At 39.0% G+C, this 271,666-nt stretch overlaps 10 protein-coding genes and 2 long non-coding RNA genes across 21 annotated transcripts; 2 read left to right on the top strand and 10 right to left on the bottom strand.

Moving 5' to 3' along the window:
- Nucleotides 1–14,815: 14,815 nt before the first annotated feature.
- Nucleotides 14,816–52,533, bottom strand: LOC309708468 (complement C3-like; the record flags this gene model as incomplete). The annotated part of the gene is given in 44 exon segments (XM_082536545.1): nt 14,816–14,960; nt 17,167–17,311; nt 20,866–20,949; nt 21,025–21,117; nt 22,505–22,597; nt 22,920–23,022; nt 23,351–23,440; nt 23,535–23,622; nt 23,720–23,768; nt 23,861–23,942; nt 26,342–26,404; nt 29,166–29,321; nt 29,438–29,515; nt 30,457–30,542; nt 31,386–31,536; nt 31,786–31,881; nt 31,971–32,124; nt 32,224–32,299; nt 32,416–32,622; nt 33,051–33,140; nt 33,284–33,347; nt 33,803–34,012; nt 34,371–34,510; nt 34,921–35,009; nt 35,107–35,224; nt 35,369–35,566; nt 37,170–37,238; nt 38,020–38,149; nt 39,234–39,392; nt 39,505–39,693; nt 39,812–39,900; nt 40,023–40,116; nt 40,423–40,569; nt 43,602–43,717; nt 44,099–44,219; nt 44,566–44,668; nt 44,770–44,857; nt 44,934–45,016; nt 45,137–45,225; nt 45,530–45,624; nt 46,299–46,461; nt 47,466–47,664; nt 52,309–52,463; nt 52,465–52,533. Coding segments are annotated over 44 exon segments (5,106 nt in total).
- Nucleotides 52,534–69,173: 16,640 nt separating this feature from the next.
- Nucleotides 69,174–91,945, bottom strand: LOC309708467 (complement C3-like). Its single transcript, XM_082536544.1, has 43 exons — nt 91,832–91,945; nt 90,270–90,465; nt 89,897–90,059; nt 89,231–89,325; nt 88,992–89,080; nt 88,654–88,736; nt 88,455–88,542; nt 88,237–88,342; nt 87,964–88,084; nt 87,597–87,712; nt 87,308–87,454; nt 86,244–86,343; nt 86,010–86,104; nt 85,695–85,886; nt 85,417–85,572; nt 84,127–84,256; nt 83,816–83,884; nt 81,710–81,907; nt 81,496–81,616; nt 81,323–81,411; nt 81,093–81,232; nt 79,911–80,123; nt 78,592–78,655; nt 78,415–78,504; nt 78,062–78,268; nt 77,837–77,912; nt 77,528–77,687; nt 77,266–77,361; nt 76,883–77,033; nt 74,554–74,639; nt 74,052–74,129; nt 73,785–73,940; nt 73,434–73,496; nt 73,229–73,310; nt 73,062–73,110; nt 72,858–72,948; nt 72,676–72,765; nt 72,477–72,579; nt 71,317–71,406; nt 70,345–70,437; nt 70,168–70,255; nt 69,600–69,740; nt 69,174–69,404 (listed from the first exon to the last, which is right to left on the bottom strand). The coding sequence occupies exons 1-43, from the start codon at nt 91,903–91,905 to the stop codon at nt 69,263–69,265; spliced, it is 4,977 nt and encodes a 1,658-aa protein (XP_082392670.1). The 5' UTR covers nt 91,906–91,945; the 3' UTR covers nt 69,174–69,262.
- Nucleotides 91,946–97,999: 6,054 nt separating this feature from the next.
- On the bottom strand, nt 98,000–103,042 carry LOC309708479 (complement C3-like). The gene is made up of 5 exons (XM_082536571.1): nt 102,965–103,042; nt 99,594–99,789; nt 99,312–99,474; nt 98,617–98,711; nt 98,000–98,385 (listed from the first exon to the last, which is right to left on the bottom strand). Exons 1-5 carry the CDS (start codon nt 103,036–103,038, stop codon nt 98,293–98,295), a joined length of 621 nt encoding a protein of 206 aa, XP_082392697.1. The 5' UTR covers nt 103,039–103,042; the 3' UTR covers nt 98,000–98,292.
- Nucleotides 103,043–103,429: 387 nt separating this feature from the next.
- On the bottom strand, nt 103,430–105,794 carry LOC309709310. Its single transcript, XR_014277469.1, has 3 exons — nt 105,454–105,794; nt 104,665–104,725; nt 103,430–104,178 (listed from the first exon to the last, which is right to left on the bottom strand). It is a non-coding gene; the product is annotated as an uncharacterized lncRNA (long non-coding RNA).
- A 7,876-nt stretch (nt 105,795–113,670) lies between these two features.
- Nucleotides 113,671–141,711, bottom strand: LOC309708977 (complement C3-like). Of its 3 annotated transcripts, none has more exons than XM_082537382.1 (43): nt 141,613–141,711; nt 139,419–139,614; nt 139,137–139,299; nt 138,442–138,536; nt 138,122–138,210; nt 137,359–137,441; nt 137,160–137,247; nt 136,942–137,047; nt 136,669–136,789; nt 136,459–136,574; nt 135,527–135,673; nt 135,039–135,138; nt 134,805–134,899; nt 134,492–134,683; nt 134,214–134,369; nt 131,704–131,833; nt 131,414–131,482; nt 130,968–131,165; nt 130,754–130,874; nt 130,581–130,669; nt 130,354–130,493; nt 129,077–129,289; nt 127,845–127,908; nt 127,668–127,757; nt 127,315–127,521; nt 127,090–127,165; nt 126,790–126,949; nt 126,529–126,624; nt 125,932–126,082; nt 125,212–125,297; nt 124,592–124,669; nt 124,325–124,480; nt 124,038–124,100; nt 123,833–123,914; nt 123,666–123,714; nt 123,462–123,552; nt 123,275–123,364; nt 123,068–123,170; nt 115,797–115,886; nt 114,856–114,948; nt 114,679–114,766; nt 114,120–114,260; nt 113,671–113,924 (listed from the first exon to the last, which is right to left on the bottom strand). In XM_082537382.1, exons 1-43 carry the CDS (start codon nt 141,684–141,686, stop codon nt 113,783–113,785), a joined length of 4,977 nt encoding a protein of 1,658 aa, XP_082393508.1. In that variant the 5' UTR covers nt 141,687–141,711; the 3' UTR covers nt 113,671–113,782. The 3 variants fall into 3 exon arrangements, with proteins under 3 accessions (XP_082393508.1, XP_082393509.1, XP_082393510.1); XM_082537383.1 differs by having other exon boundaries at nt 130,968–131,150; XM_082537384.1 differs by lacking the exons at nt 113,671–113,924; nt 114,120–114,260; nt 114,679–114,766; nt 114,856–114,948; nt 115,797–115,886 and adding an exon at nt 122,657–122,931.
- Nucleotides 117,409–121,083, bottom strand: LOC309708978 (uncharacterized protein). The gene is made up of 2 exons (XM_082537385.1): nt 119,241–121,083; nt 117,409–118,944 (listed from the first exon to the last, which is right to left on the bottom strand). Exons 1-2 carry the CDS (start codon nt 120,639–120,641, stop codon nt 118,426–118,428), a joined length of 1,920 nt encoding a protein of 639 aa, XP_082393511.1. The 5' UTR covers nt 120,642–121,083; the 3' UTR covers nt 117,409–118,425.
- A 2,357-nt stretch (nt 141,712–144,068) lies between the features above and the next one.
- LOC309708730 lies at nt 144,069–146,547 on the top strand. The gene is made up of 3 exons (XR_014277324.1): nt 144,069–144,274; nt 146,214–146,278; nt 146,448–146,547. It is a non-coding gene; the product is annotated as an uncharacterized lncRNA (long non-coding RNA).
- An 806-nt stretch (nt 146,548–147,353) lies between these two features.
- On the bottom strand, nt 147,354–162,863 carry dennd1c (DENN domain containing 1C). Of its 2 annotated transcripts, XM_082536997.1 has the most exons (23): nt 162,755–162,863; nt 162,267–162,331; nt 161,624–161,667; nt 161,059–161,108; nt 160,846–160,965; nt 160,656–160,725; nt 160,156–160,236; nt 159,996–160,061; nt 158,287–158,340; nt 158,049–158,159; nt 156,290–156,390; nt 156,140–156,185; nt 155,924–156,025; nt 154,398–154,523; nt 154,090–154,191; nt 153,699–153,789; nt 153,564–153,604; nt 153,431–153,481; nt 153,267–153,314; nt 153,072–153,179; nt 151,906–151,988; nt 149,167–149,392; nt 147,354–149,092 (listed from the first exon to the last, which is right to left on the bottom strand). In XM_082536997.1, the coding sequence occupies exons 1-23, from the start codon at nt 162,769–162,771 to the stop codon at nt 148,088–148,090; spliced, it is 2,808 nt and encodes a 935-aa protein (XP_082393123.1). In that variant the 5' UTR covers nt 162,772–162,863; the 3' UTR covers nt 147,354–148,087. The 2 variants fall into 2 exon arrangements, with proteins under 2 accessions (XP_082393123.1, XP_082393124.1); XM_082536998.1 differs by lacking the exon at nt 159,996–160,061.
- On the bottom strand, nt 162,755–167,112 carry LOC309708729 (tubulin beta-4B chain-like). The gene is made up of 5 exons (XM_082537002.1): nt 166,862–167,112; nt 165,765–165,873; nt 165,555–165,665; nt 165,108–165,352; nt 162,755–165,024 (listed from the first exon to the last, which is right to left on the bottom strand). Exons 1-5 carry the CDS (start codon nt 166,916–166,918, stop codon nt 164,212–164,214), a joined length of 1,335 nt encoding a protein of 444 aa, XP_082393128.1. The 5' UTR covers nt 166,919–167,112; the 3' UTR covers nt 162,755–164,211.
- Nucleotides 167,113–189,026: 21,914 nt separating this feature from the next.
- On the top strand, nt 189,027–191,381 carry LOC309708797 (E3 SUMO-protein ligase ZBED1-like; the record flags this gene model as incomplete). The annotated part of the gene is made up of 3 exons (XM_082537086.1): nt 189,027–189,876; nt 190,271–190,899; nt 190,989–191,381. 3 exons carry the CDS (start codon nt 189,027–189,029, stop codon nt 191,379–191,381), a joined length of 1,872 nt encoding a protein of 623 aa, XP_082393212.1.
- A 1,000-nt stretch (nt 191,382–192,381) lies between these two features.
- LOC309709105 (E3 SUMO-protein ligase ZBED1-like) lies at nt 192,382–195,589 on the bottom strand. The gene is made up of 3 exons (XM_082537569.1): nt 194,572–195,589; nt 193,546–194,174; nt 192,382–193,456 (listed from the first exon to the last, which is right to left on the bottom strand). The coding sequence occupies exons 1-3, from the start codon at nt 195,536–195,538 to the stop codon at nt 193,064–193,066; spliced, it is 1,989 nt and encodes a 662-aa protein (XP_082393695.1). The 5' UTR covers nt 195,539–195,589; the 3' UTR covers nt 192,382–193,063.
- Nucleotides 195,590–209,196: 13,607 nt separating this feature from the next.
- On the bottom strand, nt 209,197–271,220 carry gcgrb (glucagon receptor b). 7 transcript variants are annotated; one of them, XM_082536558.1, is made up of 15 exons: nt 230,586–230,866; nt 230,447–230,503; nt 223,126–223,269; nt 222,912–223,008; nt 222,723–222,830; nt 220,223–220,311; nt 219,835–219,941; nt 219,568–219,724; nt 217,459–217,618; nt 215,597–215,657; nt 215,336–215,405; nt 214,183–214,271; nt 213,834–213,978; nt 212,733–212,774; nt 209,197–212,427 (listed from the first exon to the last, which is right to left on the bottom strand). In XM_082536558.1, the coding sequence occupies exons 3-15, from the start codon at nt 223,177–223,179 to the stop codon at nt 212,029–212,031; spliced, it is 1,578 nt and encodes a 525-aa protein (XP_082392684.1). In that variant the 5' UTR covers nt 223,180–223,269; nt 230,447–230,503; nt 230,586–230,866; the 3' UTR covers nt 209,197–212,028. The 7 variants fall into 7 exon arrangements, with proteins under 7 accessions (XP_082392684.1, XP_082392682.1, XP_082392687.1 ...); XM_082536556.1 differs by lacking the exons at nt 230,447–230,503; nt 230,586–230,866 and adding an exon at nt 270,914–271,220; XM_082536561.1 differs by lacking the exons at nt 230,447–230,503; nt 230,586–230,866 and adding an exon at nt 270,914–271,220 and having other exon boundaries at nt 219,835–219,938.
- Nucleotides 271,221–271,666: the final 446 nt, after the last annotated feature.

Genomic DNA, 271,666 nt, shown 5'->3' with positions numbered 1-271,666 from the left:
GAGACTGGAGAGAGAGAGAGACAGAGATCATGCTTTCTGTGAAAGACTCTATGAAGGTGAGAAACTGTGGAATTTCCTGTCTGTTCAGAGTCTGGACTTCACTGATGGGAAACCTTTGTCTTAGCCCTTGTGAACTTTGTTCTGTAAATTAACTTGCCAGAGTCCTGTGTTTGAGTCCTACCCGTTATGATGGCCGTAACAGTTCACCTGTTTCTTCAGGGAAGAGATCATTATCAGGGCCAAACTGTTTCTCAACTGCCCCTGGGAAATCCTGTTTGCGTGTATGTTTGAGAAGATGATGGATAAAAGTGTGTAAGAGTGCAGGAGGACGGATGTTAGTGGATTAGAGGAGACTGCTGCAGGGCCACAGTTTACTTTAGTAGCAGAAAAGGATCAGGATAATGAGGAGGACTCTGCTGCTACTGGCCTCTCTGGCCTTTGCTTCTCTGACTTCTGTGGCTGATGGAGCTCCGTTGTAAGTAGACTTGCTGTACTTTTACACATTTCCAGTGATGTTGAATTAATTCACGAAAAATAAAGCTGTTTTAGTCAGTGTGATTATTGTGGATCCATGCAAAATGTTGGATTATATTTTCTTTTTGCATTTATATATTATTGCATGTATAGATTCACATTATTTAAGGGCTCATAGTTGGTATTTGAAGGTTTGTGAATGAAGAAAAAATTGGACATATTAATGAAACCTTGGTCAATCTACCTTTATTGCTAACTATATTTTATTTTTATCTTGTGTAATGAGAAGCTGCAGCCAATGTAACATAAGTCAATGTAATCTGGCATTTAAAATGGTGCCAAGAAGTTTACTAAACTTTGTTCAGTTTGCACAACTGCACATTACCTCAGAGAAGACAAACAAACTCCAGAGGCATAGTGAAAAGATTAACAGACCCAGTTCTGGGTCTTAATCAAGACAATCAATTCATCACTCATTGTGTTTGAAGTACAGCACAAAGCTCGCAACCAGTCTGAATTCACCAGTAAAATGACAGGACAGATTTTTAATTTAAATACACAGCAAAATCTCCAGTGTTAAATTAACACTGGAGAGTGTCTATATGGGTCCACACCTCTGAGTGTTAAATACAACACTGTTGAGTGTTAAATTAACACTTTTGACAGTGTTATATGTTTAAAAGTAACCTAGTCAGTTTTGAAGATTAACAATGGCTAACACTGAGCAGTGCTGATTTTCTAACACTGGAAAATAACTCAAAATGTTAGAAATATTCCAGTGTTAGAAAATCAGCACTGCTCAGTGTTAGCCATTGTTAATCTTCAAGTTGAGGAGTAAAGTAACTGAACCCATGAAATGAAGTTAGGGCCAAATCCAAATTTATTTAGAGAATAAAACAGGTAATCCCACTCCACCCGGTCAAATGCCTTCTCAGCATCGAGTAATAAGGCAATTACAGGACCTGTAGTTGACTCTATGTGTAATGTGTTTTAAAACCTGCGCAGGTTGAAAAAACCATGCCTGCCCTTCATGAAACCTGTCTGATCTGGAGAGATTAACAACGGTAGATATTGCTCTAACCTGACAGCAAGTGTTTTTGACAGTATTTTTTAAATCTACATTTAAAAGTGATATAGGACAATATGATGAACACTCTAGTGGATCCTTATGTGACTTCAGTAAGAGTGAAATGGTCGCTTGTCAAAGCATTAGGGGAAGACATTTTGAAATGACTCAATGAACATGTCTCGTAATAATGGTGATAAACTGTCCTTAAAGGTCTTGAAGTATTCAACCGGATAACCATCCAGACCCGGGGATTTGCCACTCTGCATTGAACTAATTGCCAATTTAATTTCTTTCACTGTAATTTTCTCCTCCAATTGGTCTCTGTATGCCGAGTTCAAAGTTGGGACTGCCATCCATCAAAAAAAGCCTCAAACAGTTCAGGTGTGTTTAAAGATTCTGTCATGAAATGGCTGTGGCAGGCAGGATGTAGGACCCAAAATGCAGGACACTCAGATGGAGGAGTAAAAACAAAGAGGTTGCTTTATTGCTGTTATAGGACAAAACTCCAAAAACAATAACTTGCAAAAAAAAAAAAACAGAACCAGAAACTAAAACTAAACTCTAGGAAACCTGGAGACAAGAGACTAGGGACGAGGAGCACAGAAGGAAACACACAGAGCATGAGGGGACGACACAACACTGACAGTGAGAAACACAGCGCTAAAATACACCGAGGGACAATGAGGGAATGGGACATAGGAAGAAAGCACAGCTGGGACTGATAACACTTGACAAGACTAAGATAAGGAGATAAGGCTACACTGTAAAAAAATATTCCGTAGAAAAACGGAAAATGTCCTGGTAATTTTCTGCCAGTACATTTTATGTTTTTTTACGGAAGTTTGACGGACTTTTCTGTAAATGATAAAATGGAAAATTCTGTAGATTTACAGTATACTCTCTGTACTATTTACGGACATTTGCTCCAGCTATAAAACCGAAAATCCAGTTTATTCACAGTATATTTTCTGTATCGTTAACTGATATTTTCCGTTAATAGAAAAATTTAAATTTCTGTTTATATTACTATTTCCAAGCACTTCTTTTCACTGTAACTCATTAAATATAGTTCTTTATATCCTTACACGTACATTTGTATGCAATCACAACCTAGTACACCATGTATTCAAAAATTCATAAATTAAAACTTAAATTAATTTGTGCTTCCTACACAACAACATTGGTACAATTAATGTTAAATATTCTTTTATTCTCCTTAACTCAAACACTATACTAAAATATAATGACAGCATCCATCTTGTCATAAAACGACTAAACAGCTGATACATGAACAAAATAACTCACAAGCTTTCAAATTTGAGCATTTTTATTTCCTTGAAATCAGGTTGCCCTCATGTAAATGTGTTTATTTACATTCATTCAAGTGGCTACCAAGTGTTTTCTTCAAACAGGACACTTGACAAACAAAAAATGTCATATTTAATGATATGTTAGCAATTAATGGCAGTTTTGAGATTGGCCTGTAACTGCTAGTAAGAGAAGGGTCCAACTTGGTTTTTTTTTTTTTTTAAAGGGGGTGTTAACTATTAATTATTAATTTATTTGTTAATTATGGTGAGCACACAGGGCCCAATAGACTGGAAGACATTTTTGAGTAATGATGCAGATAAAATGTCAGTTTTCCCATGTTGCTTGTCTGTGTTTTATTGTGTAATGGTGTGTTGATATCTGTGCATTCCTGGATTATCCTTTTGTGTTACACATTTAGATGTTTTTCCCCCCCCTTGCTACCTAGCCTGTCTCCCCAATGTGATGTTTTTGTATTGTATGTACGGTCAGCAAGGTCTGTCATCTCGGTTGTGGGCAACTGCAACTGACAAATAAAGGCTATCTCATCTCATCATGCTGTGGCACAATTTTTAACTGGCAGAAGGAAATTTGACCACATCACTCCGATTTTGGCCTCTCTACATTGGCTTCCAATTGAATTTAGGATCCGTTTTAAAGTCCTTTTATTGGTTTTTAAATCTCTAAATGGTCTGGCACCTGTTTATTTGTCTGACTTGTTGAAGCCCCATGTCCCCATTCGTTCCCTTCGGTCAGCTGAGCAGTTGTTGATTTTGGTCCCAAAGTCACGGCTGAAACTTAGAGGAGACCAAGTGTTCTCTGTTTCAGCGCCGATGCTTTGGAATAAACTTCCTCTCCATATTAGACAGGCTACATCAGTGCCAGTTTTTAAGTCCTTATTAAAAACCTATTTTTATTCCCTGGCTTTTAACTCTATGGGTAACTGACATTTTTATTAATTTTATTGCTATGTCTGGTTTCTGCTATCTTATTACTATATTTATATTTGTATTGTACAGCACTTTGGTTTACCAGGTGTGTTTTCAAAGTGCTTTATAAATAAATGATGATGAGGATGATGATCTCATCTCATCATCAATTGAACAGAAGGATGCTTTCATTGAATTAACAAATTTTACCAGCTCGGGTAGTGAAACGGGTAAAAAAAAAAACTATTTAAAATAATAGGCTGAGCTGGAGTAGGAACTGACAATGCAGATGCTGATGGGGAGATTTTTTTTCTTACATTATTAATTTTTTCACGAAACAAAGAACATTTTCACAGTCTTCATTGAAGAAATAGAGGCAGCAGGTGGAGCAGGAGTAAATTAAAAGCATCGGAGAAATTCTCAGCTGTGGAGGAATTTAAAATATGACAACTAACCCTGAGGGGAACGGGAGACAGAGGCTCGTGAAAAGACAAGTTAAAAGAATACAGTGATGATAAGTACGGTGGCCCCTAGAGACAAAGCACGTACAAACTCCAAAGCACGTACAAACTCCAAAACACGTACAAACTCCAAAACACGTGCAAACTCCAAAACACTTACAAACTCCAAAACACTTACAAACTCCAAAAAACATGCAAATTCCAAAACACAACGGAAGTGCTCCAGGACGCTAGGGGCAGTGTTGAGCTTTTGTTACCTAGTAACTACACAAGCCAGGAATTACCAATGACCGGATTTGGGCTGTATCCACTGACTCAGGTGACTCAGCTGTGCTTCTGCTTTTAGATCTGACCGCTGCCTTCGATACTGTTGACCACAGCATTTTAATTTCACGGTTGGAGCATTGTGGCGTAAAGGGCACCCTATTAGAGTGGTTCAGGTCATACCTGTCTGACAGGACCTTCTCTGTGAGCTTTGGCGATTTTATCTCTTCCTCAGCTCCCCTTACTTGTGGTGTTCCCCAGGGATCTATACTGGGGCCAATATTGTTCTCCATTTATATGCTGCCTTAGGTCAAATTTTTAGAAAATACAACATTTGTTTTCATTCATATGCCGATGATACTCAGATCTATCTTCAATTGAAGGGAAACAGTCCTGCCTCACTAGAACCCTTACTTCAGTGTCTCGGTGAAGTTAAATCCTGGATGGCCTCTAATTTCCTTAACTTTAATGAGAACAAAACCGAAGTGATAATTTTTGGACCAAGCGGTAATCCCAACACTTCTAATTTTAACCTGCACAGTTTTGAGCCTTTTGTCAAATCACATGCCAAAAATTTGGGGGTTATACTTGACAGCAATTTCACCTTTGAAAAACAAATTAGCTCAGTTGTACAGCGGTCTTTCTTCAAACTGAGGCTTTTATCTAAGGTGAGATCATTTTTATCTTTTAAAAACTTTGAACGAGCGATTCATGCTTTTATTATATCCCAGCTGGACTATTGTAACTCCTTATATGCTGGAGTCAGCCAGACCTGCCTGGCAAGGCTGCAGTTGGTCCAGAATGCTGCAGCTCGTCTTCTGACACGTACTAAAAGATGTGAACACATTTCCCCGGTACTTGCCTCCCTTCATTGGCTCCCTGTCCGCTTCAGAATTAATTTTAAAATTTTATTGTTGACTTACAAAGCCCTGAATGGACAGGCTCCCGGGTATTTGTCTGACCTCTTGCAGACTTATACCCCCCTTAGATCTCTTAGATCAAGTGATCTTTTGCTTTTAGCTGTACCAAGGTCGAGGCTGGTTCATAGAGGTGATCGAGCATTTGCAGTCGTAGCGCCTAAGCTGTGGAATAATTTACCCCTACACATCAGACAGGCTCCTACTGTCAATCTTTTTAAATCTTATCTTAAAATGCATTTTTATTTACTGGCTTTTAATACAGCATGAGAGTTATTTGTTATTTGTTAATTCATATTTGGTGTTTGCTTTTAATACTCTAAGTTGTTTTATTATGTATGTTGTATTCTTGTACAGCACTTTGGTCAACGCTCCTGTTGTAATTAAATGTGCTATATAAATAATTAAACTAAACTATTAACTATCCCAATTCAGGGTCTGCAGCCTTAAAGGCCACATTTTAAGGCCGATTACGTCACAGCGACACGACGAATGCTGTCCCAATTTAAAGGCTGCTCGAAATGCGGCCCTCAAATGCATCCTTAATTTCCCTGAATTTTAAGGATGGGTCGGTGTAGCCTTCATGGCCCAACATATCCCAGACTTCATAGCGCGGCGGTGGTGTGGATAATTTTGCGGAAAAAAATGGCGGAAGCGGAGCGGCCGAAGAGTAAACTTTCAGAAGTAAGTTTACTCTAATATGTCATAAATAAGTGACATATTATATCACTTATTTATGCGCGAATGTTTTTATAATGAAGAACATTAAAACATTACTGTTGGCCACGTGTTGGTAAAGTTACGTGACATTAGCGATGTTTGTACTTACTTGGTTTTAAAGCCTTTACTTCAAAATATACGCCGTTCAATAGTTGACTTTAATCTTACAGAGAATGTGATGATTTTATGGATAATTAAAGTCAGTCATATATCCACAAACACAACAAGCTGAAAGTCAGTGATGCTGCTCGGTTTGCAGTCTTGAATATCACAGCACAAGCAGGATCCACTGCACTGTTAATGTTAGCTATGTTATATTACTGCCTCTGTTCGGTGGTGTTGAGCCAAACAGACTTTAACGTGTGTTTGAACGAGCTGACGGTTCACTCGTTAAGCTGAAAGAAAGATGCTTTAATCACAGGAGTCACACATGTGTCCACTGTACCATCTGGAAACTCTTCTTGTTTAGCACTCGTAATAACACAAACACTAAATCCTCCTTCTCTTGTGCTGTTTTGTAGCAGTGTATACACCTGAGACTGTCACCTGTCTGTCTGTCCTGCACTCTCTCTCTTTTTCTTTCTCTCTGATTGTGTAATAAAAGTATGAACATGTATTTATAAGTTACACTTGTGTTTGAATCCTGCAGCTTATCACACATTTGATTTCCATGTGTGACAACTGCAAGTATCCAGAGTGAGGACAGACTGAGGGACCCACTGCTGCACATCATCTGTGAGGCTTTGCACCCCTGATGATCCACCAGGACAAACTCAGCAGTGTGTGAGGAAGAGGAGGAGGTAGAGCCAGCAGCAGCTGACAGATGGAGAGAATAGACAGACTGTTCCCTGTTTGTGAAGGACTGCTAGAGAAGCTTAACATAACTAATTGTCTGTCCTGAATCAGTCTTATTGGGTAATGTTCAAATAATTGTATCATTCCAGTGTTTTCAGTGTGGGAGAAAGTACTCAGGGCCTTCAAGTTACACACTATGAAAGGCAGCAACAAGTTTAATATTCAGAAACCTAAAGTATGTATCAGCAGCAGAATGGACCTAAAAATAAATGTTTGTTCCAGTTCTATGAAGCTTTGAGTATTTTGGATTAGTAGCACTGCTGTGTTTGTTGCATCATATTGCTGTAATTGTTTATATGCTTTATATATTCTGAGGTAAGTTGATCTATAGTGTTACATCATATTCTATAAGGATGTTATGTGTTTGTATACTTTCTACCCAGTTTGACCCATTTAGCAGAAGTCAGCCTGTTTAAGGCTCTGATATCTATTCTGTATGACAGCAGTTATGACATGGTAGGATTTTCTCACCCAATAAAGGAATATTCAATATATCAGTCTACTCTTCATTTTATCAGAAGCAGTAATCACAGCTTGTACATTTTCTTTTTATAAATATATGTAAGCAATGAGCCAAATTTAGTAATGCCAACATACTGAAGGAACAACATTTGTTTCTTATATATGATACACCTATATATACACTGTCAAACCACCCCATTTGATTTCTTCGCCACCCTCATGCCACCCTAAGAAAGTTTCTCTAGATCCGCCCCTGCTTGAAAGACTATTTTTATGGTTATTTTAAAAACCTAGTTACTCATCATCAGGTAATAAATCCAACAGTTTCTCATTTATCTGCTATAACTGACGTCATAAATTTCTTATTGGTTGAGGCTAAGTTAGGCTAGGCTGCATTACCCAGAACCCTTACTTCCCTACTTGCCTGGAATAGTATGGAGCCAGAATGATTTTGGCATTGGAAAAAATGACACTGAAAGATAAAAACTGAAACTGAAAAATGAAACTTGGATACAGGAAGTAACAAACGTTTTTGGATACTATCCCCCACCCCCCACAAGATAACATACAGAAATTAAAAATTATAGCTTCAAGCAAAGATGTTTGTTTTATCTAACACAATCTTCTTTTTTTTTTACACACCGTTTTTGTGTGTGTGTGTTTTTTGGTGGGTGTAATAGAAGGACAGCAAATCCTATGTAATTTTCCATATAATTTGAATTCAGCATGATTTGTCAGCTCCATCTCAAGCTTCTGTTAGCTAAATCTATGCAATACTGTCTCGAATTCAGGTGGAACTGTTAAATTGCACGTACGTCTTTTCCAGTGACTCTGCATGACTCTTGCATGCCAGTTTTAAAAAGGACTGTAAGTTATTGTAGGCCAGTTTGTATGAGCCAGCCCTCTCTCTTGTGATGCTTCCCCCTCCCTAACACCACCACCTCTCAAAACTTTGTGTGATCAGTGTGAAGGCTACTGCTCAAGATCTGATAAATGTCCTAAAACAAAGTATTCAACAGTCAAACAAGTCTAACAAACTTCAGTTCCCATTAATGAACACAGAAATGTACAAGCACAGATATTAAATCATCAGTTCAAGATGAGGCGTTACAGCTTGGTATTTATTGTTACATATTAATTACCTGTTTTATGGAATAGTATGCTATAATGTCCATACATGATGTTTACCTATCACATGCAGGTCATTTTCAGGTTTCTTTGCCAAACAAAAAGGAAAAACAAAGCTTTTACCCCCTTACAACTGTAACCAGGAAAGGCTAGAACCTGTAAGCCCATTTATTGTGTATGTATATTTAGTGAACAACCAGCACTCTCTGTACTACTGAAGAGCTTGAGCTGAGTCATGCAGGTTTGAGAAAGAGGTCCCTCACCTTGACAGATATGAATCATATAATGGTAAGAAAGTAATAATTTATCAGATAATTATAGTATAAATGCATTAAATTATGGTCATTAATATTAAAATAATGTAGTACTTTAATGTGATTTAAATACTCTGTTTAAACACTGTTTTCCCTTACATTTGATTATTTTAGGTAAATAAAATTATCATTGTAGAATATCCAAAAGTGGAAGGGGTGGACGTGGCTTTTCTCCAAGCTACAGGTCCATATCATACCATTTTAAATACATAACTTCTGTTTTGATGGTGCTGAAACATGAAAAATAACTCTTGTCTATTGCTCTCTCTATATAGTAGGTAGTCAATATAAAAGAAAAGTGGTTGTGATTTTACCTGTTGATGGTTATACAGGCAGATTCATTTGTAGTGTCTGATGTGCTGGGAAGACCCTCTTTTACATTGTTCCACTGCATCATGGCACTCCACTGCCATTTGATACAACTGATTAAAAAATGACAAAGGCAGCATGACAGCTGTGCAAAAATGCACACTTCGGTCAGACAGCGGCTAAATCTACACCTAACAATGATAAGGTAACTTTCTCCATGAGTGAATATATTGTTAAACAAAACAGTACAAATCATTACACAGTTGGAAAGTCAGAGCGTTCTCACTCCCGAGGCGTAACATGTCGACGTTTTGTCACGTCCAGCGGCGTTCCTGAGGAACGCGAAAGGAGACCTTCGGCGTTCTTATGGTACGCGGCGGGTTATTGCTGGAATCCAGTGCAATGACGCTCCCGCGGTAGTAGACGTTCCAGCCCTGTATTCCAGCCCTAAACCTAACCTTATCCCTAGCCCTGACCATAACCTTATTCCTGACCTTAACCAGGACTTTAATGATGTTAAATAGCGTGTTTCTAAGCGATTTGAAGAAAAAGAGCGAACATGTGTAGGTTCAGTCCAGACGGTTCTCATATTTCCTCTTTTTCCGAGGTCGTCATTTAGGAACGTGGTGGGTAGCCGAAAACGTAATATGTTGACGATTTGTCACCTAGCGTAAAATATTACGCTTTGGGAGTGAGAACGGGTTGGGAAAGTTAGTGTAAAAGTCTGCTAAACTGCTTTGTAGGTGTTAACACATAGTCTATTAAATTATGTTAAGACTAACATATACTTTAGAGACAAAAATCTACCTTTAAAGCTACTATTTAATTGAAATTTGTTCAATTTATTAGTGTATTATTGAACTGCAGCACAGCGGCATAGCACTTAGCACTGTTGCCTTGCAACAAGAAAGTTCAGAGTTTGACTCCACCATCTGGCCTGGCCCTTTCCCTGGGGAATTTTCATGTTGGCCCCTTGTTTGCGTGCCCTAGCACGGAACCCTGTGGAACCCCATATTTAACCTTAGTGTGTGAAGAGGACTCTCCATTTGTCTAAACAAATTAGAGTCGATTAGATAGGGATGATTCAAACCACTGCAGTGCTTTACCTTTAATACAGCATGTTCTAATCACTGTAATAAAATGGAATGGTCAGCAGTACCAAACAGTTACAGTATCAAACAGTTACAGTTGCTCGAACACAATAAGAACATTAAGCTAAATTAAATACTACAATATATTACAAAGTTGTTGTTTTTTTTAAAGAAATAGCCCTAACCTATAATAGCTCAATTATAAATATCTAGAATATTACAGAGATTAAATATAGATGACTGACATTTTACTCTAAACTGTAAAATGTTTGCCAGCAACCAACCTGCTCTCAGCATCAAAAGACTCCGACCTAAACAAACATCTGGAAGTAAGTTCTTTTTTAAAAACTAATGTTAGCCTACTGCAACTACCTCGTTTCAGTTGTGGTAGCTACCTGGGCTATGTGCCACTTCAGTATCTGCATGGACCACACTTCTGGGTACTGTAATGTAGAAGTACATGATGAAGACAAGTACACAGCTTTCACATCCCCATTCAGATTATATAAACATAATCGGATGCCTCGACGATTGTGCAATAGCCCTGCCACATTCATGAGAATGATGCTCAGGTATGCTATCTGGATTATGTCCTGGTGTTTGCCCCGACAGAAGATCTGGCATTACAAAGGTTGGAGATGGTCTTTCAGTGACTTAACCCTCCTGCCATCCTTTAAAAAACTCACACCCATTACCCTAGGGACCATTCTCAGCCACGCCCAAAAACACCACAAAAAGACCATATATCCATATTTTATTCCACTTTAAATTAGCCAACCTTGTAAAACTACTTCTCCCTGAAATATTCATGTAAAGTTTTAATTATATTGTCGTTGTTTTAACCCTTCAAATCCCAGTGTTATTACATGAGCGCCCTGTGTTATAAGCCCCAAAAAACAAAAAACAAAACTAAATATTTCCACAAAAAACCAGTTGAAGTAATATGTGATTGTCATTATAAGTAGGCCTTTAGATGGACCAAAGATTGGCACCAACATACATTTTGACCTGCCATTATTTTTTTGCATTTTTTTTGCAATTTAAAAATTAAAACTTCAAGGCCCTGAGTCTTCATTGACATCCAAGAAAAGAAGAAAAAATAAAATCATATAATGATAATTTGGGGATGAAAAATAGCGTTTATAATGGAAGTCAATGGGCAGAAAATGGTCCCCAGGGTGATGGGTGTGGGGATTTCTGCTGCTCAGCCATTTTAGGCTGATTTAAGGAATTCACACTGGAATATTAACATTGACAGGTAAAAACTATCCTGTGGCAAGTTTGGTTATATTCCACTGAACACAGTGGAAATGGCAGCCATTTAACACATAGCAGTGGCACAAAAAGGTCCCAAGAAGGCAGGAAGGTTAAGCCCACAACCGCAAGCTTTCTCCAAAGAAACATGATTTCCTGCAAAGATCAGTGAGGTTTCTGGGATGTGTCATGAGTGCTGGGGATATAAGGTCAGGCCCTGACAAGGTTAAAGCCATTGCATCTGACCTTATGGAACAAGACACTAGTATTCCCTTTAATGAAAATTCCTTTTTCATTTATGCATTGATCACGTGTTCTGACAATACTATGTATGAGGTATTAGTTATATATAAAGGATAGCACAATATATGTGTTTTATACTTTATTCCACACAGTTAAGTATTGTAGAGTAGTTAGGGGTAGACTGGCACACCCAGACACCATTAGACGGTAGAGACGTTAGACGGATAGTGAGATCCCTCTCTAACCCTTAAGCAGGAGGGGGCCCCCTCGGAGAAGGATTCAGGAGATACATCTTCATGTGACTGTTAAGAGAGGTTTTAACTCTCTCTCTCTGGGGGAAAGGTGCTGAGCTGTAAGAGTGGGGAAATGTTCTTTGTTTCGTACTTTGTATATAAGGAGCGAATGCCACTTCTATTTTCAGCATCTGACCTGACTGTTTTCTCTCCTGCTGCAGTGTGATATAAATTTCACTTCAAAGACGCTCATAAAGTGTTTGCATTTTATTTAAAAAGTTCCACGACATCCCTCACAGAGAAAAATCTGCTCTTCGCTTGCTATGGACTGTGTTGTACCAACAGTTCAATGAGAACTGTTTAGACTGACAGTGGGTGACAAGAGCCCCCATGGGGAGGGGCACAAACACCATCAGGTTCACAGGAAGCTGAACACTGATGATTAGACAGATGAATGCAGGCAGACCTTCTTTTTGCTGAAGCAAGCCTTGCTGGAACAGGTCATTTTTGCCCATCCAAACTTCAGCGAGTCCTTTCTACTCTCAGTAGATGGATCAAGTAATGGTCTTGGTGCTGTGCTATCACAAGTCCACGTTGGTTGATCTAATGTAAGACCAATTGGATTTGTGAGCAAGTACCTCACCAATGTAGAGTTCAAGTACCCAGCACACCGGTTGGAATTTTCTACTTTGAAGTGGGCTGTTTGATAAGTTTCACTACTGGCTAAGAGGCCACCAGTTCACTTTTGTGGACACACAAAAATCCTTTGGATCCACATGTTCAGATTGATTCTAGGATGTGTCCCCATGGCTCATTTGCTGCCCCAGTTTTCTCACACTGTGCTGGTACCTGGGTGCAATGGTTTCGAGGTGCTTCCTCATGATTTGCTGGTGGAGAGTGAGAAAAACTGTAGTGCAGTGGTGTCAAACTCAAATACACAGTGGACCAAAATTCAAAACTGGAACAAAGTCGCGGGCTAACATTAATATTTATTGAAAAAAAATCTTCCTCTAGATATAAGAATTAATCTTTTGTTATGGACTCAAACAAGTTTTGCTGAAAAACTGAATATGGAACAAGCAAAGCTTAATACTAAACAATATTAGCTGTATAATACCAGTAGGCCAGCTCTAATAGTAATTTGGTATGGCTTCGCGGGCCAAATGTAATTAGGCTGCGGGCCAAATTTGGCCCACGGGCCAGAGTTTGACACCTATGCTGTAGTGTTTTTAGTCGGGTGATCTTCTTTTTGCATAGAAACTGTCAACCATCAAGGAGATAACATCTTAAGGACCCAGTTGAAATACTCAAGCTGCTTAGGTGTTCAATTAAGTTTCAAACAAGTTCCTGATTGCTGAGTTGTTGATCATGGCAGGTGTCCATAAATCCTTTACCATTTTATAGGCAATAGCTCTTGTGAAAGAATGAACTGGACATTAGGGAACATAATTCGTGCTCTGCCTCCTAGGGTGAAGCACTAATGACCTGAGGCAACCTGATCATGCCAGTGATTTTTTTCAACTTTGCTTTACACTGCCACCCAGAGGGAGTCTAGTGTATCCTTGCTGTTCAGCTCGATCGGACCTGACGGGAGAGACTTTGTTGCCAATGTCTCTGTTGCGTCTGTGGAGTACAGGAATAAAGTTTGGGTGTCTGCCCTGCTGTCCACAACCTCGACACCCTCAAGTCATACTAGCTTTCAGAATCCTCTAAGCTCTGGCTGAAAAGGAGGTGTTGCAGCAGTCTTCGACTCTGGCTTATTAATTAACCAAAGACCCAAACAGAGTTTGAATTAATTTGAAAGCCTGTACCTTAGCCTTGTACACCCTAACTGGAAAATTCAAAAACCAGCTTTATTTGTTGTTACATATTGTCCACCTGGTCCTTACTCAGATTTTCTATCTGATTTCTTAGAAAGTTTATTGCTGAACTCAGATAAAATAATTATTGTTGATGATTTTCACATCCATGTAGATACTGAGAATGACAGCCTTAGCACAGCATTTAATTTGCTCTTGGACTCAACTGACTTTTATCAAAATGTTTAAAATCAAGTTTGAAAAGCTCAAATATCTTGCTTTTCACCACTCATTGAACAAAATAGGAACAACCCTAATTTTCTCTTAGTCAAATTGCTGTTGAGCAAAGTATTCCTTTAACCTTAAGTATTAATGACTTCACAAATGTCTTCAAAAATAAAATTTCAATCATTACAGAAAAAAATATTAATAACCATTTCAAAGACATATCATTATAATGTGATGATCCTATTCCTGATGTAATAAAAACAGACAATGTTTTGAATGTGTTATTTTGTAAGGGTAGGTGCACAACTCATTGCAAGAATGCAAGATCTGCATGAATATGGACTGTGTAAAATCAATAGGTAGCACATTGTTAACTCAAACAACGAACATCATTTCATATCAAGCTTATGTTTATTAACTGCTTGAGAGAAAATAAAGAAGCAAAATTCAGTATTGTTAACAAAGGTAGCATGTGCTAGTAGAACTACTTATTACGCTAGCATCTAAAGAGCTGAAGATGATATTATTAGGTAAGGTTTGTCTTTTCAGTTTATCGTGTTTATTGCATTGCTTTATCCCATGAAAGACTTTAATCCATACTGACCTGTATTTAACTTGAATTCTACTTTCAATTAGCACACATATGGATATTTTAATTAACAGTTCTGTTGCAATATTACGACTTTTGCATCCCATATCAGAATTGTAAATTTTGTAAATTCAAAACAAAAAGTAGAATTCTATGTAGTTCTCAGGTTCACTTCCTTGGACATCCATGGAGTTTGTATACCTGGACCAGGTCCTGTATTCCCACACAGGCAGAATGATATTCCCTAGTCTGGCACTCGGCAGTTGTGGGCCAGTACTCAATCCAGGTTCTCTCACCAAGCACATACTGGTATCTGAGCAAAGAAAAGTGAGAGGAAAAAACCAAAAACATTGGGTCTTCACACAGGCAAGTTTAAAAAGTCAGAAATATCATATGTATTGTAACACTATGAGCAGCAACATGATAACATTTGATTGAACCTTAAATCTACCTTGCTTGTTTGTTTGGGATTTATTTCATAAAATTGGTGCAAATTGGCTTTAGTTTAATTCAGTTTGGTGGGCAAAGAACCAGGGAGCGGCGTGGCGAACAAGAAGCGGGACCCTGGTTACAAAGAAAAACTCAGAGCCTTCAGGAGGAGAGCGCCTTCATCCTCAGGAAATTGAGGTCTACCCACTCTGTTTTCAATACTTGAGACTATTATATTCGGTTTATGGTGCAAAATAAATAAATAAGTAGGTTTTCTCAGAGGTAGTTTCTATGGTGAGACCTTAGCCATCAAGGACCTCCTTCACAGACTGATGAAGATGCTGCCTTTGGAGGTGAAGCAGGGTCCATCTCAGAGACCTTTACCTTGGAAGTTAGGACCTCAGTTTGATTTTTGGTCCTCTTTGATGTTATCTTTTTTATGTGTTCTATGCTCAGTGTTTACAAGGGTGAGCGGGGAGCCCATCAAACTGTGTATAATAACTACAGGGGCTGCAACTTAAATGAGTAGCAGGTTAACGAAACTGGTGTCAATCAACATCAGTGGTGATGTGAAATAGGTCCCTGTACCATTTCAGATCATAATTCTATTTATGATGACATCTGCCTGAACAGGAAAAATAGATCTACCTTATGGAGGTTGAACACAAACATTCTAAATTACCCATATGCTAAAGAGAGTTTGAAAAAAGAAATAGAGATTTAATTAGATTATAACGAGAATGAGGAGGTGTCACAGGGAATATTATGTTGCACACTGAAGGCACTGATTAGAGGCGAAATAAACAGTATATCCTCCTACCTGAAAAAATCAAGTAGGGAAAATTTTCACTTGGAAGAGAAATTGTTAGATCTGCAACATCTACATTCTGTGATGCTGAATGCTGATATTAAACCTGATATAATAAGATTTAAAAATGAAACAGATGACATATATGCAATGGACATAAGAAAAAAAATCTTTCTATAATACCCTTTTGTATCATATTTGATACAAGAGTTTTGGAGACCTCGATCTCATAAACATGATTAATACTTGCCATAATTTCAAAATGTTACGGACCAAACTCTCTCTCTCTCTCTTTTTTTAAAATCTAAAATTAACATTGTTGTTAACAAAAAGTTGCCCCAAACACCCAAATGTATCAAATGCAATACATAAAAATATAATAATAAAAATAATATATACTTTATTGATCCACATGGGGAAATTCCCCTCTGCATTTAACCCATTCACTCAGTGAAGGAGTGGGCAGCCATTTGGCACCCCGGGACCAGTGTGTAGGGATGGTACCGGGCTCAGGGGTACCTCAAGGTAGCCGTTCAGTTTTCCTTTAACCTTTGAAACCATATTTCTGGGCAACATACCAGTGAATAAACTGAATTCTAATGATAGAAACCTTTGTATATGCATAAGTATAAAAGAGACCTATACAACTGTCTTTCTTTCTCATAGTGCAGAGGGATACCTTCTACAGAATATGGTCTAAGTCAGGGGTGTCTAACTCCAGCCCTCAATGGCTGGTGTCCTGCAGGTTTTAGATATAACCCTGGGTCAACACACCTGAATAAAGTGAAAAGTTCATTGCCAGGCATCCGAAGAATTTCAAGACATGTTGAGGAGATAATTTAGCCATTTAAGTCAGCTGTGTTGGATCAAGGACACATTTAAAACCTGCAGGACACCAGCCCTTGAGGCCTGGAGTTGGACACCCCTGGTCTAAGTGGACAGAATATGTTGAGCCTGTGAGGTGTGATTTTCTATGAACCGTGCCACTTTTAATGCTCCTGGGCTGATTCAAATACTCATGCTAATATTGTGATGGTAACTTGGCTACCTGCTACCCCTCACCCAAGCTCCAACAGGTTTTTGTTTGTTTTGTTTTTTATTTGTTTTTTTTCTCTGTTCTTAAAACTAAAAGTTAAAAAATGTGAAAGCAAAAGCAATATAGAAAGTCATACTACTGCTATTGTCTAATGTGCTTTCTCAATAAAAGAGTTTTCTTTTTTTTTTTAAAAAAAAAAGAAGAAATGCACAAGATCCACACACATGCACATATATAAAAACTCACATTCTTTTTTCATCATCTTTGTAAATGTCTTTGGATGTGCCCATGATAAGGTAGGTTTTACTTGCTGTTAGACCCTGAGCCTTTCTGCAGTGCTGAGAGCTAATGAATATGCGTGGTTGACCTTCTGGACCAACATCGGTATTTCCTGCAGTTAGAAGACAAAAAAAAAAAAAAAGAAAAAAAAAAAGAAGACAAATTAGAAGAAATTTCTTTTACTGAATATATATATACACATATACACACACACACACACACACATATATATATATATATATATATATATATATATATATACAGTGGGGCAAAAAAGTATTTAGTCAGCCACCGATTGTGCAAGTTCCCCCACCTAAAATGATGACAGAGGTCAGTAATTTGCACCAGAGGTACACTTCAACTGTGAGAGACAGAATGTGAAAAAAAAATCCATGAATCCACATGGTAGGATTTGTAAAGAATTTATTCGTAAATCAGGGTGGAAAATAAGTATTTGGTCAATAACAAAAATACAACTCAATACTTTGTAACATAACCTTTGTTGGCAATAACAGAGGTCAAACGTTTACTATAGGTCTTTACCAGGTTTGCACACACAGTAGCTGGTATTTTGGCCCATTCCTCCATGCAGATCTTCTCGAGAGCAGTGATGTTTTGGGGCTGTCGCCGAGCAACACGGACTTTCAACTCCCGCCACAGATTTTCTATGGGGTTGAGGTCTGGAGACTGGCTAGGCCACTCCAGGACTTTCAAATGCTTCTTACGGAGCCACTCCTTTGTTGCCCGGGCGGTGTGTTTTGGATCATTGTCATGTTGGAAGACCCAGCCTCGTTTCATCTTCAAAGTTCTCACTGATGGAAGGAGGTTTTGGCTCAAAATCTCACGATACATGGCCCCATTCATTCTGTCCTTAACATGCATCAGTCATCCTGTCCCCTTGGCAGAAAAACAGCCCCATAGCATGATGTTTCCACCCCCATGCTTCACAGTAGGTATGGTGTTCTTGGGATGCAACTCAGTATTCTTCTTCCTCCAAACACGACGAGTTGAGTTTATACCAAAAAGTTCTACTTTGGTTTCATCTGACCACATGACATTCTCCCAATCCTCTGCTGTATCATCCATGTGCTCTCTGGCAAACTTCAGACGGGCCTGGACATGCACTGGCTTCAGCAGCGGAACACGTCTGGCACTGCGGGATTTGATTCCCTGCCGTTGTAGTGTGTTACTGATGGTGACCTTTGTTACTTTGGTCCCAGCTCTCTGCAGGTCATTCACCAGGTCCCCCCGTGTGGTTCTGGGATCTTTGCTCACCGTTCTCATGATCATTTTGACCCCACGGGATGAGATCTTGCGTGGAGCCCCAGATCGAGGGAGATTATCAGTGGTCTTGTATGTCTTCCATTTTCTGATGATTGCTCCCACAGTTGATTTTTTCACACCAAGCTGCTTGCCTATTGTAGATTCACTCTTCCCAGTATGGTGCAGGTCTACAATACTTTTCCTGGTGTCCTTCGAAAGCTCTTTGGTCTTGGCCATGGCGGAGTTTGGAGTTTGACTGTTTGAGGCTGTGGACAGGTGTCTTTTATACAGATGATGAGTTTAAACAGGTGCCATTCATACAGGTAACGAGTGGGGGACAGAAAAGCTTCTTACAGAAGACGTTACAGGTCTGTGAGAGCCAGAGATTTTCCTTGTTTGAGGTGACCAAATACTTATTTTCTACCCTAATTTACGTATAAATTCTTTACAAATCCTACCATGTGAATTCATGGATTTTTTTTCACATTCTGTCTCTCACAGTTGAAGTGTACCTCTGGTGCAAATTACTGACCTCTGTCATCATTTTAAGTGGGGGAACTTGCACAATATATATATATATATATATATATATATATATATATATATATATATATATTAGGGGTGCAACGATATTCGTATCGATATTGAACCGTTCGATACAGTGCTTTCGGTTCGGTACGCATATGTATCGAACAATACAACATTTGTAATTTCTTTTATCAATTTTCCTTCTGACAATGCTGTCTGTGTTGAGCGCTCAGTGAATCTGTGTTCGACTACTCTGCCTAGGCTGCACTGTCGAGCGCAGATCCACTGAGCGCTCAACACAGACAGCATAGTCAGAAGGAAGAGCGCAGGGCAAGCTAGCGAGACAGAAGTTAAACTCTACTTGCAACAGGCAAATTGAACCTCATTCAGATCTGGCGTTTGGAATTATTTTGGTTTTCATGTGACGTATGACCCTGAAGGTAAGCGAGTCATGGACTAAAGTAAAACAGTATGTTGGATGTGCCATGCAATGCTCAATTACATTGGTGTGAACTAGTGTGTTAGCGCAGTTAGCTCGTTAACGTGTTGGCCGTCTAGCCCCATGCACGGAGTGATCGGCGGTAGCTCGTTAACGGAGATTTGCCGTGTTGTGGCGTTAAGGTCATTTCAACGAGATTAACCTGAAAGCACTAGTGGGAACACAACGAATATGACTGCACATTTACGCCGACATCATCCTAGTGCAAAGACAAGTGGAAGCAGACAAAAAAAAGCAAGCATGCTACTAACTTTAGCCGAGTCATTTAGACAGCTGTTAGCACATGATTCTCCTTATGCTGCTGAGAATATAGCCCAGAAGAAGCGGATAGTATAGCTTTTATTTTGGAAAGAGCCATTTCTCTGTAATAAACTCTCTTTTCCAAAGATGAGTGATTCCTCAATCAGATACAGGGCTCGCAATATCGCTAGCCCGACGTCCTGGAGCTAGCGATTTTTTTCAGTCGGGCTACCAAAATCTTTCTCTTCCCTGCCCGTCGGGCTATTGTAGGAAAAATATATGTCAATGCTTTTGCATTCTTTCAGAAATGTAGCTGGGTAATTATGTCATTGGCATCGGTGAGCCACTGTCAATATGTGACATATTGAAGTCGCGTTTGAATTTGCGCTTGTTTTTTTGCTTTCACTTTGCAATCGTGCGAACTGTGTATAGAGAGCGACAGCACTGATCTGTGAGTGATGATAATTTGTGCACCAATTCCTCTGACATCGTCTTATTAATCGTTAGCTTACTATGCAAACATGACAAGTGAAATCTCCCGCAGCAAGCTTAAACATGTGAGAGGTTGATCGCGCAGAGAATCGCTGAGCTTATGTGAGTGAGCGTGTAAAAGCATTTCAGTTCTGCTGAGCCAAATAAGACAGGTCAGGGTGAAGAAGTGACAGCCAAAGAAAAGCTTACCACAAAACGGAGAACTTATGACAAATCAGACTATAAGGCAAAAAGAAAGTGCAGCTTTATGGTTTCATGGACAAAAGAATTTCTGTGGCTGCGATATGATGAGCTAAATAACCAGGGCTGCACATAAGTGGTCCGCAGGTGCGCATTCGCTGTCAAAATAAAAAACACGCACAAGGGTTAGGGTTAAATTTAAAAACTGTACTTTTGAGTTAAAATATATATTTATAATTTTAATAAATGACAAATTAAAAATGCATGAACATTTTTTTGTATCGAAAAAATATCGAACCGTGACACCAAAGTATCGAACCGAACCGAACCGTGAATTTTGTGTATCGTTGCACCCCTAATATATATATATATACATATACATATGTATAAATAAACTTTATGTCTACCTATGAACCGCAGAGCTTAATAGAAAGTCATTAAAGAAAAAGGAAATTAACACCCACCTTCCTTGATGACTTCAAGAATTTGTACTCTGTAAAAGTCAGTGGACCAATAGGGTTCCAACTCTTCCACTCTCACTTTGTAAACTGAGAAGAAGCAAGTTGTAGATCGTTAAACCATTTGCTTGTTTTCTCACTTTTTCATTAACAAATATCTCTTACCAAAATCTATACTGCCAGCCTTTGCAACTTCACAGGCCTTTGCAATGCGATCTTCATTGCCGACTTCATTCTTTCTCTGAAAACTGCAATTCTCTGGAAATACAGCATTGGTCCAAAGTAAATTCACAAGCGATGACTCGAATGACTGAGCAGATGTGAATGCGTTCAGCTGTTCATATTATTCCTAGATGTTGATTTTCTTTCAACACTGTAATTGTGTAAGATGAGTGTTGTAAAAGGCACCAACAAATTGTATCATTAATATTATCATTATCATTAATATCATTATTGTTGTTATTAATATCATTATTATTGTTTTTGTTGTCGTTAAAAGTTATAAAATATAAAAGTTATATTTTCAAGACATGTTATCCGCTATAAAAAGCCAGGCCAGGCAAAACGCCTTTCATGTGTTTCTGTGTTTTATCCTCAGTTACTTTGACATAAAGGCATCTGCTGTGATGCTTACACCTCTGTTGAAGTCCCACAAGTGTCAACTTTGTTTTTATACATTGATATAAAAATATGGATATGTACTGATAAATGATTAGAAGTATAATATTTCTGACTGAAAGAGTCACAATGGAATGGAATCAAATCGAATCAGGGATCAAACCAAATTGGGACCTAGTGAATCTGAATCGAATCAGTTATAAAAATTAGTGAGGATACCCAGCCCCACTGAAAGAATTTTGCTGAATTAGAACAGATAGTGCAGCCTCGCACAATTCGGAATTCATCCTAATAGTTATATAATCACGTATCAATAAATATTAGTGACCATAATCCACTGCCAGCCATACATGCTAATGCCATAACATTGGGTTAATGATTGAGAGATGATCTGGAATGCTTCTAATTATGAGCTTGGTTTCATCTTTCCAATGTTTTTTTTTTTTTCAGAACTGTCCAGGCTGTTTTAGAGCTTTTCTGTCAAAGTCTAATTTGAGTGTAACCAGAGGTTTTCATACGTTTTTACTCAGAGGGATCTTTTGATAGTAGACTAGACAATGATATGAGTGCCATAATGTGAAGAAGATTTTCTTAACCGTGGAAAGAATCCACTTGTCTAATTACTTTTGAGCCTCTTAAAATGGGGATAAGATATACAAATGTCTTTAATTCTTAAACACTGCAAAAGTTGTTATGCAAGCATGCTACTTTCTAAATATATGAGTATTCAAAGCTCTGATTATGATAAAATATTGTATAGTTTATAAGCAAAGGAGGATGTGAGACTGTATGGTTGTCCACATGCCCTCCAATTTGTTGTGATTGACAAAAGATTAAAAGAAATTAGTAGCTACTATTCTGTTGTCTGCAGCATGTGATGCTCTGCTACACACAAACCATCAATAAAGGTCGCATCTTTCAAGGTAAGTGTTAATGTCTTTTGTCACTGACTGTTTCTTTAAGTTCCAAATAGAATAAATTCAAACGGAATAAATATATAAGTAGATAGTGTGGTAATGTTCTTTACCTTCTGCACATACACATTCCTTTCTTCCACTACACAGACTTAATAGTTCTGCATTTTTCCTTTCAGGGTGATAGAATTTCACACAAGGTTTCTCTGCAAGAAAAGAAGATGTTGAAAAATACTTTGTTTTCACTCATGGGATGTCACACCAGCCAATATATATATCTATATATCTATATCTATATATATGTGTGTGTGTGTGTGTACATATATATAACCATATAATATAACCATATATATGTACACATACACACACACACACACACACACATATATATATATATATATATATATATATATATATATATATATATATATATATTACAGTCTTTGTTGACCAAGAAAACCATAAAATTCTCATCATGTTTTTGGAAACTGACATTTGTTATATTGATATCTGATTTTAGAGACTCACTGTTGTTGTATTCATAGACGGACACTGCAGTTGGTTGCAAGAAGCTTGCTTCCATAGTTGAATGGATCCTGAAAGTGATTATCTCTGGCTGTACGCTACTAATCTGCGGAGAGGTGTCCCACAAAGGTAAAATATGTGTAGGTAGTGCAAAACACAACTGAAACACACATGCTGAACAGCAGACTTTGTAATTAGGCAGGGATGACCCTTTAACACTGGCATACTTGAGAAAATGGGATTAAAATTACCTAAATTTGAGGAGAAATCAACACAATAGCTCTTTGAAGTATATCAAGTAGCTATTATATTGAACATATTTAGTAGTGAAGTATGTCTATGATTATATAAATAAAAGGCAACTTATCAGTCACAAAAGAAACACAAACATAAGTCGTCTGAATTTCAGAAAGAAGCCATACAGACGATCTTACCTTATTCAGGTAAATGATGAGTGAGCCCCTTTCTGAAAGATCCGTATTGCTTTCATATCTTGAAATGATCCTGGAGTGGCTTTTAGACAACTGCACACACAGAATTTAAAAGTAACTGGTTAGTACAAATAATAAGTTATTGTGCATTCTTGCTTTGGATACTTGTGTCCTTTTAAGCTCTTACAGCATCCAAGTCATTTTTGTTAAATGTGAATCCAGTTGGCAAACCAACATCTATAATTGACATGGATGCATTGCGCTCCTCTTTAAACCTGCATAGGCAAAAAATAGATTGGTTAAAACAAAAACACAAGCACAGAAATTTATTTGAATGTGCTGTTCAGAACAGTCCAATTTGGAAGTACTTACAAAACCTCTATTGTCAGCTTGTATATCTTCTCATCTTCATCTAGTTTCTCTGCAAAAGCAATGCATTTGATGAGCAAAATACAAAAAAGACAGACACCCATATATACCAAAAACAACAGGGAGATGGACATTGAAATTTACCTGGGACAATCTGCACAGACAAGTTGAACAACTCACAGTCCTTCTCTAATACCTTAGGCAGAGCGTAATACAGCGACATGATCTGAAAATGGCAGAAAGATCTTACTTGTATTGGACTGAGGTGGTAATGTGCTTTGAGGAACAAGTTATTAAACTGAGCTCACTTGAGTGTAGAAATAGATTTCGAATGAAAGCTTCATCCTTTAACACTTTAAGGAGCAAGTGTTTCGCTGATCTTCATCTCTTTTGATGGCAAATGAACTGAATCATTTCTTCAACAGATTTGATTCATCCATGAGGCAGTCTTCAACATCGGCTGCAGACTCACCCACCCCCACTGCTGCTGTTCCACCTCTGACACCTCAGACACTTCACACCTCCTCTATTCACCCTGCTCACTCCTCCCCACCCCCAACAACAGCATCCAATACACACTCAACACAAGGATCCAGCCTGTCTTTCTCAACCACCCAGGTTAGGAGGGAACTGAGGAGGATTAAAGCCAAGAAGGCAGTGGGCCCAGATGGCATCAGCTCAAGGGTCGTCAGGTCCTGCGCAGACCAACTGTGTGGGGTGATGGAGCACCTCTTCAACCTGAGCCTGAGGCTGGGGAGAGTCCCACAGCTCTGGAAAACCTCCTGTGTTGTACCAGTGCCAAAGACTTCACGCCCCAAGGACCTCAACAGCTACAGGCCGGTGGCTCTGACATCCCACCTGATGAAGACCCTGGAGTGGCTGGTCCTGGCTCAGCTTCGGCACTTGGTGAGCTAATCATTGGACCCACTTCAGTTTGCCTACCAGCCTGGCACTGGAGCGGATGATGCCGTCATTCACCTCCTACATCGTTCCCTTGCTCACCTGGAGACCGCTGGGAGCACTGTGAGAATCGTGTTCTTTGATTTCTCCAGTGCCTTCAACACCATTCTTCCCACGGTCCTGAAGGACAAGCTGGAGAACTAAGGAGTGGACCATCACCTCACTACCTGGATTTTGGACTACCTCACCGACTGACCACAGTATGTGAGGACTCAGAGCTGTGTGTCGGACAGGGTCGTCTGCAGTACAGGGGGCCGCACAGGGAACGGTTCTGGCTCCGTTCCTCTTCACCATCTACAATGCAGACTTCTCCCACAACTCCACCCAGTGCTTCCGCAGAAGTTCTCTGATGACTCTGCAATAGTCGGCCTCATCACTGATGGGGACGGCAAGGAGTACAGAGGACTGACCCAGGACTTTGTGGACTGGTGCCAGCTGAACTACCTCCAGATCAACACTAGTAAAACCAAGGAACTGGTGGTAGACTTCCGCAGGCACAAGCATTCTCCACTGCAACCACTGAACATCCAAGGTATGGACATTGAGGCTGTGGACAGCTACAGGTACCTTGGTGTTCATCTGAACAACAAACTGGACTGGACTCATAACTCAGACGCCCTCTACAGGAAAGGGCAGAGCAGGCTGTACCTGCTGCGGAGACTCAGGTTGTTTGGAGTGAAGGGCCCACTCCTGAAGACCTATGACTCTGTGGTGACCTCAGCCATCTTTTACGGTGTGGTCTGCTGGGGTGGCAGCATGTCTACCGGGGACAGAAAGAGACTGAACAGGCTGATCAGAAGGGCCAGCTCTGTTCTAGGATGCCCTCTGGACCCAGTGGAGGTGGTGAGTGACAGGAGAATGTCGACCAAGCTGTCATTCCTGTTGGACAACATCTCCCACCCCATGCAGGAGACTTTGACAGCACTGAGCAGCTCCTTCAGTGGCTGCGGCACCCACAGTGTGGGATGGAGAGATTTCGCAGGTCTTTCCTCCCCACTGCTGTCAGACTTCACAACAAAGACTTTAACTGATCAAACACACACATCGACACATGTGCAATAACACTAAGTGCAATACTCTTTTCTGGCATCGTTGTATTTTTACTCAGTTGTATATAGCATTTGTATTCTATTTTTATCCTATTGTATGTTTTATTCTATTTTATTCTACTGTATATAGTATTTTATTTAATTTTATTCTATTCTGCACAGTTGTGTACTGTATTTATTCTTATTGTATTCTAATTTTTGCTTCATAACTTTTGCACTGTCCACTTCCTGCTGTGACAAAACAAATTTCCCACGTGTGGGACTAATAAAGGTTATCTTATCTTATCTTATAATATTTCAAGTGTTCAGCATTTTTCTCATTCAAAGATACATTTTTAGCAAACTGTAGTTGGTAATAAGTAGAGTCAATAAAGAGCAAGAGCTAATGTTTACTAATGAACCTTACCTACCCAACAACCCTGAATTCTTAATTTTAAACTAAAAATGAGTTTACCTTTCTTTAGATGTGCATTTATTAAAAAACAAACAAACTAAACATTTCTTTTAACAAGGACCCCTTTTTAAATTGTAAATCGTAATACTAAAGCTAAACGTCTACAAAGCTGTTACAAATGTATGCAGCACATGTAATTACATGAATGAGTGCCATATTTACCTTTAAAACTGCTTCTCCATTTCCTGTGGCATTCACTTGTATATCCTTGTTTATAGCAGGGAACTATTGAGATTCAAAATATAAAAAATGATTAGAAATATTGAGAAAAAAATTTATATATATATATATATATATATATATATATATATATATATATATATATATATATACATATATATATATATATATATGTATGCAGCACATATATATATATATATATATATATATATATATATATATATATTAGGGGTGCAACGATATTCGTATCGATATTGAACCGTTCGATACAGTGCTTTCGGTTCGGTACGCATATGTATCGAACAATACAACATTTGTAATTTCTTTTATCAATTTTCCTTCTGACAATGCTGTCTGTGTTGAGCGCTCAGTGAATCTGTGTTCGACTACTCCGCCTAGGCTGCACTGTCGAGCGCAGATCCACTGAGCGCTCAACACAGACAGCATAGTCAGAAGGAAGAGCGCAGGGCAAGCTAGCGAGACAGAAGTTAAGCTCTACTTGCAACAGGCAAATTGAACCTCATTCAGATCTGGCGTTTGGAATTATTTTGGTTTTCATGTGACGTATGACCCTGAAGGTAAGCGAGTCATGGACTAAAGTAAAACAGTATGTTGGATGTGCCATGCAATGCTCAATTACATTGGTGTGAACTAGTGTGTTAGCGCAGTTAGCTCGTTAACGTGTTGGCCGTCTAGCCCCATGCACGGAGTGATCGGCGGTAGCTCGTTAACGGAGATTTGCCGTGTTGTGGCGTTAAGGTCATTTCAACGAGATTAACCTGAAAGCACTAGTGGGAACACAACGAATATGACTGCACATTTACGCCGACATCATCGTAGTGCAAAGACAAGTGGAAGCAGACAAAAAAAAGCAAGCATGCTACTAACTTTAGCCGAGTCATTTAGACAGCTGTTAGCACATGATTCTCCTTATGCTGCTGAGAATATAGCCCAGAAGAAGCGGATAGTATAGCTTTTATTTTGGAAAGAGCCATTTCTCTGTAATAAACTCTCTTTTCCAAAGATGAGTGATTCCTCAATCAGATACAGGGCTCGCAATATCGCTAGCCCGACGTCCTGGAGCTAGCGATTTTTTTCAGTCGGGCTACCAAAATCTTTCTCTTCCCTGCCCGTCGGGCTATTGTAGGAAAAATATATGTCAATGCTTTTGCATTCTTTCAGAAATGTAGCTGGGTAATTATGTCATTGGCATCGGTGAGCCACTGTCAATATGTGACATATTGAAGTCGCGTTTGAATTTGCGCTTGTTTTTTTGCTTTCACTTTGCAATCGTGCGAACTGTGTATAGAGAGCGACAGCACTGATCTGTGAGTGATGATAATTTGTGCACCAATTCCTCTGACATCGTCTTATTAATCGTTAGCTTACTATGCAAACATGACAAGTGAAATCTCCCGCAGCTTACACATGTGAGAGGTTGATCGCGCAGAGAATCGCTGAGCTTATGTGAGTGAGCGTGTAAAAGCATTTCAGTTCTGCTGAGCCAAATAAGACAGGTCAGGGTGAAGAAGTGACAGCCAAAGAAAAGCTTACCACAAAACGGAGAAGTTATGACAAATCAGACTATAAGGCAAAAAGAAAGTGCAGCTTTATGGTTTCATGGACAAAAGAATTTCTGTGGCTGCGATATGATGAGCTAAATAACCAGGGCTGCACATAAGTGGTCCGCAGGCGCGCATTCGCTGTCAAAATAAAAAACACGCACAAGGGTTAGGGTTAAATTTAAAAACTGTACTTTTGAGTTAAAATATATATTTATAATTTTAATAAATGACAAATTAAAAATGCATGAACATTTTTTTGTATCGAAAAAATATCGAACCGTGACACCAAAGTATCGAACCGAACCGAACCGTGAATTTTGTGTATCGTTGCACCCCTAATATATATATAAACATAATCATGTTATGCCACGTTATCCTTTCTTCTTTTTAATCTTTTTTAAATTAATTTTTCAATGAAAATCACAATTTTATAAATGTTTGTATTTTATTTGTATTTTATTTTATTTATGAAAATTCTTGTTCCCAACGATCCTCCTAGCAGGTTGATTTGATAAACATTGCACACTAAAAGCTAACTGCCCACTAAAAACTTTGGCTTTCCACTGGCAGAGGGACTTCAGTGTGTGGGATACAGAGTGGGATGGGTTGTGGAAAAACACCAATAACATCTAAAACTTACAGCTAAACACTCAGGTTGATAGGTCTGTAAAAGTAAATAAATAAATGTATAAGTAAATGATTATGAATTAAAGATAAGCCTGAAGTTTAGCTATACATTTGGTTTCATTGATGCAAAAACGGCTCAACATGAGTGATAGGGACACTAAGCTCAGCTCCAACTAACAGATATTAAACTAACTGAAGTTACTGCAGCAAACTGGCTAAGATTAGTAACATTGTCTTTGTAGGCTGTACTGTCATGATCTGTGCAGTCTGGATTTTCCTTCTTTCTCTGTTTTCTAAGCTGGAAATATGAGTCAAGTGTTCTTACTGGACCCACCTTCCAGTGGCACTTTGGATTTTTCTGGGCTTCAGCTCTCAACCCTGGTTCCAGTATCAACATGCAGGGCTTGTACCTTCACTCGCTGCCAAATTGTTGTTACCTCTAACTGGCTCATGCAAGTTCAGGACTAGTTTTTGCTTCATGTCCCATTTAACCTCAATTTCATTTTTCTCCAATAATTCTTTTGGTGAAACGAGAGCTGAAGTTTTCTCTTCCCCATTCCCAAATCCCAAACTCACCACCACACTTACTTGTTTGAACAAGATGCTCGGCTCACCTTTGATGTTCTTGTGGTAAAACGATTTGCCTTGCTGAAGCTGCACTTGTCAGTCATTGTTCTGCCGGGTAGCAGGATGTCTACATCCACATTATACTCTGGTTCTTTAGCATTGATCCAGTACTCTGAACTTGCCTGGTACACCATTATGGTAGCCTGAAGAAGAATATACGCATTAGACTGAGTCTTTCTATACTGACAAAAAAAAAAAAAATCGGTAAGGTTTTGCTACACAGACACATAATAAACTGTCAGAGGGACTTTTGTTTTACCTGAGTTGACCCATAACCTCCTTCTCCCTGTTGGTACTTGCCAAGCCATCTCACAATAGGTGTGGCTTCCTCATAGGCCTTTAATAAAGGAACATAAGCAACTAAGTCAGAAGACATATCCCGCAGTCATGGAAAAAATGTTTGTCTGAATCATTAAATAAACAAACAGTAGAATTCATGGCCATGTTTAATAATAGAAGAGCAGTTGTACATGCAGAATGCAAGGAGAACTGAAGGCACTGGGACTAAAACCACATATACATGAGGCTGATGTCATCAACACACTATGATAGAAGAGGCTTCAATTTTCTGGGAACATAAATAAATCGATAGCACATAAATAGATAGACCTGGTGACCAGTGATGGACATTAAGAACAACTGTGAAATTGGTGCAGTTGTCCGCACTAACCCAAACAATCATCCCTCACTCATGCGGCTCCGGAACAACAAATTCTAGTCCCTGATAAAAGGACTATATTTAGTCTCTCTGCTGACTTTTCATCTTGTGCCATTGTTAGTCAGAAAATTTAAACCCCCCCCCAATAAAAACTCAATCAATGAAGAAATCCCAAATATTGAAGAAATTTCAGTTTGCATCAGATGGGCCCCACTTTTGTAGCCAACAGTAACAGCCAATTTTATCTTTATTTATTTATTTTTAATCATTTTATTATTTATTTATTTATTTTTAGCTAAAGCATGTAGCATTGTTACTATGAGTCTATTACATGCTGATTATTAACCTAGGTGAATAAAAAAGCTAAACTAAATTTAAAAAAACAATTTTGATAGACCTTCAGAAAAACTAAGCCAACTATTGTTTAAGACAACGTAAAAAAACAAATAAATCACAAAGTCATTTAAGCCTTTCAAGACTGAAAAGTGTTACATGTTAGCTAAAATTAGTATTGGCTTTTATCAACTTTACTTGTTTATGTAATTTTCCCAGTTTGTTTTGAGGGGTTTGAGTTGAATTACACCTCTGTTGTATTTTCAGTGTAAGTGGGATTTGCTCACCTCAGCCTTGATAAGTGCGAGCAGAGCATAAGCTGTGGCCTCCAGTGTGTAATAACGTTCACCACGTACGTTCCAGTGGGTTCTGTCTGTGGAGGATCCATACATACAATTACAAAAAAGTTTTACAAATACATATATTTCGTTTTATTATTACTATTATTATTGTTAGTTGTTGTTGTGTTAACAAAATCTTTAAGCACACAAAGGCACTAAGTAGAAGGATTCCACATTTCTCTCATTTTTGAGAGCTGTATCTGCTGTATCTATTTTTCTGTCTCCCAAGAGCGTCTGTTTTCAGTTGTTTGATTTTAACTAGTAGATGGAATTGACCACGAGGCATTTTCATTTAACAAATAGGCAAGTGAGAGCTGAGAATTCCCTTTGATATGAGTATGAATCAACTGTTCTGTCGCTACATAATGCCATATATATATATATATAATAAGAATAAATAAAATAAAAATTGATAATCTTTGTAAACCAAAGATTGCTTGCACTTGCAATTTTTACACAGACCTCAAACTTAAACAGAGAGTAAATATCAGCTCTATCTCAAACTTATTCAAGAGTCATACTCATCCCTCATCTGAGGGATGATCTCATAGTTGACACCTCAGATGAGCTCAGTCATAATTAGCATTTTTTGCCCACATTCACAGGTTTTTATACTGTGAATATGGTCACTATCTGTTAAAATAGAGCCATGTTCAGGGCAGTGCAGAAGTACCCGTGTACTTCTAAATATCTTTGGTAAGGATATTTTTTTTAATTAAAATCAAGGTTTTTGATTTTTATCTGCGGAATTTGGAACTTTTTGATCAAAGTGGTATACCTTGTTTGGGATGAAAGTCGTCCTCAAACATATCTGGATCACTAAAACATAAATACACTAATTTAATCTTATGTTTAGGACAACTGTGTGAAACCACCTGAACTGATGAACTTGAAGAGGATCTCCTTGTTCAGTTTGTTTTCATTAGCCAGGGCATATGATGTCATTGCAACAGAATAAGGGTTAATGAGGCTGGGTAGACGCTTCTCCAGGTAGGCCACTGCTTTATTAATACTGTTTTGTAAACTCTGCACATGAAGCACAGACACCAAATGAAATATATAAGATAAATGCAGAAGATAAGATAAATCAATGAGACATAGATGCAAATATAACATCCAGATATAGTATATGGTCTTTGATGTAACTTTCCTAATGCCAGTGGGCTGCTGTTCTCCAATTTATTTGTAAATTATATAGAACAGTCAAATTTTTTATCTACACTATGTATTTCTTTTTATCTAGTGGATGTACAGTGCATGTAGGTATATACTCACATTAACAGAGGACCTGCAAATTTCTCGAGACTCCTGCATAGCAATCAGGCAGAAGGCTGTCATGGAGGCATCTGAATCTGTTCCTAACAGATCGCTCTACACATACACATATACAAAGGTAAACATTTCATTTTTGTATACAACCAAATTTAATAAATTATTTTTATTAAAATTAGGAAACTCACACGCATCGATTGACTGTACACATATCCAACTTCTTTAAACATGCCATCAGGTTGCTGCGTGTTCAGGATGAGAAACTTGATGGCATCACAGAGCACATCCACTCTGATCAGGTAATAAGCCATTGCAAAAACCTTGGCAACGTAGGCAGTCAACCTTACAGAAGAGAGAACATGAGCACCTCTGGATTATTTATTTTTCCCTAAAACAATACATCCATTATCTAACAATCATTTTGGAGTTTTGCTGACTCACCAGGTGCTGCCATCTTTGTAGGGGAAGACTGCAAAAGAGCCATCTTGCTTTCGATAAGTAAGTTCAGTTGTATAACCTGGACAAAACCAAAGGCAAAACATTTCATTAATTACCAGTCAACACTTGACTGAAATTTGCTGATTTGATACCATTTTGGAGAGCTTGTCTGCATGCCTCTGTGTGTTAAGCTACCTGTTGTTATGTGTTGAAGAGCTTCGTTACGCTTTTCAAAGCCCACAAACTCCCACTGATTTGTTTTGTCCAAATACATGGTTGCAATAACAGGCAAGGTCATGCTAGCCATGTTCTGTTCTCCGCAGCCACCGGGCTGTTTGATTAGAGTCCCCATAGATTTACCACTAATGGCGTTCTCCAATAGTGTGCTCATTTGCTCTCTTCCTGTATAGACATAAGAAAACCCACAGTTACTGAGTTGGAAATGGGGCTAATCTATTGATTACAAAGGTCAACAAAAAAAAATCTTTTTGTAATCATCAGAAACCACAACACACTTTTCTAAACCAGTTTTTGAGGATGATTCCAAATCTGCTTTCAGGTTTTTTGGTTTTTTTTACAGTCACAACAACTTTTTGAATTATGAGTAATATTAGTTTGCAATGGACTTGCATGTGTTTTTTAATAAACCAATCTTTAACTGTTTCAATATTTTCAGTGCGAACTCAGATAGGCGCACGCTGTGGCATAGATGTAATGGTCATTGTCGGGTAGCTAGCACTGTTTATTCAAAATCTTTTGGCATATGATTTTCTTGTGTATACTTTATGGAAGAAGTGTTAGCTTTGGGAAAATAAGGTTCTTGGTCTTACCACTTAGAAAGATTTGTGTTCTTGCAGCTGTATCTGGAACCATATCTGTTTCAGGAATGGCACTCTTGATGATTTCCACTTGTTTGCCATCTAATCGAAGAGACAGATAAGAAGTTAGTGGATTCTGAAATGATTGTATATAAAATAAACAAATAAATAATGAATAAATATATTTTGTTAAATATAAGTTATATATATTTCGCACATTGCAACTATTTAAACAGTAAAGTTACCTCTTCCTTTCCTAGCAGGGTCTAATAGTAGAGTTTTTGTATTATACGTCAGTACACCTGGAGGCTGAAAAAACAGTAGTTTTAAGATAAGGAGTAAACACTGTCTGAGTAAATTGCTAATACAGATAATTGCCTGTTAAAATCACAAAGAATTGATTCTGTTCATCTTGATCTTGCGTTTTCAGTGGGAGAAATGTTTCGTCACTCTTCCAAGTAATTTCTTCAGTCTCAGCTGATTGCAGGTTTCCCCAACCTTATAAACAGTATATATTTACGTCCAGATAAAAAGAATCAATTTGGGTGGCTTTCCTTACCTGGATGTTTGAGCAGGCATCAATGCATGTTGAAATGTTTTTAAATATTTTCTTGGTTATGTTACTCATGCTAATTTAATTTGTTGTAACTGCCCTTGAGTGTCAACAGAAGGTGTATTGGAGACAATTAGTGGTCTGAGACAGAAATGAGAGGTTCAAACCATTCTCATATGATATATCGAGTGCTGCAACAAATCTTTCTTACCACTACCCGCAGCATCTTCCTGATACCATCACTGCCACCATCTCTAACAGCTGCTTTAATCTCAATAGGAAAAAGTCCTTCCTTCATGGGGATAATGGTAAATGCTACAGCCCGTGTTGTTCCACTCCCAACAGTGACCTCCTGACGATACTTCCCGCGCTTATGAGCTGCACTGCACAAGTTGGTTTCTTCTTTCAGATCCACACGCACCTTGAAATGGGTAAAGATGGACAGTAGATTTTTTTTAAAAGCCACGACAATGCAGATACTTTGCTTTGAATATGGGATCACTGAATAATTCCATGACTGCGAAAGTCCCATATGATAACATATAGTTGGCCCACCACCATCATTCAAATTTTAAGTGTAGAGATTAAAAGATGCTGGTTGACATGTTTTAATAATCTTCATTCCATTAGGAGAGATTTTGCAGAAACCTACCTGTTACCCTTGACACTAAATCATATTTTTTAAACATCAGTTTCATCAGTCCTCTTGGCATCTTGGCATGGTATTTCCAGCAGTTCTAACTAATTCTGCACATTGGGGTTTAATAGCACAGACTCACTCTGATAAGCTCTTCTTCATAGTTGTGGAGAATTGCTTTAATTTCCAGCTGCTCTCCACGGACTGCAGAGTATGGCAGTCTGAGATCAATGAAGAATCTCTTCTGTACTAAGATCTCTAAATCATCATTCACACAGATACCTTCAAATGAGAGACAAATAAACATAAAACAAAAGCAAAAGAAAGCGCGAGACATTTGTGAGTGGAAATATAAAATACAATTTATGCTAAATCTAAAAAAAATAACACGAGTTGTACTTCTTCACTTTAGGCAGCAACTGTAACAACTTCAGCCAACTGAATACTTTAACTCTTCAGTTTTATGTTGTGAGTTGTGAGCTGTGCGTGATACGCTTGACACCAAACCAAATTTTTTCATCTTTCTTTGGCCAAATGTACATATTGTATAAAAATGTTTACATATAGTTTCAGCTTTCTGTTGAACTGATAGATCAATATTTTTTTTTTAAAAGCTAAGGTTGGTGTAACAATTTCGAAACAGGAATTGTACATATAAAAAAGAAAAATTTGTGCACAGAAACAATTCTCACCATGAGTCCTTGACATACTAATGCCAGTAAAGTGCCAGGCTGTAATTGAGTCAGGTAAAGGTATATCATTTTTCTCATATGTTGTACGGCTGAAATAGAAAAGTCCCATCAGTTTCAGTGGCAAAAAAATTCCTTAGAGAAGTGGAACGAGTTTTTGTGCATTGCTTTTTTATTGGCTGTACTTACCAGTTTTTGATGTTTTGAGTGCAATATGGTAGTGTGAAGTTAATCCAAAGCCAGCTTTCGGGGAAGCTCGTCCGAACAGAGATGTCATAGCTGTCTATGTAATCATCATCAAGCTCATCTAAAAGATGTGATCAAAAAGTACTCTTATACTTTTTATATGATGAGAATGAGTTTTTAAAAACTAGCATACAACTAAATATATAAACTAATATACGTGATCTACCCAAAAAGAGTTTTCCCATCCCCAGTCCCCATCTCTTACTGCGAGCCAGTTTGAGGGCTTCCACTTTCCTGTCAACATGCACTTTTTCCATCTCCTTGCAGCAGTGAAGGAAAGCCTCTGCACAGCCTGGACCACCCACAATATAGTCGCGTCGCCTCTCACAAATGTATGGAACAGGAACATCCTTCATGCCATCTAAACAGCACTCAATTTGTTCTTTGTCCTGATATTTAGATACTGAAAAAAAGGAAACCACAGAGAAAAACCTTTAGATTACAGAGTTTAAAGTTCATTAAGAATGATCATGTACAAAGGGACGCTGACATTTATGTCTGTAAATATTTTAACATGACAATTTAACAAATAAAGTGACTGTAACAGTGGTCTGTGGTTTTATTTTCCAGTTCACAAAAGGAGACTTTGAGTAATGGTGAAAAGCTTGAATGTGCTTTGCTTGATGGAAAAGTGTGGTGGAGTGCACAGTGCTAAGTTTATGTAGAGTGTGTGCAAATGGGTGAATATAGTCTGATTATTTATTTTCTGTCTGATATTTCATTTTTGTTATAATCACTGGTCACAGTTATCATGAGACTCTTACTGGAAATGAGTTAAACCAGTATAAACTTGTTTAAAGAATTTTTTTCACAAGACAAATATTTGATGTAGATATGCAGGAGTGAACCAGAGCAAAGTCAAGAAACAATAGCTCTCATAGATAGATGATGCCACAAATGCATGAAGTCTAGTCAAGTCAAGTCAAGTCAAATTTATTTATAAAGCACATTTAAGAAAACAACTGTTGACCAAGATAAAAACATAGGAAGACATGACAAAAGTTAAGAAAATAAGAAGATTTGAGTAGGAAGTAAGATAAATAAAAGTCATACAAACTCATTCTGATATAAAAGCTTAGGAATAAAATTGAGTTTTCAGACAGGCTTTGAAAGTGTCCAATGTTGGGGGGGGGGGGGGGGGGGGGGGGGGGCAGTTTGTTCCACAATTTAGGAGCAGTTACAGCAAAGGCCCCATCTTCTGTGTGCTTTAATCTGGACCTCGTGACAGCTAGGAGCATTTGACCCACAGACCTCAGTGATCTTGCAGGAGTGTACCAATTTGAAAGATCAGAAAGCTATGAGGGTGCTAACCCATGCAACGCCTTAAATACAAATAATAAAATCTTAAAATCAATGTGAACTGGCAGGCAGGGCTGGCTTACATGTGCCAGTTAATAACCGTGCTGCAGCATTTTGGACCAGCTGCAGTAGGCTAACTGATGACACACTGACCAGAGTAATGACTATTACAAAAGTCAAGGCGAGATGAAATGAAGGCAATAGCCCTCTCAAAGTCTCTAAAACAGAGACATGGCTTCACTTTTGCAAGTAGCCGAAGATGAAATAAACTGGTCCTGATTGTAGCATTAATCTGTTTATCAAACATTAGATTACTGTCAAAAATCACTCCTAGGTTCCCCGCAAATAGTTTTTTTTATACATTTCTAAGGGGCCAAAGTAGTAATCGTCACAGGAACAAAACACAATGACCTCTGTTTTCTGAAACTGTGCAACTTTTTCCTTGTTTTTCTTCTAATAACTGTGCACTTTGTTTTTACCTGCCAACTGTCTGTGAACTTTGCATTCAAATATAAACCACCATGACACTTTCCTGCATGCGGTCAATCAGCACAAAGGTTCTCATCACAACAACATGCTTCTAGGAAGTGGTTTCAGCAAAGCAGCAAGCTTAAAGAAACCAGTAAAGTAAGTGGGATAGACAGTTCATTCTGTCAAAGACAGAATAGAAATAGCAATGTCTATCTTTGGCAGTTTAGGATACTCACTCAAGCTGGTTCTGAGGTCAATCAAAGTGGTAGATCGTTTCCTTCTGCTGGTGGCAGGACACTTCAAATCTGAGTTTTGAAAACAGAAAAAAGCACTCCCTTTTGCAATCCTAAGACATCAGTTACAGTTTAAAACACATTCAAAACATAGGCGCTCGAAATAGCTTATTTTCACTTTCATATAACACTACTTGCAGCTGATTATGGGATATCTATTAAGGAAGAAATTTAACAAACTGACTTGTTACAGCAGTGGCAAATTCAGTGAGCTCTTTAGATGCACCTGTTCTTTCATAAATGTTTGATAAGGCAGACTGCATGGCTAGAGACTGAAAACACCCAAATTCCAAAAATAAGAGATTATATCATATTCTTTATTTTCTCCTAATAGTTTATGTTAGAAGCCACTAAAACACAGAAATAGGAACTTAAAGGTTATAGTTAACGCTTTAAGACAATCAAATTATTCTTTCTAAGTCGATTTTGAAAGTAAGCCTTCACTTTTTGGGAGATGCTTCTTCTAATGCTTTGAGAAGAAGGTATATTTCTACAGTAGTAAATGAACAAATTTTGACAAGGCAGGGAGCACCAACAGAAGCTAACTATGTCCCTTCATTGTACTGTTTCTATATAGTCATTTTTTTTAGTATGAGCTACAAGCAAGAGAAAATAAAGAGGTAGTGGACTAGCATGGCCAGCAGCAACCTAAAAAGGACCATTATTGGTTTCCTTGTTTTATACAAGGACATTTACCATTTGTAGGAGAAAATGAAATCAGTTTGTGTGGCTCTCAGTTAGTCACTGTTACACTACTTTGACAAAGTCAGTGTGATGAGTAAAGTAGGGTAACCTGTTCTATGTGGTGTTCCAGAAGTAGTGCTGGCCACAAACAACAGTCCAGCATCATAGAAAACATTCATGCTGTCCTTTCCTCCACCTGGTGTGCAGCCTGTGTCATACGCCGCTATTATTTCCCAAATCTGCGCAGAGTGGAAGCAAATCAAATGAACCATGCGAGTCTTTTAGATAGTAAAAGTAGACGTTATAAGTTAGGGTTAGGAATTTATTTTATGAGACTACCATTTCCATAGACAACATCGGTAACATAAAAAAATGCATGTCTCTAAACTTTGAACCAATAAAACATTTCATAAAAAACTCAGAAAAGTTGATTCTGTTTATCTCGACCTCGCATTTTCAGTAGGAGAAATGTTTTGTCACTCATCCAAGTGACTTTTCCAGTATCAGCTGACTGCAGCTTTCCCCAACCTTATACAGAGTACATTTGTATAATGACTGAAACTAGCACCATGGGTTGTGAGGTCAGGTTTGTGTTATTATTTGATATGCAAATTGTTGCGACCATTATCAACAACCACTGATCAAAGACCATTGATCAATGACCATGAGTACCATTCACAGAGAGTTGGAGAATGTCTGGAATCACAACAAAGATTAACCCTTAGGCCCCCTCCTCGATTCAGAGATGGCCTTCTCTTTTTCACGTACTATGGCCTCCTTGATTTCCTGTTCAAGCCAGTGTTCCTCCCTGTCCAGGATGTGTACATCCTCATCACTGAAAGACTGGTCACGGGCCCGTAGGTGTGAACACAGAAGTACTTACTCGGCTACGCACTCTATTTACATCTGCTGTAAAGTGGCCACTCTTTCAGTGATTAAGATGTACACATCCTGGATTAAGCAGGGACTCAAGGTGGCTATTTACATGAAAAGGGAAAGACCATCTCTGAATTGAAGAAGGGTACATCTTTCACCATCTTACAATGCTGTGATTGCAGCTATTCCCCAACTCTCTGTGAATGGCACTTGAATGGCCATTGATCAGTGGTTTTTGACCAATGGCTGTGAGAATTTGCTTATTAATAATCAAGAAATTGACCTCAAAACCCATTGTTCGCCAGTGGTGCTAGTTTCAGTCATTATGCAAATATGCTCTTTATAAGGTTGGGGAAACCTGGAGTCAGCTAAGACTGGAAAAGTCACTTGGATAAACGCAATGTTCAGATGAACAGTCAGCTTTTTGGAGTTGTTAAAAGACATTGCCTTTTTCTGGGTGAGGCGGTGTTTGTTGTTTATGACGTAGACGCCTTTGTCAACTGCCACTAATCCCACTGTGGCTCCTGGATCTCCTGTGACCTTCAGTTCAAACTTCCCGCGAGGCTTATAGTTATTATGTTTCTTTTCTTTTTCTTCCAGCTTCAGCTAAAGGAAAAGAAAATAGGAAGAGTAGATGTTTTGCCTGGGTGTCTTTTTTAACTTAGTTATTGTTATAATACAATGAATAGCTTAACTGTGTGTCAGTGTTGTGTCTCACATCTCCTACGCAGGAGTGCTGTATATCCACCTGAACGGAGTCTGATACCACTTCAGTATTTACATGGTAGTACGCTATGATGCGGAATGATGGCAACATCTCTTTGGTAATTAGAACATTGTGAGAAATCAGAATTTGACGTTCTGCCCGGAATCTGTCATGTTTTACCAGCTGACCTCTGCTCAGGATCTGAAGACAAATTTATACAATTTACTTATCCATCCTGTTACATAAGCTGCTGTAAGTAATTACAACCCAGTCATTCATATTTTCAAACACATACAGACAGGTATAAAAGGTCTCTTACCAGATATGTGATATCATATTCTTCGTTTCTGTTAAGGTTTAGGCTGAATTTGAGGTTTTGTCCTAATTTCACCTCAGCTGTTTCCAGTCCTGCAACAACAACTTTTTACAATCAGTACTAGACACTTTGTTGGCTCTCAGAGCTATAGAGAGGATTATCAGCACGATTTCTGCTGTCTTATCTTCTGATGTCATTTTACGAAATTCCTCACCAATATGAATGTAATTTCTGCTTGTGTGAGGGGTAACTATCATGGTAGCAGATCTTTGCCTTGCTGGTAAAATGTTCTCAACAGCAGTCGTTGCCTGTAATTAAAGGCATACAATAGATTATACACAACTAATATAAAAATAATACAATGATAAACAAACAATACAATGACACTAATTTTGTACTAGATTAAAAGTATTTAGCCTATTTTTAGCTAACCTACAGTTGAGCTGACATACAAACTACTGGCTATTTCCAACCACGTAAGAAAAGTTATATAACATTTTTAAAGCTGTGTTCTTTCTGACATACAGTGAAATAAAAAGACTGATGAGTGCATAGTTGGCAATAACTTGGCAATAAACAACATTGCAAAACATCAAATTGACAATTAAACATACAGTAATAATGATGTTTTCGCTGTTTTCCACTGTATTGATGCTTAGCTTTGCCATGCCGTTGTCTGCAGTGTGCCCTTTCACTTCACCAGGATTCACCACAACAGGAATATCTTTTGCTGGAGTGTTATCAGGGTTCAAAACTTGAATCTGCCATTACAACAAAGAAAAACAAAGATCAGCATAGTTTATTTGATATTAAGCACATTAGTTTCTGAAAACAATATAACAAAAGCATAAAAAATAACAAAAAAACCCCCAACAATAACAGAAAAAAATTATTTTCATCTCAACTAAACATGTTCAGTAAAATATTATACATCACATACACATTATGTGTATATTAAATTTTATAAAGTTGTTTTGCTCATGAAACATTGAAATTAACACATTGAACTCATTGAAGCCCAATTGCCAACCCCCCCCCCCACCATATTTTGTAAATTGTAAATAAAAACTGTCAAGGACAGTTGTGGCTGAAGAAGGAACCAGTTTCTATGACTATCAAGACAGGGAGTAAATTCAAAAACAATGTCAATGTGGTGTAAAAAAATACAAAACAATCCAGATCAGAAACAAATAATCCAACTCTTCTAGGAAAACACACAACAAGGAGGGACACAGCCATAAGGGAAAATGTAACGCAGGACAACGGGAGACTGATACAATAAATACCCACCAGAAAACAAGGTGAGACAAAACAGGTGTGAGGTGTGAGAAACTAATCCTAGATGAGATAAGGTATCTAGAAATAGCAATTATTGTTTATTTTTCGAGTTTGATGTTTCCGATGTTTCAGATGTGTTATAATAATAATAATAATAATGGATACTTTATTGATCCCCATGGGGAAATTACTTGTTTTTCTCTGCATTTGACCCATTCACTCAGTGAAGCAGTGGGCAGCCCACTAAGCAGGCGCCCGGGGAGCAGTGTGTAGGGACGGTACCTTGCTCAGGGGTACCTCAGGGTAGCCGTTAAGTGGATTCGAACCGCCGACCTTCCGATCATGGGGTGACCACTTTACCTACTGAGCTATCCCTGCTTATAGCTATGTGCTTATAGCTATCCCTGAGCTATAAGCACATCTGCCTAGTCACAGCTAGTGGTGACAAACTCAAAGCCTTCATTACACATTTGATTGTTGTTGTGTCACAGAACAGTCTCGGTTTCTTTTTTGGTTTAGTAAAATCAGGACCAGCTCATTATCACTTGATGTCAGCTTTTTTTCACAGTGTGCACAGATTGCATATTTTCACTGTACGTATTTGTGGCATTTATTTTTTGGAACCAACCCTAATTTTTCGTATCCAATTAAATAGATCTGACTAATGAGATCACTGCATTTGGCAACAAGCATGCTCATAGCTTAAATCGCAGTACTTAATATACAGTGAAATTGGGGATTGTTTTGTTTTTTTGCAATTTATTATTAAAGTTATTAGAATTTCAAATTAATATGGCACCACGGACCTCGTTCTCTCTTGCTCAGAGACAGGCCACTCCTAGGTAGTATACACTTTTATTGCATGTGGTAAAAACAGAATGTTAATGTGATTGGTCAAGAAGTTGGAGGAAAGCCTTTAGACCCCATGGCCACCTCACATTTCATCTCCCGGACATCTCCCTATAAGGAGATTACCCTTTTGCAGGTAAGGAGATTACCCTTTTGCAGGCAACACTCCCATTACTGTGGCAACTATCTCTTGTCCTCTGGTCAGGCCTGCAGAGTTAGAGAAGGGGGAGGAGTGCATTCCATTTCCTAACACCCGATTTATGTTAGGATTTATGTTTTCAGTTGGTGCAAAGTCTAGACTGCAGATAGGCACCTGAGCACTTGGACTTTTCTACCTCAAAGCCATAATGTTGTAATATATAGTTTACTATTTGTTTGCTTAAATATCGAAGGCCTTCACTGAAAAAGACATCACCTGGAGGGGAACATATTGCTCTAAAACCTTTCTAGACCTTCCCACACTGATGATGCTTTTCCAGTTGTGCTAACTGCAAATTCCAAAAGCAGTAATGCACCCACATACCATCAGAAATGCAGATGCTTCTGAATGAATAATAAGGCAAAAGGTCACTCTTCTCTTTAGTCTGGAGATCTTAAAATTAGATTAGATTAATTTAGATTAATTAAAAACTTGAAACAAATGTTTTTCACTTTGCATCAATCCAGTTTAACTGAGCTTCGGCCTGGAGAAGACAAGGTTGTTTCTGGATCATTTTCAAATGTCTTCTTCTTTACATGATAGAGCTTTAACTTGCATTTGAGGAATTTTACATTGAAAAATTATTCTGACACAGTCCCACAATTTTGAACCTCTGCCCATCTTCTGAGGAAATGTTTCTTTTTAATACCACTTACTCTTCCAGCCTTTTTTGTCCCTGTCCTAACTTTTTTGAGACATTATCAAGAATCGCTGTGTGGCAGGCAGGAGATTGGACCCAAAATGCAGGACTCACAACACACGGAATGAACTCAAAATGCAGCTTTATTTGCTGACTCAAGGAAATGATACTAAACTAGATTGGGAAAATCTAAACTAATCTTCACAGAAAGGGACACAAGGGAACACACAGCATGAGGGAGGATGTGACACAAGACTGAGGTAGACGCTGACCTAAATACACAGAGGGATAACAAGGAAGTGAGAACACACGAGGAACACAGCTGACACGAATAACCATAATGACACAGCGGAGGCTGGACTGAACAGAATGAACATGTGAATGCGGGACCTTCACAATAAAACAGGAAACATGATGTGGGACTGAAGGAGAGGCAGACGAGGGCAGACATGATGCGCTGGGGAAACATGGAAAACATAACAGAATAAAACATGAAGGGAAACATGGCACAAGAACTCACACCACAATATAAACACAGACACATAGGGAAACACAGAGGGCAGAAACACAAAGGGGAATCCAATAAACTAAACTGAACAACCTAGGAACCTAGGAATATATATTGAACTAACAAAATACAAAAACACAAGAAAACTAAGAACGCTTGGTCAAGATGACTCAGGACCATGACAGACATATTGCTGTCATCAAATTCAAGTCATTGAGCTATGTTCAATTTTATTGAGCAGTAATATATTTAAAGATATTGACATTTGTTGTTTTTCAAAATCAATGACTTAAAGAGTAATTATAAATTAGCAGCTTACTGTGACGTCAAACGACATTCCTGGTTTGAAATATTTGGGTGTTTTCTTGAAGTTGATGGTGTAGGGTGATTTGACAATTTGGATGCCTCTCAGCTCTGCTTCCACCATCTCACTACCTGTTTGTGAATATACACATTCATAGATTTTAAATATGAGTTCAAATTTACCATCCTTCTAACCCTTCTGCCACAAAGGACTTTAACTCACTTTGGCCCATTTGGCCCTACGTAAGTCTGGTTAAAGAGCCAGTTGCAATACATGGTTCATGGATATTCAATACAAACAATATTGTTTTTATTCCCCCCCCCCCCCCCCAAAAAAAACAAACAAACCAAAAAACAAAACATAAATTAGGCTAATAATAGGCTAATTAGGCTAATTTATCTATACTAGTGAATGCGTCTTGGGGAACACAAAGTTCAAATGATGTGTAAACAAACAAACTAATTCATATTTTAGGCCCCCGACTTATAAGTTAAATAGTGTCTTTTTCTTACCACTCTCTGTCAACACACTGACCGCAGCAAATATAAAGTTTCCTTCCAAATCATTGATGTTTGGAAAAGTCTGTGCAATGTGTTCCCTTTTCAGTTTAACGGTTCCTTCTCCTTCATTGATCTGCCATGGCATAACACAAAAATGGGTCATTCAGTAGGAACCTTTTTTTTATTCTTATTTCACAAAGAGAAAAGCCTTTTATGGAATTATTTTTAAGGATTTCAAAGTTAGGGTCAAATAACAACTGGACAATAATACAATGTGTCAAAATTGTTGGTTTTTTTGGGGGGGGGGGGGCACTAAATATTTCTCATGCAATTTCTAGTGCAAGTCTTTGTCTTATTTTAGGAAACTGGGCATTGATTGAAATCACAAAAGATAAAAATAAAACACACAGAGACTTGTCAAATAGGCAGTTATTCATTATTGTTATTATTTATTATTAAAAGAATAAATGTTTACTCACCTCCACTCTTTGAAGAGAACTTGGAATGCCGTTTTTTGTATTACCAACTAGAACTCCAAACACCACAAAGGCTGTGCCATCCACCTTTTTACCAAATAGATATCTAAAATCACAAATAAACCATTAACTTGCAATCAAGAAACAACAACTCAAACATGATTTTATAAATTAAACTGTGTCCACAAATCAAAAGCCTTCATATACGTCGCTTTGATGTTGATGGTGAGCTCATCACTGTCCACATAGAAAAAGGGGACCTGGGATGTCAGTTTAACCTCAAAACTGGGAAGCACTGCAAAATAATACTCATTAAGTGTCCAGTGAGGCGAAAGGGGAAATTTTTGTTGGCTATTTTTAAACAAACTCACCATATTCTTTCACTTCAAATTCTGCCTCAAAGGTTTGCTTTAAGTTGGTGTTAAATTTTGACACCACCTTCCACGTTCCTGTACTACATATACAAACAGACACACATAGATGTACATAAAGAACACATAGTTCAGTGTTGATGTGTTTATAAGATACATAAATTTGAGATCCCTCTCAGTGTGGAGCATTAGGGAAAAAGTACCTTACAATTTCAGGGAGGAAATAACTTCCATAGTAGATTCCTGACACTACAAGGACAAGCTCTGATTCTAAAATAATTCCATCAGGGTTCTAGAAATAAGAAAATTAAACCTAAAATTAGGAGAGAGCATCAATAAAACATTCAATATATTGTATAATTTTTAACATTTCTACAGCTTCCTAAAAACAGGTAATTTGTAATTATTAACTATATGGTTTATCTAAAAGTTTCAGTTTCAGTTTTCATGGCAACTTGTATTACAGCATACGTGTTGGAGAAATATTTATGTTTTATATGTTTTAGTGACATTATTGGAGATCATTATTTTGTAAATGTTTTATACTCTCAGTGATAGATTTTGTAATGATGTAGTTAAATGAAAGATAACAATACCACAATATCAACAACAACAGAAGTATCAGTTCCCGGTTGATAGTTCTTGTCTACGGGCTCCATATTTGGCCTCATTGCAAAAATCCTGTAAGAGACTGTGACAGAGAGACAAATAGAGAAACACTTTGTTTAATTACTGTGTTTATTTCAGATTCCCCTGTCAACTAGTTAGCACATGACATCTAACAAGAAGAAACACTAATTCTACAACCATGGAACCATCAATAAATGGATGATAGACATTAAACCGAGAAACTGACAACTCTGCTGCTGCCTGCTGTGATTTTAAAAAATATATAATTATACAATAGCTATTAATGATCTACTTCCAACCCAAGAAATAGAAATGTAAACAACGAATGTCGGACCCGACCACATTTCAACACTCGTTAAGTTTATTTCGGTTGCTGTTCACAACAATACTCAGCTGCAGTTTTGCAGTTGCCAGCCACACACACCAACAACAACAACTCAGTCAGGACCCAGTACATTCTTTAATGCAGGGGAGGCGTGATGAGCCGATGCAGCGATGGTGTGTCAGCCTCCCTGCAGTGGCGCCACATATCACGCCCTGCCACAAGGAAAAGATGTATTCTTGATGTATCTAATGAAAATTAAATCAACTCTCTGACAAGCTTCATCTCCCATGATCTGAACTACATAAACTGCTAAAAGGTTAATGACCAAGTTCTGTCCAGTGATGATGACCATATCATTTTGTGTTGGTGTTGGTTTGTGTATCTCATCAGTAATGGAGTAAATGACTCACCGGCGGTACTGGGAGTATAGATAGTCTTGTCAGTCTGGATGAAGATGTACCCATATTGAAGGGAGATTAACACAATCTTCTCCAGTGTTTGGGTACCAAACTCTCCTTGTAGGTGAACATACTGTTTTATATTGGGATCATTGCTGAAGCGCTCAGCAGGGATCTGGGGAAAGAGAGACAGTGTGAAGGGAAAAGCTAGAGATATAATATTCATTTAAAAAAAGTTATGAATCAAGATATCTGTGTCATACAAAGAGAGAGCGAGAGAGAGAGAGAGAGAGAGAGCGATAGAGAAAGAAAGAAAGAACAAAAAACATCTGTCAGGAAAAATCCAGGTTGAAAAGCACAAAAATTGGAAAAGCTGGGATACAATTTCTGGAAGAGTGAAAACTGTTGCGAAAAAGGTGACAGATGTACACAAAAAAACTGGGGCTGGGCTGAAAATCAAGATATTTGGTGAGCAGAAGAGCTAATGCACAGCTGACAAACATTTCCCAGAGATCTTTCAATGTAATATTTTTGATGCCATAATTATTGCTAAATTGTCAATACTAATAATAATAGATCTAGTGCAGCAGGAATTCGATATCTTAATTTGGGAAACTTCTCTTTTCGTTAAATTTAAATAACACTGTAACAGATTTCACTGTAATATAAACGAGTTCACATTATGCGACTTTATGGGATCCTCTAATAAGTTACTGATTAGTTAGAAATCTCACGTTTTAACTTTCTTGATCATCTTTACATACGCTTATAACTTATAACAAATGAACCAAGGCTCATGGGTCTAAGATTGGCACCAGTGATTAAGACCACAAGCTCATAAGTAAAACATTTACAGAAGTCATGAACCAAGTAACATGTGGAACTAATTTTTTTCATATTGTTTTCTAATTCTATTTACAATAATTTTGTAACCCCAGGAGTTGATCATTGCTGTTCATTAGAAAGAATACAGGTTTTCTCTCTCTTATTTTTTATTTTAGTATTTTAGGCTCCCTGGTTAGTTAAGTACAATATAAAATTATTTTAGAAAACATATTGCATTACATTGTTGTTACACACTAACGCACTTGGGAATTTGGATGTCCCAACTGATAATGTTTATGAAAACCTGCATGGTAATAAGGATGTTTCTGAGATGCGAGACTTAGTAATACTTACCATAATTTTTCCAATACCCTGGAATTTGTTTTCCTTAGTAAGGGTCACAGTTGTTGATGCCAGCATAATGTCTTTTCTTGGAAAGTTCCTCACAATGATATTGACATTAACATTTTCTTCACCAGCATTATCTTGAATTTCAACAAAGATGTTTTCTTCAGTTCCTACTCGCAGGAGATTGGGGGCAGACATCACCTCCCTGAAGACAGAAGACAGCGTTGGATAATGTAGCCCAGCTGATTCTGTATGTAACAAACTTCATGATTTATTCAATTAGTCATTCATTTGGTAAAATAAATCATCAATTTTTATAGAGAAGATAAATTCTACCAAAACTAAGAGTTTTCAGTCATATTGTAGCCCTGTGCAAGAGTACATAAAAACAATGGCTGTTGATGCTAATGTCTAACACCAGCATGCCAACTCTTCTGCTTACTTTTGGAGCTTGACTAAAGGGGTGCGTTTAAAAAATCAATTTGCTTATTCATATCAATTTTACCTTGAATAACGTGATGTCAATTCATTAAATCCTGTTTTTTCCTTTTTAAAATATAAATGTATTTTGCCAGAAACACCAGAATCTCATTTTAAAGCTCACAAAACCCCGCACGGCTATCTCTCAATGTATTTTTAAAGGGGCTACATGCTAAAAAGCCAGGCCAGGAAAGTCTCCTTCGTGTTCTGTATTTTCTTCTCAGTTACTTTGACACAAAGGCATCTGTTGTGATGCGTACAACTCTGATGAAGTCTCACAAATGTCAGATATGTTTTTAATCATAGATATAAAAATACTGATATGTACTGATAAATAAGTACAATATTTCTGATTGTCTGAGTCAAAATTAAATTGAATTGAATCAAATCGAAACGAAACCCTGTGAATCAGAATTGAATCAGTTATAGAAATAACCAAAAAGTGTCAAAATTGTAGAGAAAACATACCACAAAGCAAATTATTATAAATTCAACATCTACTTGGTTGCTTTTCAATTCAATTCAATTCAATTTTATGTGTCCAGTACCGCATTTATAGGTCCTAAGGGCTTCACAGTCACATTTGTTTTTAAATGAAGTCACTATATTTACATATGTGACATCATATAAAAATATATATGTCAAAACTATATGTAAAAAATTACATATATTTACACACAAAAATAACTGCTATACTTTGTTTAGTTCTTTCCAGTTTGTTTGTAAAATGTCCTTGCACTGGATAAACAAAACATTTCATCCTTGTTCTGGGCAGAGATGGGCAGTAATCGGATTACTTTTTTCAAGTAACGAGTAATGTAAGGGATTACTATTGCAAAAACGGTAATTAGATTACCGTTACTTTCCCGTAGGAACGCTGCGTTACTGCGTTACTAAAACCGTGATTTTTTTGCGAGAATGTCTCATGACAATGACGTAAGCGAGTGCGACGGCTGTGGTAGCACGTGTGTCAACAATAGAAAACATGGAGCGAGGGATAGAGTACGATCGTGCAGCATTTAATACTTGGAAATACCGACGTTACTTTGAATTTGACTCTTTAAAAAGCGACAAAAACATAAGCGTACGTTGTACACTCTGCATCAGAAGAAAACTTCTTTCTACGTCGAAAAATTCCACTTCCAACCTGAGCAAGCACCTAGCACGCTGCCACAAGAATGTTAAATTGACAGAAAACCCCCAGGATCCCCTCACTGACGTGACCGCTGTGGCTACCACATCTACTTCCACCGGGCAAACCTCAGATGGACCCACTCCTGCTAAACAGGTTAAACTAGACGTAAGAGCGACAGGACTTAGTGCCGCTGAACTGAAGAAGCTCGTCGCTGCCTATATCGTCGAGGACATGTTGCCGATTTCCACTGTTGACTCTGAATCATTCCGACGCATCGTAGAAAAAAATACCAACTAAAAGTGGTGTCAAGCTGCCCCAGAGAAAGTCATTTGTAGGATACCTTGAGAGAAAATATGACAAAATGAACTCTAACTTGAAGGCTACACTCGAAGAGGCAGAGTTTGTTTTCACCACTGCTGACATCTGGACAGTAAATAATAAAAGTTTTATGGGTGTAACAGTTCACTGGATTAATTCCACATTACAACGCAACAAGGCCGCTCTAGCATGCAAGAGAATTAGAGGCAGCCATACCTATGATGTAATTGGAGCAGAGATTGAAGAAATCCATTCATCATATGGACTACAAGGCAAAGTTATTGCCACTGTAACGGATAATGCATCCAATTTTGCCAAAGCATTCAGAGTATGTCAGCCCTGTCATTTGGAGTCTGAATCTGAAAATGAAGAAGGTGATGAAGAGGAACCGACCTTTACTGATGTCATAGAAGCTCTTTCAACTGCATCTGGTGATGCACAGTTTAGCCTCCCTCCACACTACAGATGTGCATCGCACACAATTAACTTGATTTCAACAAGCGATGTTGACAAACATCTAAATTCCTGTGCAGACACCAAGGCTTTATATAGGAGTAGCATTGCAAAATGTTCTGCTCTTTGGACTAAAGCAAGTCGATCAACATTAGCCTCTGAACAGGTGGAGGAAGTCAATCGGAGGAAACTGATGGTACCGACATCCACAAGGTGGAATTCCCTGTATGAGGCCATTTCTAGAATTCATCACAATTCCCTTGAATGAACTTAATCCCCTGTGTGTAAAACTGGGAATCAAGTGCCTTAATGAAAGGGAGTACCAGTTCTTGAAAGAGTACTGTACTGTGATGAAGCCCCTGACAGTGGCTCTGGACATCTTACAAGGGGATGAGTGCACCTACGGGGCTTTACTGCCAACACTCACAAGCCTGATGTCAAAGACGCTTGCCCTGAAAGATGACCTCTCTAGAATGACAGCCAGCCTTCCAGATGTCATTGTAAAGGTAAGATAATTATTAATTGCTTTGGGTGGATTTGTTAAATTTATTATACCATTCACAGTGGGTGGATGTTATACTTTGTTTTAAGCAGCGGGTACAATTATTAAAATGATAGAATAAAAGACCAAGTATTCACCCCTTGTTAAATATCAGGGACATTGATCATCATTAATCATGAATATTAATCATAATATCAACAAAAGCCTCAGCCAAAATTAAATCTCATACAGTATTGATAATAGAAAATATAGATGGTTTAGAGCTGTAAAGCCCACAAAATAATGACAATAGGTAATTATATAGTAAAATAATTTTATTCTTAGATGCATCATATTGTATGTTACAGGCCATCAAGACTTGTTTTGATGCTGTTCTGGACAGCCAAGAAGGACTTCTCGCAGCGGCCACTTGTTCCAAGTTTAAACTTCGTTGGCTGAGAGATGAGCGTAGGAGAGAGTATGTGAAGGAGCTCCCGATAACAGAGTGTCGTAAAGCTGCTCCTGCAACTGAGAACACTAATGTGTCCCAAATCCCAGCCAGCCCAGCCGAAATGGACTTTTTTGAATTTCAGAATCAGCCAACAGAAAGCTTCTCAGCAGAAAAAGAAGTAACTGACTTTTTAAGGTCAGGCTATGAGATTGAGATTCTGAATCAGTTCGCAAATCTCAAAAAGATGTACATGAAATACAACAGTCCAACTCCATCCAGTGCACCAGTGGAACGGCTGTTCAGTTTCGGTGGATTGGTGCTTTCCCCAAAAAGGAACAGAATGTCTGATAGAAGGTTTGAGAAGCTTCTGCTGATGCGATATAACCACTGTTTCAGTCCAAAAGAAAACAATAAAACATAGGTCTTTTTCAGGGTTGCCACAAACTGAGACTGGATTAACAGCCTAAATGTAGCATGCAATAGCATTTTCTGTTTTTGTAATCTCAATATTATGCCTCTCTGCACTTTACAAACTGTTAAAAGATGTTATTGTTAATTTTATTTATTTTATTTATTTATTTTTTGCTTTATTTATATGAAAAGATGTGTGTGTGTGTGTGTGTGTGTGTGTGTGTGTGTGTGTGTGTGTGTGTGTGTATACACAAAAATAATTTATGCTATATGCTGGAGTATGCAGAAATACAGTTTAAGCCTTTATTTTCTTAAAATATGGTGTAATGTGCAGAAATATGTTCAAATGTTAAACAAATTTATTAAAGTCAAAGACTGTTGAATTTAATTTAATTTTTGTTTGATGCACTGTTTATAAAGTTAAGATTAAGAGTAATAAACAATTTTTAAAAAAGACACTTTTCCATTTGATTCACTTTTATATGATGGATTATGCAGAAAAAATAGAATTGGCCCAAAAGGTCTATTGCTTTATCACGCATTCAGGTAGTGTATCATGTTTTTTAAAAGTAACTAAGTAATTAATTACTTTTGAAAATAAGTAATCAGTAAAGTAATGGGATTACTTTTTTTGAGAAGTAATCATTAATCAGTAACTAATTACTTTTTTCAAGTAACTTGCCCAACACTGGTTCTGAGCAATGTTTGCTGTGTGTTTTGTAATTCACCTCTGTGCAAACTTAGTGTGTGGTAATTTACCAGCATTTGAAAGACTGTTGTACCTTGACTTGCTTTACACAAATAAACTGGACAAAGCTGGATAAATATTCATTAATCATTATGTATCCTATCCACCACAGAAAATTGCTAGTAGCGAACATTTTAATTTGGTTTCAGAATACAGTTAAAACTGGACATTTGAGACAGTCATCATATGATTTTATTCTATGCTTTAAAATCATTCAGTTTATAACAATAAGGATTTGTAGTTTACACGCAGAATATTAAACTTAAAGCACTGAGAATTATTAACCGAACGTAAAAAGGTGCTAGTGTCATTTTAACAGTGTAGTCAGACTCATAATAATTAATTTTAAACAGGCGTTAAGACACAACTTACATTGGAGATCCACTAGCCAGAGAAATGAAACAGAAAAACCCCACAAAGTCCAGGAGCAACAGCTGGCTCCGATACATCCTCCTGCCTGATCCCATATCTGCTGAGTGCAGCCTCTCCATCTGAGACAAGCTTTTATGGAGTAGCTTGATCCTCCTACACCTTCCGTCTCTTCCAGTGATAGGAGAGCTTAGCAGTGACTTGTGACTGTCTTAAAACTATGCCCATATACACAACTGAAACTGTATTTGAACGTAATTGTTTGACTTATTCATAAATACTAAAAAAAAACCCAAAAAAACAATTATGAAGAAATATATAATAGTGTATATATTCTCATGGTATCCTTTAACAATTTTAAATAGTTTTTTTATTGATAACATTTTTTAAATATATTAAGATGGGAATATACTAAAGTTCTCAAAAGAATGTAGTCAAGTAAGAATTATAACATTTTATGGTGATTTTCAGTTGAGTAGAGTACTTATTCTATTAAACGTACTCATTATCATCTTTAATATCATCAACAACAGTGGTGATTAACATTTCTTTCCAAAATATTTCAGTAGTATAGTATAGTAAGAATATTTCAGCCATCATGCACACATCAAATTAGTATCTTTCCAAATGTGTAATGAAAAATGACATTATAAATCGTAAATGGACTTGTTCTTATATAGCGCTTTTCTACTCTTCTGAGCACTCAAAACGCTTTACACAACTTGTTCATTCACCTATTCACACCCATTCGCACAAGCACATTTTTCTAGGTGCTTTCTAAGTAACATTCACACACACTCATACTCCGATGGATGCATCGGAGAGCAATTTGGGGTTAGTATCTTGCCCAAGGATATTTGACATGCAGACTAGGGGAAGCCAGGAAGCGAACCACCAACCTTCTGATCAGTAGATGACCTGCTCTACCGCCTGAGCTACAGCTAATGAAAAGATGGCTCTCGGAGATGTATTTGACTTACCCTGTTGCATCTTCATATTATATTTATGTTAGATTTTTCTTTTCTTTTTTTTTTAAAAAAATTGTTTTTCCACAGAATAAATGATGCAGATTTCAATTCTGTTATATTTTTTAATATTTTGGGGATTGTTAAATTCATTACCTGATGACAGTTTGACAGGTCTTTTGGATTGTCCAATAAATATTGCAATTCCTTTTTTAAAGATCTCCTATCTGTTATTGTAACAGACCATTTAAATTATGTCTAAATTATTTACTGCATTTAATAGAAATATTAAACAAAAAATATAATTGAAAAACAAATATCATTATAGCATCATGAAGAAATTTAAAAACAGCAGTAGCCTACCATTTAATTGTTGTAAAACTTGTTCAATTCCTTTAAAAAAAAGGCTTTACTGATAATAGTAGAACAGAATAGCAAACTATTACTGTTGTAAAGCCAGAGAAAAAACAACAACAACAGTTATTTAGAAATAGTATGTCTATTAAAATGAATGTTCAATCCATTCCTTTGTGGTTTTGAATGGGGGATTAAGTCCACTTCCAAAAAAATCAAATCTTTTTAACAGATTACATTGTAAAAAAACAAACAAAAAACCCATGACAATGTTCAAAAGATTATTTCAGGTTTTATATTATAGGTAAATGGCCTGTATTTGTATTGTGCATTACTAGTCCCTAAGGACCCCAAAGTGCTTTACACATTCAGTCATCCACCCATTCACACACGGCAAGCTACATTGTAGCCACAGCCACCCTGGGGCGCACTGACAGAGGCGAGGCTGCCGGACACTGGTACCACCAGACCCTCTGACCACCACCAGTAGGCAACGGGTGAAGTGTCTTGCCCAAGGACACAACGACCGAGACTGTCCAAGCCGGGGCTTGAACTGGCAACCTTCCGATTACAAGGCGAACTCCCAAATTTTGAGCCACGATCGCCCCCGATAGTGGTATAGTGTGCAATCCAGCAAGAGAAGGAGTGAGGCCCCAGGTGGGGCACAGATGTCCAAAGGGTGAGGGTCCTAGAGTACCAGAGGCAATGTGCAATTCACTTTTGATTACAGACTCTTGGACTTTGAAATGTTTCAGGACTTACTATAGACTCCATCCATCCATCCATCCATTCGCTTCCGCTTATCCTTTTCAGGGTCGCGGGGGGCGCTGGGGCCTTTCCTAGTTGTCATAGGGCAAAAGGCGGGGTACACCCTGGACAGGTCGCCAGTCTGTCACAGGGCTAACACATAGGGACAGACAACCATTCACACTCACATCTAGTGGCAATTTGGATTATCCAATTAACCTATCCCCACAAGCTGCATGTCTTTGGACGGTAGGAGGAAGTCGGAGTACCCAGAGAGAACCCACGCAAACACGGGGAGAACATGCAAACTCCACATAGAAAGATCCCGGCCTGATGGTGGAATTGAACTCAGGACCTTCTTGCTGTGCGGCAACAGCGCTAACCACCGTGCCGCCCCTACTATAGACTCAATGAGGAGAATTTTAGGTCCCAGTCCGCTCTTGGCTTTGTTTTACTGTGGAAGACAGTACTGGAAAAAACTTGCAATTTTTTAAAGTCTATATCCCTCTGGAGATTGTAATCACTGGCACTAAATCTTTAATTCCCTGTATACAAACAAAAACTTATTTTTTGTTTTACAATTATTAATTATTGTTTTAATTAATAAATTATAAATCACAAGGTTTTTTCTAAGAGTGCAAAGATTGAAAAGGAATAAAAAAGCATAAAAAAGGAGTGAACTACTGTGACTACTATTCAACAAAATCAACAATTTAGACTTCAATTCCATGAAATTTTATTAAAGCAATTTAGCAGCAGCAAAGCACAGAATCAAGTAATAATATTAATCACGAGGAAATTTCTCGTGTTTCTCTTGCATTAGGAATAAGGAAGAATTGGCTGGATTTGTACAAAATGAAACTGCTGGCAATAGACACAAGAATACTGATGGTTACACCCTTGTGCAATAAAGAAGCGATGTATGTTCTATCACAAGACACAATAACACAGCTGTTTGATTTCTTGCGCTCGCTCATCCACACACTCAGTAGCGGTTTTTGATACGGACGACACAGCAGGTGCCCAGGGGCAGCGTAGTGGTGGGGGGCGGCATCACGGGCATCGGCAAAAAAAAAAAAAAAAAAATGCTCGTACTCATGCTGCCCGACGTCATGCCAGCACCGTGTGTGGCTGGCATAGGCACGTGAGTTGTCTCTATCGCCCATTTGGTGGAGTAAGGGCCCCCTCCGTTTGCGAGGTGCGCCTGCTGCTTGCGGCACAGGGAGGAGAGGGGGGGCGGCGGGGGATTCTCTGGCTGGCTGCAGCAGTATCTAATAACCAACTCGCCAAATAAAACAAAATAAAAACAAACCAACAAACACTAAAACACAGACATAATACAACTGTGATTTGCACCCAAGTTTTTGGATGTTGTTAAAGGGGCTACATGCTAAAAAGCCAGGCCAGGAAAGTCTCCTATCGTGTTCTGTATTTTCTTCTCAGTTACTTGAGCCAAAGACATCTGTTGTGATGCGTACAGCTCTGATGAAGTCTCACAAGTGTCATATATGTTTTTAATAATCAGTGGGCTACGATTTTGCACAAATGAGAATCACGATTTTTTGCTTAGAATTGAGATCACGATTCACGATTTTCTTTCCAGTAAATATTATTGCACTAACTGCACATCAACTTAGTAACAGTTGAGACTGAACATAAAAACAATAAATAAACATAAAAACAACAAATGTCTCACGTATTATACTGAAATTCCGTCTCCACCTTTGCTCGACACTGCGTGTATAGAGCAGGTAGTGCAACAATAAAAAAATTCACCTGCAAAAAATTCACCTGCAAAAAATTCACCTGCAAAAATTCACCTGAAAAAAATTCACCTGAAAAAAATTCACCTGCAAAAATTCACCTGAAAAAAATCACCTGCAAAAATTCACCTGCAAAAATTCAACTGCAAAAGTGATGAACTTTAATGACCCAAGCCAGAGCAATCAGCACCAGATGAAGCATTCAGCCAATTAAATTACGCTGTTTGATCACATGACACCGTTAGCCAGCAGTGTGTCTCCTAAAAGAGAGCTGTTTAAAGGTGAGTGATTAAGTTTTTCTCCTAAATAGAGATCATTACAGAACGCCTAGTCCTACTTAAATCCCATTTATTATTATTATTTTTTTTATCATCTACTCGAACTAAGGAAAACGTTTGACTAACTCAAAGACAATTTCCACGCCTCCCCTGCCTGACTGCAGAGGCAGTTTTGAATTTAGGAGCGCCAAGATGGCAGCGGCAAACCCTTGGGTCTTCCGGTGAGTATATATTTTTTTATCTTCAAGTTTGTCTTTTGAAACCTTAATTTTATTTAAATCCGTTGCTCATGTATAAAGTACACAGACGGGGTCTTTGCTCAACTCGTCTGAGGCGTGTCTCACTAAGCGCTACATGCTAGCATCCTGCTAACCGAGCTACCCTTTACATGCTGTGCTTTAGAAAATAGGATACTCGTTAAAAAAATACTCCGCAGATATTGATAGATAGACGAACACTGCAAATATAATGTTGGAAACGAGAACGGCCTTTGGTGAAGGGGTAAAATACACCATGAATAAAGCCATAGAGTGAATGGCTGCCATGGTTGCAGAACAGCCTGATTTAATGACAAGAATGGGGAAGAGTGAGGTGAAGTGAACCACAGCCACAAAACACGGTCAGACAAGGCGGCAAAAGGGCAGTGATCTGTCCGTCAGTATGAAGTTGGTGTGTGCTTTGGTGAACAAAAACTCCAGACTGGTAGCAGGAAGATGGGAGACTCGTGTTTCACTGGAATAGTGGTGAATTAAAACATCCTTTGTTGGGGACATTTCGGTGTAAATGCATCCATACAGGCAAGACAGAGGCAGACTAGACAGTGAAGAAAACAAGGCAAACATTAGAAATATAAAAACGGAAATATAGGATGAGTCGGGGATGAGTTCCTGCCCCAAGTGGAGGAGTTCAAGTATCTCGGGGTCTTGTTCGCGAGTGATGGGAGAAGGGAGCCGGAGATCGACAGACGGATTGGGGCTGCAGCTGCAGTAATGCGGACGCTGCACCGGTCCGTCGTGGTGAAGAGGGAGCTGAGTGTAAAAGCGAAGCTCTCAATTTACCGGTCGATCTACGTCCCTACCCTCACCTATGGCCACGAGCTGTGGGTAGTGACCGAAAGAACGAGATCGCGGATACAAGCGGCAGAAATGAGCTTCCTCCGAAGGGTGGCTGGCCTCTCCCTTAGAGATAGGGTGAGAAGGTCGGCCATCCGGGAGGGGCTCAGAGTAGAGCAGCTGCTGCTCCACATCGAAAGGAGCCAGCTGAGGTGGTTCGGGCATCTGACAAGGATGCCCCCTGGGCGCCTCCTGGGTGAGGTGTTCCAGGCATGTCCCACCGGGAGGAGGCCCCGGGGCAGACCCAGGACACGCTGGAGAGATTATATCTCTCGGCTGGCCTGGGAACGCCTTGGCATTCCCCCGGATAAGCTGGAGGAGGTGGCTGGGGAGAGGGAGGTCTGGGCCTCTTTGCTTAGGCTGCTGCCCCCGCGACCCGGCCTCGGATAAAGCGGATGAAGATGGATGGATGGAAATATAGGATTAATATAACATACAATTAGGGAAAATGTAAGGAACACAATGTAAATGATATTGTAAAGTCATTAAAACAGCATACTCTGATTAAAAGAAACACATAATTGGGTAGGATAATAACAATAATAATGTTAAAAAACATGTACAAGATGGGTATGTATACTTGTAGCCAGAATACTATAAAGTTGTAGCATGCCAGACCATCTTGATTGAATGTAACTTCGCTCCACACAAGTTTTATGGTAGACATATTCATATTGGTATCTAATAAATGATTAATTCTTAGATTTTATCGAACGTTAATTTATAAATTGTTTCTGTCTTTATGTGTTTGTTTCAGATTATGCAAGATGAAATTATTCAGTCAGCAAGACACTTGCCGCAGTTGCTGACATCATCCAACTGAACTGCTGCTGTGATGAATCAGAATACAAGGTTTACTTTAGCAAGACTTATGAGTTAATGCTACATTTAACTAAATTGTTATATATTTTTTGTGTCCAATATTGTCTCCATATGATTTTGTTTTTTGCAACATCTTGCAGAGAACAGAATCAAGGTACCAGCTTGGTCAACCCTAAAAGACCATCTGTTCATCAAGAAATGACCAGGTGAAAAAGTCATAAACTAAACACTCTGCATGAGCATGGAATTTAGGATGCAACTTTATATCTTACCTGCTCTACACTCAGGGCTTGAATTACAACAACAGTCAATCACATAAAAAAATATACTTTTGGTAGTTCTGTGTCTCTGTCTCTCTCCTCCAAACCCAGATGGCTGCTGGTACTGAACCGGGTTCTGGTTCTGCTGGAGGTTTCTTCTTGTTAAAGGGGAGTTTTTCCTCTGCACTGTCACTTCATGCTGCTCAGTGTGAGGGATTGTTGAGGTTGAGTCCATATGTCCTGCGAACAACTGCTGGGCAATGACACCATGCAATCTTCTGGGATTCCTTGGATAGAAAACCTGTGAACTGCACTTGTCCTTGGTCTTCACAGCTCACCTTTTTACTGTTTATTGAATCAAAATGCTCCAGTGACATGGATTCTACATTGTAACTGATGTGATGTTCTATAAAGTGGTTTTAATAAAAAAAAGGCAAAAATTAGTTTGTTTCTTTATTCAATTTTTGAACAGTGATACTCATTCAGTAAATGGCATGGCAGTGCACTATAGGCATAAATCTAGACCCCTAGATAAAACATGATGGCATTATAGCAGTGACAACTCCTCCACAGTAGCAGGTGGGATTTTTCTTTTTTGAGGACGGCTCCTTTTACCTGTCACTACAGATGGTCTGTTTATGTTTTGATCAAGAGCCTTTTTTGGGCAGCTGAAGAGGAGAAGTCTATCTTATGGCCAACCTCTGACTGTATCTTGGTCACATTACCCAGCAAAACCCAGTATGCAGGTTCACCTGTAACAGTCCTTGTGCCACAGATCAACACTGTTGCTTCTACATTAAACAGAAGAGCAGTGACGTGGGTGCAGGTCTCCGTGACTCCGGCCTTACAGCTGGAGTGGGTGGCTTCAACCTTCCCTGTGATGCTCACAATGACCCATGGCTGCAATGCTGGTTCATTCAGTCTTTGAGAGTGCAGTACCTGAAACACACACACAAAGTTCTTGTCTTTAAATGAACTATGAGCCAAGGCTGACATAAATGTTTTATCTACTTAATCATTAATGTAACAGTGTTTAGAAAGTTAGCACATACATGTAATTTTTCATTTCTTTATGTGTCCATCTATAGAACGCTGCATGTTATATTCTAAATCTGCCTGTTCTGTCAGAAACCTGCCTGCAGAAAATGAACCTAAAGGATGTAATCACTTTCAAGATGGAGAAAGCATAAAGTGACAATTATGAATCACTTAATATGATAAGGAGATTCTGCAGGTCATTAATGTATAAAATTAAAATAAAATGCATTTTTAGTGACACAAGATACAAATATGGAAGCAAGATGTATAATCGCTCAGTTTGGGGAAATTGTGGGTAGCCTGCAAGAGCCTCAACTTCTCCATACCCACAATGTGCAACAAATGGGCACAGCTGATCTTCAACAGTGGAACTGCTATACTTTGTTTAGTTCTTTCCAGTTTGTTTGTAAAATGTCCTTGCACTGGATAAACAAAACATTTCATCCTTGTTCTGGGCAATGTTTGCTGTGTGTGTTGTAATTCACCTCTGTGCAAACTTAGTGTGTGGTAATTTACCAGCATTTGAAAGACTGTTGTACCTTGACTTGCTTTATACAAATAAACTGGACAAAACTGGATAAATATTCATTAATCATTATGTATCTTATCGACCACAGAAAATTGCTAGTAGCGAACATTTTAACTTGGTTTCAGAATACAGTTAAAACTGGACATTTGAGACAGTCATCATGTGAGTTTATTCTATGCTTTAAAATCATTCAGTTTATAACAATAAGGATTTGTAGTTTACATGCAGAATATTAAACTTAAAGCACTGAGAATTATGATCGGAACGTAAAACAGTGCTAGTGTCTAGGGGTGCAACCATACAGAAAATTCACGGTTCGGTTCGGTACTTTGGTGTCACGGTTCGATATTTTTTTGATACAAAAAAAATGTTCATGCCTTTTTAATTTGTCATTTATTAAATTTTCACGGCACATTCCGCACCACATCTCTGTGCGTTCATCATTTTTTTGAAGCCAGCTGTTAGATTTGTGTTCTCAAGAGTAAATATATTTATTTATTTTATGTTGTGAAAGACGTTTTCTGATTGTCATTTTATTTTGAAAAGGATTTTATTTTGGTGATTATAGATTACTTCACTTCCTGTTCCTGTTGTTCCGAAGCGCGAACTGCTGAAGCAATGATGTATCTCATTCCCTTCCTGTGTTGCTAACAATAAAAGAAACGGGCAAAGTAATCAACCAAGTGAGTGTATTATTAAGAGAACATGGCCGAAGAAGAAGAAAACTCTTCAAGCTCAACAGGTTATGGGCCCAGGTGTGACACAACAGGAGGAAGATGGCAGAGGTTAGTGTTCAACAGAGACGAAAACAGTTACGAACTTTGGGAGGCGAAGTTTCTCGGCCACATGCGGATCATTGGCCTAAAGGACACTATATTATCAGTCACTAACCCAGATGCAGAGAAGAATGCTGAATGCTACGCTGAACTGATACAGTTTCTCGATGATAAAAGTCTGTCACTGGTAATGAGAGATGCGGCTGACGACGGAAGAAAAGCTTTAAAAATACTACGTGACCACTACGATAGTAAAGGCAAGCCCAGAATCATCGCACTGTACACAGAGCTGACGTCTTTACAGAAGAAACCAGATGAGACAGTGACAGATTATATTATCCGAGCTGAAAAAGCAGTGACCTCTGTAAGAAATGCAAAAGAAGTCATCAGTGATGGACTTATTATCGCCATGATCTTAAAGGGGCTTCCTGAAACTTACAAGCCATTTGCTATCCACACAACTCAAAGCAGTGAAGATTTAACATTCACACAGTTCAAAAGCAACCTACGAAGTTACGAGGAAACAGAAAAATTTGACAACAAAGTAAAAGTGGATAATGTGATGAAGGTTGATTTAACATCAATCACCTGTCATGGATGTGGAAACAAAGGACATTTTGTAAAAGATTGTCGCCAAAAGGGAACACCTAAGTGGTGTAACTACCATAGAAGCTCGACACACAGTGATGAGACATGTAGAAGAAAAACCAAGTACAGAGATGACGCAAAACTAACTGTAGTAAAACTAGAGGGCAAGAAAGAAGAGCAGACTTTTGTATTTAAAGTCAGTCAAAGACCACTGACTACTGACATAATGAGAGAAGGACTAATGGTGGACTGTGGTGCGACTTCACACATCATTACGGAGAAGAATAAGTTCATAAAGTTTGACGAGACCTTTGATCCTGGGGAACACTACATGGAGCTCGCTGATGGATCCAGGACAAACAATGTCGCACTCAAGAGGGGAGACACGAACGTCTCTCTACGAGACACACAAGGACACTGTACCACCATCACACTGAGAGATGCTCTGTTCATCCCATCCTACCCTCAGAGCATATTTTCAGTGAAGGCAGCTACAAACTATGGAGCACAGGTGATCTTCAAGAAGGGACAGAACGAACTAGTGAACAAAGATGGGACAGTCTTCCCCATCGAAGAATACAACAGACTCTACTATTTGAAAACGGTAAACATTGAAACATCACTCAATGACATAATGTCCTGTGATACTGTTAATCTGGCTTGTGATGTAAAAACATGGCACGAAATTTTAGGACATTGTAATGTTAGCGATGTGTTAAAACTACCTGATGTTGTAGATGGCATGAAAATCACAGGCAGGGGGATGCTAGATTGTAATGTGTGCACAGAAGGGAAATTCACTAACAACAGAAACAGACAAAGTGACCCAAAAGCGAGTGAACCATTACAGTTGGTACACACTGACCTAGCCGGCCCTATTGAACCAAGTGGCCAAAGTGGTCATAAATACACTATAGTATTTACCGATGATTTTTCAGGGGCAGTGTCAGTTTACTTCCTAAAACAGAAAAGTGACACGACAGAGGCCACTGCAAAGTTTCTAACTGACTGTGCACCATACGGCAGTGTTAAGTGCATTAGATCAGACAATGGCACAGAGTTCACAAGCAGTTCCTTTCAGTCTCTTTTAAGGGAAAAAGGCATAAAGCATGAAACATCTGCACCATATTCTCCTCATCAAAATGGCACAGCTGAGAGGCAATGGAGAACTCTCTTTGAAATGGGGAGGTGTCTCTTACTAGAAAAAGAGCTGCCAAAAGAATTATGGCCTTACGCCATTCAAAATGCAGCTCACACCCGCAACAGATGCTACAGTAACAGGACTAAAAGTACACCATATCAAATGTTAACAGGGAAAAGACCAGATCTCTCAAAACTGTGGATATTTGGATCAGACTGTTATGCATACACACATAACCACAAGAAACTTGATCCCAGATGTGAAAAAGGAATATTTGTGGGTTATAGTAAAAATAGCCCAGCATACCTGGTCTATAACCCTCGCACAGGAAAAGTGTCAAAACACAGGCTTGTGAGATTTATCAAGAAGAACACTGTTGAACAACAAACACAGACTGATGAATATGACTCAGAAATTCAGACTTATGAGTATGTAGTACCCTCAAAAGAAAGTACAGGACAACAAAATGAAAATGCAGCAGAAAACAGACCTCCTAGAGAAGAGGAAACCAACACAAATGAACCAAACCCTGACATAGAAAGAAATGAGGGTGATGAGCAAAACCAAACTGAGCGCTATCCTAACAGAGAAAGGAAACCTCCGAAATATCTAGAGGATTACACATCTAACTGCAAAGATTTAGCAAATGTAACCTCTGTAAGTGTTGATTATTGTTACAGAGCAACCTGTGGAATACCCCCAAACCTATAAAGAGGCGCTGATGTCACCAGAGGCACCAAGGTGGAAACAGGCAATGACAGAAGAAATCAACTCTCTGAAAGAGAATGACACATTCGAACTGACTACTTTACCTACTGGTAGAAATACCATTGGAGGAAAATGGGTCTACGCCCTCAAAGAAAATGAACAAGGACAAATATTCAAAGCCAGGTTTGTAGCAAAAGGTTACAACCAGACACAAGGAATAGATTACCAAGAGACATTTGCACCAACAGCAAACATGACATCTGTGCGAACCCTAATGCAAATAGCAGTCCAGAATGATCTTATTATCCACCAAATGGATGTTAAAACTGCATATTTGCATGCTCCCATTGAGGAAGAAATATACATGGAACAACCAGAAGGTTTTGAGCAAACAGAGTCAGGAGAAAACTTGGTGTACAAATTAAAGAAATCCCTTTACGGGTTAAAACAATCAGGTAGAAACTGGTACAAACTCTTGAATGACTACCTTGAACAAAATGACTTTGAAAGAAACCTTTCTGATCACTGTGTATACAGAAAGGACATTGGACACGAAACTCTACTGGTTATCATCTGGGTAGATGACTTGATCATTGCGGCTAGCAATACTAACTTGTTAAACACATTCAAAGAAACAATGAGGTCAAAGTTTAACATGAAAGACCTGGGGAAAATATCCAGTTTTCTTGGGATACAGTTTATACAAAAAGAGAGTGAAATCAGGATGAATCAGAAGAGGTACATTCAAAGAATGTTGGAACGCTTTGGGATGTCTGAATGCAAACCCAGATCCACACTGTGTGAACTAAAAACGGACACTACTACATGTGGAGGAAATGATGCAAATGAGACTGTTAACTCAAGAGAGTACAGAGAAATAGTGGGCAGTTTGATATATGCCATGACGTGTACGAGACCAGATATAAGCTGGGTTGTTAGCAGACTATCTCAAACACTTGCTCAACCCACGAGAGAGGACTTAGTAACGGCAAAACAAGTCCTCAGATACCTAAAAGGCACAAACGACTTCGAACTGATCTTTAAGAAAAGCAGTGAGGATCTAGATCTAATTGCTTACAGTGACTCTGACTGGGCATCCTCTGTAAAAGACAGACGCAGTACAACAGGCTACTGTTTTGCACTTACTAAAGAGGGACCAGTAATATCTTGGAAAACAAAGAAACAGCCTACAGTGGCACTCTCAACATGTGAAGCTGAATACATTGGTCTTGCAACCACTACTCAGGAAAGCATGTCCTTAACCCAACTGTTAAATGGCATGGACAGAAAAAGGTACACATGTACTAAACTGTTTGGGGACAACCAAGGGGCCATTGTGTTGAGTAAAAACCCAGTGAACAGACAGAGGTCAAAGCATGTTGATGTGAAATATCACTTCATTCGTGAAGCGGTAAATGAAAGGAAAATCTGCATTGAACACTGTCCATCAGAAGAAATGGCTGCAGACATACAACAAAACCAGTTACAAGAGTGAGACTCAGAAAGTTTCAAAAATGGTTCTTTGGAAATGCATAAGATGCTATGGGTTAACAGCATGAGAACAAGGGGGGGTGTTAGATTTGTGTTCTCAAGAGTAAATATATTTATTTATTTTATGTTGTGAAAGACGTTTTCTGATTGTCATTTTATTTTGAAAAGGATTTTATTTTGGTGATTATAGATTACTTCACTTCCTGTTCCTGTTGTTCCGAAGCGCGAACTGCTGAAGCAATGATGTATTTCATTCCCTTCCTGTGTTGCTAACAATAAAAGAAACGGGCAAAGTAATCAACCAAGTGAGTGTATTATTAAGAGAACATGGCCGAAGAAGAAGAAAACTCTTCAAGCTCAACACCAGCTCACCTCCTGCAACTACTTTTCCGAGAATACGCTTCTTTTGTGGTTCGGACTCCTTCTGACATTTCTTTGGAGGTGGAGAAACATCACAGTAATTGCTTAAAGGAGCTTGCTTCTTCGACATCTTTAAGAGTTCTAAACAAATGTCTGTCCTCCCACTGTCGTTCTCTAAAACCTAAAAGAGAACTATGGATTTGATCAACTGGTCTCTGAATGCTATTGACACCCTTTTCTCAACGAGAAATCTGGGCTCGGGAGAGCCTGAGTGCCCTGGAGGGACTTTCCCTGCCGGATACACGATGGACGGGTGGCAGAACTGGAGGATCATGTGCCTGACGGGACTGTCGATCGAGGACGCTGAAGATATCTATCTATTCGGAACCATGATAACAGGGTTCATGCTGATCGGAGTTGGCTTAGCCCTGGTTTATCGGAGAAATAAGAGAGCGGAACGGGCTGTTCAAACCCCCCCAAGGCTGCCCGCTGGAATCGAAATGGAACGAGGCGCAACCTCTCACAACGAACGTAATATGGTCAACACCTTGGAGACGCTTGCAGCTGCTGTGAAGGCTCAAAACAACACCATTGAGCGTATGAGGGGAAACATCAGAGAGAGGCCTGCTCAAAATGAGACCCTTGAGCGACAGTTGGAAAACATCGCGGAACGGATCACTGCAGTTGTGAGGTCTCAGAATCAAAAGAACGATAACACCATGGAACAGAAGTTTGATACCATCATGGGGAGGCTCGCGACTCTCCAACGGGAGATCGAGAGGCCAGTGTCGGAGTGTTAAAGAGCAGCCTGAAAATTCTCCTGGGCTGCTCGCATGGAAATTAACAAAATCAACATGAACATTGCGGACCCCCATAACGCACCAGCTGCAGGCCCAAGGCTGGAGCCGAACAATCACTCCCTGATAACGACTGTGTTACGGCTATTCTTCCCATCCCATGCAAGGACACCTGGATTGGCTGGAGGACTGTTTACTTAGCCTGATAGGCCGAAGGACACTGTCTCAGCTGAACTATGGACACGCACACATACACTTACACTGATAGGCACTCACTCATCCCCCTCCCTTTCCAACGCCTTCGATGCTTGTTTCCTGCGAGGGAACACGGCGGGTCTGTGTGCCGCGCTGGAATGGTAGCGCTGTGCAGGGTGGCTGCTGTGTTCGCTTCGGATTACTCCTCACCCCCCACCCACCCCTGTGGCTTGTCATGTCTTCACAATGTTGTGCTGTGGACATTTATGTGCTATTTTGTGCAAAGGAGTTTTTTTTGTTTCCTGTTCTCATGCTGTCCTACCATGGAAGCACAGCATGAGTAGGGGTCTCTTTTTTTCCTCTTGTACTTTCCCCACTGTAGTGTACATTTCAATGTTTTTTTCTCTGATTCTACCAATCTCCGACCTGTATCCCCATGTAATGTTTGTGCTATACAGTGGGGCAAAAAAGTATTTAGTCAGCCACCGATTGTGCAAGTTCCCCCACTTAAAATGATGACAGAGGTCAGTAATTTGCACCAGAGGTACACTTCAACTGTGAGAGACAGAATGTGGAAAAAAAATCCATGAATCCACATGGTAGGATTTGTAAAGAATTTATTCGTAAATCAGGGTGGAAAATAAGTATTTGGTCAATAACAAAAATACAACTCAATACTTTGTAACATAACCTTTGTTGGCAATAACAGAGGTCAAACGTTTACTATAGGTCTTTACCAGGTTTGCACACACAGTAGCTGGTATTTTGGCCCATTCCTCCATGCAGATCTTCTCGAGAGCAGTGATGTTTTGGGGCTGTCGCCGAGCAACACGGACTTTCAACTCCCGCCACAGATTTTCTATGGGGTTGAGGTCTGGAGACTGGCTAGGCCACTCCAGGACTTTCAAATGCTTCTTACAGAGCCACTCCTTTGTTGCCCGGGCGGTGTGTTTTGGATCATTGTCATGTTGGAAGACCCAGCCTCGTTTCATCTTCAAAGTTCTCACTGATGGAAGGAGGTTTTGGCTCAAAATCTCACGATACATGGCCCCATTCATTCTGTCCTTAACACGGATCAGTCGTCCTGTCCCCTTGGCAGAAAAACAGCCCCATAGCATGATGTTTCCACCCCCATGCTTCACAGTAGGTATGGTGTTCTTGGGATGCAACTCAGTATTCTTCTTCCTCCAAACACGACGAGTTGAGTTTATACCAAAAAGTTCTACTTTGGTTTCATCTGACCACATGACATTCTCCCAATCCTCTGCTGTATCATCCATGTGCTCTCTGGCAAACTTCAGACGGGCCTGGACATGCACTGGCTTCAGCAGCGGAACACGTCTGGCACTGCAGGATTTGATTCCCTGCCGTTGTAGTGTGTTACTGATGGTGACCTTTGTTACTTTGGTCCCAGCTCTCTGCAGGTCATTCACCAGGTCCCCCCGTGTGGTTCTGGGATCTTTGCTCACCGTTCTCATGATCATTTTGACCCCACGGGATGAGATCTTGCGTGGAGCCCCAGATCGAGGGAGATTATCAGTGGTCTTGTATGTCTTCCATTTTCTGATGATTGCTCCCACAGTTGATTTTTTTCACACCAAGCTGCTTGCCTATTGTAGATTCACTCTTCCCAGTCTGGTGCAGGTCTACAATACTTTTCCTGGTGTCCTTCGAAAGCTCTTTGGTCTTGGCCATGGCGGAGTTTGGAGTCTGACTGTTTGAGGCTGTGGACAGGTGTCTTTTATACAGATGATGAGTTCAAACAGGTGCCATTCATACAGGTAACGAGTGGGGGACAGAAAAGCTTCTTACAGAAGACGTTACAGGTCTGTGAGAGCCAGAGATTTTCCTTGTTTGAGGTGACCAAATACTTATTTTCCACCCTAATTTACGAATAAATTCTTTACAAATCCTACCATGTGAATTCATGGATTTTTTTTTCACATTCTGTCTCTCACAGTTGAAGTGTACCTCTGGTGCAAATTACTGACCTCTGTCATCATTTTAAGTGGGGGAACTTGCACAATCGGTGGCTGACTAAATACTTTTTTGCCCCACTGTATGTGTAAAGTCGGGGGGGGTCCCATTTCACTGCAGGGCAACCTGCATGTGACGAATAAAGCTTTGATTGATTGATTGTGTGTGTGTGTGTGTGTGTGTGTGTGTGTTGAGGGGGGGGGGGGGGGCGCCAGAGGGAGTGTTCGCCCAGGGCGCCAAACAGGCTAGGACCACCACTGCACACTTTGTAGAGGGCATATGATGTTTTTGTTTGTGGCTATAATTTCTGCTTGCCTTATCACAGTGGGGTGTCGACCACTAATATGGCCCAAAAAAGTAAATTTACTGAAAATGAATCTGAATACTGCCAGTGCTTCAAACAGCATGACTCATTCAGTCATTCACACCCATTCTATTAAACATCCACACATATTCATACTCTGATGGATGCATTGGAGACAACCAACAAACCTCCACTTACTGGATGTCCTGCTCAACATCCTGAGTTACAGCCACCCTAAATACAGTGTTCTTAAAATGTAATATGGATAAATACTGTTTGTTTTTCCACAAAATTACCAAAAGAATTATGCTTACAGCCTAAAATTACAAAATTACATCCAGCATAATTTGTGTCCCCTTTTTGTTAAAAATATTCAGAATTTAGGTACTACTTAGAATTACTTATTCACTCTTTAACTGTAACTACAGTGTAATTATTTCTATTTCTAAAATATAAGGTGTTAAAAAGTGATACACAATTTACAATTACTTACGCAGCATTTAAAATTACTATTATTATTTCAAAAGTTTTATTCTTCGTTGTGCTTGTTACATTTCAAATGTATTAGAAATGCGAGAAATTTTTCAACCACCATAAACTTAACAAAAGACACTAAGAGCCAGTACCCCATTTGAATACATTTTAATCACTGCAGTGAAATGGTGAAACCCTTATGTTATATTGGTTTCTGTTTTACAGAAAATTGTAAAAACAGCAGAATAACAAAATTAGATTTGTTTTGTTTTGTTTTACTAGCCGATGCAGCTAAAGAGTGAGTACTGATTGACCATCTCCTCCAAGCCCAAGCAGGTATCCCGGTATTTGTCAGTCTGACACTCTTCTGCTGTAGGCCAATACTCAACCCAGGTTCTCTCACCAATTACGTACTCGAATCTGAAAAGAACAATTGAAAGAAAAATGGTGTTTGTGTGACCAATCAGCAAAATACAGAATAAAACAACTGTGATAAATATACACAGTTCAAGAAAATTACATTTATTCACTGAAGGTATGATTAATGAATAGAACTCTGAGATTAGTTTAAATATACACCACACACAAGCACAGCCAGACAAACAATATACTTACGTATCTTTTTTGTCATCTCTGTGAATATCTTTATCTGAGCCCATGAGAAGGTAGGTTTTTCCTTGTTCCAGACTTAAAGCTTCTCTGCAGTGTTGATAACTGAGAAATATGCGCTGTTTATTCAGTGGACCAACATCAAGACTCCCTGTAATTAAGATATGACAGTTGAGAGCAGTGATTTATGAATGACTGAATGTGTTGCTCAAGTTATAGTTAAACACAGTGCTGCTGTGTCCATATACATTCCTAGTTGTATCGTCATAATAGTGTCTTATGTGTAATATAAGTGTTTTGGCAATATGCTTGTGCTGAGTATTAAATGTTAAATTAGAAAATGGGTATCAGCAAGACAAGCTAATCTGGCTTACTGATAGCAAATGGTGTCAACCACTAAATGTACCTCTTAGTACAAAAGCATGCAGCAGTTTTATAAAATGCTCGATTTGTCCTTCAAATTGCCTATTTTTTTGTGGCTATAATAGAAAATAACCATCACTGCTATCTTAATGCCACAAAAAACAACAACTAGTAATTTCTCTTAAAATAGACGTTTAAAGGACGTAGCTACTTGCCTTCTTTGATGGGGTCCAGCACTTTGACTTTGTGACTGTCTGTGGATAACTCTTCTACAATCTCTTCAACCAGTACTTTGTAAGCTGTGGGCAGCCAAAGTATAGTTTTTAGCTTTTTGCATTACTATATCCTATTAAATAAAACTAAATGTAACCCATTTATGTTTGTTTACCAAAGTCTACTTTGCTGGTCTCTGTACTTTCACAAATCTTAGCTTGGCGGTCATCATTGGGGATTTTTTCCTTCTTCTGCATACTGCAGTTCTCTGTAAGTACACAATAGGGACAGGGTAAAAATGCAAAGCTGATGTATACATGTGTGTTGATAGGTGACTGCAGGTATATGAAGGTCAACTACACAACAAATATATCAGTAAGCATTTAATTCCTGCTCTGAGTGTTGTGACTACAGTCTCTAACATAAACCTTTGATTATTTACTGCAAAACAAATTTTAAATCACATTTGCCAAAATAGGCATCTTTCAGATTTTATAATTGTAGATTTGTGCATACATCTAAAGTTACTAATAGCACCCTAGCTAGTTATGAAAAACAAATGTGCTTTCACAGGCCAGAATACTGCAGTGTGAAAGTATACCCAATGATTCAAAAGCTTGCAGAATCACCTTTAGCAGTAATAAGTAATTGTTTTCTCTAAAATCCGTGTCTCACTTTGTTTCAAGAATTTTAAGTTTGCCCATGTGTAAGTCTATCATATTCTTGCTACAGCATTTCAAATGGGTTGGGGTCTGGACATTAGTCCAAACTATCCTGTTGTAGATTTGCTGTGTGCTTGTGCTCTTTGTCTAGTTGCATGAATCAGTTTTTCTCACGCTTGCATCACGCTTGATCTGATTAGTCAAGTAATCGCAAAAATAATCAGTGACTAGTTGACTATCAAAATAATCATTTGTGGCAGCCCTTATGTATATGTGCATATAAATGGCCGATAAACGCAATTCTGATTCTGATTTTTGCTCAAAATTTGACTTTTAAAATAAAACCTTTACTTTAATAACACTTCTACTGGTGTTTTCTGTACCATTTAAAGTTAATATAAAAATACATGAAAACCTTTTAATTACAGTTTTAAAATAAGCTTATTTAATCAGATTTATATGATTATATATATAATTGTGTTTACCTTCAGCACATGTGCATATGTTATCTCTACAGAGCTGCAGTAGTTTTCCAGCTTCCCTCTCTGGATGGTAGAATTTCACGCAGCGTGTTTCTGCATTGAGGGAAAAAAACAAGTATTTGACTGTTATTTTGTGACAGTTATGGTAGATATAACAATGTATATGAAAATGATCGAATAAAATGGCATAGTGTGCCTATTTACATTACACTGCCAAAAGTATTTTGCTCTTCTCCCTTCACACAGAAATTAACTTGACTGACATCCCATTCTTAATCCATAGGGTTTAATATGATGTCAGCACAACCTTTGCAGCAATAACAGCTTCAACTCTTCTGGGATGCTTTCCACAAGGTTCAGGAGTGTGTTTATAGGATTTTTTGATCATTCTTCCCAAAGTGCATTTGTGAGGTCAGACACCAATATTAAGCAAAAAGGCCTAGTTTACACTCTCCAATTTTAATTCATCCCAAACCTGTTCTATTGGGGTGAAGACTGTTGCAAGATAGTAAAGTTCTTCCTAACCAAATTTGCTCATCTATATCTTTATGGACCATACTTTGTGCATTGGTGCACAATCATGTTGGAACAGGAAGAGACCATCCCCAAACTGTTTCCACGAAGTTGGGATGGTGAAATTGTCCAAATATCTTGGTATGCTGAAGCATTAAGATTTTCTTTAACTGGAAATAAGGGGCCAAGCCGAGTTCCTGACATTCCATGAAACTCTCTATGTTCTGTGCTTGCTAATCTGAGGGCCACATGAAGTTAGGAGATCTGTAGCTATTGATTCTGCAGAAAGTTAGCAACCTCTGTGTGCTTCAGCATCTGCTGACCACACTCTGTGATTTTATATGACCTACCACTTAATGGCTGAGTTGCAGTTGTTCCTCATCACTGTCACTTTGTTATAATAGCATTAACAGTGGATTGTGGAATATTTAGTAATATTTGAGGAAATCTCATGACTGGACTTGTTGCACAGGTGTTATCCGATCACAGTAAGAGGCTGGAAATCACTGAGCTTCTGAGAGCGACCCATTCTTTCACAAATCTTTGCAGAAGCAGTTTGCATGTCTAGGCGCTTTTTTTATACACCTGTAGCCATGGAAGTGATTGGAACACCTGAAGAATAACAAAGGTAACATGTTTATGAGACTTACGTTCATAGTATTCATAGAGAGATACAGATGCGGGTTGTAAGACGCCCACTGGCATTTCCTGTTTGATTCTAAAAGCAATTTCCTCTGGTCGTGTGTGAGAAACCTGGGAATTGAAATATAGACAGGGAAAAGCATAAATAAAAACCCAGGCAAAGTGGAAAAAAGGGGGATAAGAAGAACGATTGGAGTGATTTCCAACCTTGTCCAAGTAAATGATGAGTGAGCCTCTTTCTGACAGGGCTTTGTTCATCTCATATTTTGATATGGTGCGGCCACGTCCTCTAGACAACTAGAGACACACAAAAAGGCCAAATTTTAAACATTAAGAGGTCTTATTATTTTGGTTAACTGTAACCACATAACATTACCATAACTTCTTACCAAATCCAGGTCTTTTGTTTCAACAGCAAAACCAGTTAGTAAGCCAATATCCAAGATTGACATGCCTGCATCACGATCCCTGTTCTTATACCTGTAGAGAGAATGATAAGAATGATTCAAATGACAGCAGAGTTAAATGGACGGGAACAAAAAAATCCTATTAAGCCAAAACTATTTCTAAAGTGTAGTTTATATTGTACTTACATGACCTCTATCCTAAGTTTGTATATCTTTTCATCTGCATTTGATTTTTCTGAAAGAATAAGGAAAAAGAAAAAATGAGCACAAACAAATAAAATGCCATAAACTGAAGCAAACAGATTTAATGAGATAAGTAAAATAAAAAGAGGAGATAAAGGACATCAAAGTACCTTCTACGAGATCCACTTTGAGGGTAAAATTCTGGCAGTCACTCTCCCGTTCTTTGGGCTTAGCGTAATACAGTGATACCAACTGTTGCATCAGAAAAAGTGTGTTTTTATATTGTGTGATAAATAAGTCTTTGTAATACTGTTCTTTTAAGGTTTAAAAAGCCTTGTCTAGGATTCTGAAATGATCAACTAACAGATAACTTACTGTCACTGTTGCTTCTCCTGTTCCCCTAGCAGTCACTGTGATGTCCTGGTTTATATCGTTAATCTGTTGGGATTAATATGTACAAACACACAAAGATGTGTTTGTACATATTATGAGAAAAAAAAAACAGAGATAAGCTCACTTTGCTCCCACCGACTGAATTTAAATTGCATTGAATGTCTGTTAGACAGGAAAAAAGGAAATAGACCAAAAAGCTTGCAGAGTGGTGAGATGGATTGCCAAAAAGACAGAAACACTAGCAGTACTGAGATTTATTTACTGCTAGAGGACATGTTTTCAGACTGACAAATTGTGCTACATGGTGACTGTGTTTGTGTTGCTTCTTCTCACCTTAGACGTTCTTGTGGCATAGTGGTTGTTCTGATTGAAATTGTACTTTTCAGGTGCCGACCTTCCTGGCAACTTGATGTCCACATTCAGATCGTACTGTGGTTCGTTAGCGTTGATCCAGTACTCTGCTACAGCTTGATAGACCATTATAGTAGCCTGGAGAGAAGAAAAGTGGGGGAGATAAAGAAAGGCAAAGGTTATAAGGTGGGATAATATGTATAAAATATCTGCCTATGATATCTTGATTGACAGGAAGTTTTGTGTTACCTGAGTTGATCCATAGCCTCCGCCCACCTTCTGTTGTGCGTTGAACCATCTCACAACAGGTCTGGCATCTTCAAAGTTCTTTATTAAAACAGCAAAGGACAGGAGTAGAGTGTTAAAATAAATTATGGAAAAACATTTTTCAAAGGTACTTTGAAGGCTTTCTAATCTGCTTTTTATTTGGGTATAATTCAAATCCAGTCCAGAAACTTGCCTAATGAAAGAAAATGCAATGTTTTTCATAGTTCATAACGACTCTGTACAAAGCAATGTCTTATTTGTTTTAATTTGTATTTGCACACAATAATAACACAACATAAAAATAAATGTAGAAATTATCTTCATTGAGCTGGAATTTCACAGTTAAATAAATGGTAACTCTGGAATGGTCAGCAATGGTATTTAAATACTGTAAAGTAAATTTTCAATGATTTTGTGTCCAAAACCTATAATATTTTAGAGACACATGAATGACAGATGGATGATATAATTTGGACATGCTCACCTGAGACTTGACAAGAGCAAGAAGAGCATAAGCTGTGGTTTCCAAAGTGTAAATACGGCCTCTAGGTACAGGCCAGTGAGATAGCTCTGACAGACACAGTCACACAAGTACATTTTTATTACTATAATATAAAACAGAAATATTTTAGAAAAAATGTAAAAACTTTTTTCAAGTTAAAAAAAATACTGGTATTCATTAGATAAAAGTAAATTGATAAATATATACCCAAATTCGAGTAGGCACACTGGATTTTACTGAGAAGTCAGAAATGAATCAATAATATTCAATAAGTAAAATTTTCAGGAACACAAGAAAATTGATGAGATTTTTTCAGATATTTTATAAAATAGTAAATTTTAAAATTCATGAATAACAAAAGTCATGGTCTTCCAGTCTTCAGTGCTTTTCACCCACTTCTGTCTGTCTCTCCTCAACTCTCTCTCGCTCATCTCCCTCTGTCAGTGTGTGTGTGTGTTCACTGTGTGTCCCTCTAACCACACCTTCTGTTCCAAGGGAAGGTCCTTCCTCCATTTCCCGCATCTCATGTCCGAACACCAAGAGTTAAAACAATCACCTCGTGGTAGTCTTCAGATGATCGGCTTTCTATTCAAGCTAGACGAATTCCCTCATTTGTGGCAGAACAATGGCTATCACCTCTGTCTAAAATCAGCCACATCTCCCAGAAAACCAGTTAACATCTCTGTATCCTCCGAACCACTTGAATTATCCTCTATTCTGCAGGTTTATCACAAAATTTCAGAAATTTTCCATAAAGATATACTTTTACTTTCACCACATTGACCATTGAACATTAACTTTTCTCCAGTGTTTCTTTTGGTGGCCAAGTCTGAATAAGGGTTTTGGAGCATGTGTCTGCCCTCTCCACTTGTGCTCAAAGGAAAACCTCTCACACCCCTCAAGTTAGTCTGCTGCATTCACTAACAATACCAGGATGCCCTTGGTCCCACATTGCATTTGACTTTGCATTGGACTCTTTTCAACTGCAGGTAACACTGTCATTCTCACCATCCTTGACCGTTTTTCAAGGTCTGTACATTTTGCTGCTCTCTCAAAATTGCCCTTTTAGTTAGAGACATCACAGATTTGGTGAATCATGCGTTTCGTCTGCATGGGATCTCTCAAGACATAATAAGGGGCCCAATTAAATATCCTATGCCTGGAGAGAGTTTTGTGCCTGGGTTAGTCTTCCCTCTGACTTCCTTCTTTCTGCAGACTAGTGTGCTGACCAAATAAGGCAACCAGGATTTGGAAGCAGCTCTCCACTACACAAATTAGTCCAGGTGGAGCACGCAGCTAACCTGAATCAAGTAAGCCCACAACACTATGACGTCATTGGCTACTAGGCTCCCACTTGGCTGACATTTGAGGCGTTGCTGGGCTAACAACCTCCCCTGTTTCTGGCAACTAAAGGTAAGTGTTCTGTCCACGTGCAGCAGCATCTGCACCACCTTTAGTGCATCTGGAAGGCCAGAGGGTTTGGCAGGGTATCTACGAAACATGTTCGACTTAGAAATGAATCCAAAAAGTTCCCCACCTCTGGTGTCAGCAAATCTGGAGTTTCCAAACTCTTCTGTTGGTAATCAGCTGTTCTGTCTGCGATTTAAGCTAGAGGAATACCCATATTTCAGGCCTGATTGTTGAACAGCAAAGAGTTAGTGTTGTCGGCACATATATGAAGTTTTTATGTTCTGTCTATTGTTGTCACCTCACATTTTTCTCATCTCTGCGCAGGAATCCTGGCTGTGTCTCAGTGAGTTTTTAAGACAGAGAGTTTTCCCTGTAGAGTTTCTGTGGATCTGTAAATATTGCAAACCTGGACACAATAGCTCACAATTCCTTCTGTTGTCATTTTTTGTAACTTTACTGTAAATAAAAGCACTATTGCTGGACCTGTTCTGAGTTCCACATCTTGAGTCCATTTGCACCATTACCAACCATTAATGACAAATTTTTTTTTTGTATTTTAGCCTATGGTTATGTCCTGTATGTATGAGAGAAGAACAGGGTAGCAACTGAAAAGCACTGAAAAAATCCTCAAGAATATATTTTTGCAGTACAGTTTTCTTTTTCACTGGTTTTTGGAATTCACTGAGACTGTAATAATCATAGTTACATTTAACTGATTGTGCAAACATGTGCGGTGTGTATGTGTGTGTGTGTGTGTGTGTGTGTGATCGTGCATGCGTGTGTGTGTGTGTGTGATTGTGCATGCGTGTGTGTGTGTGTGTGATTGTGCATGCGTGTGTGTGTGTGTGTGTGTGTGTGTGTGTGTGTGTGTGTGTGTGTGTGTGTGTGTGTGTGAACATACCTGGGGAAACAAACTTGAATAGGATCTCTTTGTTCAATTTGTTTTCATTAGCCAGTGCATATGATGTCATGGCCACAGCATAAGGGTTGGTGAGGCTGGGCAGGCGCCTCTCCAGGTAGGCCACTGCTTTGTCTATACTGCCTGGGAGACTCTGGGCAGATGAAAAAAGGAAAAAGAAAGGAAGATAATGAGTGACAGGAAAACGGAACATAATGTTCTTCATCCTTTTGTGAGCCTACAGAACATGTTGGTGAAATTAATTAAATTCTGTCTGTTTTTGCTGGTCTGTGGTTTAAATCTTCAATGCAAGTGCAATAGAAAGTATCACCGTTTGATTATTTTAGATACTTTGTAACAACAATGTTTGCAGGTGAAATACTCACATTGACAGTGTCGGAACATATTGAGCGTGACTCTTGCATTGCAATGAGGCAGAAAGCTGTCATGGAGGCGTCTGAATCTAAGCCGGCCACATCACCCTACAGATGAAGCACAAACATATTATTATTATTTCTAACAGAACTTTTTTTTAATATTTATAAAAGCTGATTGGCAGTTGTATAACTGGTTTCTCATTTAGTTATAAGTTATTTTGTATTTTAAGTATAGATGAAGAACTGGTGTTAATGAAATCAGTGCACTCACATTCATCTCTCCGTGGATTACAGCTGTAAATTCTTTGAAAACACCATCAGGTTGTTGTCCTCTGAGAATAAGGTACTTGACAGCATCACAGATTACATTATCTTGTATTGCAACCAGATGATGGGCCATTGCAAACACCTTGGCAACATAGGCAGTCAGCCTTATAGACAGGAAGAGGGGATACAATAGCTTAATATAATTTATTTGCCCTTACTATAAATTGGCTTTGCAAAATCAGAAATTAAAGCAGCATGTGCAAAATATTATGTATTTTGTGTATGTATGCATGGATGTTTGTGGGTGCCTCACCAGGTGCTAGCTGGGCGAGAAACAAATGCAGCAAACGATCCATCATTTTTACGGAAGGCCAACTCGTTTGTGTAACCTTGATGAAACAATTAAAGAAATAAAACAATCTTTTTACTTCACTGCTATTCAACTTGCATCTGACTCTTATCAATTAGAAACAATTTTGAGGAGCTTTGTGTGTTTATTGTGTTACCAAAGAATTTATGTACATCTGTGAGAGCCTACCAGTTTTTATATGTTGGAGAGCTTCATTACGTTTCTGAAAGCCCACAGTTTCCCATTGGTTGGTTTTATCCAAATACAAGGTTGCAATAAGAGGCAGGGTCATTGAGATCATGTTCTGCTCTCCACAGCCCGAGGGTTGTCTGATTAGAGTACCCATTGAGTTGCCGCCAATGGCATTCTCCACCAGCTGAGATACTTGTTCTCTCCCTGCATGCATACACATACAAAAAAGGTTCACAACACCCATTAAGGTAGTCAGTCCCGAATGTCAACAATAACAATATATAATAGAAGCTTCAGGGTGATATAGCCACTGAATCACATAAACTGCATAAATATTAAATATTTCTCACCTGTCACAGAGATCTGTGTGCTAGTAGGTGTGTTTGGAACCAAATCTTTCCTTTTAATTCCACTGTTAAGAACTTCGTTCTGTACACCATCTAAACAGAGAAAAAAAGGTTTTATTAAGGTGAAAATCAGTGTGTGACTGAATAATTAGAATCTAGCTTTTTAATAGATAAACTCACTTTCTCCTTTCTTAACAGGATCTAAAGTCACAATCTTTGGATGTTTAACCAGTACGCCCTCAGGCTGGAAAACAGACAAACATTGGAAGTCATCATTATTTTAGCAAAGAAAAGTGCAGTAGCTACAAAACAGGAAATAAATCCATAATTAAATTAAGTCCTCCACAGTTTGTCCTTCTAAGCCTAACTGCAGCCTTTATGACTAAACTCAGTTTAACTTTGTATTCTTGTTGTGTGAAGTGAACCTCTCTCGATGTGTGAGAGAAGTAGCCACAGCAGCAAAAATGCAAATGATGTTAGTAGTCAACTTACTATTGCAGCTATAAAATGCGTACTTTGTAGTTGCAATAGATACTGAAAGTGTGCTGCTGAGAGGCAGATAATAATTAAGTGACTGTGGTGGTTTACAATGTTATGTTATGCACAGAGTATTTTTCCTTACAATATATAAAATATAACATAATATAAAATATAACATCATCAATATTGGTATGAAGCTGAAACTATTTTCAAGATGACAATATTTTTGACGTGTCGTTTTATGAACATTACAAAAATTCTCAAGACAATTCTGTGATATCTGGCATGATGTGGTTAAGTGGCAGGATCCTCAACACTGTTAACTAAGTGTTGATGTTTTGAAAATCCTTCACTTAACTGTCTGGTTGCAACATTTTGGCCATCTGTAAAGCTTTAGATGTCTGACTTAGCTTGAACTGTCAGGTCTATTTAAATTTCAACAACATCATTATCTATTTTTAACTATACGTAATTATTAAATATTGTTCCCGTGTAACTTTAACCAAGGTGACAGACTTCCTGCAACATTAACCATATTAACCTGTTATTTTAATTCAAATCACATAGTTTTTCTAACTTGACCTAAGTCACATTTTAAATAAAATCCCTTTTACAAAATAGACACAAAACAAGCAATGAACTAAAAATGCATTTGACCAGTATGATTATTGATAATATTTTTGATGATTTCTGAGATTGTTAAGGGAAATTTTTTGGCAGTAATAATCATGTAGTGATTAGAACAAAAGATCAACACATATTATTAGTGTACAAAATTATCAGTCTGATGTTTGGTCTGGGATTGAGCCAGACTCCAGTTGTTGTTTCTGTCTGTTCCTTTTTGTGCCTAAACCTCAACAAACAATAACTTTCAAATTATTTTATTACTACCTTTACTACAATTTTGAAAGGCCTGTTCACATTCAGATAAGACATTTTTTGGTTTTTGTTTTATTTAATAAGAAAGTGATATTGAACACATTTTTGGGCATCCAAATAGCAAACATTGGTTTTCTTACCACCACCCGCAACATCTTCATGATGCCATCATTGAGAAATGAGTCCTTAACAGCTGCTTTAACCTCAATGCGCCGTTCTCCCTCCTTCATGGGAATAATGACGAAGGGGACAGATCGTGTGGTCTCGGGCCCAACAGTGACCTCCTGGCGATACCTACCACGTTTGGAAGCTGAACTGCACACGTGCTCCTCCTCAGTCAAATCAATGCGTACCTTTATAAAAGAAAAACAGCAATGACAAAGTTGGAGAAGAGACTGATCATGTGGTGTTTCAAACTGGAACAATACAAAGATCCTGATGAAATACGGAGATTTTTTTGAGCATTCCTTTAACTTTCGGCAATTTCAGTTACTCCTTATTTACAGAAAACGAAGGTAATAAACTCAACATGAAAAATGGTAAATGGTAAATGGCCTGCATTTGTATAGCGCTTTACTCAGTCCCTAAGGACCCCAAAGCGCTTTACACTACATTCAGTCATTCACCCATTCACACACACATTCACACACTGGTGACGGCAAGCTACATTGTAGCCACAGCTGCCCTGGGGCGCACTGACAGAGGCGAGGCTGCCGGACACTGGGGCCACCGGGCCCTCTGACCACCACCAGAAAAAGGGATCGTACTCTTCAATTTTAGTAATATATGATAAGCCTAGATAGATAGATAGAATCGTTTTACTTTGAACATGTAATTATGACTAAAATAACAAGAGAAAAGAAAAACTTAATGACATTAACTTTTTGTGAATATCTATCAATATATATATCTTGTCTACACAATGTTTATGCTCGAAAAGGAGTAGGATGAAACTTACACTTTTTCTGTTCCTACCCCCTTGATTGAAATTCTATTATTTATAAATCAATATTCAAAATTCAGCATTATATAATGTTTAACTATATACAAGTCTACACTTATATATAACACACAAATTAAAAAAATTCAAGCTCATGAACCAAAACAACAACAAACTACATTTTTACATAAAATGAGCAGACTATGGTTAACACGCACTAAATTTCTAAGCTTTGTTAAAATAATCTCTTTAATAATCAGTTCTCTTTTTTTCAAAGGATTTTGAGAACACAACATGAAAATGCACATAATAAACTGCACAAGACGACACTTTTGGACACCACTGTGTTTCAGTCCAGTAATTACTGTGGTTCTGTACTTACAGTGATTCGATCAGGGCTGTAGTTGTGGAGGATTGCTTTAATTTCTATCTGCTCTCCACGGACAGCAGAATAAGGCAGCCTGAGATCAATGAAGAAATCCTTCTTGACAATGACCTCAAATGGATCACCCACACAGATTCCTTAAAGAAAATATGCAGAAAATAATGACATTTTTAAAAAAAGTAAAGGGAAGGCCAAAAAAAGCCATATTTTAGTCACCGAGTCCTCACCGTGAGTTCTTGACAGACTGATGCCGGTGAACTGCCAGGTTGTGATTGAATCTTGCAAAGGAACATTTTTCACAAATGATGTGGTGTCACTGAAACAGAGAAAAATGTTTACAGTCTGAGAGATGTTAAGATGTAACTTCATTTGTATGTGTTTGTGATTTACTGTGACTCACCAGTTAGGTGTGTTTCTAGGGCAAGGAGGCAATTTGATATCAGACCAGAGCCAACTTTCTGGGAACTTGGTGCGAGTAACAATTTCATTGCTGTCCATGAAACTGTTGTCTTCTCCTTCACCTGGATTTTGTTTAAAAATGATATAATTTTGTGAATTTTATGACAGGTAGTATGAATGAGATAACCCCTTCCCATTTTGTTTCCATCTCTTACTGCGAGCCAGTTTGAGGTCTTCCTCCCTCTTCTCTGCTCGAAGAGTTTCCACTGCCTTGCAGCAGCGCAGGAAAGCATCACGGCAGCCTTGACCATCAACAATGTACTCGCTGCGGACCTCACAGGTGTATGAAAGGGGGGTTTCCTTCATGCCATCCAGACAACACTCAGTTTCTACTGGGTCTGTATAATTTTTTACTGAAAACAGAGACGGTTGTGGAAGAAAGCATGAGAACTGTGATTCACTGTAAAGTTCCAAACATATATTTTTAAATATGTCTTTTTGTAAAAAGAAAATATTTTAATGAAGTCAAAAGCATAAAATAAATGTTTTATTTTTCTTTTTGTCTGTTGTATATATATATATATATATATATATATATATATATACTTATTAGGGGTGCAACGATATTCGTATCGATATTGAACCGTTCGATACAGTGCTTTCGGTTCGGTACGCATATGTATTGAACAATACAACATTTGTAATTTATTTTATCAACTTTCCTTCTGACGATGCTGTCTGTGTTGAGCGCTCAGTGAATCTGCGTTCGACTACTCTGCCTAGGCTGCACTGTCGAGCGCAGATCCACTGAGCGCTCAACACAGACAGCATAGTCAGAAGGAAGAGCGCAGGGCACCTCCCCCACCCTCATTCAGATCTGGCGTTTGGAATTATTTTGGTTTTCATGTGACGTATGACCCTGAAGGTAAGCGAGTCATGGACTAAAGTAAAACAGTATGTTGGATGTGCCATGCAATGCTCAATTACATGGGTGGGAACTAGTGTGTTAGCGCAGTTAGCTCGTTAACGTGTTGGCCGTCTAGCCCCATGCACGGGGCGATCGGCGGTAGCTCGTTAACGGAGATTTGCCGTGTTGTGGTGTTAAGGTCATTTCAACGAGATTAACCTGAAAGCACTAGTGGGAACACAACGAATATGACTGCACATTTACGCCGACATCATCCTAGTGCAAAGACAAAAACAACAAGCATGTTACTAACTTTAGCCGAGTCATTTAGACAGCTGTTAGCACATGATTCTCCTTATGCTGCTGAGAATATAGCCCAGAAGAAGCGGATAGTATAGCTTTTATTTTGGAAAGAGACATTTCTCTGTAATAAACTCTCTTTTCCAAAGATGCATGATTCCTCAATCAGATACAGGGCTCGCAATATCACTAGCCCGACGTCCCGGAGCTAGCGATTTTTTCAGTCGGGCTACCAAAATCTATCTCTGCCCTGCCCGTCGGGCTATTGTAGGAAGGAAAAATATATGTCAATGCTTTTGCATTCTTTCAGAAATGTAGCTGGGTAATTATGTCATTGGCATCGGTGAGCCACTGTCAATATGTGACATATTGAAGTCGCGTTTGAATTTGCGCTTGTTTTTTTGCTTTCACTTTGCAATCGTGCGAACTGTGTATAGAGAGCGACAGCACTGATCTGTGAGTGATGATAATTTGCGCACCAATTCCTCTGACATCGTCTTATTAATCGTTAGCTTACTATGCAAACATGACAAGTGAAATCTCCCGCAGCAAGCTTAAACATGTGAGAGGTTGATCGCGCAGAGAATCGCTGAGCTTATGTGAGTGCGTGTGTAAAAGCAGCAGGATTTATATTTGACTACGATGACCTGGATGACTGAGAACCTTCACAGACAGATATATATTTCAGTTCTGCTGAGCCAAATAAGACAGGTCAGGGTGAAGCAGTGACAGCCAAAGAAAAGCTTACCACAAAACGGAGAAGTTATGACAAATCAGACTATAAGGCAAAAAGAAAGTGCAGTTTTATGGTTTCATGGACAAAAGAATTTCTGTGGCTGCAATATGACGAGCTAAATAACCAGGGCTGCACATAAGTGGTCCGCAGGTGCGCATTCGCTGTCAAAATAAAAAACACGCACAAGGGTTAGGGTTAAATTTAAAAACTGTACTTTTGAGTTAAAATATATATTTATAATTTTAATAAATGACAAATTAAAAAGGCATGAACATTTTTTTTGTATCGAAAAAATATCGAACCGTGACACCAAAGTATCGAACCGAACCAAACCGTGAATTTTGTGTATCGTTGCACCCCTAATATTTATATACTTACATAAGCTGCTTCTGACATCCATTACAGCAGCGTTGCGTTTCTTTCTGTTTGCAGGCTGGCATTTAATTTCTGTAAAATGAGACACAGACAAAATATACCATATCAAACAAGCCTGAATCTGAATTTGGTTTTTATGTTACTAAAATAGAAAGAATATAACACAATCTTTGTTGTTGGACTGTTCAAACATGATAGAAATAATCCTTTTTTTAAGTATAATATTTCAACTTTATTAATATGTTTGTGATGAAGCAGAAAACCCAACATTCTTCAAGGGTTTAGCAATGAAGCCGAAAGAAAAGTATTGTCACCTTGTCTATATGTGGTCTTTGCATCAGTGTTGGACTCAAACAATAGCCCAGCATCAAAGAAGACACCCATACTGTCCTTTCCTCCACCAGGTGTGCAGCCTGTGTCATACTGCTCTACTATGTCCCACACCTACAGGTTAAAGTACAAAAACATACAAGAATGTAAATTGAACAGTAAACGTACAATAAGAGGACTCGAATATGGCTCACAAATCTATAAAAACAAATGGGCTAAAAAATAAAAAATGTCTTATTGACATCTTAAAGATTATATTATGACATTGAATTCACTGTCACATTTTAATTGTTTTCAAATTTTAGACTCACAATAATCAATAATCTCACAATAATCTCATATGAACACACACTCAGAGCAACAAATAAAACTGGGGACCTACGGGCCACCTGTCGTGTGCCCCAGCTAATGCATAGTTGTTCTGAGGCACAGGTTAGCATGCTTTAACAGCATAACAAGTTTCAGGTTTTGGTATGTATTGTAGAATATTTAGCTGATTTAGAGTTTAGAAATGTGTTATCATAGAACGTAGAACTGTTGTAGAGACACTGACACTGCCCTCAATATAATAAAGGCTGATTGTGTTGTGAACTTAGGAGTAGATTGTAGGGTACCCCTCCCCCACTTGAGCTGTGAAAGTAAAACAGAGAAGAGTTAATGCTGAGTGGAAATTCCCCAGAGGATGTATGGGTGGGGGTCTCAACATTGTAACTGGATACCTGTGGTCTGTAAGGGAGAGGGGTTTTATGACCTCTAGGGAGTTACCTACACCCACAGTGTTTTAACTGTCACGCACACACATCCACACGCACACTCACTCATGTGCACACACATACATACAGGTATGCGCACACAGTCACACACGAGCACTCACATAGACACGAGGGAACGCACATGTAGGCATTCATGTGCTCGTGCACATAGACACAGACAGAGTTTGCAGCACACCGTAGGGGGTTTTATGATGGGGTCACTTCTATAAAGCTGGCTGTAACTAACAAAGGGGTGAAGATTTGGAGAGGGAAACCGGCCTCGTCTTCCCTTCTAGAAGTGCATGCTTAAATGAAGATGAATAAAGGTGAATAAAGGTTTTGTGAAATGACTACTGAGTTCCGGTGCCGTCTCTGGAAGTTTCGACGAATAAAAGAACCGGGGTAAAACTGATTTCTCAACAGTATGCAATATGTAAATTAATACAAAATCCAATATGTGCAATTTGTTTACTGAAGCTAAACAATTTATAAAATATAAAAAGCAAAAAATCGAGAAATGACCTTTTTCTGTGTCAGGCGGTGCTTGTTGTTTAGGACGTAGACACCTTTGTCAACTGCAACCAGTCCCACTGTGGCCTCTGGATTTCCTGTGACTTTCAGACCAAACATCTTGCGAGGCTCATAGGCTGGAGCAGGTCGTGAGGATTCCAGTTTCAGCTAAGTGAGGGTGACATGCAAATTTGTATATGTTAAAAAAATAAGTACTACTGTAGAAATGAGTAACATTTGTGCATTTTGGCTGTAAAGATTCACTCTTTCACAGCTCTTGAGTCTCTTACAGTGCCCATGCAGGTGTCTTTTACATCCACCCAAACAGAGTCTGATACCACTTCATTTGAACTTGTATGATAGTATGCTATGATGCGGAACGATGGCAGCATTTCTTTGGTGATTGGTTGTATCAGGGAAATCAGTACTTGGCCTCTTGTCTTATAACGGCCGTATTTCACTAGCTGACCTCTGCTCTGGATCTGGGGAAACACATTTACACATTAATACCTAACACCTTAAGCTCACATGTATGTACTATGACCAGTCGTTGCATCACAGAAAAAATAGCTATATATACAAAAACAAATGAATACGTCTCTCACCAGATATGTGATATCATGATTTTGATTTGGCTGCTGGTTGAGATTGAGGTTGATTTTTAGATTGTCTGATATTTTCAGCTCAGCTGCGTCCACACCTGCAAATATGTTTCAATAAATGTTATAGTTTGAACACATCTTTTAGTGCCTGTTTCACACAGTATACTTCCACTTCTACCTACAGTAACAATCTTTATTCTTTTACTTGATGCAATGCTTCTTCAAGATTTTTCTCACCTATGTGGATAAAAGTCCTGGTCTTGCTCTGGTACGGTCTTGCTGTCATCTCTGCTCTTGCTTGTTTATCAGGTGTAAGAATGTTGTCATCGGTCACTGCCTGTAATTAAAGACACACACACATAAGCCATACTAAGCATAAGACAAACATTCATGTGCTTTCATGTGTAACTGTGCAAGGATCAGTCAGGACCTGTAATTAAAGCCCAGCATACATAACCAATGAGCAACAAGTTAAATTAAGTGATAAGCAAGTGATAATCTCTTTCTATGTTATTGTAAAATGGGGTTGAAAATGATCTTTATTGCTTGAGGGCAGCATTTGTGTGAGCAAGCGTTAAAGTGGGCCAGAACAATCCAAAATAGCATTCTGGCAGCCACTGTGCTGCCCTATTATTATTATTACATTATTTTTATTATTACATTATTATTATTATATTAAGTCATTTTTAATGTTGTCATTATTGTAATTATTATTATTATTATTAGTAGTAGTAGTAGTAGTTTGAGTTGAAGTAATAGTACTAGTAGTAAAAGTAATAGTAGTGGAAGTAGCAAAATGGGTCGTTTTTGTGACAGTTAGGTTATGCACATGCAATGTACACTGAATGTGACGTGTAAAGCAATCCATCCGCAGAGGGATGATGAACATATAATAAATATAACAAATGGATATATAACAAATGTTTGTTTAGTTTTTTTTAAACATACAGATGGTAATAATTGGTGTTGGATGATATTTCTTGCAGCAAGACACTGAGACAAATTCCTTGTTTGTGAACAAACTTGGCAATAAATGTAATTTTGATTCTAATTCTGATGTTTATGCAAAGTTTTGTTTATATTGGCCCACCTGTTAGGGAGCAAATATTAAAAACAGACATAAGGTTATATCTATATATAGATATCTATATATATACATATATATATTTGTGCTGTAAGATTATTGGTGGTGCTGTTGTTGTTTGTTTGTTTGTTGTCTTTTTTGGAATACTCTGTTATTTTTTTTGGGGGGGGGGGGGGGGGGGGGGTTATAAGCTTTTTGAAAACTTAAAAAAACTTACATTGATTCTCAGCTCGGCTGCATTTCCTTCTGTATTGATGGTGAGCCGAGCCATGCCGTTAGCTGCAGTGAGTCCCCTGACTGCCCCAGGATTAATCACTACTGGAACGTTTTCTGCTGGTGTTTCATCAGGATTTAAAACTTCAATCTGACATCAGAAAAAAGAAACTGAATCATAACACTTTTTAAAGCAATTATAATTTCTTCAAATACCACAACTGACATATCAAAATTATGATTTCAAAGTGTAATATTATATCAGACTATGTAAATGTAAATTAGTGCTTTACCGAAACATCGAAGGACATTCCTGGCTTGAAATATTTTGGAGTTCTTTTAAAGTGGATCGTATAGGGTGATGTAACAATCTGGATACCTCTCAGCTCGGCCTCCACCATTTCACTACCTGTGACAGGGTACAAGAAAATAATTATACACACAAAAACTTGTCAGAATTCATTTGTTTTTCTATTACTCACTTTGTTTTCACCGAAAATAAAAACAAAAAACAGTAATTTCTCATTTCTGACACAGATGGGGTTTTTTTATTTAATTTTTTTTGTTTTGTTGATACTCATATACTATCTCTAAAGCTGATGGACCATTGAAATTAACATATAGGAAAATCTGACCAAAAAGATGGGCTTTCTTTCTTACCACTTTCTGTCAGCACACTGACAGATACAAATATGGCGCCCCCTACAAGGCTGTTGATGTCCCTCTCAACTTTTGTTATGTCTTCCCTCCTCAGTGTCACCTCTCCTTCACCATTTTCAATCTAATTCAGAAACATAAAGATGTTCATGTAAAGATATGTTCCGCAGTTATAGCACAATAATACAGTTTCTGAATAGTAGGAGGTATTTAAACTCTTATGTCAGCATTGCTTTATATGGAAAGGCTAAATCTTAAGTATAAATATGGGCTCACCGGCACTCTCTGAAGAGAGTCTGGAAAACTCTGCTTACTTTGGTCCTTTTTGATGACCCCAAATACCACATAGGCTGTTCCATCCACCTCCTGACCAAACAGATACCTTAAACCATGAAATAAAATTGTGCTTGTGAACAACCAGTTCGAACCCAGGTCAAAATGTAACAATAAATGATCACATATATACTACTTAAATCCACAAAACAATTACATACGTAGCTTTGATTCTGACGGTGAAATCTCTGCTGTTCACGTGGAAGAACTGTGTTAATGGTGTCAGTTTCACCTCAAAACTGGGAAGAACTGCAAGATTAAAATATTTTCTTTGTCAAGTTCAAATTGCTATTTGTATGGCACATTTAAAAACAGTAAAGAAATGTTGTGCAGGTACTGTACAGATAATGGGATGCTCACCATACTCTTTGACCTCAAATTCTGCAGAATAGATTTGCTGTGGGTTGCTCTGGAATTTTGCCACCACTTTCCACAATCCAGTACTAAACACACACACACACACACACACACACACACACACACACACACACACACAGAGAGAGAGAGAGAGAGAGAGACAGATATTAATCAAACAAATAATTCAAGAATTTGTAAAACTGAAGGTAACACATTAATTAGACTGCAGAGTATATTCTACACACAGGATTCACATTATTATTATTATTATTATTATTATTATTATTAGCAATAATAATAATAATAATAAATATAATAATAATAATAATAATAGTACTCACCTAACAATTTCACCAAGCTGGAAATCTCCAGAATGAATACCTGATTTTAGAGAGACTGGGTCAAGTGGTAAAACAATGCCTTCAGGTGTCTGTGGAAAAACATAAATTTTCAAAACTAAGATATAAATGAAAATATTTAAAAAATCTAATAAAAAAAGTTTGTGTTTTCGTTGTTTTGCTACGGCTGATTGCAAAATGTCACTTTCAATTCTGAGCCCATGAAGAATAAAACACAATACCACAAACTCAATGGCAATGGAAGCATCAGATTGGGCTGCTTCATCTCTCTCTACAGGCTCCATCTGGGGTGTCAGTGCAAACATCCTGAAATGAACTGAAGGGAAGAGAAGATGTTATTTTTGCTGCTCGGGCAGTGATGTATACATGTTGGGAGGAATATTTAATAAAGAAGTTTGGTTTTCTAATTTAAATTTAAAATATTTCTTAATCAAACCGAGGGAAATATATGACTTTTTTCCTTTCAAATCTTCACTGAAAAAAATTATCAGATGTTCTAACCTTTTTCAATGGGACTGCATGGACTACACAAAACAGCTTTCTAATTTGTGAAAAGTGATGCCATAGTCACATAATTACTGTAACAAACTCTAAATTATTGGAGCAGCACCATGTTTCATTAAGTTTATTGAATGGCCCTGAAAAAATATTGAATCAGTATTAAATAAAATAAAGGTAGAACTATGGAAGCATGGAACACACGACATGGGAGCTCTAGTTTTCCATTCCAGCTTTATTCACCTCCATACATCAACTGAGCACATCGCACCCAAACACAACAAAAACCCCTCCTCTAAGCTTGGGTTTGAGTGGAGCCCTCTAGTGGGTCACCACAGAACTACCCTTGTGTGTGCTGTTTCTCAGTCATGAGGTAGCGGTAGACTCACCTTTGCTGTTTGGTGTATAAAGGGTCTTGTCTGTCTGAATGAAGATGTAACCTGACTGGAAGGAAACCATGACGACTTTCTCCAGGAGGCGGTCGGGGAACTGAGCCTGTAGGTACACGTACTGCTTCGCGTTGGGATCTTTACTGAAGTCTCCTGCAGGGATCTGAAACCAGTATGAAAAGTCTATAAAGACTTGGATGGCATATTCAATGATAATTGAATTTCAATGTAATAGAAATAACAATGATAGTCACATAAGCACTTCTGGATGGATGGAAACTGCATTTCGTTGCCCTGTACCTGTGCATGTGCAATGACAATAAAGTTGAATTCTATTCTATTCTATATGCAGTAAACAAATAATTCAACTTACCGTTACTTTCCCAAGCTGCTGAAAGTTATTTGCATTGTTGAGGGTCACAGATGTTGTTGCCAGCCTTTTAGTTTTGGTTGGATGGTTCATCACATTGATTTCAACCCTAACGTCTCCTCCAGTGCAGTCTTGACACTCCACAAAGATGTTTTCTGCAGTTCCCACCCGCAACAAGTTTGGGGCAGACATCACTTGCCTGCAGAGTGGTGGTAACATAGAAAGATGTTAATGATTTTAGTCTCTGTGTAGATAAACACACGCTGTTATTGACTAAAGAATAAATTATTTATTTATTATGTTATATGTTCATTTTAGACACTATGAAAAACATGTTAATAATTGCTGAAATAATTATTTTTAATTAAAAATTAAAAATGAATTATTATTTTTATCTATTTATTTATTGTATAAAGGTTTTATGAACAAATACTTTCAAAAAAAAGTATTTACCGGCTGTTTTCCCATGTGACCCTTAATTATTATTTTTTAATTTGTGGGTTTTTAAAAAATATTTTTCAAGGTTTTGAGGAAGTGGAAATAGCCAGTATTCAGTAAGAGTGTTACATAGGAATTCTTAATTCCCAGGTTGACAAATGCTATCTTTGTGCTTCTTTGCTAAAGTCTGAGCTCACATTTTTGAATACTCTCTATATATTGCAGTGCAGCCTGATGCCAGTTTGTTGATTCATCATTATTATTCATAGACAATATAAACCATTTTATATCATAAAGTTATTGTAGATTTTGTAATCCTCTTTAAGGTCTGTTTAACATGAGAAGATCATGTCTTGAGTTAGAATATACCCTTTCACAATGTTTAAAACACTTTAGATGCTGTTCTTTGATGTTGTTCTTTCTTTATCATAATGACAGTTCTTTTCCCTATAATATATGACTGGTTGCTTGAAAAGGAGCCACAGTGACAACATAAAGAGATTGTCATTATAAACATCAGATGTTTTAACCCATGGAAAGGTTCGTTTTTTGGGTAAATTCCGATTGGTTATGAGCTATGTGCTGGACTTTAAACACAATCAGTGATCTATTGATTATCTTGAATAAAGTCCAAAACTAAATCAATACATCTTTTCATCATGCTTCTGGATTCTATTTGCTTTGTCTGGCGTAATGCACCACTGTGCAAACTCTGGACAAAGTTTAGGACAACTTCTTGGCATCACTTTAAATACCAGATTACCTTGACTTATGTTACATAAGCTGCAGACCTGGCTGCAGCTTCTCATTACACAAAATAACAAATAAAATAAAGTTAGCAATAAAGTTAGTTGGACTGTGGTTTCATTAATATTTTTTTCCATAAGTTTTTCCTCATTCCTTTTCCTTCAAATACCACCCATGCCTTCTTGCTTAAAAAAGAATGTGAAACTATGCAAAATAAAATAATATATTCATGCAAAAATTCAATTCAATTCAATTCAATTCAATTCAATTCAATGCAATTAAACCTTCTGCACACATCCAAGATAATGACATTGGCTTTGTTTTGCATGAATTAATTCAACCTCACTGGGAATGTGTAAAAGTACAGCAGGTCTACTTACAATGGAGCTCCATCAGCCACAGAAGTGAGAGAAGCAAAGGCCAGAGAGGCCAGCAGCAGCAGAGTTCTCCTCATTATCCCGACCCTTTTCTGCTGCTAAAGTAAACCGTGGCCGTGCAGCATCCTTCTTTTATTCACTAACCTCCCGCCTAGTGCACTCCCACAAAATGTCTATTCATCCTCTTTCCAAACACATGTACACACAATTTCCCAGCAGCAGGTTGGGAAACAGTTTAGTCCTGATACATATTATCTCTTCTCTAAAGAAACAAGTAAACACTGGAAAATCAATAAAGGTTTACATGTTTAAATAATGTCTTACCATGCAGTTTAGTAATTAGTTCACGGGATCTAGTAAATATTCTTTTGTGTTTTATAAAATGTCATGTTATTGCTCATATTATTGTACTGCCTGTTTTGAATCCACATATCCACCAGTATGTAAAAATTATCAGACAAGTGGTCTGATCAAAACATATTGAGTAACTTTACATGACGTATTTGGCTGGGATTTTTGAAGTTTCAGCAGCAGGGATTTTTTTTTACAGTAAAATCCTGACGCCAATGTATGAGATCTTGTATTTTAGGATTTCAATGACAGGGAAAGAAAAGAAAGCAAAAGGGATCCTGCCTTTACCCTCAGAACAAACTTATACTTCTCTGTGCCACATTAACCAAGGGCATAGAGCACTGCTAATGATCCTCCAAAATGCTTATCATTTAAAGGTGGTGGCATTTATATAATGGTCAGTTGATACTACGCTGTAAAATCTAATCTAATCTAATCTGTAAAAACTATGCAAACTTGGTGCCTCAAAAAAATTGGGTAAAGTTTTACTTAAGATGATTAAGCCTGGGCAACTTACTCAATTTGAGTACACTGTACAGCCTCATTAGTTCCCAGAACTCAAAAAATTGAGCAAAGTTTACTTAAGATAATTAAGCTAGGGCAACCTATTCATTTTGGGTACACTGTACAACCTTGTCAGTTTCCAGAACTCAAAATAAATATGCAAACTCGTTGCCTCAAAAAATTGAGTGAAGTTTCCTTAAGATGACTAAGTTAGGGCAACTTATTCACTGTGAGTACAGAGTAAAAACCTGTTTCCAGAACTCAAAAAAACTATGCAAATTCGTTGCCTCAAAAAAACTAAGTAAAGCTTACTTATGTCTGTGAAGGTTCTCAGTCATCCAGGTCATCGTAGTCAAAGGAGCTTGCAAAGAAAAGCGTCTGGACTTCTTAAAGAAGTCCAGACGCTTTTCTTAAAGCTCACTTAAGATGACTAAGTTAGGGCAACTTATTCATTGCAAGTATGCAGTATTAAGAATAACTTGATATTCTTGGGAGAGTCATAGGACAGACGGAGAATAAACTTAACCTGGGTGTCTACTGTCTTGTGCAGTCTGGGAGATGATTGAATGTTAGGGTGGGTACAGTTTCTTCTGCGGTGGGGTCGGGTGGGCTGCCCCGGGTCCTGTGGGGCTGGGCGGTCCTGGTGTTGTGTTTAGTATGTTGCTCTGTTTTTTTTGGTTGTTTTCTCTTCTTTTTCTCTCAACAGGTGATCCAGGAGATTTTTTCTCGTCTTTCTCTTTTTAAGTGCCCTTTCTCACTGTCCCCCTTCCCTTCTGTTTTTCTTTTCCTTCATCTTTCTTTCTCCCTTTCCTATCCCTCAGTCATGTCTGTCCCATCTGTAACAACTGAAAATAAAATCAAATAAATAATAACAACAAAGGTTGATCAAATGGACCAATACGGCAAGGCCGTGATGATCCATTTGGCAAAGTAAATCCATTGGGTATCCTTGCTGGTCTTCAGACAACAATTCTGACGGCTAAAGAACCAAATGGGACAGGCAAAAAAAAAAAAAAGAATAACTTGATATTTCTGACAGTACAATACTAATTATTTACCTACTGACAAACATTTCAAGTTCAACTAAATGAAAAAACAATTTGTGGTAACCTGAATATGATTAACAATAATTAACAACACTTTTTGTAATGATGTTAAAATAAGCCCAACTTTAATTTTCAAATGCAAAAACGTTTAACAGCCAACATACTGGACACTGTTCTCTTGAACAACAAACAATTACATTGCCATCACTGTTATAATCTTACAATGAAACAAAGTCTCAGATTGAATTATTCTGAAAATAAGTTTAGGCCTACCACAAGTGTGTTTTGTACTTACTTATATAATGAAAATAAAACATATTTATTGTTCTGTCACAAATGCAGTCTAATTTAAACACCGCATTTGTTTTTCATTCCAACACAGGAGCTGGAATGTTGTATTATTTTAAGGATGCCTTGTTTCCAGTCCAGGCATTACTGCCTGAATGACTGTCATGGATCGAGGTGATGCAAATGTAAGTGCAGAAGAAAGTCTTTAACTTCCCTTAGGTACAGTGGCAGTGGATGTGGGTTGGAGATGCAATGAGCTTGAACCTGCAGGCGGCCATCTTTACAAGTACGAATTTTGCAAAAAAGTGCCCCTCTGTCAGCCAAACACATCTGTTCTCTGATTGGATTGTTACATTTGTGATTGACATGACATTGACCAATCAGATAAAAGGAAGAAAAATAGGGTCAAAATTCGTACTTGTGACTTGCAGGTTTTTTTTTTGGCTAAGTCCACAAACAAATCTTTTTTACACACACACAAATTCTTTTTACACATACAAATCCTGATTTACAAATACAAAATTTTGAGCCCATACACAGGTAACTCCTGGCATATCATGTGGTCTTTTGCCATTCAGGTTAAACATGATATATATAGTTAGTTAGTCGTGGCTATGGATTGAAAATACCCCCCAAACCCCACCCCTAACAGCTGCACCTCCTGAAAAATTTTGCCTGGCTCTTATCTCACTTTTTTTTTTTATTTCAAACAATCAACAGAAAATTTCGCAGACATATTTTTATATAAGGTTTTTAAGGCTGTGGTGTTCATTTTCAAGTAACATGAGCCCAGCGGCAGAGGGAGTGTTCGCCCAGGGCGCCAAACAGGCTAGGACCACCACTGGACTCACCTTCACTGCATCTACAATCATGCCTCACTGGCTTAAAACCTGTGCGCTGCTTGTGCTGTTGTTGTTTTTGGTGTTGATGTGTACAGCTGGCAGCAGGAGGGCTTTGAATGTAGGCTACTGTTACAGCAACCGGGTGATCACTGTAAGGGTGGACAGCACGCAGCTTGGTCGAGGTTGAGGTGCGCGGGGGTCCTGCCTGAGGGCAGCATGCTGTCCGCTTCGGCACGCAGGCTGCATGGTCCTGCGATCTTTTTTTCTTTGGTAATCTGAAGTGCACGCAAACCAGTAAACAAATTAAAACAAATACTGTTGATAAACTATAATATAAAAATTACAATAAAAATTCTCAACAACAAAAACAATTGGTAAAAATATAATTAATATGTAAACAACTTAATAACCCCCAAAGTGTCTAAGCCACGTGACGTGTCAGTGCAACACCGAAACATAAGGGGGGGGGGGGGGGGGGGGGGGGAGCAAAGCGTGCCTGCTCTCCGCTGACGCAGGAGCGGCGAGTCCAGCGACCTGGCTGTTTCGTTTTTGCCGAAAGCACAGCATAGCAAACAAGCAGAACTAGAAAGTAAAGAATTGATCTAACCAGGCTAGTATCGATCCGATACCGATCCCGACTTGGGATCCATACTATCGATATTTGGATCGATCCGCCCACCACTACCTCCCGCACTGAGAAGCAAAATTTCCAGCTTACTTAGTTTTTCTAAGTTAAGACAACACAAATAAATTGAGTTGATCAGCGGTTTTGCATAAAAAGTACCGGTAACTTACTTAAATTTACTTCTAATAATAAATTGATTAAAAAATGAGTTCAGCCTACTTAATATTTTTAATTAAACACAATATTAGGTTTTACAGTGTATGGAGTATATACTGTCGAATATTCTTTTCTTTTCTGTTTTTTAACAACTCATGTTATTGTTCTGTCTCATTTGAATCAAAATATACACCAGTATGTAAAGGTAATCAGACAAGATTAAATTGTCTGTATGTAATCAATTATTGTAAATGTAAATGCTATCAGGAAATGATCAGACAAGAGAGGGTTTTCAGGAAACACTGTTAAATGTTCAGTTTCTATGCCATATTTTAAAACAAGATCTAGAGTGTGATTAAAGTGGTGGGTGGGTTCTTTTACATTTCAAGAGAAGCCAATTGAGTCTAACAACTATGGAAGACCATTTCCGCCACAAAAAAAAAAATCCATAGCTTGAAATTTCGAGTTATCTTTCTCAAAAATCCAACTTATTAACTGGACATTTTGAGAAAAGTAACCCGAATTTTTAAGTTAGCTCTGCCAATCAGTAATCTACGTGAATGATGCAATTTTCTTGTTACCCGGAAGGATATGCCGCAGAGGAATGCACACTCAAAACCGGATTGCAACAAACTGGAGCTTTCGAGAGTACATTTGCTGATAGTAACGGCATGTGATTCAGCTAATAACACAAGGATTTCATCATTGGTGAAGCCACGCTGAAAATACTCAGCAATTTGTGGATTCATGACTGGCTGTAATACTGATAGCTTAGCATTTGTAGCTGAGGGCTTCAGCTTCCGGGTAGCAAGGAAATTACATCATTAACGTAGATTACTGATTGGCAGCGCTAACTCAAAATTTCGAGTTACTTTTCTCAAAATTCTGAATTAATTTCAAGTTAACAAAATTTATTAATTTAACATTTTTTGAATTAATAAGTCGAAACTCAAAATTACGAGATATGGATACTTTTTTTTTTAGTGGCAGAAACGGGCGTTCATAAATAACAGATTAAATGCTGTGTTGAGGCTGTCATTTTTAGCATCTACATGGATGTTAAAATCACCCACAATAATTATTTTATCTGAGCTGAGCACTAAATCAGATAAAAGTCTGAGAAATCCGACAGAGACTCTGTGTAAGGCCCAGGTGGATGATAGATGATCACAAATAATCAGAATCAGAAATACTTTATTAATCCCGAAGGAAATTATAGGTTACAGCAGGCAGCACGCTAATGGCGCATGCGCACTTACAAAGGAACCCTCCGACCAAACTTTATACAAACATCACATTGGGAAGACATGTCAGAGAGGTAGGCTGATAGGAAAAAACAATGAAAATACATAACATGAGGTGAGAGGAGGAGAAAAAAACTCCACTCAGACTGAGCTCCTAATGGGAGAACAGTTTGAGAACAGAAAAAAAACACCCCAGCACAAAAAGCACATGTCTGTCAATACACCATAGACCGCATGAAATGATGGTGGTTTTTCCTTTAGTGCGAACAACTGCATGTGAATTTCACAGCCTCTCTAGCAGTCCGACACTGGTCTCTCAATCTCCCATTGGAGAGCCGTGAGCTTCTCCAGGATGTTATCAATCTTGCTCTCAAAGAGCAAATTCTGAGAACTCACAACCGCCGTGAGCTTCTCCAAGATGTTATCCAATTTTCGCTCAGAGGTCTTAGTCTGCGTGTTCACAGCAGCCTCAAGCTTCTCCAAGATCTTATCCGTGCTGCGTTCAATGAGCCCATTTTGAGAAGTCACGACTGTTAGAGTGAATTGTTAAATGTTTGTCATTTTTATGTTTACCATTTGTACATTGTTTTAACTCTGATGAAAGAAATTCCACTGTCCTTCCCCCCAGATTCTCGAGGTTCTAGGTGGGGGGCTGTAGTCTTTTTTCACAGACACATCCTTGTGCTTTTGATGTAAGCTTCCTGCGTTTACGACCCTTTGGTCAGCAGGAGGTCTGACACACACACACACACACACACACACACACACACACACACACACTGCGAGAGAGAGATATATTGATCAATCAAATAGTCCAAGCATTTGTAAAACTGAAGGCAGCACATTAATCAGACTGCAGACTATATTCTACACACAGGATCTAATTAGACTACAATTGCCAAATTATGGAAGTGTATAAGTTATGCATGATTGATTATATAGTAAAATTAATCAATGTAGCACATACTAAACTTCATAATATACACTAATAATAATAATAATAATAATAATAATAATAACAATAATAATAATGTGGCCAGCTGAGTATTCTTAACAGCAAAGCACCCATGCAAAAGTTAAACTTGCTGTTCTACAAAAAAATTAGATAGGGGGAGATCTTTATTGGACACTTCAGCTATACTACACTGTGCTTCAGATGGTCAATGACTACATGCCTGAACTGAGTCATGGTTCTAAATTCTTTCCATCAACAATAACTGTCAGTGAATTTATACTGCAGCATCAACAAGAACAGTTAAGCGAACAGATAAGAGTCACATAAACTTAAACAAAAAACAATGAGCATCTTAAACAGAAACACATATTCGAAAAGCATGATGGGAGATAACTAGCCACTCCCCACATGCCACAATAATGATAATAATAATCACAGTAATAATAATAATACTCACCTAACAATTTCACCAAGCTGGAAATCTCCAGAATGAATACCTGATTTTAGAGCGACTATATCAAGTGGTAAAACAATGCCTTCAGGTGTCTGGAAAAAAAATAAACCACTATTAACAGTGCAATGCTAGTGCACTAGTATTGCTAGTGGTGGTTTTGGACAGTGTATTAGTTTCCAAACTAATATGTAAATGACAATATAAAAAAATTCAAGACAAAGTTGATGTATTTTGGTTGTTTTGTTTCTTTGCAAATAAAATATTTGTTTTCCTTGCATAATGTCACTTTCAATTCTGAGCCCATGAAGAATAAAACACAATACCACAAACTCAATGGCAATGGAAGGATCAGATTGGGCTGCTTCATCCCTCTCTACAGGCTCCATCTGGGGTGTCAGTGCAAACATCCTGAAACGAACTGAAGGGAAGAGAAGATGTTATTTTTGCTGCTCGAGCAGTGATGTATACATGTTGGGAGGAATATTTAATCAAGAAGTTCAGTTTAGTAATTTCATTTAAGGTCATTCATTTAAAATGTGTCTTAGTCAAACTGAGGGAAATATGTGATTTTTTTTCCTTTCAAATCTTCACTGAAAATAATTATCAAACCTTTTTCAAAGGGACTGCATGGACTACACAAAGCAGCTTTCTAATTTGTGTAAGGTGATGCCATAGCCACATAATTACTGTAACAAGCAGTTTTTTGTCTCAAACTCAAAACTAAATTATTGGAGCAGCACCATGTTTCATTAAGTTTATTGAATGGTCCTGAAAAAAATATTGAATCTGTATTAAATAAAATAAAGGTAGAACTATGGAAGCATGGAACACACAACACGGGAGCTCTAGTTTTCCATTCCAGCTTTATTCACCTCCATACATCAACTGAGCACATCGCACCCAAACACAACAAAAACCCCTCCTCTAAGCTTGGGTTTGAGTGGAGCCCTCTAGTGGGTCACCACAGAACTACCCTTGTGTGTGCTGTTTCTCAGTCATGAGGTAGCGGTAGACTCACCTTTGCTGTTTGGTGTATAAAGGGTCTTGTCTGTCTGAATGAAGATGTAACCTGACTGGAAGGAAACCATGACGACTTTCTCCAGGAGGCGGTCGGGGAACTGAGCCTGTAGGTACACGTACTGCTTCGCGTTGGGATCTTTACTGAAGTCTCCTGCAGGGATCTGAAACCAGTATGAAAAGTCTATAAAGACTTGGATGGCATATTCAATGATAATTGAATATTTAATGAAATAGAAATAACAACAATATTATCATACAGTAAACAAATAATTCAACTTACCGTTACTTTCCCAAGCTGCTGAAAGTTATTTGCATTGTTGAGGGTCACAGATGTTGTTGCCAGCCTTTTAGTTTTGGTTGGATGGTTCATCACATTGATTTCAACCCTAACGTCTCCTCCAGTGCAGTCTTGACACTCCACAAAGATGTTTTCTGCAGTTCCCACCCGCAACAAGTTTGGGGCAGACATCACTTGCCTGCAGAGTGGTGGTAACATAGAAAGATGTTAATGATTTTAGTCTCTGTGTAGATAAACACATGCTGTTACTGACTAAAGAATAAATTATTTATTTATTATGTTATATGTTCATTTTAGACACTACACAGCAAATTCAAAAGTGTTAAATGTTTTGGTATTAATAGTCTTCTTGCAAAAGTAGAGTTAATTTTACTCTAAGCAGAGTCACATTCTTTTAATGTAACTCTGAGGTGTAAAATGATAGTAGTTAAAATCGAGTGTTAAAAATGAGTGTTTCTCTGTCAAATCTGGAGGTGTTACAATGGAAACATTAACTCTTGACCTCTTAACTCTGAACTCCTAGAGGGGCTATGACACCATCATCATCATCATCATCATCATCATCATCATCATTGTTTATTTGTATAGCACTTTAAGAACACACCAGGCAGACCAAAGTGCTGAACAACACAGATCAAAACAACAACCAAATTAAAAATACCATAAAATCATTACAAACAATAAAATAAATAAGAAGGTGTCAGTTTCCTACAGAGTTAAAAGCCAGGGAATAAAAATAGGTTTTCAATCTGGACTTAAAGACCTGCACTGATGACGCTTGTCTAATTTGGAGGGGAAGGTTATTCCAGAGCATCGGAGCCGCAATTGAAAAGGCACGGTCTCCTCTGCATTTCAGCCGCGACTTAGGGACCGACAGCAGCAGCTGCTCAGCTGAACGGAGAGAGCGAGGAGGAACATGTGGCTTCAGCAAGTCAGATAAGTACACAGGCGCCAGACCATTTAAAGATTTAAAAACCAATAAAAGGACCTTAAAACGAACCCTAAAATCAATGGGAAGCCAATGCAAGGAAGCCAGAACCGGAGTGATGTGATCGAATTTCCTACTACCGGTTAAAAATCGCGGCGCCGCGTTTTGCACTAACTGCAGGCGTGACAAGGTGCCCGACCCGACCCCTATTAAAAGGGAATTACAATAGTCCAGACGTGAGGTGATAAAAGCATGAATAAGAGTTTCCAAATTGGGTTTGGAAAGGAAAGGCTTAACCTTCGACAGGCGTCTGAGGTGATAAAAAGCTGATTTTACCACCCCACTTACATGACCTTCAAAAGTAAGCGCAGAATCAAGTTTAACACCAAGATTAGTGACTGAACTTTTCAGATGAGAGGTCAAATCACCAAAATCACCAATAGAGTGAATTCACAGACTCCGCCCCCAGCACGGCTCCAATCGAAGCGGAAGTGAAGCCGTTTCAGAACATTTTGCTCTACATATTTGAGTTGTTTGCCATGCTTGGTAAGTCATTTTTTCAAAGATTGTTTCAATTATTATTATGAGCTTTTACTTCTGTGGCTCTTTGGAGTTGAGACAAAGCTGTGTGAAAGGCATTAGCCATGTTGCTCGGTGATAGCATAATATTCTGTTTTAGCTAGCTGAAAGGTATTGTTTGCAGGCAAATACCACAGCCTTGAAAAAAGCTTGCATGTGAATTTTCAGTCAAACTTTTGGTCAAATACACCTAAAACAATGTGTAGAATGTGAAATGTTGGTATAATGGTGCTACTTGAAGCCTGAAACCGATCGCCCATAAAAAAATAAAAAAAATAAAAATAAAAATAAAAAAAATAAAAAAAACACGAGCAAACAGCAGTAGCTGACGTCCTGACTGGATTCTACGTTAGCATAGATCCCTCCAGAGTTTTGTGCACACGGTTTAGGTAAAAATGAAAAAGGTTGAGGTTTTACATTTAGTTCAGTATTACCTGTTGCCTGTGTCCTTGTCTTTTGGGAAAATACTTTACACAAGTAATGGCTCAAAGAGGATTCCTTTTTTTTTTTTTTTTTTTTTTACTGTGCTGCAATTGTTTACTGGATTATTTGTGCCATTAATTAGTGTCAACTAATTTTTATTTGATCTCCGCACAGGATATGCTTGTGAAGATGGAATATGGGGAAGAGTAGAAGTGCGCTGAAGTTCCACAAAGGGATGAATGAAGGACATGCATATTGTATTGAAGAAATAAGTGATGAGATGCTGTTATTTGCATTTACCATGTCAGACCTTTTGAGAAACAAAATTCTAATGAAAGTGAGAACATGTATACTGTTACATCTTTCAGAAAATGTTTTGAAATTGTGGTGCACAGTTCAGAATAAATGTTTTTCAAAAACCATTGCATCTTTTTAGTAAATGTTTATTTCCAAAAGAAATTTCTAGAAGTTCAGAACAGTAAAATTCCTGCTTTTTAGAATGAATTAGAAGATAACTCTTACGTAGTTAAACTAAAATACTCTTTGAGAGTTAATATATAAACTCTTAACACCAAGTGTTAAATTATCAACTCCAGACAGATTTGGTGTTTAACACTAAATCAGAGTTAACGTACCAACTCTCCAAAAAGAGTTAAATTAACACTCTCTGGTGTGGACCCATATAGACACTTTAATAGTGTTGAAATCAAATCCGACAGTGTTAATTTGGACATGCTGGATTTGCTGTGTATGAAAAACATATTAATAATTGCTGAAATAATTATTTTTAATTAAAAATTAAAGATGAATTATTATTTTTATCTATTTATTTATTGTATAAAGGTTTTATGGACAAATACTTTCAAAAAAAGTATTTACCGGCTGTTTTCCCATGTGACTCTTCTTGATTATGTGATCTATTGATTATCTTGAATAAAGTCCAAAACTAAATCAATACATCTTTTCATCATGCTTCTGGAGTCTATTTGCTTTGTCTGGCGTAATGCACCACTGTGCAAACTCTGGACAAAGTTTAGGACAACTTCTTGTCATCACTTTAAATACCAGATTACCTTGACTTATGTTACATAAGCTGCAGACCTGGCTGCAGCTTCTCATTACACAAAATAACAAATAAAATTAAGTTAGCAATAAAGTTAGTTGGACTGTGGTTTCATTAATAATATTTTTTTTCCATAAGTTTTTCCTCATTCCTTTTCCTTCAAATACCACCCATGCCTTCTTGCTTAAAAAAGAATGTGAAACTATGCAAAATAAAATATATTCATGCAAAAATTCAATTCGATTCAATTCAATGCAATTAAACCTTCTGCACACATCCAAGATAATAACATTGGCTTTGTTTTGCATGAATTAATTCAACCTCACTGGGAATGTGTAAAAGTACAGCAGGTCTACTTACAATGGAGCTCCATCAGCCACAGAAGTGAGAGAAACAAAGGCCAGAGAGGCCAGCAGCAGCAGAGTCCTCCTCATTATCCCGACCCTTTTCTGCTGCTAAAGTAAACCGTGGCCGTGCAGCATCCTTCACTGTAAAAAGAATAACCCTATTCAAATTTAAAAAAATGATACTTTTATGTTGATATAAACAATATTACTAGACTTGACTGAAACGTTTAATTTTGCATTGATCCAAATTGATTTTTTTACATAGAACCATATTTTAATTATTGAACCAAGCTAATATATTGAAATTTAACCAACCTAATGTATTCACATCGAACCAAATTAACATGAACTAATATGTTTGTGTTGAAGCCAGGTAATTGATTTACATATATTCAAACTATATTTTTTACATTTCATTTTATTTCAGTTCAAAAATGCTCTGCATTTCCTATAAAAAACAAGACAGTTGGCCAACCAATTATTTCAAAATTATTTATTGTTCCAAACCATTTTAACTATAATCAATAGAGAGGATTAGTAATATACAGATTTAGTGCTACGGCAGAAATGATTAGAGAAATGTTTGTTTTATAAAACCTGCAATCTTTTGAAAACCAGTATAAAACCTGCAACCTGTCTAAAACTGGCATAAAACCATTATAAAAACTCTTTTTAAACCAATTTGCAAGTACTCAAAAATGTTTATATGTGCACTGTGCCTGTACAATGTAAAAAAAAAAAATAATCTACACATGTATCAATGAAATCAACTTAAATCTCCCTTTCAAATGGGTGTTCTTATAAATTTTGAATGTAGAATACCACTGCAGGCCAACCAAGCAAAATAACCAAGCACACATGCACATGCATGTGCACATACACATGCACACATGCATGCAAACACACTACTGTGCAGTGTTAAGTTCACAATTAAGTTTGCGAATCTTAGAGGTCATCTTGTTAAAGTCAAGCTCCATCATAATCTTTTGAAGAGCCTCAAAGGTGAACCTGAATCCTCGTGGATATTCCATATTAAGAGCATAACAGAGTCCAAAGACCATTGCCACTCCAGCTGCCACAGAAGGCAACTCATTCAGGACTTCCACACCATCAATGATTATCCCGATGTCTCGAGGCTGATGTAGGAGGCTTGAGTTGTCCCTGAAGACGAAGAGTGCCATGGTGGTTACTCTGCAGCTCTTCCTCAGCTTCATCTTTCTGGGATATCTTGAGGTAAAATATGGAACAAAATGTACAAGTGAAGAACTGAAGTCTGGCACACCTGATAAATCTTTGACCATAATAAACTACTATTTTGATAGTTGTTTGGTCACAGACTATTAGAACAATTATTTGACTAATCAGATTGTGAATTGCATAATCATTAAATTAAATCAATGGTGGAACATTTTCATAAATGTTCCACAAAGCCCAAGAAAAAAAAAAGAAAACAATACAGAACCCTAAGATATTAACTTGATGAGTTGATTAATCGTTGCTGTCCTACATTAATCACTGCATTTAATAGCAGAGTTGTCAAATTTACATCAAGAGACTGCATCTCATGTAGAGACAGAACAGATATGGACATACCATGTATTCTTTTATCAAGTCCTCAACACATCAGCAAGGTGAATGAGAGGATAATGAGGGAGAGTCTAGATTATTATGAAATGTTTAAAAAGGATGTGCAGTGTAAATGCAAAATGATACCTGTTCAGATTAAATGAAAATGTATGCTTCAGCCATGGAATGGATGGAGCGATCTGTGGTTCTGAAAGCATACAGAAAAAAAAGAATAATGTTACTTCTCTATAAAACACATTACATAGAAAAACCAAGAAATACGTAACATGACATACCAAACAGTCTACAGACCAGCCATTAGCGACTAAGTTTGGCATAGGGTCAATTTTTTGCTGTTAAAATTACAATTTCTTCAGAAAATGCACATTTTTCCGAGCCGCGCCTGAAAGTCAATTGAAGGAATTAGTCTTATGTCATTGATCTTATATGCTGGCATGTTATTTCTGTCTCTAAATCATGCACATTAATAATTATCTTTTGCGCTCGGTGTACACACACATAACACACAGATATTTATATGAAGAGAGACAAACGTGCGCGCACAAACACAAGCTTGTGTCTAGAAACCGCGCGCTCACCAGAAAAATTCAAACGAAGCGGAGCACGGAGTTATACTATGAATGTTATGAACTTATGCTAGCTAGCTTTATCCACCACCGATGCATCGTGGTAACGCTAGCTAGTTAGGCAAAAAGCCGTTTTTTACCAGTATACTAACTTGTATTCCCGACTGTGATGGTCGGTTTCTGGTAACCAGTTCTAACGTTGCGCAGGATAGCTAGCTAGCTTATAGCTAGCAGCTACAATCATGCAAAAATTAGGGGTGGCTGTCGACCCAGCTTAAATGGGGTTATTTTCTGCAATTTTGGCAATACAAATTATAAAAGCTTTTGTAACACACTTGGCTTTACTTACGTTTATTTTCAGATGAAATTAATCAAAGATGTGACACGATGTTTCCAGCAGCCATGCAGAATAAAAATGGGTCCCGGTCTATTTCTGGTGGGCGTGTTCAAGTGCAAATCACTTTGACTCAAATTAAAGATATTATCTGTTCAACATGAAAAGAAATATATGTTTTGAGAGAAATCAAAGACTTTGCGTTGTGTCCTTTGTACAGATATTTAGTTTCATCCAAATCAAAAGTGGTATTTTAAAATGCAAAAAGAAAGGGTTTCACAATCAAATCAATGATTTTATTCTGTTTTGAATGGCACTTATTAGATTGAATGAATGACTGCATGTTAGACTTTTTTCAGTGTTCTTTTATTCACTAACCTCCCTCCTAGTGCACTCCCACAAAATGTCTATTCATCCTCTTTCCAATCACACGTACACACAATTTCCCAGCAGCAGGTTGGGAAACAGTTTAGTCCTGATAAATATTATCTCTTCTCTAAAGAAACAAGTAAACACTGGAAAATCAATAAAGGTTTTTTTTGGGGGTTTTTTGTGTATGTAAAAATTGTAAAAATTATGTAAAAATGATCAGACAAGTGGTCTGATCAAAACATATTGAGTAACTTTACATGACGTATTTGGCTGGGATTTTTGAAGTTTAAGCAGCAGGGATTTTTTTTTACAGTAAAATCCTGATGCCAATATCTTGTATTTTAGGATTTCAATGACAGGGAAAGAAAAGAAAGCAAAAGGGATCCTGCCTTTACCCTCAGAACAAACTTATTCTTCTCTGTGCCACATTAACCAAGGGCATAGAGCACTGTTAATGATCCTCCAAAATGCTTATCAATTAAAGGTGGTGGCATTTATATAATGGTCAGTTGATACTACGCTGTAAAATCTAATTAGTTCACAGAACTCAAAAAACTATGCAAACTAATGATGGTAAATTTGATTCTTTTTACTGAATCGGGTTTTAATGAGTCACTCACCAAAGTGAATCGAGTTTTTTGAGTCATTTGATTCACTGAGTCAGTCGACCAGAGAGTGCAAAAAATGTACATTTTCACTCGAACTTAATTTGTTTCTCTTTTCATGTAAATCCTACTGCTAAGATGAATGATTCTAAAAGAAAACAACTATTTTATAGAGCAAAAAAGAGCAAAAACATTTCTAAAATTAAGCAATTTCCTATCAAAATTGCTTAATAAACATTTATTTATTTTTATTTTATTTTAATATATTTAAATTTTTTATTTTATTAGTATTTTCCTTAAATGTGTTAAATATATATTTTCTCATCTAAATGTCCACTGAGCTGTGAGCCAGGGGGCGGTAATGCGCCTTAACATTGGTTGCCAACCAAGAAGAAGAAGAAGCTGTGAGCCAGGAGGGAGGGGATGAGTGAGTGAGTGATTCGTTCGCTCTATGATTCAGCACAGGAGGGAGGGGGTGAGCGAGTCCTGAGTGATTCGCTTAGGCTTACGATTCAGCACAGGAGGTAGGGGGTTAGTGAGTCCTGAGTGATTCGCTTAGGCTTACGATTCAGCACAGGAAGGAGGGGGTTAGTGAGTGAGTGATTCGTTCGCTCTATGATTCAGCACAGGAGGGAGGGGGTGAGCGAGTCCTGAGTGATTCGCTTACGATTCAGCACAGGAAGTGAGGGGGTGAGTAGCTCAAATGTGCTGTTATCATGTTAGCAGAGCGATGCTACTGTGAACCGAGGAGCTATTTTCTTGATGTGAGCTTCTACTCAGGGTTTTTTCTTCCAGTTCAGAGCAGAAATTTTTTTGTTACGATACTGGATGTTGTGTTTTTCTCACCAATTTTAATTATTGCTATTTAATTATAGTTATTTAATTATTTAATTATATTTAATAATTGGGGCGACCGTGGCTCAGGGGGGTAGGGAAGCGTATCTGTAACCGGAAGGTCGGCGGTTCGATCCCCGGGCTCTCTGTCCTGGTCGTTGTCTCCTTGGGCAAGACACTTTACCCTGCCGCCTACTGGTGTTGGCCAGAGGGGCCGATGGTGCAATATGGCAGCCTCGCTTCTGTCAGTCTGCCCCAGGGCAGCTGTGGCTACAACTGTAGCTTGCCTCCACCAGTGTGTGAATGTGAGAGTGAATGAATAGTGGCATTGTAAAGCGCTTTGGGTGCCTTGAAAAGCACTATATAAATCCAATCCATTATTATTATTATTATTATAGCATTGCTGCTAACAGCAACAGGGATGAGTCAGTGAGTCAGTTGGGCTTGTGAATCATGATTCATGAGTCAGTAAAGTGATTCTCGAGTATTGAACGATTCGTTCATGATTCGCGCATGACTAAGGCAAACTTGGTGCCTCAAAAAAATTGAGTAAAGTTTTACTTAAGATGATTAAGCTAGGGCAACTTACCCAATTTGAGTACACTGTACAGTCTCATTAGTTCCCAGAACTCAAAAAAAATATGCAAACTCGTTGCCTCAAAAAAATTGAGTAAAGTTTCCTTAAGATGACTAAGTTAGGGCAACTTATTCATTGCAAGTATGCAGTATTAAGAATAACTTGATATTCTTGGGAGAGTCATAGGAGAGGTGGAGAATAAACTTAACCTGGGTGTCTACTGTCTTGTGCAGTCTGGGAGATGATTGAATGTTAGGGTGGGTACAGTTTCTTCTGCGGTGGGGTCGGGTGGGCTGCCCCGGGTCCTGTGGGGCTGGGCGGTCCTGGTGTTGTGTTTAGTATGTTGCTCTGCTTCTTTTGCTTGTTTTCTCTTTTTTCTCTCTCAACAGGTGATCCAGGAGATTTTTTCTCGTCTTTCTCTTTTTAAGTGCCCTTTCTCACTGTCCCCCTTCCCTTCTGTTTTTCTTTTCCTTCATCTTTCTTTCTCCCTTTCCTATCCCTCACTCATGTCTGTCCCGTCTGTAACAACTGAAAATAAAATCAAATAAATAATAACAACAAAGGTTGATCAAATGGACCAATACGGCAAGGCTGTGATGATCCATTTGGCAAAGTAAATCCATTGGGTATCCTTGCTGGTCTTCAGACAACAATTCTGACGGCTAAAGAACCAAATGGGACAGGCAAAAAAAAAAAAAAAGAATAACTTGATATTTCTGACAGTACAATACTAATTATTTACCTACTGACAAACATTTCAAGTTCAACTGAATGAAAAAACAATTTGTGGTAACCTGAATATGATTAACAATAATTAACAACACTTTTTGTAATGACAACTTTTTTTTTCAAATGCAAAAACGTTTAACAGCCAACATACTGGACACTGTTCTCTTGAACAACAAACAATTACATTGCCATCACTGTTATAATCTTACAATGAAACAAAGTCTCAGATTTAATTATTCTGAAAATAAGTTTAGGCCTACCACAAGTGTGTTTTGTACTTACTTATATAATGAAAATAAAACATATTTATTGTTCTGTCACAAATGCAGTCTAATTTAAACACCGCATTTGTTTTTCATTCCAACACAGGAGCTGGAATGTTGTATTATTTTAAGGATGCCTTGTTTCCAGTCCAGGCATTACTGCCTGAATGACTGTCATGGATCGAGGTGATCGAGTGCCCCTCCGTCAGCCAAACCCATCTGTTCTCTGATTGGATTGTTACATTTGTGATTGACATGACATTGACCAATCAGATGAAAGGAAGACAAATAGGGTCAAAATTCGTACTTGTAACTTGCTGGGTTTTTTTGGCTAAGTCCACACACAAATCTTTTTTACACACACACAAATTCTTTTTACACATACAAATCCTGATTTACAAGTACAAAACTGATTTACAAGTACAAAATATTTATGACCACATTTTCAATAAATAAGGTGGATGCCTCATTGAATTGCTAAATCGCAATTCATTTTCATGACCTTAAGTGTTTTTTGTGATTTTTCCTTTTGTATTATTAATTACTTAAAACCCAGGACATAATTAGGAGAACTAATTTATTTATAATTAAATAAAAAAATGCTTTATTATTGTGGCGGGCCGTGGTCTGCGATGCTGCTGTAGATGAGATGGACTCACCCAGTAGCGGTTTTAGATACGGGCGACACGGGCTGTTGCCCAGGGCAGCATCGTGGTGGGGGGCGGTATCACGGGCATCGGCAAAAAAAAAAAAATGCTCGTACTCATGCTGCCCCGACATCAGTTAGCGCATATTGGGAATGGCATAGGCACCGATCGGTTTTCTATTGCCCATTTCCTGGGAGTAAGGGCACCCCCTCGTTTGCAAGGTGCGCCTGCTGCTTGCGGCGCAGAGAGGGGAGGGCGGGGCGGCGGGGGATTCTCTGACCGGCTGGAGCAGCATCTAATAACCAACTCGCAAAATAAAACAAAATAAAAACAAACCAACAAACACAAAAACACCAGACATTATGATACAGACTTATAATTTGCACCAATGCTTTTTCGAAATTCTATACATGAAAAATGAGCGCGAGAGCCCTCGGTGCACCTGCTTGCTGCTGAAGTCAAAGTAAACTTTATTGTCATCTCCGCTACAGTCCAGTATATAGAGAGACGAGACGACGAGGCTCCAGTTACAGCAGTGCAAGTAAACAAACAATATATATAAGAAGAGTAAGAAAATAAATCTACACTTTAGGACTAGGGGTAAAGGGATCAATAACAATTATAAAATGTAAAGAGGGAGTGTTCGCCCAGGGCGCCTGTTAAGTCTAATTGTTGAATGTTGCCATTGTGTTTCTTAAATTTGTACAGTCTTAGTTCAAGCAGTAGGATCAAAGCCATTCCTTTGATCCTGACCACCTCTCCAACCACTCTGTGCTGGGGGAGGTTTTATTGTAGATACATCCTATCTGGATGATCTGCTTCTTTTGATGTAGGCTTCCTGCGTTTACGACCAGAGATGGGCAGTAACGCGTTACTTGTAACGCGTTACTGTAATCTGATTACTTTTTTCAAGTAACGAGTAAAATAAGGGATTGCTATTGCAAAAACGGTAATTAGATTACCGTTACTTTCCCGTAGGAACGCTGCGTTACTGCGTTACTAAAACCGCGATTTTTTGCGAGAATCTCTCACGACAGTGACGTAAGCGAGTGCGCCGTTAGTGACAACAGCTGTGTGCAGATCAACAATGGATCACATATCAATTGTGGGAGAGAGTATGAGCGTGCAGCGTTTAAAGCGTGGAAGTACTGACCTTACTTTGAGTTTGATTCCATAAAAAGTGACAAAAACATTAGCGTCCATCGTGCGTGGGAAGAAAACTTTTTACAGCGAAAAAAACCCCTAAACTTCCAAGCAAGCACCGAGTGCACTATGACGTAATGGGAAATTCACAGAGAAACTCGCGGATTCTTCAACTGACCGCGGCACACCTGCACCAGGGTAAACCTCCACCTACCGCAGTCCTGCTTTACAGGTGAAAATAGAGCAACAGGACCGCTGAGTCTTTGACTTTATTTATTTTCTGTTGTGTTTTACTTGCATCTATTTGAAAGAGTGAGTGTAAACACAAAAAATATTTTATTTTATGTGCTGGAATGTGCAGAAAATTGGTTTAAATGTTAAACTAATTTATTCAAGTCAGAGAATGTTGCATACAATTACATTTTTGCTTGATGCATAAAGTTAAAAGATTAAAACTAATAAAACAAGTTTTAAAAAGAGACTTTTCCATTTGATTACATTTTGTATGATGGATTATGTAGAAAAAGTAGAATTGGGCTGAAAGATCTATCGCTTTATCACCTCTTCAGGTTGTAAATCATGTTTTTAAAAAGTAACTAAGTAACTAAGTAATTAATTATTTTTGAAAATAAGTAATCAGTAAAGTAACGGGATTACTTTTTTGGGGAAGTAATTAGTAATTAGTTACTGATTACTTTTTTCAAGTAACTTGACCAACACTGTTTACGACCCTTTGATCAGCAGGAGGTCTAACACACACACACATTCTTTTTTTTTTTTTTTTTTTCACCTTTTATTGTTTATTTTATTTTCACTTACTGAATACGGGACAGACTTGACTGGGGGAAAGAAGGGGAGAAAGAAAGAGGGAAAGAGAAACAGCTGAGAAGAGGGACGGGGGAGAAGGGCACTCTCTGCCCTTCTCCCCCGTCACACACACACATTCTTACAGAAGTTCACACATATACATGAAATGCTTTGTCTTAGAACCAAGGGGGCGTGGCTTTGTTCTGACGTGGTTTGTGTGAACTGTCTCTCAATAAAAGGTAGCAGGAGGTCGTCAGATCTGGGGGTCATTTTCGTGGTGGACACAGACGAAATTTCGAGTTACTTTTCTCAAAATTCTGAATTAATTTCAAGTTAACAAAATGTATTAATTTAAAAATTTTTGAATTAATAAGTCGAAACTCAAAATTACGAGATATGGATACTTTTTTTTTTAGTGGCAGAAACGGGCGTTCATAAATAACAGATTAAATGCTGTGTTGAGGCTGTCATTTTTAGCATCTACATGGATGTTAAAATCACCCACAATAATTATTTTATCTGAGCTGAGCACTAAATCAGATAAAAGTCTGAGAAATCCGACAGAGACTCTGTGTAAGGCCCAGGTGGATGATAGATGATCACAAATAATCAGAATCAGAAATACTTTATTAATCCCGAAGGAAATTATAGGTTACAGCAGGCAGCACGCTAATGGCGCATGCGCACTTACAAAGGAACCCTCCGACCAAACTTTATACAAACATCACATTGGGAAGACATGTCAGAGAGGTAGGCTGATAGGAAAAAACAATGAAAATACATAACATGAGGTGAGAGGAGGAGAAAAAAACTCCACTCAGACTGAGCTCCTAATGGGAGAACAGTTTGAGAACAGAAAAAAAACACCCCAGCACAAAAAGCACATGTCTGTCAATACACCATAGACCGCATGAAATGATGGTGGTTTTTCCTTTAGTGCGAACAACTGCATGTGAATTTCACAGCCTCTCTAGCAGTCCGACACTGGTCTCTCAATCTCCCATTGGAGAGCCGTGAGCTTCTCCAGGATGTTATCAATCTTGCTCTCAAAGAGCAAATTCTGAGAACTCACAACCACCGTGAGCTTCTCCAAGATGTTATCCAATTTTCGCTCAGTCTTAGTCTGAGTGTTCACAGCAGCCTCAAGCTTCTCCAAGATCTTATCCGTGCTGCGTTCAATGAGCCCATTTTGAGAAGTCATGACTCGTCCCATCGCTTCAATCACAGCAGGCAGCCTTGTGGGGTTTTGAACAGCCAATTCCACTTTCTTTAACCCTTTAAGACCTACCATAGAACCAAGTTCGCCAGAGCTTATATTATATTTTTACATGCTGTGGAGCCATTTTTGGGAGCATTTCAAGTTGCCACCCGTCCATCATGTATCCGGCAGGGAACGTCCCTCCAGGACACTCAGGCTCACCCGAGCCCAGGTTCCTCGTTGAGAAAAGGGTGTCAATTGCATTCAGGGACCAGTTGATCAAATCCATAATTCCTATTTTAGGTTTTAGAGAACAGACTGTGAGAGTGTTCCAGGGCAAGAGTAGAAAAGTAGACGAGACTAGACAAAGACACAAGAAGCCAAGCAGGGAAGATAAGGGTAAGGGAGAGGAGAAAAGTGCGACCGCCTTCCTCAAAAGCCAAAGAAGAATGTTTTTTGAGTTTTGCAGCTGGGATGGACAAGGCTAAGCATCAGGCTTTCAAATGAATTAAAAGTCTGTCTTGGTCTTTGGTTGATTAACAGGCTGGTGAAAATAGCCCAATTTCTAGAAATGAGAGCAGCTGGGTACTGTCTCTCCTAAAGAGACCAGGTTTCCTCCAGAAAGTTTCCCAGTTATCTAAAAAGCCCACACCGTCTTTTGGACATCATTCAGAAAGACAGCAATTTAAGGAGAACATAAAACTTTGGACATGGCAAACGTCAAGGAACACGGGTTCGAGTCTGACCCGTGGCCTTTTGCCGCATGTCTTCCTCGCTCTCCCTCTGCTTTCCTGTCGTTTCTTCACTGTATTTGTCTGAAAATTAAAATAAATGCCAACATATTTTCTTATTTCTGCAGTTATACTAACTCAGTAATATTTCTATACATCCAACCTTTTTTCTTGTACTTATCAGGTTTATAAGGAGGGCTGGGTGTTTTATCTCAAATGTTTTATTTTTTTGTTGTGCTTGTCATGGATTAGTAAAGTTTCAAATGCATTAAAAATTCGACAAATTTATTAACCACCATAAACTTGAATAAACACAGAGCCAGTACCAAATTTTAATACATTTTAATCACTGCAGTGAAATGGTGAAACCCTTATGTCTGTTTTACAGAAAATTGTAAAAACAGCAGAATAACAAGACTTGAAATGTTTTTTGTTTTACTAGCCGATGCATCTAAAGAGTGAGTACTGATTGACCATCTCCTCCAAGCCCAAGCAGGTATCCCGGTATTTGTCAGTCTGACACTCTTCTGCTGTAGGCCAATACTCAACCCAGGTTCTCTCACCAATTACGTACTCGAATCTGAAAAGAACAATTGAAAGAAAAATAGTGTTTGTGTGACCAATCAGCAAAATACAGAATAAAACAACTGTGATAAATATACACAGTTCAAGTTAATTACATTTATTCACTGAAGGTATGATTAATGAATAGAACTCTGAGATTAGTTTAAATATACACCACACACAAGCACAGCCAGACAAACAATATACTTACGTATTCTTTTTGTCATCTCTGTGAATATCTTTATCTGAGCCCATGAGAAGGTAGGTTTTTCCTTGTTCCAGACTTAAAGCTTCTCTGCAGTGTTGATAACTGAGAAATATGCGCTGTTTATTCAGTGGACCAACATCAAGACTCCCTGTAATTAAGATATGACAGTTGAGAGCAGTGATTTATGAATGACTGAATGTGTTGCTCAAACACAGTGCTGCTGTGTCCATATACATTCCTAGTTGTATCATCATAATACAGTATTATACAGATAATACTAGTATTTTGGCAATATGCCTATGCTGAGTATTAAATGTTAAATGAGAAAATGGGTATCAGCAAGACAAGCCACACTGACTTACTGATAGTAAATGGTGTCAACCACTAAATGTACCTCTTAGTACAAAAGCAAGCAGCAGTTTTATAAAATGCTCGATTTGTCCTTCAAATTGCCTATTTTTTTGTGGCTATAATAGAAAATAACCATCACTGCTATCTTAATGCCACAAAAAACAACAACTAGTAATTTCTCTTAAAATAGACGTTTAAAGGACGTAGGTACTTGCCTTCTTTGATGGGGTCCAGCACTTTGACTTTGTGACTGTCTGTGGATAACTCTTCTACAACCTCTTCCACCAGCACTTTGTAAGCTGTGGGCAGCCAAAGTATAGTTTTTAGCTTTTTGCATTACTATATCCTATTAAATAAAACTAAATGTAACCCATTTATGTTTGTTTACCAAAGTCTACTTTGCTGGTCTCTGTACTTTCACAAATCTTAGCTTGGCGGTCATCATTGGGGATTTTTTCCTTCTTCTGCATACTGCAGTTCTCTGTAAGTACACAATAGGGACAGGGTAAAAATGCAAAGCTAATGTATTCATGTGTGTTGATAGGTGACTGCAGGTATATGAAGGTCGAATATACTATTTAAATCTCATTTGCTAAAATAGGCATCTTTTATAATTGTAGATTAGTGCATAGATCTAAAGTTACTAACAGCACAATAGCTAGTTATGAAAAACAAATGTACTTTCACAGGCCAGAATACTGCAGTGTGAAAGTATACCCAATGATTCAAAAGCTTGCAGAATCACCTTTAGCAGTAATAAGTATTTTTTTTTCTCTGAAATCAGTGTCTCACATCATTTGAGGAGTTTTAGGTTTGTGGGGATTTGCCCCTGTATAAGTCTATCATATTCCTGCCACAGCATTTCAAAGGGGTTAGGGTCTGGACATCGGTCCCAGCTATCCTGTTATAGATTTGCTGTGTGCTTGTGTTTTTGTTAAGAACCAGTTTTCACCATGCTTTAGCTGTTGGTCAGACAGCCTCCTATGCGACTCAGGAATACTTGGGGATACACAGGAGTCCATGATTGATTTTTCATAACTGTATGCCAAAAAGGCACTGTGACACAGGATCAGCATATCCACAGCTTCAGGTGGCTTCCACCTACCCTCAGGTTTAACCAGTTCATTGTCAGGAAGAACTTGCACCCAAACAAAACTACATAAAAAACACATTTGCTCAAAATTTGACTATTAAAATGAAACCTTTACTTTAATCACACTTCTAATGCTGTGTTCTGTACCATTTAAAGTTATAGAAAAATGCATGAAAACATTTTAATTACTGTTGTAAAATAAGGTTTTTTAATCACATGTATATGATTGTGTTTACCTTCAGCACATGTGCATATGTTATCTCTACAGAGCTGCAGTAGTTTTCCAGCTTCCCTCTCTGGATGGTAGAATTTCACACAGCGTGTTTCTGCAATAAAAAAGAAGGTATTTCTCTATTATTTTGTGACCACTATGGTAGATATAACAATGTATATGGCAATGACAAATCACGCACACAAATGAACTTAAGTGACATCCCATTCTTAATCCATACGGTTTAATATGATGTCAACCCAACCTTTGCAGCTGTAACAGCTTCAACTCTTCTGGGATGCTTTCCACAAGGTTCAGGAGTGTGTTTATAGGAATTTTTGATCATTCTTCCCAAAGTGTATTTGTGAGGTCAGACGATGTTAGATGAAAAGGCCTAGTTTACAATCTCCATTTTAATTCATCCCAAACCTGTTCTATCAAGTTGAGGTCAAGACTGTGTTCAGGCCAGTACATGCTGCCCGTGTGTCTGTTCCAAGAAAGACCTCACCATTGTAACGGGCTGGTGTGATCCACACAGAAATGTGGTCACAATTGTGAGTTAAGTGTTGTGATATATGGAGATTATTATGCATGTTTTATTTTGCTGGTTTATTGGTGTAATTTAAATCCACAATGTCATGTAAGTTCCCTGTTGCCAGGAGAGTGTATAACACTTTGGACAGTAGGGGGCAGCAGCGTGCTTTGGGAACTGAGTCGGGTGCATAGCTGCCGTAAGCAGTGTTGCCAACTTAGCGACTTTGTCGCTATATTTAGCAAGTTTTCAGACCCCTTAGCGACTTTTTTTAGAGAAAAAGTCGCTAAAAAAAGACGTGAAAGCGGGTATTGCTTTTACTCTCAACAAGTAGCGGGTGCTGTAACGCAGTCAGTTCTTCTTTTACTCTTTTACTCTTATGCTGTTTTGTATGGAAGCATAGAGCTGCCACCCAGGCAAAAGAAAAATACAAGTGTATCACGTTATAACGTGAAAAATTTATTGTTCTAACAATATACTATCATGTTTGTACAATATACCATCATGTTTGTACAATATACTTTTCACGTTTGAACAACATAATATCACGTTATTACAATATACATAATTATCACGTTTGTACAATATAAATATTATATTGTACGAACGTGATCATATATTGTACAAACGTGATAGTATATTGTACAAACAGGAAAAGTATCTTGTTAGAACAATAAACTTTTCACGTTATAACGTGATACACTTGTATTTTTCTTTTGCCTGGGTGGCAGCTCTACGCTTCCGTAGTTTTGTGGATCACAAGGTTTAAAACTACTTATAAACACGCACACAAACACAAAGTAACTCCACCAGAGTGCCTATTTCGGGTCCAAGCCCGGGTAAAGGAGCAGGGTTGGAATTGTGACATTAAAAAAACAATAATTGCTAAAATAAATTTAATTTGTAGTTCTAAATAAACTCTAAATGCATTTAGGACGTTTTTTACTCACTTTATTTCTCTTCCACGATGTTATTTCTCTCTCCAACAAAATAGGTTACAATTAGATCAGCATGACCAATTATGCAAATTAGGCGATGACGTCATTTAGCGACTTCTAGCGACTTTTAGGACACCCAATAGTGATTTTCCTTACTGAGGAGCAGTGTTGGGTAAGTTACTTTAAAATAGTAACTCAGTTACATTACTAGTTACTTCTCTCAAAAGTAACTCAGTTACTTCAAGTTACTCGTTACTTTCGAAGTAACTAGTTACTAGGGAAAGTAACTTTGGTTTTACCCAGAATTCTCTTATTAATGTGTTGCTTCCCTAACTGGATACCCAGCAAGGATGCCAGTCTTCTAGCTTTCTTACATGTTAGCACTATCCAGCCACAAGTACACTGTGCCACCTAATGGCCTGAACCTAAAATAGTTAAAATGGCAGTGTAGTAGTGCGAGTGCAAGTCAATGATGAAATGAATGAAACTAAATTAGAAATTAACAAAGTTTGTTTTATGTGTCACTTTTTTATCTGTGTGTTTTAATCTATTTCTAATGTTTCAACCCTCTACAAATGCAAACTCATCATTCTCGGGTTGTTACAGCAGTGTCTAATCATTGTACGTAGAATCACTAGGAAGAAGCAGTGGATCACAAAACACAACATACAGTGTGTTGAAACTTTTGAAAGATATTTATTTTTGCCATTTAAATGGACAGAAAGTATGCTTTTAGCAGTGCCAACATTAAACTGTACCTCAGACAATTTAGGACCTGTAGGTATCAAAGTAGGTATCAAAGTGCAAAAACATGTAGTGCAAAAAATGATTTAACATAAACACGGTGAGGTTAACTGAACTTAACTTTGTAAACTTAACTGCTGAATTCCACCAACTGGAGACCTCATGTTCAGTAATAAAAGTATTTTCAGAGAAAGAGAAGAGAAATAAAATTAATTACAAGTATGTTCAGCCCCACAAACAGAAATAAAATAAATAATAACTATTTTCAGCTTCATAAACAGTCAAACCAAAATAATATTGCCTCCATACAGGCCATGTAGATAAATAAAATATAATGGTATTTTAAGTGCTTCAGAAGCCCAAGTTTCACTTGGAAATAACCCTACTTTACCTTGTAGAGCACCACTGAAGGCAACACATCATCATCATATGAGCACTACTCAACTTTGGTTTCCATCAAACCAACGATTGTACCTCAAGAGGAGAAGCTTCTCAAACTTATGATCAGACAACTTGTTCCTCTTTGGAGTGAGAATCAGGTTTCCCAGGCTGAAAAGCCTTTCAACTGGGGCACTTGAAGGAGTAGCTGCATTAAGTTTAAGAGAGAGTTTCTTTATCATTGGGAAATGATTCAGAGAGTCTAACCCTGTTGCTCCTGATTTGAGGTACTCGGCTACCTCACCTTCAGCAGTGGCATATATGTCCTCATTCTCTTCAAAGGAGAAGAACTCATCCTCTTTGCTAGAACCCGCGTGCTGTGTTGTGTTGGTGGCGCTGGTACCTGGTTGTAGCTGATCTTGCTCAGGGAGAAGTTTTCGACACTCTACCAGCAGACGTGCCTTTGCGAGGTCCTTCCGCGCCTGGTCATGTAGCCAACGAAGCTTAAATTTTGGTAGTGTCACAGCAGCCAGCAAAGCATCTTCACTTCCAAGGACATGTGCAAACCTTGTTTTGACTGCCTGTAATAACGACACAGTAAAAGTGCAAAAAACATTTTTGCATGAGAAAGTATGCATTGTTTCAACATTAAATTAATTAAATATTAACAGCATGCTGTAGTTTTATATAGAATGTATTTTAATTTGTAAATAGTGTGTATTTTACTACGTTGTATTTATTTTATTTATTTATTGGGGTTAAGTATCTGTAACTGTAACAGCATTCACTTGCATGTGAACAGCACAGCACAATATAAAAAGCAATTGAGTAAAACATTTCATTAAAGATAAACACAAATGAAAATATCATCTCTTACCTGGACAACTGTATCTGGTAGCCCAACAAGAATTTGCAGACCATTTTTTATAGCCAGAGTCTTGGTCATTAGCGATTCCAGTGTGGGTAGGAGTGTGCCATAAAAACAATGGTCTTCTCCTTGAAGAATGTCCAGTGCCACAGTAAGTGGTTTCATGACTGCACAGTACTCTCTGATACACTGATGCTCCCTCTCATTGAAACATTTCAACTGTAATGTGGATGAGATTGTGTTCAGCTCCACCACAGGTATCTTTGAAATTCTCTCCAGAGCATAATAGAACGAGTTCCACCTTGTTGTGCAAGGTACTAGTAGCTTCTTTGCAATAATGTCGTCCACAATCTCAGCAGCCACTGTGGAACGACTGGCCTTGTTCCACAGCCCTGCACATTTTGTGGTGGCACTTCTGTAGATGGTTTTTGTTGCAGCTTCAGACAATAGCCACTTCTCCACATCAGTGCAAGAGATAAGATTCATTGTGTGCGATGCACATCTCTGATGTGGCGGTAAAGAAATTGCATCATCAGCATCATCAGCAGCATTCTGCAGCACATCCCCAATTGAAACAAAAGTCACCTCATCCTCCTCAGATTCAGAGTCATCTGACTCAGGTGCTGGCTGGTACACTTTAAAAGCCTTGACAAAATTGGAGCCATTATCCGTTACAGTTGATGTGATTTTAAACGATAGGCCATGAGATGAGTTAATGTTGTCCAGCTCAGATGCAATACTGTCATACGTATGTCGACCCATAAATCGCCTGCATGCCAGCGCTGCTTTCTCACGTTTCATGTTTTGTGCATTTATCCAATGCGCGGTCACACCAAGAAAACTTTTATTATGCACAGTCCAAATGTCTGCTGTTGTGGAGATGTATTCTACCATGTCAAGTGTATTTTTGAGCTCTGACTCCATGTTGGCATATTCTTGGTCTAGGAAACTGGAAAATGTCTTTCTGGATGGTGCCTTCCCAGCTCTCCCTCGCACAGGTATATGACTAATCAGTTGTCTGAAAGCATGGGACTCAACCGTTGAGATGGGTTTCATGTCTTCCACAACATACCTGGCAATCAGCCTGTGTAGCTGGGGCTGGGTGATGGACTGTGCAGCAGGCTGTCCGAAATCAAGCTTTCGTTGTTTTGCTGGAATAGCATCAACGGAGCTAGAGTCACCGACGTTGCCTTCAGGTTCTTTTTCAACTAAGTTGGTAGATGCATGCTGTTTCTGAAGATGTTTCATCAGATTAGAATTGCTAGTCTTTGATGTCGAAAGAGTTTTAGAACCTCCACAGAGAGTACAGTTCACGACAATATTCCTGTCTTTTTCCAACACAAAGGAGAAATAATGTGAATATTTCCAGGAGAGAAAACACATGCCTGGACCATCTTCGACTGCCGCCATGATTGTAGCTTACGTCACAGTGTCACGTGCCCTTTTTACGTCCAGCACGGAAACTGCAGTCGTGGTGCTTTCCTTTGTACTCGGGACTCAGAAATTCGGGACTGCAGATGACCTGCATATGTGTAGTAGTAATTTGTTTTTGTAGAGAGCTAGCAAAACAAGCGTTTTCGAGGGCGTCGCCATATTGGAATCCAGACTTCTCCAACGAGGCTAACCAGAACACCGTTTACTCGAGTGTGACATTATTCCCAGGTTCGTGTTCCGATTTCCGAGGTAAGTTAAACGCAACACACGAAGTAACGAGTAACGACCCTATCTAAATCCCAGTAACGAGTAACGCGTTCCTGATTTTGGCATAATAACTAGTTACCGTGCTCGTTACCGCAATAATAACGTAGTTACTGTAACGCGTTACTTAATAACGCGTTAGTCCCAACACTGCTGAGGAGTTGGCAACACTGGCCGTAAGTTTTCCATTCTGGCAAGACTGACCAGGCGAACGGCAGCGTGTCTCCTGTGTTCACTTTCTCTCCTGTTTTACAGGATCGTAATCTGGCTACGCGCCCATCATAGTGGGGCCTGTAACACTGGCATTGGTATCTACTAGAGATGGACCGATCCGATATTACGTATTGGTATCGGTCCGATACTGACCTAAATTACTGGATCGGATATCGGAGAAAAATAAAAAATGTAATCCGATCCATTAAATATCACGAAAGCACCTCACAAAACTTGCAACACGCCGTAACTCACCTCAGAACGTATGCATCACGTGATAGAGCAGCTGTGGCATGCAGGACCTGTCGGTGGTCTGGATAGCATGTGGAGCTTCGCTAGCAACCTGGCATTTCATCTCCGACAAAGTTATCCCCGAGAGAAGTAAAGCAAGTGTGTAAGTCCATCTCTGAATGTTTGTAAAGCATTCCCACGTTAAGCTTAACAAGCGACTGCCTCTCGCTCTCCGGCTGCTACTTCAATCGTGAAACTGCTTAATGATCAGCTGATCGGCTTTTCTGTCACGAGTCTGTGTCTCTTGTTTGTTTTTGGCCCACTTTGCACCAGAAAGAGCAAACCAACGGCTGAACAACAGCAGCACGTTTAAGCTTGATCAGCTGTTGTTAGAATGTATTTAATATTACTTTCTACACCAGGATCTTTTTTCTACGTAGCTGACGGCTGGTAACTGTGCAGGGGCGGATCTAGCAAAGTTTAGCCAGGGGGGCCGATAGGGCATTAACTGGGAAAAGGGGGCACAAAGACATACTTTTCTTTCTTATTCTCATTTAAAATGTCGAGCTTTTAATAAATAATTATCTGACACACAAAGTTTTAATTTGATGTAAAATGAATAGAAGTCAATTACTGTATATAGTGACTATTAAGTCTAATATATATACCCTAGTAAGCTATAGTACTTTTTCCTTTGGGAAGGTACCATCTGTGCAGTCTGCAATTTTGTTGAAGAAAGATGTTGAATCTATTTAATATTTCTTGAAAAATAATTGATTTCTGTTCATTTTTTTTCACACTGCATCAAATTAAGGTTGATTACGTCGATTAAGCATCATGAGGTGGCGCGTGAGGGGTGGTTCCCTATTTTTTATTTATTTATTTTTGTTGTTGCTGGGAGTTGGAACCCTATTAGTTAGGTTGCTTAATATTTACGCTAAGTACTCTTTAAAATACCAGAATAGGGAGGATGGTGTAGGTCTAAGTTTATTAGATTGATCAGTATTGCTGAACTATGAAATATTTTTTTTGTATACAGGTATAACAGAATAGCTTTAGTGTAGTTGTTGTTTTAAACTTGAGTATGAACTTATACAAAATGCAGCAAGATATTTAAAAAACAGTTTTGTTGATTAAAAAACACTATATCGGATTCATATCGGTATCGGCAGATATCCAAATTTATGATATCGGTATCGGTATCGGACATAAAAAAGTGGTATCGTGCCATCTCTAGTATCTACCCATCCCCGCACATGTATGTACGGACAGAGTAAAGCAGTGGAGACCTGGCTTGTGTGGGCTTATGTTGCTAATGTCAAATAAAGGTCTGTTGTTTGATTTAACTGACTGGCTTTGAGTTATCTGGCTAACCTCCACACAGTATGCCCGCTGGACCTGCTAGCTGCTCCTTCCTCGCCAGACTGCTGTTACACCATGTCTTGATGGACCTTGCATTGTGCACTATAGTGCAAAACCGGTGTGTTGAAACATTCTCATCCCCAAACTGTTGCCACAAAGTTAGGAGTGCGAAATTGTCTTTTTTTATCTGGAACTCCTGACAAACAACCAAACTTTAGACTTGGCACAATGTAGTCAGAAAAGTACAGCTGCTTGGCAGACAGCAGTTTGCATGTCTAGGTGCTTATTGGAACACCTGAAGGTAACAAAGGTAAGATGTTTATAAAACTCACGTTCATAGTATTCATAGACAGATACGGCTGCGGGTTGTAAGACGCCCACCGGCATTTCCTGTTTGATCCTAAAAGCAATTTCCTCTGGTCGTGTGTGAGAAACCTGGGAATTGAAATACAGACACACACAAAAGTGAAAAACATAAATAAACACCAGGGTAAAGGGGAAAAGGGGGGATAAGGAGAAAGATTGGTGTGATTTCCAACCTTGTCCAAGTAAATGATGAGTGAGCCTCTTTCTGACAGGACTTTGTTCATCTCATATTTTGATATGGTGCGGCCACGTCCTCTAGACAACTAGAGACACACAAAAAGGCCAATTTTTAAACATTAAGAGGTCTTATTTTTTTCTTTAACTGTAACCACATAACGTAATGTGGGTGTCTCTTCTTACCAAATCCAGGTCTTTTGTTTCAACAGCAAAACCAGTTAGTAAGCCAATATCCAAGATTGACATGCCTGCATCACGATCCCTGTTGTTATACCTGTAGAGAGAATGATAAGAATGATTCAAATGACAGCAGAGTTAAATGGACGGGAACAAAAAAATCCAATTAAGCCAAAACTATTTCTAAAGTGTAGTTTATATTGTACTTACATGACCTCTATCCTAAGTTTGTATATCTTTTCATCTGCATTTAATTTTTCTGAAAGAATAAGGAAAAAGAAAAAATGAGCACAAACAAATAAAATGCCATAAACTGAAGCAAACAGATTTAATGAGATAAGTAAAATAAAAAGAGGAGATAAAGGACATCAAAGTACCTTCTACGAGATCCACTTTGAGGGTAAAATTCTGGCAGTCACTCTCCCGTTCTTTGGGCTTAGCGTAATACAGTGATACCAACTGTTGCATCAGAAAAAGTGTGTTTTTATATTGTGTGATAAATAAGTCTTTGTAATACTGTTCTTTTAAGGTTTAAAAAGCCTTGTCTAGGATTCTGAAATGATCAACTAACAGATAACTTACTGTCACTGTTGCTTCTCCTGTTCCCCTAGCAGTCACTGTGATGTCCTGGTTTATATCGTTAATCTGTTGGGATTAATATGTACAAACACACAAAGATGTGTTTGTAGATATTATGAGAAAAAAACAGAGATAAGCTCACTTTGCTCCCACCGACTGAATTTAAATTGCATTGAATGTCTGTTAGACAGGGAAAAGGAAATAGACCAAAAAGCTTGCAGAGTGGTGAGATGGATTGCCAAAAAGACAGAAACACTAGCAGTGACTGTGTTTGTGTTGCTTCTTCTCACCTTAGACGTTCTTGTGGCATAGTGGTTGTTCTGATTGAAATTGTACTTTTCAGGTGCCGACCTTCCTGGCAACTTGATGTCCACATTCAGATCATACTGTGGTTCGTTAGCGTTGATCCAGTACTCTGCTACAGCTTGATAGACCATTATAGTAGCCTGGAGAGAAGAAAAGTGGGGGAGATAAAGAAAGGCAAAGGTTATAAGGTGGGATAATATATATAAAATATCTGCCTATGATATCTTGATTGACAGGAAGTTTTGTGTTACCTGAGTTGATCCATAGCCTCCTCCCACCTTCTGTTGTGTGTTGAACCATCTCACAACAGGTCTGGCATCTTCCAAGTTCTTTATTAAAACAGCAAAGGACAAGAGTAGAGTTCAAAAAAATATGGAAAACGTTTTTCAAAGGTACTTCGGAGTTTTAGGCTTTCTGTAATTAAAATCCAGTCCAGAAACTTGCCTAATGGAAGAAAACAGCAATGTTTTTCATAGTTCATAACAAAGCAATGTCTTATTTGTTTTCATTTGTGTTTGCACACAATAATAACACAACATAAAACTAAATGGAGAAATTTACATTAAATAAATGGTAATTCGAGTACTCTGGAATGGTCCGATGGTATTTTAATACTGTAGAATGAATTTTCAATGACCACATGTCGTTGGGGTGGTGGGGTTAGGTTAATTGGAAATGCTAAATTGAACATAGGTGTGAATGTGTGATTGAATGTGAGTGCGACTGGTTGTCCCCTGTCTATGTGTTAGCCCTGCAACGGACCTGCCCAGGGTGAACCCTGCCTCTCACCCTAAGCTGGGTTAGGCTCCAGCGACCCTGAAAAGGATAAGCGGAAGCAAATGGATGGATGATATAATTTAGACATGCTCACCTGAGTCTTGACAAGAGCAAGAAGAGCATAAGCTGTGGTTTCCAAAGTGTAAATGCCCCCTCTAGGTACAGGCCAGTGAGATAGCTCTGACAGACACAATCACACAAGTACATTTTTATTACTATAATATATCTTGAACACATCTACCTCAGTAGTAAATTTGTGAATATAGTAAAAATGTGAAGATACATATCATCTCTGCGCTTGGTTGCGCCTTAGTGAGTTTCTAAGAGAGAGAGTTTCCCCTGTAAAGAGAGTTCCTGTGGATCTGTAAATATTGCAACCCTGGACACACTAACTGACAATTCCTTTTGTTGTCATCTTTGTTTGTAACTTTACTGTAAATAAACTCACTGTCGCTATCACTGGACCTGTTCTGATGTGACCCAAGAGGAACTCACATCTTGAGTCCATTTGCACCAACAATTAACGCCAAAAAATTATTGTATTTTAGCCTATGGTTATGTGACCTGTATTAGAGAAGGACAGGGCAGCAATTTAAAAGCACTGAAAATACCAGACTATTCATTTAACTAAGACTTAGAAAAAAATCCTCATGAACATAGTACAGTTTTTCCACTTTTTTTTTTTTTTTTTGCAATGAACTGAAACAGTAAGGATCATAGTTTACATTTACTGATCTTGTAAACATTTATATAGTCTCAACTCTGTGTGTGTGTGTGTGTGTGTGTGTGTGTGTGTCTGTCTGTCTGTACAAACCTGGCGAAACAAACTTGTATAGGGTCTCTTTGTTGAATTTGTTTTCATTAGCCAGTGCATATGATGTCATAGCCACAGCATAAGGGTTGGTGACACTGGGCAGGCGCCTCTCCAGGTAGGCCACTGCTTTGTCTATACTGCCTGGGAGACTCTGGGCAGATGAAAAAAGGGAAAAAAAAGGCAGATAATGAGTGACAGGAAAACAAAACATAAAGAAATATAACATTACTATACTATCTTGGAATGTGGAGCATTTGTTCTTCGTCCTTTTGTGAGCCTCTCGAGTCTCATTAATTGAGAAAGTTAAAATTAAGAGTTGGACCACTCAGTATAACATGAGCAATGCAACAGAATTAAGGCTTTTGTATATCCAAGTCATGAAGAGGTGTAGTCTGAATATTTTATGTTTTTATCAATCTATAATTTACAAGATCTTCATACAGACATGACCAGAGAACATATTTGTGAGATTAATTTAATTCTGTCTGTTTTTGCTGGTCTGTGGTTTAAATCTTCAATGCAAGTGCAATAGAAAGTATCACGGTTTGATCATTTTAGATACTTTGTAACAACAATGTTTGCAGGTGAAATACTCACATTGACAGTGTCGGAACATATTGAGCGTGACTCTTGCATTGCAATGAGGCAGAAAGCTGTCATGGAGGCGTCTGAATCTAAGCCGGCCACATCACCCTACAGATGAAGCACAAACATATTATTATTATTTCTAACAGAACAGTTTTTAATATTTATAAAAGCTGATTGGCAGTTGTATAACTGGTTTCTCATTTAGTTATAAGCCATTTTGTATTTTAAGTATAGATGAAGAACTGGTATTAATGAAATCAGTGCACTCACATTCATTGTTGACTGCAATACAGGTGCAAATTCTTTGAAAACACCATCAGGTTGTTGTCCTTTGAGAATAAGGTACTTGACAGCATCACAGATTACATTATCTTGTATTGCAACCAGATGATGGGCCATTGCAAACACCTTGGCAACATAGGCAGTCAGCCTTATAGACAGGAAGAGGGGATACAATACCTTAATATAATTTATTTGCCCTTACTATAAATTGGCTTTGCAAAATCAGAAATTAAAGCAGCATGTGCAAAATATTATGTATGAATTCATGGATGTTTGTGGGTGCCTCACCAGGTGCTAGCTGGGCGAGAAGGAAATGCAGCAAACGATCCATCCTTTTTACGGAAGGCCAACTCGTTTGTGTAACCTTGATGAAACAATTAAAGAAATAAAACAATCTTTTTACTTCACTGCTATTCAACTTGCATCTGACTCTTATCAATTAGAAACAATTTTGAGGAGCTTTGTGTGTTTATTGTGTTACCAAAGAATTTATGTACATCTGTGAGAGCCTACCAGTTTTTATATGTTGGAGAGCTTCATTACGTTTTGCAAAGCCCACAGTTTCCCATTGGTTGGTTTTGTCCAAATACAAGGTTGCAATAAGAGGCAGGGTCATTGACATCATGTTCTGCTCTCCACAGCCCGAGGGTTGTCTGATTAGAGTACCCATTGAGTTTCCGCTAATGGCATTCTCCACCAGCTGAGATACTTGTTCTCTCCCTGCATGCATACACATACAAAAAAGGTTCACAACACCCATTAAGGTAGTCAGTCCCGAATGTCAACAATAACAATATATAATAGAAGCTTCAGGGTGATATAGCCACTGAATCACATAAACTGCATAAATATTAAATATTTCTCACCTGTCACAGAGATCTGTGTGCTAGTAGGTGTGTTTGGAACCAAATCTTTGCTTTTAATTCCACTGTTAAGAACTTCGTTCTGTACACCATCTAAACAGAGAAAAAAAGGTTTTATTAAGGTGAAAATCAGGGTTTGACTGAATAATTAGAATCTAGCTTTTTAATAGATAAACTCACTTTCTCCTTTCTTAACAGGATCTAAAGTCACGATCTTTGGATGTTTAACCAGTACGCCCTCAGGCTGGAAAACAGACAAACATTGGAAGTCATTATTATTTTAGCAAAGAAAAGTGCAGTAGCTACAAAACAGGAAATAAATCCATAATTAAATTAAGTCCTCAACAGTTTGTCTTTCTCAGCCTAACTGCAGCCTTTATGACTAAACTCAGTTTAACTTTGCAGGCTTGATGTGTGAAGTGAACCTCTCTCGATGTGTGAGAGAAGTAGCCACAGCAGCAAAAATGCGAATGATGTTAGTAGTTAACTTACTATTGCAGCTATAAAATATGTACTTTGTAGTTGCAATAGATACTGAAAGTGTGCTGCTGAGAATAATTAAGTGACTGTAGTGGTTTACAATGTTATCATATGCACAGAGTGTTTTTCCTTTAAATTCATAAAATATAACATTATCAATATTAATATGAAGCCAAAACCCTTTACAAAATCACAATATATAAACCACAAATACTGACTTAGCTTGAACTGTCAGCTCTATTTAAATTTCAACTAAACTGTTATCCATTTTTATGCATAATTACTAAACAACATTTACATGTGACTGTAAATGTAACATTTCTCTCAAATGAATACAGTGAACGCATTTCAGTAATATATGTCAATATTGATGATGACCATGATTTTTAGAAGTAAAATATGGATAAAACTGACCTACATTATCATAAGTAGTTTTTCTTTTGGCTAGGTTTTGTCAGTTTGCTGTTCAGTACTGATTGGAGTACTGTACTGGTTCTTCATCTTCCTATAGTCACACTTTAACTAAAATCCTTTTTTTACAAAATAGACACAAAAAAGCAATGAACTAAAAATGCATTTGATGAGTATGATTATTGTTAATATTTTGATCATTTCTAAGATTATTAAGGGACATTCTTTTGGCAGTGATAATCATGTAGTATTAGAACAAAAGTTCAGCACATATTGTTAGTCTACAAAATTATCAGTCTGATGTTTGGTCTGGGATTGAGCCAGACTCCAGTTATTGTTTCTGTCTGTTCCTTTTTGTGCCTAAACCTCAACAAACAATAACTTTCAAATTATTTTATTACTACCAATTTTAAATGGCCTGTTCACATTCAGATAAGAAAAAACATTTTTGTTTTATTTAATAGGGAATTGATAACGAACATATTTTTGGGCATCCAAATAGCAAACATTGGTTTTCTTACCACCACCCGCAACATCTTCATGACTCCATCATTGAGATATGAGTCCTTAACAGCTGCTTTAACCTCAATGCGCCGTTCTCCCTCCTTCATGGGAATAATGACAAAAGGTACAGATCGTGTGGTCTCGGGCCCAACAGTGACCTCCTGGCGATACCTACCACGTTTGGAAGCTGAACTACACACATGCTCCTCCTCAGTCAAATCAATGCGTACCTTTATAAAAGAAAAACAGCAATGACAAAGTTGGAGAAGAGATTGAAACATGGTATTTCGAACTGGAAGAATACAAAGATCATGAATAAATACAGAGATTTTATAGTCACTATATACAGTAATTGACTTCTATTCATTTTACATCAAATTAAAACTTTGTGTGTCAGATAATTATTTATTAAAAGCTAGACATTTTAAATGAGAATAAGAAAGAAAAGTATGTCTTTGTGCCCCCTTTTCCCTGTTAATGCCCTATCGGCCCCCCTGGCTAAACTTTGCTAGATCCGCCCCTGCACAGTTACCAGCGTCAGCTACGTAGAAAAAGATCCTCGAGTAGAAAGTAATATTAAATACATTCTAACAACAGCTGATCAAGCTTAAACGTGCTGCTGTTGTTCAGCCGCTGGTTTCCTCTTTCTGGTGCAAAGTGGGCCAAAAACAAAGACGGACTCGCAACAGAAAAGCCGATCAGCTGATCATTAAGCAGTTTCACGATTGAAGTAGCAGCCGGAGAGCGAGAGGCAGTCGCTCGTTAAGCTTAACGCAGGAATGCTTTACAAACATTCAGAGATGGACTTACACACTTGCTTTACTTCTCTCGGGGATAACTTTGTCGGAGATGAAATGCCAGGTTGCTAGCGAAGCTCCAAATGCTATCCAGACCACCGACAGGTCCCGCATGCCACAGCCGCTCTATCACGTGATGCATACTGCTCCGACATGCTAACGTTCTGAGGTGAGTTGCGGCGTGTTGCAAGTTTTGTGAGGTGCTTTCGTGATATTTAATGGATCGGATTACATTTTTTATTTTTCTCCGATATCCGATCCAGTCATTTAGGTCAGTATCGGACCGATACCGATACGTAATATCGGATCGGTCCATCTCTAATGATAAATGAATTATGATAAGCCAACCTTAACTAAGGAAATGTAATCATCCTGGCAAATGAAAATGAAAATGATTTTAAGAACACAACACGAAAATGCACATGATAAACTCACAAGACGACACTTTTGAACACCACTGTGTTTCAGTCCAGTAATTACTGTGGTTCTGTACTTACAGTGATTCGATCAGGGCTGTAGTTGTGGAGGATTGCTTTAATTTCTATCTGCTCTCCACGGACAGCAGAATAAGGCAGCCTGAGATCAATGAAGAAATCCTTCTTGACAATGACTTCAAATGGATCACCCACACAGATTCCTTAAAGAAAATATGCAGAAAAGAATAAAAATAAAAAAGTAAAGGGAAGGCGAAAAAAAAAACATATTTTAGTCACTGAATCCTCACCGTGAGTTCTTGACAGACTGATGCCGGTGAACTGCCAGGTTGTGATTGAATCTTGCAAAGGAACATTTCTCACAAATGATGTGGTGTCACTGAAATATAGAAAAATGTTTACAGTCTGAGAGATGTTAAGATGTAACTTCATTTATATGTGTTTGTGATTTACAGTCACTCACCAGTTAGGTGTGTTTCTAGGGCAAGGAGGCAATTTGATATCAGACCAGAGCCAACTTTCTGGGAAATTGGTGCGAGTAACAATTTCATTGCTGTCCATGAAACTGTTGTCTTCTCCTTCACCTGGATTTTGTTTAAAAATGATATAATTTTGTGAATTTTATGACACATAGTATGAATGAGATAACCCCTTCCCATTTTGTTTCCATCTCTTACTGCGAGCCAGTTTGAGGTCTTCCTCCCTCTTCTCTGCTCGAAGAGTTTCCACTGCCTTGCAGCAGCGCAGGAAAGCATCACGGCAGCCTTGACCATCAACAATGTACTCGCTGCGGACCTCACAGGTGTATGAAAGGGGGGTTTCCTTCATGCCATCCAGACAACACTCAGATTCTACTGGGTCTGTATAATTTTTTACTGAAAAGTAAAGAAGAAAGTATAAGAACTGTGATTTACTGTAAAGTTAAAAACATATATTTTTAAATATGTCTTTTTGTAAACAGAAAATCTTGTAATGAAGTCAAAACCGTAAAATAAAAAAAATTCTTTTTGTCTGTTGACTAATACATAGACTGTCAAAAGTAAAAACTGGGATATGTGTGAAATTATGAATTAATATGTGGTTATTCATGTGTATATACATATATTTATATTTATATACTTACATAAGCTGCTTCTGACATCCATTACAGCAGCGTTGCGTTTCTTTCTGTTCGCAGGCTGGCATTTAATTTCTGTAAAATGCAACACAGACAAAATATACCATATCAAACAAGCCTGAAACTGAATTTGGTTTTTGTGTTACTAAAATAGGAAGAATATAACACAACCTTTTTTGTTGGACTGTTCAAAAACATGACAGAAATAATCATCATTCTTCAAGGGTTTAACAGTGAAGCCGAAAGAAAAGTATTAGACAATGGTAAAAGAGTGGGATGCTCTGTTGCTTTGTCACCTTGTCTATATGGGGTCTTTGCATCAGTGTTGGACTCAAACAATAGCCCAGCATCAAAGAAGACACCCATACTGTCCTTTCCTCCACCAGGTGTGCAGCCTGTGTCATACTGCTCTACTATGTCCCACACCTACAGGTTAAAGTACAAAAACATACAAGAATGTAAATTGAACAGTAAACTTACAATAAGAGGACTCGAATATGGCTCACAAATCAAAAAAAAAAAAGGGCTAAAAAATAAAAAAATGTCTTGTTGACATTGTAAATTATTACATTAAACTCAACTCACCGTCATATTTTTAGGTTTTTTTTTATTTTAGAGTCACAATAATCTGTCCTCCTCTCTACACACCCTCAGAGCAACAAATAAAACTGGGGACCTACGGGCCGTCTGGCGTATGTCCCAGCTAGGCATAGTTGTTCTGAGGCACAGGTTAACATGCTGTAACAACATAATAAGTTTCAGGTTTTTCGTATCCATCCATCCATTTTCTTCCGCCCAAGCCCAAGCAGAGAAGCCCAGACCTCCCTCTCCCCAGCCACCTCCTCCAGCTTATCCGGGGGAACACCAAGGTGTTCGGCAGGCCAGACGAGAGATATCATCGCTCCAGCATGTCCTGGGTCTGCCCCGGGGCCCCCTCCCGGTGGGACATGCCCGGAAAACCTCGCCCAGGAGGTGCCCAGGAGGCATCCTTGTCATCCTTCCGGTCACTACCCACAGCTCGTGACCATAGGTGAGGGTAGTGGCGTAGATCAACTGGTAAATGGGTAAGTAGTTTGTTCACCACAACAGACCGGTACAGAGGCCGCATCACTGCGATGGCAGCACCAATCCGTCTGTCAATGTCCGGCTCCCTTCTCCCATCACTCGTAAACAAGACCCCAAGATACTTAAACTCCTCCACTTGGGGCAGGGTCTCGTCCCTGACCCGGAGTGGGCACTCCACCGTTTTCCGGCCGAGGACCATGGCCTCAGATTAGGAGGTGCTGATTCTCATTCCCACCGCTTCACACTCGGCTGCGAGCCGTTCCAAGGCAAGCTGGAAGCCATCACCTGATGAAGCCCACCGGACAACATTATCTGAGAAAAGCAGATCCTGAGACCACCAAAGTGAAAGCCTTCCGCCACTTGGCTACACCTAGAAATTCTGTCCATAAAAATTATGAACAGAATCGGTGACAAAGGGCAGCCCCGGCGGAGCCCATCACGCACCAGGAACGAATCCAACTTATTGCCGGCTATGCGGACCAAGCTCTTGCAATGGTCGTATAAGGACTGAATGGTCCGTAGCAATGGGCCAGACACCCCATACTCCCGGAGCAACTCCCACAGGACCCCTCGAGGGACACGGTCGAATGCCTTCTCCAAGTCCACAAAACACATGTAGAGTGGTTGGGCAAACTCCCATGCGCCCTCGAGTATCCCATGCTAGAGGATAAAGAGCTGATCCAGTGTTCCACGACCAGGACGAAAACCGCATTGGTCCTCCTGTATCTGAGGTTCGACTAACAGATGGACTCTCCTTTCCAGCACGGACTCAATGTCCCCAGTCTCCCTCGGAATGCTGTTGAAGCTCTGCTGGAGGTGTGCGTTGAAGATCTCGTGGACCGGGGCCTCTGCTAGACGTTCCCAGGACACCCTCACTGTACGTTTGGGTGCGCTGGGTCTGTCCAGCGTCCTCCCTCGCCACCTGATCCAACTCACCAGCAGGTGGTGATCAGTTGACAGCTAAGCCCCTCTCTTTACCCGAGTGTCCAGAACATATGGTCACAGGTCTGGTGATACGATTACAAAATTGATCATCGACCTGTGACCTAGAGTGTCCTGGTGCCACGTGCACTTCAAACACTCTTATGTTTGAACATGGTGTTCATTATGGCCAAACTGTGGTTTCCACAGAAGTCCAATAACAAAACACCACTCGGGTTCAGATCTGGGAGGCTGTTCCTCCCAATCACGCCCTTCCAGGTCTCACTGTTGTTGCCCACGTGAGCATTAAAGTCTCCCAGTAGGACAACAGAGTCTCCAGGTGGAGCATCCTCCAGTGCCCCACTCAGGGACTCCAAGAAGGTTGGGTACTCTGAACTGCCGCTCGGCGCACAAGCACGGACGACCGTCAGGACCCGTTCCCTGACCCGAAGGCGAAGGGAACAAACCCTCTCGTCCACTGAAAGAAACCCCAACATACCAGCAGCAAGCCGAGTGGATACCAAGATACCCACCCCAGCCGGACGCCTCTCACCCGAGGCAACTCCAGACTGAGACAGAGTCCAGCCCCTCTCCAGGAGAATGGTTCCAGAGCCAGGCCATGTGTTGCGGTGACCCCGACTATACCTAGCTGGCACCTCTCAACCTCACGCACTAACTCAGCCTCCTTCCCCATCAGAGAGGTGACATTTTTGGAATGTATGCAATACGTAAATTAATATGAAATCCAATATGTGCAATTTGTTTACTGTAGCTAAACAATTTACAAAATATAAAAAGCAAAAAATAATTGAGAAATGACCTTTTTCTGTGTCAGGCGGTGCTTGTTGTTTAGGACGTAGACACCTTTGTCAACTGCAACCAGTCCCACTGTGGCCTCTGGATTTCCTGTGACTTTCAGACTAAACATCTTGCGAGGCTCATAGGCTGGAGCAGGTCGTGAGGATTCCAGTTTCAGCTAAGTGAGGGTGACATGCAAATTTGTATATGTTAAAAAAATAAGCACTACTGTAGAAATGAGTAACATTTGTGCATTTTGGCTGTAAAGATTCACTCTTTCACAGCTCTTGAGTCTCTTACAGTGCCCATGCAGGTGTCTTTTACATCCACCCAAACAGAGTCTGATACCACTTCATTTGAACTTGTATGATAGTATGCTATGATGCGGAACGATGGCAGCATTTCTTTGGTGATTGGTTGTATCAGGGAAATCAGTACTTGGCCTCTTGTCTTATAACGGCCGTATTTCACTAGCTGACCTCTGCTCTGGATCTGGGGAAATGAAAGATTTGCATATTAATACCTAACACCTTAAGCACACATGTATGTACTATGACCAGTTGTTGCAGAAAAAATAGCTATATATACAAAAACAAATAAATACGTCTCTCACCAGATATGTGATATCATGATTTTGATTTGGCTGCTGGTTGAGATTGAGGTTGATTTTTAGATTGTCTGATATTTTCAGCTCAGCTGAATCCACACCTGCAAATATGTTTCAATAAATGTTATAGTTTGAACACATCTTTTAGTGCCTGTTTCACACAGTATACTTCCACTTCTACCTACAGTAACAATCTTTATTCTTTTACTTGATGCAATGCTTCTTCAAGATTTTTCTCACCTATGTGGATAAAAGTCCTGGTCTTGCTCTGGTACGGTCTTGCTGTCATCTCTGCTCTTGCTTGTTTATCAGGTGTAAGAATGTTGTCATTGGTCACTGCCTGTAATTAAAGACACACACACATAAGCCATACTAAGCATAAGACAAACATTCATGTGCTTTCATTTGCAAGTATACAAGGATCAGTCAGGACCTGTAATTAAAGCCCAGCATACATAACCAATGAGCAACAAGTTAAATTAAGTGATAAGTAAGTGATAATCTTTATTGCTTGAGGGCAGCATTTGCGTGAGCAAGCGTTAAAGTGAGCCAGAACAATCCAAAATAGCATTCTGGCAGCCACTGTGCTGCCCTATTATTATTATTAAAAGTTATTTTTAATGCTGTCATTCTTGTTTTTATTCTAAGTAGTTGCAGTAGTAGTGGAAGTAGTGTTGTTTTTGTTGCTGGGGGTTCTTTTTATAGCTTTTTCAGAACTTTAAACTTACAGTTATTCTCAGCTCAGCTGCATTTCCTTCTGTATTGATGGTGAGCCGAGCCATGCCGTTAGCTGCAGTGAATCCCCTGACTGCCCCAGGATTAATCACTACTGGAACGTTTTCTGCTGGTGTTTCATCAGGATTTAAAACTTCAACCTAACATCAGACAAGAGAAACTGAATCATGACCAGTGATGGGCAGTAGCGCGCTACTTGTAACAAACAGCATTGTTACAGTAACGTGTTACTTGTAACGCATTACTGTAATCCGATTACTTTTTTCAAGTAACGCGTAAAGTAAGGGATTACTATTGCAAAAACGGTAATTAGATTACCGTTACTTTCCCGTAGGAACGCTGCTGCTTTACAGGTGAAAATAGAGCAACAGGACCGCTAGTCTTTCATTTTATTTATTTTCTGCTGTGTTTCACTTGCATCTATTTGAAAGACTGAGTGTAAACACAAAAAACTATTTTTTTTTAATGTGCTGGAATGTGCAGAAAATAGGTTTAAATGTTAAACAAATTTCTTCCAGTCAGAGAATGTTACATATACTTTAATTTTTGCTTGATGCATAAAGTTAAAAGATTAAAACTAATAAAACAAGTTTTAAAAAGAGACTTTTCCATTTGATTACATTTTGTATGATGGATTATGTAGAAAAAGTAGAATTGAGCTGAAAGATCTATTGCTTTATCACCTGTTCAGGTTGTAAATAGTTTTTTTAAAAAGTAACTAAGTAACTAAGTAATTAATTACTTTTGAAAATAAGTAATCAGTAATTAGTTACTGATTACTTTTTTCAAGTAACTTGACCAACACTGATCATGACACTTTGTAAAGCAATTATAATTTCTTCAAATGACACAACTGACATATCAAATTTATGACTTCACCGTGTAATATTATATCAGACTATGTAAATGTAAATTAGTGCTTTACCACAACATCGAAGGACATTCCTGGCTTGAAATATTTTGGAGTTCTTTTAAAGTGGATCGTATAGGGTGATGTAACAATCTGGATACCTCTCAGCTCGGCCTCCACCATTTCACTACCTGTGACAGGGTACAAGAAAATAATTATACATACTCACCAAAAATTGTCAGGATTCATAAAAAATAAAACAAAAAACAGTAATTTTTTTCTTACCACTTTCTGTCAGCACACTGACAGATACAAATATGGCGCCCCCTACAAGGCTGTTGATGTCCCTCTCAACTTTTGTTATGTGTTCCCTCCTCAGTGTCACCTCTCCTTCACCATTTTCAATCTAATTCAGCAACATGACAATGTTTATGTAAAAATATGTTCTACACTTATAGCACAATAATACAGTTTCTGAATAGTAGGAGGTATTTAAACTCTTATGTCAGCATTGCTTTATATGGAAAGGCTAAATCTTAAGTATAAATATGGGCTCACCGGCACTCTCTGAAGAGAGTCTGGAAAACTCTGCTTACTTTGGTCCTTTTTGATGACCCCAAATACCACATAGGCTGTTCCATCCACCTCCTGACCAAACAGATACCTTAAACCATGAAATAAAATTGTGCTTGTTAACAACCAGTTCGAACCCAGGTCAAAATGTAACAACAAACGATCACATATATACTACTTAAATCCACAAAACAATTACATACGTAGCTTTGATTCTGACGGTGAAATCTCTGCTGTTCACGTGGAAGAACTGTGTTAATGGTGTCAGTTTCACCTCAAAACTGGGAAGAACTGCAAGATTAAAATATTTTCTTTGTCAAGTTCAAATTGCTATTTGTATGGCACATTTAAAAACAGTAAAGAAATGTTGTGCAGGTACTGTACAGATAATGGGATGCTCACCATACTCTTTGACCTCAAATTCTGCAGAATAGATTTGCTGTGGGTTGCTCTGGAATTTTGCCACCACTTTCCACAGTCCAGGACTACACACACACACACACACACACACACACACACACACACACACACACACACACACACACACATAGATTGCGAGAGAGATATATATTAATCAATCAAATAGTCCAAGCATTTATAAAACTGAAGGCAGCACATTAATCATACTGCAGACTATATTCTACACATAGGATCTAATTAGACTACAATTGCCAAATTATGGAAGTGTATAAGTTATGCATGATTGATTATATAGTAAAAATAATCAATGTAGCACATACTACCCTTCATAATATACACTAATAATAATAATAATAATAATAATAATAAGGCCAGCTGAGTATTCTTAACAGCAAAGCACCCATGCAAAAGTTAAACTTACTGTTCTACAGAAATTAGATAGGGGGAGATCTTTATTGGACACTTCAGCTATACTACACTGTGCTTCAGATGGTCAATGACTACATGCCTGAACTGAGTCATGGTTCTAAATTCTTTCCATCAACAATAACTGTCAGTGAATTTATACTGCAGCATCAACAAGAACAGTTAAGCGAACAGATAAGAGTCACATAAACTTAAACAAAAAACAACGAGCATCTTAAACAGAAACACATATTCGAAAGGCATGATGGGAGATAACTAGCCACTCCCCACATGCCACAATAATGATAATAATAATCACAGTAATAATAATAATACTCACCTAACAATTTCACCAAGCTGGAAATCTCCAGAATGAATACCTGATTTTAGAGCGACTATATCAAGTGGTAAAACAATGCCTTCAGGTGTCTGGAAAAAAAATAAACCACTATTAACAGTGCAATGCTAGTGCACTAGTATTGCTAGTGGTGGTTTTGGACAGTGTATTAGTTTCCAAACTAATATGTAAATGACAATATAAAAAAATTCAAGACAAAGTTGATGTATTTTGGTTGTTTTGTTTCTTTGCAAATAAAATATTTGTTTTCCTTGCATAATGTCACTTTCAATTCTGAGCCCATGAAGAATAAAACACAATACCACAAACTCAATGGCAATGGAAGGATCAGATTGGGCTGCTTCATCCCTCTCTACAGGCTCCATCTGGGGTGTCAGTGCAAACATCCTGAAATGAACTGAAGGGAAGAGAAGATGTTATTTTTGCTGCTCGGACAGTGATGTATACATGTTGGGAGGAATAGTTAATCAAGAAATTCAGTTTAGTAATTTCATTTAAGGTCATTCATTTAAAATGTGTCTTAGTCAAACTGAGGGAAATATGTGATTTTTTTTTCCTTTCAAATCTTCACTGAAAATAATTATCAAACCTTTTTCAAAGGGACTGCATGGACTACACAAAGCAGCTTTCTAATTTGTGTAAGGTGATGCCATAGCCACATAATTACTGTAACAAGCAGTTTTTTGTCTCAAACTCAAAACTAAATTATTGGAGCAGCACCATGTTTCATTAAGTTTATTGAATGGCCCTGAAAAAATATTGAATCTGTATTAAATAAAATAAAGGTAGAACTATGGAAGCATGGAACACACGACACGGGAGCTCTAGTTTTCCATTCCAGCTTTATTCACCTCCATACATCAACTGAGCACATCGCACCCAAACACAACAAAAACCCCTCCTCTAAGCTTGGGTTTGAGTGGAGCCCTCTAGTGGGTCACCACAGAACTACCCTTGTGTGTGCTGTTTCTCAGTCATGAGGTAGCGGTAGACTCACCTTTGCTGTTTGGTGTATAAAGGGTCTTGTCTGTCTGAATGAAGATGTAACCAGACTGGAAGGAAACCATGACGACTTTCTCCAGGAGGCGGTCGGGGAACTGAGCCTGTAGGTACACGTACTGCTTCGCGTTGGGATCTTTACTGAAGTCTCCTGCAGGGATCTGAAACCAGTATGAAAAGTCTATAAAGACTTGGATGGCACATTCAATGATAATTGAATATTTAATGAAATAGAAATAACAACAATATTATCATACAGTAAACAAATAATTCAACTTACCGTTACTTTCCCAAGCTGCTGAAAGTTATTTGCATTGTTGAGGGTCACAGATGTTGTTGCCAGCCTTTTAGTTTTGGTTGGATGGTTCATCACATTGATTTCAACCCTAACGTCTCCTCCAGTGCAGTCTTGACACTCCACAAAGATGTTTTCTGCAGTTCCCACCCGCAACAAGTTTGGGGCAGACATCACTTGCCTGCAGAGTGGTGGTAACATAGAAAGATGTTAATGATTTTAGTCTCTGTGTAGATAAACACATGCTGTTACTGACTAAAGAATAAATTATTTATTTATTATGTTATATGTTCATTTTAGACACTATGAAAAACATGTTAATAATTGCTGAAATAATTATTTTTAATTATTTAAAACAATTAAGTTTTCAATTTTTATTCACGTATTTATTGTATAATAATAAATGACCGCGACCGTGGCTCAGGGGGTTGGGAATCGCATCTGTAACCGGAAGGTCGCCGGTTCGATCACTGGTCTCTCTGTCCTGGTCGTTGTGTCCTTGGGCAAGACACTTTATCCTACCGCCTGCTGGTGTTGGCCAGAGGGGCCGATGGCGCGATATGGCAGCCTCGCTTCTGTCAGTCTGCCCCAGGGCAGCTGTGGCTACAACTGTAGCTGCCTCCACCAGTGTGTGAGAGTGAATCAATAGTGGTATTGTAAAGCGCTTTGGGTGCCTTGAAAAGCGCTATATAAATCCATTATTATTATTATAAAGGTTTTATGACTGAAGACTATAACAAAAAAGTATTTACCAGCTGTTTTCCTATGGGACCCTTAAAATTATTTTAAAAATAGCTCACATTTTTAAATGCTTTATATGTAAATGTTGCATTGCAGCCTGATGTCTGACAATGTTGTTGCGTCTGTCTTTCTTATCCTCCCTAGCTGGTGTCTGATCTTCTTTTCTGTGCCTCTTTGCTGACTTTATGAACGCCCAATTAGGATAACTGCATGTTTTGAGTGCTTCCTTTACACTGGTCACTGTGAGCGACCATCTTTGAACAGAGGCGGTGGTTTACGACACCAACTGCCTGCCATCTATAATCCAATTTTGAATACCCTCCCAGACGCCTTAACGCCCACTCACATCCTGGGCCATCTGACCTCAGGAAATCGCATGATAGGGTGGGGCCAGGTTTCACAATGAGCTCACCCGAAACCCTGGCTGATTGTGACCCACACCCTGTTTTCACACCTTGGCTCATGTGATTAGGTAGAGGATCATCAGGGGTCTTTTTGTCCCTCTTTGGGGGGGAAACTCCAACTGGCTTTAAATGTGGGACTCTCCGCCATTTGACCTTAGAACTGAAGAAGCTTCTCGGATGAGAGGCGAAACATCTTCAAGCAACTTAAAGAAGTCCAGATGCTTTTCTTTCCAAGCTCCTTAGACTATGATGACCTGGATGACTGGTCTGTGATGACCTTCACAGACAATTTAATTTAATTTAATTTAATTTAATTTAATTTAATTTAATTTAATTTAATTTAATTTAATTTAATTTAATTTAATTTAATTTAATGCATGAATTAACCCTTTCACTCATAGTGGTCACTACAGTGGACAGCTATTCAAAGGCTGTTTTCTTGTATTTCTGTCAGTGTTGATGGTATACTTCCATATAAACCAGTACATTGGATACTGATGTGTCAGTCCATACCGTGTCACCCACTGGTTGTTTAAAGTTACTGTATGGCTGTATGGCGTGTTTCATTGTAATTATTGTTATTTAACTTTGTCTTGCATGAATTATGATAGCCTTGATCAGGATTTTTTCTTAAGCATGAATTATGACAACCTCAATCAGGATTTTTTTCTTAAGATGAATTATTCTAATTCATCTTTAGGCATGAAAAGATGAATAAAAATAATTAAGAAAAAGTCCTGATTGAGGTTGTCATAATTCATGCATGAAATGATTAATCATAATATTGGATTGCACCCAAAACACTTTACAATGCCACTATTTATTCACAAACTGGTAGAAGCAAGCTACAGTTGTAGCCACAGCTGCCCTGAGGGTGCCATATCACTCCATCGGCCCCTCTAGCCAACAGGAACACAAAGACCAGGACAGAGAAAGCAGGGGGATCAAACCGGAGCTTCCCAATCCCCTGAACCACGGTCGCCCCTTAATTCAACCTTACTGGGAATGTGTAAAAGTACAGCAGGTCTACTTACAATGAGGCTCCATCAGCCACAGAAGTGAGAGAAGCAAAGGCCAGAGAGGCCAGCAGCAGCAGAGTCCTCCTCATTATCCCGACCCTTTTCTGCTGCTAAAGTAAACCGTGGCCGTGCGGCATCCTTCTTTTATTCACTAACCTCCCTGCACTCCCACAAAATGTCTATTCATCCTCTTTCCAATCACACGTACACACAATTTCCCAGCAGCAGGTTGGGAAACAGTTTAGACCTGATTATCTCTTCTCTAAAGAAACAAGTAAACACTGGAAAATCAATAAAGGTTTACATGTTTAAATTATGTCTTACCATGCAGTTTAGTAATTAGTTCACAGGATCCAATAAATATTCTTTTCTTTTCTTTTTTCTAAAATCTCATATTATTGCTCATATTATTGTTTTGCCTCTTTTGAACCCAAATATTCACCAGTATGTAAAAATAATCACACAAGTGGTCTGATCAAAACGTGTTGAGTAACTTTACAGGACATATTTGGCTGGGCTTCATGGATTTATTTTTTTTTACAGTAACAATCTGACATATTTAATATAGTGGATATGATATCCTCTATTTTAGGATTTCACTGACAGGGAAAGAAAAGAAAGCAAAATATATCCCGCCTTTACCCTCAGAACAAATGTAATTCTCTGTGCCACATTAACCATTAAAAGAAGGGCAGAGCATCGTTAATGACCCTCCACAGTGCTTATCATTTAAAGGCGGTGGCATTTATATAATGGTCAGTTGATGCTGTGGGGTTCAAAGTATGCTAAAAACAAACAAAAAAGGAAAAAAATAACTTAATACCAATATATATCCAAAAGCAGCCTGGATTTAGCAGGGGTTTTTTGGTTTTCATTCTCTTAAATTCATGTGTAAATTCTGACCATAAGCACATTTTTCCATATTTTTTATTTTTTGCATTTCTATTCATCCATCCATTATTTTTCCCTTATCCAGTTATATGTGTCCTCCAGTCTGAAGTATGCCGTTTACACTAATAGTTCAAGTTCAAGTTCAAAGTTTATTCGCCACATGCAGTGGAATGAACCCGCATATTGTGATATGCAATTGAACATAATGAAATAGAGCACATTTTACATACAAACATGTTGGACTCCTTACAGTTTGCCTGAAGGGCAAAGAGGGGAGTGAAGTATACTCCTGCTGCTCTATTAAATCTGTTATGTATTGCACACAGACTCCTACCTAATTTTAATGTGTGTGTGTTTTTTTTTTTTAGCAAAGTGTGTTGGCTCACTGCATTTTTTTTTAAACAGAAACAAAAGAGTCTTGGCTAATGAAACTAAGGGCTGTGTGTGGTCACCACTTTTGTTTGATTTATGGTCTAACAGCAGCCGGATCAATCAGATATCAATATTTTCAATAATCAATAATTTTCATTTTACTTTTTCATAAGATTTAATTCAGGCTATTTATCTGGCATAATGTGTCTTTGTTTTGCACACCAGGACTTCTGGTAATCAGAGTTTCGTTTGTTCAGTAATAACGAAAGTAGGCCACAGGGTAGATTGTGCACAGACAAACAGCAGCTTTGTAAACTCACACAAGGACTTTTCTATTTAATTATTAAGCCTAACCCTCTATACATCAACTGAGTGATTATTTGTATTTGTCAAAGCAAATAAACCAAATATTACCTACTTTTGGTTGTAAGCTTAGTGACTTGTGCTAAAAAAAAAAACAAAGCAAAAAATATAGGATAGGAATATATAGGAGATAGGAAAATATAGAGGCAAGGCAAGGCAAGTTTATTTATATAGCACAATTCAACAACAAGGTGATTCAAAGTGCTTTACAGAGACATTAAAAAACAAAAACAATAAAAAGAATGATTTAAAATTGATTAAAAAAAACAGTAGATAAAATCAGTAGTTAAAATATAAGTTTTGAAATTTAAGCTTAAAAGTGTGGATTTGGAGCTTTATTCAAATGCAGCTGAGAACAGGTGAGTCTTCAACCTGGATTCAAATAAACTGAGTGTTTCAGCTGATCTGAGGCTTTCTGGGAGTTTGTTCCAGATATAAGGAGCATAAAAGCTGAATGCAGCTTCTCCGTGTCTGGTTAAAAAACTGGATCAGATGACCTGAGGGATCTGGAAGGTTCATACTGGGTCAGGAGGTCACTGATGTATTTTGGTCCTAAACCATTCAGAGCTTTATAGACCAGCATCAGAACTTTAAAGTCTATCCTCTGACGGACAGGCAGCCAGTGTAAAGACCTCAGAGCTGGACTGATGTGGTCCACTTTTTTGGTCTTAGTGAGGACTCGAGCAGCAGAGTTCTGAATGAGCTGTAGATGTCTGACTGATTTTTTAGGTAGACCTGTAAAGATGCTGTTACAGTAGCCAAGCCTACTAAAGATGAATGCATGGACTAGTTTTTCCAGGTTCTGTTGAGGTCCTGAGGGGAAAAAAGCAAAAAAAAGGGGGAGTGTGTTTCTGATTGGTGCAGAGAGGACATGTGACCAGGCTCATTTGAATACGACAGGTGAGTGGGGCAGAATACTTTCAGTATGCTTCGAACACGTCGACATCTGTCTCTCAGACTATGAGCATTCTCGGTTTCCGGGAGCGTGTTACTTTGAACAGGGTGCCACTACAACGTTGATCGTCTCACCTGGATACCCATTAACCGGCAGGTAAATACCAAATTTCATCCTTGGCCTATGAACGCAGCTGTAACCCCAACGGTCTGAGCTTCCTCGTGAGGCTGCACGCGCTCCTTCATTCCTTTGGCTGTAAGCGGTTTCACCTGTCACAGTTCAGAGCAACAGCGGGCTCACCTGAGCCGGAAGGACACCGGTTAAACAGGTGTTTCGGGATCTGTGACATACCGCCCTGGGCAGAGACATACGTCAGCCCGTGGCAATGTTAAACTTTGGTGGGTGTGTCAGTGTCTGTTGGTCTAAGTGGTTTATGGGGAGCAGACTTTTTACACTTTGCAGACTGAGGTTTAAGATTGGGAGTTGTTCGGCATCTCCTGTCTATACATATATGGACATTTATGGTGAGTTCGGGACATTTTCTTAACTACCTTTTCAGTGTGTAATGCTTAATCTTCCACGGAATTTTTTTTAGAATAGTTTTTTGTAGCCTAGTGTCCCAGTCTGGTATGATTAAGGATTTTCTATGAGGGCCATAGATCCAATTACAGCAAAGTCCATACACTGGATTTGCTCATTGATGCTTTAAAAGTGCGAGTGAGAACTAGGTTAGGCCCAATTTGACCTATTTTTATATTCCGAATAATAGGTTTATTATCACGTAACAAAACCAAAGAAGGCAAACATTCCTCACATTTGAGAACCTGGAAACAATGAAAGCGCAATAAAAAATTCAGTTCCTGTTGTTAATATTGGCCACTACTAACACAGTATTGTTAGTAGAATAGCACTCTAAATTAATAAGCTGGTTGCACAGTATTCTGGGAAGAAAAAGCAAATCTAAATTGCTTCCCTTTCTGCTAACTTTCAGTGGCTGAGGTCCTTGTTTGCATAGTGGTAATAATACACTCCCAAGGAATGTAGTGGAAGTCAGTACAATGGCATTCCTGTAACATGAAGTTTGCGGGGGGTTTTGGCTTGTAAACCACACATTTTGGTGTGTGTCTGTATGTCATAATTATACCTCAAGTTGATCAAGTAGTTTTGTATTAGACTAAATTGGTTAAACAGCAATGCTTTAGTGTATGTTTTTTTTTCTTGATTAGTTTATTAGTTTATTAGTATTTCAAAATCATGCGATTCTTGCCATGAAAATATAATCGCAAACATGAGCTCATCCAACACTTTGTGATAAGCTCTTTCTTTTGGTATTCCAAGTGGTTATGGAATGAAAGAGGAAGATTTCCTTGAAAGGTATGTGCCTGTCATGTCACACAGGTTTTCTGGCTGCGGTGTTTTAAATTGAAGTACATTTGAGACTAAGTATCTCTCTCTTTCCTCCCACAATCTAAAGACATGCAGTTAGGTTCACTGATGATTTTACATTGCCTGTAAGTGTGAATGTGAGTGTGGATGATTTTGTCTTCTTGTGTTAGCCCTGCGACAGATTAGTGACCTGTCCAGGGTGTACTCTGCCTCTCACCCTATGGTAGCTGGGATAGGCTCCAGCACTCCAGCTACCTTGAATTGGATTCAGGCATTCAGCAGGTTGGATGGATGTGCTGCAGCTTGGGATTTTTTTGTAAACAGTTTAAACCCTTCTTACAATTTGTTTTTCAGGCAAATAATGACTTGTGATCACAAACTCGTAAATACAAAGTGTTAAACATGAGTCTCTTCTATTTTACATATATGTTTTAAATGTATCTGATCTGCCACAACAGTAAAAGTCCTGATGTGTAAAGTGGAACAATAATGTCTTTGCAGTGTGGGGCACAGCTGGGAAGGCCTTGGGTCCTGGCACTTATGTAAATGTTATGTTTACTTATAGCATCCACCAAAGCATTGGCACAGATCAAGCACTCTCCAATGTCCTGGTGCACAGGACACATGACCCAAAAGACACCGTATTAAGGAGGTGTCTTTAATGTTACGGCTGAATGATATATATATATAATTTTTTAATGCTCCACAGTTACATGGTGCAAATGTAAGAACAGATCCTGCAGACCTGAATGATCCTTTCTACTCTACTGGGAGGTGAGCTCATTTTAAACACTCTCAACTTATTTTTCAACTGACCCAATATGCGGTTTTCCTCTCAGCTGATCATTAATCATACAGTCTAAATTAACATTTTCACCTTTGTTTGTTTCTGGTTAAAGAAACAAAAAACAAACAAAAAAAAACTGTTGTGCATCCCCACTAGGGTGCCTGAATTCAGTAACTGAGGTAACTGCCCTCCAGTGCGCAAATGTGAAACACTTGTTGGAACAACTGACCCTTAGAGGTTGTAACAACTTCTTTCATGTTGATGTTATAAATTACGTATTGATGACTTTAAAAGTTTGTGATTTCTCTCCTCAGCATGGCCACGGAGGTGTCGATCTCACCCATGGTGCCAGTGTTTGTCTCCACCGTGCTGTCCCTGCTCAGCTTGACTACGCTGTTGCTACTTTGCGTCATTAGGAAAAAAAGAAGCATGGAGGGAACATACAAGCCCAGTGCGGTGGAGAAGAAACAGTCAAGGTCAGCGGGTTGTGAAAAACCTGGCTTGCCCCTACCATTGCCCAAAGAAGAACGTCTGATATGAGTCCTCACATACTTTGTCACTTTGTAAGGCTATGAACTTATAACTGATAGCTTCCTGTGATCCTGTGCTTAGAGATCATCATGTTTTGCAGCAGCAGTTTGTAAGTAAACTAAACACTATTTGTGCTGCAGCTTCTAATAGCCAGTGACAACAAAAGACTGATCAGACCTCTAAATTTATTCTATCATTTGTTTCACTGCACGAAGAGAAGAGAGAGGTTTGTGCATTGCAATGTAAACAAGTCACTCCCTTTTATTCCGCCACATGAGCAAGGAACATGAGTTAAATAACACTTTGTATTTGTACGCAGGTTAGTATTTTTTCTGTGCGGCCTGTTCTGTGTATTTATATATAAAAATGTATATTTTTACACGTTTTTTGCATTTATAAGAAATATTGATTTAAAAGATTGACTGTGATGCACTTTCATATAACTTAGGAAAAGCTCAACTTAATCTAAAACAAATCAAAATGCATGTTTCACAAGGTGTTATGTAAATAAACTGCAATGTGCACACCAAGTATTCCTGCTTGTTGCCCATCGTCTTGGAGCGTTGAAGCAGTTTTTAAAGTATTTATTTTATTCAAGTTCAGGTTATTCAGATCGTAAGTGAAATGGTCGCAAAATGTAAATACCCAGAATGCGTCAGTTTTTATTAAAGAATCTGATGGATAGCATGCCTTTTCCACACAAATCCCAGCAGGCAACAGGAAAAACATTTTTCATGCATTTTTCTTACTTTCTTCTTATTTATTTCAGCCATGCTGTCTTAATTCTAAGTAATTAACCATTTCACCAAGTATAAAATATACAAGCAATAAAATGTGTTTACATACTAAGAAAACAGCCAGTTTGTAAGAGTGTGGCAGTATTGTTTTTGTTATTGTAGAGAGACGGCCTTTAAAAAGTCCAAAACTACTTAAAATGGGAACATTGTTCTTTTTTTCATTACTTTGTGTTTGTATACACTGCAGCTTGTTATATTCATAAATACTAATGCACAAAATGTTCATCTGAAACTTATCCCCAAGTGCAACATTCACCATCATTTGAGTAACATTTGCTACAATTTACAGAGGTCAGCCTTTAAATAACACTACATTGTTGACTTTTATTTCATAATTTATATTTTCAGTAAAACCAAATGGGCTTGGGATTAAGAGTAACGGAGAGGCAGGGGAAATGCAGAGAGAAACCAAATGTATCAATTTAATTGGATTTTAAGTAACAAAAACTAGAATGTAACCAGCATTGTTTAAGCTTCAAATCTCTTCTTCAGTTCTGACACTTTGACTGGAGGTCGTTCTTCCTCTTCAGCTTCCTCCGTGCGGTTGTTTGTTTCTGATGTATTTGAGTCACATGGCATTTGTGCATTCTCCCTGTTTCTGAACACAGTGCAAGGTTTCCCAGGTTCAGTGAAGGCCTTAACCCTGGACTTTACCTGGAAGCTTTGGGTGGATCCTTGAGACTGAAAGCGTGCTGCAGCAGATAGCACTTTAGGAGGAGAGGGGGTCTGCTTCACCTCTTGCTCCAGTTTTTCTGTAGCTACTTCAATCTTTTTTTCTTGAACTGATGTAGGGTTAGGGTCAACAGCAGGAATCTGAGGCCCAGGAGAGACTGTAGTATCTGGAACGGCCTCCTTCCCTTGATTTTGCTCTTCTTCAACAGAGTTGGGATGTTTAGGATTTGGGTTTATAAGTTTGCTTAAAGATCCTCTTACCACCTCATTTTTCTCCAGTTGGCTCTCTTTTTCTTCTTCTCTTGCTTTTGGACTTTCATGTGTTTCTCTTTCCATCTCAGGTTCTGCAATTACCTCCTCTGTCTGATTTTGCTCATCCTCTTTGTTTTCTTTTAAGCCTTCATCGCTCTTGGCACATATTTCATTAACCGGGTCCTCCCATAAACTTACACCCTCTCCCGGATCTTGTTTCTCTATATTTTCCTCTAACTTTACTTCCTTAAACTTATTTTGATCATCAGTTTCCTCTGCTTGATTCCCATTTATTGCTCCTGTCACTTCTTCCTGTTTTTCTCCGTCCTGCCTCTGTCCATTTTTTGGCTCTTCTGTTTTGTTTTCTGACTGCATATTCATATTCTCCAACCCTTCCTCCTCTGGTACACTAGTGTCCATGCATGGCCAGTCAGTGTCTGCTGTCAGGTCTGATAACTCCTCTGTTGTTTCCAGATTCCAGCTGTGCAAGCTGCCACTGCCACTGATGGACAGAGACAAGCTCTCTTGGCTTGGATTGGTTGGAACACGCTGGAAAACACAGACAGATCAGAAATTGCATTCACTTGTGTGTGTGTTAGGGACACGTGTACCCGTTTTCTTACCCGTGTGATAAAGTCATGGCTGTCTGGCCCAAACAGATCCAGGCTGCGGGTGCCGTACAGCAGGCCACGGTCATGGGAGCTACGAGAGCTCAGTGTATCAAAGATCTCCCCAAGAAGATCCATCTCTTCTTCATCACACAGCAGTGCATCTTCCTCCTCCTCATCTTCTTCTTCTTCATCCTTCTGGAGCTCAGAGTCAGGCTCAGTCCTGGACCCAGACATAGCTCTGAAATGATAGCAACAAACAAAACGGTATGAACAAAAATTCTCCACTGTAAAGATACAGTATATTATCCAAATGATAATTAGTGCCCGATGCTCTTCTAACATATTCTTGGAGTTCTACACAGTTTTCTTTCCACATACTGTTTGATAAACTCTTCTCCGCAGTTTATTATTTAGGTCTTCAGAGAGTTGCTTAGATATGAAGGCTTGGTTTTGACTATGTGAATTGATGGATTGTCCATAAACCACATGTCTTTCTAAACCCTTCCTAACCTGTAAAATTGAATGTTAAACTTAGAGTTTTACAAACATCTAAAATGTAATTAAAACATACAATTCACATCAAAACACATGTGTGGATTGTAAAAGTCTGAATGTTAATGTAATAATATTTAGTTATTTATACACTTGTTTTTACTTGCAGAGTACAGCTTTAAGGACTTGATATTTCCATTTAGGGCTGGGCGATATGGCCTAAAATCCATATCACGGTATAATTTGAAGCATGTGTGGTAACGATATATATCGCGATATATTCTTTTCTTCTGTATAACGTATTTTACACACTATAAGGTTCACTTAAAATCCTTTAATTTTCTCAAAAATCGACAGTGTGCCTTATGTCAGAATTCTGGTTGTGCTTACTGACCGTGAACTGATTTTATGTAGTACACGGCGCGCAGAAATCTGTCAAAAACGTTTTAGTACGACTTTGGTAAGCTATGAAGGTGCACCGCTTGATGGATTGTTGGAGTATTACGGCTACCGTAGTCAGGAGCCTCGCGGAGTAATCTGGGCCCTACACTGCGGCATCACTGAGAGTTAAAAACTGTCTATATTCTTTCATCTTAAATCAAATGATCAGCTGCTGCTTTACCAGGTGTAACAATTAAGTTTAACATCCAGGCATCCATGAAAACAGAATGTATTAAATTTAACGGAGTTAGAAGTTAGCAGGACATTAGCTCGCTAGCTCCGACCTAAACATGATATGACATGTTCTGACTGAGAGATTTCTGGAGAAATTCAAACGTACAGCTCTGCTATCACTTCCAACATAAATGAAGACAGAAAACTAAACAGCAGTGATGTTTGTAGGTTTACTGAAGTCGGACTAGCTGGTATGTATGGTGGTATGGATGTGCTACGTGATCGCTAGCAAAACAGCTATGTTAGCATAACATTAGCACAGTGAAGCTGACGGATGGCCGCTAATGTTTTTCCACTCGATAAAAGTTAACGTGAGGGTTTCTGATGGTTAGGGACAAATGCAATTGCATGGCAGGATGATATAAACGGACCAAACTTCAGTCAGGAGAACAATTGAGATAATCCATGCACAATACGAGGTTAGTCATTAATATACTGCAACAACATTGGAATAGAGCAGCTGCGAGAGAATTCAGCAGTAATGAATCAATGGTAGGGAAGTGGAGGAAGCACAGTTTTTGGCTTTCCCCATATTCCAAAAGTGCTTTGTCTCTTTGCTATTACTGCCGCCAGGCATAATTTGCAGATGATGTTGTTTGCAGCGGCTGCAATGCTTTTGACCAAAACAGGCGCAGCTTGATGACACCATCAACATGCGCTATCGCGGTAGAGCGATATAGTCAAAATCTCTATCGTTGGCCAAATTTATATCATTTCTACCATATACCATTTATACCGCCCACCCCTATTTCCATTTTATTTATTTAAAGTCAAAAAATTGGCAAAAGGGAAGGAGTCTGAATCCTGTTTGATCTGGTTTTATCCGTTTTTGTTTTAAACCCTAATCTGAAAAGCAGTTGGTGAATGGTACATTCACTCTATTACTTTGTGTTCCTGTCATGTTCTCCTTAAACCTCTCACTGTCTCAGTGGTGTCCAAAAATGGTGTGTGTTTCATAAATAACTGGGAAACATTCTGGAGAAATCCTGGTCTTGTGTGGAGAACTCCATCCCATCCGTCTCTCCTAGACTTTTCAAAAGTAGACTGGGAGGCAGAGCTTTCAGCTATCCCTCTTCTACAGAACCAGCTCCCAGTTTGGAGACAGCACACAGATTATTTATTAGGCTGCTGGGGGACATCCTGTGATACACTGAGCGTTTCTTTTTTACTCACTTTTTTTTTTTTTAAATTACTCCTTTATAAACAGGACTACTGTATTTAATCATTGGTAATTATTGCACTCTGTCTTTTTCTCTCATAGTGTTTCTTTTATGCTGCCCCTACCTGACTTCCTGGGAGGTTTCTTCCTGTTAAAAGGGAGTTTTTCTTTCCCACTATTGCCATTTGGCAAGGAGCTGTGTGTTTGCTGGGGTTTCTTATTAATATTGTAGATTCTTTACCTTACAATATAAAGTGCCAAGAGACAACTGTTGTTGTGAATTTGCACTACATAAATTGAACTGAACAAGTACAGCTACATTTAGTACAGCTAGGCAGTTAATACAATGCTGGCTTAAGCTGTAACAGCCTCAGTGTATTCTAAAACACTCTGTAGATGAGTGAATATATTTCATCACAGCTTACCCATCCCATGTATCTTCACTGTCTTTCATGATGTCCTTGTCTCTAGGAGTCTTAGATTTATGAGCAGGTCGACGGGGACGTGACTGACATGATGGAACAACAAAGCAAAGGTTTGGTAATACAATTTTTCCACAAGAAAACCATTCAGATGTTATAAGAATAATATAAAACAATACAGAAGCAAATGAGGTCACAGGGTTATATTTATATTATATCTTGACTGGCCACTTTATTAGGTTCACCTTGCTAGTACTGGGTTAGACTCCTTTTTGCTTTCATAACTTCAACAAGGTGCTGTAAACATTCCTCAGAGAATTTGGTCTGTATTGACATGATAATATCCTGCAGTTACTGCAGATCTGTTGGCTGCACACAAGTGCTGGAAATCCATCTCACTACATCCCTGAGATCCTCTATTGGATTGAGATCTGGTGACTGTGCAGGCAATTTTAGCCTGAACTGTTGAAAAAAGGCAGGATGGATCCATGCTTCATGGTGTTTATGCGCAATTCTGACCTTACCATCCAAATGTTGCAGTAGAAATGAAGACTCATCAGATTAGTCAAGGCCTTTCCAATCATCTCTTTCCCAATTTTGGTGAGTCTGTAAATTGTAGCCTCAGTTTCCTGTTCTTAACTGACAGGAATAATACCGTGTGGTCATGTTCTGCTGTAAGATTTTTTTTTAAATCTGCTTTAATGTTTAATGTATTGTTATTTCAGACATGCTTTTCTGCATACCTTGGGTGTAATAAAAGGTTATTTGAATAATGGCTGCCCTCCTCTCAGCTTTAAGCAATGTGGCGATGTGACAACAACAAGCAATTTTTACGTGGAGCATTGTGACTCTCTAAATATTTTCTCTTTGTCAGACCATTAAAACTGGACAGACAGCTGTGTGGTTTCTGAAACACTGGGGTGCCCATCTGACACCAATCTACGCCATCTATAAAGCCACTTAAACCATCTTCCTCTTCTATTCTCATCCTGGGTTTAAACTTCAGCTGGTCATCTTGATCACTTTTACATGCCTAAATGCAATGAGGTGTACCTAATAAAGCCAGTGAGTGTAGATATCTAGATTTTAAAAGAGTGATTTTATTTATTTATTTATTTATTTTTTTCAGATGTGGGTTTGGTGCATGAGATTAAATTGTGGTATCTCACCCTCCCGAAGTGCTGTGTGATTGGTAGGCGGTTCTGCAGGCAGTCAGATTGGGCACGGCGGTGTGATACCGATCCACCTCTCTGAAGGGTGTGCTCTTCATCATTAACCTGCATCAAACACAAAACAAAAGTTTATTAAAAACACAGTATAATTTTTATCCATCAAAGCATTTGCCCACATGAACATGCGCTCACCTTATGTATCAGCAGGTTTTTCAGACCTGACTTGGCAAGAACTTTGGCCTAGAAGAGATAAGCAGATAAACAGATTAGTAGCAGACCTACAGCAGCGCAACATAATCATAGTATTAGTTCAGAATAATAATTTAAAAAAAAAAACACCTCAACACTGTACTCACTCTCATGTTTGCTTTGGACTTCATGTTGAGGATGAGAGCACCTCCTCCTTTCTGTCAAAAGTACAAATGCAAGAATTTTTGCCAAGATGATGCCAAATGCATTAGTGTTTCTTTGAAGATTAAGTGAACTTACCTTTAAATTACCAACTAACTGTTGATAGGATTTACCTCTTCCTACATAAAGAAATAATTTCATAAGCAAGCAATGAAAAAAATGGACATACACATACACATGCACAACCACACAGGTAAAGATACAGATACACACCTGCTGTGGATTCACACTTTATAATCTCCTCCTCAAAGAGATCATCTGGTTCATTTTTATTATTCAGAATATCCAGACGAGCATCGATGAACTGAAAAAACGAACAAATATACAGCATCAATAAAACAGCTCACTCATTTATAGTGACATGAAGATGCTTGGCCTGACTTCACGCCAAATTCAAAATCTTTTTTGTTAATTATGTAAAAAATAATGATTATTATTATTTTTAAAAAATAGTAATCTGTTTAGCATAACACAATCTATCAAATTACACATCTCTATCAATGGCTGTTATACAATCACCTCGAACATTTTCTAAATCTCTGTCCAACCACTGCTCAGCTACTATTACAATTGCATTAAGTGTACAGCAGAGGGCAGTGTTTACCTGTTTGAAGCACTGCAAATGAACAGCACTCTGAAGAAACTGCTTCATACTTGGAGATTTGTGATCTGAAAACAGGTTTTCGCAGAAACATATTTCTCCTTCCTGCAATAAGCAACACATAGAGACGGCCATGAACAACAAAAGAAGAATTACTCCTAAAAATAAATACTGATATAACAGATGTGCAGAGCTGCAGAATACTTAGAGAATTTAAATTAAACATGTTGGGAAATGTGGAAATAAAAGTGCCTAAATTGATTTTCTAAATACATATATAAATACCGATATGTATTTCATGTATGACAGACCTCATTAGGCTGCAGTGCATCCCTGTAGCCTCCAAAGAGCAGAGCCTGAGCCTTCAGGAAGGCCTGAGAAACACCACATCCAGGTGACACCGCTTGGCGCTTCAAACACATCTTCAATCCGGACATCTGGACACATACAGCATCTGTATTTATATCTGTAATATGTTTATTAATATATATGCGCTCAGGGGCTTAAAAACTATTTGAGCAACTCGACAATCTTGCATGGTGTAAATTTTGTTCTTTTAGCACAGTTTCTGGGCCCAGTATGTCCCTGCTCAGAGATAAAACTTTGTGATTTTCCAGTACCCAAGGCAGTCTAAAAAGCACTGATTGGTCCAACTGTAATGTATACTGTGAATTAAATGTATTTAAACCATAACTAGTAAACTATGTTTATTAGTGGTCTTATTTGTCTCATGTTCTTCACATGTAAACACTATTTCAAATGTGTTAAGAGGACTCTTGTTTCCTTTTTATAGGTTTTGAGCCTAGTTGTCATCATAACACCTGTCCCCTAAGTAGCATCATTATATTCTATTGTCATTTTTACCACTAAAAGGGAGGTGAAATCAAGAGAATATGCTGGGGAATTGTCCAAACCTGCCCGTCCTTACTTTAGTACATAACGTGAGTTAGTTCGCTTCAGAAATGTTTAAAATAGTTGGATGGGATATCAAACGTGTGCAATTATATCTATCTCTCGCTGTGCTTTGATACCAGTTTCCCATAAAAAAATTGACAGTGATGTTTCCTGCTTTATTCGCTTGCTTATTACAGTTCACCATTGTGAACAGTGTTGTCGGCCACTGAGTCCCCCCCAAAAAATATAACCGCTGACATGAAAGCCTAATTTCTGCTATTCAGTACTGAAGAAATTTCAACTTACAAAATTATGCTAAATTGTAAAATGCTTAGCTATGTCCCTAATGAAACCTCAGTAACTTTGTGAAAAACATAAAAGTTTCTGTTTTTCACTTTTTCAGATTTTGGTATAGAAATTTCAGTTTTTAAGATTACAGCTTAAAACAAAAATGTCTGGGCAATAAGCTACCAGAACTTTTAATGTGATTTTATTTCTTTCACTTTAAGTCTGAAGAGTCGTGCTGACAGATTTCCTTTTTTTTCTTCATCGTGGAAAAACAAAGTTAAATATGTAATTGACACTGACAGAAAGGGGAGTTTCATTGATCTAGCTCGCTTAAGATCAAAGTAGGCTATATGCGGTCCACCATGTAAAATGAGTTTGACACCCCTGAAATAGTCCAGTGTTTGATTTCAGCCAGGATGCTGCCTGATTGTCAGATTTTGTAGCAGGCAAATCAAGTTTACCAGACAGTCATCTAAGCTATTCTCACATGGGTCCAGTTGAAGATTATGAATGTTGAAGATCAAAGTAGCGTGTAGGGCTGCAGTGAATGGGCGAAAATAGTTAGTGAAATCACACTTTCCTGCTTAAAATAAAAAAGTGTGGAAACAAAAGAAGCAGCTTATGCATCATCACACAAACTAAGACTATTTATTACCACATCTGAAGGTATCCTTTTATGGTCATCAAAAGGGGTTTCCAGGGTGTTAGTATCCACATTCAGAATAACAACTTCCTCCAACCCACGACTCCTCACCCTCTGTCAGACAGACAGTAACAGATTAGGCTTCAATATCTCAAGACAAATCTGACAGATTTGGAGGATTTGAGTTTAGCAGTGGCTTTATATTGAAGTATAAGGTCAGCAGTTTACCTCAGATAGACTGCTGTGGACTCCTATCAGGTAAGGCATGGGTGCACTGTGACCATTAAAAAACAAATATCAATTAAACAGCTGTGGGCAGGAAGGCAGATTTGTAGATAGATAGGTAGGCAGTTAAACACGTAAACAGACAAATCTCACCAGCAGTAGTCCAGTAAGTGCGGTGGCAGGACAGGTATGAAGATGTGTTGCCAGTACATGGGGTATAACACAGCACTGAGTGCATGCACACAGGATGTCAGCTAAACGCACAAAATGGAGAAAAGCTTTAGCACACAAATCTTCCTGTGTGGTTTGACACATGCCAAAAATAGTGGTCAAGGTATGACTACAAAACTATAGATTCAAACATGTTCTAGCTGCTCTACGTCTGACTTCCAGTTACATGGATTCAGCAGATACTAGTGTTGCTACTGACTTTAATGGCAGCTGACCAAACATAGTTGTACAATCATAAAGGGAAAGCACAGCCCCTCTCCATCCTAAGCTTTAACATATCAGAACATTAAACATAACCTGATGAACATCAACAAGCAACATGACCTGCCATTATTTATTTACAACAAACTAAGCTTAAACGTAGAAGCATTGTGTGAAAAACTACGTATGTTGTTAAATTAAGGGTTAAGTAGCCTGCAGATGTTGCTTCATCATCAACAAAATCAGAAGTTTGGGCAGTTTGTTGGAGTGGAGTATTTAAGTGTGTATTAATACAATGCCAAAAAACATAAGACATCATCAATGATCATAGTGAGGCAGCTATTACTGCCCATGAGCTTGGGGAGACTTATGTGGCCATTTCCAAACAATTTGACATCCATTACTCAACAATGAGACACGAGAAATGAAAAATATTATTCACAAGTGGAAAACACTTAAGACTTCCCGTGAGTTAAAGAAAATTTACTCCATGATAAGACGATGCTACAATCCCAACAACTGGTCTAAGACTTTACACGCCTCAGGTAACATGTTATGTTAAGTTCATGGCAGAACAATTTGAAGTATGGCTTGTTTGGAAGGGTTGCCAGGACAATGCCTCGCCTCTGTAAAAAGAACATGACGGCATGAGTGCAAAACTGCACCTAAACAAACCACAAGACTTCTGAAACAATGTCCTTTGGACAGAGTAGACATAACTGGAGATGTTTGGCCACAACACTGCATACCAACCCAAACACAAACACATTATAGCAACTATCAAGCACAGAGATAAAATTGATGATTAGAGCTTTTTTGCAGCTGCAGGGCATGGGAACTTTGCGGTCACTGAGAGGACAAAATTAGCCAAAACTGGGTTATGGAACCGAACAACAGTACATGCGCAGTAGAATGGATAAAAAATAAAAGAGTGAAGGTGTTGTCATGGCCCAATCAAACTCCAGCACAAATTTTAATTAACTGAAGCAATGTTGTATAGAAGTCTGGGCCAAAACTCCTCCACAATCATGTGAGAGACTGACAAAGTCATACATAAAATAATTCCTTCAAGTTATTGCTGACAAAAGTGGTTAAACAATCTCTTGAATCACTGAGTATAGTTCGTTTTTCACACACGCTGCTTCTGCATTTTGGCATTTAATATCCTCTTGAGATCCGACCTACTCATCATGTCCTCTGTAGTGGACAAAAACAGTTCAACTGAAAGATACTTTTGTTTCCTCGGTTCTCTGGAGGATATGGCATGTGTTTTTGTTCGTCTGAGCTGGTAATTATATCATTTTAAGACCTGATAAGGCCTAGTTACTTTTCATTATGCTTGATGTGTGAAAATTAATTCATGTTAGTCATGTACCATGGATGGATGGGTTAGGGGGATGGGAGTTCTCTTTTATACCACAAAGTTGATGTAAATACATTTAAAGTAAAGCAATGGATAAAAGAGAATTGTGTAATTTACAGTGCTGAGTTTGCTGGCAAAGATGAGGATGCGTCTCTCAAACAGCATACTGGCATACAGCTGAAGCAGGTTCCCCACGTCTACTGCCACAATCAACTCGGTCAAGTTCCTCTGGTGTATAAAACAAGAAACAGATAGAAATATTAGCTTGAAGTGGGGAAAGGCGTGTTCACATAATCCATCACTGCTTGTTGAAATTTAAAATTTAGCCTTAAATTTTTAACCTAACCATGCTTACGTTTTCAGGTATGGAAGGGAGACTTCTGGGGTCTGGAGCGATGAAGTATGGAACCTGCCAAAACATATGAAATAAAACATTGCTCATACTTTATCAACACTATCAGTAATCCTTGAGATAATATCTCTGAAATTTTTGGGAAGTGTTTTTGCATTTAGCAACACGGTTTAGTATGCTGATTAGTATCTTCCACATCATATATGCACACATCAAAGGTTATAGACATATAATTTAGTATTTCATTCCAAAATTCCCTCTACAGCAATCAATTACACATGCACACACAGTTATGTGAGCTAAAAAATAATCACTGACTGTATATAAAAGATGGATGTAGCTTCATGGTCTTAAAAATGAAGCCAGTGGGGGGAGGGTGGGGGCAGCGGACAATGGCACATCTGGCTGCAAAATGAAATCATTTATGTAGGATTCTTTTTGAAAGTCATTCTGTTACTTACTCAATGCATGACCTCAGAGAACATGTTTCTAATAGGTTTGTGGCCACAATCACCAGTTTCACATCATCTTTAATAGTTTTAGGTTTAGTTGCATTTTGTATTTGTCAGGAACTTTGCACAAACTTACTGACCTCACATGCCATTACCATATTTAGTTACTACCTATGTTCCACTTGCAGTCCCTAGGCAAGTAAACAATATTTAACAGGCTATAAGATACAAGTATATGTCTGAGATGCACGATACAAGCAATATAATCAAGTATACACAGCAAGCCTTAAAACTCTCCTCCCCCAACCCAACCACCCATAAAGCAGGCACATACAGCACTGATTAAGCATATAAATGCAAATACATATCTGAGGCTGATACAAAGCATCATAATCAAATATAAATCCTAAAGTCACCTAGGAATCCAATATAATAATAAAAATAATCAGCATATGGTTTGGCATTTGGCTAGTATTTGACAAGACACTATTTTACAAGCGTGGAGATTCTCATAGGGTGTTGTTGAAAAACTAGGACACTGATGAAAAATGATTAGCCTGAAGTTTCACAACAGAAGTCAACAAACCAATGGTTTGTTGGTTTGCGACAGCACGGTGTTTTTGTCCATCCTTTATATACAGCCTCTGACTCAACTCAAATCTTGAAATCCTTCATGAGATTTAAACTTAATTTTGTTGCTCTTTAAGATTAGCATTTTTCTGCAAAAGCAATGTATTTAAATTGACTTAACTCAACTAACATTTAGAACTACATAAAAAAATGCTACTAATGTAACACCTGCTTTTTCCATTGTAATCATAAGAGTTTCCCCATCAACCAGGACTGAAACTTTCTAAATATATTCTCCATTGCAAATGCAAAGGAATTGCACAAGGTGAGTAAATGTGTTTTTCAGGTAACCAATTTATTTTGGAATGAAACTCAAAAAAGCACAAACATTCATAAAATAAAACCTGTTACAGCTTTCGGCCACACAGAGGCATTTCTTATAAGACAAAACAGTTGTTGGGGTCAGTAACATAATGGCATGTTTATGGCTTTTGGATTAATAAACAAATTGTTCCAAAGGCTATAAGGAATGCCAGATATTAGTGCATGTTGTGCATGCTTTGGTTTAAACACAAGGTTTTAGTCTGCAGCTGTAGCCACCAAGCACAGACAACTGTAGTTTTCCAGCAGGAGTTAGTCTGTATCTACAAAGCTGTGATTCCAGACCACATGAACTCCTGTGGGACTCACCCCCTTTTGTCTCTCTGAGTGTCCAACAGGATGGGACACTTCTGTGCTGACCAAAACCTGCTCTCCCTCAGAAAAAAACAACAACACACTAACCACTGACAGAAAACAGCAGTATAGTTTTGTGTGACTCCAAGTTCTTGTTGGCTAATTAGAGACTTACCATCTGCAGGGTGACGGATCCAGCAGCCAGTGGAAGGGGCTGGTTGTAGAGTGATGCCAAAAGAACTTTCATTTCACTGGTCTGTTGAAGAGATGAAGTGGTCATGTTAAGCATACTGAAATAGATGCTACATGGACACAGATGGACGAAGCCTCTTGCTTGGAAATGTGAAGCTAATGTAGAACTGCTTTAAACCTGCATTCTTTTATTTGATACAGAATTATTCAAGAATCCTGTGAGAGTCGAATACAATACAGCAAGTATATTTGCTACGTGTAACTATGTTGTAGTTGACAAGTTACTACCATAAGAGTATTCACTGTCCTTGGTTTCTCAGTCAAATCCTTGTGTAGGAAAATGGAAATGGACAAAACGCTCAGCTATTAGTCTCAATATACGATCTTACAAACCAACAAATGCTTTGTCCATCTTTTATTAACAGTTTAACTGCGGTTAAGAGACAAGTGGGAGAAGATAAATATTACACATGAGAATCTTACCTGCCCTTTTGAGAGATAGTCAGCCAAGTTGTTGAGTAGTTTGTAAAACACTTCAAACCATGGAAGATAGCTGTAATAACATTGATAAAAATAACACAACCACAACACTTTTTAACAACGGTATCCTGAAAATGAAAGTAATGCAAATAGAATTGGTGTTAAAATATTTTTAACACATGTTGAAATGTACCTTAGAATGCAAAGGCAGGTATGTGTGCTGTTGGTGAGACGGCAAAAGCCAAAGCGTTGACATCCCTCAAGGTCAGTTAGAACAAAAGTAAAGTGCTGCACAGCCACCCCATCTCTCACTCTGAGTAGACAAATGTAGAGAGAAGACAACATATGAAACACAAATGATACAGAAATGCAGTCTGAAGTAAACCAACAAGTTTATTCTACTCACCTTTGTATATCATACGGGAAGCAGAACCTGGGCAATGTTTGACAGGACTCCTAGAAAGTGGGAAACAATTTTGAAACAGGACAAATAATCTAGATGCATACTGTGATCTCTGTCAGGGTGCATAGCAGAAAGTAATCTAACTACAGCTTGGCCACACAAGTGGAGCACTTTAATTCATTAAATTTCAATTTGGAAGTGCTTTTGTTGTTGTAAAGATTTAAAAAAAATAATTGTGGGGCATGAACCTTTTTTGTGCTTGTTTTCAGGCCTGAGTGGGGGAGGGGGGCATGCCATCGAAGTTTAGAGTAAGTTAACAAGCACATACAATGTTATGTTATGATATGATTTTAAGGTGTTCCCCTATTGTAGATGAGAATGTCAGTAAGCTGATGTTTCAGGAATTTAACTGAAACAAGAAGTAAAGCTTCATATTGAACAACTTAAAACACTGGTTCTCACTTTGTGTAAAAAAAAAACCCACAAACAAAACAAAGGCTATTTTTTTTTTTATTTAAAGCATAAATATTATTACGTTTGTTCACAAGGGCAGGAAAACACAAGCTACCTCATCATTGAAGTCTTCTGGAAACTGAAACAGCAGTCCAGGATCTGTAACATTAAAATAAGTGAGTGGACAAATACTAATGCTAATTCTACATTTAAAATGTATTTAGAAGTTATTTTGTAGCAGCCTTTTAAAAGTTTAGAAAATAACTATGATGAAAATAAAGAAAATAATGAGGTAAAAGTAGTGGCAAATGATTCCAAATGTATAAATATAATGCTTTTTAAACATTATTTAGCATTTAAGGTCTTCTGCACATGCTCAGCTGCTCAGTCAGAGGGATCACTACACCATCTTTCTATGTAGTTCATGTTTGACTACACAGGCTGTGTGGGTTTTTTTGATCACATGACAGGAAGCATGAACAATTCTCAGTGCAAGCAGAAACACCTTTATAAAGACTAGCGGTGACGTTTTAATGATTTTATAATACATAAATAAAAAACATCATCTTTTATTTTTGAAGCCAAGTGCTTGAAATTCAAATCGGTGCTGTGTGTCATGTAGGAAAATGACAAAAGGTAGGTTTATACAGTTACAGAAAATAATGGAAGAGCAATTTTAATCAACTTGTCCAGTGCTGACAAATCACTCTGCGTAGCTAAGTTGCTCTGCAACAGATGATAAACCACAGAGGCCTCACCTTTGTCTCTGGCTACAGGGCAAGTTGCTTCAAAGAACCAGTAGAAGGTTCGCTCAGGGTTTTGTCTGACAGGAAAGAGATTTAAGAGCAATGACACAAATTTATTCTTAAAACCCATTAACCACCAAATATAGTCATATACATGTTGAGACAGTGCTTCGAATTGACACCACGTCTAGCATAAATTTTCTCAAAACGAAGAAGATTCTGAGCATAAACAAAAATAAACCAGGTGTAATGTTGAGAACAAATCAACAGCCAAGTAATACAAACGAGTCATATGTGTGAACGAAAGAGGAACTTTTCTCTTTGCTGTGAACAAGAACAAATTTACCGTGAAGCATATGGCAACAGATAGAAGGCGACAGAACTGCTACAGGAAACTTCCTGTGCAGTTGCGAGAGGAAGTAATAGAAACCGCAAGAACAGACTGACGGGCATACTGATGGTGATGGAAGTCGACACACAAAAATGACATAATTACTTACTTCAGTCTGGAGCCCATACTGTCCAAATGCGACTGTGTCCATGTGTGGCATCCAAGAGGAGAGAGGTCTTCAGCAGGTGTACTAGTTGACAACCATACCTCTGATGTAACAGTGACAGAGACTGCAACAGTAACAGCAGCCTGCTCAATCAGCACTGGAATGACAGAACACTTCCTGATCTATGTCAGTATGTGTGGTTTTCGTGTGTGAATGACGTCTGCTATAAGACCACCTATCAAAATTCAGGCCATTTATAGACACTTGGCTTAAAATTCCTTTATCTTTTAATGTTTTTTGTTCTTCATGCATTTTAAATGCAAATTTGACTTTTAACAAAAACCACATATTCACATTAGCAGCTGCAAAAGTAAAGAACTTACAAAAAACTTTGGGAAATTTGCATATTTAAGTTTTTAAAATGGATAAGTCTTTACTTTAACATTAGAACAGTTGCCAGGAACCTGTTGATAAATCACTCTGTATTAAACCTTTCCCCGAGTGCCAACGTAATGGCAGCCTTTACTGAGGAACTGAAAGGTGCTGGTTTCACTTTAGTATAAATCATATAGCCGACATAGAAAGCTAAATATGTTTCTTGATACTGCTCACATAAGCAGGAATTAGAACTGAACACCATAACAAAATACTGAAGTAGTGAGGCGACAATAACACATGCACATCCTGCTCAGACAAGAACCACACTCACAAATGTCATACTGCCTCCTTGTGTTGCTGCAGCCACACTGCCTAAATCTGTTGTAGGGCTCCATTTTGATTTACTTCCTGTGACATTGAGGCTGAAAGTTAAAATCAAGTTCTTTCTCTTCCAGACTGAAGTATTATTTTAATAATAGTGTATCAGAGTGAACTTGTGTGAATGTGTGTGTGTGTGTGAATGGGTGGATGACTGGGTGTGTAAAGCGCTTTGGGGTCCTTAGGGACTATGTAAAGCGCTATACAAATACAGGCCATTTACCAACTTCAAATGTGAGAGAAAAAAGTAAATACACAAATGGATATTTTTCCCACAAATGTATTTTAATCAATGTCAAATTACACAAGTCATAATATTTGAATGAAGTGAATGTGTTCCAGGTATGCAATTGTTTAACCGATGATAATTAACAAACACTAAGCAAAACAAACCCTCCAAAATAAAAACAATTTAACAAATAACCCACAAGCACACATCTGTGTTAGCTACCTCTAAAAGAGCACTGTGTTTACATGTTTAAAGTGTGAGTCCTACTCTGGCAGGAAAGGGGGACAGGGGTCAAGAGATATGAGGAGAAGAGGCAGACAGAAACGGGAAGAACTAAGAAAATACAGGAACAAGAAAACTGGGAAAGGACAGTGCTCTAGGAAAAGAAAAAGAGAGCAGAGTAGGACCGGAATGAGCGGATGGATGGTTGGATGGAGTCATGAGTGCAGATGAGAAACAATGAGTGACTTCAGCCTTAGGCCACCTCCTCCTCTCCCTCCTCCTCAAACTCTCCCTCCTCGGCTGTAGCATCCTGGTACTGCTGGTACTCGGACACCAAGTCGTTCATGTTGCTCTCCGCTTCAGTGAACTCCATCTCATCCATACCCTCGCCAGTGTACCAGTGGAGGAAGGCCTTGCGGCGGAACATGGCCGTGAACTGCTCAGAGATGCGTTTGAACAGCTCCTGGATAGCAGTGCTGTTGCCGATAAAGGTCGCGGCCATCTTGAGGCCACGGGGCGGGATGTCGCACACGGCTGTCTTGACGTTGTTGGGGATCCACTCCACGAAGTAGCTGCTGTTTTTATTCTGCACATTCAGCATCTGCTCATCCACCTCCTTCATGGACATGCGCCCTCGGAACACAGCGGCCACGGTGAGGTAGCGGCCGTGGCGTGGGTCGCAGGCGGCCATCATGTTCTTGGCATCGAACATCTGCTGAGTGAGTTCGGGCACAGAGAGGGCTCTGTACTGCTGGCTACCCCTGCTGGTGAGGGGAGCAAAGCCGGGCATGAAGAAGTGCAGACGAGGGAAGGGAACCATGTTGACAGCCAGCTTGCGGAGGTCAGCGTTGAGCTGACCGGGGAAACGAAGGCAAGTCGTGACCCCACTCATGGTGGCGGAGACCAGGTGGTTAAGGTCTCCGTAAGTGGGAGTGGTGAGCTTGAGGGTGCGGAAGCAGATGTCATACAGGGCCTCGTTGTCAATGCAGTAAGTCTCGTCTGTGTTTTCAACCAGCTGGTGGACAGACAGTGTGGCGTTGTAGGGCTCCACCACTGTGTCTGACACCTGGAGACAGAAAAGGCAAAGATCAGGAAAACCAAAGGGAGACAAACGGATGCCAGCAAAGATGGTTTGCATAATCACTCTACCTTAGGAGAGGGCACCACACTGAAGGTGTTCATGATACGATCTGGATACTCCTCACGGATCTTGCTGATTAGCAGAGTTCCCATACCAGAGCCAGTACCGCCACCCAGAGAGTGTGTGAGCTGGAAGCCCTGAAGGCAGTCGCAGCTCTCAGCCTCCTTCCTCACCACATCCAGAACAGAGTCCACCAGCTCGGCTCCCTCCGTGTAGTGGCCCTTCGCCCAGTTATTACCCGCTCCACTCTGACCTGGAAGGAACAAGTTCATTGTGATCGGCTGAGCTAGGGTTTGTTTGTCTAGAAGTATATTTAGCTATCAAAATGTCAAAGTTTGTTATTTAAACTGTTTACTTGTCAAAGCCAGTACTTCAGCTATCATTATATTCTGTATAATCAATAAGGCATGTAATTATGTGTGTTTTTGTGTGTGTCTGTGTGGTTTATCCCATACCAAAGACAAAGTTGTCTGGCCTGAAGATCTGTCCGAAAGGCCCAGAGCGGACAGAGTCCATAGTGCCTGGTTCCAGATCTACTAAGATGGCCCTCGGCACATATTTTCCACCTGCAATACAAAGTCACGTGTTAAAAATGGTCAAATATAGACCATTCGAAAGCAAAGATCGACACATACAGTGAATAGCTGCCTTTCAAAAGTTCCAACCTGAAGCTTCATTGTAGTAGACGTTGATTCTATCCAGCTGCAGGTCACTGTCTCCGTGGTAGGTTCCTGTTGGGTCGATGCCATGCTCATCACTGATCACCTCCCAGAACTGCAGACAGGTCGATTAGAGACAGACAAGCCAGAGAGCAGTTAAATGCGTGCTGTGGCAGTGTCGAGACATTCAAATGCCGACAGCTAAATTCAACGCTATTTATATCCTGCTGTACTTGTTAAACCATAGAAGCTCAACCACGTGATTAATTGCTTAGAAGATTGACAACAAATTTAATCAAAGGGCAAATATTAAAGAGTAAATATTTCCTAAGGTGTGACGTGTGCTGCTTTTGCTCTGTTCTGATGGTATTTGGGAATAATGAATTGAAAAATTAGAAAAAAAAAAATCAGAATTAAAATCATTATCCTTGTTAGTATTTTTATCAATCCAACCTCAGAATCTTGTGTAATAGATTTCTCAAGCCATCTTACATCTTTGGTTCACAGACACCTTTAAAGGACAGGTTTAAAAGATGGGTAATACAATATCAGCCTAAAGCGCTACTTATTATTATAATTAAATATGATTGCATATGTGGAAAAAAAAATTGCACGGCAGCACGTCTGCCGGTGTTCCTGTCAATTCGCTGTCTGAGCCACACCCCTCTCAGTGTGTCCCCCCCCAAACACACACACACACACACGATTGCTGTCAGTTCATTCATTAAATTCCCGAATAATGATTTGTCAGCCTAAATCAATATATTCTCACACACAGATAAGCTTCATCCAGCATGCTGTGTTACACCGATAACACCCCGTGGTCCCCGTTTATGTGCTGTCGTTCATTTAAAAGTGCATCAAGTGACAATAATGGGGACGTCTCGACTTGCCACCGCCCATCCTGAGGGATGCTTTTGTACGCTTATTCAAGACTTTCCACCCCACTATGTTGACCTATTTAGTATTTCCTGTGAGCAGCATGACCTCTTGCTTGGATACACGTCAGCAGCAGCAAGGATAAACTTGTGTTTCGTTACATAAAACCGACTACAGTTAACAGGTAGACGACATGCCAACAAGGATCCGTTTGTTTTTCTCACCTTGGCTCCAATCTGGTTCCCGCACTGCCCGGCCTGCAGGTGCACAATCTCACGCATTTTGTCGCTGCGGTGTGGGGTGTCTCACAGAGAGCTGCTGCTGGAGAAACAGGGGGAAGCTTGCGGTGGGCTCCGGATTTGCAATTGAACAGTCCTGGCCCTCCAGGATCAGTCGGCAGTCTGGCTGAATGGCGGAGGAGCTGTGGCTGCGGTTTAAGCTCCTCGTCCCCTCCCTCCGTCCGCGGCTGCGCCGTTCCTCCCGGTGCTGCAGCATGACGTCATCTCCATGACAACGGGAACCGGGCACAGCCGGAAAATTTGGCTTGCCTGTGCTGGCTGGTTAGCTGGAAGTTGAAAAACGAGGATAATACACCGTTTGTTGTTTCGGTGGCATGCCTGTGAGAGATAACACTGCACAGAATAAACTACAGAGATTGAGTCCTAAAGATCGAGCCAAATGTTAAAGGCCGACACCAAGGGTAAAGTCTAGGTTAGCTTGCATCATGTAAAAGGAATAATGAATTAAATGTAGCCTGAGAGTGATCAAAACGTAGATGAAAATGGGTAAGATGGGTGACAAATACAGTTTTGCATGTTGCACTGCTTGTTTAGCACAACTGAGCAACAGTGTGTGTTTGTCTGTGTGTTAGCATTCAGTACCAATTTCCTGGGTAATAAAGAATAACGGTGCTCAGAGATCTACTTGCTGGGACTTGCAGAAAGAGTTCAGCTGCACTGAGCCAAGATCAAGTCATAAGCTCTTTTGTGGCTCACAATCCATAATCCAGTAAACTCTCCCTCTGACCCCCAACCTTTTGCTCTCTTTAAAAACTTCAGGGGCTTTAACTAGTTAAATGGTCTCTGATTTTGCTCTTATAGGTCACTAGTTAACTTGTCAATAACTTGAAAATGTCAGTGTGTCAGCATTAGCAGCACATCCTGAGGGTCAGCTACTTTTCAATATAATATATTACTGTAGTCACATTGGATTATGATTTAATTTACAGGGTGTATTGTGTCATAGTAAATTAAGTGAATAAATTATAACATAAAGGTTGAAAAAAATCTCGATAATTGTGCACAGGGTTTTAAGTCAGACATGAAGAAACTGAGCACTTAACCTATGTTGGATAACAGGCCACCAATCACAAAACACAAGTTTGCCAGCATTTTCAGATATGGCCTTATGCATAGCCCCATTTCACCATCCATTCAACGTTGATTTATTCAATGGGATGATCCTGGCTCTTGGTTAAGCTAATCGAGGTTTGGTTCTTCAAAGGCACAAGAGAATTAGGTTACCAAAACAGAACTCAGTCACCTGAGATAATTGCATGCTGTTGTGATCACTGAGTGAAGTACACCAAAAATGCAACCATAAAAGTACAGACCGTTGCTGCAGTAATTCACGTTTCATTGTTTTTAACGCTTTTTTTTCACTTCAGCTATTTGTAAATCCATTCCTCTCCATGGTTGGCCGATTGACCACTAACGGCACAACCAGGAGTAGTCCACAGACTGGCTGTACCACATACTTTTATTTCTGCCTCCACTGATAGCAAACACTATACGTAGACAAGCAGCTTGCGACTCCCTGTGGACTTCCTTTCCGCTCCCCCACTCAAGCACAAAATCGAACATAAGCCTTTTGCAGCATAACTAAGGTATGTTTCCGGCTCATCTGATCCTAACAAAATGTCAAGCTTCATTGAGGCCTTTATGAAGCCACAGTATCCAGAGTCATACACCATGAGGATCAATATGTTGGCACCTAGCACTGTACAGTAAATACCACCATCACCACCATCACCACCACCATCACCACCATCTACAGTAAATACTGTCTTCAGTCCCTGGATAGGAAAAAATCTGTTAAGTTTAAATGTAATTAAGAAATGGTAAGATAAAAGATGTTTTTCGGGAACTATTGTTAAATGTTCAGTTTCTATGCCATACGTCAGGACAAGATCAAGAATGCGATTAAAACTTAGTACATATATATGATATAATCTTATCCTATATATTCAGAGATGGTACCAGTGCATCGCATTTATCTTGTTTGTGTCATATCAAAAGTCTGTGATTGCATTTCTTTTGTTCGTACTGCAGCTATGTTATCGAAGTGCACCAATCAAAATACATTCTTTGTGCAAGAATGAAACAGTTTTTATATTAGATGCTTAACTTCTTCCTTTAATCTTGTGTAAATAAACTTTCTCCAGAGTAGGTTAGACCATATGAATATGCAGTTGTCACAACCAATCTGTAATAGCCAAACCCATGGCCACACTTTAAAGTCGGTAACTTCTATGTATTTTTATTTTTTTATTTGAACACAATAACACACTTAAGTTTCAATAAGTTTATTGTTTGGTTTGGATACATTTCTTCTTCAAAATGAGCCAGCTGAAGTGGTTCAGGCATCTGACAAGGATGCCTCCTGGGTGAGGTGTTCCGGGCATGTCCCACCGGGAGGAGGCCCCGGGGCAGACCCAGGAAACACTGGAGAAATTATATCTCTCGGCTGGCCTGGGAATGCCTTGGTGTTCCCCCGGATAAGCTGGAGGAGGTGGCTGGGGAGATCGAGGTCTGGGCTTCTCTGCTTAGACTGCTGACCCCACGACCAAGAAGATGGATGGATGGACATTTCTTCTATTTGTAAGCGTGCACATTTAGTTTACTTATGTATTCATAATAGTTCATTACTTTGTTTGTTTGTTTTTATTTCTTACCTGCCATGATCCCTGGGAGTTGTCAGACAAAAGGCAGTGGCTTGGGTTTGAAGCTGTTAAATACAAGAGGGCTAGTTGGACTGTACCACCACTTCCTGCTGAGGGGGAGAATGTGTGCTTTCTTTAATTAAAAACAAAGTATTTGTACTTAATTAAATATTTGAGATTAGGGTTCAGTAGTTTTGATTGTCTTCTTTAGTGTTTAGTTTATTAACAAACCAGACTGTACTGCATCTTTTGTTGTTTGCGATTGTGTTTTGTGTAGTTACCCCTTGTGTGTCATAGTGGTCTGATCAGACATTATATATATATATATCCCTGTGTGTCATTTCTTGTATAGGTCAGTTGTGTTTGTTTGGGCAGTCATTTGGTTTGTTAAGTTCAGTTTTTGCCTGAGTTTAGTTTAGTTTCTTTGACCTCTTATATGAGTTCAACATTTATTACTTTTGTAAATATAATTTTTGGGGTTAAATAAATGAAAACCCTAATTTTCTAATAATTCCTGACTCCTCCTGCTTTTTCAGCTCGGTCCATCACACAATCCAACAACTACTGTGAAGAATCAAATAATTCAGGATCATGCTACATCACATCTGTTCGATCTTATTAAAATGTACAATGAACAGGCATCAGATTTGGAAATCCAAAATATGTTTTCACTTCCAAGAAATAAATGAATAAATAAAAATGAAAAAAGTTGATTTATGGTTATTTCATGCACACGAAAATAATCCCTCAGAGATGAAGGAAGTAAAGCTCCAATAAAAATTTTTTGAACTTCTTACACAATGTCTCAGCAAACACTATATTGTGAATGTCATACTAACATTGGGCTGAACTTTAAATGATGTTGCCACTGAAGTTCAATAAAAGCACTATCATTTTGAAACTTCTGTGGATGCTTTTGGCATGCCACATTGTCATTGCTAGAAGTAGCTGTAAGAAGATGGCCGTAAGGAGATACTGCACACATGGCTGGCTTCATTATTCACACGCATTCAGTCCATGACTGATGGTCTTAAGGGCTCATGGTTTGCCAAGAAAACATTTTCCACACCATTACACCACTACCAAGCAGCCTGACTGTTGACACAAGGACACATGAGGTCATGTTGTTGATGCCAAATTTGAGTCATACCCATCTGTAGCCTGAGCAGAAGGAAAACGTCATCAGACCATAGTATATTTTTTTCATCTGCCTTGTTTGGATGGACATGTGCCACTACAGCCTTAGAGCCTTGGTTCCTGGAACACAGGACTTAAACCTGAAATCTTAAGACTTCTGGTGTTGTTTGCTTATTTGAGGTTGAATATGTTAGATGTGCATTTTTTCTGTAGTTGCTGTAGTCATTATACGGGTTGTGAGCATCTCTGTCAACACAAATGTTTAACAATCATACCACAGTCAAAGCTCACATGAGATGGCATGATGAGACCATTAACCCCTGTTCTCATCACTAAGGCTACAAAGCTTTTATTTTCCTTCCCTCCTCTCTGTACATCTTAGCTTCTCCAATAAGAGATGGAAGCGGAAGTGTTGATGAAGAGATCCAGACAGAAGCCAACAACATCAACAACATGATAAATCTTTTCTCCTTAATTTAAACATGATGTTTGGCACAGCGCCATCACCTGTGGATTTTCTTTGTTTTTGTTATAGCCTAATGCTGAATGCAGGACTGTCCATGACAACTAGGCCACAATATGAGGAGAATGTGCAGATATATGTACATCTTTTTATTTTACAATGTAGGGGAGAAGTTTGATCATGCAGCTGATAAACTTAACTAAAAATAAGTTACACATACAAAATACATTTAGTCCTGTTTGCATAATGATCAGTGATGTGCAACACTGCAAATTTTAGTAATGATCCAATACCAAGTAAATACAGTATTGCTGAGACTGATACAGATACTGTTAAACTGTAAAGGCAACTTAAGGAAAGCAGTGTCATGACTTATGAGAAGAAAGAGGCTGAGACATTTTTTCATAGTGCACGTTTGAGGTATATTCATTTATTAATATTGTTAGATATGCTAGAATCTACTTTTCATCTGTAATCCATGGCAGCTCAAAATCAGAGACAGCAGGTTAGAAAACTACAGTTTAAAAAAACAAAATCAAAATGAACAACAGATTGACTCAGTTGTCAAACTCAAAGAGTCAGAGGACGGTATCCATGTAGTGGAAGACATTGTGCATCTGTAGGCTGCCAACCCAGTCAACATTTAGAAATGGTACCTGTGTTTTTTAATTAATAAACAAATACATCATACATTTCTAATATGCCCATTTAGGTGGGCTGAGCCAAAACCTGTTCATAGTTAGAGCTGGTCAGGCTCATTATAGGAACTTAGGTATTCATTAATGTAACACACAGAGATTGGTTTCCTAGTCACGGGCAGGAGGACAGATGAGATGAAAGGGTAATTAAAAAAAGCTCTAACTAAAACTCTTGACTTATATTTGCATGATGTCATGCATTGTATTGTTGCCAAGAGTGATGAGATACTAGGCCTTCTTCATAGCAGACTTGTAACACTAGACACAGTTCAGGTGTATTAATGTTTCTGCATTCCAAGCAGTGCAGGTTCTTGTGTTTGCATGTGCTGTTATGAACTGGAATATCTAGTGGAACTGAGCCATCATTAATTCCATTTGGTTATGTCGTGTTGTGGCATTTGAAACTGTGAAAATGGTATACTGAACGAAGACGAAGGTTTACATGTGCCTAGAATATGGTGAGTGCACATAGCTTTCACAGTACATTGCACTGTCCTGTTCTGATGGATTTCCTCTTTTCTTCTAAAAGTTTTCTGGTTTGAATGTCATTTGTACAAAAAGTATGGAATCATTTTATAAAATTACTCCTAAGTGTATTGTATTCATTGTTTGATGTTTCTCCCTGCAGTAGAATTCCTAAGAAACATTACATGACGTCAGTGTCTTCAGTGGCAGCTTTGGGGCTGAACATTTGTCCATCATTAGGAAGCAGCTTGTTTTGTTTGTGCTGTTGCCCATAGAGACAGGAAGTTAGAAAACAGAGACTGGAAGGAAATAGAAGCTGTATGAGATACTCTGCAAAAGGAATGCATTCCTCAACCTTTTGTTTTTCCAACAGTCATAGTTTTCTAAAGAAAATGCTGAATGTGAATGAGGTGGTGAAATCTGGTGAGAAATGGCACTTAGAATCAATTGTGATAAGCTGCATGAAGACTGGGTTCAAGATACTATTGGGAAACGCATGAGAATATAAATATTATGGCTAGTTTGGTTGTTGTAGGTCCTTTTGTGCTTCACATTGTCTGTCTTTCCCTCAGATGACCTTCAGCTACATGATTCTCACTGGTCAATAACATTTCAGTTACCCGTCAGTGAGGCAACCAAAGCCAGGAACACACTGAAACAAAGCCAACAGACTAACAAATAACATCAGCCTGGATCATTGGTTAGCTTTGATTACATGGTTTAATCTAACCTTTGGTCTAACCTTGTTTGTCTGGGTTTATTAGAGTTTGTGAAAACAGCTGCTTGCAGTTTCTAGAAAAAGGGTTGTATACTATAACTGCAGAGATAGTGCTCATTCATTGAGTTTCATATGTGAGCCTGTCCAGATTGTTACTGGATCAGATGTTAATATAAAATTAATGATTACTATATATCATGTTACCTTTTGCATGTTTTTTGTAACACACCTGAAAGTAGTCAGGCGATTAGAGGATCATCAGGGGGTCCTTTTGTCCCTCTGTAGGGGTTACTCCCACTAGGTTTATATCTGGGACTCTCCACCATTTGACCTTAGAACTGAAGAAGCTTCTCGGATGAGAGGTGAAACGTCTTCAAGCAGCTTAAAGAAGTCCAGACGCTTTTCTGTGCAAGCTCCTTTGACTACGATGACCTGGATGACTGAGAACCTTCACAGACACCTGAAAGTACTGTTATCCTCTTTTTCTTTTTTTGCCAACCTACAATGCACTCCATTCAATGTTTCTGATGTCCTTTTATTGCCATTATTATTATTGCCCAAAGGTGATGCTAGATTATTAATTAAATTGTTAACAGTTAGGTTTACTGCAGTCTTAACGGTCTAGGTTGGTTTTCAACTTAGCTAAGAAAGGCATCTACTCCAGTCTTACAGTGTTCCCTGTTTTACAAACTACAGAAAAGGTTTTAGGATGCAACAATACCAATTTTCCAAAATATAATATTTTTAGAAACTGCACACAGTATACTTCATATACAGTAGGCAATCTAAAGAAATTGAAAAATAGGTTGAGGATTTCTTTTAATGCTCATCTTGACCTTCATTTTGCGCTCAACTACTGCAAATCTGTAAAGTTTCGTGAGTATTTCTATAGTTTCTCTTTCAGTTTGAAAAGATCTGTCCAGAGATATACAGCTACACACCTTTGTAGCAATTCCTGCTGTGAGTTTTCAGGACCAGGTTTTGCTGTGATGATACACACCCACGGAGGCAGGCATACAGAGTGTTGACTGTTTGTATTGTTCGTAGCTTAAGATGGCAAAATACAAAGTGTGTTTATAATGGTTGTACAGTGGGGCAAAAAAGTATTTAGTCAGCCACCGATTGTGCAAGTTCCCCCACTTAAAATGATGACAGAGGTCAGTAATTTGCACCAGAGGTACACTTCAACTGTGAGAGACAGAATGTGAAAAAAAAAAATCCATGAATCCACATGGTAGGATTTGTAAAGAATTTATTCGTAAATTAGGGTGGAAAATAAGTATTTGGTCACCTCAAACAAGGAAAATCTCTGGCTCTCACAGACCTGTAACGTCTTCTGTAAGAAGCTTTTCTGTCCCCCACTCGTTACCTGTATGAATGGCACCTGTTTGAACTCATCATCTGTATAAAAGACACCTGTCCACAGCCTCAAACAGTCAGACTCCAAACTCCGCCATGGCCAAGACCAAAGAGCTTTCGAAGGACACCAGGAAAAGTATTGTAGACCTGCACCAGACTGGGAAGAGTGAATCTACAATAGGCAAGCAGCTTGGTGTGAAAAAATCAACTGTGGGAGCAATCATCAGAAAATGGAAGACATACAAGACCACTGATAATCTCCCTCGATCTGGGGCTCCACGCAGGATCTCATCCCGTGGGGTCAAAATGATCATGAGAACGGTGAGCAAAGATCCCAGAACCACACGGGGGGACCTGGTGAATGACCTGCAGAGAGCTGGGGCCAAAGTAACAAAGGTCACCATCAGTAACACACTACAACGGCAGGGAATCAAATCCCGCAGTGCCAGACGTGTTCCGCTGCTGAAGCCAGTGCATGTCCAGGCCCGTCTGAAGTTTGCCAGAGAGCACATGGATGATACAGCAGAGGATTGGGAGAATGTCATGTGGTCAGATGAAACCAAAGTAGAACTTTTTGGTATAAACTCAACTCGTCGTGTTTGGAGGAAGAAGAATACTGAGTTGCATCCCAAGAACACCATACCTACTGTGAAGCATGGGGGTGGAAACATCATGCTATGGGGCTGTTTTTCTGCCAAGGGGACAGGACGACTGATCCGTGTTAAGGACAGAATGAATGGGGCCATGTATCGTGAGATTTTGAGCCAAAACCTCCTTCCATCAGTGAGAACTTTGAAGATGAAACGAGGCTGGGTCTTCCAACATGACAATGATCCAAAACACACCGCCCGGGCAACAAAGGAGTGGCTCCGTAAGAAGCATTTGAAAGTCCTGGAGTGGCCTAGCCAGTCTCCAGACCTCAACCCCATAGAAAATCTGTGGCGGGAGTTGAAAGTCCGTGTTGCTCGGCGACAGTCCCAAAACATCACTGCTCTCGAGAAGATCTGCATGGAGGAATGGGCCAAAATACCAGCTACTGTGTGCAAACCTGGTAAAGACCTATAGTAAACGTTTGACCTCTGTTATTGCCAACAAAGGTTATGTTACAAAGTATTGAGTTGTATTTTTGTTATTGACCAAATACTTATTTTCCACCCTGATTTACGAATAAATTCTTTACAAATCCTACCATGTGGATTCATGGATTTTTTTTTTCACATTCTGTCTCTCACAGTTGAAGTGTACCTCTGGTGCAAATTACTGACCTCTGTCATCATTTTAAGTGGGGGAACTTGCACAATCGGTGGCTGACTAAATACTTTTTTGCCCCACTGTATCTGGCTGTAGTATTAACAGTCATCCACAAAGGGGCGGTAGATATCTTATAATGGTCAGCTAAAAGCTTTTTTTTTTTTTTTTTCCTCCATTATGAGATCCTAAACTCTTGGGCTGATTAAATTATGGTGAAAAATGTAGCCTCTGGTTAACTGAGTCTTATCTCTTCTTACATTGTTTCTTTTTTAAATATACCATTATTTTTGTAGCATTGGCTGCCTAAGGAGAGAAGTAGCACATTAAGAGACTAACACTAAACACATAAGCTCACTCTCTCTCTCTCTCTCACACACACACACACACACACACACACACACACACACACACACACACACACACACACACAGTTAGAGGGAGAGATCATCCTGCCTCTGTAAATGCCTCCTCGTATACTGAAAGCATTCCAACACACATACATCACCTCAGGTCACAATTGTCTTTCTCTCTTAGTCTCACCGTTCACTTCGCAGCTGTTGCCATCATCAACAGCATCTCCTCCACATCTATCTGGCCTACCAGCCATTCTCTCCCATAGCGCACTGGTCAAATCCCACATTTGAAACTAAATCCCAGACCTTTTAATCCTTCTAATGGCTCATGAATTTAATTGTTTAAATATGGTACACTGAAATGAACACTTGACCAGCCACTCCTTTTTTGATGCATGAGCTGGTGGATATATTACCTCTCGTTAATGAGAGTCATAAAAGCTAGTCTGTCGGAAACACATAGATAACTGAAGAGGGCATTCAGCTCTAAGGACACACACTCACACATATATACGCACACAAAATGTGCGCATACATACACACTAAGACAAAATAGAGAAGATCACCTGATTTCTTGGTATAAATTGGATTGGGTAAAAAAAAATCTGCTATTTATCTAAATAAGATAAAATAGATAAGAATATGGTAACTGGTTTTGGCTTTTTGTTTCTCACCACTTACTCTAGCTATTTCGTAGTATTCCTTCAGATTACATCCACAAAAATACAAACAAAAGAAAATAGAAAAAACTCTGAAGGTGACCCAGTGTGCTTTTGCTTTTTTCTGTTACCCTATTACAGTGATTGGATGTTGGTACTGTATTGAACATGGACAAATTTTCAAATAATGGGTAATCATATCAGCAAGTAATCTATATGAGGCTAACGTTTAGGTTTTGGATTGGTCTGAACTCTCAGTTGGAGCCATACGATAACAGGGAGAGCAGCTACCTTTAATATGGTGATCTCAGGGACAGCTCTGGCTATGAGTACATTAGCTTCATCTATCTGCTCTTCCAGCCTTCTGTTTGGGAGTGGCAGTCAATGAGAAGACTCTTAAAAGAAAAGGAGCTAATACAGGTAGAAAATGTTTGTTCTAAAGCCATTTTGAGTCACTACCATTGACTACTTCAGTTGGACTTTTATGACCTAACATTTTAGAAAACAAATTAGAGTTATTTTTTTGAAACTAATAAAGCCTGACTGACTTTGGTGAGAGACAGCTAATACTGAGGCAGGCAATCATTCACACTTAGATTAACTTCTATGGTAAACTTCCGAATTATGGATTAAATAGAGAGATCCCACAAACAGAGAAATTGCCCCAGCTGGCGAGTAGATTCTTACCCAGAAACTTCTTGCTAACAGTGCTAACCAATGAAAATATGTGAAATTTGACAAAATATGTGAAATGTAACAATATGACCTAAATCCTAAATTAAAAAGGCATATTGCTTTGGAATATACATTGTCGGAATATTTCATAAAATAACATTTTATTACATAAACTATAACAAAACATCTCAGCAACATTCTCAGGATGTTACAGTCAAAACATTACGTTTTAGTTTTATGTGGAAACATTCCCTTCTATTTTTTTTTTTTTCTAAATTTTCTTCTATCGCTCCTCCGGGGAACCCCCCGACGCCCTAAGCCTGTCCCTACCCCCACACCAATCACAACAGTGAAGGCGGGACCAAACTATGAACCCCCACCCCCACTAGGCGATGGAGCTGATCAAAGGAGCCCAGAGCAATTGATCTGATGTGGTGGCAGAGGCTGTATCAAGACTAATGTAATCTAATAGATAATTTCTATATTGGTTAGAATTAAGATTATTTTTATTTTTCCAGTTCATGAGGACTGTTTTCTTGGCTATGCATAGGGCAGTGAAAACCATATGGGCTATATTCTTTTCTGAAGTGACATTATCTAAGCTGCCCAACAAACACACTAAGGAGGAAGTTGGAATGTTACATTTCAGACACTTTGATAAGTCTTCACATATCTCACGCCAAAACTTCTGCACTGGTGGACAGAACCAAAGAGCGTGAATGTAATTGTCTGGTGTATTGCCTTGACAGTGTGAGCAGTTGTTGGAAGATGTAAAGCCCATCTTGAACATCCGATGACCTGTATAGTGCACTCTATGTAGTATTTTGTATTGTATTAATTGCAGACTGGGATTTTTAATCAATTTAAAGGTTTTTAAGCAAATCTGAGACCAGAAGTTTTGGTCTAAACTGACTAATAAATCTGCTTCCCACTTTGCAATAGGAAGGAATATTGATTCATTTAATTTAGAAAGTGTTCTGTATATTTTAGATAATAATTTGGGGGATTTAAGAGTAAGGAAATGTGCCGCACAAATGTGCCGCACTTGGTGGTGTTTGTAATTCAACTTGACTGAGGTTAAATTTCTTTTTTACTATGGATTTAATTTGTTGATATTCTAAAAATCTTTTCTTGTTGATCCCATATTGTGCAACTAGTCTGTCAAATGGAATAAATTCTGTTCCCTTTAATATATGTTCTAAGTATTTAATTCCTTTACAACTCCATTCTGGGAAATTAATCATATTATTGTTTTGTAATATGTCAGGGTTATTCCAGATAGGTGTACATTTGCATGGGATTAATGAAGACTCCGTTATTTTTAGAAACTCCCACCATGCTCTCAGAGAGAAGCTGATGTTGATACTTTTAAAGCATTCATGTCTTTTGATGTTTGAGCTAATAAATGGTAGGTCTGAAATCTCTAGATCCTTGCATAGTGCCTGTTCAACATTCCCTTCTAGCTGGAAACCATTTGGTGCTCTACCAAGATAAATACGGATTTTTTCAATTTGACTTATTTATTCTATTTCAAGGGTTCAACTGAAAATTGGAATAATAAGACCCTTTAAAAAAGGAAATAAAAAGTGCATGGCATGAACAATATCTTCATAATATTTGTCAGCTAATGATTTTTTTTCCCCTTTTTTTCTTCTCTTTTGGCTTGGATTCTGACTCATAGACCACATTAGGTAATATGATGATATGCAATACACATGGACTATCACAGAGATTACTGTTTTAATATTCCCAGGTTTTGTAGGCAATGATGGAAAAATCAATGACTCCTTCAGAGCAAGTATTTTACATCAATGCTATGATGCCAGGTCACTGAGGCAGTTAAACAACTCCTTGGTGGCAGAGCCCCTGGTGTCGATGAGGTCCGCCCCGAGTTCCTGAAGGCTCTGGACGTTGTAGGGCTGTCTTGGTTGACACGTCTCTGCAATGTTGCGTGGAGATCAGGGGCAGTACCTGTGGACTGGCAGACCGGGGTGGTGGTCCCCATCTTCAAGAAGGGGGACCGGAGGGTGTGTTCCAACTACAGGGGGATCACACTCCTCAGCCTCCCGGGAAAGTCTATGCCAGGGTGCTGGAGAGGAGGGTTCGTCCGCTAGTCGAACCTCGGATACAGGAGGAACAATGCGGTTTTCGTCCTGGTCGCGGAACACTGGACCAGCTCTTTGTCCTCTCGAGGATACTTGAGGGTGCATGGGAGTTTGCCCAACCAGTCTACATGTGTTTTGTGGACCTGGAGAAGGCATTCGACCGTGTCCCTCGGGGCGTCCTGTGGGAGGTGTTGCGCGAGTATGGGGTGTCTGGCCCATTGCTACGGGCCATTCAATCCCTATACAACCGTTGCAAGAGCTTGGTTCGCATTGCCGGCAATAAGTCGGACTCGTTCCCGGTGGGTGATGGGCTCCGCCAGGGCTGCCCTTTGTCTCCGGTTCTGTTCATAATTTTTATGGACAGGATTTCTAGGCGCAGCCAAGTGGCGGAGGGCTTTCGCTTTGGTGGCCTCAGAATCTCATCTCTGATTTTTGCGGATGATGTGGTTCTGTTGGCTTCATCGGGTGAGGGCCTCCAGCTCGCACTGGAGCGGTTCGCAGCCGAGTGTAACGCAGCGGGAATGAGGATCAGCACCTCCAAATCTGAGGCCATGGTTCTCAGCCGGAAAAGGGTGGAGTGCCCACTCCGGGTCGGGGATGAGTTCCTGCCCCAAGTGGAGGAGTTCAAGTATCTCGGGGTCTTGTTCGCGAGTGATGGGAGAAGGGAGCTGGAGATCGACAGACGGATTGGGGCTGCGGCTGCAGTAATGCGGACGCTGCACCGGTCAGTCGTGGTGAAGAGGGAGCTGAGTGTAAAAGCGAAGCTCTCAATTTACCGGTCGATCTACGTCCCTACCCTCACCTATGGCCACGAGCTGTGGGTAGTGACCGAAAGAACGAGATCGCGGATACAAGCGGCGGAAATGAGCTTCCTCCGAAGGGTGGCTGGCCTCTCCCTTAGAGATAGGGTGAGAAGTTCGGCCATCCGGGAGGGGCTTAGAGTAGAGCAGCTGCTGCTCCACATCGAAAGGAGCCAGCTGAGGTGGTTCGGGCATCTGGCAAGGATGCCCCCTGGGCGCCTCCTGGGCGAGGTGTTCCAGGCATGTCCCACCGGGAGGAGGCCCCGGGGCAGACCCAGGACACGCTGGAGAGATTATATCTCTCGGCTGGCCTGGGAACGCCTTGGTATTCCCCCGGACAAGCTGGAGGAGGTGGCTGGGGAGAGGGAGGTCTGGACCTCTTTGCTCAGGCTGCTACCCCCGCGACCCGACCTCGGATAAGCGGATGAAGATGGATGGATGGATGGCTATGATGCCATTTGTTTCTTCAGCATTGAGGTCAATGTATGAGTCAGAAACAAACTCTTCAGTCTATTTTATCTTAAAATATCAGAAACCAATACTGCATTATCTGGTCATTTTGTACTAGTCATCTAAATAATCAAGTCATATGTTTTGGCTACAGTGGATCTGTTTAAAATACAATTATCTGATTTCTGATGTATTTGCTCTCAATTTTTAAATTTCAAGTCCTAACAGATGAGAAAACGACACGCTGGAAACTCTTATTTTTTCATTAGTGGATTATGGGTTCAGTCCAAGTCTTATGTCTTACAGTACTTGACTTTTCATAAACCATCATTATGTAAATAAAAAGTATCCTTGAGTGTGTTTAAAGCCCAACGTGTGTTTCAAATATAGCTCACTTTAAATGGTGATATTGTGTGGCACTATACAAACCAAGGAAAAAAAGGAAGAGAGGAGATCTATGAAACTGTCAATCATGTGACAAAAGTGACAAAGCTGCTCGTTAGCACACACATGCATCAAGATGTTAACTGGTTCCCTACCAAATTCATCCTCTGTTACTCGCAATAACCATAACAACAAAGAAAAAGACAGGTAGTAATTCAAACAGCTTGACGTAAAATTTTCACCTGATGAGACTGCCTTTTTTCCTGTTCTACTCCAGAAGGCTTTTTTAACTGTTAAAATAACTTCCATATGTTCTTGTAATTGGTATTTGTTATAAATAATTGCTTTTGTTGTGTTGTTGTTTTTTTAAGGCGGGGTAGCTGGTGTGATTCCTTCACATTTTTAAATTCAGTCAGTTCAGTCAAAATAGTCATTTTAAATTCTCCATTTGATTGGATTAGTGGACAAGTGCAGCACATGAAAGATCCACCTAGGGGGTTATACACAGTTTACACAGTTATTTATAGGTTTTTAACATAAATCGATTAGACACTTTTCTGACTGTAGTATTTTTTTTTTTTTTTCAATCAGACTCAAGCCACTTTTCACATTCACACATGAACTACAGCTCTGAAGCCAAAAGAGGAGCAGAAGACAAATGTAGGATTGATGTCAATCCTTTATATTTTACATCCAAAGAGCTAAAGGTCTTTCTCTGTTATTAAACCAATGTTTTTAGAAACATTTTCAAAACAAAAGGAGTGCACAATAAGTCCACCATATATCAGAATCTGGATGGCGTCTTGAGTGGGAACAGATTCTTTTTTCAACAATACAATGCTTCCAAACAAACTTCCGATGCAGTAAAAGTCTACCCAGATTAAAAAAACACAAGGAAACACTATCAGTCATGAATTGGTCTCCCCGGAGACTGGATATCAATGTTATTCAAAAGTGTGGGATCATATTGACAGAGAATGAAACAAAAGGCATTCAACATCGAAAGAAGAGTCTGGTAACGTACTTAGAGAAGCCTGGAGACCTATTCCTGAAAACTACTTGAATACAGATTGCTTATCAGAGGTCAGTTTGTGCTTCAGCATAAATGTGCTCATTAAAATTGTAAAAAACTTTTGCATAAATACTACATATCCATGTTTCAGTATTTCAATAACTTAAATGAAGAGGGGACGCTCAAGACTTAAGCACAACAATCTGTGTCCTGATTCTCCCACCATGTTTTGTACTTCATGCAGTAGGGCTGGCTCATTTGTCCTTGAACCATGGCTTATTTATTGGTGCTATATCATCAGACTGCTGGGGGAGATCCTATGATGCACTGGACAGCTCATCTCTAAATCCTTTTTTTCACTCTTTATTCATTTATATGCCCCTATTTCATGCCATTAACCTTCTGTGCTTTTTCTTTTCGCTTCACCTTATTATCTTTTCCCTCACCCTCCAACCACTTGTGGCAGATGATTGACAAATGGTTTGACTCCCTGAGCCTAGTTCTGCCAGAGGTGTCTCCTTGTTAAAAGAGACTTTGTTTTCTTTTTTCAAAGAGTGGCCAAGTGGTAGGCCATAGTGGTTGGAGGATTAAGCTTGGGTGGGCTTTGATTGTGTATTGAGATGTAATGTTTTATGTTTGTAGAGTTACATAGTGTACAGCTGCTGAAAGTAGTGAATAAGATGCTATTGAGGTGGGGGCCTCCAGGCACATGTGAAGCACATTGGTATATTATCATAATTGCAGCCATTAGGAAGTCAAAACCTACAAAATTAACATCCAACTAAACAACCCAAAAGCAAATAGATGGAATTAATTGTATGATGAAGAATGTTTTAAGGGAAAGTTTATGTCTATACGGAATACAAACACTTTCTCTTGTTTACTGGTTTTTTCCCCCCGTCTCTTTTGTCTTAAAGAGAAGAAACAAATGAATTTTACTCAGGGTATATCACTGAGATGTTGTGCCCATGAGCGAGTGTGCAGCCAGATCTGTGCTCACGTAATTCACTTTTCCAAAGCTCAGATTTCAAAATGGCATGTTTCTCTTATTTATGCACAAGCACATAAATTATTCAGTGGGTTTTCGATAGCCTGCAGCATTAAACCTGATGGCTAATAGAAACACCAAACTAAAAACAAACAAACAACAACAACAAAAACAAACTAAAAAAATATCTTCATAGCGGTCTGTTGCTTTAAATAAAAAAGAATAAAAAAAAACAAAACGTACATTTGTAATCTGCTTTAGATCGCTCAATGTCTGCTGTTGAAATGCCAAATTCGTCTGCAGTCTCTGTGTACTTGTTTGATGTGTATTCATTCTCTTCTCTTTCAGGTGTTTCACTGAAAGTGAAAAAGTACACGAAAGAGCAAAAAACAAATGCATAGTGTTTCTTCCTCAACCTTCTCCTCCTCTCATATTTGTGTTTTAATGATTTCTGTAGACACAGCTTTTATTATGAACAGTCAGACAGACAAAAGAATAGACAGAGAGGACAAAACACTGAAAATATGAAGATGGCATGCTGTGAATACCAAGGGAATCATTTTACACAGCTAATCCCAGCCACCTCAAATGCATCATGACTGACTTGACTGGCATGAATATTATATGTTTCAGTAACATAATGTGTGATACATTATGTTTCTTTAACACATGAAAAATTTGGTCATGCTCCTAAGTGTATATGTGTGTTTGGGAGGGGCCGCTACAGCAGCATGAGCTGTATAAGGTCACTGGTACCAAACGGAGAGAGCATATAACCCCAGTTTTAGCTTCTTTACACTCGCTTCCTGTCTCCTACAGGATCCAATTTAAACTTTTACTTTTTGTTTTTAAGTCACTTAATGCCCGAGCCCCTCCTTACCTGTCTGAGCTCCTCTCTGCCTATGCTCCAGTAAAAAACACGAGGTCTAGCTCAAAACTAATGCTGTCCATCCCACGGACTAATCTCAAATGCCGTGGTGATATTTCCTTCTCTGTGGCAGGTCCCAGACTTTGGAATAGTCTGGGATCTGCACAAACACTTGAGCAATTTAAATCATTACTAAAGACACATTTCTATGCCCTGGCTTTTAACACACTATGACCCAAGCATTTTGGTCTAATTTGAACTAGTTTAGTTATTGTTTTAATTCTTTTATTGTCCTATTATTGTTTTTTATTGTTATTATTATATTACATTGTTGCTTTTTAATACCATTTTTATATTGTTAAGCACTTTGTGCAGCATCGGCTGTTTGAAATGTGCTATATAAATAAATTTGACCTTGACCTTGACCATGTATGCGTTCTGAAATTGAATAAATGTGTTTTTCCAAATGTCAAGTTTCTCATGTCCTTCCTGAATAAACATAAGTAAAAGCATAAAAGCATAAGCAAAAATTATCAGCAAGTATGCTTTTTATTACAAAAGTGTATCATTATCAGTGTTGGTTAAGTTACTTGAAAAAAGTAATCAGTAACTAATTACTGATTACTTCCCCAAAAAGTAATCCCGTTACTTTACTGATTACTTATTTTCAAAAATAATTAATTACTTAGTTACTTTTTAAAAACACAATTTACAACCTGAAGAGGTGATAAAGCGATAGATCTTTCAGCCCAATTCTACTTTTTCTGCATAATCCATCATACAAAATGTAATCAAATGGAAAAGTCTCTTTTTAAAACTTGTTTTATTATTTTTAATCTTTTAACTTTATGCATCAAGCAAAAATTTAATTATATGCAACATTCTCTGACTTGAATAAATTAGTTTAACATTTAAACCTATTTTCTACACATTCCAGCACATAAAATAAAGTATTTTTTGTGTTTACACTCACTCTTTCAAATAGATGCAAGTAAAACACAGCAGAAAATAAATAAAGTCAAAGACTAGCGGTCCTGTTGCTCTATTTTACCTGTAAAGCAGGACTGCGGTAGGCGGAGGTTTACCCTGGTGCAGGTGTGCCGCGGTCAGTGGAAGAATCCGCGAGTTTCTCTGTGAGTTTCCCATTACGTCGTTGCGCACTCGGTGCTTGCTCGGAAGTTTAGGGGTTTTTTTCGCTGTAAAAAGAAGTTTTCTTCCCACGCACAGCGGACACTAATGTTTTTGTCACTTTTTATGGAATCAAACTCAAAGTAAGGTCAGTACTTCCACGCTTTAAACGCTGCACGCTCACAATCGATATATGATCAATTGTTGATCTGCACACAGCTGTTGTCTCTAACGGCGTACTCGCTTACATCACTGTCGTGAGACGTTCTCGCAAAAAATCACGGTTTTAGTAATGCAGTAACGCAGCGTTACTACGGGAAAGTAACGGTAATCTAATTACCGTTTTTGCAATAGTAATCCCTTACTTTACTCGTTACTTGAAAAAGTAATCAGATTACAGTAATGCTGCTGCCCATCTCTGATCATTATACTTACATTGGGCAACATGGATTTTATCTGTTGGTGTTTTCAGCCTGCAGAAATAGATTTTGCTGAAGGGAAGGACCTTGTCACTCCCCCAGAATACATTTGCAATGATTTATTGGGAAATAAAGAGTAAATATCTGCAGGTGGACGTTGGGATGGTTGTGGTGAAGAGCAAGAGCAACACTGTCAAAACACAAGGAAAGACAGAAACTATTGCAGAGTGAACTGTGTCGCCTCTATAAACAAATCAAGCTGACTGGCTGAACTTTTTTACAAGTTACTTTTGTATCAATTAAAAAAAAATCTTTCAAACGGATGCTTTTTTCTTTTTGAGCACAATGTCTTCAAGTAAATCATCTGTCGTCTTCATTATCAGATACTTTCAACATCTCTCTATTTAACTTCTGCTTATCAAAGATACAGTCACTTTGATTTTCAGTTGTTATGTGGCCACAATTACAGATACTGCTGAAAGAACGCTGTTGACATTAAATCAGATTTTTATCAGGACTACTTGGGAGCTTTACATTTCATGGATTTAGCTGAATAATATCAGCATTTAGGTTTGATGAGGATACAAATTCAAAAGGAAAATTGAAAGAACAAATGTGACTGAGCCATGGAAATTGTTTTGCCCCAAAAAGTCAAGTCTATGTCAAGTCCAGCCTCTAAAGTTGTGTTCACAGATACCCTGCAGCTCTGAATGCAAATGTGCAATTAATTCTAATTGGAAAATGAACTTATTATTTTCCAGCGACTGTCTGGGGCTCATGTATGAAAATGGTTTACAAACAGAGACAAACAGAAACAAACGACAGTGGACAGAGCTAATTAACAAATTTAAAGCTGCTGCCTAAGTCAAGATGTTTTGGCCACAAGATGAAAATGAAATCTAAGTGTTGAGTATGCTCATGGGATCATGTGCTCTTAGAAAAAAATGTTTTGTCACACTGTGCACTTTACTGTGAAGATATACAAACAGTTGTACAATAACAAAATCAAAAAGATACAAGTCACCGTCTAACCAACATTTCAATAACCACTCATCAATGAACTGCTGCCTTCATCTCCATTTTTAAGTTATTCGAATAAAGGTTTGCTGCTGTGCTCGACATCTGTTTCCATGTGTGAGAAGTGCTATAACATAATCCTACAAGGAGTAAGAACCTCTGCTGTAGCTTGGCTGTGCACTCTTTCTTTGATTTACGTGACAAAAATTAATGAACTGCTTCCAGCAGACATTGTAGATTCTGAGTGCAGACAATTCATTGGATATTTTACCAGCCAGTATGAAATAGCTAAATCATAAACGAAACAACATAAAGGATTATTCTCACTATCAGGCTATGGTGAAATTATTCTGGAATATAATGTAATAATATGTATAATATAAGTTTATATTACAATAAGTAATATACAGTATGGGTGGTAGTTTATCTCGATGGTTGAGCAGGTATGTAAATACCTCAGGTTCAAGTCTAACTAATTTCTCCCCTACACTCTCCCCTGTTTCCTTTTTTTTTTCTTTACTGCCAATCTGTCAATAAAGAGGGAAAAAAGACCATAGATAAAGAAACAATAAAGTACTAATATACAATATAAGGTACTGTTGGGTAGTACTGATTCTTGTTAGTACTGTTGCATCCAGTATTTCAGCATGGACTGATGATGAACTGAACATGACTCTACTTTCTATTACTTGTCTATTAATACCACCAATTTCTGTTTTTTTTTTTTTTTTTAACTTATTGCATGTTTTCCATTTTATCCTTATTTTCCTTTTAGCTATCATTTTTATTTAGGGATTACTGCCAGAAAACCTTTCTAGGGAATAGCTGACACTGTTAATTATCCATTTTAAAGAAAGATTTCTTCCAGAAACTGGTTCATTCAGATTTAGCTCACTGGCTGAGCTTTATTTTTCATATTCTGGTTTTTGTTTAGCTAGTTTTTTAATAGTTTCTTCTTTTAGTCTAATGCCTTGCTAACTTTAGATGTAGTTTTGATAAAATATAATTTTGATTGCATGCAATTAGGTTGCAATTTTAGACTTTAGACAGCATCCTCCAAACACCCACACTCAAAAGTGGGTTTAGCATCAGTATGAAATAAAACTTGGAAAAAGAGAATAAGTTAATGAAACAAAAATGTTTTATTAAGATTTATGTGGCTATTTCACAGTGGTTCTTTCTCATATGTAGGACAGCAGGAAATCGTACCCTTGAGACACATTTTCACTGCTGGGAGCTTTGTGTGGTTTAGGCAAGCGAGCTGTCTGGATATACTAAACAAAACAGCAGATATTAGCATCATCGATGATATCAATCATCAGACTAATTTTAATTTAGTTTTGTAATCTAATATTTGGCTAGTTTTGTTATTTATTAAAATAATATAATGTGGTAATAATGTGATATATTTCAAATGAAAAGTAACAAGTGGTGTGGTGAAATGGTCCAATTAGCATCACTAAAAAGGTCAGTGTCATAGACAACAGATAAAAATCAGTGAATCAGTATTACAAACAGTTCAAAATTTAGATAACAGAACATACTGCACACATAATGCATTAGTGTAATTAAAGAAATGAAGGTGTTATTTAAATAATCTGAGTATTAGCTATCTCTGCTGAAGATGACTAACAGCAGGTTGTGTACCTCTAAAGTTTACAAATTTACAACCCCAGCTCTTTATTTGTATTCAGTGACAATGCAGCAGATAAACATTCAAAGCGTGTAAGACTGTTGTCAAAGCCTGCTGCTAAATTTTCCATTTTCTCTGAAAGATATTTTTCAACAGAAGAACAAACAAAAGAGATGAGGAGTGAGTGCGTCGGCGGATGCGTTCATGGGTCACACTGGGCGAGAGAGAAATTAAGACAAAGACCCAGGATCAGAGGTGTGACACAAAATTCCAGCAGATATTCAAGCCTCCACTGTGGTCTTGTTTTAATACGCCAACGTATTCAAACACGCAATATTGCACACAAGAGCATACCAATGCAGAGGTCCTAATTACACAAGATCTAAAATTAAAGCTGCCCTTTAATCAAAACCCTGCTTTCTGTTTGTAATGAGCATGATTTCACCTTTCATGCAGAGAGGAGGTGGAGTGAGATCAGAGGAAAGAAAAAGAATAGATTAGAATATATGATCACTAATCTATAGATAAAGTAGAACTAAAACATTCAAGTGAGGTTGGCTAGCACAGTGAAGGAACGAGAGGCACAATAGAGATGATGAAGAGGAGGATACAGGTGTGAACACATTAGGGCTGAACGATATATCGCATTTGCGATAATATCGCGACATGATCAAGTGCAATTTTCTAACCGCAAAGGCTGCGATTATACGCTGCGATTATACTCCGTTTACGTGACATGCGCGAGTAAAACATGTGATATGATCAAACGAGATTGTCTAACCACAGAGGCTGCACTCTGGTCACGTGACACGGGGAGCAAAGTTTTGAAACAGTCTGAACTAGCAAGCAAAGCTGTAGCCTACACAATGGCCTCAGGTTCAACAGAACCAGAGCCTGCGGGGATGCTAGTACCAAAGAGGAATGGAACATCAGCCGTGTGGGAATATTTTGGGTTTAAAACAGATGATGTCGCACAGAGTCAGGTACTGTGTAAAACCTGTCTTGGTAGAGTTTCTACATCTCGCGGAAACACTACGAATTTGTACCAGCACCTTAAGACTCGGCACAAAACAGAGTATGGTAGATGTATGGCTAAAAAATCTAGTAGTGTGCAGAATAAACCTAGTAACGTTACTCGGCAAGGATCACTGACCGAACTGTTTGATGGTGTTACGCCATATGAACGCACTTCAAAACGGCACGTGGAAATCACCAAAGCAGTAACCCACTGCATCGCGAAAGACATGATGCCCGTCAATACGGTGACCAAGCCTGGGTTCAATAATTTGGTAACTACACTGGATAAGAGGTACAGAATGCCCTCCCGCACGTATTTCAGTCAGACTGCAATACCCGAGCTACATATGCAATGTAGGCGGAGGGTCGCAGCGGAGTTAAAGGCTGTTGAGTTTTTTGCGGCGACAACAGACATGTGGTCAAGCCGTACAGCAGAGCCCTATCAAAGTCTGACGGTGCATTACATTACCGAAGACCTCCACCTTGAAGCTCGCAGCCTACAAACGGCCTACTTCCCCGAAGACCACACAGGGGAAAACATTGCTGCTGGCCTGAGAGAGGGGCTTGCGTGTTGGGATCTCCCTGAAGACAACCTTGTCTGCATAACGACGGACAACGCGTCAAATATGGTGAAAGCAGCACAGCTGAACGAATGGACCAGGCTCCAGTGTTTCGGACACAGATTACATCTTGCTATTGGTAAGTTACTGCCGTGAGAGAGAGAGAGAGAGAGAGAGAGTGTGCGTGTGCATGCATGTATGTGCGAGCCTGTGTATCACTCTCTCCTACAAACACACCACACTATTATTTATCTTGTTCTTTACTGCTGTTAATTCTAGATATGTTATGTCAACCCCACCCTGATGTACCCACCTCTTCTTATGTATTTTCTTTTTTGTTTTTGTCTTATGGTCTTATGTTCTTGTATGTCATGATGTATGTAACAGTAGCTTTGGCAACACTGTTCCCATAGTCATGCTAATAAAGCAACTTTGAATTTGAGAGAGAGAGAAATGGTGAAACCTTGCATCATAACTGCAATTGTATGTCTAACACTAATTTTACTTTTTACTTTATTTTTTTTTCCCTCCAGAAAATGCAATCAAAGATGGTAGAGTATCAAGAGCAATTGGGCTGTGCAAGAAGTTGGTGGGGCACTTCTCGCACAGTTGGAAGAAAAAGGCAGCTCTCACTGAGGCACAGAAGGAGCTTAAGCTTCCTGAGCACTCTCTCATTACTGAGTGCCCTACAAGATGGGGGTCCAAAGAGAAAATGATTGCCAGAGTGCTGGAACAGATGAAAGCCATATCGCAGGTATTGACAGGTGACCGACATGCACGCTCCCTCATCCCAACCTGGCAGGATGCTGAAGTGTTGGAGTCCATTCATAAGGCACTGCATCCTCTCTCCGAATTTACTGATGCTCTTTCTGGAGAAGAGTATGTGAGCATCTCCTACCTCAAGCCAGTTCTCCATCTTCTGGCAACATCAGTCTTGGCTGAAGATGCTGCGGACACTGATCTGACTAGATCAATTAAAACCAAGGTCCTGGCATACCTCAACGACAAGTATAGTGACCTCAACACCCAGGAGCTTTTGGATGTTGCGTCGTTCATGGACCCTAGGTTCAAAACGCAATACATCAGCGCAGACAACCTTCCTGCCATTAAGGCCCGACTGAAGACAGAAATGGTGGAATCGGCTAGACGTACACATAATCAGGTAAATCCTTGAAAATTATATTTCCACAAACACATAATATTTAAAAATAAGCTAACTGCAAAACTAATGTCTCTCTTCCCATCTGGCAGGAGAAGAGGTCTCGCACTGAAACTGCTCAAAATTCTCCAAGTGCACAGGCCTCTGGGGGAAAGGCAAAGAAGACTATTGGTAGTCTTTTTAAAACCAGTGCGGCCTCTTCAGCTTTGCCTCTGCCACTTGAAGATGTCGTGGAGGCAGAGTTGAATAGTTACCTGTTGACCCCTGTCATTGACGGAGAGGATGATCCCTTAGCCTGGTGGAAGGTGCACAACATTCACTTTCCACGACTGTGCAAGATGGCCCGCAAATATCTGTGTGTGCCAGCCACAAGTGCCCCCTCAGAGCGTCTGTTCAGCACTGGAGGGAATATAGTGACCTGCACTCGCTCATCCTTAAAGCCAGCAAAAGTAGATATGCTAGTCTTCCTAGCAAAAAACCTGTGAGCTAGGATGATTATGGCTAACTGAGCCATACTCATTGTGCACTTTAGTTTGTGCTGTGTTGCTGTTACTTACTGCAGATAATCATACAGAAGACAAAGACCTTAAAAAATAATCGCATATCGCATCGCAATCGCAATATTGGGGCAAAAAATCGCAATTAGATTATTTTCCATAATCGTTCAGCCCTAGTAACTATGCAATAAGAAGGACTTAGTGTTGTTAATCACAGTAGTGTAGGAGTGGGAGCTTCTCACCATGTGTATGTGCAGAGAAAAATGAGGGTCCTCATCATGTGTAAACACTAATTAAGCAGTGTTACTGCAGTAAACAATCTTTTAGGGGTCTTCAGTGTCCACAGGACTCTTCCGCACTTCCGTACAGTGAGACTGACTGGACTTTAATTATTAGTATTTTCTTTTAGCTTTATTTGTATGCCACTTTTTTAAAACACACAGTTACAAAGCGCTTCACAGCTGAATAAAACCAAACCAAAAATCAGTGGTTTATTATCATTTATTCTGATTATTTGTTGTACATGCTTTGTCTGTGTTTGTGTAGCCCTTTAGAAAGATGTAAGTGTGAAAATTAAGATTTCTGTAAGTGTACAGCTCCAAGGTTAGCAGCGACTAATAAAGAGAACAAAAATCTGTAGAGAAATAAAAAACACCAATGAGCCAAACCAACATGAATTAATTAAGAGATAAACAGAGCGTGCAGGCGAGTTTTATTACCCAAAGCTCCTGTGGGATAGAAGCCATCCCTCTTCCTCCTCTTCATTCCATCATCCCCTCTCTGTTTCACTTGATTACTTCTGCTACTCTCTCCCTTAATGTCTATTTTTTCTCACCTCGGTTTCTCAGTACCCAGTGTCCAAAGGGAACTGAGCGCACTGAGGAGAAAAGAGGAAGCCTGCAGCTCTTTCTGTTTGCACCCCCCCATCGAGAGGCAGATGAAAAGTTCAGCTGGACTATGTGTTCTAGGGCTGAATGATTATGGAAAATAATCTAATTGCGATTTTTTTGCCCCAATATTGCGATTGCGATGCGATATGCGATTATTTTTTAAGGTCTTTGTCTTCTGTATTATTAAACAAAGACAAGCAATACATCATATAGTATGGCCAATACTATATTACATTAATTTTAAACTGTTCTTTCCTGGAAGACAGACCTCTGTTATGATGACATGAGGTGATGCATGAATTGATGACTGACATTTTTATTTAACTACTTCAATCACAACAGTATATTTGAACATACACAATAGTTTATTTTTAGCTTACAAACATCTGAGCATAAAGTGCTGACAAGGAACCCTGGTGTAAACATTAAAATGAAAGTCAGTACAATGTGCAGATTGCAGAAATATACATAAAATAAATCAGTGGCTTTACCACACTCAGTTTTTCGACATCTGTGAACTACTAGACAGTCATTAAATTAAAAAATAATATTAAATAAATAAAACTAATAAATAAAAAATACACACATCTTACTGATCTCTGCAGTCAGTAACATTACACATAAGGTGCAAACATAATAACAATTGTGTAAACACACACACAAACACGCCTTTAAATTAAAACTGGCTGAACATCTTGATTATCTGCAGTAAGTAACAGCAACACAGCACAAACTAAAGTGCACAATGAGTATGGCTCAGTTAGCCATAATCATCCTAGCTCACAGGTTTTTTGCTAGGAAGACTAGCATATCTACTTTTGCTGGCTTTAAGGATGAGCGAGTGCAGGTCACTATATTCCCTCCAGTGCTGAACAGACGCTCTGAGGGGGCACTTGTGGCTGGCACACACAGATATTTGCGGGCCATCTTGCACAGTCGTGGAAAGTGAATGTTGTGCACCTTCCACCAGGCTAAGGGATCATCCTCTCCGTCAATGACAGGGGTCAACAGGTAACTATTCAACTCTGCCTCCACGACATCTTCAAGTGGCAGAGGCAAAGCTGAAGAGGCCGCACTGGTTTTAAAAAGACTACCAATAGTCTTCTTTGCCTTTCCCCCAGAGGCCTGTGCACTTGGAGAATTTTGAGCAGTTTCAGTGCGAGACCTCTTCTCCTGCCAGATGGGAAGAGAGACATTAGTTTTGCAGTTAGCTTATTTTTAAATATTATGTGTTTGTGGAAATATAATTTTCAAGGATTTACCTGATTATGTGTACGTCTAGCCGATTCCACCATTTCTGTCTTCAGTCGGGCCTTAATGGCAGGAAGGTTGTCTGCGCTGATGTATTGCGTTTTGAACCTAGGGTCCATGAACGACGCAACATCCAAAAGCTCCTGGGTGTTGAGGTCACTATACTTGTCGTTGAGGTATGCCAGGACCTTGGTTTTAATTGATCTAGTCAGATCAGTGTCCGCAGCATCTTCAGCCAAGACTGATGTTGCCAGAAGATGGAGAACTGGCTTGAGGTAGGAGATGCTCACATACTCTTCTCCAGAAAGAGCATCAGTAAATTCGGAGAGAGGATGCAGTGCCTTATGAATGGACTCCAACACTTCAGCATCCTGCCAGGTTGGGATGAGGGAGCGTGCATGTCGGTCACCTGTCAATACCTGCGATATGGCTTTCATCTGTTCCAGCACTCTGGCAATCATTTTCTCTTTGGACCCCCATCTTGTAGGGCACTCAGTAATGAGAGAGTGCTCAGGAAGCTTAAGCTCCTTCTGTGCCTCAGTGAGAGCTGCCTTTTTCTTCCAACTGTGCGAGAAGTGCCCCACCAACTTCTTGCACAGCCCAATTGCTCTTGATACTCTACCATCTTTGATTGCATTTTCTGGAGGGAAAAAAAATAAAGTAAAAAGTAAAATTAGTGTTAGACATACAATTGCAGTTATGATGCAAGGTTTCACCATTTCTCTCTCTCTCAAATTCAAAGTTGCTTTATTAGCATGACTATGGGAACAGTGTTGCCAAAGCTACTGTTACATACATCATGACATACAAGAACATAAGACCATAAGACAAAAACAAAAAAGAAAATACATAAGAAGAGGTGGGTACATCAGGGTGGGGTTGACATAACATATCTAGAATTAACAGCAGTAAAGAACAAGATAAATAATAGTGTGGTGTGTTTGTAGGAGAGAGTGATACACAGGCTCGCACATACATGCATGCACACGCACACTCTCTCTCTCTCTCTCTCTCTCTCTCTCACGGCAGTAACTTACCAATAGCAAGATGTAATCTGTGTCCGAAACACTGGAGCCTGGTCCATTCGTTCAGCTGTGCTGCTTTCACCATATTTGACGCGTTGTCCGTCGTTATGCAGACAAGGTTGTCTTCAGGGAGATCCCAACACGCAAGCCCCTCTCTCAGGCCAGCAGCAATGTTTTCCCCTGTGTGGTCTTCGGGGAAGTAGGCCGTTTGTAGGCTGCGAGCTTCGAGGTGGAGGTCTTCGGTAATGTAATGCACCGTCAGACTTTGATAGGGCTCTGCTGTACGGCTTGACCACATGTCTGTTGTCGCCGCAAAAAACTCAACAGCCTTTAACTCCGCTGCGACCCTCCGCCTACATTGCATATGTAGCTCGGGTATTGCAGTCTGACTGAAATACGTGCGGGAGGGCATTCTGTACCTCTTATCCAGTGTAGTTACCAAATTATTGAACCCAGGCTTGGTCACCGTATTGACGGGCATCATGTCTTTCGCGATGCAGTGGGTTACTGCTTTGGTGATTTCCACGTGCCGTTTTGAAGTGCGTTCATATGGCGTAACACCATCAAACAGTTCGGTCAGTGATCCTTGCCGAGTAACGTTACTAGGTTTATTCTGCACACTACTAGATTTTTTAGCCATACATCTACCATACTCTGTTTTGTGCCGAGTCTTAAGGTGCTGGTACAAATTCGTAGTGTTTCCGCGAGATGTAGAAACTCTACCAAGACAGGTTTTACACAGTACCTGACTCTGTGCGACATCATCTGTTTTAAACCCAAAATATTCCCACACGGCTGATGTTCCATTCCTCTTTGGTACTAGCATCCCCGCAGGCTCTGGTTCTGTTGAACCTGAGGCCATTGTGTAGGCTACAGCTTTGCTTGCTAGTTCACTCTCGGTAGACTGTTTCAAAACTTTGCTCCCCGTGTCACGTGACCAGAGTGCAGCCTCTGTGGTTAGACAATCTCGTTTGATCATATCACATGTTTTACTCGCGCATGTCACGTAAACGGAGTATAATCGCAGCGTATAATCGCAGCCTTTGCGGTTAGAAAATTGCACTTGATCATGTCGCGATATTATCGCAAATGCGATATATCGTTCAGCCCTAATAGTTACAGTAATGAACTTTAAATCTTTGCCGTCTCAGGTGCAGGTGTTATACTCGGGTGGATGGGTATATATTAATTATTCATGCTTTCTCATATACCTGAGATTCGAATGGAAACTGCATTAACATTAGCATTTTGTGCAGGTGTTCAAATGCATGCCATCCACAGGCAAAGACCAAAGCACACAAATACACTATGGATCTCACTTGAATGAACAGCAAAACGTTTTGGTAAAATTCTTTTTATTTCGATGCCGAACACAGGAATACTCATATTTCAGTTGTCCAAGGTATATAGAAAATCAAGGAAAATCTGAATAGATGGATTCCAAGCATTCATTGTTGTGTCAGGATTGAGATTAACTTGTGTTATGTGTCATGCTCTGGCTCATGTTATACTAGGAACAGTGACTAAAGTTAAAATTCCATTTAGAATTATGAAAAATGCATCAACAAATACAGTCAAAGAATGTATATCACATGTATAGTAATTCAATATATGACTCAAACAGAAAGAGTAACTCTTCCTCTCTTAAATTGAGCTTTTTGGAGTCAGCAAGAACAATCCATTAACAGTTATAAAAAACAATATTAGTGTAGACCTGCAGTGCATTCACTCCCCACTACAAAGATAAATGCACATTTGAGAGCTTACTGGTGTGAAACCATAGAAACTAGTCTAAAGAGAAATAAAGAGATATGGTCAAATGAGTCATCTCCTACTTTTGGCAACTGGCCATGTGCATTTGTAGTGTACACTAGAAGAAGAGTACAGGTCTGAATGCACTGAGAGGTTCCACTGGCTCTGGATAGTTAGATACCCTTGTTTACATTGCTGCCGATCAATACAAAATGTATTGCCCTCATCCATAGGGCACAAGGGGTCACTAAGTAGTTTAATAATAATGGGAGTGATATCCTAGCAAACATTTCGGCATAGATTTACTGTTGGCTCACGGTCCATTTTAGATTTCAATATTGGATGGATAAAAAGTCCTAAAATGCAACTTGTGCTTACATCCTTGGCTTCATCTTACCCTCTCAACATTTTTATGTTTTACTTCCAAAAAGCAGTACACAGAGATGTCAGGCATAGAGCAAATGTTGCAGGTTGCAAGCAAGGGAGTATGCAAGCACAAGGCAAGTGTTGAACAATAAGCGTGCTAGTCAAAGACCCGGTGGCTGCACCTCTGGAAGGGGTCACATCCACAGACTCAGATTTAGAACGCTGACAGAAGAAGAAAGGAAGGTGGCAGGCCAATATCAAAGGCATGCAACAAACCACTTTCTCAGTTTAGTAAGTTTATGTATCACCAAATATTAACTGCACTAATTAACACATTATGCATATCTTCCAATAACAGTGTGTGTTTAAATAAAAGTCTGGTTGCAATCTAATGTTTGAGCAGGAGAAAATCTTTTGTTTATAGGCCTGTGTCACGACGAGTTGCACCGGTGTGTTTTTTGAAACAGGACCCAAAAGCAGTTGTGGACAAAGAGTTGCAGGTTTAAACAAAAGCAATCCTTTACTTGGATGATGGCAGGAGTTAAACATGTAACCCTAAGCAAACTAAAAAACACTAAACAAACGCTATGAAGCTCTATGACTGTGAGTATAACAATGACTAAGACAATGGTGGGGATAACAGACTAGACTTGTAGTCAAGACCGCCTAATCCGAGACCAAGACAAGACCGAGACCAGAGGGTATCGAGACCAAGACAAGACCAAGACCAGAGGGTATCGAGACCAAGACAAGACCAAGACCAAGTTGAGACGAGACCGAGTCGAGACGAGACCAAGACCGAGACAAAAAAAGTCTTTAAACTGCAGCCAGATGCTGCTTCGTTTACGGGTGTCAGGCATATTTATGTGTTTTTGCTTTCGCACAGCCCTCCTCACCGCTGTCTACTGTCTCACTCACTTACTGAGAGTACAGACGGATGCTCCACTTGACTGTCGCGTCTCTCACCCTCTCTGTTTTTCACATAATGATATTATCCTATATCCTCGCATGTGATTGGCCACAATATAGAGTGATTGGAGCATAACTGAGCCACTTTGTGAGAGCTGAGCAGCGAAAGGAAATTAAGTGAGGGTAGAAATGACTGAAAGATTATTATGGTCTGTTTTGAGTTTTGTTCAAAAAAGAATGACTTCATATATATATATATATATATATATATATATATATAGTTTTTTAATTAAGCAGCAAGGCAGAACAAAGTCGGGCCTGTATCAAGACACAGGGACTGAACCCCAATTCAACCAGACCCAGAACTGATCCGGAATTAAAACAGGACTACAACAGTAACCAAGAGAGAACCAGAATCAGAACTAGATGATAGTAGCACTAAAAATCATCATAGACCTGCACTACACTTATTTTTTAATTCTACCAAAGTACAATATTTAGATTGAGAAAAGTTTATATAATTATTTAGCCTTGTTGTGCAAACAAGCCTGCACAACTTAATAAATATGAATTTGAAAAGTAACAAATGGTATCTAAAAAGAAACACTAGGTACGAGATACATGTTCTGATGAGTTTTGGCAAACAACCATTTACATATTTACATTATTAGTTCAGTACGAATGATTTGCTTTGGTACCTGGTCAAACTTAAGCTCTCCTCTGTCTGCAGCAAACTCGCAGGCAGCAGCTTGTCCCCCCTCGCTCACATGGGTGCTGTGCTCAGTCGCCTAGTGCCTGAGCTCGGATCATACCAAAATTAGGGGGAATTTACGACGGTGCGCTCTGTGCTTCGTGTGTTGTTTTTGTTTTATACAGTTGTCAGTCAGGCATCTAACTAACAAATTACACTCCAAAAGACCCCATGCTTCTGAAAAAATGACCCGGGCTTAAGCCCAGTAAGCCACCCCCCTGCTCCGCTGATGGTTGACTCCAAATCTCCCGAACACTATGTCGATTTGAGAACGCAAGACCGAAACAGCGAGACCAAGACCGAGACCAAGACAAGACAAAAGTCTGTCGAGACCAAGACCACTTAAAAGTGGTCTCGAGACATCCAACTCTATAACAGACGACCTGACAATGACATTCAGAAAACTGAGGACTTAAATACACACATGAGGCGATCAGGGGAAGTGGAGACACATGAGGAAATGGCTGATTTGGATATACATAATGATGCACAGGAAAGAGTAAATCACATGCAGTGAACAAAGAACAGACTCTTTCAAAATAAAACAGGAAACACAGAGACATAGACATGAAACGAACTAGACAACAAGAGCCACACAGACATGAACCTAAACAAACAATAAACATCAAAATAGACTAAAACTCAAAACACTGGGTCGCACGACCCAGGACCATGACAGGCCTGAATATAAGGAGAGAAAACTATTCACTATTTAATTATCACGGGAAAAACGTTTCAGTAAGAAAAAATATTTACATTTTCTGCAAGTTATGCAGCACATATTAACTCCTTATATATTTAATAACAAAAATATATGATATTTTGTGCATATCTCCCTTTGAACTGCTACTATGCACTTCTTTTATGTATAAATATAAAAACATATATAGATTTGTTTTCTGAAAACGGTGTCACTGTCTGTTTATATGATAGACCTGTTCATGCAGGTTTCACTCCAGCAGAGATATTGCTGTTGGAGTGTTTGTAGTCCGAATGCAAACATTCAATACGTCTCAGCTGTAGGGATGGGTATTGATAAGATTTTCACGATTCCGATTCCATTTTTGATTCTGTTTAACGATTCGATTCTTTATAGATTCTCTTATCGATTCTTTTTTTTTTTTTTTTTTTTTTAAAGGAGAACACTAAGGTCGATTAGCTTAGAACTTGTTTTATATCTTCTCTTTGAACAAGGTAGACATTTAGGAGTAACATGGCCTTACAAACCCAACAGTGAGATCTTAAGAGATCCAGCCTACGGCTCTTCAATGGGGTTACATTTACAAAAAAATTGTAAATGTAAAATAATAAAATAAATATTCGTCTGTAGCAATAACAAAGTATAACATAAATTGTTCTGTGGCAATTACACAAGAATCTCCAGTAATGTCCCTGCCTACAATTAAACACATTCACTTACCGAAAATCTGTGGCAAATGGGTTCAAGCCTTTGACCACAAACTCAGTCACTGCTCGGTGACATTCGTCTATCCTGCCTGAAAGGATAGACGAATGTAGACTGCAGCGAGAACTGGCAGCATCTGAGCCAGACTCTGTCTGTCTCTCTCATCACGGTCACCTAAATGCACAGTAATGGCAGGTTTTGTAATAAGGCAGATCGCGCTAACATAATATGCACTGTTAGTTGATTATTTACCTGCCGCATTAACGGGAGAGGACGTGCAAACGTTACCGCTGCTGCTGGGTTGAGATTCACGAATCTGGAGCGGAATTAAAAACACGACATTCATTTAAGGTTATCGCGTGTTTTGTGAGCAAATGCTTTTGCATATTCGTAGTGTTTCCTCCCTTAAACGAAGTAACTACTTTGCAAGTATTGCAAGTTGCCCTGTTGTCATCCGTTCTCGTAAAGTATAATCAAACTTTTGAGCGTTTGAGCCGCTTAGGTGCTGTGTTTCCTGCCAGGTAAATGACGCTCCGCAACGTGGTGACGTCATTCGGGGCGACTGGAATCGATAAGGGAATCGTTTGCAAAAATGGCAAACAATTCCAAGGAATTGAAACAGTGGGAACCGGTTCTCAACAAGAACCAGTTTTCGATACCCATTCCTACTCAGCTGGAGGCACAAAGTCAAGGGGCAGCACAAAAGCAGTTAATGCTAGAAGAAAATATAGGATATAAATAACACACACGCACGCATTATTTTACTTATCAAATATGTTGATAACTTGTCTTAGAAAAGCACAGGGATTTGTGCTACTTCTAAAGCTAATTTTGTACCCTCAAGGCAGAGCCAAGCTAGCTCTTTTTCCATATTTTAAACATCATACTAAGTATAGTAATTTCTGAGTACAGCATTTTGCATGTTGTTCTGCATATTGTTGAAATAATTATTAGATTTTTATATTTATTTGATCCAGCAGAATCCAGATATTTCTTCAAACTCAGTTCTGTTCATGGACTGTGATTCTGTTTCTTGCTGTTACTCTTCAAAATTCAAATCATAATTGTGCAGAATTTGACTTTGCATCACAAATTATAGAATTTGCTTAATCCACAAAATATGCTGCGATGATAAACCATGAAACAGGAAGCAAAAATTCTGAACAAACATATAAAGTTTACTAGACTTGTTGGGAGTTTCCACTGTTTACAATAAGCCCCCAAACTGAACTTTAACTACATCATGTCTTAGCTTAACCCTGACCCTTGACATGCACAGATGCACACATAAACAGACTAATGGGGTAATTGATAATAGGGCTAAACTGCTTGTCATTAATAAGACATTGAACAAACACTGCACAGTCTCTGTGGACAGATTGTTCCTAAAATGTGCCACTGTTTATACAGACCACAGCATGAGAGAGGAGATAAGCACAGTGATTTAACACAGCAGAGGCCTGCATGGGTCCTAGCCCCATCTGAGATCTACTGTAGTTTAATTTATAACTCATCATCAAAACAGGCGCACCATGGTTATTAAAATAAACAAAAACTAGATTAAAACTAACTAAATGATGCATCGAGTTACAAAACCAAAATCAAAATGTTCTCTGGATGAAAATGAATTGTTGAAACCAGAGGCTCGAGGACAATGGCTTGACTGCTTTGAGCGGATAGGAAGACGACAGAAACACGCAAAAGAGCATCTCTGAATGCACAACACGTCAAACCTTCAAGCTGCTTCTGATGGTTGCTCGCAGCATGATTTGAGCATCATGTCACGAAGCCCAGATCATGTGACGCAAGGTTTCTTGAACATGACATTGAGTTCACTGTACTCCTCATAATTCACAGATATGAATCCAATAAAGTGTCTTTGGAATGTGGTGGAATAGGAGAGTCACATCACTGATGTGCAAACTTAATGCACATATTTTTTGTAATGCTATCATATAAATATGAACAAAATTCTCTGAGGAATGTTTCCAGCATTTTGTTAAATCTTAGAATTAAGCAAATTTGTCCCGAGGGCAGAAGTGTGAACAGTCCGTGTTGGGGGGTGTGTGGGGTCTTTGGGGATGGACTCTGCAATGGTAGATGCTCTGCAGAGAGGGCAGCAGGGTCCTGATGATCTTCTCCACAGGTGTTATCACTCTCTGCAGGTGTTTGGTCCATAGCAGTAGTGCTGCTGTACCATGCAGTGATGCAGCTGGTCAGTGTGCTCTCCACAATGCAGCTGAAGAACTTGCTGAGGATCTTGGCCGACATACCGAATTTCCTCAGCCTCCTCAGGAAATACAGCTGCTGCTGAGCCTTCTTGACCAGCTGTGTGGTGTTCAGTGTCCAGATGAGGTCCTCAGTGATGTAGACGCCCAGGTGTCCAAAGCTGCTCACCCTTTCCACTTCAAGCCCCGGATAAACAGCGGCTGGTGAGGCTTCCTCTTCTTCCTTGTGTCCATCATCTCTTTTGTCTTATCAGTGTTGAGGGTGAGGTTGTTGTCCTCCCACCATGACACCAGACCGGCCACCTCTGCTGTAAGCCACTTCATCCCCTCCAGTGATGCGACCAATCACTGCAGTGTCATCCGTGAACTTTAGTATGGTGTTTTCCCTACTGGAGGCAACACAGTCGTGGGTATCTACTTAGATACTTAAATTCAGAGTCTATTCAAGTACACAGTTAACAGGAAGATGTTCAGCTCTTTTACTCAGACAGTGTAACACATGAAAACAAGAGTTAGTTTGACAGAAGAGTACAGCATCAGGATGAGGAAAATTCATTTTACTGGTGAAAAGTGAAGCAATGGCTCTTTTTTGGCAGATGAGCCGACAAGTTATGAGTGGTTATCAAAGTCTGAGCCAAGAGTGGAACGAATCAGCATCTACCCTTGTCTTCTCCATTTGCTATTATATATATTAAGAGCTGTGAGGCGGCACGGTGGTTAGCACTGTTGCCGCACAGCAAGAAGGTCCTGAGTTCAATTCCACCATTAGGCCGGGGTCTTTCTGTGTGGAGTTTGCATGTTCTCCCCGTGTTTGCGTGAGTTCCCTCCGGGTACTCCGGCTTCCTCCCACCGTCCAAAGACATGCAACTTGTGGAGATAGGTTAATTGGATAATCCAAATTGCCACTAGGTGTGAATGTGCGAGTGAATGTGAGTGTGAATGGTTGTCTGTCCCTGTGTGTTAGCCCTGCGACAGACTGGCGACCTGTCCAGGGTGTACCCTGCCTCTCGCCCTATGACAGCTGGGATAGGCTCCAGCGCCCCCCGCGACCCTGAAAAGGATAAGCGGAAGCGAATGGATGGATGGATGGAAGAGCTGTGAGGCATCGACATAGCAGTTTATTCAAGGTCAGTCTCACTTCTTATTTAAGGGCCCTGGAAGAGGGGTAATAACCACATAGAAAACTCTCCATTTCAAAATTCAAGCTGCAAAATACTCTCTGAAATGATAAAACTGGATATATTTTCAGGAAAAAGTGTTGAGAGGGTAAAACCTCTATGAGATAAAACTATTTTTCTGCAAAAGAAACACATTTATTTGGTGTTCATGGTTGGACTGTCACATTTCTTAAACCTTTACTGCATGACTCAGTTGAAACCTATCAAACTTAAGAAATGTTCTATGAGTTGGACGTATTCAAAAAGAAAACAGCACAACATTAATTTAGAAGAGATCACAGGTTTTCTGTATTAGATACACCCACATACAATATAATACAATACAGTTTTATTTATATAGCACGTTTAAAAATCCGGAGGCACACCAAAGTGCTTCACAGTAATAAGGAGAAACAACATAAGTCAATAACAGGGTACAGATCAGCACTAGCACAGACAGAATGGAGGCACTAATAGACCAAAAGAGTTAAATAAAACAGGTATCAAACCTCAATACAGAAGGAAGGTCAGGTCATGAATACAAAACATCTAGTAAGAAGATAAAAACAGCAGTAAGATTAATAATAAAATAATACATTTAATAAAATGTTTTTTATTGCACTTCTTTACATCCTCACACATCTATGCGTGGCATCTGTTTTTGAAAACTATTTGTAAGCTAAAGCTGTTTGGGTCCTTGACAAAAAGAGAAAACGATCAGATCATTTGTTTCCTATAAAACGAAAATGTCCTATCTTTAATTACACCTACATACTATATATCTGCATTTTGTATTACTGTAAAAAGTGAGAAAAGGAAGAGTGAGGTCCAATTGAGAGCAGGATAAAAAACAGAAAGGGATGCCAAGGAATACTACAACTCTGTAGTAGTTAACACATTTACAATAACAACAAGCCCAGGGCCTCAAAAAATAACAAAAACTAGCAGTCCAACTGCATGGGTGTAACATTATTAAGGCAAACACTACACAAGCAGCCAGTACAGCAATCAGTCTTTTTATTGGTTGTCTCTCACTGGTAAAAGTCTTTTACTGGGTCCAAGTCCTACACATCCAATTGTCTACCAACAATTCCAATCTCAGGTCTCTTTGGCATCAACCTGTACTGCCCATGTTGTTGCTCTGCTGTTACCTGCTCTCTGACCCCCCACAATCCTTTTGTGTAGTGAGCAGGTGTTCATAATTTCTTGGATTAGAAAAACATGGGTAGGAAGTAAAAACATTTCAAAATAAAAGCATGCAAACTTCTAAAAACATGCAACTACAAAACCAAGCTAATAAAATACATGATAAAACATTAACACTGCCATTATCCTATTATTGTAATAGAGCACCATGCCAGACTACAGGTTTATGTGCGGTTCCAAGAGTGTCTAAAAATAGAGTTGGCAGGGTCTTCAGCTGTAAGGTCCCTCGCCTGTGGAACCAACTCCCAGTTTGAATTTGACCCATAGACACCCTCCATACCTTGATTAGGCTTCAAACTTGCCTTTTTGGTAAAGCTTATAGTTTAGGTTGGACAATCAACCATCCCTTAGCTACCTTGCTGCTATAGGCTCAGACTGCTGCAGGACTTCACTGTGATCCACTTAGCACTTCTTTGCCTTTCACCTCTTTCCACTGCTCACATGCAGCATGTCATTAAATATTTTCCCCTCGCTCCCTTATTCTCTGTTTCACCTTGTCTCCCCAGGCTCTTTTTTTCTTTTTTTTGTGTCATCTTTGCTTTTTCCTCTCACCCCACATCCATTCTCAGCAGATGGCTCCCCCTCCCTCACCCTGGCTCTGCTGGAGCTTTCTTCAAAATTCTGTATAGTCCTTACAGTAAATGAGTGCCCTGAGTTGACTGTTATAATTTGACACTATAGAAATAAACCTGAATTGAACCTGAATTGAATTGTACTGGTGAGTAAGCCTGCAGTACCAACACTGTCAAACCACTTCATGCAATGACATTTCAGGATCTCAGTACTCAGGAGAATAGAAAAAATGGTGGATAAAGTAAATAAAGTTCACCTACACCAGCCAAACCTCTGTACAAACGATATAAATAAAGCCATTAAAACACAATTTTGAGCCCACAGTTTAAAACTGCTTTATGCAGCACACAACAATTACAAAAACACATTAATCTCTCTTTATCTCTGAAAGGCTTTAGCTTTGTTCAACATCTGTTGAGTCACAGGTTAACTGTAAAAATATCAGATCTTTTGTACAATAGCAGGAACAAGGATAACTCTATGGCAGTGGTTTCATTTTGCTATCATACTGTAACTGATTACAGCTACAGTATGACGTTTCCTTTAAAAACAAGGATAGCTCTCAGAAAGACCAAATCTGGCTGCGTAGCTATTAAACACAAGAAGAATGATGACAGTAATTACAGTGGGAAAACAGTTTGATCCACATGAGACCTAAATGCTTTGTGCTCAAGAGGCAGATAATTATTTTTCTGCAATATCTACACCCCTCCCATTATAGTACACACAAACATATGGTCTTTTATTCTGTACACATGTGAGCAGTGTTTTTTCCTCTTACTGCACTTTTGTGGGACTGTAACCCAGCTTGTGCCTGTTTTTGGACTCAAGTACTTTTCACAATAGATCTGTCACGGCTGATTGATTCCCGCGCCACGTAGCTCCTCAAGCTGTTTTTGTCCTGATCTCAAAATAACGTCTCATAACTTTGTGTACTGCATGTACACTACTTCTTGTCCAGTGTAAACTCGGAGACTTCAACAGCACAAAAAACAGATAAAAATTAGATTATAAAAACCAGTTTCGCAGATTCTAACACCCCCCACACACACACAACGCAGACACACAGCACAGATATAACGAAGACTGTGATTTCAAATCTAATACCAACCACAAAAGGTCAGTGAACCCAGAGGAAAACTGATTTTAGCCTTTGGATATTTATTCCTTCAGTATTAGATATAACTTTATTTCCTATTTTATTAAATAATTACTGCAGCCTTGTCTGAGATTCTTTCTGCTTTAAGGATTTTCATAAGATTTTTATTTTGAGGGTTAAAAAATGATACTGAACTAGAACGCAGACTAACTGTAGTTAAAAAAAAAAGGTAGATAACAGTTACTGCGCTTATTTGAATTATATCCTTTTTGAGTTGCAGCAATTTTATTAGTTCCAGAAATTGTTTTGTACCATCTACAATCCATTTGCTATCATGGGTTTGTGGTTTGGGAGTGAAATTCAGATTATTGCTGTAAGATTTTTTCACAGTCAGCTGAAATTACACACAGATGGTTTCAGCATCCTGTGGGGAAGCTTTGGGGAGGATGTATGGAAGAAGTTTGACCACAGTAATATGTTTTCAGTGACCCCAAAGATATAATGTGTTTTCAGACATCCTCCCTGTAGACTCGCAACATCACAAATGCCCATCTGGGATATTATTGGGTCCCACTAGTTAAAATATTATAGGAGTTCTTAAAACAGACATTTTAAGAACTGTGGGCCGATCCGAGAAAGCGTGAGTATTTGTTCTGTTTTTGTAATACATTTGGTCTCGCTTTATTTTTGCATCAATTAACGAGATTATGGTTGCAATTTAAACACCAATTAGAGACAAAAGCTTCTTTATCAGAATTTGAAAGCAAATTTTGGGCTTCAAAATCCAATTAACGAAATCAATTTTGTGATCAGTCCCTGTTTGCCCCTATTTCCTCTGTTTTTCTTATCTTTTCCCTTCACCTCCACCCAGTCATGACAGATGGGTGCCTCTCTCTGAGCCTGCTTCTGCAGAGTGTTGCTTCCTGTTAAAAGGGATTTTGTCCTTCCTTTGCCAGGTGCATGCTCTCAGGGAATTGTCTGATCATTGGGGAACATTCTCTACATTCTTCACCTTGGATTATAAAGCTCCCTGATGATGAGGGTTGTGAATCGGTGCTGCTTAGATAAAACTAATTCTATTCTATTCTACAAACTGTTTGCCAAATCCAGGCCTCAAGTGCCGGTGTCCTGCGGGTTGCAGATGTGTTGTTTATCAAGCACAGTTGATTTAAATGGCTAAATTACCTCCTCAACATGTCTCGAAGGTCTCCAGAGGCCTGGTAATGAACTAATCATTTGATTCAGGTGTGTTGACCCAGGGTGATATCTAAAACCTGCAGGACACCGGCCCTTGAGGCCTGGATTTGAACACCCCTGCTCTAAGTAGCTCTTCATTTGAGTGTGTTATGCTCCCTCCACTTCCTTTATACTTTGCAGGGTTTTCTCTTTCTGAGGCCGTATGTTGGAGAAGATGGTTAAACTGACTGGGGTTTACCTGTGTAAGGCTCACAACAGGTACAGCCTAGTAGTATATGCAAAAAAAGGGAAATAACTGTGTTATTCCCCAACAAACACATAAATAACAGTAAAACTGTGTTTTGCTTATAGATTTTGTTTGATCAGGTTCCAAGGCTGGTAGTAGCTGTGACAGCTTTTTACTAGTTGCTGCTGGTGCTACTGTTGAGAATGCAGCAGCAGCCCTGACAGCTGATATGTTGGTCATTTTCTACACTTATTTCTAGTTTCTTTTCCTCTTTTAGCTTTTCAGCTCCAACTTTTCACTTGTTTGTCCATCTTTATAGATCACTTTTTCCACACTAACCTGTTGATTGGGCAATCCAGTGTCAGCTATGAAAAAGGGCTGCTGGAAATGCTTGTAGGGCTGGTGTGCAACTGCCATTCAAGCCACCCAGTAGCCTGTATAATTATATTGACAAAGAAAAAAAAATCATATTGACCATCAGCCCACAAGTGTTTTGGCCCACTGGGCAAATGCCAAGGAATGAAACCACTGGGTTTTAGATTTTTTTTCTTGTTTTGCCGACACACTGCACTAATATGTCAGTTGTCCGTTCATGCATACCATGACTGATTCTTCATACCTCATGTTTATTATTTTGACATCGCAGTCTGTCTTGTCTCCCCTCTTTCTCAGTGGCTATGAGCTGGCTTGGGACAAATTCTGACATTCAGTTTTCAAGTAAAACTGCACAAGAAAAACAATTAAATTAAATAGACGGATTGAAATTGGATTTGTAAGCTAGCTCTAATGGCAGGGTCTCAGTGCATCCTTGTGTCTCTCACGGTGTTGACGTCACACCAGATTTTCTGCTTTAAACAAAAAGAAAAAACTGTGTTTTTTATTGGACATGTTGTAATCAGTAATTATACCTTTCCTACTAAGCGAGGTAAGAAAGTCAGTAGCCAATGTCAGATGGCTTGCACATGAACCAAAGGGTAAATTTTCCTATTATACTTGATGTAGTACAGTTTGCTTGCCAACAGTACACAATTAAATAATTCATGGTAAACTCTGCTCCAGAGTTGTGGACAAACCTTCAGTCACACACTCACTTCCTGAAGCTGATAATCCAAGTGGGACAAAATCCAGATTTTTTTCCTGGAAATGAAATGTTAGGTTGTTGTGAGCCTGTCCAACCCTGTAATTTCCCCTGTATCCCTTTTTTCTATAATCAGAATTGCACTTACAATATTCGATGCTGGAATGCAGCATTCTGCCTTTGGTGGTTTATGTTCTCTCTTATATGTAAATGCACACACAGGCACGGCAATATTTTCAGAGAGACTTCGAGATCAATTACACACATGAGCACACATTCCCAGACATGTATGACTAACTAATACATAATTCATCAACTCATTACCTTCTGCACAACAATACACAGATATATGAGTAACCATTTCACATTGCAGTAATCTCCATTGGAAACATGGTTAACAATAAGGCCGCTAATCTGCTATGTCACATATAATTAGCAATAACTGAGAGTGTTATTCCTGCATGTGTGCACATAGACCATTTCAGTAGCTTATTGTGTGCTTTTTTAAACTAAGGTTAGAACTTGGATATTGAACAGGAGCAGTTCTACAGAAAGTCACTGCAAAATATCAGCTAAATCCAAGTATTTCTTTTTAAATGTCACAAAACCGAGACAGGTGTATTACTTACCTTTCAGTCAGAGTTGCATCAATGACTCTGTTTGACACAACATACACTGAGACTCTTTTTGCTGACAGAATCAAATTTAATTGGATCCACAGAGGCATATGAAACACAATGATGTGGCTTTTATACAAAACCTCTTCCTTTTCTTAATGACAATGTTTGCTTTAGGGCTGTTTTGACAACTACAATACTTTAAGCAAAGAGACACAATCTGATACTTACAAACATGCTTTGTGAAAGAAAAGTCTTTTCTCATAATAATTCTTACTGCTTTCATTTTTGAGTCACCTGCACTGTAACCATTAGCACAACAATACACCCAATCACCCACCTGCTTTTGTCTATTTAGCTTTATTGATATGTATAGTTAACTCTTTAAAGAGTGTCTATTTTCTGTTCTGAATTTAAAGAGAAAAAAAAGGTCATTTAGGTATATATGCTGCTCAATAAAACAAAGGAACCTTCATCACAGTATAACACATAATCAGGTAAACTGTCAATTTGACCAGCTGACACACACAAACCGCTATGATCGCATTTCACCTGCTCTGGTGCAAATGAGAGTGACAAAACATCTGGAGATGCCAGAGTATCCAGAAGCTTTCACGCCTGTCACAGATAGATCAAGAAATTGGAGATCCATTGTTTGACCTGCCATCGCTGGTGTTCTCAGGTGAATTCCTACACAGCTGCACAATGCTGGGCTGTAAGCACAGGTCCTGCTAAAGACTGACTTCACGCCTTCCTCAGTCTCGTTCTAACATTTTAGTCAGAGACATGTACATGAGTAGCCTGCTGGAGGTAATTTTGTAGGGCTCCTATAGCTCTTTGCGTAATAGAAAACATGCTGGTTTTGCTGCTGGGTTGTTGCTCCTATATAGCCCCCTCCAGTTCTCCTTATGTAGCATCCTGCCTCCTGGTATGTCCTTCACTCTCTTATGACAGGATATGGATGTACCATCCTAGAGAAGCTGCTTTTTCAACCAGAATGGGCTGCAGTTACCATCTAATGCCAATGGTCCACGGACATCAGCTATTACTACTTCCTTTTTGAGAGGTGTCTTGGTGTTACCACTCCAGTGCAAGTGTTAGCACTGATGCACTGGAGAGAAATCAGCTGAAAATGATTCACAATGGTTTCTTCAATTCAAGTCAATTTTATTTACACCAAAACAGTCACTTCAAGGTGCTATTTCTTGTTTATATGGTTTCCTATATAGCTACATATAATATATAAACGTATTAATAAAAATATCTGTAATAAATGTCCACATTTATTCTAAAAAAAAACACAGTGTCAGGTTCTGCTTTCTTTGCACGAACTACAATGAAACAAGAATTAATTTTGGAAATACCTTTGCTACAATAGAGGTACTGATAGCTTTCAAATTCATGTGTACATCATGCCTGTTAGCAATAGTTCACACTTAGTGAACACACATTTTAGAGGAGTTTAATATTGTTTTTATTTAATAATTTTGGATAAATTAGGATGACCATCATTGCTACAGCCCTATAAAACGTATGCTTCCCAACTAGACAAATTGATATTGCACAAGTTTCACTGGTTTTGTATTATACTGTGAAGATTGTATCTTCTCTTAATTTTTTTAAGCAGTGTTTCATTGCTGGCTTCATTTATTTACGGTATCAAAAAAACCCAGCAACAAATAAATATGATGGGTGGGGCACAATTTTTGTTCTGCGTTACTAAGTTTGACATAGAAAGCATAACAACAATCTAACTTTCATTGTCAATGTGGTGCATTAACAAAAAATCTTAGTCATACATTGTGTTTTTAAATGCAAAACCTTTTTCTTTAAAAACCGTCCTGGAATATAAAACAATCTTTGGACATCTGTACAAGCTGTAGATTTTGTGCAAAAATTATATTTCTAAAAATTAAAGTACGCCTGAAAAATTGTGCAGCTGACGGTGACTGTAACCGTGTAAGCATGAATCTTACAATGAGGCAATGAAGGCAAATGAGGAATTTGAGTTAGGTGTCAGACAAATCCAAGAGGCTCTGGATAGAGCGTGTACATCTAATTATATATATACAGTTAAATATTCAATTAAAATTCAGTTCAACCAAATTACTCCTCTGTCCATATACATTCAATCAAAATTTGTTTAAAAATGGAGTAGATGAATAAAAATATGGATTTCGTGCTTTATGCAGTCAATAACAAACCTGTGATATATTATTATTTTCTTGTTTGGCTTTGGCTTGTTAAAACCAGAATAAGTTAAACTTTGTATCATGTTCCTTCTAAAGGTGAAAGAGTCCATATTCTGTGTGCCTGCCTCAGCATAGCAAACACTGACTCCTATCACAGCATGATAAGATAGAGAGGTCTCCAGTAAATTGCAATTCCTGACCACTCAGACATTAAGAGTCTCTCATGGTGCAATTCACATTCATTTCCATCGAACCAAAAGTTTAAATAAAATCATACTTTGACACCAAGAGGTTCTTCTGTACCACAGATTAGTGCACACTGCTGCAAACACACACGACACAAGCATGTCCCACAATGGTTACACCGGATAAGATGTGAGAAGGGTTGAAATAGCTGTCCTCCATATGTGCACAGGCAGACACACGTACGCACACTGAACGCCAGTAAAGTTTTGATTTATTTGATCATTCCTAATGTCTGAAGTCAATAAGTGTTTTTTCCTCCATCTCCCAGAAGCAATAAATACTCATATGCAGCTGGGCAGGACTCAGTGGCATTTCCTGCAATGTTCTGAATCAGTGAACATCATGATCCCTGTTTGTTACTTCCTCATCCTCTTCCTGCTCAAGCTATACAACTGCCACATGATAAGCACGGATCCAAAGCAAGAAGCGCAATCAGTGAGAGTTTTTGCGATGAGGTCCCAGGGAAGTCAGACATTAGTTTCCTCTCCTTCCAGAGTATATGAGCGGTACTTCACGCGCTCTTCCAGACACACATCCTCTGTGGCAGTGCTGCTGGTGGCGCCTCTGTGCGATTGCAAAGAGAAGTGCAGGGTGTGCCTGCTTTTGGCAGGTCTGCATTTCCCTGTCCCGTTGCTAAAGGAGACAACGAGTTTGCGGTTCTCCTCAGCTGCAGTGGAGCAAACCGGGCCGCTGTTGGCTTTGTTGAAGTGAGGCCAGTCAACATTTGGGTCGGTGTTGGGCACATTGCCAGTGGCGATACTGCCGCTTTTAACGTGTGGCGTTTGGCTGTGTGTGTGGCGGTACTCCTCATCAATGTCCTTACCCAGTTTCCACCTCTTCCACTTTTTCAGCATCTCCGACTGCACCTGAGAGAGGAAGTGATGGGAGAGACAGGAGAGATAGTGGTGATGAAGATTGAACAAGACACAGAGGACATCAATAGATGGATGTTCTTTGCCAAAAACTGCATTTAAAAGACTGCATATTAGCAGATGGATCCTGTCGTGTCTGCTGGTCTTTGCAGACAAAAGAAACAAAAGTGGAACTTGAAGATGTTTTTAGAGATACAAAAGAACAAATAAAGGAAGAGACAGAGACAATAAAAAATGTATCCTCACAAAGAAGATACATTTAAAATTAAAGTGGCTTTTGACAAATGAATCTGTCTCACCTCTTTATTGACAAAGCAGTACAGGATGGCAACCAGCAGGCCCTGAAATGGAAGAACATTTAATATGCTTATTGTACTTAAAATACATTTTTTCATTATTAGAAACAAATACCCAGAAAATCACTATTTTTGCCTCATTACTCTCATCTAGTTCCCACAATAAAAGAGTAAAAACACTTTTTTTCAACAAGAGGAAAACAAACAAACAAAAAAAAGAGTCATTTTATTGCACTGGACAGCTAAAACACTTGATCACTGAACTGCCAAAGGCAGAGGCATAGTATGAATGATGGAGAATATAATTAATGCAGCCCAATCTCATTCCTAGGGTGTCAAAATCTCTATTACTATTTTGTCAGAGCCGCTGGGATCTCACAGGTGCACCGAAACCTGTCTTATAGAAATAGAGAGACGCTCTCTCACTCCCAGCTTGTCACATATGGATGCTTGCAAACAAGCACGTGAAGCCACATTTAAATGCACCGCCATTTTTTAATGTGTAGAGTTATTGTTATGAGGGGGCGCATTGTACCACAAAGTAATTTTTCACTAAAACTAATCAGGTAAGTTTATGGTGCAAAGACCTAAATTACAAGCAACAGCACAAGAGCATTCAAAATTAATGTGCCTTCTTGTGACTTACTCCACCTTTCATCTCCACCGTAATAAATGCACTTCCTAGTCTTTCCAAAAAAAGAATTTTATCTCTCAGCCATGAATGCTGCCACATCTGGTTCATCAAGTCACGGTGCCAGGACAGCTTGTTCACATTTCCTGCAACACCAGCAGTATCTGACAGAAGGGTAGGATTTGTGTGCTGCCTGAGTAAGAAATAGTCTAAAAAAATAAAATTTGAGGATTAAGAAGGAGTTTGCTGGGCAAAAGAAATGTCGAACCCAAGCTCTTCACCTATGTTTGCCTTTATATGCAAATGTACAACATATAAAAGTGCCAATTTCTTTGTTCTCTGTGACATCTTTGAGTTATACAGATAATTTATTACTTTAGCGTGCAGTTTATGTCTTCCTGGGTATTAATCCTCTGAGGTCCCTCTGTTATATTTATGGGCACATGTGGAACAAGTGAAAGTTGAACTTATACCTGGAAGGAGTTGAACAGGAGATCACAGAAGAGGCGAACGAGGCGCAGAACAGAGCCTTTAGGAACAGATTCATCAATGACAAAGGTGAAGAGGATGGCATGAATCCCAAGCAAGGGAATGAGAGTCAGGGTAGATTTTGCCAGTCTGGAAGAACGGAGAAAGGGGAAGCAAATGGTATTAGAGATTACAAGAAAACTCTGAAAACAGGGGACTATATATAAAAATGGCTATAATACCAAAAAAGTTAATTCCCAAGCGAAAAAGCTACTAAGACTAAGTAAATGCTTCCTGTCTGCATTTTCTTTAAAAAAACAAAAAAGAAAAGAAATAAAGGAACACATTTCTCACCTGAACTTGTAGTCAGTGTATCTCATCTGGTGAGCTCTAAGTTTAGACATTAAGATTTTAATAATACGGATAAATATGAAGAAGTTAATCTGAAAGAAAGAGGATAAAGAAAGTCACTTTGAAGCAAACACAATGCAATATTTTAGCATATGGTGCTAGAGAGAAGATTACTGCCGCTTTGGAACGCGTTAGTAGTTAACACAAAGTCTGACTTTAAACGAAGTCCTCACAGTGGGACTGGGCAGACGGATTAACGTCCCCACAACACGAGCAATTCAAGTGCTTGCGCACAGAACAAGCATGTGCACGTGCGCACACACTGTGATCTAGTGCAGGACACTTACTGATGGCAGGTCATTTATTATCACAGCACTCAAGATTTTGGCGCTCCAAGTTTGGTAAAGTGCGTGTGCTGTCTCAACACAAGTATTTGTGTAAATATGTATAGTGGAGTGTACACAAACGCAGTTTATTTAGGTGTGAATCAGGTTGTTTGCGCAATAGTAGAACTGCAGAACAGCTCTGGGGTTGTTGCACAATGATGAAAGACTTTACAACAACTTTACATTTTTACCAACTTTTTCTGCAACTGCATTAAAAAGTAATGCTCCCACACAGTGCAGCACTGCGCATGTTTAAGTGCACTGGTCATAAGTGTGTCCATCCATAATGCTATTTGGGAACAAGAATCAGGAAACACACAAAAGGAACGCGTCAGCTGGTTTTGGTATGTGATGTTGTTAAGAGGGAGTGTAAACACAATGATGTTGTCCTATATGAAATTTTAAATACTGATATTTTGTGAATATTGCACATGTGGTTGTATAAAGTTATATTTTGTCATCAGACTGAGCAAAGTGAAATAGCACAGCACTGAATGTAGGAACTGATAAAATATCAACTGCAGAAAATAAAAGTCACTATTTTTACACGACTTACATTTTTCCTGCAGTCCTATTTTCAACAGCTGCCTCATCTACACACATTCAAATACAAGCAGGCAGACAAAAGCATTTGGTATCTTTATGAGCACTCCTAAGCATCTGCCAAGACATAGATTGTTTTGAATTGTCTTTAAAACATTATCCAAATGTAAACTGACAAAGTTAAACACAAAGGTGAGAGAGAGAGAAAGAGATACAGAGAGTCTTACCAGATAAGCAAAAAGTATAGGAGATCGGATAATCCACCAATATCCCATGTTAATATTCCTCTCCCAGCACCTAGATACAGAAACAAACTTATGGGCATAACACATTTTATCAACATTTCCTCTGCAATATAAATTCTTTAAAGGAAACCAGGAGAAAAAAGACCCGCACTGATCTGTCTCCTCAGGGGTCACGGATAAAAGCGGCAATAATTAAACTGTCTTCCATTTGATGTGAGAATTCCATGAATTGATTAAACTTACTCTTCATTCTCATACAGGTATTTCACTGTGATCCATGGCAACACAAATATGAGCGGAGCACCTGAGAATGACAGAAAGCAAAGAATAAGGATCCCAAATCATTTCCTCCAAAGCACACGCAGTAGTCCTAGCTAATATTTATACTTTAGTCCAGTAATCAGTATCAAGTTATATTATTATATCACTGCCCATGATACAACATTTTTTATATTTTTTTCTGTCCTTGTGAATTTAATATCTCATTACCATTTCAAATATTTCTGCTCTCGTCTTATCCTAAGCAGACTTTAAAGGTCTCTAAATATTAAAATCATCTCTGTCATGTCTGCCTTTATCTAAGCTTCAATGAGCTCAATCCCTATGTGTTTATGAATGTGGTCTCAGAATTGTATCAGGCCTGTCAGGCTATAACACATCAAGGTGAGCTGGACAGTTGTTATTTTAGACATGGATGAGTAGTTTTCTTCAGTGAGTATTTTTAAAAGCTATACAAGAACTTAACTATGGACAGCTGTATAATTAAGTTCTTATTACAGAACAGGAGGCTGAAAATCATACATTCAATATTCATTTGAAAATGTAAAAATGGTGGAATCTAGGAAGTCTGAACTGGAGAAGCACATCTGCTCTTGAATGCTTGTTGTTACGGAATCTGAGGACTTGTTAAGTAGTAGTAGCAGCTGGACTCATTACATTTTTGTGTGTTTCAAAACAATACTTGACAGAGTTCCACGCCGTTAGGTGTTTACAGTGATATGAAAAAACAAAAACAAAACATATTTTCTTTCAGTGTCTCGTGGGTATGAATTAGATATCTCACAGTCTTAAAGACTACTGGGTGTTATACATCAAGGTCAATTTGCAGGTCTTGCAGAGTGCTACTGTCTAAGGAAATGTAAAAACAAAACCTGTATAAATCTTTCTTTGTCTCCAGAGAGAGACACACTAATGCAGGCTTTAGGTTTTAAAAAAGAATGAAGAATACATTATTTGGTTAGTCAGAGAAGTTTGAATTCAGGGCTTTTTTGAAAACCTTCTATTTTCAGTCACAGCTTAGTTCTAAGGTCTAAAAAACATTTGTAACCGTCAGTGGTATCTCTCAGCCTCCTAGCAGAAACACCTGAGGTGTCAATTTGAAAATCCTATGTCACCTTGTTTTCAAGTTATTGCATTCACAAGATTTTTAGAAAACACTTTGAAGTCGAGGTCACTGAGATTCAAAGCCGCCTAAGACTCTTCGAAGGCGCACCTATTGTATCAATTTGAAAACTCTATAGTGCCTTGTTCTCAGGTTATTGCATTCACAGGATTTTCAGAATATCTGGCTTCTGAACTTTGACCTTTAGGTTAAGGTCACTGAGATTCAAACTTATCCGCCCGCTTGGTGGGGCGACGTGAACTCCCCATCAGCCTTTAACAGTTACGGTCTGGGGTAAAATACACCCTTCTGATAAGTTAGCTCTGCTGTGTGCTACACAATATTTATATATACAAGAACGTTGTTACACCTAGCAGCTGGGAGACAGACAGACAAAACATATTGGTAGCAAGAGAAAACCTCTAAGGATACATTCCCACTTCAAACATGAAAAGAAGGTAAGGTGTAGTGTTTTCAGTAGTCTCGAGTGTTTATGGGATACAATAGCTAGAGACCGCAGATTTTCTTGTACCTCCTCCTTGCTCTCAGAGCTATTAACATAACTGTTGGCTGACTTGTTGTTGCTAATGTCTGTCGTCTGACTAAATCACCCATCAAAAGACTGGCTGAAAGTCAGAGCGCTGTTCACTGTTGGACCTTTTGCATTACGTTGATAAGCACAAAGCCAAGTGTTCAGCTGCTGTTTAGCAGATTATGCTCTTACCCCAACCAATGGCCAGGTAAATGTAGAAGTACTTCCTCTCGCTGAATACAGTGATGACTAAGAGGCTATGAAGATAGATGCCTTCCACCAGAAGCCAATAGTTGTTGGCCATTACACTGTACTGCATCATCACCATGGCACCACGACACCACATCACAGCCTGACACGAGACAGATACCATGGGAACACAAACAATAAGCCAAGTTGTCCGTGCTTGCACAAATGTAGCAAATGCAGCTTTTAAACAAAGCTTCACAGGGTAAAAGCTGACAAATGTTTCAGTTCAGATGAATTAGTTTAACATTGTTCCAGTTCAGGGACAACAGCTACAGTACAGCACAGTGGGAGTTTTATTGTGGAATACACGGGTAGTTCCCCCTTTGCTAGACACCACAAAAATGAAAGTAAAAAAAAATGTAATATTTTTAAGTGATTTTTACTTCTTAATGATTGAGCTAAATGTGGATTATCTGACATCTTCCTCGACAAATGTGGAGTGTTTCATGTAAAAAGAAGCAAGGGGAACTTGAATATATCCATAGCTGAGTTTGCACTGTCCACTCTATACATTGAGTCACTATCTTTTTGTACTAATGTTAAATTTCTTAACTGTAGTTTTTATTCCACTTATAACGTAGTAGAAAATCATCCCAAACTGTAGTGTGTAAAAGGTATATGCTACTTTGCTCTTCAGCTGTAAAGTTAATGTTATTTTATTACCCATTAAGAGTGGCTACAGAACATCCAAACAGTGGTTCATTTAATTTATTGCCAGTGATGCAAATAAAGCTAATTCATGTTACATATATTTTACTTCTATGTTGTAGAGAGATGTATAAAATGAAATGTAAAGTATTTATCCAGAAATACAAGCAATGTTGATCTGCCCATAGCCTCTAATATGGTGCAAGTATTCTGCTGTGTGTTTTAGCAACAGAGATAATTAGATGGGCAATAGCAGTATACATTTGAGTGGTATCAGATATCAACAGGTGTCTGCCCTCGCTCATCTTCTGTGTAATAAATCCTAGATAGTGATCAGTCCTTTATGTTTCTTGATATTCTCTTGCAACCGCATTTCAGAACTTTAAATTAAATTCTTATGGACCTTTATGAACTCATGACAGGTTAGAATAGCATGTGAATTTCAAACATATATAAACTATATACTATATGGACAAAAGTACTGGGCCACCCACACATTACACCTACTGGAACTGCTCGGCTATGGAAACACATGATGTTAATGCCAGAGGATGTTTGGAACTCTGCAGTTACTGAGTCAGCACTGCGTTGGCGACTTTTACGCACTATACGCCTCAGCACTTGGCGACCCCGCTGTTCAACTTTACGTGGTGTGTCACTTTGTGGCTGACATGCTGTAGTTTCTTTTCCCTTCTTTTGCAGTAACACTACTTATAAAGGTTGTTGGAAGAAAGTCTATAATCTATACATCCTATAAAGTGCCATGTTAGGGCTGGTGTGCTCTTTAGAAGAACAGGTCGCATGGTCAGGTGTTTGATTTTATGCACCTTTTGCAATGCGACTGAAAACACCTCATTTTGAATATTAAGAGGTGTGACCCATTACTTTTGTCAACATGGGGTATATTCGTTTACTGAAGCTTTATTTACAGGAAATGACATGAAAAACAACACCAACAACATCAATAATGTTTTGTAGAATATGTCTTTCTTATCACAGATTTGTTGGTCTAGACATACCCAATCAATATCTAGTCAGCAGTTTATTGAAATATATGTGTGGTGGTTGTTAAAACCTACATGGAATTTATGTTCAGGACGAGCTGTGCAAGTCACACTGTTGAATATAAAAATTATATCGTGGTAGAATATTCTCTGTATGTGTTTGTGGCACATACTGCACTACATTACATTTGCGATCGACCTTTAATAGCAACATCCAGTGAACACTGATGTTTAAAGTGAGGGATTAAAAGTAAGTTATCTATATGTTTGTCTCCTCCAATCACTAATCACCTTAATATTATTATTTAACAGCCTCTACACTCTATATCTACTGTAATATGGTGGCTATGGCTAAGGTTTTACAACTGCAGGTGAGCTGGATGTGTGTTTGTTCGCTGACCGGTATGTTGACCCAGCTTCGTGCCTGTGAGTCACTGTTGCTTCTGGGATCCAGTGTGAGGGTCAGTAAAGCATCTTTAACCAGAATGGACACAGCTCTCAGGATGAATGAGGCAAACAGGTTCATGTGGATGTTGTTTCTCATACAGTGGAGCTTCCTAAGAGGTAAGAAGTGAGAGTAAGAAGGTAGAAGATGTAAACAAGATCCCGTAATTCAAACCAGGTCTGCTCTTTAACCCCCTTAACACGTCCTCTTTACATGATGTACCTGAAGAAGATGAGAATTCCCAGTGCCAGCAGCAAAGCCCCCAGTGAGAGAGAGTAACCCACTGTGTACATGATCCGCAACTGAGTGAGGATGCGGCCATACTGCTGCTGAAAGAGATAAAGTCATTTACAGACATGGACTACATTCAAACATAGATACAAACACACAATTTATATTCAGCTTTATTTAAACAATACAAAAAGATCCTAATAATTTACTGAACAGATGGAGGATTTTCACATGCGGCAGTAAGTTCAGATCATAATGAGTTAATGTTTTAAGTACCAGTACCGTGTAACAATCTGCCACTGCAGGCAGCTTCAAAAATGGCCACTAATTAACAAGAAAGCCACACACAAAAACAAAGTACTGCACTGTGTACACACACCTCACCAGGGTCGTCCTCACATTCACTGGTATTCTTCTGTGCCCATTTGCCATCTTCACTGCAGAATCTGTAAACCAGACCATCCTGAACTATACACACAAAGAAACAACGATTGTAAGATTTTATTTTAGAGTGGCATATGCAAATAGTGCTGTCGCCTAAACACAGTGACACTTTTGGATTTAAATGGTAAATGGCCTGCATTTGTATAGCGCTTTACTAGTTCCTAAGGACCCCAAAGCACTTTACACATTCAGTCATCCACACACAGGTGATGGCAAGCTACATTGTAGCCACAGCCACCCTGGGGCGCACTGACAGAGGCGAGGCTGCCGGACACTGGCGCCACCGGGCCCTCTGACCACCACCAGTAGGCAACAGGTGAAGTGTCTTGCCCAAGGACACAATGACCGAGACTGTCCAAGCCGGGGCTCGAACCAGCAACCTTCCGATTACAAGGCGAACTCCCAAATCTTGAGCCACGTTCGCCCCATTAAATTAAATTAAAGCTTTATTTCAGTTTTACTTTAATTTTAGAGTTTTACCAATTCACAACACTGACTATTTTATATTGTGAGGCAACTCTTAGCAGATTCGCTTATGGTATCAATTTCAAAATCCTACGTTACCCCATGAAGCTTTTCCAGCTGAGGGTAAAAAGATCAATTTCATCCCAAGGTTTAACTGATAGCTACGATAAACATAGCCATTATTTCAGAAATGCAGATGACTGTGTCTTTCTTTTTTATTTATTATGATATTTGATTGACACTTTTTACCACTCAGCTGTAAAAAGCTGATGGGGTATTGTCATCACCCTGCTGGGCAAGCGGATGGGGAGTTTGTGAATGTGATAAATCAAGAAGGACCAATTCATTACATAGGTGCAGCTACTAACAATCTCGGCTGTGTTCAAAGCTCAGTAACCTTGACCTCAAGGTATAGGGCAGAGGTCATTTTTTGGGGGGACTGTGCTCACACAGCCACACAACCTCCACTTCAGATACACTGACTAGTATTTAAAAAATGTATTGAAAAGCATGTTATTACCTTTCAGATATGCAAATTATGTTTTCCATGGGGTTTTATCTCAGAGTATTCCCTGAACATATATGTACGGCCCTCTTAAAAATTAGAAGGAATTCATTAAGCATTGTGGTGGGATAGTGGTGTAGTGGTTTGCATTGCTTCGTCATAGCATGAAGCTTCCAGGTTTGAATCCACTGCTTATTTTAGGACTTGGCAGAGAAGGAAAATGTGCAGTTTTTAACCAAATCTAAACATAAACAGACATCATTTTCTATGAGTCTTTTCAACAAGTCGAAAAGATGAATTTTCACATTTTTAACATACTCTCACTTTGTAGCTTTCTTGCAGCAGAATAATATATTTTCAAACAAAAGTTAGTGAAACACAGGTTGGGTTTAAAGTAGTGCTGCACATCAGATGTTTACACACACCCCTGCAAGGCTACGAGTCCTCCGGAGATAGCAAAGATAAACCCCCCTTCACACCTATTCAGAGGCCCAAAACAACCTGGAGGAAGCCTGTGCATGGAAACAAAGATAGTAGACAGACAGCTGCAGTCAAAATCCAGGCTTTTCATGCTATGAACCAAAACTGTTAAGTGTTTGAAGCAAAAGCCCGCACACCACAGGTAAATGACTGAGAAAGCTCCACAGGACAGGTGTGCTGCCACCGGTGACACAGTGTGAAGTCTTTACACCACTCATAGGTTGAGAGTAAAGTCAGGGCTGAGTAATATTTGGCCTTCACACTCATTTAAGCACTCCCTGAAACCTCAGTGCACCTCAGTACATTGTATTCAGTACATCATTCTGCCAACCGATTACCTGCTGTACATGAAGACCAGAAACCAATCTGTCAAGTGTTTGTATACATTATATGTTTTGTTAGAAAACTGGTCGTGTTACCCTGAAATGCATGAGTAATTTTTGAAACATGTTTTCTTACAGTGGGTCATTCACACATGTAACGCAGATTGACCGCTTAATTATTAAAAACCTTGAAAACCTAGAAATATAATAGAAAATGCAGCACTAAACCCTGACACACAGATGCAGCGTCAGGCTGCTGTGGTCATAAGCTTTTATTAACTCCCTTTTTTTTCCCACTGTTTCACTGTTTGTACTTATTCACATTAATAGTTAAAAAAAGCAACACAGTGAGCACATGGATGTCTTTGTTTTGGTGAGCAAGCTATCAAACACAATAATTACATATTATCACCTTATATCCTTGTTAAGTAAACCTTTCAATTAGCAGTCAAACTGTGCAGTGAGTTAGGTATAAGCATTTTATCCATGTAAATGAGAAAAAAAAACAGGTTAAAATTATGGCATATAATGAAATGCTACAGATAAGAGTGATAAGACTAGATTTAAATCGTACATTTGCAAACTGTAGCAACAGTACATTGTGACGCAGCAGTTGCTCTTTTGTTATTTTTTGTCTACCTCACACATATATTCACACTGACCTTTATGGTACCATGGCAGGAACCATGGGCAGGAGACATTTACAGTGGTTCCTGGAAGTCCATCGGGCCAGCACGCATACAAATCAAAGGTTCTGTTACACACCAGCCCTACAAGGGAAAGCAAATCTTTAGTCTGTGCTGGTGCAGATGCATTTTATGGACTTGCGTGCTGGGAGGAAAACAAATCACCTGTTGAAGGGGGCGTGGCACCGAGGTGGTCAAGGCACTGGTTCTTGTAGCTGCTCCACTGCTCCTTCACAAGCTCAAGAGAGTTAGCAGAGGAGACCTGAAGGGAGAGAGGAAATTTCTTTTGATGACTCTCAGAAGTAGACGGTGTGAATCAAGAAAAAGGAAACATATTTGAAAATTGGCATGTGAAAGTGAATAATGCTGGGAGTCATACCTTTTTGCAGCTGCAGAGCATGAGCAAGGCCAAGAGGAGACACACCTGGGACATCCCACTGATGCTGGGAGGATGGGGGTGGGGACCAAAACACAGAAGAGGCCCAACTCATGAGGCAGTCTCAGCCCTGTTTCACCACTTGGCCTGCAAACAACACGGAGAAGCTTGTTATAGGCGTGTGTTTGTGTAGATAACTTGAAATAACGAAGGGACTGTGAAACAGGTAACAGAAAAAACAGGCAATAATCAGTGACGCGCTTCTCCGTCACAATCACAACATAAATAATTTATATGCACCTGCGAGATACCTGGTTAAAAACAAACACCTAAAAGTCTTTGTTTTATTTTATTTTTTACACATCCTTTGCCATTAATGTGCTTTATTGACCTCAATATTAGGATATAAAATCTGTAACACAATCAGTAAGATGGGCTAATGAGTTGCTGACTATCACTTTGTTAGCACAATAATAATATTAATAATAAGAGGAAGAAGAAGAAGATTTGTTATTAATAAAGCAGTTTTCTGAATCTGATTCTGATTCACACTCCTGGTACGTTTGTGTATTTGTTCATGCCAACCCTCACATCTAGAATTCCACACTACAACTATATATACTTCTGAATGAAACCCATCCTTTGTCTATGTCTTAAATTCGACGAGCAGTGGCTTTCCTGTGGCATCAGTTGACGAGCTTCACCAACGCAGTTGGAGAACAAAACGAAATCTGAAACGTTTCTGCAAAAAACACCTTGAGCATGGAAACATTTTTAGCTAAAACGTTTCAAATTCCATTCTATTCCAGTCTCTTTGCTTCTGCTGAAGTGCTTCGTCGGGCTGTGGGTGTGTGTTTCTGTGTGTGGTTACCCCATGGCGCTAAAATGCTGTGACAGTGATCTAAAGTGAACTAAACTCGGCATAAATAGCCTTTCATTATCAGCGCACAAAGATTATCACCTTCATTTTAAGAGCTAAGAGCTGAGGAAAAAACAACAATACAGCAAAATACTGCTGTGCTTTGTTGCTGCAACAGATCTTTTATCTTCTGGCGCTGGAACAATATTTTTCCTTAGAACCACATGCAGTTTTTATTGACTGAGCAACAAAGTCAAGCAGACAGACAGAAGAAGGGCAGACAGTTCATAAGCTCTTATACAGGACACAATCTGAGAGATTAGACTATACTACTGCTTACGGTGAAATATCGGAATGAATCTATGAATATTAAAAATATGAGTGAGCCACTGATTTGCACTGTCACCTCACAACATGAAGGATCAGGGTTTTAACTTCCTTGTTAGAGGAGGCCTCTCTGGGTTGAAAGAAAAAAAATGGAACAGCAGCCAAGTGCCTGAGATGACCATACTGTGGATATTTACTCTAACAAACTCGGTAAAGGGCCAAGAGTATATAAAACAAGTGAAACAAAGTGTTAAGAACCAGCAATAATTGGATCCTGTGTTCAAAGCCTGATATATCTTCCTTCCATGTGCTTCACAACACAGCTGTTGTCCAAAAAGTGTACATTACCTTGAACGACACAATTGCATAAGTTTGCATTTCACTTGGAATTATCATGCGACTCATTTGAATTCACCTAATTTAAACATGTTCCTTAAATACTCCATAGAGATCTAATATCAATAACAGTGTTTTTAAGTTCTTGTTTTATTTTTTAAAGTTTGGTGGGATTATTACTAAAGATGGGTTTCAAAATAAGAAAATATTGACACAAGCTACAACATTACTGGATTTATCGATTTAATGTTCACTTGTTTTCCACTACTGAGTGAAACTAGAAAATTTTGTTAATGTTTCCAGTTCTCTAATCACATAGTATTAAATCTGAAATGCAGTTTTATGACACTTTTGGGAACCTTGGGCACAAAGCAGTAACTAAACCTTCTGTTGCAAATGCACAATGAGTCGTTCATATGCACAGTTAGATTCAATTTTTAAAGTACTCAGCACAAATTGCAAACATTGTTTTACCTTTACAGCAAATGATTTTTTTAGACTTTTCTTGCTCACACAGAATGTTTATGCTCTACAGACCTCTGAGAGCCACAACGAGTGGTCTGTTTGGATCACTCTTAATTGTAGGAGAAGCTTATTTTCAGATTCTTGGCTGAATGGAGGATATTGTGCCCAGTATTTGCTGGCAATCGCTCTATTCTGTTTTCCCTGCTTAAGTTGGTGTGTGTCAAGTGTGCATATAAGCGTATGTCTGTGCATGCAAACCCCACTGGGCTACTTGCATCTGTGTATCTCTTTTTAGATATTAGCAGTGAGGAGAGGACAATGCAAATTACAAGACTGCTTCAAACTGATAGCCTTGTCGACCACACAGGGAGATTTTACATTACACATACATAAAACACATGTGCATAAAACACTTGCACATGCATACGCCTACACAAACACATTAACATGCTGTGGACTGCTGATATTTGAATGTATTTCAGCATTTATAAAACATAGTTTCAGGCAGCACTGTAGGTATACCCTAATTTCCAACCCTGCAAACACTTTACCTGCCTTTCACTGGGTGTAGATAGAATATTTAGTGGCAGTTAAATTTAATGTTGGTATCCACAGGCTACAGGATGTATTTAAAGCAGTGAGCACCACACTGTGTAATGCTGTCTAATGCTGCTTTTACTTGATTTCCTTTTATTTATATGATACATTTACTCGAAAAAACAAAACAAAAAACTTTCTATGTACTTCTATTGTATGTGAACCAATGCTTGCATTCTTTTAAGTATCCAGCTTGGGCCCATTTTACACGGTAGTTAAATGGAAAGGGCTCAGCGCTCTTGTCCAATGATGATATGATGAATACAGGAGTCTGTGTGTGTTATTAAGCAGAGAGAAAAAGCCAGAGATGGAAAGTGAAAAAGATATTTGCCCAGCTTCTAATCTGTATTACAAAAGCCTGTATGACTCAACATTTCCCATTAAATTATTCCTGAAAAATATCCTTTTCATATGAATGCGCATGTAAATCAAAACAAATGACAGACCACAAACAATGTGAATGTGCATGTGTATGGTGAGTACTACTGTTACTCCCTAGGGTTATATACTTGAAGAAACTGAGCGTCAGCCTTCACCTGCATTATGCATTTGTCTTTATCGCTCTTACACACTCTCTGCCTCTGCTTTCTAGGGAAGAAAGAGGTGTAAGTGTAACATCTCTCTAATGACTGTGTTGTTAGCTCATAACAGAAATTATTGACAGTTGACTACAGGAACCTCCCATGTACTTCGTATGGACTTATGCCTTGCAGCAATTCTTTATAATTTTGTTTAATCTGTTAACTATAAAATGAATGAAGAAAGTCAAATGGTCAATCTGATTCTTCCATTAAAAAATTTCATCTTTCATTTTCCTCTTCTGTCAGTATCAGTGTACCAGATACAGGCTAAGGCCGTGCCTGTCACTCTCTTCCTCCCACACATCTCTATTTAACTGCACAATGTGTAAAACGCACAACAGACAAACAAAAACAACAACGACAACAAAAACATACAGAAACTGCAGGATGAGAAAGTGAGGGAAAGAAATGAAAATTAGCTGTTAAACACATGGTTCCCCATCACCATTAATTCAAACTGTACATTTGTATTCAGGCCATAGTTTCTATGGATAAGTGCATTATCTGCTGTGAGTGCCAACCAATTATATTGTTTAAATCAATAATCATTCCCTATGTGAGGAGGAGCAGGCAATTAGTATGGAGAGTATGTAGGTGGTAGCAGAGACAGGAGTGCAGTGGCTGTAACGCAGAGCTGTAATTATGTTGTTTCTGCCTTGGTGAACCCTCCAGCCCCATATGGTGACTGACAGCCAAATGGTCTTTAACTCCAATAACATTCTTTGCAGGACTTTAAGTAGTTCTCATTTTAGTTTGTTTTGTGTTTGCTTGGTGTTTTTAATGCTTTCTATCAGTACCTCCCAAGAATGCAAAAAAACATTGCAGTCAGGATGAAACTATTAAAAAAAGATTTCTTCTGTCTGCACTGATTTATCTTTGAAGGTATGACTCTGTTCTGGGCTCTCCCCGCTTTTCCATGCGCATTTGCAAAGCCTGTGGCAGGCAGAATAAGAATCCTGCACTGAACAGGCGCCGGTGACACCGCATATGACGCTGATTCATTCAGACACAGCATGAAAAGGAGGCACTGGAGTGGTTTTGGTTTGCTAAGCTGCTTGCATTTAAATACGTGAGCCTACATAAGATTAATAAACTAGATGCATAAAAGGTTATCACTTGAGTTAAAGAAGTTGGCTTTTTAAATTAATAGTGGTCATTTCTTTTCAGTGTTTTTCAAATGTTAAGTTCTTCATTAGAATTTAATTTAACCTGCAATCAAAGAGCTACAGCACCATTTTCTGTGCTATAAAAACCTTTGAAATAAATTTAGACCATTATGCATACAGTAATTCTACATCTAGCCTTATAGTAGTTAGACTTATAGTAGGATCTGTTTATGTTTTTATAATATTTGGAGCACTTCTGTCTGCACCTCAGTATATTGGAAGTGATTGGGATTTGGGTTTGAGCTGCACAAAACGTTGTGCAATAACAGTGTTTTTCCATACAAAACGTTCCTGCTCCTCTCACAGACCTCACTATGAACATTTGGAAGTATTTTCTGGCAAATAAATAGTCCGAGTGAAAACCACTGTGCAGATTAACTTATTTAAAAGGGTGTTTATGGAAATAAGTACTAATCTTAAGTTTTCAATCAATTTTAAGCCAAAACGAGACTTTTATCTAATGTGTTGGGTTGGCATCTCAAAACCTGAGCTAATACGATTCCAGTGTCTGCATGCTGTCCATTCGACTCTTATACAGAGAAGGTGAAGTCACATAGAAGAGCTTGAATTATGGTCTTGAGGGGATCACTGTTATCTTCATCAGATTAGGTGCACTTGGCATAAGATTGTGTTTGAGTGTGTTTTGTGTGTGTGCATGTAAGGGAGTGAGCCTGTATTTTATGAGTACCTGAAGTGTGTGATGGAAGTGATCCAGAATCTGCTTCTTCAGCAGATGTTACGCTTCACAAACAGAACAAGTGCCATATTTCTTTTCATCTCTCACCTTCTCTCATATGTTCACCTTTTGCTTCCTCCATCCTTCTACTTTATGATCCTTGAACCACTTAGAGGCAAAATGGCTTGTCAGATGCAAGGAGACAAATGCCTGTGGACAAGTTTTCAGAAAATCTCCCTCTGTTCCCTGCCTTATCGTTCCTTCTGCCTCCTCGGGGGAGAATTCTTGCCCACCTTGTTTTCTGTCTGATTTGGCTTATGTGGAAAATCTTTGCAGCAGGAAACACAGGTTGGGTATCAGACGCCACCTCTCTGGGGACACCTCAGGCCCTCCAAGGTTTGGAGGCCTATCTCCACCCACCACCACTTCCCCTGCCGGCGGTGGACTCCCTCAGGTGTCGGTGTGTTGGTGGTTCTTTGTGTCTGGGGGTGGGCGTCCGGGTACACACCGGCTCACTCCTTGGCGGCCGCTTGTCGGGGCCTGGGGCCTGGGGCTCGCTCGGGCCCCTTTGGAGGTGGGGTGCCCCCGGCCTCTCGGCCTGGGGCTCGGTCACTCAGGCACAGCTGGGGGCCGGCGGAGCTCACGGGCGCGTCACTGCAACTCCCCCTGACTTCTGCTCCGCGGCTGCTGGGCGAGCCCTCATCTGGGACTCTCCTCAGCTCTTACTGGAACAGTGGCGCGGCTGCCCCTCTGTTGGTCTTCCATGGTCTCTTGTATTCTGGGGGCCTCTGGATGTCTGGAGTTTTGATCTCCTCCATACCCACTTCACACCCTGGAGGACGGGGCTGTGGCCCCCCCACACTCCCTAGCAGATCATTACATGGAGAAACCTTTGGAATGCAAGCATGCTGATCCACACAGGTATGCACACATGGGTATTCACAGACGCGGACTAAAGCTTTCTTGGCTGCTGCCTCAAAGCACACTGTGCGCTGTCTATCTTGCGTGCTGCACAATATCGTTTATTATTTAGTAAATATTGATATCTATGACTAGCTAGTTTATTGTGATGGTGCTTTGTTTTCTCTATTATTATGTTACTCTTTGTTGTTTGCTGTCTCCTCTGTTTGTTTTTTTTGTTTGTTTTTTTTTTTTTCTCCATACAGGTGACCCAGGAGTTCTTTTTTTTTTTTTCTCTCTCTTCCCCCCCCTTCTCACCGTCTCTTCTCCCCTTTGGTTTTCTTTCTTTCTCTCCCCCTCTTTCTCTCATTCATTCCCCCTGTCCTATTTATTAAAAAAAAAAAAAAAAAAAAAAAAAGACAAAGGATGAACTGAAGCTCTGCCATCACGTAATGTCGCATACTGCTGTTTCTGATGTCATTTAAAAAAAAAAAAAAAAGGAAACACAGAGGTGACCAACAGGCACAGGCTTGTATCTTTTGCATGGACCTCAGACATATAGTTGGCATACTATTAAAAGTAGTTAGTCATTTGCATTTTCATAACCTGCTTACCCAAGAGGACTTAGTTTCCTATTATAACTCTAGTCTCAATAGTATTCTAAACTGTTGCCCCACTCAAAACCAAATCTGTATCATTCTCTCAGTCAGCACCCTGGTTTACAGCTGAACTCAGGCTCCTGAAAGCAAAAGGACGACGACTTGAACGCCTTTATAAGAAAACTGGTCTGAATATCCACAAGGAAATGTTTAATAATCATATTATGTATTATAAGGAGTGTATTAATCAAACAAAATCTGCTTACTACTCCACCATTATCTGTTCAAAAGATGACTCAAGCAAGATACTGTTTTCACTGTTCAACTCTTCTTTCAGGCCACCAGATTCTTAACCTGCTCATCTTTACTCGTCCTCCTTTTGTGATTCTTTAATATTATTTTTCATTGAGAAAATTCACAAAATACACCAAGAACTGGTTTCCGAGGTTCCATTTAGATCTTCCTGCGTAATTCATCTCTCATCACACTTTTTTTTTTGCTTTCCAGCGCCCCTCGGTTACTGATATTTCAGATTTCATCTGTAAGTCAAAACCTTCTACTTGTCAGCTAGACCCCATTCCTACAGTTTTGGTTAAGGCATGTCTACCTTCTTTGCTTCCCGTCATATCTGCTATCATCTGCTCTTCACTTACCACTGGAACTGTTCCTGCTTCCCTCAAAATTGCCGGCATCACCCCAATATTGAAAAAAAACTGGTCTTCTCAAACTCAATAGTAATAAATCCGAGCTCCTCTTGGTAGGCACTAAATCAACATTATCCAGAACCAAGAGTTTCTCTATTACTATCGATAACTCACCGGTCTTCATTTCTTCCTCTGTGAAAAGTTTGGGTGTCATCCTCGACAGTACTTTATCTTTCAATTCACACATTAATAATGTTACTCGGTCTGCATATTTTCAATTGCGCAACATTAATCATCTCCGTCCTTTTCTCACCCCACTGCCATTCTTGTCCATAGCCTTGTTACTTCCTGGATTGATTATTGTAATTCACTTCTTTTTGGTCTTACTCCAAAATCCATCCACAAGCTCCAACGCGTCCAGAACTCTGCTGCCCGTATCATCACCAGGACCCCTTCTGTCCACCACATCACTCCTGCCTTGCAGCAGCTTCATTGGCTCCCGGTCAAATATCGCATCAATTTTCAAAATACTCTTGTACACATTTAAGGCTATTCATCATCTCTCTTCGCCCCATAAGATCACCGCCCCATCTCGTTGTCTCAGATCTTCTTCCTCCCTTTCACTCTCCGTCCCACGACTCTGGAATTCCCTACCTCCTAATTTAAGAAATATCTCTTCCTTCTCCCTCTTTAAGTCCAAACTCAAAATCTACTTGTACAAAATAGATTATCCCACATAACCTCTCCACTCTGCTATTTTATTTGTTTATGTCTTATGCTTTTCTGATTCTGTAAACTGCTTGCTTTTATTCTACTGTGTACAGTGACCTTGAGTGTTTTGAAAGGCGCTTTCAAATAAAATGTATTATTATTATTATTATTATGTAATTGTGAGGCTTACAGTTCTTTGCTATCCAGATTCATCAGCTACTTTCACACCGTGTGTTTACAATTTTCAGTATTGGCTTAAGAAAACTAGACAGTCAACTTTCTTTTTCCATTATTCATATATTAAAATAGTCCTGTTTTGGGATTCATGTGAAATATCAGGACTTCAACTTTGGGTTGGAAAGAAATCTGGGTACCACTGAGCCAATGGCAGATGGGCTGAGCAGCTTTTAGCTGATTGCTACATTCACAATAAGGTAGCATTTCTGTCTTATGTCATCAAATCATGGCAATACTGCGCCACAGGGCAGGTGTCCAACTAGGGGATGATGCATAACGCAGTGTCCAGATGAGCATCATAAAAGTTGTGTGAAGGAAAAGACAGAGAGAGGGAGAGAGCACATGGGGGAAAGGCTTGGCCAGTACATACCATTCTTAGTGTCCAGTGGAGCATGCCAGAACTATGCTCTCTGGGCTTCATAAAATTATTCTTTACAATACAATGCACATGTCTTCCACACTAGGACTGCTTATATAATAAAATGGAAGAATGAAATAATAAAAACATAAAAATAATAAAGTGGAAATGAAACAGCCAAAGTGACCTGGTTGAATTGTCAAATAAATCTGCTCCCAATTGCTCAATACAGTTGCTCCGTATCTTATGTCTCGTTTAGTAGATTTCTATGTCAAAGAAGGACCCACACGCTCCCCTACATCCAAAAGTATAAAGTACTAGATATAGAACTGAAGAGCTGACCTTATTGCAAAAAATAAACTGCAAAAATGACAGTTTGTGATTTTATGAGGGTTTTGTGATGAACCACTTCTTGGCTCTGAAGTCTCTGCAGACAGCCAGAAAATAATCCAGCACATAACTTAGAAGTTACCGTTAGAAACATATTTTCTTACTTTTGCACAGAGGTTGGCAAGCTACTACATATTTATCATATATTTTCCTCATTACATTAGTTTCATTGCCAGGTGTACGAAGAGTGACTTCTTATCAAAGCTGTCTTGATTTAGTGTTTGGGTTTTTACGTGAGGGTCACAGTGTTGTTTTTTGGGAGTGAAGCAACAGTCCAATAACGTGTCTTGGCTCTTATTCAGTTACACAAGCTGGTGCATTCTTTTGCTCACATATCTCTCTGGGCATATGGTCTGTTGTGTGGGTTTTCTCTAGTATTAATTTCCTTTGCACGTTACACTTCCCTGTCTAATCATTCACGCGATGAAGACATAGTAATATTAGCGATCTTTGTCTTTACTCTTTTGAACAGGGTATAACAAACTGGAGGAGTATAAGTCATGTGAATCCAACAGCTTACGTGTATTATTTGGCTTCATTTTTTTTTTATGTGGCTAAAGATGGAGATGTTTTAAACTGTTCAAGAATGTTGCACAGCGCTTTAAACTCTTTAACAATCGCTGCAAAACCCGGAAGCAATTTAAATAGTTTAAATTATTATTCCTTACCCCATTAAACAATTACTGCAATTATGTTCCAGTAATGGATCCAATAATGAATTCTAGTTATTGATTACAGCTCAACTTTGTGGGCTGATACATACACATTCGAGTACAAACAGCAGGTTCATGTGCAAAAGGACAAAAACCCTGATGAAGGCCACAAGCCGAAACGCGTTGGTCAGTCAATAAAGTTGTTCATCTTCCCTTAAGTGTTGCTGGAGTTCCTGCATTGTGTATTCTTTCATCCTCTCCATGCACCTTGGAAGTAGGTGAAGTTGTGCCAGATATTTTTGCTGTGATTTATCTTCAAAAGGACAGAAAGCCAGACAAAGTGGCTTTGACTTATTGTGTTTCCCACAACATGAGGGTAACGTAAAGTGATGACATAGGATGATACACCACAGTGACCAGCAGTGACAAAGCCTTTTGTCCTGTCTTCCTCCCCCTCACCCCCAATTAGCTGCAGCAGAGCCTGGTTCTCCTGTAGATTTCTTCCTGTTAATAGGGAGTTTTTTCCTTTCCACTGTCACCAAATGCTTACTTGTTGTCTCGCTGTCTGTGCCTTGATGCGACTGTTGTTGTGACATTTTACTGTATAAGCACAACTGAACTGAACTGAATTGAAATTAAACATATTATGTTATACCAGAAATGTAGTAATTGGAACCAATATCAGTAGTATTACATGATTCTGGCTAACTAATTCAATACCAAAACAATATGCTTATCTCATGTACTTTAACGTAGACCCCTTTATTAGAAGGTTTTCAAATGACTGGTATGATTTGAATATAACTGTATATTTTTGATGACAGGACACTCTATCAAAGTAAAACATTAGTTGGGTTACATTAGCTTAGCACTTATATGATATTAGCCACTGTAAACATTTTAGTTTGTGGAACTAATGAGGTAACATGTCACGAGATCTGGACATTACTATTTTTTTTCCAAAACAACACTGTAAAAGTGCTACTGATTGGGTTGTGTTTAAGGTGTTAGTCTGACACATGACATAATTGGTTAGTTTGGGCACAATAATTAATCAGAGACACAGCAGAGCCATTGCCAATGAGTTATTCTTCTCATTGAAAAGCAATGAATAATTATGTATTTTTGATTGCTATTTTGTTCTATTTAATTGTTTTGTACATACAACACTCATCTTCAATATCTTTTTATACACAGTTGTTCCTCAGAAGAGGAAAGATGTATAAAATGAAAGCCCTTTCCAGTGTTTCAGATTTTCAGGTTTTGATTGCATTGTAACTCTGCATTGTAGACCCGGTCTCTTCAGAAGTGTAGAAGATACATAAAATATGCAATAAAGATATATGATTTTAAAAAAATCATAGCAATATTAAACCTCTTAAGCCCCAAAGAGGTTTCTGAGCTTCCTGCTCGAAAATGAAATGCCCCAAACTAACTGATTATTTCTCTGCAATTACAAACTCCGTGCTTACAATTGTGGTATCAAAATAAAGCTAACACTTGTGAAATTTCATCAGAGGTATACATATTGAAGCAGATATTACTGTGTCAAAATTACTGAGACTGGAACACAGAAAAAGTAAGTAGATTTTATCCTCGCCTAATTTTTTAATTTGTTTTTAGCATATAACCCTTTTAAAAATATCCCTCAGTTCACATTTCATTCCAGAAATTCAGTAACCAACATATAAACATCATCTGTGCAAAGATTTATGTTTCTAAAGTGAAACAGTGGAAAATTACAGTTTCACTCTTAAGCCCCGGTACCGGGAGCGTGGGGCTTAAGAGGTCAAGGACTGTCAATTTAATATTTTATGTTTGCTCATTGTGCATGACTCTGCATTTGTGCACCTGCACAGATACTGTCAGTGCATTAATGTGTATTAAAATAAAGGCATATAGGACTATCATGGCACCCGCACTGTCTCCAAGGTACACTGAAACACAAAAGACGTGAGTGAAGGGTAAAAACACAGGTGTCTGATTCTTGTGACCAACACAAAAAAAGACTTAGAAGCGCTGAGGAAGCACAATTGAACCAGTGTCACAACAGATAAGACTCAAGGAAAGAAAGAAAATTTTAAATTACACAATGTCATTAGACCTCTACATTACACATGTAGCACAGGACAACAATTAGAAAAAAAACCTGTCTATTGTGAACTTAACTCTCCAAATTAGCCTTAAACTAGAACTGTTTGACACTGATGTGAATTTCTTCATTATAGTTACCATGGCAGCAGTGAATCAGATCCCCTGACATAAGTGAATATCTATAAAGGATTACAACAATCAAAAACCAAACAATTACCCCCCAAAAATCTCAATGTTTCAAGATATGAGACATTTAAACATGCTATTTTGAGCTAGCTGTTAACATCAAGTTCTTTATCGAGTTATGGCTCTGATTTCTCTTATCATTTTATATCACATACTGTCATGGTCCCCGTGTCTGCCCGGCCAGCTCCAAAAGGCCACATGTGTTTGGTGTACATTCTCCTCTCTCCTCCCCGCCAGGGCGGAGCTCACTGCAGGCTTCCGCCCTTGGCACACACCTGCATCTCGTCAGGCTCTGATTACGGGTTGGACTCACTGCTGGATGATTATGCTAGACACGTTAGTGAACCTCTTCCTCGAATCCTTAAGCTTTGTAAACTTGCTGCGATCTCTGTGTAATCTTATTTTCTCCTGTGCACAGTTTTCCCCGGACCCGTGACTAACCTGTTGTTTCAACCACTGTAAAGAAGAAGAGCTAGTATGTGTGTGACTCCAATCCCGGACTTCCCTTTCGGACCTAGGACCCCCGTTCCCCTCACTGTATATATCTGCACCTGGTGATTGTGTAAATAAACGTTGTTTTCTCCTGAACTCTGCTCTGCGCCTGAGTCCTACTACACCGCATGACACATACTAATTTTGTACAGAACTTTGTTTTCCTGGCTTCATGTTTCCTTTTTTAAATTCTTTTTCTTTAAACTTGAATAGATTCCTACCTTTTTTGAAGTACAAAATAAAGAAAAGAGAGCAACAGTTTTGTGTATTGGTGGAACGAATACATAAATTATATATTTTATATATTTTTCTTTAATCTTCTTTCTTTAATTTAACTGACAATGATGCTGAGAGGGTGGGGGTCCTGTACATTATTGGACTCCGCCCTGTTGCTTCATTGCAGTCTAATTACCAAATAGTTTATAACTCAAATGCTATATTGATAAATCATGTTCAGTATCAATGATCTCTCCCTTTTAAACTGACTGTGGAAAAATGTTCAGGTTCTCTCTCCTCTGAAGCAGAGGCATCCTCTGAATAGCTCTTGATTAGGAGAAGAGATCCACTATCAGGCATAAAGACTATCTGCACACAGACTGCGACCTGGTCAATCAGAACTTGGCAGCATGCTCTTTTTCTACTTCCACTCAGTCTCATTAAGCTTTACTGTGCCCCACAGTTTTGAAGTACAGGCTGCCAGTATGCTTTCTGTGTCCTCCTGGTGAGGTTGTCTTCTGCAGAAGCTCACACCATCACCTGCTAGATGACCCCATTGGATAAATGCCTGATGATGTGTTTAAGTATTTGAGAATTTCTTTCACAGATCTGTGTTTTGTTTCTTGGTACTTCAAAACGTGCAGTATTAAAAATGTTTTCCCTAAAAGTTTCTGTTGTCGATCCCTTTTTTCGTATCAGTAGGAAACAGTCAGTATATCACTGGTTTTGAGTTGAGTTGTTGTTTCTGAGCCTAAACTCAATGAATTTTTACTTCTTCACACAAACAAGCTGTTCTACTCGCATCCAGACACAAACAAAGAGATGAGTGTCTTTCATGTTTCACTTTCCCACAAGCGTATCCCACTGAGTCTGACATCTTTAAAATTTAAATGATCACATTTTTGGTTAGGTTCAGGCAAGAACAACTTGGTCAGATTCCAAGTTTAAATTGCCACCCGACTGATGGTAAGCAACTTTGTTACCACATGGTTGTTGTTTTTTTTAAAGTAAATGGAAAAATAGAGTCTGCCCATCTTAAAATCCTTGATTTTGTTCATGGCTCCTTAAGAATGTATCCCAAATTCATCTTTTTCTTGAATACAGGTTATAATTTTGACAGATGCTCTTCAGTTTACACCAGAAAAAGGACAGAAGAGTTGTTGAAATGCTTCAGTCTCTGTTTTTCTATATTTATACAACCAAATCACAAAAATCAAAGCATTTTATATTATAAAATATGTCATCCTACTTGGGAGGAATGCTCTGGTTTACACAGTGTTAGAATCAGAATCAGAATCAGAATGGGGTTTATTGCCAAATGTTGAGCAGGTTTACAACATTAGGAAATTGCTGCGGTGCTTCAGTGCAAACATAGTGTCATAAATAGCACTTAAATAGACATGGAAAAAAAATAAAAGTAGGGATAAGAATTAAAAGTGCTACGTGGAAAGATATGTGCATGAGATATACATGAGATAGATACATGAGAATAAGAATTAAGAGTGCTACGTTGAAAGATATATACATGAGTGCAGGTGGTGATCAGTGCCAAACATGGAATGATGCAGTGACACAGCGTAGGGTCATGTGTTAGTGGCGGGTACAGTCATATGGTTATTGTTCATGTGTCCAACAGCAGAGGGGAAGAAACTGTTCTTATGGCGAGAGGTTCTGGTGCGAATGGACCGGAGCCTCCTGCCTGAGGGGAGCAGGTCAAACAGACTGTGTCCAGGGTGAGAAGGGTCAGCTGAGATCCGAGCTGCACGCCGCAATGTCCTGGAGGTGTACAGGTCCTGCAAAGATGGGAGTCTGCAGCCAATCACCTTCTCAGCAGAGCGCACAACACGCTGCAGTCTCTGTTTGTCCCTGATAGTGGCTCCAGCGTACCACACGGTGATGGAGGAGGTGAGGATGGACTCGATGATTGCAGTGTAGAACTGCATCATCGTCCGTGTTGGCAGGTTGAATTTCTTCAGCTGCCTCAGGAAGTACATCCTCTGCTGGGCTTTCTTGATGACGGAGGTGATGGTGGGCTCCCACTTCAGGTCCTGGGTGATGGTGGTACCCAGGAAGCGGAATGAGTCCACAGAGGTGATGGGAGTGTCAGTCAGGATGATGGGGGGGAGTGGGGCTGTGTGCTTCCTGAAGTCCACAATAATCTCCACTGTCTTCTGGGCATTCAGCACCAGGTTGTTGTGGCTGCACCAGGACACCAGACGTTCAACCTCCCTCCTGTAGGCAGACTCGTCCCCGTCCGAGATGAGTCCAATAACGGTGGTGTCATCTGCAAACTTGATTAGCTTGACAGACTGGTGGGTGGAGGTGCAGCAGTTGGTGTACAGGGAGAAGAGCAGAGGAGAAAGAACACAGCCCTGAGGGGAGCCGGTGCTGATGGTCCGGGAGTCCGAGACATTCTTTCCCAGCCTCACGTGCTGCTTCCTGTCCATCAGGAAGTCAGTGATCCACCGGCAGATGGGATCAGGCACATTCATCTGGGAAAGCTTGTCTCGGAGATGGTCTGGAAGGATGGTGTTGAAGGCAGAGCTGAAGTCCACAAACAGGATCCTGGCGTAGGTTCCTGGGGAGTCCAGATGCTGCAGGATGTAGTGTAGGGCCATGTTGATGGCGTCGTCTACAGACCTGTTGGCTCTATATGCAAACTGCAGGGGGTCCAGGAGGGGGGCCGTGAGGGTCCTGAGATGGGAGAGAACTAGGCGCTCAAAAGACTTCATGACCACAGATGTCAGAGCCACGGGTCTGTAGTCATTTAGTCCAGTGATCCTAGGTTTCTTGGGGACAGGGATTATGGTGGAGGACTTGAAGCAGGCAGGCACATGACATGCCTGCAGTGAGGAGTTGAAAATGCCAGAAAACACTGGGGCCAGCTCGTTTGCACAGTGTCTGAGGGTGGCAGGAGACACACCGTCTGGGCCGGGAGCTTTCCGAGCATTCAGGTTCTTAAACTGCTTCCTCACATCTGCTTCATGAATATGAAGAGTTGTGGTGGGAGGAGGTGGTGTGAAATCCTCTTTTGTGTGGGGTGAGGAGGGGGGTGTTGTAGGTGAACGGTTTGAAGGTGGTGATGGCTCTATGGAGGGGGGAGAGGTGGGGGAATTAGTGTCCAAAGTGTCTCTATTGTTGGGGCCGTTGGAGGTGTGAAGGCTGCCTGATGGCTCGTCAAAACGGCAGTAGAAGTTGTTAAGGGTGTTGGCTAAGAGCAAGTCATCAGTGGAGTGGGGGGTTTTAGGCTTGTAGTTTGTGATATTCCTAAAACCTTTCCACACAGAGGCCGAGTCATTCTCTGAGATCTGCTGCTGCATCTTCTCAGAGTGCTGATGTTTAGCGATGTCCACTTCTTTAGTGAACCTGTACTTGGCCTCTCTGTAGCAGTCCCTGTCTCCGCTTCTGAACGCCTTTCTCTTTTCCAGCCACAGCTTTTTGAGTTTAGGAGTAAACCAGGGTTTGTCATTGTTATAACTCACCCTGGTGCGTGATGGCACAATGCTGTCCTCACAGAAGTGGATATAGGAGGTGACAGTGTCCGTAAACTCGTCCAAGCTGTTAGAAGCAGCCTTCAATGTGTCCCAGTCTGTGGTCTCCAAACACGTGCGAAGCTCCTCCACAGCCTCGTTGCTCCACAGTTTTTAGATACTGATTGTGGCAGTTTAGTAGTAAAAGTAATATAACAAAGCAGGAAAATCACCACATCTGATACACAGGAGGTCCTGAAACAGTTTTCTTTTCCCCCCTCAATTAATTCAGCTGACATTTCTTTATTATATTTGTTAGTAGAAAAATAGCTTAGTCTGGTCTGGTTATCTTTAAATCCTTCAATCTTTGCTGCCAGATCCAGGGACAGGGGACTGTTTACTGTCAGTGTTGGATGTTGTATTTTGTTGTACTGCTTCAATTATTCATTCCTCCTTCAAAGTCTATAAAATGCACTCTGCTAAGTCTAAGCTTTTACGAGTCTCATTAAATATCAAAGAGAGTTCTTTTCAATAAAATACTCACATTCACATATTGTAATATTTCTAACCGAGTTAGCATAAGACCAAGTTTTCAGTTGCTACAGAAAAAAAAACATCTTTAGATTGAGTGATTTCATGGTATAAATTCTGCTCTATAGCTGCATCAGCGACTTAAGCTGTTGAGATACAAATTACAAAGTAGCGAAGAATGATGCATACATAATGTCTTAATCCGCTCTTAGGGAAAAAAAATACTGATTTACATGCTGCATGTTGGTCCTTGAAAGTATTCATTCAGCATGCCCGTTTCTAATCACAGTAAATAAGACTGTCCTTCAATTAAATATGTTTAAAGTATTACTATAATTAATGGTAAACCCACGAAAAAAACATCACTAAATGTTCTCAGTGCTCTCTGATGGGCTCAACCAGTAACTGTGAAAAGTAAGCGAAGTAAGTGGCTCCATTCATCTCTGTCAGATTAGAAACATTTTGGATTTAACGAGGAAAGATAATTATGTTAAAATTAAACAGACCCATAAGCGCCCCAGGCATCACAAGACACAAAATGCAGTTTAACTGTTGACGTGCAAGCCAGAAAGATACAAAGAGTGTGTTTATACTGTATGTGCATGAATTTGCATCCTGAGGGGCCAGCCCATAACTCAACCTAGTTTGTTTGGAGCAGTCCCATTCCTCTTAAATTACATTACAGGGAATCTGATTCAATGAACTGGCTTGAGAAAAGCTCAAAGGGGTAAAAAAAATAATAAAGTGCATTAAAAACTCAGCGACAAATTCTGTTAAATTAAAGATAATAAAGGCACAAATCAGTTTTTTGCAAAGGAATTTTATTTGAGAAAAGAGATCAATCTGTGTCAGCCATGTAATTTTTACCGCTGCACATTTATCTAAATGAATGAACTATGCCATCAAATTCTAATGATAAATACATCTTCTCCTGGCAACTCTACATGAATATAGTAATCTTTTCCAGTATATTTTCAAAACTAAATTATTGCTTCAATTAAATTATGTGTTTCCTAAATAAGAGTGTGGGGTACTTACAGAAGCAACACCTTAACCAGACTCCCTTCAAAAATGAGTATTAATGTGACAAAAAACACCAGCTTTGACTTTTTCTTTTACAAGTAGCAGCAAAAAGCGGCAATACTGATAACACAAGGTGAAACAGTTGAAACATGTTGGCTGTAAGAAAGCAACAAGTGTACCTGACTTAAAGTTTGTTACCTATAGCTTTAAAGCAGTTGCCTTATCCAGAGCTCCTCCCAAACTTGGAATGCTACTTAGTAGTCCCATTGTCTCAGTGCTTGAAGCACCACGTGCATCACATGATGCTTCACTGGAAGCTTCACGGTGTCAAATGTATTTTTACAAAGAGTGCAAAATGAATAATGATGATTTTGTTAGTGCAGCCAAAAACAAGCATGTTTTCAACGTGTGATAAAGGGGTGCATTGACACAACAAAATCTCAACAGGTCATTTGTTAATGCTCTCCCTCAAACGCCCTACAACAAAAACTTGGTGCAAAACTTGGTGAACATTGAAGAAATCTCCGAGCCTTCCTGTAATGACACAAGTGACTTGCACCCTTCTTTGGGCTATTCTACTGCCAAGGACTGTGTGACGTCCTAACTCTTGTCACCAAGGATGATAGCCAAATGAGTCAGCGCTGTGTCAGTGCTGACACAATGAGATATTTTGTGGTGCTGTTTTGTGATGCAAATCACAAATAAAAATCTGCAGAAAATCACAAAAACAAGTTTAACAGGTCCTGATTTTGTTCAAACAAGAACATCCTGGCTCAGAAAATTACCTCTAGCACGTGTTTGACAACCATGACTGTGCTATCCTCAAATCTGAATGCAGTAGGAACAGTCTCTGATCTAGCTGATCATCCTCATCCTTTAAGGCATTTAAATAATTTAGATTTGTGTATGATAACACATAATGCAATAGAAAAGTACTATTATTTCAAATGCAGTTAAATGTTCCATTGAAGGCCATTATGCTATGCATAATCATGCAGAATCTAGGGAAGGCATAAAAAAAGGTTTCCGTCAACCAGATAGCTCTTCTGAATCTGATAATTGCCTTTCAAATATAGAAATTAAATCTAAAAACAATTAAAGACAGCACATGGTGATATCAAAGCTGACACATACTGGCTATAAGAAAGCAACAAGTGTATCTATACAGTTGTTGGTCTGATTAGAGCTAAGGATAGGGATGGGTATTGATAAGATTTTCACGATTCCGATTCCATTTTCGATTCTGTTTAACGATTCGATTCTTTATCGATTCTCTTATCGATTCTCTTTAAAAAAGGAGAACACTAAGGTCGATTAGCTTAGAACTTGTTTTATATCTTCTCTTTGAACAAGATAGAAATTTAGGAGTAACATGGCCTTACAAACCCAACAGTGAGATCTTAAGAGATCCACAGCCTACGGCTCTTCAATGGGGTGTCACAGGGTCCCCAGGAAGAAAAATTGTAAATGTAAAATAATAAAATAAATATTCTTCTGTAGCAATAACAAAGTATAACATAAATTGTTCTGTGGCAATTACACAAGAATATCCAGTAATGTCCCTGCCTACAATTAAACACATTCACTTACCGAAAATCATCTGCTGAGGCCAATGGGTGCAAGCCTTTTACCACAAACTTAGTCACTGCTTGGTGTCATTCATCTATCCTGCCTGAAAGGAGACGCTACCGGTAGACTGCAGCGAGAGCTGGCAGCATCTGAGCCAGACTCTGTCTGTCTCTCTCATCATGGTCACCTAAACGCACAGTAATGGCAGGTTTTGTAATAAGGCAGATCGCGCTAACATAATATGCACTGTTAGTTGATTATTTACCTGCCGCATTAACGGGAGAGGACGTGCAAACGTTACCGCTGCTGCTGGGTTGAGATTCACGAGTCCGGAGCGGAATTAAAAACACGACATTCATTTAAGGTCATCGCGTGTTTTGTGAGCAAATGCTTTTGCATATTCGTAGTGTTTCCTCCCTTAAATGAAATGTCTACTTTGCAAGTATTGCAAGTTGCCCTGTTGTCATCCGTTCTCGTAAAGTATAACCAAACTTTTGAGCATTTGAGCCGCTTACGCGCCGTGTTTCCTGCCAGGTAAATGACGCTCCGCAACGTGATGACGTCATTCGGGGCGACTGGAATCGATAAGGGAATCGTTTGCAAAAATGGCAAACAATTCCAAGGAATTGAAACAGTGGGAACTGGTTCTCAACAAGAACCAGTTTTCGATACCCATCCCTAGCTAAGGATGAAGCTGGCTCATTTTTTCACAGTTTACATGTCAGGTGATCGCATTTCAAGAGCTCAGGTGTCCTAGTCCACACCATTAGCAATACCAGGACCTTGCCGCTGGCACAACTAAATGGAATGCAGTTATAATTAATGTCATCATCTACAGTTAAAATGCCTTCAGCGAAGACAAGGTCTGTAAGGTATTAAGTTATTATCACATTTCACCCGCACCCTGGAAGTATTTGCTTCATCTGCAGTTCACTTAACATGAAGCTTCTAACTGACTGCAGTTACAAAGCACAAGCTAAAAATCTTTGTCAGACTCTCACATGAATGTTTGGATTTACAAATATGAGAAGTATACGAGACAGATATGAGCACAGACTGACAGTAAAATGAAAGCTAAAAATAATGTTGTACATATCCAGGTTTATTGCTTAAAATCTGTTCTGTGTTTGGAGCACACTGTAAAAAAAATTGTAATATAAAAGTATTTTTACTGTGTATTTTACAGTTTTTTTTTCTGCTTTTTTAGAATATCATAAAATTTACATAAATAGACTGATTTTACATGTCAAATGTAAAATAACATAAAATCCCTGTAAATGTTTGCTTTGAAGCAGTAAAGCAGCAGAACCCACAAAGAAACGGGCATATTTTCAATGTCAAGAAAGCTGTAATTAATATGTAAAATAAGGTATTTTATAATGTCATTCTAAGAGCTTAACTAACCAATTCTTTGTGGTACTTGAGAGCACATCACAGCACATAACATACACAATTGTGTATTTTAGAGTTATGGGTGGTTTTCAGCTTCATGCCACACAACACTGTTTAATAATGACACAGTAAAAAGAAAACGATCCTGTACAACCTGAGAATGACAGTTGTTATTATGGCCAAAACAAGGAAACAGGAGTGGAACTCCAGCCATGATTAGTAGGTATTTTCACGCACCAGAGCGGACGTCACGTTACAAAGTGAGTTGACATGCTGCAAAGTCATAAAAAATGCCAAATAATAACCAAATACTGAAATTTTGTGACTGCAGTTGGAATTAGAGGACACTGAACTTGGCTCTTGGAGAAAAGTATTAAAAAGCAGTATATAAATTGCATCTAAAACTTTAAAACTGTATGTACTTCTATTTTAACCTTTGATCCATGTCTCTACATTGCCATTTTTTCATTTATCAACAGTGTTTCAACCGCTGTTGGTTTTCTATTTGCATTTAAATAGTGACCTTAAGTAAATATGATCTGCTTTCTTCTGCTAATATTCTCATTTTCATTTTGAACATGGCAGCTCATCAGACTAACACGCACAGTAACAGATGCACACATGCCTTCTGCAGTATTACCAACTGTTATTTCTTTCTGAGTTCTATAAAAGTGAAAACAACTGAATAAATTAGAAAATCAAACTAGCAGCTTTCCAAACACTGGCCACATTAGCCAACGTATGTTGGGCTCTCGAAGCTGGTAACATGAGGTGTTTGGTGATACAGTGTCAAAGAGAGGAGGTTCAGCTGTTGTAGATAACTGTTCACATTTGCTCATGTAATATTCAGTTTTACTCCTCGTCAACTTTAATAAAGTGTAAACCCACAGAGTTTGGCCACATACATGAAAAACCCTTATATTTACTATTGATATAATTTTTATATTATTAATATTTATTGTTGTAGGGTCTTTACCTTACAATAGAAAGCATCTTGTGGCGACTGTTCTTGTGATTTGGTGCTATATAAATAAAACTGATTTGAAATTAACTGAATTGAATATTTGGCACACACCAGTCTTTTCTGCCCATTTCCCTTCCTTAAGAATGTGTTCTTAACAGCTACTTTTCTGCTGTGACCTGATGAAGCTTTAGGGAACCGTAGATTAACCAGCTGAAGGGCCAGATGTGACTTTCAGTTCTTGTGTCAGGTCTTTATTAGATTTTTTCTTATTTCTTAAGGTCATAACTTTCAGGTACTGTTTATCTGCCTTGTAGGCCTGCCCCTACCTTCTTTGGTCCATCTTTTGTCCTGAGATATGGCAAGTTTTCTTGTGGAATTAACTTGTTGTCGCAAAATGCTACTGCTAATGTACCCATATATTTTGTGGCAAGCTGCTAGTAACAGGAGATAAAATTTTAAATTGGGTGTTAAGCTGTCTGTTATGTGCCGACACAACACAGGTTCATACCTTGAGTTGGCTGCCTTTATATGCAGGTCAGTGTTAAGTGACTCCACGAGATGAGGGATTATCAAGATAAATAAAACAACGACAAGAATAAAAAACAGGAAGTAACTACGACAAAGACCAGGACTACAATGCACACGTCTGACCCAGACAAAAAGGTAAACAAGCATGAAGACATGACTAACTGGCACAAAGAGAAAAGACAGTTATCTGAACAGTGAATGGAGGTAATTCAGCATAGAGGAGAACAAGATGACTAGACAGGGGAACATGGGAAGATAAAAGGACAAGAGCAGATGAGACTGGGACACGAAGGAACACAGAATGAAACAAATTAAGAATGATAAGACAACAGGCTTTAAATTATATACAAACACAGCAGAAAATAACCACTAACATGAAGTAACTAAACCTGGAATCACATGCAGACAATTACAAGTTAAAGACAAAACACAGGGGAAACATGATAATGAAAACTATGAATGGAGCACAACCTAACAACCCAGAATAGAACCCAAATGAGTGAAACTAGAAACACTAAACACTGAGAAATTACCAATAAACTGACACAAAATGGTAAATGGCCTGCATTTGTATAGCGCTTTACACTACATTCAGTCATTCACACACACTGGTGATACAAGCTACATTGTAGCCACAGCTGCCCTGGGGCACACTGACAGAGGCGGGCCCTCTGACCACCACCAGTAGGCAAACATGGGGTTAGTATCTTGCCCAAGGATATTTGGCATGCAGCCAGGAGGCAGCCTGGGATCGAACCACCGACCTCCTGATTAGTGGCTGACCTGCTCTGCCACCTGAACTACAGCCACCCCAAAAGGACAAGAGACAAAATTCAGAGATGGGACTAAACCCGACACAGGAACACAAAGGAGGCAGAAATACATAAAAGACTCAAGGGATACAATATAAACATAAAACCCAGAACAAAACTTCATGAGAAACAAAAGTTTTGAATATCAAAATGCAGTAAAGCCAGCAAATATACAAGGTAGATAAAAACTCAAAACACTGGGATCCTAAAAAGAGCGAAAAAGCAGCCAATGTTCAAAGGACATTTTTTGAAAGACATTCAGAAAGCCTGGAGAACTACTGCTCAAAACTCCAGGCGGGGGTTTAAGTGAACACTTAAACCCCCGCGGAGCCATCATTTTGCATTTCTACCTTTAAAAGCCGGAGAGCAGTCAAATGCTGGAAGTGGAAGCTAAATTGGCTAGTCATTCATATGTATATTAGGTTGTTACCTAGGAATTCTGGAGGGAGGGGAGTGGGGGTGTGTGAGCTAAAAGCTGTGAACTTCCCTTTTGTGTTTCATCTTGATGCATTCTCAATCATCCAGGGAAATAAATCTCCAAAAGTCACCAACTTGGAGTGTTACAGTTTGCCATCTTAGGGAGAAATCAACACACATGGGTGTATGTCCTTTGTTGCTGAGATTTATTGATAAAAACAGTACAAAAAACCAACCATTTGTACACATATTTACAAATAATAATAAAAAGCACAGCGTGGTTCAGACTGATAACACTACCAAAAGGAAGCCAAACACTGTCACCCTTTACAACAAAACAAAGTGTGGCGTGGATGTGATGGATGCCAGGATTGTGAGTGATTGCTGAAAATGTTGTAATGTACTCACTCGCTTTTTATTATTTAAATTACAAGTCTGACTCTTTGGAAACGAAACATGGAGAAATGAGGGGTGAATCAAAACCTTTGTCCAATACAAAAGTCCCATTAAATATACAACTTGGCTCCCTGTGTTTTTATATTGCATATATTCTACTATCTGATTTAATGCAGGGAAAACTATAGGGGAAAATAAATAAACCTCAACCCAGCTCTTACAGAGCTGTTGGTGTTCTCCATCATTGGGATTTTATAAATTACTGTTGCCCTATTAACTAACAAAATGGCCCAAAATCCAGTATCCACTATTTTTGCAATATGTGAGAAACAGTCTTGTACATGGTTACCATCACACTAGTGTAAAAATAGGATGGCAACCTCCAACTGGTCACCTAGAGGTTGAGCATGCAGCACTCTCACCCTCTTGGAAACCACTTTTGGTCACAAGACAATTGCACAGGTCACTTGGTGGGAGGAATCCTACCTCAGACTGACTGCACTCGCCCTCCAACAGATTGCTAACACGTTATAATCAGTCAGAATTTGTGCTGCTGAGCAACTCATCTGCTCCTTCATTTATTTCTCCAAGTAAGGATACAATGTAATGAATCACACAAACCTGAGTAACTAAGATTTGTGGCAAGCAGTTTATTGTAAATTGCACTCTAAATTTAACACAGAAAAGCGTGTCTTATTTTGCATCTGATATGTGTGTGATTGTTGCCACTAGGAGTGTTTAATTATTTGGAACAAGAAGGGAAAATGTTATCAGAATCAGTGTATTCTGATAAAATCTCTCCCTGGATGCCTCAAAGCTGTGAGCACAATGACAAAACCTTGGCTCTGTCCTATTGCTCTCTACTAAGTTCTCAGTGTTTTGATGCGAGTCCCACAGTTTCCTGCACGGCAAAAACACTGAGATTGATTCAAATAGAACTGAACTGAACTTCATGCAATGTCAAAGTGACAGAAAAGGAAATCCTGATGCAAGATGCATACAAGGATACACTTTATGCTTAATCTGTTGTCATCCTCCATAATCACTCTGCATGGATTACTTTCTCTTATCCAGGGTTCATCATACTGTCCATTATCAAAAGGCACTAAAAGTGCTCTGCAGAGAATTAACCACACACGAATATTTACACACAACAGCCTTAAGGATGTACCTGCTGGAGTTCATAGTGTGTTCTGTGTATCAGAGTAAAGAAAGCTGTGTGAATTACCAACACAGACCTGCCTCAAACACATGAGGTGAAAACAGCAAGACTTTGTGAGAGTGTTGTTCGTGTATATGTTTGTGTGTGCAGGGCACTGATACCTGTAGACTAACTCAGCAGGAGTTTTGCTTTGACAACAAAACCAATCATCTGATGTCTTTCTGCTTCAGATGAAAAATAACAGATAAGAAAGTAAGTAAAAAAAAACAAAGTGGAGAGCTCCTGTGACTGTGATGGTTGTCATTCATAACATTAGACCATCAGTGTCAAAACAGAGGAGCTTAGATGAGTGGCTTCATTAAGATATCAACATGATGCCTCACCCATTTTTTTCAACCAGCCTCTTGGTCTTTTCATTGCCAGATTAAGAAGAAAGAATAAGAAGGAAATCCGCACAGACACAAAAAGAAATATAAAACAGGAGATGGTAAAGTTCTGTGCTTACATGCTTTTTTGCTCTTTTTACCTTAAAAAAAAATTAAATTTTGGTTTAAAACCACTGCTGTTTTTTTTTTAAAAAGGTAGATTATGACATCTGAAAATTAATTCTTAAATTAAATTAAATATTTTTTCTAAATCAGCGGCCTTCTAAGTTAAGGACTTTTTGAGCTGTGGCTGACAACCAATTTTCAGACGTAAGGTCGTTAATTCTCTGACATAAATATATATATATATAAATATATATATATATATATTTATATATATATATATATATATTTATATATATATATATATATATATATATATATATATATATTTATATATATATATATATATAAATATATATATATATATATATATATATATTTTTTTTTTTTTTTTTTTTTTAAACAAAAAAAAAACCTTTTACCACTGAATTGAACAATGGTCATCAATTTAATAGACACTGTTAGATCGTAAAAAGCAGAAGCATCACTGAAAGTAAGTCCTTCATCATTTCTATGGGCTCAACAGACAACCTTGTGCATACTACAAACAAGCATACTTGGCTTCAAGGAAACTTCAAATAAGAAGTCAATGCAGACAACCGATCCGAAGTCATATTTTTCACCCATCCACATACTGGTAAGAAGTTTCCGGTCCAACATTTCATAAATTGAAGTACAACATCAGCACTCTAGGTATGTTGCACAGCCAAACACTTTCATGAAGCTAAACATGGCTCTCTTGCCAATCTGGATTTCTTTGAACTTGAACATGAAGCTCACCCAACCAGAGGCAGCAGTCTATCAAAGTTCCTGTCCCAGAGATCAGTTAGATGCTTCAAATATCTTTACTGAACAAGTTCTATAATGGAGATATATGCTCCAATGAAGCCCAAAAGACAGAAATTAATAAACAAGTGAAACTGAAATTTCTTGACTTTTTCCTTAAGTTTTTCCTTCAAGTGTTACCTGTTTACCTTTGGGTACTCAGCACAGAAAAAACATGAATATCAGAGTTTCATTGTAGTAAATGAAGGATAACGTCCTTCAAAAAAAATGCAGACGGCAAGCGTGTGTTTGTTCATCAAATGCATTTTTAAGAGTTAAAGACTCACATGATTGTATGAGTAAATATCACACTGACATCATGTTTCCATTGTAGTAAAAACTCTGTTCTTGTGATACAGTAACCATGTCCACAATTCATTCAGACAACCCAAAATTATTTATTACAGGAGCAAAATACAGAAATGCAAAGAAAGCCTACTTCTATTTGTCTAGGGCCAGAGCTCATCAGCTTCCCCAAAAGCTAACCCAAATATGTTCAATTGAGAAATTGGGACATGATGAGTAAATAGCTCACCAGGGGCTGAAGCGGCTGAAATGACATCCAGTCATGCATGTTAGAAGGAGAGATGGGAAACTCTGAGCTCAAATAGAGTGCCAAAATGTGAGAGTGAGCTTCCTATAGCTTGAAAGTGTATATGAAGCAGTACAAGTTGGATTTCCAATATTAATTCTGCTTTCTTATGACACAAAAGATGTACAGAAGTAGGAATTGCTTTTCCTGCAAACTGTGGCAAATACCAGAATTAATGCCATCACTGCTGGAATTGAGTAAACTTTGGTACTGTTTAGGCTGACAATGCACCCTGCAATGTAATTTTTGCGACCTGGCGTCTAACACGGCTACAGAAAATCAGTCTCTTTATTTTCTTCTTTCACCTGCTCCCTTTAGGGGTGACCACAGTGGATCATCTTGCTCAAAACATTACAACATCAGTCTCTCTGATGGATAAAATGAAAGTATGGGCAAGACAGCATAGTGGGTGGTGGCTACAGACGTCTGGGAGAAAACCATGGAAAAACCTTTGTGACTTTATGAATTTGTTTTCTGTTTTAACATCTTCTATTCCTATTCCGACTGTAAAGTAATTTTTCATTTATTTATCTTGTGCAGCAACATCTGTAGTTTAGAACAGCTCGGTGAGTCAAGTGTGCCTCAGGAGTGGGCACAAATGGTTATGGTACTCTCCTGACGTCATAGTTTGTGAAAGCACCGTGACAGCCGCTTTAAAAGAAGCATCAGTCAAGTGACATGCTTCTTACAGACAACTCACACTATCTTTTGGGTGCATTCAATATTGCTTTCTCGTTTTGTTTGAGGCTCGTCAGAAACTATTGCATGTTTCTTGGACAGTGATATCCTGAAAGTATTTGGTTAAAAGCTCGGTTCAGACGGCAGAACAGCTTGTTTTTGACATTTTTCTAGTTTATTTTCTCAATCGTTTTCTAAATCGGGTGATTTTAGCAGTAATCTGGACTGAATGTCATGGAACATTGTGTACTCATTTTACTGAGTGTCTCTTTGTTCGCTGTGGTTGCAGTGACAGGAGGTGGCTGTACACCAGTGTGAATCAGCCTCTTAAACTGGCATGCTTCAGCTCCGCAGCATAATGACATGAGCTGGACAGGTGTTCCACACAGTGATTGAGAAGATAGTCAGTTGTGAACGTGTCGGCTGATTACATGTTTGGAATTGGGAGAAATTGTGTTTTAAGAGCGCAATAAAGTGAAATATCAGTGATTCACAAAAGACCTCAAGTGTGATTCAAGGTTGGAATTAGAGGACTTGTTGTTATTCAAGATCAATGCAGTTGCTGCTCTGTGTGTTGCTGTCCTTGAATACTTATTCAAGCATCTGTGAGTTTAGTCATACATAAAGACAGCCAAACCTGCGCACACAGCAGCTATTGTGGGAATGAAAGCTTAATCTTACCATTTCTGTCAGACTTTTTGTAGAAAGGACATTAAATTGAAATTTTAAATATTCACTTTAACACTAGCACTTCTAAAATGGGTACTTAATGTTTAAGAGCCTCTTTGGTTTAATTCAGAAAGATTTAGATAAATCTTTTCAATTTTTGTCAGATAGTGTTCCACTCCATCATTCACGCCTCAATGCGCTGCTCTAATCCCCAGATACAACAGATGCTAAATATAATCCAGTTCCTTTAACTATTATTGTAACTTCCTTTTTCCATTTTACAGTTCTGGTGTGGATACAGTTTAATCAGGAAAGCCATAAGCATCCTGTTAGATAACTTGAAGCTAGGGATTGTGTGTACAGTGTCTCTCTATGTCTGTCTCCACGTTGGTTGAGTGTTGAGTAATTGCGTATGAGAGCATGAGGGTGGGAATGGATGTTTGTATCTGTGTGTGCCTGTTTGTCTGTGTCTATATGTCAGGTCGGGTATCAGACGCCACCTCTCTGGGGACATCTCGGGCCCTCCAAGGTATGGAGGCCTATCTCCCTGCCCTTTTAAAAACAAGCGCGTTCATGCTGACAGGTGTACACACGGGTGCTCACACACACAAACGACACCCTTTTTGGCTCCTACCTCAAAGTACACTGTGCGCTGTCGATCTTACGTGCTGCACAGTAATGTTTAATATTTAGTATTTACTGTTATATTCCCATATATCATCGTGATGTTGTTTATTCTATTGCTCTCGTTTTCTTCTGCTTTCTTTCTCAACAGGTGATCCAGGTGATTGATATATGTATTTTTTTTGTCTGCTTATTTTGTTGGTTTTTGTTTTTTGCCCTTTATCCCCGTCCCTCTTCTCTGCTGTTTTTCTTTCCCTCTTTCTTTCTCCCTTTTCTTTTCCTCATTCAAGTCTGTCCCGTATCTAACAAGTGAAAATAAAAAATAAAATAAACAATAAAAGGTGAATCAAATAGATCATTACGGCAAGGCTGGGATGGTCCATTTGGTAAAGTAAATCCGTTGGGCATCTTTCTTCGCCTTTAGACAATAATTCTAATGGCAAAAGAACCAAACGGGACAGGCAAAAAAAAGAAAGAAGCTAGGGATCAACCAATCCCACTTTTTCTAGTTTCAATATAATACAATTATTGGCTTTAGGCATCGGCTGATACCGAGCAGCAATGCTTCCCGTGACAGTCAAAACATTCAATGTGGAATACTGTACACTTATAACCCTTAATGGACAACCACCACAAACAGGTTGTCAGTCTATTGAAGGGACAGACAACCATTCACTCACACATTTATAACCACAGCCAAGTTAGAAACACCAGTCAACCTAACATCAACCTAACATGCATGTCTTTGGACTATGGGAGGAAGCTGTAGTACCGGGAGAGAACATTAAAATATGCCAGACAGTGGATTCCAATCACGAGCCCTCATGCTCTGAGTCAACAATGCTAACCACTATATAGCCGTGCCATATGGCTTTCATTGTAGAAATGTGCGAGTAAAGCCCCATGTATCAAGCATCATGGTCAAATGACATTACATAGTAGACATCAGTAGAAGTGGTGCCTTTTTTCAAAATGAGCTATCACCCAATACCTATCACTAGTTAAATGTCCTCACAGACTTTTTAACACTTTGGGCATCGATGTCACTCGTGAGGGTATTTATCGCCTAAAGATCTGATGTCCAAGTCACATTTGGAGTCTTATGACCTGCACACAGATGAAGGTAACTCTTATTATGAGTTGGCACCATGCAGTTTAACATTGTGATTAATCAGTAATTTCACAGTCCTAAATTTCTTGCAAAAAGTTACCAGATTATCTGTGTAAATCTGTCTTTTGGGTCAAGTAAAATGTTATCTATGTGGTTTGCAAATCGGTTGACTGTATGCCTTGACTGCTGTGTCTGCCTTACAAGACTGACATCTGTTTTAAAGGTTTCATTATGGATTTGCTCACCCTTTTTTGTGCCTGACATGTGTGCCCTGTGGGGTTTAATTATTGTCATTAGTGTTAAAGTATTTTCTGTAAGCCAGAATATTTTTCTTGGCTGTGTGGACCATTTCAGTTAAGTTTTGGCTGTATGTACTTCTGGTAGTTGCAAGAACGACATAGCTTTGTAGAATTATATTAAAATGTGACAAGTGAAAAGGAATACTATATCTATTTTATATCTTAGAACCTAGACACTCCTCCAGGGATGCAGTTCAACACCCCCAAGGACCTTCCCACAACTTTGGTCAGAGGCAAATGGCCAATGTTAACCATGAAAGTCATTTCCAGTAAACATACAGCTAGTTGTGTTAATTTATGACAAAACTACACTTTGAAAAAAATCACCTAAGCAGGAAGTGTACATAGTGTACTATATGAAAGTTTACTGACAGAAGTATCTGCAAAATTCAAGTTTGGAGGGCTCTAGCGCATTCCAGTGATGTGATGAAGCATCTAAAATATTATTGCACCATTGCACTTTTATGACATTGCAGTCAGCGCAGCATAACTACAGATATTGTTTTTTATTTCATACATTCTTCTTCATTATGAAAACATTACCCACTTTACATTTCAGCCATAACTAGATAACGTCTATGTATTGCATTTCCTGGAAGTAAAAAAAAATGCAGCTGAATTCCACGTTCCATGTTATCTGCAATGTAATCAGAGCAACAGAGCAATCAGTGTAATAATGCTACAGGGACATCTGTGTTCAGTCAAACAGATGTTCAAACCTCTCAAGTCTGATACTGAGATATCATTCATAAATTTCTATTGACCTGACAGCGTTCTCCCTGCCACTACTCTGTCTTCCCTCCTTGTCACCATCTGCTAGATGAATCACAAACAGGCTGCGTGAAATAACGCCCATTTTGTTTAACCGAATTATCAGAAAAAAATTTTGTTGAAATGATTCCGCTTATCTGACAGTATGATTGCATCTGATCAAGTACCCACATCAGCCAAAATGACACAGAATACAAAAAGCTGTAATTATTTCATCAAAAGATTTGAGCTTGGTGAAAATTGTCATGACAAATGATCATTTGTATAACAAAACTGTAATATTTTCTCTTACTTTCATAAATTTTACCAAAAGAAAACGATTTTTCTGAACTACTGCGAAAAAAGTTACATCTCTAAGTTAAGCTCTCAAACTATACAACAAGAGGGATTGTGGGAATTCAATCAAAGGGAATGCAGAAACACACTGTGCAGTCCTTCAACAAGGCAACAAAATACGTGGTCAATTATGGCTTGTTGACTGACTGTGAATACATACACTTTATTAGCCAAAGTATTCACTCGTCTTCTTCACATGCATGTGAACTTGATTGATATCCCATTTTTGATCCAAAGGTTTAATATGATGTTGGCCCAACTTTTGCAGTTATAACAGCTTCAACTGTTCTGGGAAGACTTTCCAAGAGGCTTTTTAATTCCTTTTCACAGTCTCTGCTCTTATTCATCCCAAAGGTGATGCCACATTGAGCTCAGGACTCTCTGCAGGGCAGTCAAGTTCTTCTGCCTAAACTTGCTCATTCAGGATTTTAGGCCCTTGCTTTGTGCACTGGTGGGCAGCCATGTTGGAACACGAAGGGACCTTCCACCACTGTTCCATCAAAGGTGGGAGTATGAAATTGTCCAAAATGTCTTGGTATGCTGAGAACACCAGACCAAGCCAACTCTTGAAAAATAGCTCCAGACCATAATCCACCAAACTTTACACTTGGCACAATGCAGTCAAACATGTACCGTTTGCCTCACAACCACCAAATCCAGATTTGACCTTTGATTACCACATGGTGAAGAGTGATTTGTCACTTTAGAGAACGCTGCTGTAGAGTCCAGTGGTGTATTTTACACCACTGCATCCAATGCCTTGCATTGTGCTTGGATATGACTGATTGATCATGGAAACCCATTGCATGAAACTCTCTACACACTCTTTTTGAGCTAATCTGAAGGCCACACAAAGTTTTCCACTGTGCAAACTGACGTCAAAGTGACGTCTTTGACATGTCAGTTATGTATGTTCAATTTTGGTACACTGGCGACGTCTTTTTGTTTAACATCTACCGAACGTTTAGTGTTGTCGTACAGCCTCCGTGTACACGCTAAAATGTGCTTATTGTGGACATCTTTTCAATGTCAAACTCATTATAGACACTGTTTTTATATTGCTTCTGCAGTGCCATGTTTCTAGAGGGTAGAGGGCATGTTTTCTGTACAGAAACAGTTATGTGTAAAGGAATGCAGGGTCAGAGGACATTTCCAAGATGGTGCGGACTCTTTAGCTAAAACAGAACGCTAACTTTCATGTTACAGAGTAACATGAAAGTTCTGTAACAAGTTGGATAACAAATTACTTTCCTCTGGAAGTAACTGGGTAATCCACTAAAATGTGCAATAATATAGTACATATTCATTACATTCATGCATGTAATGTCTTTGATATGCTGCTCCTCCTATTAGACATGAATGTAGTTTTAGAGATGGGAATTTAGGTCATATTATTGTTGTGGTTTCTATATGTATCTATAATTATCAGTTTATTCTTACAAAAAAGAACTTGCAACTTAATATTGTTGGCTGTTCATCAGCATTAAAGTAATTTAGCGATTTATTTAACCTAACATCACTTTCCATGTACCAGAGTAGATGGCTTAAACTTTAGCTGCCCTGTGTGTCCTGTAGAGAGCTGGAATATTGGTTGTCCCAACAACAGGAGTCATGACGACAGACATGGAGCATGACTAAAACATTAGTTGTCTGTGAAAGATGCGGAGGGGTAAGTGATATCCTGGAGGGTAAATGGTCGCCCATCTGAGTCTAAATACTGTTTCCACGAGCACTACTATCTTTTACATAACTGCGCAGAGACAATGCAGAGAATGCACGGGTGAATGCACGAGCCAAATAAAACCTCATTCAGTAAAGCTCAGAGGGACAGAACCAGAACACCTGCGCGATCTCAGCACCGATAAACCTGGACGCATCACAGTTCATTTTTTGACTCGCAGGCATGTGTGCATATCTTAGAGATAGAGTTACATAAAAATGTTTATGTGCCCACACTGGTTTGGAAAAGCATCTGGCAGTGAATTAATTCATCAGCCTTTGTTTACTGCCTATTTATATACAGTAATTAATGAGTAAGTGGCACTGGGGGATTGTCTATTGGGATTCATTCCTGACAGGAAACAGCAGTGACAGCAGATCTGTGTTGATTGTGTCAAAATGTCCGACTTGACTCAGCCAAGTGCCGGAGAGCACAGGCAAACCTCATCTATTTTTCTATCTTTCTCTTCCCCATCTTCTTCTGTCTTTCCCCCTTAGCTATGTATGATAGATCACATTATGATGTATATTAGCGCTTCATGTAAAATGGATAAGTTCTGAAGCGATGAATTCTCTATATCTTTATTCCACTTTTTCTCCAGCATATTTCTGGTCCAGTTGCTGCACAACTAAAAAACTACAGAGTGATACATCGCTGCAGGAAAAACTGTCTGCACTGAGGATTTAGTTAACACAGACTTAGAATAAGAAACTCTTTCCTCTATATTTCTGCTCAAAGGATATCTTAATGGTTTCTTGACAAAGATAAGTAAACAGACTCTGCTACACTGAAACGTTTGACAATGAGTATCAATGAAAACATACAGTAAACAATACAGTAAACATACAATAAACATTAAAATATGCCAATCTTTTGATAATGTTTGGCTGTAGCTTTGACTCTCTCTCAGTTTAAACATGGTTTCCTATTTATATCTAAGATATAAGATAAAACAAGTCATAAAATAGCCTTTTTCAAACTAGAAGACTAAATTCAGTTACGGCAGGATGTGGTACATTTGTTCCAATACAGCAGTGTAACTCCATTCTATCCTTCCTTCCAATTACTTCCATTTCATCCTGTCCCTAGCATGCCCCTTGGTCACACCAAACCTCTGCATGTCCTCCTTCACTACATCCATGAATTTTCTCTGTGGTTTTCCTCTTTTCCTCCTGCCTAGCAACTCCATCGTCACCATCCTATCACTATACTACATTAGTAAGTGAATCATATACACCAGCGGTCTCCAACCTTTTTTGCGCCATGGACCGTTTTATGCCCGACAATATTTTCACAGAACGGCCTTTAAAGTGTCATGGATAAATACAACAAAATAAAACTAGTACCGGTACCGAAAAAAATAATATTTATTCATAACACACTTGAAAAGACCCAGGAAAACCGAGTTAACAATAAAAACGATAACAAAATAACGCTAAAAACCGATAAAAACCCTGAAAACCATACATTTCACACCCGAGCCTCAACTCTCGCGGCCTGGTACCATGGCCCGGGGGTTGGGGACCGCTGATATACACAGTGTACCTGATAAAAGTGTACTAACAAGTATCTAACAGAGACATAATGGAAGAGGAACTTGTGTATTATATTATATTATCCACCAGCTGATAGGCTTCCTGTGTGGCTTCTGGATTTGAAGCAATATTAAAAACAATATTGTAACAAATAATTGCAACCAAATAAATGTAGCATTAAAATCTGCAGTGAAATCCAAAAATGCATCTTTTTTGAACACTAACATGAGTTATTACTACATAAAAAACAAATACAATGTAGTTTTTAGAAACAAACACATTTACATTTTAAGTTTTAAAAGCTGATTTTCTTGCTCATTTCTCTTTATGAAGTTGTTGTTGATAATTACTTCTGTCAATCAGCTTAGACACGAGAGAGAGAACGCTAATATATAATTTTTACAGTCATGTAGAAAAGAAGATTTCCACAGAATGCTATGCAATCCTGTGAAAGATTAAGTGCACATTTACAAATCCACTTGATTAAGAGATCATCAACAAACTCTGGTATGGTTTGGCTGTTTGCTGGTCTGGTTTACTCAGGTCTGTGTTAATGCAGTCTCACAATCCTGGAGTGGATGTTCCAGCAAATTCACTGCATGCAAAGCTCAGAAAAAAACAAGACTAGAACTCACACTCAGTTTGTTAAACATTAAAGTTCATGACAGTTCATTTAAATAGACTGAACAACAATGGTTTGTTTGGAAGGATTGTCAGAAGAAAGCTTCATCTCTCTACAAAGTTTTACAAGCTATTAAATCATGAGGCATACTCAGTTTTTCACAAGGCTGAATAGAGTCTTGTGAAAATGTTCTTGTGCTCTGTATGATTGTATACACATTCTCCCACTGCAAAACTTCCAGTTGTGGGGTCAAATGAAAGTCAAGGGCAAGGATTTAGGTACCACCCACTCACATACAATTCCGTTTGTGGGATGGCTAGAGACAGAAGAAGTTCAATTTTACGCACCAAGAAAGTGAATGAAAAAAAATATTGGAAGAATACTAGTGGTGTAATTTGAAAGCAAGACTTGCGGGAGGTGTGGGAGAGCATAATGGAGGCTACAGAGATGGTTATTGTAGAGTGTGAAGAGATAACGGAAATAGGGGGAAACTGAAATAGGAAGAAATCCAGCCGAACAACAACGGGAGTGTGTTTAACCCAATCCTTTAGATTTAAAAAGGGAGGGTTATTACCACCGATGGGTGAACAGGGTAATAGATGCAGTCCAGAAACAGTAAGAGTAAGATTGACACAATAGAGCAGGGGATGACGCAGGTAGTGATAAATGTGAAGGTCCTATTCTTTTCAATTTTGCTGCCAGTTAGAAAAACTTCCAGAATGGACAGAGAGTCATTAATGAATGCAGCCACAGTGGCATCACAGGCACATGCATGAATGTCACAGTTAGCTGCACAGAATAAAATAAATAAAGAAATAAAACTAAATATAGCTAATAGCCGCCATCAAAAATTACTGTTGTTAATTGCTGTGAGTTAACAAGCTGTTAGCTATATTTATAATGAGTGTAACAAGCATGAAATGATGACCCTGTCTTAATTTTATCATGTATGTGCTATATTAAGCACCACATTTCTAAAAATGACATTCATAGAGAAAAGGGAGTGTAATGTACTGTTGATGACAATACTGTATATACACATCTCTCTTTTTTGACATGTGTTTATAACATTGTACAGTGGTGGAAACACGAGGTTTTACAGAGTTTTTAACGTTTCCACTTTTGTCATTATGAATTCACTGCAAAGATAAAACCTTTACGAATGAATGAATGAATCAAGGCTTTATTGGCCACATGCAGGTTGCCCCGCAGTGGAATAGAAACCCCCCCCCCCCCCCCCCCCCCCCCCCCCCCCCCGACTTACAAGCACAACATAGACATCACATGGGAATACAGGTCGGAGATCGGCAGCGTTACAGAAAAACACTGAAAAAGTACACAACAATGGGAAAGTAGAAGAGGAAAAAGAGACCTCCACTCATACTGGGCTCCTAGGAGGACAGCATGAGAACAGGAAACAAAAAAACTCCTCTGCATGGAGAGCTCATAAATGTCCACAGTACAACATTATGGAGCACGTGACAAGCCACAGGGTTGGGTAGGGGGTGAGGAGTAATCCGAAGGAAACACAGCAGTCATCCTGCCCTGCGCTATTATTCTAGCGTGGGCCCAGACCCGCCGTGGTCTCCAGGAGGGGATATAATGAGGATATGCAAATAGGCTGGAAATGGAAAATCCTTTACTGTTCTTTGTTGTGTTTAAGCTATAGTAATGTTAAAGTCTGGGTCTGTGCCCATATTCCAACATCAAGAAGGGCTACAGGGCAAGACCCTTACCACATCTGGGCCAATCTGACCATTTATCCCTGCTCCTAATTCCTGCATATGCCCCAATCAGGAAAACTGCGTCGACCATCACTAAAACTATAACAACATGGCCAGAGGGCGCTTCTCAACAGCTACAGGACTGCTTTGACAGAACCAACTGGAATATCTTCCAACATCAAGACCTGGAAATGTTCACAAACAGTGTCCTCTGTTACATCAAACACTGTATAGACACTGTCACAGTAGACAAGCAGATCCGGGTTTACACCAACCAAAAGCCATGGATGACCCGGGAAGTCCAGCAGCTGTTAAAAGAGAGGAACAGCGCCTTCAGGTCCGGAAGCAGGGAGAGCTACAGCAGGGCTAGAGCCAACCTGAAAAAAGGCATTAAGAAGGCCAAGGCGGACTATAGGAAGAAGATCGAGAACCACCTGGAGAGTAAGAACAGCCGGCTGGTGTGGCAGGGTGTCCAGCAGCTGACAAACTACAAGTCCAAATCAGGTATGGCTGAAGGTGACCCAGCATTGGCGGAGGAGCTGAACATCTTCTTCACACGCTTTGAGGTCACTGCACCCTATGCCCCAGAGGAACAGCTACACCATACAGCCCACAGCAGCAGTACCATCATCACTCTGGAGGAGCATGAAGTGAGGCGCACCCTGCGGGCTGTTAACCCGAGGAAGGCAGCCGGCCCAGATGGCGTACCAGGACGTGTGCTGAGAGACTGCGCAGACCAGCTTGCCTATATTTTCACCAGGATTTTTAACCAATCCCTTGAACAGTCAAACGTCCCACCCTGCCTCAAGACCTCCACCATAATACCCTTGCCCAAGAAATCTCATATCTCTAGCCTAAATGACTATAGACCAGTGGCACTAACCCCGGTGGTGATGAAGTGCTTTGAGAAACTTGTGCGTTACCACATTACAGCAGCCCTACCCAGCAGCCTTGACCCACACCAGTTTGCCTACAGAGCAAACCGATCGACAGAGGACGCCATAGCAACAGCACTCAATGTAGCATTAACACATCTGGAGAGGCAAGGAAGCTATGTGCGTATGCTCTTTGTGGATTATAGCTCGGCATTTAACACCATTCTTCCATACAAACTGGACGCCAAGCTAAAAGACCTAGGGCTTCCTCACAGCACCTGTAAGTGGATCAATAGCTTCCTCACCGACCGCAGACAGAGAGTGAGAGTGGGATGTTACACATCTCCAGCCCTAAATCTAAGCACTGGGTCGCCACAGGGCTGCGTGCTTAGTCCACTGCTCTACTCGCTTTATACACACGACTGCACCCCCGCCCACCAGAGCAACGCCATTGTAAAGTTCGCAGATGACACTACTGTGGTGGGGCTCATATCTGGGGGAGATGAGTCTGCCTACAGAGATGAGGTGGAGCGGCTGTCTTCATGGTGCAAGGATAACAACCTTCTCCTAAACACGAAAAAGACCAAAGAACTCATAATTGACTACAGAAGACACAAGACAGAAATCCAACCACTAATCATCAGCGACGACTGTGTGGAGAGGGTGGCAGACTTCCGCTTCTTGGGAGTCAGCATAGAGGGAAACCTATCCTGGAGTGTGAATACCTCTGAGCTACTGAAAAAGACACAACAGAGACTGTACTTTCTGAGAGTGCTTAGGAAGAACAACATCACACAGAGACTGCTGGTGTCTTTCTACAGAGCCTCCATCGAAAGCATACTAACGTACTGCATAGGCATATGGTACGCTAGCTGCACAGTGGCTCAGAGGAAAGCACTCCAGGGAGTAATCAACGCTGCCCAAAGGACAATCGGCTGCCCTCTCCTCAAACTGAAAGACCTACACAGTTCCCGCTGCCTCAAAAGAGCCCATAACATCATAAAGGACACCTCACACCCTGGACACTCCATGTTCGAACTGCTGCCTTCAGGTAAACGGTATAGAACAACATACACAAGGACTAACAGATTCAAACACAGTTTCTACCCAATTGCAATATCATGTCTCAATGCTACTAAAAGTAGATGACTTTCATTGCCCCTGTTGTCATTTGTGCCCTTGATGTTGGAATGCTTTCAGACATGTTTTGTTGGATGCGCTAACAAATTGATTGAGTGATTGATTGTTTGAGTGATATATCAACTAGGTCGTATGTTGAGTGTCTGTATGGGGCCTTAGGCCTGGATTGCTTGGGTGTATCTACGGTATGAGAATACTGTATTTTATATGTATTTCTATCTTTTATATCCTATCATTATAGTTTTTAAGTATTTAATTATAGTTTTTAAGTATTTATCTTTTGTGATGTTGCACTGACCAGAGACATCTTTCAATTTCATTGTACCTGTGACAATGACAATAAAGAATATTCATTCATATTCATTCATATATTAGACTAGTCAGATAATTGTTTGTTCAGCATGTGCAGCACAGTGGCGCAGTAGTTAGTACTGTTGCCTCACAGCAGACTAAATAGGTGAAACAGCTAAGAAAATGCAGAAAGGAATTTCTTTAGTGTACATTTTCAATTCAGTGCTTTTCAATTTGGAAAAAATACTGTTGCAACAACTTTACATTTTCAGCCTATTCACATAACATTACTTCTTCAGAGATATTCTGCTGTTTCTGACTTGTTATCGCAGGGATAATTTTAGATGTGACTCTAGTCCAAATCACAGCACATCCATTATCTTTAACTCATATGTGGCAATTTTCTTAGAAAATGACACAATTTCAAAATTAGATATGAGGCCATCTGCCAAGATTCTTTGTTTGATGTAATTACAGGCTGAGCGTTTATTATTATTGTCATTTCAGCTTGTCTGCCTGACATCCCTCTCACTCACAGAAATGATAGCCATGCTTCATTACACATAACACAAACTTTGTAGCAAGAGTTAGTAACTTTTCATAATTCTTTAATGGCTTTTTTTTTAAATAAAAAAAATGCACTAAACACTCCCAAACATCCCATGGGTACTCTTGCACACTTCCCTCTGTACCATTCAGCAATTAGCAACTCAGAGACAGCGTTCACACACCGTGTGTTACTTAGAATAGAGTAGAATAGCCTTTTATTGTCATTGCATATGTTCAACAAAATTGTATCAATTCCATTTTTTTTCTTTTATACCCCCATTCCCAACACATTCCCATTAATTTATTTTTGACAGTCACAAGGACGTATATCCCTGTAAGCAAACTGTGTTTGTGAAACACACTAAAAGTTCAGCAATTTAAGACATCTGTAAGGCCTCATGCCACAGTTAAATAGCCACAAGGGTGTCTCATGATGATGACATCAGATTGAGGAGTTAAATTATTGTGATTTTAGCTGACGTACACCAACTTTGTTTCAGCAAGCTGGGGCAATCTGCGCTTATAGTGTGTGTGTGTGTGTGCGTGTGTGTGTGTGTGTGTACAGAATGCGTCACGAGCCACTCTAGGTCAGTGTTGATGAATTAAACAACTGTGTTTATATAGCAGGCCTTCTTTCAACACGCATGCATAAAAAGAATACCCGCAGATCAACAAAGTTTCACCCTTCAGCATGTTCTGCTATCCTGTCTTTATTTCATAACTAATGAAAACAAAGCAAATGTTCCCTCTTAAAACAGAATAAATGTTAATGGGTATCAGCTTAGTACAATTTTCCACTCAGAAATAAATGGAAATTCACAAGAATCTCAGATTAGTACATTTCTTTCAAGCTCATTGCTGAAATTGACATTTTGCACGGTTCATACTGAGTTCTACCATAACAGAGGGAAGAAAACAAAAAGGCAGGACCCTTGATGTAATGAGAAAACTCAAGGAGGGAAAGCAATGCCTGTAACACCATTGTCACCCTGTAAACTGTGCCAGAGTCTTGCTGGTGTTTTTCTTTTTTGTGCACCTCTCACTTTTTTGTAACCTGCCATGTGCAGTGCTGAGAGCAGCGGGGAGGCTGGCGTGGGCAACTTAAAGACATAATTGTACTTCTGTGTCCGTCATTGTCACCAGTTTAATGGAGCCCAGAGATTTTTAGATTTCACAGAGGGAGATGCTGGAACAGTCTGAAAAGATGAAAGGTTCTGGAGAAAACTGTGAAAAAAGTTGTTTGCTTTTTGAATTGATTTCTTCTACTGAGTGGTGACACCTTTCATTCAGCCGAGTACTGCATCAGGTTTGGAGCTCCAGTATTAACGGTGACAGGATTGTGGTGACACAGCTGGCACACAAAGTATCAGTATTAGTTCAGGCAAGTCACAAAGTCCAAGTCAGCCAGCAACCCCAGTACATTAGCTGACACAACCCATCTCAGTGCCAGCCTGTATCTCCTGATGGCTCAACTAACTACCCTTCACAAATCCAATTGGCAAATATTATAGTGGGCACACCATTTAAGTTTGTTGAACAATGTACCACCAGGTTCGGTAATCCAACTTCACCTTAGCGTATCCATTTCATGCTGTCTAACGTAATCGATGTCCTGGATGAGGGTTCTGTGCTCTTATTTCCAAGAACAGAGTCATGCCGCCAAATATAAATTACTGCAGAAGGAACTGGAACAGTCTTCTCTTGACCAAACTGCTCCTGACTGAAATGTACATGTGCACATTTGTATGCAGGAGAGAATGACTAATAAGAGATTCTGAGTGTAATCACTCTCTCTGTTCTTTAACTCATTGTAATGAAATAATAACAAATGCAGGATCAAATACAGGACTCTACAAAAGAAAAGAAAAATGAAATACGCAAGGCTGGCTTTAACATAAACCTTCTCTTTCTCAGCATGTTAACAACAGTCAGGGACTTTGAAGTTCGACACAAGAAAAACAAACCATCCAATCAGCATTAAGCAGTTGGTTATTTTGTTTTGAACGTGTAATGTAATGCAGAAAATAATGCACTCCTGTGCATGTGTGTATTTATGCTTTCTGATGTGAGGTAACCTATGATGTTTAATTTAATCTTGGTAATTAGGTCTCGTGGAGTTCAGAAAAGAGTGCAAGTCTAGCCTGTGGTTTAATTGCATCATTGAATATGTTGTAATTTGGGCTTCCATTCACTTCTTATAATGCTATCGTGAGCCTCTGTTTTTCTTGCGTGATGCCACAGATAAAAAAGACAGTGAGAATAATAACTGGCTGTTCAACTAAGCGGCAAATGTCAGTGTGTTTATATCATCCTTTCTGCTTAAACCAGAAGTCAAACACAGCTCCTTGTAGTTTACCTGCTAGACTTTACAGTTGCTGAAAAGACTGGAGTTCATCCTTGCACAAGCAAACAGGAGAACATCTTATCGCCTTCAGTGGAGCTACTATTTATTTATTTATAGCTGTTTCTAGAGTGGAGTAATTTAAGTATTAATTAAGCCTTCCAGTTCATCAACAGCCATAACACATCTCAGCTGTTCCTCGTGGACTTTGGTGTTTTATGCATTTAATAAATATTCTCTGTGCATAATGTCAGCAATCCCATAACAGATATTTTTTTAAATCTATACATTAAAAAAAACCTTAAATGCAGTTTGTTTGTTTTGCCTCAGCTGTAAATTCATGGAAAACCAAGTGGCAGGTTTTGAACTTTACGGCCCCCATGCTTTTGTGTGCACCAAGTAATGCAAGTATTGCATTACTTTCATCAAATTACATTTTTCAGTAACAGAGTAATGTAATGTCCTACTGTGTTAAATTCAGTAATCACAACACAACTGCAATTATGTCGTTACTTGCATTACAGAGGTTCTGAATTTACTGTATCGGCATGGCAAGTGGATAGAAAAAAAAAACTTCAAACATGGCCTTTATCTTGCGCTACAGTAATCTTATTTTAGTTCAAGAGCAGGAGAAGGAAAATAATGGAGCAGTCTACACCTTTTGAGGAGTGAAAAACTTGTAGACTGCTCCCCCTACATGTTTTGAGGAGTGGAGTGAACAGTCGAATGAACAGGAGCACAATGGTAAAGTGAAAACTGGATCCAGGACAGAAATAAGTGGATTTTACTGCAAAAACAACTCCGGCTTTTTGCAAGAATCTGCACAGAAAGCTAGTAAAGAACCCAGAGTAAACATTTCAGATCACCATATGAAGTAATGTGAAAGCAATGTAAAGAGTAGTGTAATATTATGTCTCCAGGTCCATATTCAATTCAAAATCTTAGTATAATGGCAAATAAAGCATGGTCATAAAAAGCAATTGCTATTAGTACGGCTGGGCCATATCATACCGTTCACGGTAATACCGGTATAATGTTAGGCAATGAAAATGAGAAAAAATTAGAAAATGAGATATCGCGATAGAATATGGGTAAAACGCACGCGCAGTGCCTTTGTGTTCATACGCACATGGCGGAAAAAGCACGGCAGCGACAGAGAATGAGAAGGGCGAAAGCGTATCGTTGAATGAAACAGATGAACCATGTTTACAATTGGTTTGTAAACATGATGTAACTTCAGTGGTGTGGAACTGGTTTGGCTTTTGTCTGGCAGATGCACACCAAAGCACATTTTTGGTAGAGCATGCAAGCGGGCCGTCGTTATTACGAACCAATTTTATGTGGTACGCGGCGCTAAAAAATCGCTCAAAAAATGTTTTAGTACGACTTTGCTAAGCTACGAAGCCGTACCGCTTGATGGATTGTCGGAGCATTACTGCTACTGTAGTCAGGAGCCTCGCAGAGTGATACGTACTGTGCTTTAACATAATATTACCGCATTGTGTGTATATAACCAACTTTTAAGTTTTGTGGGTATTATGCATGGTTACGCTCAGAATATGTCGGCCAATTTCCACTGGAAATGCCTTTTTGTTAAACTGTCAGCAAGGAATTTGCATTTGCACTGTTACATTTTTATATAGCTTTAATGCACATAAAAAACAGCTGCTTGTTTAAGTGAAAATATATTGATGGGTTTTTTTCCACAAATAAAGTTAATGAGTTATTAAGTATTTTGTCTCGCATCAATTATATTGTCAGTAATATCGTTATCGCAAATTTTCAAATATATATCATGATAAATATTTCTGGCCATATTGCCCTGCCCTAGCTATTAGTTTCAGCTGCATTTTATATTTAGCCAACAAAAGCTAACTAATATCTTGTGAACGCTTTCATGACAGCATGAAAATGTTAGCATTCAGCTTAAGTACAACTATAATAGCATACAGTGTCATAGAGGACAGTAACATTCAGGGTCCTTCCACAGTCTTTTGCTTTACTCTAATACAGCAGTTTAAAACCTTTTTACACCTGACATGCCTCATTTTCAAAAGTCCAACAAGAAAAGTTCAAGCTTCACACTCCATCATTTTTTATCAAATTTTAACAATAAAACACTGCATCCCACAACCGCACAAAGTAAACCGATGCATGTCTAAATCTGTTAAGAAGACGCAGACTGTCCCACCTGTATGCATATGGATCACACCTCCCAAACCAATAAGATTTGAAAAGAAAGCAAAATCACACAAGTAGGAGCTGAATGTATGTCTGGGCAGGTAACATGGCCAGTATGTGCAGGTGGTGGTGTGATTATACTGAAAGTGAACGAACCTTAAGTCTTATTTAGCTCCATTGATACTGACTCAGAGTTGCATGTTTAGAATGGCTAAAAACCTTAATCGGCTTTGTATGTAGCCCTAGCTTCATTCTTGGAGTACTTCCCGGGAAAATATCAAGTATCATATCAGCCATCACTCACTGGATGCAGTCCCTAAGCATGAAATCACTTGAGTTGCAACACTGACACCCACACACTGTTCCTGCCACGCAGACAGAAAAAGCAATCAAGGTATGACGGTTAGGATATGACATTCCAGGGAGTAAGCGCTGATTTTCTACACAATTGGCATGCTGTGACATGGGGTGATAGTGGCAAATCCTAACAAGTCACTCTGTCAAACCACAACTGCACAATTTACATCTGTGGTTTACAACCTTCACAGCCTTTATATCTTGGGGTAGTTAGTTGGGTTTGGGAGTAAAGTGGTCTCTGTCACTTAGTATGGATATCATACTAAAGAGAAACAGAGCACAGGGTTGCATAGCTTAAGAAGAAGGAAGAATAGAGGAACAAATGTTAAGCCTGTTAAAAGTCCAGGAATCCATAGAAATCTCCAAGCATGGAAAAAAACATAAATATAATTGACTTGTAGATACAAGTAAATGCCTAACATATGTCATTATCTGAAAGAATTGTGAGACTACTTGAGTATCATAGGTGTAGTTTGTGAAGAGTTTTTATAACAATCATTTCACAGCCTCACAGTCACATTCACTGTTTTCATAGTAAAAATGTCCTTGAGATGTGTTGTTTTGTACAAGAGAGTGTGTTTGTACAACTTCAGGGCTAGACCTCTAAATATCACACACCGAAAATATGTTTAACTTGACTTCCACTGAGAAAGATGAAGAGGTCCATACACTGACAAGATTTGGACAACTGTGCAGTGGATTTTAAACTAAGCATTTAAGATGTGACTGTAGGGCAGCCTTTCAGAGTTTAGCAAACATAATGTATTAACAAACGCCAATGCTGCCAGTGGAAACAATGAACTAGTGTTTTTTGATGATGTACAGAGCTGCTGTCTCTGGTCTGATTCCGACAAATGCTGTGAAAATGAATAATGAACCAACGCATACTGTGGAAGCAAACCACACCCAGACTTGCTCAAGGCAAAGAAAAGGAATGGGATAGATGATCAGGTGACCATCTATAGCTAAACTAGTCACCTGATCGCAACCCAAAAAAACATACTTTTCAGATATTGAAGAGAAAACTGAAGGTAGATACCCACAAACATAAATTATTAATGCAATGCTTTTTAAAAAAAACAACAACTTTGATCTGAAGCTGAAAGACTGCACTTCGATCACATCTTGATTGTCTGAATTAAAATCCACTGCTGTGTTGTACAGAGGCATAATTACACAAAGTTTGCCATGCTTATGGACCTAACTGTACCTTCTAGCAGTACAGAAGGGTTTATTAAATAAAATAAAATCAGTCTTATATCATAAATGACTCGAAAGGTTCCATGTAAAATCCAACTGATGAGATTTCCCCGGTCTTGGGTTGCAAACCCTTTCTGTCTTTGACTATTGATTGAAAACGTTCTGCCAGTGAAGCCCTAAGACTTTAACATCGATGATTGCCGCAGGTGGAAATGGTTAATGGATAAATATCCTTAGCTTACTTCACCTGCTTTCATGTTTGTAGATCAGTGTCTGTGAATCAATATCTGTCCTTTATAAATCTTCCCTGCATACAGTTGGCCCATCCTGACCAGGCAAATCAAATCTCTGGCCATCATACCATTACAAAAGAGTGGTCTGATGTCTGGGTGAAAGCACCGAGCCCTCAGCCAAGACATTTCTTTTTTATTGAAAAGAGAAAAAAACATATAAGAGGGCAAGAAGACACAAGAGGAGAGAAAAGGTTCCATTTTTAAGAAATTGGATGCAAGCATCAGAACAAACATGGGGTATTTTGTGTTCAGAAGACTACAATTCAGAGCAGGTCTATCTGTGCATAGTATATATGGTGTTAAGGATGGATGAAATGAATACAGTGTTCTTGTGACTGAAAGTAGCCAGTCATAACCTAATCTAAAATGCCCCCGGGACAAGAGTCCAAGTTGGCTTCTCTAAGGGCAAACCAATCGGTGTGCAGAGCGTTCAGGCGCAAACACAAATAAAAAATACATCAAATACAATAACCATGAAAAGCATCTATGTAACTATTTTCTTTTCTTTCTTTCTTTCTTTCTTTCTATTTTCTTTCTAAATAGGATCAGACAATTACAATACATAACCATACTAAAATGTATCCTATTACAGCTATAAAAAGCTTTGACTGTTTTGTGAGGTCATTATATAATTTAAATTGCAGTCACAGTTTTCTATTTAGTTGTAATGCTCTTCTTTTTTTAATATCACAGTCAAGGAAATGATCACAAAAAGCTCAACATTAGACCCTTACAGAACTACAACACTGACTGGTTTATCTGTATAGGGGCACTCTTAGCCTCCACTGACATATTGCACTATGAGCTCTGTCTGAAGCTGCATTAGACAGCTGCGATGAAAGCTGTAAATTACCTGGCAGATATTGGCTAAGGTCTGACGATTTTTACTGTCACTTTTTTCTTTTTTAATCAAGTGATTACATAAGAACAATAAATTTACAGTTAAAGAGAAGACACCTTACTTGTTGATGTTACATGGTCCTTAGCTGCAGATGAAAAATGTTAGGAAACTGGAACTTTTTAGGCACATACAGCAATAACATTGCCGTAAAGCAAAAGGAAATATAAATACGTCTCATATACAACTTACATCTTTGCAGTTTTGTGTTAATGCAAAACACTAAAACTTGCTTTGCTGGAAGAGCTTGTCTACTTCATGGCTTTGCTAGAGATATTTATCACAACTCAACTTTTCCACAATCCGATTTAAGTGATCACGGACCTTTCGTTCCACATTAACAAACCACACGAGATAAACTAACACTGGCATTTCATATTATTTAGTTATCTGATGTCCCATCCCTTTAGAACAGCCCAAATTAACTGGTCCGAATTTATATTAAAGGCTATCTGTGCTTCCGATGATAACTGACGGAAGAAGAGGCACATTTAACAAGGTTTGCCAGTCCCTTCATGTGCCCGGCGCACTCACATATCCTTGAGAATCAGTCATACAAGAGCACAGAGGCGTGGAAGACAAGAAGGACTTTGTGAATGACAAGAAGGATTGCAACTGTGTAAAGGCATTCAATAAGAACAGTCCTAACACTTTAAAAGCAAAAAGGAAACAATCACCTAAAGCCTCAGCTTGTAGAACACTTCTAAAAGCTGAGCTTCACATTTCAGTCAATGATGCCGGAGAAAAATTATGCCGGCTCCAAAAAAATAAATGAATAACACTTAAACAATGTCCCTCAACAGAGAAACTCGCATGTGACAACCAGAATTTTCAGTCATCACTTTTTGTGATGACAGAAACCAGAAAATCAGATAAACAGTGCGAACTCCAACCAGTTTGTTTTCTTTTCTTTTTTTTTACCTATGCTTCCAGACCTCCTCTTGCGCTCTTGGCACCCCCACACTGCCCGCTGTTCATCCGGCCCATCACAGCAGGTAGGTCCACAGCAGACAGACTATGTATTACAGTGTCCAGAGGCAGATTTATAAAGTAAGAACGAAAAAACAACCTGTGAGTTCTCAAATTAGCTCTAGTCCAGTTAAGCAGCACTGGGTCTTTTTGTTTGTTTCACTCTTGATGTCTGTAAATCACTTTTTAAAGTAAATGTCGCTCTCTTTGCAGTGCGGTCCGCTGTGCGCTGTACTCAACGCTGCGCTCTTAATGGCGCTCCGCGCTCCTGTATTTCACAGAAAGCGATGTAGAACAAGGACTCCAACTTCCGGTGTCAAGTTTCAAAATACAACTCCACATGATGAACGGCAGGAACAATGTATGTGTGTTTCTATACCTGAGTCAGTCTGTATAAGCACAAGCACTATCAGAATTGTAATAATTTCGGTGGTGACATTTATTTACCCATATAAATAAAAATGATTAGACTTTAACAAATGAATGTGGCAATAGAAGGTGATTTAACATTAGGTGCACGAATAAAATGAGCAGGAAAAAAGATGCTGGAGAAAAAAAGACCTGCGGGGAAACTATAATGAATCAAAGTTATTAAGTAACAGGTCAAAATGCTACACTAATATATCACAACTCCAAAAAGTTAAATATGCTCCTGCCTTATGTGAGAGGTTTACTTGAGTTATCATGTAGGACTGTGTATGTTGT

Source organism: Aulonocara stuartgranti, assembly GCF_965226115.1.
Source record: "Aulonocara stuartgranti genome assembly, chromosome: 6".
Taxonomy (NCBI): domain Eukaryota; kingdom Metazoa; phylum Chordata; class Actinopteri; order Cichliformes; family Cichlidae; genus Aulonocara; species Aulonocara stuartgranti.
Note: the sequence above shows the minus strand (reverse complement) of the source record. Positions and strands in the feature narration are given on the sequence as shown.

Coding starts and splice junctions, on each gene's coding strand:
- LOC309708729 (XM_082537002.1), bottom strand. CDS start 166,918: ATGCGTGAGATTGTGCACCTGCAGGCCGGGCAGTGCGGGAACCAGATT. Junction 165,874..166,861: donor GGAACCAGATTGGAGCCAAG/GTGAGAAAAACA, acceptor ACCTGTCTGCAG/TTCTGGGAGGTGATCAGTGA. Junction 165,666..165,764: donor CTACTACAATGAAGCTTCAG/GTTGGAACTTTT, acceptor TTTGTATTGCAG/GTGGAAAATATGTGCCGAGG.
- gcgrb (XM_082536556.1), bottom strand. CDS start 223,179: ATGTCCCAGGTGTGTCTCCTCTTGGCCTTGCTCATGCTCTGCAGCTGC. Junction 217,619..219,567: donor GAAGCTGGGTCAACATACCG/GTCAGCGAACAA, acceptor GTCTCGTGTCAG/GCTGTGATGTGGTGTCGTGG. Junction 215,406..215,596: donor TACCTGTATGAGAATGAAGA/GTAAGTTTAATC, acceptor TTCTGTATCTAG/GTGCTGGGAGAGGAATATTA.
- LOC309708467 (XM_082536544.1), bottom strand. CDS start 91,905: ATGAGGAGAACTCTGCTGCTGCTGGCCTCTCTGGCCTTTGCTTCTCTC. Junction 85,887..86,009: donor ATCATGATATCACATATCTG/GTGAGAGACGTA, acceptor GTGTTTCCCCAG/ATCCAGAGCAGAGGTCAGCT. Junction 81,233..81,322: donor CAGTCTGTCAAGAACTCACG/GTGAGGACTCGG, acceptor ATTTTCTTTAAG/GAATCTGTGTGGGTGATCCA.
- LOC309708978 (XM_082537385.1), bottom strand. CDS start 120,641: ATGGCGGCAGTCGAAGATGGTCCAGGCATGTGTTTTCTCTCCTGGAAA. Junction 118,945..119,240: donor TACCAGATACAGTTGTCCAG/GTAAGAGATGAT, acceptor TCGTTATTACAG/GCAGTCAAAACAAGGTTTGC.
- dennd1c (XM_082536997.1), bottom strand. Junction 161,109..161,623: donor CAGAAGACTTCAATGATGAG/GTAGCTTGTGTT, acceptor CCCACTTTCTAG/GAGTCCTGTCAAACATTGCC. Junction 153,605..153,698: donor AAAGTGTGAATCCACAGCAG/GTGTGTATCTGT, acceptor TTCTTTATGTAG/GAAGAGGTAAATCCTATCAA.
- LOC309708479 (XM_082536571.1), bottom strand. CDS start 103,038: ATGAGGAGGACTCTGCTGCTGCTGGCCTCTCTGGCCTTTGTTTCTCTC. Junction 99,790..102,964: donor GTGGCTGATGGAGCTCCATT/GTAAGTAGACCT, acceptor ACCACTCTGCAG/GCAAGTGATGTCTGCCCCAA. Junction 98,386..98,616: donor CCATTGCCATTGAGTTTGTG/GTATTGTGTTTT, acceptor TTTTTTTTCCAG/ACACCTGAAGGCATTGTTTT.
- LOC309708977 (XM_082537382.1), bottom strand. CDS start 141,686: ATGAGGAGGACTCTGCTGCTGCTGGCCTCTCTGGCCTTTGCTTCTCTC. Junction 123,553..123,665: donor AAACTTAGGATAGAGGTCAT/GTAAGTACAATA, acceptor TTCTCTCTACAG/GTATAACAACAGGGATCGTG. Junction 113,925..114,119: donor AGAGATGACAAAAAGAATAC/GTAAGTATATTG, acceptor TGTTCTTTTCAG/ATTCGAGTACGTAATTGGTG.
- LOC309709105 (XM_082537569.1), bottom strand. CDS start 195,538: ATGATCAAACGAGATTGTCTAACCACAGAGGCTGCACTCTGGTCACGT. Junction 194,175..194,571: donor CAGATTACATCTTGCTATTG/GTAAGTTACTGC, acceptor TTTTCCCTCCAG/AAAATGCAATCAAAGATGGT. Junction 193,457..193,545: donor CTAGACGTACACATAATCAG/GTAAATCCTTGA, acceptor CCCATCTGGCAG/GAGAAGAGGTCTCGCACTGA.